The 276392-nt window shown below is 42.2% G+C and overlaps 5 protein-coding genes, 1 long non-coding RNA gene and 1 other non-coding gene across 12 annotated transcripts; 5 read left to right on the plus strand and 2 right to left on the minus strand.

The window, feature by feature from the left end:
• Window positions 1–38577: 38577 nt before the first annotated feature.
• Slc24a5 (solute carrier family 24 member 5) lies at window positions 38578–61405 on the plus strand. The gene is made up of 9 exons (XM_059261290.1): window positions 38578–38698; window positions 39282–39461; window positions 52832–52915; window positions 53012–53115; window positions 53454–53554; window positions 55440–55720; window positions 58012–58218; window positions 59800–59901; window positions 60376–61405. Exons 1-9 carry the CDS (start codon window positions 38578–38580, stop codon window positions 60696–60698), a joined length of 1503 nt encoding a protein of 500 aa, XP_059117273.1. The 3' UTR covers window positions 60699–61405.
• Window positions 60023–92744, minus strand: Myef2 (myelin expression factor 2). Of its 4 annotated transcripts, XM_059261291.1 has the most exons (17): window positions 92527–92741; window positions 85964–86172; window positions 84713–84765; window positions 83300–83307; window positions 83105–83198; window positions 78373–78564; window positions 77400–77553; window positions 76887–76936; window positions 76701–76764; window positions 72045–72146; window positions 70537–70587; window positions 70192–70260; window positions 69796–69894; window positions 69445–69516; window positions 67652–67860; window positions 67440–67491; window positions 60023–61438 (listed from the first exon to the last, which is right to left on the minus strand). In XM_059261291.1, the coding sequence occupies exons 1-17, from the start codon at window positions 92661–92663 to the stop codon at window positions 61275–61277; spliced, it is 1779 nt and encodes a 592-aa protein (XP_059117274.1). In that variant the 5' UTR covers window positions 92664–92741; the 3' UTR covers window positions 60023–61274. The 4 variants fall into 4 exon arrangements, with proteins under 4 accessions (XP_059117274.1, XP_059117276.1, XP_059117275.1 ...); XM_059261293.1 differs by lacking the exon at window positions 69445–69516 and having other exon boundaries at window positions 92527–92744; XM_059261292.1 differs by lacking the exon at window positions 70537–70587 and having other exon boundaries at window positions 92527–92738.
• A 215-nt stretch (window positions 92745–92959) lies between these two features.
• On the plus strand, window positions 92960–97377 carry LOC131908516 (uncharacterized). Its single transcript, XR_009378612.1, has 3 exons — window positions 92960–94283; window positions 95879–95992; window positions 97176–97377. It is a non-coding gene; the product is annotated as an uncharacterized LOC131908516 (long non-coding RNA).
• A 17730-nt stretch (window positions 97378–115107) lies between these two features.
• Window positions 115108–115435, plus strand: Ctxn2 (cortexin 2). The gene has a single exon (XM_059259560.1). It carries the CDS (start codon window positions 115151–115153, stop codon window positions 115397–115399), a length of 249 nt encoding a protein of 82 aa, XP_059115543.1. The 5' UTR covers window positions 115108–115150; the 3' UTR covers window positions 115400–115435.
• A 6769-nt stretch (window positions 115436–122204) lies between these two features.
• Window positions 122205–204701, plus strand: Slc12a1 (solute carrier family 12 member 1). 3 transcript variants are annotated; one of them, XM_059261297.1, is made up of 26 exons: window positions 122205–122612; window positions 131156–131287; window positions 131436–131511; window positions 136375–136470; window positions 139823–139962; window positions 141014–141124; window positions 141906–142017; window positions 144534–144661; window positions 149933–150017; window positions 158625–158776; window positions 159897–160004; window positions 160320–160443; window positions 162025–162126; window positions 164074–164229; window positions 167520–167619; window positions 168408–168519; window positions 173589–173729; window positions 176483–176589; window positions 178954–179036; window positions 188122–188265; window positions 192990–193121; window positions 193327–193438; window positions 194758–194844; window positions 200609–200744; window positions 202337–202404; window positions 203430–204701. In XM_059261297.1, exons 1-26 carry the CDS (start codon window positions 122205–122207, stop codon window positions 203563–203565), a joined length of 3288 nt encoding a protein of 1095 aa, XP_059117280.1. In that variant the 3' UTR covers window positions 203566–204701. The 3 variants fall into 3 exon arrangements, with proteins under 3 accessions (XP_059117280.1, XP_059117281.1, XP_059117279.1); XM_059261298.1 differs by lacking the exon at window positions 136375–136470 and adding an exon at window positions 136998–137093; XM_059261296.1 differs by lacking the exon at window positions 136375–136470 and adding an exon at window positions 137543–137638.
• A 999-nt stretch (window positions 204702–205700) lies between these two features.
• Window positions 205701–205773, minus strand: Trnas-cga (transfer RNA serine (anticodon CGA)). The gene has a single exon. It is a non-coding gene; the product is annotated as a tRNA-Ser (tRNA).
• Window positions 205774–223237: 17464 nt separating this feature from the next.
• Window positions 223238–232066, plus strand: Dut (deoxyuridine triphosphatase). Its single transcript, XM_059259561.1, has 6 exons — window positions 223238–223612; window positions 225096–225187; window positions 226516–226560; window positions 231196–231270; window positions 231411–231481; window positions 231691–232066. The coding sequence occupies exons 1-6, from the start codon at window positions 223464–223466 to the stop codon at window positions 231745–231747; spliced, it is 489 nt and encodes a 162-aa protein (XP_059115544.1). The 5' UTR covers window positions 223238–223463; the 3' UTR covers window positions 231748–232066.
• The last annotated feature ends 44326 nt before the right edge of the window (window positions 232067–276392 follow it).

The following is a 276392-nucleotide window of genomic DNA, read 5'->3' on the forward strand; positions in this document are numbered from 1 at the left end:
TCCTAGCATGGAGGAACACTCAACCTCCTCACTGTCCTGAGAATTCGCGCTGTCTTCATGCGAGCAGTGCCTTGAAACGTTATGTCGGCTGAGGCTGTTAATGAAGCCAAGCCACATAAGGACCAAAAGAATTAAATAGATGCTCCATTTTCTGACTTCAGAAAACTCATGGTCTGCTAGCCCCTTGCCCCATATACAGAAAAGTTTTATGTTAACCTACGGAGGACCTTGATCTTGATCCATGTTAGCTGCCAAGTCAAAGCCATTCAGAGTAGCAAAAGCTGACACAGGGCCAGTTTTACATTGCTGGTTTTACATCCGAAGCACCATCTCAACACTGTTTTTTATTGTCCATCTGGTAAAGCTGGGGGTAGAAAGGATGGAGAATGGTAAAAACGTCAGGTTTGCATGTTCTTTGATATAATCTGAAAATATATGGCTGTAAAAGTAGCACAAGATAACTTACTATAACTTTCAGATGGGGGAAACTTTTAAGCATCATACCAAACCAGAAATAATGAAGGAAGAGACTGTCTTATTTGGCTATGGTACACACACACACACACACACACATACACACACCAAATCAGACAACATGTATCATGTATATAGTTGACTGTCAGTTATTCATTAGGTATTTTAAGTTGGTTTAACCTTGCATTGATTTTATACTTGGATTCTCATTAAGCTCTGTCTTTTATCAACATGATAATAATTTATTTGCATATTTAATTAAGTGATAAATAAAACCTAAGAAATTCTCATCAGTCAATGGAGACAGCAAGCACATGATAATGAAAATGCAGCATGGGATCTTAGGGAAAGAAAGAGATTACACATCTCAGTGAAAAATGGCTGAAGGGTACACATAGGTAATTCAAGAGAAATAACTGAAAACAAAAACAGTCAGTAAAATACAAAAAGATGTTCAACTTCAATCATTATCAAAAGAAGGAACATTATATATAACGCTATAAATTTATATATTTATACTATATTATATATACAATATATTGTAGACTGATACACACACACTTAGATTGGCAAAGGCAAAAACAATAAAATATATTCTTTTTTTTTTTAATCATAAAATCATCTGCTCTCCTGTACTTCTGCCTTGACCATGCCTGTCTGTAACTCGGATTAGTTTAAGCTATTTTCACTTGTCCTGTGGATTCCTGCAATGACCTCTAACTTATCAACATGTCTTCCACCTTGCTTCTGCTACTCAGTTCTCTCTACTTAACCAAAATTATCTTTCAAGTTATAAAGATGATCTTCAGACCCTACTTAAATCTCTTCTTCCTGTTAAAAATAAAGCGGGGGGGGGGGGGGGGGGGGGGTTTGCTGGAGAGATGGCTCAGTGGTTAAGAGCACTGGTTGCTCCTCCAGAGATCCTGAGTTCAGTTCCCGGCAACCACGTGGTGGCTCACCACCATCTATATTGGGATCTGATACCCTCTTCTGTCTTAAAGTTGCATATACAGATAGAGCATTCATACACATAAAATAAATAAATAAATCTTTTTCTTTAATTTTAAAAATAAAGTGGGATCCTTGTCATGACCTCTAAGCCCACCGGTGGTCAGTTCTTTTTCCTTACAACCTCGTCAGTCCACCCGCAACCCTTACTCATTTCCAAGCAAGCTTTCTTTACTTCCTGTCCAGGTGTGTTTACGCGAGCCAGCTATGGAGCGCTCACCTCCCTCTTTAACCCCTGCTTGACCCACAGACCTTACCTATAATTCCTCTTCCTTCAGGAAGTCCTCCTTGAACTTCCGACTGAGTCAATTCATCTCTACCAACTCAACAATACTATGAAACTTTCTTCAGCAACACACCACACTCCACAAAGACCCAGCACATGGTTCTTGGTACATACCGGGGTCTCAGTCAATGTTACTGAATAAATTATGAATCTTTCCAGAGATCAGTTTGATAACACATGTCAACTTTCGACATAAATATATTCCTTGCCTGAGAATTCTACTCAAAGAAATTTATTTTCCTTTTATCTTTTACATGCCTACCACACACATCACAAACATGTACACATATGGGAGGCAGGTCTGAGGTTTTCCATTTTTTAAAAATATGAGCATATTATTTATGCAATCAAAAAAGAACAAAGAAGATATTTTTGTCTTGGGTATAAAATGTAAGCTAATTTTGTCTAATGTATGTTGTGTTGCATCAAAGGAAGAGCCTCAAGATGTCACCATTGTTAAAGAAGCTACCCCAAATTCCTGTGGCAAAAGAATGATGTCAAATGTAAGAGCAGGGGCCATTGAGATGGCTCACCGGGTAAAGGCACTTGCCACCAAGACTGATGACATTGGACCCACAAAGTGGAAGAAGACAATGGATTCCCACAAGGAAGTTGTCCTCTGACTGTTTGTGCTCCCTCCCCTGCCACAAAGACAGACAGAAGAAGAAAGAAAGAAAGAAAGAAAGAAAGAAAGAAAGAAAGAAAGAAAGGAAGGAAGGAAGGAAGGAAGGAAGGAAGGAAGGTAGGAAAGAAAGAAAGAAAGGTGAGAGCAGGTAGACTTGCAGCTGGAATGGGCAGCTGAGGAGGACCCAGAGACGCCCTCAGAATGGGGACTCAGCGGATGAGGGGCTGTGGGAAGGAGTCTTGTCAGCAATAAGACCAGCACAGAGAAGAACAGGAAGCTCGAATGGTAACATGCAGGCAAACAACAAACCCAGAGGGGAAGGAGTGGGGAGAGCAGAGGAGACACGAGACAAACAGATGAACACAAGCCGAATGTAGCACAATAGGCTCTGTGCCTTGTTTCTCGTTCCACTTTACTTTTTCTTTTGTGTTTTTAATGATAAAACATACTACCATGTTCAATGTTACAGGAAATATATTTACATATTTATATATGTATTCAGGCACGGGTCTATTTAATTGTGCAAGTCTGTGATGGTAAGAGACATTCCCAGTATGCAGTTGATATGTAAATGGGTTCACATAGTATAAATTCTGATAGAGATTCTGAAGCTCACCCTTCAGAGTTCTACTACTTTTCATCCTGGTGTATAGTTCTCTACATGTATGTCAAAGCAAGCTGGTCAAAAATACATTTATAAAATCTTGGACTATTCACTTTAAAATGCTATAATTATACATGCCAGTTGTGAAGGACCCAGGCATGTTTCCCAATACAGTGCTGATCTTTTTTGTATTGATTTCTAGAAGTGTGTTGTATTTTAACAGATTTAGCCTTGCATCTGATTTGGTTGTTACAAATATTTTTTACCTCCACATGAATTGTCTTTTGACTTTATTTAGTGTTTCCTACCATGGAGAAATGTTTGATTTTTATGGCCAAATGTATTAATCTTTCCTTTTATGGCTCCTGAATTTCATCATGCTTCAAAAGGCCTTCTCAACTGCAAGACCATTAAATAGCTTTTCAATGTTTTTCTAGACCCTTGATAGTTAAACTTCCGTGTTGATAGTCCATCTGGCACTCATTTTGTCGGGAAGAGTTGGAGAAATACAACTTTATTATTTTCCAGATGGCTACTCAATTGTCCCAGCATTATTTATTGAATTGTAAAACTATTCTGCACTGATGAAGAGAGTCAATCTTTGTTAAGCACTAAATCCTCGCCCGTACCAAGGTCAGATTCACTTCTGTTGATGCTGTGATTCTGTGTATCCACACACAGTTAGGAATCTATGTTACTATCCATCACTGAGGGGTGGCTCCTCTCACTTCATTCCCCCTTTTCTGCATTTTCCTGGATACTTTGGTATGCTTGTTTCTCCACTAAAACTCTCATTCCAGTGTATCCAGTTTCAGGAAAATATTTAATAGCTCTGAGTATTTTCACTCAGACTCTGTTGGGTTTATAGTTAGCTCATGGAGATCCAGCAGCTTTGTAGTAACGTGTACCCTTGGCCTTCTCACTTGTGAAGTTTCATCTTTGAAACCCTTGTTGGCACTTGACAGTGCTCACACTGATCTCACGGTACCGTACTGTCTGAGAGTTACTTATTGTTGGATAAGAGCAAGACTAGAGGTAGAGTGGGGCATGGTAGCTCATGCAGACTGAGGCAGGAGGATAACAAGTTCCAGAGGCCTACCTGGGATGCACATGAGTTCAAAGCCTGATTGGGCAACTTAGGAACACTTTGTACCATTTTTTTTGTTGTTGTTGTTGTTAATTTAAAAGGGGAGACAATGGAGATGGAGATCAGTTGTGGGACACTGGGTTCCATCCTCCAGTATTGGAGAGAAGTAAGGAGGGAGAGAGGGAGGGAGGGAGGGAGGGAGGGAGGGAGGGAGGGAGGAGGATGAGAATAAGATGGGGAGGAGAAAGGGGTGAAAGGTTATGGCTTTTAAGTGATATGTTTGTGTGTCAAGTTGACAAGGGGTGGAGTTGTGCTTAGATTTAATTGTCAACTTGAAACAACCTAGACTCCCCTGGGAAGAGAGCCTCAGTGAAGGATTGTCTGCATCGGGTTGGCCTGTGAGCATGTCCATAAGAGATTGTCTCAATTGTTGCGGGAAATTCCACCCTGAATGCAGGCAGCACCTCATGGAGACAGCCTGGATAAAAGCCCACGGAAGAAGGAGATCGTTTTGCTTTTTTGCCTGCTTGCCCTTCATTCTTGCTTCCAAGTTCATCTATTCTGTTGCTGCTGCTTCTGATTAATTCACTGATCTTAGAGTCAGCACTGATCCTTCCCAAATGTGGACTGAAGACTCAGCTAATTTCTTTGGGGTAAATGTCAGTGGGGAGAATACGACCCAGGCAAGATGTTTCTTGGGTTTCAACAAAATGAAATGTCCAACAGATGGGTGGAAATGAGTGTCTGAATATATAGGCACGGGCTTGGAAAGTAAACCCATTGGGTGAGTCAAAACTCTTCTGAGAAGATGAGAGGCAGGGACTAGAGAGAGGAGGATGGGGGCAGGACCTTGGGTACACTCTTGTTTGAGAAGAAAATAGAGCCAGTGACGATGTGTGCACATGGGCATGGGAAGTGTGGTAGAAACAAGCCAACGCAGAGTTGAGGAGGACAGACAGCAGGAAAGGTGGGAAAGTGTTGCTGCATGGCCCACACATAAAACATCCTGTTAAACTTGCACTGGAGATAAGCTATGTGGAGTGCAAATCTTGAAACCAACAACTTAGACTCACATAAATCAAGACAACATGACTTCTCTGGGCCTCCACTTCTTCATTTGGAAAATGTAGATTATAGCGTCTCTTCCACACAGCCACTATAATATCCATGCAAAGACAGCAGGCAGGCAGAGAGCGCAGCTCTACCTCCAGCACCCTAAGCCGCAGAATTTTGCACTAGACTGGACTGGAGTTGCTTCATGCTGAAGGAGTGCATGGTCAACAGTGGACAGAGAAATCAAGGAAGCTGGGGACTTGGGCATTGAGAATGTGTCAGAGGTGAGCCAGGAGAGAAAGATTTCTTCAGAACAGAGGGTATAAAAAGTAGATCCCAAGAGATGAAGAAATCACTGCCTTGTCACCTCCTCTGTCCCTTTCTTGAATCTTCTGAGCCTACTCACTTATACATCCTTCCAGAGAGTCTCTTCCTGAGCATAAGCAAACACTGTCTGGACCTGGACACTCTGTTCTGTACCTGACTTTCGCTGGAATATGCCTTGGGGCTCGGTCCTCTGGGTATGGAGCCCATCATCGCTCTCCACAGCTGCACTCCACTGTGTGGCTGTGCAGTAACTTTGGTCTCCATTGATGAGCACTTGGGTGGTTTCCAATCTTCTGCCTGTGTAGAAGATGCTGAGGTGGCTGGCCACGCACACCTGTCAGTTCACACGGCTGTTCTAGCCACACTGTAAACTCCCCAAAGTAAAGTTGATTCAGGACGAAAAATCTTAATCAGCCCTAAAAGAACAGTCAACTCCTGCAAATACATAAACCAAGGCTACAGTTCTTTGTGAGGTGTCCAGGGCAGCACAGGAACAGATAACTGAAGATCCCCACGGGAAAGATGTTTCTATTTCCTCTCTTCATAAAAACAGAAAACCAGCACAAGCATCCATGATGAATGTGAATTTTATTCCGTATTTAATGTGCTTTCCTCCAGATGTTGCAGAAATCGTTGCATTTGACACACTCTGCTGCAGTGTTTCATTCACGATGTTACTCTAAGACTTTCTAGTAACGGCTGAATTTTGTGAGAATTCATGTACGGAAACTTGGGTTGGGGTTGGTTAAGATGTCAACATAGAGTCTTTTTGTAATCAGACAATGGCAGCAATGATACACTCCTGACTGAGCTGTTGAGTTGGTGGTTGACAGGTCTGTGGGCTTGAATTCACATGGCCCCCTCTCCTTTCTTGGCTGTTCCTGGCACCAAGCTCAGAAACAAGTGCATAACCCACACTTTAAAACAAGGAGCTTCTTCTCCCGGGAGGCTGCAAGAGTAAGGCCAGCTAGTCTGTCCGTGGCAGCTGAGGATGGAGTCTTGGCACTTCTGTGCATAGGACTGAAGAGCCAAAAAGAATAAAGAGCCAGAAGATGGCCTGGTCTCTTTATTCCTAACATCCATCATTTCCTCCTAGATGATTCTGACAAGAAAAGAGTGGTGCTTTTCCAGGGGAGTTCCCTCCCAGGTCACAACCTCATAAATCAGGAAGTACTGCCCTCACACAAGTCCTGAGCAAGGACCAGCACTTCACCTCGGGTTGAACAGGAAGCCATCCCAGGCACTCAGAAGGGGTGGCAGGAGCCTGGCGCCAGCGGCGGAGGCATCAGAGAAGACCAGAGACACTGTCCAGCAGGCAGAACACTGATGCCCCATGCCTTGGAGCATTTCCTATCAAACTGAAAAATCGTTGTAATAACAAAAAGTCTGACACGTCAGCCTTCAAAGAAGAAGCAGGAGAGAAACAGGTCAAGGTGGGGGTGGCTCACACATGGGACTGTGGAGATGAAGCCAGCTGGGGGTGATACAGGGAAACAGTACAAGGTTAAAGGAGCGTATCCAGGAACTCTGGCGAGCTAAGGAAGTCTGGAGGAGCAGCCTCAAGAATCAAAGCACGAATGCTCTTTTTTTTTTTTCTGCTTAAATCATTATATATTAGCTACAAATTTAGTTTGTTGGCCAACACTCAAAAGTGACATATGGCCAATAAAAGGTTCGGAGTTTTCCATCTGCTGCTCAACTTTATCATGGCTTCCACTCGTACAGCAGCATGTCAGGGCGGCCACACGTCAGAATCCTTTTCTGAGCCGGCACAGCGTGCTCCATGGGCACTAGTCTAAGTCAGCATATGCCACCAACGCAGCAGAACCCTTCACAGGTTGGAATGCACATTCTTCAAAATCTGTTCCACTCTCAGATCCAACTGCCTGCCAGGAGCCACAGAACAAAAGTGGCTGAGTAGAAGCCTCTGCAGTGTCCCAGGCAGTCATGCAGTGGCTGCCACAGCACAGCACCCCGGAGGTATTGTCTAGATGCTCAGCAAAAAAAGCTTGTGAGACGACACTCTGGGTGCTCGTTAAAACCCAAAGCCAAATGCGAAGGAATTGGCAAGCATCGTGGCCAGGCTTTGGAAACTGTATCCACTGGCATTAAAATGCAAAGAGAAGTCTGGATCTTTCATTTCCCCTATCTTGAGACTAGAATCGTCTGCAGCTGAGCACACCAAAGGCTAGGTAGCCCCATTTGTGATGTGTTCACGCATCCGTCAGCCTGTTTGCTCCTTGTAAAGGTTGTCCCACCGCCACACACCTGGGGACGCAGGGCTGGTCCTGCGTGGTTTGTTTGGTTTGTTGTTGTTGTTGTTGTTTTGTTTTGTTTTTTAACTGAACTACCACAAGGACAATTTTTTACCATGAACTCTTGTGATGAGAAGGATCCAGATACTCCACATCGTTCTAATCACTTCCTAACTGGTGTGTTCTTCAAAGCAGGGCACTGGAGAGGGACTGATAGCCACAGCGATGTCTCTGTTCAAGCAGAGGAGAAGACAATGGCGGAGATGGTGATTTTGCTGAACCCACAGGGACATGGTGGGAGGGAGGGCCGATTCCACAGTGCTCCGTGTGCTCCCATCCTCCATGATGATGTCATCTCCCTGCCTGCTCTGCACCTGTCACAAATAGACTGCTAGAGGCAGAGAGAGAGATTGGGGTGAGACTCAAAGCAAGTCCAGGGCTCCTGTTTCAAGTGTGTTGTCAAAGGTGAGGCAGAGGGATGGGCAGGAGAGGACAGGAGAGGGAGAAAGACTCATTGAAACACGATACAGGAACTGATGTAAAAAAATAGAGCCCCTGAGACTGTGAGAAGCGGCAGACTCTAACAGTGAATCTTTGCCCAGAAATGGGCCCTCGGCTCTGACAGACAGCAGGAATTTAGGAAGACGGATTCCTCCCGAGTTCAGCAAGGAGCTGTGGCAAAGAGGCCAACAGGGCTCCAGGTTTGGCTGAGACTCAGTCTTTCCCCGATGCGCTGACTTGGTGGAAACTGCCCACGGGAGCCAGCCTCTCTGGAGACTACACTTTTTAACTCATGAGTATGTGAGGGAAACTTTAATCTCTCTGCCTCTGGTTCATTTACGCTTAAGTGGCTCAAGAGTTGCTTTGTTCTATGTTACTAGATGGCTAGTTAGAGTTTCATTTAGAAACAGCCCCCGGGCCTGGAAAATCACCCAAACTGAGAACCACCGTTCAGGCCCGCTTTCCGTTTGTCAAAATTGGAGGCGCTCTCTCTCTCTCTCTCTCTCCTCTCTCTCTCTCTCTCTCTCTCTCTCTCTCAGCCACTTCAGGAAAATGGTCTATGTCATCATATTTCCCCCAACTCCCACACTCCCTACATCCTGTGCACACACTCACCTAAGGGACTGGCTCTGGCAGACATCAGTGCAACGGGTTGCCTGGCTGGCTACGACATCCATGAACATCTACATAGCTGTGACTAAGACATATCAGCTTGAACCTGTGGGGGGCGGGGGATGGGACCCCGGTTCAGGTACCACTGCTGTCCTTTCTTTAGTATCACCTTTGACAAGTGATTTGATCTTTTTTTAAATTTTATATTTGTTTCTTGTATATGGGTATTGTGTCTGCATGCACGTCTGTATAGCATGTGCATGCCAGGCACCTGTGGAGGCCAGCAGAGGGTGTCAGATCTCCTGGAACTGGTGTTATAAATGGTTGTAAGCCACCATGTGAGTACTGGGAGTGGAATGCCATACCTCTGTAAGGGCAGTTAGATGCTTAAAAGTTGAATCATTTCTCCACTCCCCCGACAGGACTTCATCTTTGGAGGTTTTAAAGATACCATTTGACAGATGGTGAAACTTAAGGCATTGATAACATGTGGCATTGTGATTAGCATGGTCACTACGAGGGTAAATACCCAGAGCTACTTAAGCTACCGAGTTATGATTTTTTTACTGGGTGTGTATGATAGCTATTGCTTTAATCCTCTCAGCCTCCCCTGACTGCTTGCCTCAGTGGTCTTTAGTGACCAGCTCTAGTGCCCTCGAGCAATTTTACACAGACATAATATGGAAGTACTCACAACTGGTCTGCACTGCCACAATCTGACCTTCACAGCAGCCTCTCTGTTGTCTCAGGTTGAGCTCTCCCTGGATCGGGTGCTAAGTGCTTAGAGGTGAGTCTAGTAATGTTTTGCTGTTGTTTCCCAACCGAGTCTCAATGCCCAGGCAGCCTGGGATGCCCCCAACTCATTATGTTGCCAAGGCTGACTTTGAACTCCTGATCCTCCTGATCTACTTCTCAAGTGTTAGTACCACAGGTGTGTACCACCACACCAGGTTACTCTAAATTTTAAATTAAATCTCTCCCTCACTCTCTTTCTCTTTCCCTCCCTCCCTAGCCACCGTGAGCATGTGTGTGTGTGTGTGTGTGTGTGTGTGTGTGTGTGTGTATGTGTGATTGAATTCAGCATCTCACATCTGATAGGCAGTGCTCTATCACCTCTACCACTGAGTTACACCCCCAGAAACCCTGGGACCATTGATGAAGGAATAGCGAGACGAGAGAGGAACCAGAAGACAGCAGATGAAGAATGTATTGGTGGATAAGTTGCTGCAGTAGCTAACTTAGACTCTGCTCTAGCCAAAGTCTCAGAACCCCACTCAGCACATGCTTTATAATGGGCTTATCCGGTGAACAAAGTATTTGCTCATCACCTCATGGCTCCCAGGGATATTAACACCCTAGCCCATGGACTTATCACACTTCTCTACCCAGAGAAAGCCACGGATGGCTGCAGGTGCTAGCTGGAGAGCCAGAGCTTATGCAGAACCAGGGAGTTCTGAGAGCCAGAGGCAGACACAGATGAAGCAGCTGTGCCTGCCCCACTCTGCTCTGGGACTTTGCAAGACTCTGGGGTTGTGCATACAGCTAAGAATCCACAGGCAGTGAAGAACGCATGGCAGAACTCTTCTGGAGCTGAGGGGGAAAACAGGAAGTGGTAGATAATCCCCCATTTATCTCCTCAGGGTAGAGATCATCCTGAAATCCAGTTGATACTTTTTTTTTTCCAAATTATTTCATGAAATCCAGCAAAATATGTCGCTTGGAGGACACTAGTTCTACAAACACCCTTCTGGCCCCTTCTTTCCATCTCACTCCCTCAGCCCTGCTCCCTGAAACGAATCTGTACTGACAAGCTTGAGCCTTAACTTTTACTTTCTAGGGAACCCAGGCTAACAGAGTTAACATCTTCTCAGTTGCAAATTTCCATTGTTGTACCAACTTCACAGAGACCAGAGGCACAACATGAGTCACATGAGCACCTGCTGAGTGGCTGAGACCACCAAAAGCATCCAGGAGAAAAATATGAAATCTTAGTTTTGAGTAAGCCCCAGCTAGGGAAATTCTGACCCTGTGCACTATGCTCCACCATTGTAAAGTTCCTGGTTCTGCATATTAATCAGTGGAATGTGTAGAGGAGCTGAGGATTCATCTTCAATGGCTTTCCAGAATGGAGCTCGAAGCAGTATCCTTACATTCTATTGTTATCTGCAATTGCAGACCATCCTTACTGCTAAACAGTAGAAGACTAGGCCCTTATCCAAAAGGAAATAAAAACACTGACACTGTGGCTAACTTTGAGTGTTTCAGGTCAATGTCAGATTTTGCTGTTTTGAGCTCAGAGGCCTTAAGTGTCTTCCTCAATGCAAAATCCATGCTCAATAAAGGAAACAAAGCTCACATATTACATGCCCTGTGCTGTGGTGTGCCAGCATCACCCCAACCTGCCTCCTCATGTGTCCCAGCATAGAGATGTCAGCCTCCCATCCTCTGGGGCTGCCCTGATTCGTGTACATGGGAAAAACTCAGTACATAATATATCATTTGTTTCTAGGAGGAGGAGGAGGATGTCCCTTCCACTACCAAAGTGCCAATGAATATTCAATAAGGACTGCTGCCCCCTACCCTGCCATGGCTCACCACGTGCTAGCAGAGTCAGTAATGACCTGAGTGATGCCATTTCCATGTGCCCTCCTGCCTCACATTCTCCTACAGGAAGGACCTGAAGTGCACAGAAGAAAAAAATTGGCACTGTAGAGCACCTGTACACTTTGCCCTTGAGTCCACCCTGAGTTAGATGCAGGGTGGCCAGAGTCCTTTCCCTGAGGCCAGCTAGCCAAGGTGTTAGCCACTGTGGTTCATATGGTGTTGTTTGTGTTTCCACTCTGTGAGCACCAAAGCAGCAAGAGGTCAATAAATGTACAAACGGATATGCCCGAATCACCATAAAATTTACCCAAATAGGTGGTATTCTGATGGACCTGGATTAGTTCATGTCACCTTCATGAACATACCAGGGTGATGTGTTGTTCATACTGTGGAGTTTCTCCTCAAGCCCAATTACTCTGAAAAGAATCACACAGCAAGTCCCAAGCATCCTAGTATAGTTGAACTTACCATCTACTCTTCTAGAAATGAGAAGTGGGGGACGCAAGGGGGTGTCCTCTCCAACTAACTGTGACTATCAGAAAAAGCAAGCTAGCTCAGGGGGAAAGAATGAGCAAGATGACAAGGCGTAACTCAGGGAGTGTAGACAGATGAAGAGGAGGGATCAAACCACTGCAAGGTGGAGCATCCCTTCAGAAGTAGCATCCCACCATAGGAAAGGCATCTACTATGGAACTCAACTGCTTTAACATAGCTGACTGTGCTTCTGACATGGCTGCTGGGACCTTGAGAAGTTATTCATTCAGGGCATCAACATCCTCAACTGCAAAGTAAACACTCATAGGACTGAAGTGGGTTTAAACTAGATAATTCGTAGAAAGTACCAGGTATACCTTGGCTACTTAGCAAGGGTCAGTTGTCATCAATGTTGGTGCATTCTAATCTAGTATGAGACCAAGGAATGGAATGTGTCCACATGAAAATACAACTATAAAGTCATCCATGGTGGTTATGGATAGTTGATAGTAGGAGCCCACTGGGGAGTGTACTGAATTGTCTGGATAAGAAAGGAAAGCGCACACACACACACTTGCCCTCAGAGCACAGCCCATCCATAAATCCAGAACCTGTTAGTCCTTGCCCCTAAGAAATCTCGCTTCCCCACGATTTGCACATTTGGATATATTACACACTAGATGTTATCTTCCACACTCTAGGGGTCCCTGTCAGGAAAGCTGGAGTGTGCTTTTCCTGTCGTTTATTTCGTCCATGCTTTCCTGAAATCTCAAGTAGAAACACAAGGAAGAAAATTAGATAAAGTATAACTCTTAGGATGCATGAGACTAATTGCTCTCTAACTCTGTTTGTGGGAAGCATGGTGAGACCTTGTTCACAGCTCTTGCCCCTAATGGGACAACGTAAGACAAGGGTGTTTAAGGTGGAGAACTGAACTCCTGGGCAGAAGCATAGACACCTCCAGAAAAACAGAAAATGAGAATTAGAAGATGGTTCAGGTGCTGGAAATGCATGTTTATTGTGGAGTCCTGCTAGCCTCAGTCCCTCACAGCTGTGGGGATCCAAGAGCCCTGCACTCTACCTCTTAGGGAAGAAGTTTGGATATATGATGCCATCCTGTACTGGTGTCTGGCTCCTCTGTCTACAAGACAAACAGCAGTGACAGACAATCTCAGATACAAGTTCCGCTGGGACACAGTAAAAATTACCTAGCCTCCCCACACATACACACATTCTAATTGAGTCTTGATAGGACTAGGAATTAAAATAACATTTGGGTTTTTTTTTTCACATAAAATACATGAACAGAAAAAGGCACATTGGTGTACAGCTCAATACATTTTCACAAAAGTACAGAGCTACCTGTCTACCACAGAGATCAGTAGATGGACCATCACAACAAAAGTCTCCTCACTTGCCTTCCAAGCCTACCAGGCCTCCAATGGCAACTAGCCTGACTTCTGATAACAGACTAATTATGTCCATCTTTGTGGATGTTGTGAATCAAATCATACATACAGTACACTGTTGGTATGGTTGTTCTAGTTGTCAACTTGATACGTCAAGAATCACCAGGGAAGAGTCTCAATGAGACATTGTCTAGATCAGGTGGGCCTGTGGGCATGTCAGTTGGGAGATTATCTTAAACACATTGAAGTGGGATAGACCTGTCCACTGTGAGTGGCACTGTTCCTTAGGCACGGGATTCTGAACTGTAAGTGTAGAGAAAGCCAGCTGATAACTAGTTACACACATTAACTCATTGCTCTGGGATCTTGACCGTGATCAGTTCTTCAAAGTGCCTGAAGCTGTGACCTCTGACCCACAGTAGGCTGTAACCTGCAATTGTGTGCTATAATAAACCATTTTCCTCTTAATTTGCTTTGTCAGGGTATTTTTATCATAGCAATAGGAAATAGAACCAAGACAGCTATTTAATATGTAAACTTATACTTTGCACTTCTGGGGGCTGACTCTGGAGCCCTGCTAGGGAGACACTCTGCCAAAGAACTAAGTCCACACCCTGTATATAAAACTTTTGATTTTACAGAAAAAAAGTACAGGTAGCACAGAGAGTATTGGTGCACATATCCCACACCCAGTCTCCCTTGCCATTCACACTTTGCCTAACTATGAAAATTTGGGGAGGGGCTTCCTCTCTGTTTTCTTTCACTCAACATTTGACTTCAGAGATGTACCTCCTGTTGGTAGTGGTCAATGTCTGTCTTCATTGCTGAATGGTGCTTCATTAAGGGAATGCTCTCTAATTATTTATCCATACTGCTATGGGTGTGCATCTGGATAGCTCCCAGTTTGGAGTCTTTACAAATGGTGCTGCTGTGAAAAGTCTAGTAGGCAGGGTGTGTTTTTTAAAGCTCTTGGGGATTCTAATGTCCAGTCCTATACCATGCTTTCTTTTTTTTTTTTTTTTTATTTTGGGCCACTAGTCAGCTCCCATATCATGACATGGGGACTTTTTATTAGTTATGCATGCTTGACCTTACCTTATGCTTGTCTCACTAGCTCTTATAACTTAACCTGTTTCTCTTCATCTACGTTTTTCCCTTGGGGCTTGTTACCTTTCTTTCCTTCTATATATCTTACTTTCACTGCTTCTCCTGGCTGGCTGGTGGCCGCCTGGCTTCCGGCCCTGGGTGCCTCCCTCTCTCCCTCCCTCATTCTCTTTATTCTTTGCCTCTCATTCTTCTTGAGCCTAGACTTCTCCTCCTAGTTATTCTCTCTGCCCGCCAGCCCTGCCTATCCCTTTTCTGCCTAGCAACTGGTCGTTCAGCTTTTTATTAGACCAATCAGGTGCCTTAGGCAGGCAAGGTGAAACAGCAACACATCTTCTCACAATTAAACAAATGCAGCATAAACAAATGTAACACATCTTTACACAGCTAAAGTAATACTCTGCAGCATAAACAAATGTAACACATGTTTACATAGTTAAATATTCCACAACATAGGCCCAAGTTGAAAGCACTGATATAACCTGAACCAGTTCACTCCAGCACGAACTGTTAATCTCCAGCCTCCAGTGTTTCCTCCTCCCTGGGATTCTTGCATTCTTCTAGAACATGTCACTGTTCTGAGGGTGAAGTGGGCTTCAACAGAGCCATGGCTTTTCTTTAGTTGATTAGTTGTTCCCACTTCCACATAACATCAGTTTCTCCCCCTGAGAGAATGAACCACACAGTGCACATTTTGCTGGCTCTGGCTCAGTGAAGGCCTTCCCTCTGGTCCTCCAGTAATGGATCTTAACAGGCATCTGTGGGATGTACTCAAAAGATCAAATCCTGAACATAATTCTAAGCAGCCAGCATCCCAGTGAGCTGTACCAGCCACATGCTTGTCTACTGGTCATTCGTCATTCTTTTTATATACTGACTGTTTCCCAATTATGCCTTTCAAAGGACATGTTTTTCTTATTGACTTTGAAACACGGCTTCGTACTTAGGGAAGCTGACCCTGTTTTTCTGGTATATCCACTGCCATTCTTTTTAGGATGGCTTGCCTTTGAATTGAGTGTGTGGTAGACTCTGAGAACTCCACATCAAAGCTAATCTTTACCCTCCCTGGTTCTTCCCAGTTTCACACTAAGCTTTGTGCCTGGCATTGTGAACTTCCCAGTCCATTCTCAGCAGTGCCCTCGACTGATTCTGACAGGGAAAGCAGCCATGCCTCTGATGAGCTTATCTACATATTGTTTTCCCAGGTTTTACGACAACAAACTGCCAGCAACCTGGTAGCTTACAGCAGAAGTGCATTTGTTCACAGTTCTGGATGCCAGCTCTTCAAAATGAAAACACGGAGAGTGGATTTCTTAGAGGTCCTGAGGGAGAAAACATCCTGTCTCTCGGGCCCTTCATCCTCCTCCTTGGTACCACCCTCCTCATGCTTCAGTCCTCACACTGCCTTCACCTGTTTGTGTGTCTCTGTGACGGTTAACTTTTGTGTCAACTTGACTGAACCATGTTCCCCAGATGTTTAGCCAAGTGTTAGTCTGGATGACTCTATGAGAGTGTTGGGGAGAAGACCAGTACTTGTGCCAGTGGACTTTGAGTAAAGCAGGTTGCCCATTCTAATGTAGGTGGGCCACATGTAATTAGCAGGAAGCTTGAACAGAACAAAAGACTGATTCCTGAAACCTGAAGGAACTGTGCTGTGGAAAGTCTTTCAGCATGAACTGTCACACCAGCTCCTCTCCTCTCTGGGTCTGAAGCTTGCTCCTTGACCTATAGATTTGAGCCCTGCCAGCCTCCATAGCCACATGAGCCTATTCTTTGAAATGAGCCTATCTGCGCTCACACACATCCTATTGGTTCTGTCTCTCTGAAGCGCTCAGGTAAAGGTCACCTTTTCTCAGAAATCTGCCACCATTAGACGCAGAGCCTACCCAGATCCATTAGGATCCTCTCCTAACTGTCGCATCTGAGAAGTCCCTGCAACAGCTCTCCTCTGCCCTTTATATCACTTCCATGGCTTCAGAAAGCCTCTGTCCTCATCTTTGCAAAGGAAGGAGACCACTACAGAAAACCACCAGCAATCACAATGCCGAGTTGTGGAGCCCAGTGCCAACAGAAATATCTACAAAACAACCTCCACACTCAGGGAACATTGTGAAGGGGTTTGGAAAGATTGTAAGAGCCCGAGGATCAGAAAATGTGCTGTAAGGCTGTCTTCTAACAATGTCAGAAGTTATACCCATAAAGTCTCCCCAACATGACTGCCAAAACATGACAACAAGGAAAACAGCAATAGATGTGCTAAAATGGAGGAGAGAAAGACCATTAGGCCTCAACCCCACGCAAAGAACTACGGGAATGCTGAAAGTGGGGGAAATAGCCTTCTCCAGGAACGAGTACACCGATTGGTTACACAATACCAAACGGTCAGCCCTGAAAACATACACACAGGTAACATTGTACAGATGGAGCAGGCTATTTTTAGGAATATACTTAAATATATATGTATACATATCTGCATGTAATAACAATTAGTGAAAAGAAAATTTGAAAAAGAGCAAAGAGGGTCTATAAAAGGATTTGGAGGAAAGAAAGGAGAGGAGGAGATGATGTAATTATATGATAATCTCAAAAATAAAAGAAAAATATTTTTACAAAGTAATACTAAAATAAATAAAAACCCAGAAAAAAATGAGTTGACACCGTGCACAATACGGATGCCTTCTCCACCCATGACTCCTCCCTAGCCTTGCCTGTGCCTGTGCCTGAGCCTAAGATCTCCTCTTTAAGTGGGCCAAGTCTTAGTAAGGAAATATCTCAGGGGTGCAGTGGGCGCTGCTGGAAAGTAGTTTGATACCCTGTCAGGTCAAAGTACTGCAATATCAACTCATCTGAACCCAGATACCAGGTCACACCAGCAAAGACTAGATCCACCACTTGGAGGTAAGGTGGGAAAGGGATGGAAGCATTACTTTTCAGGACGTAGGATTAATACCTTTAGAGCTTTGGACTGCCATGCATGCACTGCTTTTTATCAAAATATAAGTACGTTTTCTTTAAAGCCAAGAGTGTCCTCAGCAGATCCATTGCACTGGAGTTGTGGCGTCATGGGAAGCAATTCATTACGGTGCGTTTGCTCATAGCTTCTCTGTCGACAGTGTTTCTCCTTCTGGTAGCTGCGAACTTGTAAATGACAGCTGAACACAGGATGTGAATTCAGCATTACTCCTCCTATGAGAAGTCAAAGACTTCTCGAAATATGTGCCTGGAAAGCAGAGGCACATTAGGAATGCGAGCTCATGTTTCCTGACTGCTGAATAATAGTCACAGCTCACAACCAACAAGCTTGCACTAGGAGTTTATTGGCTTATTTATTTTCCAATACCAGGGCAGCAAAAGACCCCATGCTGAAAATTTTTGTTTCCTTTGCTCTCTTGAGTCAACTGCAGACAAGGTACAAGGATGTGGTTCTTTCAGAGGCTATCAATAATTTTTTCCACCAGAAAGCTATTTTAACTCATTATTGATGCTTTTTTAAAATGTCACTATCTAGTCAACACACTACTGTGACAAAGGACAAAAGAAAGTGTCTTGGGAAATGCAAGGCATGAATCCTTCGAATACAGTCATTGCTTCATCCTAATGGAAGTCATTAAATTATCTTCCTTGGCAAGTAAACCAAGCAACACTGGTAGAAATTCCCTGTAAAGATTCCTATTCTTCTCTCCTAGCATCAGGTTGATTCCAGAATGATGCTTGCGGTTCTGGGATGAGACTTTTAATATTATACTGATTACTAGCTAACAATCTTGGCCAATTTCCTTAACTTTTTTAAATTTCTCTTTGGAAAATGCAGACTATGGGGTGTTCTTCCTTAGTGGGATGGGTACTTGAAGTAACAGGATAACTAACATGTTGCAGGATTCTGGCAGCAGGAGAGCTGCAGCATCAGCCATGTGGTGTAGGTGTTGTGCAACATGATTGATATTGTAACAGCCTGGTTGGCTGGCAGGCACCTTAGGCCCCTTCTCTATTTACCAATGGCTTCATTGCTGATCCATGAATGCATGGACAGCAAGTTCCTGTTGATTTCCATGCCCTTCGTATTTCATGGCCTCAGTCTGCCTTGTAGCCTAATATTAATCTATTTGCACTGCTTTAAAAAAAAATCTGACACTGGACACTTTCTAAGAACTGTACTCCTTACAGTTGGGAAGGTTAGAGGGGCCAAGATCAAACTGCTGACAAATCCAACATCTGGTAGGACCTGCTCTCCACTTTCAAGATGGAGCTTTGGGCAGAAGGAAAGAACACTGTCCTCATATAGCAAAAAAATGGAAAGGCAATAAAGCCCTTTTATAAGGCTACTAACTTGTTGGTGGCGCCAATGATGACTGAATGTCCTCATTGAAGTCTCCATCTCTATACGCCACCATCACATTGCTGGTATCCGGGATCTTATAGCAGATAGCGTGGGCCATGGCTCTATGCGGTGTCCTCCTTTTCATTTGCATCATGCTATACTGTTCTTTGCTGGCATTGCTCTGTGCTGTGATCTTCTCTTCCCTGCTGGCATTGCTCTGCACTGTGCCCTTCTCTTCCCTGCTGGCATTGCTCTTCTGCACAGGCAAACTAGGAAAACCAGTGCTGTCTCAAGCATGAGCTGACCCCTCATCTCTGAAGAAGGCTCAGACTTATAGCACTGGGTCTCTTAAAATCTTCCATTAAAGGGAATGAAAGAGAAAGTAAATGAAACTAAGCCTCTCCCCAACAACAACAACAAGAAGACAAGATTTTACCTTGTCCACACTACCTTGAACAAAGGCTTAAAGTGTGATGGAAAAATATCATGGATTGGGCTACATATGAGATATCTTAAAGTATCAAATTAACTGCCTTTAATTTCAGTACTAATGGGTTGTGTTTTCCCCCTTCCTCTCTACTCAAATCCCACTCATCATTCTAGATTATGTTATAAATATTCCTTCAAAGAATGAACACACATAATGATGCCCTCCCTGTACTTCGCACTAGTCCTTGTTAATTCCAGATGAGCTGACGTTACTCAGGTACTCTGGAAGTTGCTGACTATGTTCTAGCTGACCCAGTGTGAAGCCAGAGTCCCTGCTCCCATTCCTTATCCACAGTGTACAATCCATGTTCCTTTTCACACTATGTCATCCTTGGGGCTCCAGTACATACTAATAGCCCCATTTGCTATATGAACAGCAACTACTGAGAGAGACCCAGACCTATAGTGACACATCCAAAATGGCAGTAGAGTGCCACAACCCTGGCATCAACCAAGGAATAAGCAATGGCAGTGTTTTTCAATAATGCAGCTAAGGTTAAGAAAAAAAGTACTGCTGGAGCTCTTATGGTGGCATGCACACAAGGTGGAGGGGTGTTCTTTTAATGGGATATGAGAAATCTCGTGATGCCTCTAAATGGATTAGCTATTCTTAGTTCCAACCTGAAAGTGACTTTTCTCACACATAAGAATTGCAGACCTCATCAATAACTCCAATCTTTTAAATTTTTTTGCTTCTGGCTCCCAAATTACTAATCCTCACAGAGGGAATGCGGCTGTCTAATCAATCTCTCTTTGGAGCCACTAAAGATGGAAATCTATATGCCATAGGCAGCATGTTGGGGCAATATCGATGAGAAACAAAGTCTAAAAAAGTGTATTTGAGGGACTCAGAACGAATGACACAGGAGACAGAAAAATCATTTTGTTTTCATCAACTTAAAACAACTCAACACTCAATTCATTCAGGGGTGGGTATATATGCCCTCTCAGACTTCGTTCCATCTGCCTCCTCCTCCAGGAGCTACGGGATTTACAAGAAATCTTGAAAGGAGAGCCAGGCCAGATCTATTTCTCTCTCTCTCTCTCTCTCTCTCTCTCTCTCTCTCTCTCTCTCTCTCTCTCTCTCTCTCTCAGATTTAACACAATTCTCAGAGTCTGACTGCCCGCCAACAGATCATTCAGCCCATCTTTCCCAGCTGCCCTGGCAGCCTTTTCCTCAGAAGCAACACACACACACACACACACACCGCCAAGCATTAGATCTCAGTGCTGTCTGAACTGTGACCTCAGTCAGTTCTTAGGATCTGGAAGTCTGCCACTCTCACCTGGCCTCCAACATGCTGCTCAACTCAACACTGCCTTACAAAACTTTCCAGGAAAGAAATATCTTTCTAGGAAATACAAATAACCTTGTATGCCACGAAACTGGGAGACAAAAACTAGGGGAAGGTGCACACCAATTAATATCTCAATATCTTATTCCACAATGAAGATATAAATAGGAGGTGGGTGTCCAAGGGCAGATCAAATCTTTTCAGATAAGAGCGACCTGAGACACGCAGAGAAGAAATCAATGCGTACCAGAATTAGTCTAGAAAAAGATGATCTCTAAGTATTTTGGGGGGAGGAGAGGAGAAGAAAGGAGGGCAGAGGGCTGAATAACATCTCTTCTCAGTCTGAGGTCTACACTTTTAGGAGTGTCCTGAAACTCAAGTCACAGAGTGCTTACTACACGTTAGACACTAGGTCGATGTTACCAAGTGCTAGACACTGGGATTGTGGGATGCCCACCTGATCATAAAGTCAAATAGGAGGCAAGCCAGATATACAGCTCTCTTGAGAGGACTGTCTCATCCAAGACTATTGCCATCTGTATGAACAGAATGGGAAAACCATATCACTTTTAAAGGACATCCAGATGTTGGGTACAACTTTTACGGAGCACAGATGATTTGAAAAGTAGTCCAGCCTTTGTCCAACTTATTATGGTCCTCAGTTACTCGAGAGACAGACATTTTGAAAATCAGCCATCTACACTTAATGCAAAGATTAGCACTTGCCAGAAGGGCGATAAGCCCAGTTTGTCATGCCCATTACATACCCAGCCAGCACAAGGCACAAATCTTCCAACCGTAGTATACAGTCTCAAGACTTTAATATTTTCCCATGCAATTATTTGCAAAATGGTCCTGAGTGGAAGAACAGAAGATCTTAAATAGGTTTGGTGACCAGGCAACCAGCCAGACTACACACATGTGGGAAATGATGCAGCAGAGCTTCACGTTGTACAAGTAACTCATTAGTCCATGTTTATTGTTAAACAAAGAATCCTAGAAATGATGTAGATTAGCTAATAGCAGAAGTGAAGGATTGCCTATTATCCTATCACCTGGTAATAACTATGATTAATAACTCGATATGTATTTTTACATGCACATAGAACACATTTCTAATTTTTATAGGAATGTACCATTGTGTATATTGACTTTTTTAGCTTACTTTTAAATGGAGGAATATATTTTCATATAAACAAACAAACTCCTGTCTAATCACTTTTCTATTTACAGGGCATTCAGTTACATCATCTTAGAAAATGCAGAGTCTCCCCAGGTTTTAATATTGCTAACAACACTACAATGAATGAATACATTATGGATGCACTTGTGATTACTCCTTTGAAACAAATTCTTTCAAAAGGAAGTTATGGTGAAAGCTATTCAGATTTCAAAAGCTGTTTTGATCCAGGCTGCCGAAGTGCCCTTCAGAAGAGTCATTCCAATTTACACTCCCACGTTGTCTGGATGAGGGTCCAAAACATAAATCTTAATGCTGAGTAGCCAACTCACTGATAGACCGAACTTGTGATTTAAGGATCTGAAGCCCTTACAACACACTGTCCATCATGCACATGAGCACACCCATGAATAAACTGATCACATTAATAAACTATATACACATACATCTATGTACACACATATCAACTAAAACAGAAACCCTTAGCAAAGGAGTTGGCATTTGCCATTGACACCAACATCATAGTCTGTTTTCTAAAATCTTGTTTCAAGTCACCATCTGAATCTCAGGTTCTTTATCAACTGGATCTGCTCTGACACCCTTCTGTTACAAAGTCTGTAGTGCCATCCTACAAAGGAGGACAAGGGGCCCAGCTCTCCATCTGGCTCAATCTCCTCTTTAGCTCCACCCTCTACATCTCTGCAGGGAATCTTGAAGCCACTGTGTTGCTTCTTGAATGAACTTGGTCAGTTCTGAATTCTGAGTCCTGTGTATGTTCCTTCTGTATCTAAACATTGCTGTCCTTGCTAGTACCCCTGACAGTTCCTCTCATCTGAGAAAGTCCACTTGTTACAACGTCATATTCGTGAAGCTTTTTTTTTTTTTTTTTTTTTTTTTTAGTTTTTCAAGACAGGGTTTCTCTGTGTAGCTTTGCGCCTTTCCTGGATCTCGCTCTGTAGACCAGGCTGGCCTCGAACTCACAAAGATCCACCTGCCTCTGCCTCCCAAGTGCTGGGATTAAAGGCGTGTGCCACCACCGCCCGGCTCGTGAAGCTTTTTTTTCATTCCCCAGCAGTCACTCTGTTCCCCACCACACACATCGTTCTGTTTATGCCTATATTGCAATATTTATCACACTGAAAAGGAAAATATTATTCATGCCTGTCTCTTCCTTATTGCAATGAATTCTCAATATTTTCTGGATTTAGAATTTTATTATGCTATAAGAGATGTTTAATATGGAGTTGGTAAATGTGCAACAGGCAAAAGAATGAATAGGTTATGCATTTTCTTGCTTCATCTGTGATTTCTTTAAAAACCTCAGAGACTTACTCAAAATCACTAGAAGAGCATCTTTTTTTTTTTTTAATCTAGGGTCAAAATCTCTTCTGGGGCTCATCAAAATCTAGTCACCCTCAATAGCATGGTCTTTTTTTCGTGTGTCAGGTGCCTGCTGCCAGTTCTGACAAGGGGAGCGGTTGACAAAAGTCCTAACAGACACTTAGTACAGTGGGATTGGCCAGGTCCTAGCCCCCGTCCTTAGAGGAAGAGGAGAAAACATTACAGGGACTCTGGATGAACAAGGGTGGGCTCATAAACGTACAGGGAATAGGGTCATTGCATTCCCTTCCAACAGTGACTACACCATGGCAAGGAAATAAACAAGGAGATTATGTGGGGACCCTGTTTCCAATGTAGTGACTTCATCCTGCAGAACTCAGGCTAAGAAATAACACAAAATGCTCTCATGCCATGTGAGCTGGTTTCAGCTTGGGTGGTGCTGACACCACACAGCACCAAATCCCAAGGCACGCTCCATCCACTGTTTTCACAGCAGAACATACTCCCTGCTGTAGCACGAATCTTAAAAGTTCTTATTAATAAAAACAAACTCAGAGCCAGGTACTGGGGTGAACACTGAAAGATCAGAGAAGCAGAACAAGCCACAGCCACCTCGCCTTGCCAATTCCTCAGCTGATCCTGTTTCCTCAGAATGGAAGCCTCTGTGTCCTCATCCGGAATGGATCTCAGCTGAACTGCTGCTAAAAGCCTAAAAGCTTAACCAGCTCTAGTTCCTGTTCCTCACACCTTATATACCTTTCTGCTTCCTGCCATCACTTCCTGAGATTAAAGGCTCTTGTTACCACGCCTAGCTGTTTCCAGTGTGGCTTTGAACTCACAGATGATCTCTGCCTCCCAAGTGATAGGATTAAAGGCATGTGTGCCACCATTTTCTGGCCTCTATGTCTATCTAGTGGCTGTTCTGTTCTCTGACCCCAGATAAGTTTATTAGGATGCACAATATATTGGGGGACACAATATATCACCACACCCTGCTGCTCTGAAAGTTAGCTCAAATCACAGACATATGCACCAATTTTTCCATGACATTGAAGCCGAGCACCCTGCGGCAGCCATGGCAGTCCTACCACTGAGCATCTGCAGGCAGCAAGGAGTTTGGAATTCTGGGATCAGGATTCTGCATTCCCAACTGCATTCTAGGCCAGTGGTAGAATTAGCCCAAAAGGTAGAGGCAGGGATAATTTCAGAGTCCAACATCCATGACCTTGAATTTCAGCTCTGCCATTTTCTATTGTGTAACCCTGGGCAAATAATTTGTCTCTTTTATGAAATGCCAACTTCTCAGGTGTTTTCCCCTCAGAGAAGCACTTGCAGTCTGCCCTGTGTGAAGTGGCCCTTTTTGTCACTCTCCATCATTGCTGTGGCATTTGTCATTCCTTCTGGCACTTGGGACTATCAGGATTCTGTAAGATGACTCAGTTTTTGTCCTCTGCCAATAGGAAAGCACCAAGAGAGATAGCCAGGTCTTTGTCTCACTCAACACTTCATAGAAACTTGAAAACTTGTTGGGTAAATAAATGGAGATAGTGGCAGCATCAACCATCAGATGGCCAAAGGAATGGGAAACTAAAGACAGGGAAAGCTTGGGAACTTGCCTAGAGTACTAGAAGCATGCAATGTGCACTAGTCAACAAACATTCCATTACCCATCATTTCAAATCCAATAGTGAAAGTATGGCTTCATATTGTCATATTTTATATTTCCTAATAAATGACCCAGCTTCTTGCAAGAAAGGCCTTTCAGCTTACAAAAATATATAAGATTACCTGCACCCACATAACTTACTAGTCCCAAAGATTTGTATACTTGTTAATAAAATTTCAATGCATTTTTTTGCTCATTAATCTATTTCATGGTAAACACAAAGGAGAATCTCGTTCTTCCCACGTGAAGCACTTCGTGCGTCTAGTGAACAGAGTTGGGAGAAAGGAGCACACAGTCCTCCCTCACTACACTGCAGGCCAAGGTCTGGTGGTCTGGTGACAGGTCATGTGTGTGTGTGTGTGTGCTGGTGCCCTGCTGAGCTGCACTCCGGTGGCTTGATCTGTCCCTGAAGGAGTCACACCTGTAACCTGAAGCAACACTCATGAATGTAGTAGATGTCTCACCTAGTGTTCTGGAAGAACCCCACACACACACACACAGTGACACCTTAAAACACTACTCAGTGTATTCAGTGACTCCGCAGTACCGTGGACTGTAGTACTCATGAGGTAATGCAGTTCGCCTGTCTTTTCCCTTTGGTTTCCCGTATACTGTGGAGATTCTGTACTTGGTCCTAGAGAATTTTGGTTGTCTTCCTCTTGTGCTCCCTCTTCACGGCCCTGGCCTCCACTCACATTTGCCCTCTTGATTTCTGCGTCCTTATGCATTTGCATTCTTTTAAGGGCCTTCCAGTCCTTGTTTCTATACACTTGTGAAATGACCTAAGCAAATACATGCTCCAAAATGTATGAATCCCCTGATTAGCTCCATAAGCCTCTGACTTAGTCCACCAGTGCGGAAGGGCTTTTTCTTCCGGTGATCCTCGAAACATAGGTGACACAGTCAACATTCTGAGCTGCAGAAATTCAAAGTTCTCCTTGAGAAGAGTGGCTGGTCAAATCCTCCGAAACGCGAGTTGGTTTAACTGGTTCTACTCTAGATCTGCAGTTATCATTCCTGAAGATGGTCCAGGATTCACATGATCACCAGACAGTTGAGCAGGTGAAGCCAGGGTCCAGAGAATATGCCTCCCAGCCGTCCTAGCAAAACATGCTTCACATTTAACTTTAGAGACAGATTGCAGAACAGGAAAAGAAACACAAGAAGAAAATATCAAAGATGAGGAGGTCAAAAACATAATTAGCTAAACAAGGGATAAAATTAGTTCTTAAAAAACACAGGCCCCACCCCCAGATAAGAACTACAGGCAAATAACGGCTACTGAGAACGGGAGAAATAGTGTCTCCAAGGGATGAACCCCCTAATTAGTGATTCCATTCCAAGTGGTCAACCCTGAAATCATACACACATAAGCAACACTAAACAGACTCAGTAGGTTAAATTTTTATATTAATGTATTTATATGTAGCTAACAATAATAATAAAAAAGAGGCCATCAATTGAAGGGAGTGGGAGAAACCTGAGAAGGGTTGGACAAAGGGATCATGGGGATGACTGGGAGAAAGGGAAGGAGGCAAGTGATGTAATTATATTTGATAGAAATATCTAAAAATTAAATTAAATGAATAATCTAAAACAAAATACAAATTTGTTAATAAACAGTTTTCAAAGAAGCCTCAGTGATACCCCAGGTTATCTCATTGGAAAAAAAAAATACTTGCTGTGTTTTTCTAGATATTGGTTAAAGTTTAATCTGGGGCATATAACTGGCTCTAAAGCAAAGAGGGAAACTCATTTAGAAGATTCACGAAAATGTGTATCAGCTTATGGGGTGGAAGGGAGGAGAGATGGCTTAGCAGTTCTGAGCACTGGCTGCTCTTCCCGAGGACCTGACAGCTATTCCTAGCACGTGTGTCAGGCAAAGCAACTACCTGAAATTTCAACTCCTAGGATCTAAAACTTCCCTCTGTCCTATGTTTCTGGAACCCAAATACATGTACACACACACACACACACACACACACACCCTATACACACAAAATAATTTTTTAAAGAATGTGTCAGCTTATATAGGAGAAGCATGGGTCCTCCCACCATCAGAATCCTAGAACAACACCCAGCCCCTAGCTGAGGTTGACAGTTGAGGGTTTCTAGAGGAGGAAAGGCAGTTTCCTTTAGAGTTGTGCTCTCTGGTAGGTGCTCTAGAGAGTGAGCACATCCAAGCATATATGGGTGCACTAACTGGACTCAATATTGCACAAAATAAACAAAAAAAGAGAACATTACATTGGAATAGTACATTACATTGAGACATGAAGGGGGATCTGGAGAAATTGGATGGTATAAGACTGAAATACATTGTTCATATACATGAAATTGCCAAATTATACATATGTGTGTAAATAACTTTAAAGCAGTTATATATTTCTAATATTTGCCTTAGAAAACTTTTACCTTGCCCTGTGGAAGGACCAAATGATTTTTTGGGAGTTTTTGAAGAAAAAAAAAAACAGAAAATAAAAAACAAACAAACAAAAATAGCATGAGTCTTCAGGGAATAAGACTCCTAAGAACTGCCTAGAAACCCTACATTTTACTCTGGTCTCCCCAAAAACGACAGTGGAGAACCTCACCCTCCTGGCATCCCTGCGTGTGACTTCCCACAGCAGAAGCTGAGCTTGCTTAGAGTTACTGGCTGTGTGAATGTTAGATGGGGTGCAGGTAAGTCACTCTCCTTCAATGGGAAATCCAAGTGATGGCAGTTCAAGATTCACCTCTAGACACATATCCAGAGACATGAGTGTGAGTCTGCAGGCAGGCAGGCTGATGGCTGAACTGTCACACTCAAAAGTAAGCATAGAAGGGGCTTAAGGAGAGGCTGTCTTTTAACTTGAACCTCTTGTTCCTTCTGTATCCCACTGGACAATCTGCCAACCTCAGAATTAGAAAGATCCCCAAGAGCAACAAAAACAATTGTGTGGATTGGAGGGAAGATAGGAAACAGCAAGCAAAAGAGAGGCTGAAACAAGACTGTAACCACACTACAACCACCATCACGGATGTTGGCTCCTCCCATCCATGCATATTAGCGCTCCATGTTACCTAGGACAATATGGACAAAGAAACAATGAGGCCAGTTGGGAGGACTCTTGGGCTACAACCAGGCCAAAGAACAGCTCCCATTGGGTTCCAACAACCAGAGCTGGCCTGGTATCCAAGAGTTCATAAGTCTCTAATACAAACACATTGGGAATAATGTTTTTAATCACATTCTTTGTCTTCATTTCCTTTCGCCCTGTGGCTACCACCCATTGAATCAATAGCATCTATGGCTTCCAAAATTCATTACTTACTTGCCACAAGAGAAATCTGGAGTTCTGAATGCTGACCTCCACAGAACTCAGGAAGGCCAGTGCTCATCACTGAAATGTCTCTCCAAACGTTGTCACTGGGGTACATTGGATGATGGGGCACTTGTGAAATAAAAGCAAAATAGAGGCAGCCCAAGTCTCAGGAAAGTTTCAGCCTCAGCCAAGCCAGCAGGGAGTTCTCATGTCTCACCCACCATGGTTGTCTATTTTGGACTGAAATGGCCAAACATTATGTCCCTGCCCTGGCTACAGCTGCCTGTGCTGGCATGATCTCAGGTGAGGTAGCCTTCTGTAGCTGAGGCCTTACCTGAAGGGTTTGGATGCTGGAGTCCATGTGTTGCCTGTATATCCAGCTGCTGGGATAGCATTCCTTCAAGGGGTCAGGGAAGCTCTTGTTCATGAATATATTCTCCAAACCCTTCCAGTTTGAAGAAGAAGACAAGGGATGGGGGTTGGGGGTCACTGAGTGAAGGTATGTGTGTCTTCAAGTTCAAACAAAAAGAAGTTTAGTTCTAGTCTGGGCAGCCAGATGGAACGCCAGCAGCATGGACCGCAAGGTTTCTTCTCATGAAGTTCTTTAGACAGTGCATTCAGGAGGTTGACTCGGCAGCTATCATTCCATTCTGAGAAGAGTGTTAGCCTGCAAGGTCTAGCGCACGGTCATGGAGTGTTTGCAATTAATCCCCTTCTCCTCCAGCTCCTTGACCCTACCCCCAAACAACAGGCACGAGGCCCACCTGCAGCTGATTGCGAAGGAAGGCCTTCGGGGGATATTAAGAATTTGCAGAGCTTGAGCAGCATGGAGAGAATTACAAAGCCTGTATTGGGTTTCTCTTTTCAGAACCAGAATCTCTCCTGTTCAGCCTGGATGAGCTCTGTGACTTTTGATTGCCAAGCCTAGGGGAGAACTTCCAAGCCCAGAAAATTCTGAAGAATCCCTGCCGAACTCCTTCATCACGAGCAGAGAGAGCATCAATCTCCCCTCATCGGGATGGCAGCCTTCACACAGCAGCCAGAGGAAAAAACGATTATGCTAACTTAGACCCTGAGGGCGTTATTATATTAAAGCAAAGAAAATAAATCTCTACACCCCAGCACGCTCAACTCAGGGTCCTCGGCTTCTTTGTGCCCTCAACCCCTCCTCCGGACTCACAATGAAGTAGAGAAGGAGGAGAAAATGATAAAGCCAGGCTGGAGACAGGCCATTTTCCAGATCACTCATTAAACCACAAAATAGAGACGCTCTGGGAGGGCATTGTCTGAGCCCTGAGAGCTAAGATTGAGTGAGATGGGTCCAGACGAATGGAGAGTAACAAGTATCAAAAATGTCAAATTTCACTGAATTTAAATACAGCCAACAAAAATCTGTTGAATTTTCCCCAGCTGAAGTTTTCTGCCCAGCACATTCAGTTTCCCTGGGAGCCAGGCTACCAGCCAGCTCCCAGGAATCACCGAGTGCAAAATGTACTATCCTCATGCACTGCCTCAGAAAGGATGGAAGAGGGGGCATTTAACCCGGGTTCTCCTAATTCTAAAGTTGTTTCAGCCCTAAAATGCTCATTTTTTAAAGATGTGTGTGTGTGTGTGTGTTATCTGCATGTACGTCTGTGCACCACGTGTGTGTAATGCTGATAGAGGCCAGAAGGGAGCATCAGAACCCCAGAACCTGGAGTTACAGATACCCATGAGCTGTAATATGAGTGCTCGGAATTGAATCCTGGTCCTCAGAAGAATAGTCAGTGCTCTTAACCACTGAACCACCTCTCCAGAACTGAGTTGTGTATTTTAAATAATACCTGATATACAAAATTGGAATAGTTCCCAGTAATTCAGAGGACTGGGATGTGGAAGAAAAGGGAAAAGTACAAGCTTAACCAGGCACTGGTAATTCACACCTTTAATCTCAGCACTCGGGAGGCAGAGGCAGTTAGAGGCCAGTGTGGTCTACTGAGTGAGTTCCAGGACAGCCAGGGCTACACAGGGAAACACTGTCTTGGGGGTGGGGGGCTGGGAGGGGAAGGTACAAGTTTTGAGAAGGCCTAAAAGCCTAAGAGTTGTTGGTTTTGTTTACCTGAGGGTTTTTGTTTTATCTTTTTTAATTTTTTGACAATTTCATAGCTGTATATAGTGCATTCTGATTACTGTACCTCCCAGACCCTGTCTCCCTCCTGTCCTCATTAATCCTCCCTTTTCCCTACAATTCCCTTCACTTTTTAGTATTTCTATTAATTATTGAGCATTTTATACAATGCACCTTGGTCAACTTCACCCTCCCCACTGTTCCCTCTGACTCCTCCCAGACACACCCTCCCCTCCCCTCCCCTCCTCAACTTTCAGTCCTCCTTTTTGGTTCTGTCTCCATTGAGTCCAATGTGCTGCCCGTCTGCTCTTGGGTGCGAGGCCATCCATTGGAGAATGATGAAGAAAACTGACTCGTCCCTTCCTGAGAAGCCATCAACTGTCTGCAACTCCTCAGCGGTGGGAGTCCATGAACCTCCTCCAACTCCATTCTAGAAGGTTGACTGATTTGATCCTTGTGCGGGAAACCACGGCTACTGTGAGTTCATGAGTGCAACCCTCCTGCTGTGCTGGCATGTCCAGAAGACGCTGTTTGGTTTCAGTGCCCCCTGACCTCTGGCTCTGCAGTCCTTTCTTCTTCCTCCTGTGTGATGGTCCCTAAACCTTGGGAGTGGTACAGGTGTCCCATTAATGGCTGAGCTGTCCACTGGCACTCTAGCCAGATGTGAGTTTCTGAGTTAACTACCATCACTGCACAAAGACACAACAATGAAACCCTGTGGTGATATTGTGTTCCCCAATATATTACACACCCTAATAAACTTATCTGGAGTCAGAGAACAGAACAGCCACTAGATATAGAGGCCAGAAATGGTGGCACACACACCTTTAATCCTAGCATTCCGAAGGCAGAGAACCATCTGGATCTCTGTGAGTTCAAAGCCACACTGGAAACATCCAGGCATGATGACACACGCCTTTAATCCCAGGAAGTAATGGCAGGAAGCAGAAAGGTATATAAGACACGAGGACCAAGAACTAGAGCCTGGTTAAGCTTTTAGGCTTTTAGCAGCAGTTCAGCTGACATTCATTCTGAATGAGGACTCAGGGGCTTCCAATTTGAGGAAACAGGATCAGCTGAGAAGTTGGCAAAGTGAGGTTAGCTGTGGCCTGTTCTGTCTCTCTGATCTTTCAGTGTTCACCCCAATACCTGGCTCTGGGTTTGTTTTTATTAATAAGACCTTCTTTTTTTTTTTTTCCTTTGGTTTTTCGAGACAGGGTTTCTCTGTGTAGCTTTGCGCCTTTCCTGGAACTCACTTGGTAGCCCAGGCTGGCCTCGAACTCACAGAGATCCACCTGGCTCTGCCTCCCGAGTGCTGGGATTAAAGGCGTGCGCCACCACCGCCCGGCTTAATAAGACCTTTTAAGATTCATGTTACAAAACCCATTTTGACTGAGCTGCAAACTGCAGCTGCTCACTCATGCCCAACATCAGGGCTCAGTCTTGGTTTTGATGCTCAATGTTAGTGGGTTTTCTGGCTATCTCACTAAGGATGGGGGTCTGTAGAAGGTGACAGGACTCGTGCAAATATATGAAACACTGAGCAGAAATGCTGGTTTACTTCCAACTTTGGCTGGGGCTTGAGTTAGCGATGCCACAAAAATCAAAGACTGAGGGGTCGGATCTCAAGCTCCTATTCACGCTGAACCCCAAACTGCTTCCTAGTGATGACTACAAGAGAAAGAAGGTTCAGGAAAGCAGCTGTGGAGACTGTGAGGACTCCAGGGAACGATGCACTCACACTCGGTGATCACTCCAGAATCTGTCTCCTCAGGCTGTTCATGACAAGGTGACAGTCACTCAACACATTAAATGCTACCTGTGAGACTTGAATCTATAATTTAAATAGCAAGTGACAATTACAAAAAAAAATGTGCTCTTTTACATAAATGCATTATCTATACTAACCAGGAGTTGGGAAACAAAAAGGAGTTATTAACAAGCTGAGTCGAGCACAGACATAGGCATGGCCTCCCCTTTGCCTTGCTCAGCCCTGGTTGTCATAGGGCAGCCTATGAGAGCCTTCGTTTCAGAGACTGGTGTGCAGGTAATAAAAGCAGGGTGACCAGCCTACTAACTTTCCTTCCCTATGTGTCTGCTCTTCATCACAAAGCCCAGCACCTACTCGATGCATCAGCAGGTGGAGCTGGAGAGCTGTCTGAGCCACCGAGTTGGGGGACACCCCAGACAACTATTTGGAGACTGTGCTGATGGCATTTTATGTCAAATAAATGACAGGAAAGATCTGATGTTTTCTTACATGTCCTGAGGATGTTTTCTAGAGAAACCCAGTGAGAAATGAGTGCCTCACCCACTTCATTCCTCTGTCTTCTCGCTTGCTCACCCACAGTTGCAGGGCGCCATGCTGAACACTGAAGAGCTGGAGGAAGCAAGTAGACAGAGCCCTCCCTGTCCTGGTGAAACTCGTCACTAAGGAGCACAACATAGTTTTCTTTCATGTACTCTGGCATCAGACAGACAGGCCTTGTTCAAGTCACATCTTGACTGTCACGTGGAGAATCGGAGAATGCACCCTCAGATTTTAGGAAACTGACTCATCATCACATATGAAGCAAGAACTGGTAAACCCACCACAATAGTTCTCCATCTTCTAGTGTTACCTGAAGATCTTACTTTAAGCTTCCTGCCTGGGCCCCTTACAAATTTTGGTTCGGTTGGCCTCAGTAAATACCAAGTCACCAGTAATTTTCAAAGTCACGGGTAAAGTCCTTCTACTGAGGAGCCAGTGAGAAAGCCTTCCTTCTTTAGAGTTGGGTGTTGAGCAACACACACCAACACCGCCTGCTTAATGAGCATGCAACCATTGGCTTTGATGCCCGAGCACAAAGAGTGGTTGTCTGCATCAGTAAATGTGAGGTACCCGGAGCCTTTATCTGAAACTGACAAATGAGCAGAGAGCACTGAATTCTGGCAGCTTGCTTTCAAAGAAAAAAAAAATGGCTTCCTCTTTACAACCTTGACCAAAATGCACCAACCTCCTGCATTACTCATTTCTGTTGCTGTGATAAAATACCCTAATGGATGCAACTTTAAGAGACAGGGGGTTTGCTGTGGATTACAGTTGCAGGGAAGGGGTGGCAGAAACAGATGCTAGCTGGTCACAGCGCGTACACACACAGGAAGCAGAGACAGAGGACAGGAAGAGGATCCAGGCTGTAAAAACTCAAAGCTCATGCCCAGTGATGTACATACATCCTCCAGCAAGGCTCTACCCCCTAGAGATTGCATAACTTTTCCAAGCAGCGCCACCAGCTGGAGACTGAGCATCTGGACGTATACCAGGAGTGGTGGCTCATGCCTGTAATCCTAGCACTTGGGAGGCAAAAGTCCAAAGTCATCCTCTGCTCCACACCAAGTTCCAGCACAGCCTAAGCTCCAAGACACGCTATCTCTAAACAAGATAAACATGCTAAGAAAACAAAGAAAGAGGGAGTTCCATGAATTAAGAAAAGCCAGGCTGAGCAAGGACATTCTTCTGTGAGTTCAGGAAAAACTAATTTTGTGTAAAAATCAGAACAGGTGAAATCCCACAAAACGTGATGAGAAGAGGGGCCACGCAACGTCCCTTCAAAGACGCTTGAGACACGCCCTGGAACAGTCGGAGCTGTGGCGTCTACACTCTAAGACACAAAGGAAATCAGAAGACACGAATATCAACCAGAATGAGAGAAGGAAAAACTCAGAAATGAGGTGGTACAAAATGGGGAGGGGCTTCAAAAATGGATCTTAAGCTAGAAGGAACTAAAGAGCAATAGACACAACCGATGATATCATAAGACATCGTAAGAAAAGTGGAAAGGAAAAAGTAAGTAGACAAAATGAGTGTAGTGATAAAACAGGACTATAACACTGGGGAAACTGAGGCAGAGGCAGAAGGGGAGGGACTGGGGTTATCCTATCCTACATGGGAGAACTCATCTGAAAGGGAAGTGTGGAAGGGAGTGTAACAAAGAGAAAAGGGAAAGAGGTAAGGCATTGATGAGCAAGTTGGAATGCTGGATACTCAATATCTATGATAGGAATTATAGAAATTGTTCAAGTCTGTGAAAGAAGAAATCAGAAGAAAGGAGAATAGAAAAACACTTTTAACAAACACTCTTGAGATACTCTCAAAAATGATACAGAAAAAGAACACATTGCACCCTGAAGAAATGAGCTCAGAACATTCAATGCTTTAAAGGTCAAGAAAATAATCCTTTGAGTATGCAAAAAAGGGGGCACATGGCCCATAAAGGAAAGAAAGATACTATCAACTTCTCAACAACGATGCTTTCTGATGGGAGAAAACAAGGTAACATGTTTAAGATAATCTGGGGAGCGAAGAGTTTCTATCCAGCAGCGCTGCTCCTGGGACCCTTCCTCCTATTGGGTTGCCTTGTCCAGCCTGGATAGGCGGTCTTTCACCTTGTCTTATTGTATCTTGTTCTGTTCTGTCCTCTCTTGGAGGCCTGCTCTTTTCCGAAGAGAAAACAGAGGAGGAGTGGGTCTGGGGGAGAGGGGGGGCTGTGGGAGAGCTAGGAGGAGTGGAAAGGGGGCCTGTGGAAGAGCTAGGAGGAGTGGAGAGGGCAAATTGTGGTGGAGATGCATTGTATGAGAGAAGAATCTTCAGTTTAAAAAAAAAAGGAATCCCTTAAAAAATTCTCAGCATGGTAGAACTCAAACATTATCATTCCATTTGTCCTTCCTAGAAATCGAGAAAATAAGTTTCTGGCACCAGATATTTAAAGGAACATCAGCCTGAGGACTTGGAGAACAGCAAAGATGCACACTTGTGAGTCCAAGGCCAATATGGAGCTACTGGGAATGACAGAGCTAAGGCTGTATGCTCATGCTTGAGCTCTGCAGGGGAAGAGTGGTGCCCAAATGGAACAGAGGGAGAGCAGAGGGCATCAGCAGAATGTTGGACTCCCTGGAAGTTCCACTGGTGTCCCTCCTGGATGTATTCATCATGGCGGGACTCTCTCATGGTAGCATGAAGCCAGCCTGATCCCATTATTCCCCATGTTCATGAGAACAGGCTCCTTGCAGATGAAAGAAGGGGCACCAGATAAGAGCAGAAAAGGCTTGATTTACAGTCTTAGTTGTGAACTGAAGCGAGGTGTCACGGGGAGTCTCGAGTTACTTTATTAGGAAGTAGAGTTGTCAGAACTCTACCTGTGATGTCAGATAAGGCAGGAGGGTCATGGCTGCCAGGCCAGCCGGGTTACATGACAAATGACAGCCAGGCTAGACTACATAGTGAAGCCCTGTGTCCCAAAAACCAACAGAAGAAGAGGGCCATGAATTTGCATGTGAGAGAGAGACAGGCACAGAGAGAGACAGAGATGGAGACACAGAGAAAGAAACAGAAGAGAGATTGGAAGCAGTAGCAATAAGCATCTCCAACAACATGTACTCTTAGACCGAGGTCTTGCAATGCTTCTTAAGCTGCTTTAATTGTATTCGTTTATTTATCTGTGTGCACATGCCTATGTCAAGGTGCACATGTGGCAGTCAGAGGACAACCTGCAGGAGTCCCTTCTCTCCTTGCGTCATACGGTTCCCAGGATCACAGTCAGGTGATCAGGGTTGGTGGTGGGCACTTTTATCCGACATCTCCCCAGTCCCCGGCCCTGAAATGCTTTCAATTTAAAGAGTAAATAAGCATTTTGGAGGTAAGTGCTAATCTCTAGGGTAAGCCTGGGACATCTTTTTCTACCAGTTGATGAGGAAGCGACTGAACGCAGTTGAGACCATGTTGGGACTCTCATGAGGCGTGATGAAGAGGTTCCCCCTGGCTGAGACAACTCAGCCTTCAAAGGGAGTAACCAATGCAGTCAATCAGAGCCCACCAAATCTAAACGGATTAGTTAACTCAAATCATCTTCAGTCTAATTAGCTACTTTGGAGGAAGATAAAGGCCTTGAGAACTAGGGGCTGTGGGAAAGACTCGAGCATGCCTTATCTTTAGCTGCTCACCTTTGGGTACAAAGAGGAGGGGGTAGGAACCACCTCTGAAAATGATGCAGCCCCTCGGCAGCCTCTCCTCTCGCACACTCCAAAGAATCCACGCGTCTAACGAATGAGCATGAATAGGCTGCTCACACTGCAGAGAGACAGACAGCAGACGGGGTGTGGTTCCTGAGAGCATGCCACCTGCACTCTGCCAGGACCATCAGAGTGAGTGTGAGCAAGCCTTGGCACGCAACTGCCCACCTGCAGCAAAAGGGGAGGAGCCTGAAGGATGGCACATGGAGAAAGGGGTCCGGACAGTGGATGAGAAGTAAGGAAAGGGGAGAAGAAAGGGAGGCCAGCATCCCAAACCCCACCTAGAGGGCAATGGAGACGGGACTAGACTGTGGCTTCCTGAAGGTGTCCCCAGTGAGGGGCATTTATACTGCTGACCAGATACACTCACACCAAAGCAACCAGTGCACAGGTCAGGAGAGCGGTTTCCTTAGCAAAGCCCACGCTGAGGTGCACGAAGGGGCACTAGGGGTGGCTACAAAGTTCTATTTCTTAACCTAGGGTGTCTACAAGAATCTTCAAAATGTATACATAATACTATAACAAAAACTGTACGCTTAACTTATGTGGCTTGATCTAATTTTGTTTCACAGATTTTTAAGACTGATGCAAAGGGAGTAATAAATATTTAAAGCAAATCTAATCTCCAATGCCTTTTTCTTGGTAAATTCATGTTTAATAAGTTACTTTATTTAGACTGGGCACTTGCAGGCTTCTGGGACTTTTTCCAAGAATCATTACTCTTTTAGTCAACCAACTAATATTCCCTGTGTGCCTACTATGTGCCATGAATTTCTGTTCTGTGTCATGAGCTTGGACCTTCTGGCACTCGCTTCCTTTCCTAGCTCGGGTGACATGTGTTGGAAGGTCTCACTGTGTTTGGGCTTCTGCTGTTGCTGACACTCCAGTTGTGAGTGACGCTTTGTTGTATGAACTGGTTTGTGTATTGAGGAGGACGTCATGAAGGACATCCAGTCAGCAGCAGTGAGCAGCCTGCCTCCCTGTCCCCGCCCCATCATTACCTGGCGCTGCTCCCGTGAGCATGTAGGCAGCTGCTGCTCCACTTGCTGAGAACAGACTCTTCTTGTCTATATTTGGATATCTCGGCGTCCCAGCCTGAGCACCACACAGCACATCCAGAGAGCTGAGGGTCTGGGAGTTTACACCAGGAAGGTTCCCAGCAAAGCCCCAGTGTTCGAGGTTCATGAGCAGTGGGAAGCAGCTTGCTCTTTTCACCAGATGAAGCAGTTTATCCGTCAAAGGCTTGGCACATCGATTTTCAAAGTTTTTCAGTTAATTTATTATTTGATCATTGCATACATGTACATAATTCGCTCTCGCCACACCAATGTTATGTACAAAGCAAAGGGACCATAACAGTTGCAAAGCTACAGAATTTCTCTGTGGAAGCTTTTATCTCAACCCAAGAAGTGATACATAGGCAGGCAGACAGACAGACAGACAGACAGTAATAAGATAACAGAACACTGGCCACATGAAAAAGACTGTCCTCAACAGATTACATGCATCTATTATGTAGTACTCACCCAACCCAAATGTAGGTAATCCCTGTTTTACAAATAGTGGGAAGGAGGAACAGAGAGGTTAAGTGCCTTGCCCTAGGTCACACAGCTAATACACATAGCTAAAACGCAACCTGTGAGGTCTCCTTCAGACCCTGTGCCATCAGCCACGCCACTGCCACAGGTTTTCCAGGATCTTGGCAAGCTACAGAATGTATCTGAACGCTCTCTGCCTTGTCCAATTTCCATTTTATACAGCTCCTTCTAGCAAAAAGCACAGCTGATCTGTGATCAAACAGCATCCATCCTGTCTCCTTCATAGTTCATGGCATGTGGGCTTCTCTCCATGCCCATTGCTCCTGCCTTCATTCAAGCCGCCCTCATTTTCCAGCTCCACTGGTGCAGTCGCCTCCTTATTGGCCTTTCTGCCACTAGTTCTAACTGGAGATGAAGATGAGTGATCCAAATAAAAATACTACAGGTGCCCTGGTAGCCAAGCAGTACATATACACCAGCCCAAACAATTCCTAGAAGCAAGGGCTGGAAAGAAAGCAGGGGAAGTATCAAGCAATCCCATTGTCCTCATCAATCTAGAGGAAGTCAAAGGCAGTGTTAGTATGAAGACATTCAATAGATCCTGTATGAGCACAGATGCAGGCTGCCTGGGCCTGCCCTCAGAGACCCCGTGTGGAAACAGCTGGAGACGCTTATCTGCGCCCCTCCCTAACTCCTCCAACCTCCCTGGGGCTTGGGTCTTCTGATCAGAGGAGCTAGGCTCCTGTGTTGGCCTCCTAAGCCGTGCCCCCCGGCAGGCACTGGGCAGGAAGGAGACTCCTCACATGATTCAGCATAAGCCTCGGTTGCTCCCTTCCTGAACCACACACTGCAAAGAGCATGCCTGAAATGCAGACGAAATGGGGCCCAGCTTGGACAAGAAGGGTCCTGCTGCTCGCGATCTTCTGGGTCTCTGCATACCTGCCTGTCCGTGGTGTCTCCCTACCCCAGCGTCTCCCAAGGGCCACAGGTAGGTGGACAGTGGGTCCAGACACCCCAGTCTCACATCTAAACATGGGACAGAGGGGAATGCCACCCCGCCACCCCGCCTGACTCCTGCTGCGTCTGCTCTGTGCCTGCTTCTTGATGAGCCAGTGCGTTCTCAAATGCTCTACAGCAGTTCACAGAGACTAGGGTGGACTGGGATGCACTTTTATTTGTTGGGGAAATTATCAGAGCATTCTTCCCTCCTAGAAACTCTGCAGCAGGAAATGATTCTCTGAACATCCAAGGACAGCTTGGGCTCTGACAACAGAAAATGACATTGGACAGTGGCCAGAAACCTTTACTCACTGGGGCTATGGTTTCTTCTTGGGCAGTTTCAGAAATACCATTTAGAAGCAACACGCAGAAGTGCTGTAATAATTCTTTGATTCTTCCCTATCAGCTTATTTCATGAAATATCTCTTTCAAAGACTATGTAAGGCTTTGTATCATACTCATACTTCACATTTCCACCGATTTCTCCATATTACATCCAAATAACCCAGTTTTGTCTTTGTGGACTTGAGATGTGTAACTCCAACATCTTGCGATCTCCTTTTCCTTAGCAGGAAACAGCACTCAATGTGTTGCCTCTCCAGCATCGGAGTTTCCTGAAGGGTTCTTCACGAAGCAGGAGAGCACAGACGGAGGCATAGTAATCTACTTCCTCATCATCCTCTACATGTTCATGGCAGTGTCTATCGTCTGTGACAAGTACTTCTTGCCCTCCCTGGAAATCATCAGTGACTGTAAGTTGCTGGGAAGCTCTCCCGTGACCTTCCAGAAGCACTGTCACACAGATCGGGTTGAAACAGCTCAGTAACAGCTCTGTCCATCTCAGCCGGTGGCAGAGTGCCAATGTCTGTCCTGGGGTCCTGTGCGGTTCATCCTGGGAGTTCAGGCAGGAGCGCAGCTTGCAGTTATTATTACACATTGCTTACTTCCAGAAGCTTCCTGTCTGTTCTAGTACGTAGGTGGCTGTTAGAGAATGTGCCCCAAGAATGTGTTCCTGATACACTGGACACCTGGTACTCAATTTCCTATTTCAAAACCTTATTTATTCATTTGTATTCTGAGTAGGTGATAAGCAGACGTGACTGAGGACCTCCTTTCTCTCTACTCCATTATTGGCATCCTGCCATTATGAAAACTGATATTCAGGGGTTGGGGATTTAGCTCAGGGGTAGAGCGCTTGCCTGGCAAGCACAAGGCCCTGGGTTCAGTCCTCAGCTCAAAAAAAAAAAAAATAAATAAATAAGAAAACTGATATTCATGAACCAAAAAATAAGTAAATCCTAAGCTCCATATAAAGTGAACTCAGCGATCAGATAATAATAATTTAGATATTAAGTGTTGGTATTTTCTGGAAACAAGATCAGATAGTCGAGGCCTCTTGCACTGTAGAGTTCCCAGAACTCTGATATAGGCCTTTTTGGGTGCACTGGTTCCTAAAACAAGGGGAAGGGATGGTTTTGCCATCTGCACAGAAGGGTCAGTGTCTGTAGTCTGTCTCAAAGTTGGCTACATAATTGAGTATCTTCATTTCACAGAAAAGTCAAAGTTAAGGGCTGTGTCCTATTGCAAGACCACAGAGAACAGGATCCTCCCCGGCTCCATCCCACACATGTGCTGCCCACTCGAGCACACACACACACACACACACACACACACACACACACACACACACATAAGAACTGAGTGTCAATTCTCTTTTCTCCATCCTCCCACCCTCCACCCTTGCTGGAATGCTAGGCAAGTTATCTTTTCCTTTCACATACAGCAGCAGCAGCAGCAGCATTAAGAAGTAAAACAGCACCTGTAACAGCGGAGGAACGAAGCCTCCATTTGTTCAATAACAATAAGAAGTTTCTCATCATTACTAATATTTAAGTGGGCGCAAGTGTAGTTTTTTACATCAGTAGTGTATTTTATGTTGATAATACAGTTATTTTAATGTTGGCTTATTTTAGCACATTGTTTTTACTTAATGAAATGCAGGAACAAGGCTAAACCCACCTACATTTGCACCTCTTGAAGATCCCTAAACATCCCTAAACCTACCATTTTGCGGAGTACTTTCTGTGAGCCTTGAGTATTGCTATTATATATGTATCCATCCATCCATCCACCTATCTATCCAAGGGTCTTTACTTTTCCCATATATTTTATTGTATATATTTTCCCATATTGCCATATTTAAAAAAAAACATGATTTTTTTAATGATGGCATGACAGTCCATGATCCTATGACCAACTTGAGAACCTAACACTAGATTTTACTTATTACAGTGTCCAGTGAAAATTTATCATTTTAAGCTATTAATCTCATAGGATTGCTTTAAGTAATATGCCCATATTGTATACATTCTTTGCACACTTCTCTGATTATTTTCTGATTAAAGGACAAAGCTATGCATGTTTAAGCCTTATGATAAATATTCCATGAAGGGTGTGCCAATTCCAACCTCCATAGCATACAGTAGTGTCCATTCCTGGAAATGAGTATCACTTTTAATAGCTTTGTCAATTATGTTAAACTAAAACTTCATTCTATAGAATTCATATTTCTCCGATTTGTAAGGTTAGCTGTGTTTGTGGAAAATCAAAGCTTTACTTTTGTGCTTTCTTGCCTGCACTTGGTTGAGGAGTGTTTGTCTTGTTTTTCTTACTAACTTTTTCAAGACATTAAAAAGTTCACACAGAGCTGGGCAGTGGTGACGCACACCTTTAATCCCAGCACTCGGGAGGCAGAGGCCAGCCTGGTCTACAGAGCAAGATCCAGGACAGGTACCAAAACTACACAGAGAAACCCTGTCTCAACCATCCCCAAAAAAGAAGTTCACACAGATACTAACATAATTTTTATAATTTTTCATGGTTTGTCATTTCCTTTTATATTGTGCACATTCATAGTGTTGAAGTTGAAATATTTTAAAATAAGGAAGTCTTTTCAGCTTTCCTTTGGTCTTATATTTGGAAAGATTTCTTTAACTGCAGCCTCCAAAAGCTGCTGTTTCTTCTTGGTTTTCTTCTACATTAGTTCTCCCACCCAAACTCATCTTCGTAGAATACATCATTTTTGCAAACTTGATTAATTCTCACATACTAAGTACATATATATTTCTATTTCCGTAATCCTAGCTGTAATGATCTTTTCATGCTTATGTCAGAACTGCACATTTAGTTAGAAAATGTGAAAAACTGAAAATTTAAAATATTGCCCACACCTCACTAAGAATTGTAAAGTTCAATGACTCAGCTAAGCTGGCGGGATAAATCTAGCAAGATTTCTGTTTATAAAAGTTGCTTGTAAAGGCAAAATAAAAAAAAACTTCCATTTCTACAGAGGACATAACTTTACTGCATTAGAAATCCTACACCCTCCATATTTCCTTCATTAAGTGATTTCCTCCATCTCTCCTAACAGTTCCACCATACCACTTACACAATTCTTTGAATCATTGGCAAATATGCATTTCTTAAGAAAAATCACTGTTGTCAACATAATACAGTAGCTTTTAGGAATGTGTGACCGATGGATGCCCACATGACATGACACAGAAGCCAATCCTCCTCAGCTGTAATATTTGATGCAGCTCTTGAGTATCAAAATGACTGCCAACCACAGGAGCTACCCACTTGTTAAAATCTTATCGTTCCTCTTTCAAGGTCTGTTTTGAAATGTCAAAAGACAACATCAGCAATAAGAAACAATCCCCACAGTTTGTTTCCATCCACAGGAACTGGCTTCCAGCGTCTGCAAGCCTTTCCTCCACGCTCCTTGACAAGCACAGATGTACACTTCTACTCATTCCATTAGCTAATGAGTAATACCATAATCCTCAGAATATCCCATGAGTATTCCACACTCTACCAGAGCAGTCCCTTACTCAGATACCTATCATGATGCAATCATGGAAACCCAAGCACATCGTGCATTTGCATATGTGTGTGTGCATATACACACGTATATACATATATAATATATGTGTGTGTGGATTTATATATACATGGCTTCATCTACATAAAAACCTTATAAAATAGAGACTAATACATTGGTTTTACTGAGGAGGAATGTGAAGCTAAGAGCACACAGCCAATACCAAGAGAGCCCTCCCCTCCCTGGTGTTCCGCAACCCAAACATGATGGATGTCACCTGCTATGTGCTGTAATTTTACACATCCTCTTTTGAGATTAGTTACCATCATATGGTTGTTTCAGAAGGCCAGTTCTATTTTAGCAATCTTACAAGCAATTTTCTGCCCAAGGGCACAGAAAATTTTGACAAAAACATGAATGAGACATTCACTGTAACTATGAAGTATACTGCAAAAGCAAGAGTTGTTTACTGAAATAGGTCTAGACTCTTAGAACCTATTGAGGAATATAAATTAATTTATAAACATTTCCAAGATGTCTAGGTTTTCAGCCTAGCATTTTGCCTAATATACAGATGGGATTACTGTACAGCAGTATGGAGCTCAATGGTCACATATAATGCTGTAACTTCCTGATGGCATATATGCTCTAGCTCAAGTGAGACTGAGATGGGAGAACTGACAGACCCCTGTCCCAGTACAGTGTCATCCATCACCCCAGTGCTCCCTCCCCTAGTCATCAGTGGCTTACTGGGTCAGCAGCAGAGTCTGCAGCAAGGTGATAGTCTAGCGACCTCAAGACTACAGTCTCTGTGCGGGTTAGGGAAGGATTAGAAGCAGTGGGAAACAGCGCCTCTTATTGACAACATGGCAGGACCCCAGCTCGGTCAACAGGTGTTCCTGCTCATTCTGCCTATCTCTGGTATGCTGGCAATTTCTCCTAGAGAAAAGAGGGTCATAAAAGTCACACAGCCCCTTCCACAGCCATCAACCCTGGAAAAGCATGCATTCGTCTCTACTGGACAGCCAGAGACAGTCCGCCAGTATCTCGGTTGTGTGAAACCACTGTAAGAAAGTGATGCTGCCTCTACCCCTTTCCTCTGATTCCGCCATCATCGCCCTCCTCCTCTGCCCACTCTCACTCTCCGATTCCAATTCTGTTTCGTCTCCTTTTCATGTAGGTTGAGTTATAACGGGAGTTACAGGAGATTCTCTGAACACAGAGGTCTAAATTATTATACAGGGAGAATAGCTGTCCATAGTGTTTTAACTGGAGAAGATTTGGCTTCTGTGGTGAGAAACAGAATGTAGACTCTGTAAAGGGAGGTAAAAAGATCAGTTCAGCTAGAGCCAGGGGAACTAGGATTTGAGGTCATATACCCAAAGACTTTCCTCATCCCCGCCAAGTCGCTAGACCCTGACTTGGAGGATGCTAAGGCATAGGTGGGGGTGCAAGAGACGGAGATGATGTGAAGGATTCGAAATGACAAGGAAGAATGGGGCCTCGGTGGTGTGTGGTCATTTCAGTAAGACTGGCTCAAGAAGGTATGTCAAGGACTGTCATGCTTGGTGTGTGAAGTCAGTCACACCCACCAGTAGCTGTGTCTTACTCGCTTGGGGCATTTCCCCCCTGTATCTTTTCCCCCTATATGTTCATGTGCTCAGGGAAAGGTCTATGACATTGCTGGGCATACAGGAGGGCTGGAGGGGGAGACGCGGTGACCACATGCCGTGCTGGCATAACTGCCAGAGTGAAACTATTGCAAGTGTCCAGCCTAGAGACAGACATGCCTAGGTCCAACTCCCAGCTCTGCAAGCTGCTAGCTCCTGGGCAAGTGTTTAACATGGGTCTGCCTCAGGTACGTCAGCTGTGGAACAGCTAATTATAGTTTAGTTCAAAGAACTCTGTCCTACATACATGAGAAAACAGCCGTAAAGTGTGCAAAGGAGATAGCCACTGAGCACTATTACAGAATACACTTAGACAGCTATTGACACTCCTTTACCAAGGAAAAATCAAAGCGTAGAAGGGAAATAAGTCAATAAAAATGTGCTTGGAGCAAATATCAAATCTATGGTGCATCTATGACAGCTTGAAGCCAATCTTAGGGTAAAAAACATCAGACAGTCTCACAAGGCAAAATGTAAGCTTCTAAGACCTTTACCTAACAACCTATGTGGTAACTTTACACTATTTAGAGTTCCTTTGGTTTTTTTTTCTTGAATCAACATCCTTATCATATTATTGTATTTTAGTAATCTTTGTGTAGCATGAATCTTAGAGAGTCTTATTAATAAAATCAAACCCGGGGCCAGTTATTGGGATGAACGCTGGATGGTCAGAGAGACATAACAAACCACAGCTAACCTCACCTGCCCAACTTCTCAGATGGTCTTGTTTCCTCAGACTGGAAGCTTCTGAGTCCTCATCCCAATGGGTCTCAGCTGGACTGCCGCTCGAAAGCCTGAATGCTTAACCAGCCTAATGCATAACCAGCCAAATGCTTAACCAGCCAAATGCTTCCAGTTTCTGGTCCTCACGCCTTATAAACCTTTCTGCTTTCTACCACCACTCCCTGGGATTAAAGGCTGCTTTCTGGGATTAAAGGCATGAGTCACCATGCCTGGCTGTTTCCAATGTGGCCTTGAACTCACAGAGATCCAGAGGGATTTCTGTCTCTGGAATGCTAGGATTAAAGGCGTGTGCTAACATTTTCTAGCCTAAGTATCTTGTGGCTTTTCTGTTCTCTGACCCCAGATAAGTTTATTAAGGTACACAATATTTTGGGGAACACAATACCACCACATCTTTGTTCAAAAAGCAATCTCTAAATATAAACTAATGTACATCTTTATAGTACACACATGAACACACAGCTTAACTAAGATCCCCTCTCCTGTCTACACAGAGATGAGAAATGCATCTCTGTAGAAACAGAATACAGTATAGAAGCGATATCCTCTTGCTGTATTGTGGGTATCTCAGGTACACGGAATCACCCTTGAACAACTTTCTTTACTTTTTAAAATATCTGCATAGAAAGTACAGTGAAGCTCTTAATAGTCACTTGCTTCAGCCCAAATTCCAGTGAGCTAGCTATAAAATCTTTTATTTAAATGTTACTCCAATATGCTATTCAATTACAGCTTCTAATCTCTCCACCATGCTAACACATTTTAAGTGAAAATGATCTTCCTATGTTTTAGAAAAACACTTCAAATATTTACTTTTTGTTTTTAAAAATGACTTTCACTACCTCTGCCTTGAACCAGTGTTTGCCTATGTTCTACACTGTGTGTCAGAGGTAGATGTTTTTTTTTAAAAAAAGATAAGTTTTAATTCCAGGTAGAGTCAACTCTAACTGGTGAAGTTAAGATTTAGTAATTCTGAGTCTGACATTTGGATGGCCTACAGTTTGGGGGGATTATCTGACTCTTAAGCCTCATGAAATTTACAGAGGCAAAAGCTGTCTCAAAGAACAAAGCTACAGAATAGCGCCCCTTCCCCTTCCCTGCTGTGCGAGCAAGCGCAGCTCCTGAGTACCTGGCAGCAGCCCCTCTGCTGCTTTTTCCCTCGGGCCTGAACTGTGATAGCCTTGCACAGCATCTGCATCTAGACTAGAAGCTAAGCACTCTGTGTACTTCCAAGATGCCAGTGCAGGAGCAGGCAGAAATGATAAAAGTCGGGCTGTGTACTAATTGCTTTCTCAGTGGGTGGCCAAAAGGGCCATTTCCTTGGCAGCAGAAAGATATTGGTCCTGTCCCACCTCTGACCTCGGGCAACAGTAACCACGAGGTTCAAAGGACACGTGGATGTGCTGTAATAAAACAGCTAGTGGTTTAGGGGAAATCCCTCTCCAGCGAATCAGACCTTTAAAAGCATTGTAGAGATATTTCAGAATTCACTCAGTTTAAATATGCGGTGGTGAAATTAGGCTTCTCTGAGTGACCTCCCTAAAGTCTCCCATCAAATTCTTTGGCAGTGCCAGAATTTGGGTCTCCATTTTAGCTTAATTCTTTCTACTACATGATATGGAAGGGTATTCCCAAAAACTATTGCAAAATTTCCAACTGGGCATTACAGAAAAGAATACACTTAGGAGAAAATCTGGTGGATTTTAAAATCATTATATAAAAATATAATGCTGTACATTATATAAACAATATGTTGGCACCTGAACCTATAAAGCAAGCATACCTATCTTGAAGTAAATGTGGTTGTTCTTTCAGAAAAATAGAGAAAAAGAATACTAGCAATAGGGGGGGGAAACTGAACAATTTATCTTTAATAATAAACTACAGCAGAGGAAAATGTTACCCAAAGGTCAAGAAAGACAATGCCAATCTACTGTAAAGTTCAGAGGTACAAACCATTTTACAAAATATTCTTACAACAATACAATAGGATTTGTAAAAATCCCCTTGAAGTCATATTCAGCCATCTAACGGAATCTTCCCTTTCACAACTACGATTAGAGCCCAGCAACATTGCCTTTTGAGAGCCAAAGAATTCCCAAGGGCCACTGCTTTTCCCACCTGCTACAGCCCACTCCACCCCCGTCTCTCTCTCTGGAACAGTTTGTATAATGAAGCAGTCTTCAGGCAGCACTAAGGGAAGATGGGTCACTGGGTGTGCAACATCCCTGGAAGATGAAACACTGTCTTCTTTCCAGTGTCTTCCCTCACTGGCTTTGGAAGGCAAAGCCTAAGACTTTGTAATGCTAACTTTTTTTTTATAATATTTTTATTAAAAAAAATTGTTTCCTTTTACATACCAACCTTTTCCCCCTCCCTTTTCTCCCCCCCCCCACCTCCCCCTAGCCCACCTCCATCCCCTCCTCATAGAAGGTAAGGCCTCCCTTGGGTAGTCAACACTGGCTGGCATACCAAGTTGGGGCCAGATCTAGCCCCTCCCCCCTGCATCAAGGCTGAGTGAGGCATGGCACCATAGGGAATGGGCACTAAAAAGCCAGTTCCTGTACCTGGGTAAGTCCTGGTCCCATTGCCAGGGGACCCACAAACACATCAAGTCACTCAACTTTCACCCACATTCAGAGGGCCTAGTGTGGTCCCACACAGGCTCCCCAGATGTCAGTCCAGAGTCCATGAGCTCCCATTAGCTTGGGTCAGCTATCTCTGAGGTTTTTCCCATCATGATCCTGACCCCCCCTCTCCCCCTTGCTCCTATAATCCTTCCTCCCTCTCTTCAACTGAACTCCAGGATCTTGGTCAAGTGCTTGGCTGTGGGTCTCTGCATCTGCTTCCATCAGTCACTGGATGTAGGTTCTATGATGACAATTAGGGTAGACACCAGTCTCAGTTCAGGAAAGGCTAGTTCAAGCACCTTCTCCACCATTGCTATGAGTCTTAGCTGGGGACAGTCTTGTGAGTTCCTGGGGTTTTCCCTAACTGCAGATTTCTCCCCATCCCCTTAATGGTACACTCTGTCAAGATATCTCTTTCATTGCATTCCTTCCCTGTCTCTCCCCGAACTGGGCCATCTCAAGCCCTCATGTTCCCACATCTCATTCCCTCCCCTCTATTCCCCACTCCCAGTTTAGCCAGGAGATCTTAACCTTTTCCCCTTCCTGGGGCGATCCATGTGTGTCCCTCTTAATGTCCTCCTCTTTACCTAGCTTCTCTGGGGTTGTGGATTGTAGTTTGGTTATCCTTTGCTTTGTATCTAATATTCACTTATGAGTGAGTAAACATCGTGTTTGTCTTTCTGGGTCTGGGTACCTCACTCAGGATGATTCTTTCTAGTTCCATCCATTTGCCTACAAATTTCATGATGTCATTGTTTTTTACTGCTGCATAATACTCCATTGTGTAAATATATCACATTTTCTTTATCCATTCTTCAGTTGAAGGGCATCTAGGTTGTTTCCTCGTTCTGGATATTACAAATAATGCTGCTATGGACATAGTTGAGCAAATGTCCTCGTAGTGTAGCTGAGTATCTTTTGGGTATATGCCCAGGAGTGGTATTGCTGGGTCTTAAGGGAGATTGATTATCAATTTTCTGAGATACTACCATACTGATTTCCAGAGTGGCTGTACAAGATTGCATTCCCACTAACAGTGTAGGGGTGTTCCCCTTGTTCCACATCCTCTCCAACATAAGCTGTTATCAGTGTTTTTGATCTTAGCAATTCTGACAGGTGTAAGATAGTATCTCAGAGTCATTTTGATTTGCATTTCCCTGATGACTAAGGATGTTGAGCATTTCCTTAAATATCTTTTGGCCATTTGAGATTCTTCTGTTGAGAATTCTCTGTTTAGCTCTGTAGCCCATTTTTAGTTGGATTATTTGATATTTTGCTGTCTAGTTTCTTGAGTTCTAACTTTCAAGTTCTTGGAAATGTGCTAGAAAACTGTCAAGGATTCTTGGCTCCCAATAACTAATTTTCTCCTACCTAAGAACAGAATAGGGGACTGAAGATTGGCTCAGTTGGTAGAGTGCTTACCTCGCTTGCACAAACCCTGGGTTCAATCCCCAGCACTGCACAATCTGGGAGTGCTGGTACAACTGCAATCCAAGCATTTGGGAGGCAGAGGCAGGAGATCAGAGGTTAAAGGTCATCTTTGGCAACACAGTGAATTCAACGCCAACCTGGGATACATAAGACCATTCCAAAAATGGGAAAAGAAGGTCAAAAAGAGCATCAAATAGAGATAGTTATGGTATCAACAGCATGAAGCCATGGCAATGCTATCCCCCACATAGGTCTGCACCTATAATTCCCACATTTACAAGCTTTACAATCCATAAAACTAGACTTTGTTTCTTCACTCCCAGGTTCTGATTTGTTTGTTTGGATGTGCTAGGTATTAATATTAAAGCTAGGGACTTGTGCATAGTGGGCAAATGCTGTTTCTTTGTAAAATATAAATTCCAAAACTCACATCTGAGGAGAGTTGATATTATGAATGTGAAAGTAAGTTGAATGACATATTGTAAGATAGTGCCTTCATTTCTAAAATGAAACAATAAATTATAGAGCAATCTGCTTTGCCTTTTTGTTCAATTTTAGAATTCTACAGCAAGTTAGTAATACATATACATCTATAAATGTACATACTGGTTACATTGTATATATTAAGACCAACAAACATAACTCAGTACCCTTGGAAGTTTGGTTTTGGGACATCTCCAAGAACATCAAATTCTGAGGACACTCAGGTCTCGCATATAAAATTATCTATTGTGCGTGCGTAGTATTCACCACCCTCCGAAGTACTTCAAATTATTTCTAAGTGATTTATAACTAATACAACATGCACTGTGTGCAAATAGCTCTACACTGTATTCAGGGGAAGTCTTGTCCATATTCAGAATGAAGGTAATTTTTTCTCTGAATATTTTTGATGCATGGGTGGTTGGATCTGAGGTATGGAACCTGTGGGGACAGGGTATGTAAGATTTACATATGTCCCATATGTATGTCAGTCTTAAGTACTAAAAGAAACACTATGAAAGCCCACAAGTCATTTCTTTCTTCTCCCTTCATTGTTCACTGAAGTCAAATATAATTGACACAAAGGCAAATAGGAATAGACAAGGCCTGGACTGGATTCTCTCATTCCAACTGTTCTCAACCCTGTTCACAATTATCAGGGGGCAGAAGACTCAGCAGAGCTGTTCAGAGCCTCACACCAAATAGTTCCAAAGGATAAACATGGTAGCTGGGGCCTTTCCACTAACTTTTTCTGTTTCAGAAGAAAAGCCAAAGCTCTTAGTTTGTAGGGTCCCCAAGGCCATCCGTGATGTACCTCCAATCTTACCACCTATTGTTTTCACTTGGCGCTCTTCATTCCAGACCCAGGTCTGTTTCAAATATACAGGCTCTATAGATGCTGCCTCGGGATGGCTGTAGGCACTTAAGCTGCCTATAATACTTGTACCCACATGCATGGGGTAACTTCTTTTTCCATGACATTTTAGGTCTTCTCTATTTTCACTCTTTGCTGCTTCTAAAACCCCATGTATTTTGCTTGCCTGCCCCTCCCCCACACTATAAAGCCACAAGCGGAGGAGCCTTTGTCTCTTCACTGTCATGTCCTGGCACGTGAGCACCTGGCATAGTTGGCACTGGTACTCAGCAAAGAAAGGCGGGTGATGACAGCTGCTTAACAAACTGCCTCCCAAATATCGTTTTTATTGTCCCTCATAGTCTGAGGGTCTTTACTGAGCTCAGCTAGCAGGTTCTTGCTTAGGGTCCCTACTGCAGTCATAGTGAGAGGACTGATATGGAATCATTGAAGGCTTGCTCTATCACATGCCTGGTACCTAAGTCTGGAAGACTCAAAATCTGGAGGCTGAGAAAGCAAGGATGTTGGGGGTTTGTCTTTCAATATGGGTTCATGAGGTCTCTGTTATATGGAGGTTTTGAGATAGCAGGACTTACATGGTGTCTAGGGCACTAAAACAAATGTCCCAAGAGGGGACACTTGAGGAAATTCTATCATTTTTTTTTTTGGTGTCCTGGTCTTGCAAACATTCTAACTCTGCTATGGCCCTCAATTAGTCAAAGGAGTCACAAAGGCTCGTCTGTGTTCACACATGCTAGCCAGGTGCTCTACTGCTGAACCATATGCTCAGTCCCCTTCTTTAATAAGAGACAGAAAAATTATTGGAAAGGATGTGGAATAAAAATATTGTAGTGATTTTTGGGAAATTCAATCTGCTACACCCCAAACAAGGAATTTCTAAGGCCAAAAATCAATGTTCCAGCAGAAACGAAACAAGTACTTAAGAGCAAGCAAGAACAGTCTTCATAGACAAGCCCAGGGAAACACTGCCACCCATGACAGAGACTGACCCAAGTAGACCAGAATTTGAGAACCAAAAAACCAGGCACAGAGCAGTAGGAACGGTAAAAGCAGTTCTCATCAAGAAAGGACTGCCATCAAGTCTTAGAAACCCGAATTCTAGTGTCTGGGGATGATACGCTTGGCACACAAGCTTGAGGAGGAGTTCAGATCTGCAGGACCAAATATGAAAAGCCAGGGGAGGCAGAAACAGGACTCTTGAGGCTTCCTGACCAGTCAGTCTAGCCAATGAGTTCGGTGAGGCTGCCTCAAAGTGATGAGTAAGGAAAAGACACTCGACACTGACATTGGCCTCCACATTCACACACATAAACATGTACACACACACACACACACACACACACACACACACACACACACACACACAAAGCCATGTTCTAGTTGAGTAATTTACCATCTAGCATACTACCTCCACCTTAAACTTTACCAGTGCCTGGAGATTTCTGAAAGAAAAGACTTAGTTGTTTCTTCATTATGGTGTTCTTTTTTTCTTTCCTTAAATAGACCTCTCAGCTCTAACACTGAAAAAGCCACACAAGACTCTTCCTAACATCAGTTACGTGAATGGATTTGCATGCTAAGTCTGGAAGATACCCACAAACTACTCAAATAATAGCACAGGACTTTCTCATGCCTTAGTGTAATTTTTGTAATGCTAGATTGAGCTTTTTATTGACTTCCTCTTATTTCCCATTAAATAATGTTGGTATTATAAGTGTGTAAACTCAATGGAGCCTCATTGTAGATCTTAAGAACTTTTCTTCTTCCAAGTTAGGTTAGGAATCCTGAATTACTGTAATCTGTTTTTCAAAGGAGTTATTTTTGCAGCTCACCTACAGCGGGAAGCCATCAACCCTAAATTGGCTAGTTTTACATTTATTTATTTGTTTGGGAGTAAAGGCGTGCCATGGCACATGTTGAGGTCAGAGGACAACTTTCTCATTCGGTTATCTCCTGCTATGTGGGTTCTGGGAATAGAACTCAGGCCACCAGGCTTAGTGGCAAGCACCCTTACCCCCTGAGCCATCTTATTATCTTGTATGTGTGTATATGCATGTACATGTGTCACGGTGCACCTGTTGAGGCCAGATGACAAGTCTGTGGAGTCAGATTTCTCTTTCCACCTTTCCATGGGTTCCAGGAACTGAACTCAGGTTGCCAGGCTTACATGGCAAGCATCTTCACCCACTGAGCCATCTCGCCAGCCCTCCTCTCCTTTCTGTAAAAATGTTAAGTAATGAATTCATAAGAAAGCAAGACACAAGGTTCCTCTATTTTCTAACCTGAATGTTTGACTTTCCAGCTCCAGGTATAATGTAAAGGCATAATTTCTGAGTATCTTTAATGCAGCTCAATTGTATACACTTGTCATTTTATCAGTCATAGTAATCATTTCCTTTCTCTTTAGCCCTTGGATTGTCGCAGGATGTTGCAGGTGCAACTTTCATGGCAGCAGGTAGCTCCGCCCCTGAACTAGTTACCGCCTTCTTGGGTAAATATTCCTTCGACTTGCTGCTTATTCAGTGTGTTTTTAGTTTCTTCAAGGCAGCTTTAACTTAGCTTTAACTTACTACTATCTTGCTTCTAGGTGTGTTTCTCACAAAGGGAGATATTGGCATCAGCACCATTCTAGGATCCGCCATTTACAATCTCCTTGGCATCTCTGCTGCCTGTGGCTTGTTATCCAACATGGTAAGAAATCTATTCAGGGAGATGTACTGTCCTCACAGATTCTAAAATTAAACAGCCTTGATGAACAACATAGCACTGGAAATGCATTCAATCAAATTTTATAACCAGTAGAAAAACATTTATTCAATTTATTTAACCCACAAATACCTTTAATTAATCAAATTTTTAAAAGTCAGTACAGGTTTAGAACAATTTTTCTTTAAATTCATTTTTCTCTATGTAAAACATAACAATCTTTTCCCACAAATATACAAGCAATTTCGGTATTATACTATAAGCATTGTTCTTGAATGACTTAGGCTGTAATGCAGACAGTAAATCAAACCACCCTTTTCCAGGTTTCAACACTCTCATGCTGGCCCCTGTTCCGAGACTGTGCAGTGTACGCAGTTAGTGTAGGAGCGGTTTTTGGCATAATATTTGACAACCAAGTTTACTGGTAAGCTTCAAATAACTGTCACTCATATGTAAAACATAATTACAGAGAGAATTTTTGCAGTCTGATGGCTTAGTAGTGTAGTTTTTCTAAAACGTTACTTCAACTCACTTCTCAAGGACCTGTCACTTCAGCAGCTACTCCAGTCTGAGCTGATTTCTTCACACAACTACTGATGGCTTCTTCTTTCCTTCCCATCGTCAGCCGGCTTCCCTTTCCTCGTCCCTGGAGGCAGCCACTCTTCCTTTTTACCATGGCCTCCTTGTTCAGAACTTTCCCAGTTTGTTGTCACTTCAAGCTCCAACTGTTGGTGCTCTCTTCTACGAGGCTGTTGCCTACCTGGCCTTGGTTAGAAGTGGTCACAAGTCACAAAAGCTTGGAGAACAAGTAGAAGCCCCTTCATTCCTACAGTTTCTCCTATCCTCCCAGAACAGAAGGAACTGCAGCCTTTTTTAACAACCAAGAGTGTTACATGTCAATATTAGAAACCTGTTGCTTTCCCATAATCTCTCCACACCTAGCTGGCCAAAGAAAATGAAGAAGCAGGGGACTCGGTGGGCAGATATAAACTTCCCAAATCGGCCCAAGCATCTCCTAGGCCAATGGTCCTCAACCTTCCTGATGCTGTGACCCTTTAATACATTTCATGATGTGGTGATCCCCAAACATAACATTTTCATTGCTACTTCAGAACTGTAACTTTGCTACTGTTATGAATCCTAATGTAAACATCTGATATGCAGATAAGTCTTAGGTGACCCCTGTGATAGGGCTGTTCAACCCCAAAAGGGTTGCAACCCACAGGTTGAGAATCACTGTCCTAGGTGTTTATCATTATGCTGGGCACCACAAAATAAAGAAATAGAAAACATATGGCCACACATGTATGTGTCCAGACGATGCCCAAACAGGGAGAAAAACAAGATAAATGAAAAGCCAGGCTGCTATTCAACAAAGCTGGGATTCAGCTGTCATCTGTGACAGGGAGCATGACAATATCCAAGCACATATAAACACATTCCCTCATTAGGGAAATCAAAAACTATTATTTATTTATTTATTTATTTTTTAGCTACAGCGGAGGAGTAATTCATTGGCTATGAAATAAAATAACAATATTCAAATGTGATGAAATTAGCTAATAATTACAGTAAAGTGGTGGGAAACCAAATCATAGACAATTATTGGTGCCTTAAGTTGAAAGTTCACTTTTTAAGAATATCTTTGATCTCTTGTGAGTATAAGCCAAATTCAGGTACAATAAAATAGTCAAAGGGGGAAATAGCGCAGACCTAAAACCCCAAAACTCAAGTAGAAGAGGTAGGAGAATTGTGACTTTGAGTATTTGAGGTCAATCAAGGGTATATAGTGTTCAAGACCAGCCTGGGCTACATAGTGAAACCCTGTCTCAAAAACCAGTAAATTCCCACCTCCAAATTTCTTCTATATCTCTGGAGAGCAAATTACAAAGTTCTATCTAAATCTAACATATTTTGAATATTTCATACAAAGTTCCTACACCAGAAAATCTAACAGTATATTCTTTCCTAATTATTAAATATTTGGGGAATGTAGTAAGTATGTCAATGAATAAGTTGGAAAATGTCCACTACTAGTTTTAGTTTGAAAAATCTCCAACTATTTTCAAGGCATTTTAAAAAGGAATCTATAAAGACAGATGATGGATTTTATAATCCTTTTTTTTAAAAAAAAAAAAAAATAAAGTGTCTGGCTTTTATCAATGAGTTTATAACAATACTATAACCAAGACTGGGCAAGAAAAGTGTTTCAGAATAGTTCCTTGACTTTTTGAATACTGCTTTTGTTGGAAAATAGTTTAAAAATTACTCTAGATTGGCTCAACTACACACACGCTTCTCATTTCCAGGTATGAAGGGGCGCTGCTGCTGCTCATTTACGGGCTCTATGTTTTACTGCTGTGTTTCGACACTAAGATCAGCCGATATGTCATGGAGAAATGCAGTCCCTGCTGCCCCTGCCTTGCCAGAGTTCTGGAGAGAAGTGAACAGCAGACACTGCTAGAATGGGAAGATGAGAGCCAGCTCTTCACTCGCCGCCAATCAAGGACAGACAGTGGAATATTTCAGGAAGACTCTGGTCACTCCCAACTTTCTCTAGGTTTACACGGTCTTAGTCATATTTCTGAAGGTAACGACAACATCCAGCCCACTATTCCATCTAACAACCATGAGAAACAGTTCTCACTTCAAGTCAGTAATTAGCACATGCTTATGAAACACACTATGAAGGCAGAGATGATGGAATGCAGGTTCTGGCCTTTTAAGAGCTTCCAATAAACATTCTTAAAATTATCTTAAAGTGTGGGGCAAGGGAGATATACACAGACATGGAGGACAGAGGTCAGCACCGGGTACTGTTCCTCGATCCTTCACTACCTCATTGAGACCAGCCTTTCATTGAACTTGTCGCTCACTGATTAGTTTAGGCCAGCTGGCCAGTGAGCTCTAGGGATCTGTCTGTCTCTGCCTTCATAGCACTGGGATTACACAGATGGGCTGCCATGCTTTTTCACATGGATTCTGGGGATCTGAACTCACATGCCTATGCACCAAGCATTTTACCCACTAAGCCATCTCCTCAGACTCAAAATCAGCTAAAATTTCAAAGTGTAAGTTCCATAAAAATAAATAAACTGTTACTACTATGGTTCATACATTAGGCAGATTGAATAAACTTAGAGGACACTCAAATGGGAGATGTACATGGAGAAAAGAGCATTTGAACTGGGTCTTGTGGGACAGAAAAGGCTTTAACTCAATAATCTGCTACTGCAGTCAGGAAGCAACAACTGACACCTTTATTGCACAGATGATCTAGAGATGTGAGCACGCTCTATGGATTGAGGCCAGAGGACAAGCAAAGGCTTGCTCACGTGGTGCACAGACAGAGTGCCGGTCACACATGCGGAGTGAGGAAGCGGAGGAACGGGTGGACAGGAAGGAAGTGCAGAAGACTCTGATTCTTGCAAGGCAGGTTATGAGGGGGAAGTCATAGAGCTGCACACAGTGTTCACAGGAGACTGAACCAAGACAACAGGACACAGACAAAGCAGGGAAGGCAGTAGGGCTAAAGCAAGCCCAGGTGGGACCACAGAGAGGAAGCAACGGCAAACACTGGCAGCGGAGGGCCATGCAGCAGAACCAGAAGCAGAGCTGAAGCTGGGGCTGGAGTCTTCACTGGTGAAATGAGAACATCTCTGTAACAAGTGGAAGTTGAGGAAAGGGGGTGGTTTGGAAGAATAGAAAGAAAATAAGCAGGTGAAACTGAACCGTGTGAAGCAGAAACTAACGATGAGCTTGGGATGTTCAATATGCCAATGTCATTTCTGACCAGAAAACTTTATAAAAGTGATTCCAATTTCAGGTAAGTGATTAGGAAGGAAGCTTCCAGTTTAATACTTTTAAAAAAAGTGACATGACTTTTTTCATCATTACAAAACATACTTTGTAGTCTTTAAGGTAGAAGAGATTTATAACAATAAAAAACCCTCAAAAGTATCAGTCAAAATAGCCATGTTAAAATTATATCTAAATTAATCTTTAAATTAATTGAGTCTTGTAAACTTCTGAGTTATAATATTTGTGATTTGATCCAATCTTTGCAGAAGTGCCATATAAATTAGTCCACAGCCTGGTCCCACTTTTACCCAATCTACTTGTCATCCCTGTCCCCTGAGCACACACTCCGGAGCTATACCAGGAGGCCACTAGGCCCAACTTTCTCTAGATTCCTTTTGGCAACTGTGAAGCATTTATTTACTAAGTGAAGAGACACAATAAGAACTAGCTGGAACATTCCCTGAGCCTCATCAATTCTGGAAAAGGGAGGGGGTGAAATAGCTTGGGAGGTGGGGAGCCAAGTTAATCCTAAAAGCACGAAGTCCCTAATGATCCGTACTGCAGTGAAACAAGAGTTCTGCCCCTATTACTCTGTAAACACTGTCACCAGAACATTTAGGAAACAGTTCAAGACATTTGAGTCAAGCCCTCGGTGAAGGGGAAGCTGACCATCACAGAGTTTCTGTTAAGTTTCTTTTGACCAGCAATAACAGTAATGAAGTATTCAAATGTTCTAGGATCAGTGGTTATCAACCTTCCTGATGCTGCAACCCTCTTCATGTTGTATTGACCCCCACAACCATAAAATTATTTTCCTTGCTACTTCATAGCTGTAACTTTGCTACTGTTATGAATCTTAATGTAAATACCTATGTTTTCCAATAGTCCCAGGTGAACCCTGTGAAAGGGTAGTTCATCCTCCAAAGTGGATCGTGACCCACAGGTTGAGAACCACTGTTGTAGATAGTCTTTCAAAAATGTATAAAGTAAAATTATTTCAACACAGCATTCTAAATGGGCCTTTTCTAATATAAATGGTCATTTGAAAAAACTCAAAATTGTTTAATTCTTCCACAACAGATCCACCAAGTATTTTCAGCATGCCTGAAGCAGACTTAAAAAGAATTTTTTGGGTACTCTCTCTTCCTATTATTACATTACTTTTTCTGACAACACCAGATTGCAGAAGAAAGTTTTGGAAAAAATACTTTGTGATAACCTTTTTCATGTCTGCACTATGGATATCTGCATTCACATACATCCTGGTTTGGATGGTCACAGTAACAGGTATGTAATTTAAGTATAATAGCACAACAAGGAAATTATTTCATGTAAGAAGAAACTGCAAATATTCATTTAAAGTAGTCTCGGGAGCATACATCTTTTCAGCAAGACTAAAAACTAATGTTGTTTACAAAAGATGAAAGCTTAATATCATAGCCCAACAAGCTCAGGTTTTGTGAGTTACATGCCAAGGGCATTTCCCACTAATACACAGCCTGGGGTCTAATTCATAAGCTATCTTTATAATTACACAGAATTCATGAGAACTCTTCATACTGAATTCTAATCTACAATGGAAAATAAGGAAGGAACTGACTAGGGTTTGGGATAAGAGGTAGGTGCTTGCTATTTAACTAGATGGTATTTTCTTTTGCTTTACAATATGGCAATGGAAACACAATGCAGATGACTAAGTGAGTATTAAGAGTTTAGTTTTAGGCTTCTAGTATCTTTACAAGTAAGTTTTACTGCTTAGCCATAATACGTTCTGCCACCCAATGAAAAACTGACTATAAATAGAAATAAAAATTAGGATTTTCTCAAAAAGCAACCTGAACGAACTTACATTAGAAATGTATAATCACCTTCTGGTATATGTAAGTCACCCAACCTGTTTGTATCAATGAAACTCACTGACCACAGTTGGGTCCAGTCATCTCCTTACATGTCTATATTGCTGTTTTCACACTGGTGGGACTAAAGAATTCCAACAGAAACCACAAAGACTGCAAAATTGAAATAATCAATATCTGGCCCCTTCTCCAAACTGGCTGACCCCAACTTCTCCAAGATAACTAACTTTATTATAATTGTATGCTAACAAACAAAAACAATAATTTTCTTTTTTATGAAGATGGTAAGAATGTCCAGGTAGCTTGCATATTCACTGTATCCAATTTTTGCCAGTCCGAATAGCTGACATTAATAGGAAGAGTAGAATCAAATCCAAGATCACAGATGAGTAACTGAGACAACCAACAGCAAGCACAACACTTATTCTAGCCATGTTTGCAATTACAAGTTACCTGTACCCACCCTTTTGAAATTGGTGCTGTATGTTAGACTCGGGCAGGAAAGGAGGTCCCTGTCTACCTCAGAGATCTATGTACTTCCTTAGAACAAAACAAAACAAAGAAACAAAAACAACCCGTAGCAAACAAAGTAGCCTTTCAAAGTCCTCATTTCAATCTAATAATGGATAAAATATCTCTAGGGTGCCTAACTCTCAACTACTTGAATAAACTTCAAGAGAAAGTAAGCAAAGAATCAGTTCACCATACAGCAAGCAACAGCGACACCCACAGCTTCCCCGAGATGCCAAATATGAGTTCTCATTGCAAGCATTTTGGTTGCTCGATATCTTCAGATATCTGTCATTAAAAATGGGTGCTGCCCTGTTACCCAAACTATCAACCTGTCTCAAATACTTTGCCATCTAGAAACCACATAAGCATCCATTGATTCAAAAATCTCAATCTACTTAAATATTTTTCATGAATAGGGAGGAAGCATTCAAGCTGTCTTCAAAAACTATTTCATATAAGATTTGTGATTTGTAACCTGTAGTCTCTGTGTCTATGACAGGGGAACTACTAAAAATCCCAGACACGGTAATGGGCCTTACTTTATTGGCAGCAGGTACAAGCATACCAGACACAGTTACCAGCGTGTTAGTTGCAAGAAAAGGTAAGACTGGAGGTCTCCCAGATGCACTGGCTGTCCTTTAAGCTTGATTATCATAAAGCAAGTGAAATTAAAGGTAATAATACTTCCTCAAGTAATATACTTTGAAGAAAAAAGAAGTGACTCACAGGAAGCATTTAGTTTTTAATAAAGGTTAATTCCCTCAACCCAATCCCCCAAAGACTGTTTATCTGAAATGTGCATTAGATGGTAATTCACTGTCAAATGAAAATGAAAAGCAACAAGTAAGCTGCATACCTTATTAAAAATGGTTTAATAAATAAAGGTAATTATTAAATAAATGTTAAGACTTTAAATACTAACTCAAGGAAATACAAATTCAGTAAGACTCTTGCTCTAACAATAACAGTTTTCTAAAACTAACCAACAAAAAGTATCCAGTGTTTTTCTTATGAAGATTATTAATAAAATATAATATCAATGTGCACATTTTAACAACATGCTGTTCTTTTGCAGGTAAAGGAGACATGGCTATATCTAACATCGTGGGATCCAATGTGTTTGATATGCTATGCCTAGGTCTTCCCTGGTTTATTAAGACTGCATTTACCAATGCATCTGCTCCTGTGGAAGTGAATAGCAAGGGCCTCACTTACATAACCATCTCTCTCAACACTTCAATTATTTTTTTGTTCTTAGCAGTTCATTTTAATGGCTGGAAACTAGACCGAAAGTTGGGGGTGGTCTGCCTAGTGTTATACTTAGGACTTGCTACCTTATCAGTTCTCTATGAACTTGGAATTATTGGAAGTAACAGAATAAGGGGCTGTGGAGTTTGATACTTTTAATAGTGTTATGTGGGAAAGGTGGAAATGGTAGAGGGACAAAAAAGAAAAAAAACAAACAAAAAAGAAAAACCAGGTCTTCATTTAGGTCAAATAAGAAACATCCTCAACTTTAGAATATAATACTTAATTACTATTCTTTATAAGCAGAGAAAAGTAATTTAAACCAAACCAAAATCATATCCTAATTTGTCTGAGCCCTTTCTTTTCATTAACAATCAGATACAAAGCAGAGATTTTTTTTTGGGGGGGAGATGTCAACTTACAATAAGATTGGGGAAATTAGAACAAACAAACCCTACTACTGGAAACAACAAAATGGCTGCTTAGTTCATTAAAAATGGTGTGTCCATCCACTGAAACTCAATGACCAGACTTGCCAACTTTAGAAACACAAACTTGAGATAACGAAAATCACAGTATATTTTTCAACATTATACTGTTAAAAGCTGGTGGGAGTTTTAAAAGTTCATTTTTACAGCATTTGTAAGCATACAACATTACTAAAAAAATGACTTTTACTAGGAGATTCAATAAACAGACGAAGGAATGTTCCAACCATGCTTGAAATTATGCATTACGATCCAAGCGAACATCGATTTCCCTGCCACTGATTTTGATGCCGTTCATTATTCTGCAGGCCTTTTCAGCTGACTCTGGGGATTCAAACCTAACTGTCCCACAGCCTTTTGACTTGCCATTCTCCATCTTTATTTCTGCAAACATTACATGACCTGTAAAAGGAGAGTTATACAATTACTAGTCCATTTAAATGGGTTCCATTTCACTAGACACGTTTTAAACTCCTCAAAGCAGTGGAGATCATAGGTAATTTGGTTAAACATATCAATAACATAAAATACATATATACGAGCATTCTCGATTTATAGTCTGAATACAATTCCTATATAATGACGACATATACATACATACTAGCCTACATAAAATTGGAACTGGACATTGAGTTTGGTTTTAAATCCCCAATTTCTGTAATGGATGTTGTAGCAATAAGGCTAGCTAGCACAAATACCACCAACTCATCATGACCCCTAACAAGATGACACCTTTAATCAAAATTATACACTTGCTCACTGTTCACTTTCCTGAATCTTCTTCCTTCTCTTTTACCTTCATTTCACACTTTTATCCTTACAAGAGCAAATGTCCATAAATCTAAGTTCTGCCAGGTCACAAAAGGCCCAGCAATTCTACTTTTCAACTACCGTGACAAAGCCATCTATTCACTATCACAATTTGGATTCAAAATCTTAAGGATGGCATCCAATAAGGAAATGGTTATAAAAGACAGCAGATTTAGAACAGTAAAGATAAAAAACAATGATGTTAAAGGGAAATCTCAGAGAGGCTTCCGGAAAGGACAACGAAACCTGACAACTGTTTTTATACAATTAATCACTGTTAACTCTAGAGTAAATCTATAGTTACTGTTCAATCAGTAACATCAAAACACAAAGTAGCCTTAAAATCCATCAGTAAAACCAGAGTACTTCTGAGAGTAAAGAGGAGTGATAATCACGTGTAAAGACAGACCAGTAAGACTACAGCTCAGGAAACTAGGATGCACGATAACCAATCCAAATAGTCCGTAACTTAAGGGCACAATTAGTTATGTAATACTTCCCCCACACAGGATGTACCTGTCATCAGATCATGCTAGACTTTGAATATTACAGCAGCTAAATTACTATGTGTTAATTTCAGTTGGTCAGCAAAACCAGACAGTCAGACACATTTAGTTTTACCAAGGGACAAAAAAGGAAGAAAAAAGTAAAAGGCAAAGGTCTGTCAAGTGAAACCCATTTCTGGTGAACGTAATATTACTCTTAATGAATAAAGAAGACTGTTGCCCTGTTAAGGGCATGAGCTGAGCAACCTCTTATCTACAACATCCCAGGCTACTTTTGTGCTTCTATCCACTTTCTGCTATTGCATTTCTTTTCAAAGCTAGCTGATAACCAAACCTTCACCTTCTCAACACTAAATACTCAAAGACAATGTCAGACTGATTCAGAACCATGTCTTATAAAGCAAACCAGGAAACTGAGTGTGTCCCTAAGAGTTATAAAACATACTAACCCCAAAAAATTACATAATAGTTAAAGTAGACTGAATTAGTATTTAGCCCACAACTAGTAAAACAGAAAAGAAAAACAGTAATTTTATTTTCTAGTAGAAAAAACTCACAGAATGACATTGAGATATATATGCATTAGTGAGTGGTTGGTTGTCTTAGTCAGGGTTACTATTGCTATGATGAAACACATGACCAAATCAAGCTGGAAAGGAAAATGTTTTTCAGCTTATACTTCCAAATCACTGTTCATCATCAAAGGAAGTCAGAATAGGAACTCAAGCAGGGCAGGGACCTGGAGGCAGGAGCTGATGTAGAGAGGACATGGAGGGGTGCTGCTTACTGGTTTGTTCCTTGCAGCTTGCTCAGCCTTGCTTTCTTATAGAAACCAGGACCAGCAGCTCAGGGACGATACCATACATAATGGGCTGGGCCCTCCCCTACCAGTCACCAACTAAGAAAATGCCCTACAGGGCTGCCTACAGCCCAATCTTACGGAGGTACTTTTCAACTGAGGCTCCTTCCTCTCAGATGACTACCTTGTGTCAAGTTGACAAAAATTAGCCAGTACAGTGGTAAGCAAAACAGTGCAACTTCCAAAATCCTCCAGCATGTTGGGAACTGGCACCCAAGAAGGAGCAACTCCATTAAGGCAGCATGCTTTGGCACATGGTGGCACTTACAGTGATCTCCAAGGCTGTGAAGAATCTTACAGGCTTTGAAGCTGGAGGGTCTTCCCTTATTCTAGTTTTAGCTAAAAACTTAGGTTTTTCTAAGTTCCACAGCCTAGAGTTATAAGCAACAATGGGGTTTACCTGAGCTAGAATCCTGAAAACATGTTACTATCTCTTGCATAAACCATCTTTCAATATTTCAGACAAGATTCTCTTTCCACTTTCCTCTTAAATTGTTCCTGTCAGTTTAGAGAGTCATCACTTAGGCATCCAAACTCCTAACCTCACAGTGGTCTCACCTTCCCCTTAAGACCTCTCAGCTAAGATACCAGAACCTTCTCAGTTAGGATATTTATACTCTAAGAGATCAGCCCCCACACACGTTTCCACAGTTAGACTACCCTAAGCAAGAAAAGAATCCTAAGTTGCTGGCTGGCTTGGTTATTTCTAGAACTTGGGGACTGAGCCCAGGGCCTTTGCATGCACCAGGCGAGTGCTTTAATGCTGAGCTATATGACACTATCAACTTTGGGGTTTGTTTTAATTTACTTTAAACTTTTTGACACAGTCTCATTAACTTGCCCAGGGTAGCCTGTAATTTACCAGCTAGCCCAAGCAGTCTTCCTGCCTCAGCCGCTCTGAGTGCTAAGACTACAGGCATTCATCACCGCACTGAGGTGAATAATACATTTCCTAACCCTGTGAAACCACAAATTAAGGTATTTTCTTTCTAAAATAATTTAGGAGAAAAAGTTTCAAATAATTCAATCTGCCTAACTTTTTACATGCTGAGGAAGTCTTCAAATGGCCTACTGTCTTGTAGGATTTCAAGAAACTAGAAACAAGACTGGCATTTTATCAATTGTACAGGACTAAGTTCTGCCATAAGGAGATTAGAAACATTGTAGTCACAGAGCAGGTGTGAGAACTACTTAGTACACAATAAAAGAAAGCTTTCCACTTTATTTAGTTCAGGCTTTTGGAAATGGTATATATTTGGGGGAAATGCTGGCATAGACCATAACTAAAAATAAGCCAGATTAATACATTTGTAAATAAATAACAATATCTGCCTAAATAAAGCTATGACATTACTATCCGGAGTTCAAAAATGTTGCCTTTGGGGCTTATATTAGCAAGGCACCTGCCAGTGAGTTATTTCCTGGCAGACGTTGTGTCTAGAGTACCACTAGATTCTTACTGAGCAAGAAAGAATATTTACTTAGCTAGCATGGGCTCAGGAAAACAAAACACAGCAAATGAACAACAAAACAAACCCACCTTTGTGGCTAGAGGTCATTATTTGTTTGTCAGGTTAAAAGAACACTATTAAAACAGAAAAACTCTGAGATTTATAAATAATGTGGTATGGCAGGAAATAAAGGGTTCAGTCCAAACATGTCAGATAATACTCTGGCAATAATAGAGATTTAATTCTCTATTACTGTAACTTATTTTCTGTGTCATCAATGTAACTCCTGGCTAAAAAAAAAAGGGGGGGGATGATATGGAGTTATGTAAGTATGGTATTAAATATAAAATCGAAAAGCAGCTTTCATAGCTAATCTGGAAGTAAAAAACCAAACTCATTAACCTTTTAACTATTGGCTAATTCAAAAGGAGAAGAGAGGAAAAACCTGAGTCCCATATAATTGAGCCGCTATTTTTAAATGCAGACTTGGATACTCTTCTCACAAAATGCCTTCCTGTCACTATCTGTCAATGCTACCCCAGCCCTAGCTTTGGCTGTTAAGTGTTACTCCTACCTGACCTCAAAAGAGCACCTGCTTACACAGTGTATATACTTACTCTACATAAGCTACCAACACCCTTACAAATAATGCACTAAGCTGTTGTCTCTCAGTGATGAACAATTGCTAACTCACTTGATTTGACAAGGTTTTTGTAAGAACTGCCTCTTCTTTGAATTTTAAATTAATGTAAAATAAAAGGCCCATCAACAGAACACCTTAGACAGATTCATAGTATAGATTCTTTAAAAACTTCAATATCTGATTTTGTTCATCTCCAAAGGTCTACCAGAGTACCAAAAAGCCAGTGATCATAGATTTAATGAGTAAATGAGTAAGTGAATGAAGATTTAATCAGAGTACTTATGAACATTTTATAATCCTCTATGTGTACAAAAATAATAAAAGGTACTAGCTTAAACAGGTAAGAATTACCCTAAAGAGCCCCCATCTAGGGTGAAAGAAAATTAGTAAATCATTAAAATAAAAGCTAAAAGGAAATGAAGTATGAAGAGCTATGAGAGCCCAGTAGATAATAATATTATTCTTGACAGTAGTCCACAAAGGCCTTTTCTTTCTTTTGCCTCCAGTACTAGGAACTGCCTTGAGCCTCATGCATGATAGGCAAGCACCCTACCACTTACCAACATCCAGTCTCTCTTGGTTTCTTATTTTATTTTTTATTCTGAATAACTTTTTGTTGTTATTTTATCTTTATTGAAAATATTCTTCTCTCATACAACACATTCCAACCACAGACCCTCAACTCCTCCCAACCCTCCCTCCATCTACCCTCTCCTCCAGATCCACCCCCCACCTCGCTTCCTCTTCAGAACAGCAGGCCTCCAAGAAACAAAAGCCAAACAGAACAAAACAAAATACAATACAGAAAGGCAAAAGCCCTCATATAGCTGGACAAGGCAACCCAACAGAAGGCAAAAGGGTCAGGGATACAACCACTCCCACTATTATGAGTCCCACAAAAACACCAACCTAACAGCCATAAGATACATGCAGAGGACCTGGTGCAGAGCCATGCAGGCCTCATGATTGCCCTTTCAGTCTCTGTGAGCCCATGTGAGCCCTGTTTAGTTGATTCAATGGGCCATGTTCTCCTGGTGTCTTCTATTCCCTCTTGGGTTTTTATTTTTATAATGAGACAGTCTCAATAAACTGTCCAAGCTGACTTTGAATTAACTCTGTAGCCCAGGCAGGCCTTGTGGCATCCTGCTTCAGCCTCCTAAGTAGCTGGAATTACAGGCTGTACCACCAGGCTCAACTAGGAAGGTTATTTTTGTGGAAGAACACTAAACTTACTTGTTTTTTTCATGCCTTAAAATACTAAAGATACTGGGCATAGTGACACACACCTTTAATCCCGGCACTCTGGAGAAGAGGCAGGCGGATGGATCTTAGTTTCTGTTAACTATAAGAGGCCAATGTACTACTTTCAGCCCCCTTTCAGCATAATGTGCTACATGAATATCTTAGTATTGTGATTTTAGGCGGGAATTCTATATAATAAAAGGAAAACTGTTGCTCTGTGCCAGTCACTCAATTCCCTCATTAGCATACACACACACACACAACACACAACATACATGGGCGGGGGGGGGGGGGGGTAATCAATTAAGATACTTTAAAACAAAAGTGAGTATGGCACAGGAAAAGCTTTATTTGAAAGTAATAAACCAGACAATAACAGACAGACCTACGTTATATAACTAAGGTCTGTAGCTAGTCTCCTGATAGCCAAGAAGAGTTTCCAAAGGACTAGAAGAGCCACAAAATGTATCTGTGTCTAGCAGGGTTCTATGCTACCAGCTTAAGGTTCCTATAGTATGCAGGCAATACAGTGCACAGAACAGACCTTCTCATTAACTATGCATCAGCAAGCAAGTAGACATGCCTTTTACTAATGTTTCTCATGAGAGAAAAAAGAAACTTTCTAATGGAAAAACATATCAACCTCTTTAAAATCTGGTAATAAACAAAACTTTTTTATAACAAGTAACGATGAGCTACCCTGTCAAGTCTGCACTAAGCCTTGTTGTTTCTTCTAAGTCATCAGACAACAAAACTATTACTTATCTGAAGTTAAGCCAGACAAGAATATGACTGGGATAAGCCAAGATCTAAACATGGTGTTTCAAAGTTTAAAAATCAAATTTTCTCCCAAAGAAATGTCAGCATAATCTGCAGCTACTGGTATACTTACCACATTGGCTGAATTTCTCTTTTAGTTTCTGCCAAGTCAAGTCAAAAGGTAGCTAGAATGAAAAGAGAAATTAGCAACATATTATATACATAATATTTATATTTTCAATATATATGAAAATAGTAAAATAATTATTAACAATAAATATTCTACACACACACATGAAAAGATATAAAAAGAATTTTAACTTTCCAATACATTTATTTGCTTACATTTCTAACAAATATCTGGTTGCCTTTGGAGCCTAATCTGTCTCTCATTCCGCTTCCCATGGGACCCGATAAGAAACCTCGGTCTACATCGATGCTCCTTTCCAGTATGGCTCCAATCCCCGGCCCCATCCTGTCGAAGCTGGAGCTCATGCGATCCAGTCCCATCCCCATGCCTCCAGTCACACTGCTCATGCCACCCATGCTGCCACCTGCAATGTGAAGAAGGGCAGGAGGATTTGGGAGTTTCAAGTTTTAAAAACAAAACAAAAACAGCAAAAGGAAAGATAAGACAGAAGAAGGAAAAGGAACAATCAGTTTTGAAAAAGTAAGAAAAATTCATTTCTATAACAGAAAATTATTTTCATATAGAAAACAAAACAAGTAATAGAGTTTGGAATACATTTGGCTAGTTGAGAAAACTTAACTTTAGTCAGAATACAATTATATATGCCTCTATAAAATTATAATCATAAAACATCACATATTTAATTCCTCCAATAACTTTCATATAACAGTATTTTTAATTCTTGTATTTACTTTTGCAATAATAGCAAATATAACAACTTGAGAACAAAATTATAGAGATAAATACAAATGGTTGCAACTCTAGCATACATGTTGCTCTCCTATCACACTCCCTTACACCTCATTCCTTTCCTTGCTCACCTTTTACCTCAGTATGTGCACCTCTGTTTCCCACACAACTTCTACTCTGATAGCAATTCAACTTTCAGTAACCATAGGCAATAGTAACTCCATATTACACAGAACTTGCAAAGGGAAAAACAAAAACTGTTATTATTCTACTTCAAACAAAGCTTGAGAAGTGAGTTCCTTGTTCATATCTCCTCTTATGCACTGGTTTTACTTCCAGTCTCCCTTAATTATCCTGATCTCCTTCTGAAAATGTAACTCTTCTTTCTCATACCTAATATCTTGACATGAAAATCCTCAAAACACACTGTGACTTCCCAGCTGGCTTTCTGTTAATACCAAGTGTAACTGGGGAAACAGAAGTGCAAACACAGAGATAAAAGAGGAAGGTAAGGACATTCCTGAGTGGACAATGGATGTTGAAGGGTGGCAGGAAATACAATGAGAAGCACATGGTAAGCAAATGTATCCAGCGGACGGGATTTCAGAAGTCATGCTTAGTAAGTTTACTTCCTGTTCCCTGAAATTTCACCACCCAAAGGAAGTCAGCAAGGTATGGAGATTTCCCAGGCACAGCCAAGTTGGCAATACCTGTCAGAAACTCAGTCGTGTGTGCAGGCTTTCTGTGAGGTTTACTACGTAGGAGCTGATGCGAGGTATTTGGCATTCTCTAGTGCTGCAACACGCTCGTGGTTTTGAAAGGTCTAAGAAGAGAGGAAAATAACCATCTCTTCGTGCTTATCCCTCAACTTCAGCAAGTCCCTAAAATTTGGTGTTTTGTCTCCATCTGCCAGAGGCATAAGGCTTACAGATGAAACAAGCTAGTAGCTGGTACAAAGTAAAACAGAAATGAGGCTGGTACTCAAGCAACAGCTGTTTGTGACATGGGATGTGCAAAGACAGTTCTTGGACTAGCTACAGAATACACATTCTGGTGTTAGTTGAGAAATACCAAAAACAAAGTTAATTTTCAAACATCAACCAAATAGAAATGTTTAACTCATTAAAGTTTCTCAAAATATGATAAAACACATTAACACATAAGAGCAAAGTATCACTGTACTACAATAACTACTCTTGCAAACTCCTTGCAAGCACTCAAATACTACTCAGTAAATTCTATTAAAATTTAAACCTACTTATTCCAGTTCCTACTGGACCCATGTTAGAAGCTCCTATTCTTCCTGCAAACCCTCCAATCATTGCACTGCCTAAACAAGGATGGAAAGATAATATACTAATTAATTTAAATAATGACACTTCAAAATGCCCAAGGTACTATACTCACAAATAACTAAACATTCATAAATTTTTCTGGAAACAGAGTTAAAATATTTAAGATACTACAAAAGAGAGACATGAAATTAAAATCCTAAAGTGTTTTCTTCTAGTAACAAATACATAAATTATAACTTAAAAAATTTTCACCAAAAAGAACAGCTTTTAAGAATATGACCTGCAAAACAAAAAAAGTATGCAACCAGCCCTACCAAGTCTACCAAAGGAATCGCCAAAGCCTCGATTTATTCCAATATCACCACGTCCGAAATCTCGCTCCATGCTACTAGTCACTGCACCACGGTATAGCTCTGAAAAGATGTGCAACAAATTAACCCTTCTTCAAGTATATCAGTACATGGAAAACCATTCAGGAATATGTCTAAGCTAAACTGAAGGAAAAAAAAAGCAGAAGTTATCAATGCAAAACAGTCTGTGGCATACCAACTTACCTCTTACCCTCACTACACAACCCACTCCTCCCTGCCATGTTTACAAGTGTCGTCTGAAGACCCCCACAGCATCTATTCCTACATGTGTGTCAAAATGAGTATCTCAGTACTAGGGAAAGTAAAGATTATAGAAACCCCCAGAGTTCATTCACCTACCTCCCATTCGGCCAACTCCACCAAATCCTGCCATGCTATTCATTGCTTCCAGACCACCAAACCCAACTCCTACGAAATAGAGAATCATTTTGAGACTTGACTGTAGCTCTGTAGATGAACGGTACATTCTGGAACTGTGAAGTCACCAGTGAGTGCTTCCTCCATTCCACCTTTTGCAGGTACTTAACACATCACCTTCCTTTAAGGGTGTATTAGGCTCAAGTTTTGCCAACAGCATTTAGAACATGAGCCAACAATAAACCATGACTTTTTTTCTAAAATTCTCAGTTTCTAGTTTCTTTAAAATGGCGATGAGTACATGCAAAAACAAATACTTATACATACCTCCTCCAATTCTATTCATTCCTCCAAAACCCGGACCATCCATTCCCATACCTCAAATAAAATACACAGTATGTACTTTCAGTAAATCTTATTTTGTGACTAACGAATGACATTATAGCAAAATAAATACCATTGGTTTAGTCACAATGGAACACTAGAGAAGCAGGTGCAGGGTATAGAAGGATGGTTTACAGAGCTATGTCATAGTGGCTGACTAGTCACCAGTCTTCAAAACAGGCCTCTGAACATCAGACAAGAAAAAAGAGTTTACTGGTCACAAACAACAGCCAGTTGGAGAGCATCTAGAACCAGTGTGCACTCTTTCAGATACAGTGATGTCACTATAGCAGATTTAGCGATGAGACTACAAAGCAAAGACTCCTCTAAACACAGCAGTTAACAGGTTGGTCAAATTAATAACAAATAGCATGTGTTTAGAAGGGAAGGGTATGATATCCTAAAATAAACAAGAATTTGAACATTTTTTGTCTCAGAATGAGAATGATTTCCATCACTACCTTATAATTTATAAAGTTTGCATCAACTCAACAAAAAGGAAACTATGACAAATTTATTAGCCCATAAAATGAAATGCAATTCTCAAAGGACGGTCTGGGGACCTCTGAAGGGCCAAGAGATCAAAATAATCTCCATCACTAAATAGTTGTGGGTTACAGGGTTGTTTTCTTTCAGCCTCTCATGACTACAACATGGAACTTCCCATAAACTACATGATGCATGCTATCACAGCAAAGGGATGCAGAAACAGCAGTACAGCTATCTAAATTAACTCAAACACTATAGAGAGATGCCAAAAACAAAATCACTCTTCTCATTTTTATTAGAAATATTTTATTTTTTTTTAAATAGTACTTACGTTAATTACATGTTTCATATTATATGCATTAAATATAATTTTTAGGGTTAAAATTGGCATCAGGGTCAATTATGACTTCTAAATAAATAAGTCAATTTTTACAATTTTAACCTTTTTATAATACAGTAAATATTAAGAAACATAACATTAGCAAAATCATGTTACAGTTTTCAAACCTGAAAGAATAAAGTTTGCTGAACTTAAAAGTTGAAAGCCAATCTCTAAAGATAATTGAATCCAAGCAGCAGGCAAATAGATACTTCAAAGCTACCTTCCAAATGAAATAAATTTAAGTTGCCTATGCTATGGCATGTTGCTACCTATTCCACAAACCCTGTATTCCAGAACGTACAGGGCACTATGTTAAGAATTCCTCTATCTTAAAGCCACTTCAATATGCATGGCACTCAAAGAAAAGCTTTCCCATGCCTGGCCCCAGACAGTCCCGATCTCCATCTGCCCTCTTTTCATGTCAGCTGCTCTCTCAAGGTTTCGGCATTTCCTTTTCAAACTGAACTGACACCCTAAACATCTCTAAAACAGAGTTCTCTAGACCATGAAACTAATAATAAATATAAGCTTTATTAAACAGCAAATAGATCACTTAGAAATGTTTCAAGAAGAAACTTACCGCTTGGACCCAAATTTCCCATTACACCACTTATGTTCAACTGGCTGGCACTAATAGGTTGTCCACCTGGACCAAGTCCCATTCCAATGCCTCCAAGACCACCTAAATCACAAATAACAACATTACCAAAACTCATATAAAACTAACTGGTACTAACCTTTCAAACTAGCTGTATGCTTATAATAGTTTCCTACAAGGTTACAAACAGCAAGGGTTCTTGTTTTCATTTAGAAAGCACCATATTATGAATGAACAGAATTTTACAAAGTAGGTTTGAGCTTAAACTCCATTTGAAGATACTGGGAGAGGCCTAACAAACTGGCAAGAAAGGAGCTGATGAAATGGCTCTGTGAGTAAAGGACTTGCCTTGCAAACATGAGGACTTGACTTCAATACACAGAATACACACAGTTATAAAGCCAGAAATGGTGATGAACACATGTAATCTTAGTGCTGTGAGGTAACAGATCCCTAGGGCTCATTAGCCAGCCAGCCTCGCTTACTCGGCAAGTTCCATGCAGTGAGAAACTCTGTATCAAAAAAATAAATACTGCCTCAAGAAAAACACCCAAGGCTGTTTTCTGGCCTCACTTCCACACCTACTCACTCCCAACCCCTGCAAAACACACACACACACATACACACACACACCAAGAAAGTGTGGAATCCATTACTTCATGTTACACTGTTGTAAACTCTCTTCTCTAGAACGATATGGCCACGACCATCTTAAGATCAGAGCAGTTGTGATAACCCACTAGAGACACCCCCAAAATTACTAATATTCCTTTGTGTAAGGAAGAGAGCTCAACAAGATGGCACTAATACCCCAGAGGAGTTAATTATTGGCTTGGGAAGTGGGGTAGGGATGACACACATGACTATTTCTTGCTGGTATAGCTACCTGTACATTGCCCATGCTTCTGTAAATAACCACAATTCACCAATTCAGCAAATGAGGCTTGGGTGAAGTCTTTCTTTAGTCTATGGCTGTTACCCCTTTTGGGGTGAAGAGACGTTTGTCAGGCATCCTCAGATAGTCACACAGTACATATACACACCTGAAAATGAGCATCTTGCCCAGATTGAGGAACCACTAAAAACAGTGTTACTTTCAAAACAGTACAAATAAAACTGAAAAGTCAACAATTACTGAAGACATAAGACTGAGCCTGAGCAGTGGACACAGCCTTTAGTCAGCATGCTCAGCACTCAAAGGCAGAGAGAGAGAGAATTGAGTTCAGGACCAGCCAGAGCTACATAACAAGACCCCTGTCTCAAACAACCAACACCAAATCCATTTTTTAAATTCATAATAATAAGGGTTTAGAGAGATGGCTCAGTGATTAAGAGCACTTGTTACTCTTGTAGAGGACCTGGCTGGGTTCAGTTCTTGGCACCACATAGCAGATCACATGCATATATAACTCCAATTCTAGGATCCAACACCCTCTTCTGGCCTCCATAGACACTGCACACAGCTAATGCAGAAAAACACCCATATATATAAAACATCTTTTAAAAATCCACAACGTTTTAAAAATCAGTATTAACTGCCTGGCTTTATCATGACCATTTATTTACCTTTACAAAATAAATGTCCTCATATCTATTAAGCAAATATAAGGAATTTTTGAGACCTTAAATTGCTTGAACTCTGCCATCTATGTATTTAAATTTAGGTTTTATGTCTTGTCTTTAAATTCAGGTTTTTTGTTTTATATATATATATATATATATATATATATATATATATATATATATATATATACTGATGCTCTTTAAGTAAATAAACAAATAAATTGGAACTATCAGGTGACAGTGGTGCACGCCTTTAATCCCAACACTCCTGTGAGTTTGAGGCCAGCCTGGTCTAGAGCGAGATCCAGGACAGGCACCAAAACTGGGGGAAAAAAAAAAAAAAAAGAAAGGAAGGAAGGAAGGAAGGAAAGGAAAGGAAGAAGGAAGGAAGGAAGGAAGGAAGGAAGGAAGGAAGGAAGGAAAGAAAGAAAGAAGAAAGAAAGAAAGAAAGAAAGAAAGAAAGAAAGAAAGAAAGAAAGAAAAGAAAGAAAGAAAATTGGAACTATAACCACTCCTAGGCATATATCCAAAGAACTTCAAATCCTTACACATCCATGTTCATTACTGCTCTATTCACCACGAGAAAAAACAAAAATTAAAAAAGGAAACAGCCTAAATATACACCAAAAGATGGAGAGATAACGAAAACATGCTAATATACACAATGGAGATTTATTCAGCTATAAAGAAAAATGAAATCTGAAGGAAAAAAAGATGGGGAACTGTAAAATATAATATTAACTGTGATGAGCCAACTCAGAAAAGCCCTGCATGTTTCTCCCTCACTTGCAGACCCCAGCCCATAATGTGTACACGACTAAAGTAAACAGGTGTAGGCTGGGTCAAGTGCAAAGCTGCGGAAAGGAGGCCAAGAGTGGTAATCTTAGGCGATGAAGGGGGCAGAGTGCAGGCCAAAGGACACAGTAGGTAGGAAAGAGGTCATACAGCTATTTCCTAGTTTTCAAGGTGTGTATCTGGATTCAATTTTCTATGCATTGAAGTGGCAGTAACCATTTTTGCATTCCCAGAGTCCACCATCCCTTGAGGCAATTATTATGGAAGTTGGGCTTTCTTGTAATGCCATCAACCATTAACATAAAAGGAAGCAGACATCAATAGTCACTAAGCCTATCTATTACACTGCCCAGTTATGATAAAAGTAAGGTTTAAAACAAAAAAATTTTAGGGGGTGGAGATCTGTTACCAGAATGAAATTTTCCTTCTGTTTCAAACTCTATTATAGTGCTGTTTAAGGTATAAATAGCACTGCTACAGACAAAGTACGGAGATTTTTGTTGAACTGGAAAAGTATGGTACATATACACAATGAAGTTTTACTCATCCTCAGAGAAGAATGACATTATTTTCAGGACAAGAGAACCGGAGATTACCAATATTATGTGAAATACACTAGACTCAAACACCATATTTTCTTTCATGAAGACTTTAAACTTAAACACGTGACATGAAGTAGAAGAGGACTATAAAGGAGGAGGAAAAGAACTAAAAGAAGTAACGGGAGTGAAAAAGACAAAATACTGCACGTCGTCTCTCATATGTAGAATACAGATTTCATTCTCCATATACACAACATATACATGTGTGGCATGAAAGAAGGCAGATTATCTGGGAAGAAGGCCTGTGCCACCAGGCATGGCTTAAGACATCTTAAGAAAATAATGAAAAACAGACAATATTTTTATACCAAAGTATAATTTACTGTTATGCTGGTTAACAGATTTAAGATAATCTCAGAGGCACCAAATGCATCAAAGTCACATTAAGGAATGAAAACACAGACTTCTTAGATTAATGTGATGAAGAGTGAGCCCAAATTTGAATTCTCCACTTGTCTCTGTATCTTCCATCTGTCTGTAGTTTGTAGCTACTGGACTGTCTACAGTCTGTTTTACATGTCTGTGACTGCCTGAACACTGTTCTGATGTCTAACTGTCCCTACGTCTGCCTATCTCTAACATAGAGCTTTACTCTGTAGTCATCAACCAACACAAAAGCCTGGCATGGGATGGGATAAAAGGTTCTTCAGAAATCTTTAACAGAACTTTTACAAGGGAAGAGACTTAACTGACGCAGAATAGTAAACGACACTGCAAACAGATTATCTAGCAATATCTTATGTTGCTTCCAACATTTATGGTGGATATTTGTTTTAAGGTTGCTTTCAACCTGTTGGCTGTTTTCAGCAAATGATTACCACAACATATACAGACACATCACTCTGGATCAAGGGCATGCAAGAATACAAAACTTACGATTAAAGGTAGGTTAAGTTTTAAAAGCTGATTGCATGGGAGATCCAACACATAGTGAGGTTGGTTATTATACTTTTCTCTTAGAGAAAGGTTAAACTTAAACAGGCTGAGTACACAGTAGGACAGCAGGTTAATACATAGTCTTAAATGTTCTCAAGGGGTATTATTAACTTGGTTGTGGGGGTCCAGTAAAAGTTAACTCTCTTTGAATGCAAGGTATTTTCCTAAGACTACATCATACTCTTGTTGGTTATTAAAGAAATAAAGGTTAAAACATGTAAAACACAGAACAGCAAAATGATTGAGAACACCAATAAAAATATTTGGAAAGAATTTTCAACATGGAAAATTGTTGTACTTTATTGTTAAGCCCAACCTCTAAATAACTGACATAGTAGTTTGAAGTTATTTAAATGCACATACATACATACACATATGCACAAGGAAAGATAGCAAGAATATAGGTAAAAATGTTAAAAATGGTGGATAACTATGGTAAAATTATAGGATTTTTTCCCCTTCTTGTATATGAACTCAGCAAATACATTAGTACTCATTAACTAGGTGGTCAAAAACAAACAAAAAAATAAATTTAAAAGAAGTCCCATATATATCTTTTCAGTCTTTACCAAATCAAAAGCAGCAGCACACTGTCCAAAATACCAAACGAATCTCAAGAGAGTGAGAAGTGTGAGAGCGACTTCAGCATAGGCCTAAAAACAGACTTCTGCTTTGTACATAATGCAAAGCCAACACACAAACAAAAAACTCCAGCTGCTTTCTAACAACAACTGCTACTTACGTGGTAATTGTGATGTCTTACTATCATGTGAGCGGTAGTCTTCATGAGGGACAGATTTGTCATCCTAATTGCAAAAAAAAAAAAAAAAAAAAAAAAGTTTATTATAGTTAAAAAACAGCGACAAGAACTGTTGTGCCAGGGACAGGTCTGAAGAAGTGAAGGCTGAGATGAGAAGTAGGAACTCACCATTTTCACATGCATAGGTCTATCAAATAAAAACTGCCCATTGAACATGGCTGTTGAGTCAGTCAAGGAAAGCCAGTTATGATGACTATAAAATTATACTTGCAGACAAATTATCATATTTAAAGAGTCTGAAATTTTCTCTACTATTTTATCATTAGACTTTATTTATACTAGTCTCTTCCTCTGATTTATAACTTAATTAACCAAAAATTAATTAGACTTCATTTAAAGCAACTGTACCGACATACAATGGAGTAAGGGTCAAAATATACACATATACACATCTTGCTGCAGCAAGAAGGAAGAGCAGAAAACAAGTTCATACCAGCCCTGGGTAGCATGGCTAATTCAAGTTTGAAGAATGACTCTACTACTTAACAAAGAACAAGTCTTAGTGCTGTAGACAAGAGCCTAATTTCTAAGCAAGGCAACATTACATAACATGAACAAGAAACATACAAAGGTATTAAGCCACATCAACTTCATTTAATGCTAAAATACAAATCAGGATACAAATTGCTTGAACTGCTTCAATGGCTTGCTCAAAAGTGACAGTGCCCATGCCTCTGCTCTTGCCGTCCTTGTCTTCTTTAATATCTGCCCGCTTTACGGTTCCAGCTATGCTGAACACTTCCTTTAGCTTCTTCCAACCAACTTTGAAGTCAAGCTTAACATAAAATTGTATAAAGTTACATTCCTAACAAATGTTCCTCCCTGCTCGTGAATATAAAATAATCTTTTCCAAACTCATAAAACTATGCACTGTAATTCTTGTTCAACAATATACCAATGATGTTGGAATCAAAAAGGTCTTGTTGAAATTAGTTCAGCTACATCTACCTTCATTTAAATTCCCCCAATCATTTTTCAGTTCCTCAATCTTGTTGCATACATGTGAAACAAGGCATCTATTCTGACTAAGGAAAATTCAGGTTTTGGAAACCACTGTTTCCAAACGTTCAAGAGCATAAAACAAATGGCAAACTAACCACAACAGGCACTTAAGCACCAAGACTACAAGAATGAAATTCAACTACCAAGATGAACAAAAATACACATAACTGACTTAAAAAACAGTTCAACATCCAAGAATTCCACAGTTCTGTCCTAAAATGCTAACTAGTTGTATTTAAAATTTAACTTCAGCGCCGGGTGGTGGCGGCGCACGCCTTTAATCCCAGCACTCGGGAGGCAGAGCCAGGCGGATCTCTGTGAGTTCGAGGCCAGCCTGGGTTACCAAGTGAGTTCTAGGAAAGGCGCAAAGCTACACAGAGAAACCCTGTCTCGAAAAACAAAACAAAAAAAAATTTAACTTCAGACTACGTACATAAATTCAGTTTGAGTTTAGAATAATTGTATCTTTATTTACTTAAGGTAAAAATAAAAAGAATGATCTACAAACCTATCAGCATATATCTAACAAAACAATGTCATGATGAGAGTTAAGTATCAGAATAACAAAAGATTAACTAAAGTTTAAACTTACATTAGCAACAAAAATTGTGGAACCAAGTCTACCAGCCTGCAAATTGCTGATAACCTCAGGAGGAATGTTTGGGTTATTGAGAATGGAAGGTGGCAAATTCACCAACCCAGATCCCACATCAGAGGCATGTGATCCTTGAAATGATGTTCCTGTTCGCTGCAGTGCCCGGCGAGCATTTTCTCCATCAGGATCCTACAAAGCACATTGAATATTAATTGCCAGCAAATACAACAGTGAATATATACGATTCAAGTAGCTTAAACTCAACAGCAGCTAACCCATCTGGACCAAAGTACTGACATCTGTGAGGACTAAGGTTTTATTTATTCTGTTGTCTTTGTTTATCTAGGAAATGAGTCCCATAAAAACCTGTGGCTAGACAAAAGATTTCAGACTCCAAAGCTGAGTTAAGTACCTTTTTCCAGTCACTGATGCCACATAGAAACTTGAAATTAGTTTTGTTTTGCTCTTATACTGGTGTAGAAGTGTGTGGTATACACATATAAACGCCCTTAACTCAAAGAGTAGCAAAACACTCACTGTACCTCTCTTCTTTCCACAGAACAGTAAAGGTGAACTCTCACCACTAGATAGCCAAGGAATGTCAGATTCTGACTAATTCACAGCCTCTTATTAGCAGAACACACTACTATAAACTCAGGAACACTGATATAGAGCAAGGTTTATTATCACTGGTTAACTTCACTCCTGAACAAAATACAATAATTCATTTTATAATCTCTTAGCTTCTTCAACAATGAAAGGACCTGTGTTGGGAAAAGGGAAGGGATAACAGAAGGCCAAGTATCCAAGTAAAGAATTACAGCAAGTACTTTTAGGTTCATTAACTTTTAAAAGAAATATCCTTTATTAAAAGAAAAGTCAAGTAAGAATGTGTTTCATCCACTCATTCCACTATGTAGAAGGCCAACAACAAAACACATATAAGACTACTTAAATTGAGAGGACTATCATCTGCATGCAAATTATTATGCCAAAAATTCTACTTTCTCACTCATGAACTCAGAGCACTTGTGCTTGCCTGTACAAGATCAATCCGGCTAACATCCTAACATGAAATGAAAAGGGACTCAAGAGCTTCTACCCATGAGGGATCTAGTGGCAGTTGATAGCTTCTAGGGAAGAGTCAGTTTTCTTTAAGGGTGGGATCCCTGGCAGGTCAGTCATATAACAGTGGATGACCACCACCACCACCACCACCACCACCCCCCCACCCCCCCCCCACACACACACACAGAGGACAATATGGGTAGCTCAAACCGGACTCAGGTTTGAAAAGCTATTTGGAAGGGACACAAAGAGAGCTGGGCGAAGAGGCAGGTGGATCTTTGTGAGTTCAAGGCCAGCCTGGTCTACAGAGCGAGATCCAGGAAAGGCGCAAAGCTACACAGAGAAACCCTGTCTCGAAAAAACCAAAAAAAAAAAAGAGAGAGAGCTGGACGAGCAGGAAGGTAGAAGTGCATATATATGAAATTATCAAAGAATAAAAATGTTATTTCAAAAACTCTGCTGTTCTCAGTCTGTAAATACTGGTAAAAAATAAAGTAAAATAAGGAAGGATGACTTTAATAAATTCTCTCATAGCTAGAAGGACAAAAAAAAGGGAAAAAAAAGAATGAATGGAAGAATGAGTATGCCAGACTCCAATGTGTTTGTTTCTTCATGATAAAGAAATGAAAGGATGATGAAAGTGAAGAAATAATTGTTACCAAAGAATGCTGTAAGACGTTTAAGTTAATAAATAGTTAGGATGGTTAGTGCTCATTCTGTCACTGGACAGAATCTAGAATCACCTGGGAAATGATTTCTGGGCATGCTTGTGGGGAATGGCCTTGATTAATTAATTCTAACTACTCTGAACTGTGGGCAGGACCGTGCCCTATACTGGATCCTGGAGTGCATAAACTGAAGGAAGTGAGCAGAGCACACATTCCTATCTCTCTGCTTCCTGATTATGGATGCAGCTGTCGCAGAGGCCTGCTGCTTTCAGTTCCCCACAATGATGGATCACACTGCAAACAGAGAGCTAAAATAAACTCTCCTGTAAGTTGATTTTATTCTAGTATTTTATTACAGTGACAAGAAAAGAAATTAAGACAGCCATAAATGTTTCAGGTTTGAGAATTGAAAAACTTACATAAAAAAATAATTTGAGAATAGTGGTTACCTACACAGGAGTATTAAAAAAAGAGAGAGCTCCTTCAACTATTAAAATACATAGGTTGTTTGTATTAACAGTAGTATATTTGTTTTGTCACACATAAACACTACAGACATTATATACACATAAATCACATATGATATTACTTAGTTTTTATTCCTCTTTTCACCTTGCTGTCCAGCCTGCCAATCACTGTTAATGCTATTAGTGGACCTACTAATACATGTACAACTCCTACTGATCTTCATGCAATTGGATAGAATACTAAAGGCCTGCTAAGTAATACTGCAAAAACACCTTCATTAGATAACCATGCAAGCAGTCCTGAGCAGTTTTATCAATCACTGATTTGTAAATCAGATATTAACAGAAAAATGACTGCTTTTACTGAACATTAGCCAGAGTTAAACAGATCCTTCACTATTTAGTAAAGTGAAATTTGACCCTATTTTTCCTTTTAAAATAGTTAAAAATAGAGGCATCCTATACCTTCATTCTAGGGTCTCCACAACAGATCTAGGCTCTACAATATGCTGCAACTTAAAGGAACACAATCACATGACCTAAGTCTTTAACACCCAGTCAATTTTGTCAATTAAAAACAGAAAGATACTATAAACACAGTGTGCTTAATGTCTATAGTGTCTCTATGGAGCTTTTATACTTGTTTCCTTTAAAGAGAAACAGGATCATAAAATAACAAATTATGATCATTAAATTATTAAAGAATTATAAATTGGGACAAATTATTTAGAATGCCAAGACATTTCTAAAGCCTTAGCCCTGGCTTATTCATAAAAGCACCAAATAAATAACTAGTCAAAGTACAAAGCTTAAACACACCAAATCTCCAGGACTCTGTCAATCTTTTTTAGATAATTATAATCCCAGGATCAAATAAGATTCAAAAGATTTGGAAGTTAATTCCAGTAAAGAATGTAGGACACATGACTATTTTGGTACCAAGCCATTGAAGCTATCATCATACTAAAGAACAAGATATCAACCATCACTAACAGGAATAGATTTTGCAGCTTACATTTACAATACAGTTAGACTACTGTAAGTACTGTGCTAACAGCTTTACATAATTATATAACAAGGATAGTAACTAGAAAACATTAGTTAACACTTTGAGTCTTTACAACACTACCTGAGATTCTAGTATTTCTCCTATCTCAGTGACAAGGAAATGTAACAAAGCTTAAGTGATTTGCTCTGCCTGGGTCATTCAGCTATTCTAGTGACAGAGAATGAGTTATAACCTATTTATCACACTTGATCTTCATAAAAGTCACATTAGGTATTACCAGTGGTATTATAAGTACTAAAGACTAGAGAAGCCACATGCCTTGTCACCTGACTAGAAAAGGATAAGCTGGAACTCAAAATCACTGTTCTCCTGTTGAATGCCAGCCAATGAATAGCATCAGTATTAGCACATTTCAAAGACTCAAAACAACATTACCCATTTCTTTCTTTTCCTTTCTTTCTTTCTTTTTCTTTCTTTCTTCAGTTTTATGAGACAAGGTTTCTCTCTGTGTAGCCCTGGCTGTCCTGAAACTTGCTCTATAGACCAGGCTGGCCTCCAACTCAGCGATCTGCCTACCTCTGCCTACCAAGTGCTGGGATTAAAGGCACGCACCACCACTACCCAACTGCCTATTTCTTTCAATACAGATTTAGCAAGAATATGTGTACAAACGGGTCTATGTTCAAACTATTATGGTAAAATTAACAACATAAAATAAAATAAGCTCCTTATTACCAAGATCAATTACTCCTATAAGTGGTATTTTGTAAAGTACCTTCTGATCATTTGCCAATCTATTTATACTACCACAACTCTATACAAAGAGAAAATTCACATTGTAGATTATTCTAAATTCTAGTTATACACCTAAGTTATAATATTTCTTAAATTCTAATCTTATAGAATCTAAATTAATTTTATTAAAGATGAATACCAATCTTATTCAAATCCACAAACTCAGTGTACTATCAAGCAAGTAGTAATCAACTATAACACCTGTTGAATTTTCAAATTAAATAATAGTCTAAAAACTGAAATAGTTTATAGCAAAGTCTTCACCTTAAGTTTGTCATCTTTAAATTTATGGGTCCTGATCTTTTTTTTTTTTTTTTAAATTGGGGACCTCCACCTAGCTGTGACACGAAATCAATTAAATATAAAGAATAACATAAGGATTAATAGCAAATCATCTATAAGCAAAATTATCACTAGCTGCCGGGCGGTGATGGTGCACGCCTTTAATCCCAGCACTTGGGAGGCAGAGGCAGGAGGATCTTTGTGAGTTCAAGGCCAGCCTCGTCTACAGAGCGAGATCCAGGAAAGGCGCAAAGCTACACAGAGAAACCTTGTCTCGAAAAACCAAAAAAAAAAAAAAAAAAAAAACACTAGTTACAATTCTTTAATAAGCATCTATCCTTAAAAAAACAAGTTGTCAGACAACTAAATATGAAAAAATGAAAAGTGAAAGGAAGCATGTCCATATAATATTTAAATTCCAAATACAAAAAAATATTTACCTCTTTAATATTCAGAGGTCTTCCACTAAGGTCATATTTGTTCATAGTTTCTAGTGCTTTCTTTACAAATTCTTCATCTTTGAATTCAACCACACTTAACAGGGAAAAAAATATATAAGAAATGCTTATTACAACGATTTCTTACTCCTAATCACTAGATTAATTTGACTTAAGATACTTAAAAAAAATTCTTACCCACAACCCTATATCCGGTAGATTGACAATATATGCAAAAGAAAAAAAAAAACATTTTAGGTTAGTAGTTGAAGTTAATGGAAGACTCTAATATTTAAGTCATTAAAAGTAATCAAGGACACAATTTCTTTTTTCTTTTACACCTCCAGAATGTAACAAGCAAATGACCATGCATTTTCTACAAATTTTTAAATCCATCTAATATGTTATAAGCTTGGAGTACATTCTTACTTTCAAGTGACAGTGACTGTCCTTAAAATTAAAACTAGTACCACTGTACAAATTCAGTCAACAGTAAATAAAGGAAGAAACTTAAGGCTCCAATATACAGGTTCTTACACAGTAATAAGTATTTTAAAAGATGTAATGCACACAATATACTTCTTAAATCTACCTAAAATAGCAAATAAACACGATTTTTTTTTACAATTATTTATGTATATGGATGTTTTCCCTGCATGTATGGTTATATACAATGTGGGTCTAGTGCCAACAGAGGCCAGAAGAGGATACCAAATCCCCTGGAAGTTTCAGATGGTTGTGAGCTGCCATGTGGTGTTAGAAATTGAGCCCAGGTCCTCTGGAAGAGCAGCCAGTATTCTTAATTGATGAGCCATCTCTCCAGCCCCCATGAATTTTATGTTTACTAAAGTTATCTATTAGATTAAAACTGGCTGCACACAATTTAGGAACATCTAGTTGGAAGCATGTAAAACAAATTAATCACACTAAGGAAACTTACAGAATCATTTTTTAAAAATAATTCCTGTGATTACTATTCAAAGTGCCACTTGAATATGATGACAAAGTTTGTATTTCTCATGTACCCAACCATTTTATGAATATGATGAGACACTATTAAGAGTTTTCCATTATATTCTTCGGTATACACATGCTGCTAAATCAAAATCTATCATCAGCCTTCTAGGTCAACTTAGTCATAGACATCATTCATACCAATTGGTCAGAGCACTGCCCCTTACATGGTCCTGAAGGCTACCAAATTAAGCTTTTCAATAAAAGTTTCAAAATTATATTCTAAATTAACACCTTTAAGCCACAGGCCTCTCATGAAACTCTTGGGAATATTATCAATTCAGTGACTTTTAAGATATCCCTGAAGACATCAAAATACAACAAAAAAAAAAACTATATTAAAATTTTATTAGCTAAGAAAAAGCATACCTTAAAGCATTAGAAAAATGAATGTCCTTTATGAATATTTGCAAAACCCATCATCCCTTTCAGGAAGCTGGTTTGGTTGGCATATCAGACTTGCTAGTATAAAAACCTCAAATCTTAAAGTAAAACAAAATGAAACTTAAGTTTCCAAAAGTCTGATAGAGTATGATACAAAAGTAAACTGCTGAGGAACTTTTAAACCTCGAGCAGATTATGGCCCACAGCACTTACCCTTGATTTTCCTTCCGCATCCTTAAAGAGCTCCACGTATGTAACCTCACCAACTACATAAGACATACAAAAGGAAGATACCAAGAAACAATACATTTAAACACCAGTATCTTGCTTTACTGCACACCTGTGCACAACTCTACAGAAAAGCACCTATTATTCACCAGCAATCAGGACCAGATCAACATACCTCCTATCAATAGCTATAGAAATTTAACTAATTTTCAGAAATTGCATCATCCACATTCTCTAAAAAAGCTAACAACCATATTAACCCAATTCATACTGCAGATCATATTTGGCCAGCATGATGTGGTTGGTGAACAAATGCACATATACATACAAATGATCCCTCAGCCTGTCATATTAACAACATTAGCACTTTTCAAATAACTTTGGTCAGCCTACACACAACAGCTGTTTTAAGGTGACTTCCTACCTGAATGTCTTCAATCATGTTTGCCATCAGTAAACTAAATTTACAAGTCATGCTTCACAGCAAGCCACACACTTCTAAATAAAGTCAGTGAATAAAACCAGTCAAATAGTTGTCACCTTACAACAGATACACCAATGCAATTGAAAAATATATATTAGAGATCACCCTCAAAGCCAAGTACATAGTTTACAGGACTGTTGAACCTCAATTTTTCAAGAGATAACAGAACTAACTTTTACAAGATCAAGTATTGAAATTATTTTCCCCCAAAACCAAGCATGTGCATAAGATGAAGGTTTTCAGGTTATTCTGAAAACCGAACTGCAGCAGCAGTGACACAAATTTAGTACAGAACTGCAAAGACAGCATCATGGCAGTCGTGACAATGCAAGCAAAAGGAATTCCACAGCCAGATTCCAGACTCCACCAAAAACATCTTTGGGGGAAAAAAAAAATCGACCTTATTATACATACATTAACAAGCTAGATGCATTGCTTAACTAATGCAACAGTCCTTTAAAATCTATAAAAACTTCAACTAGACAAAGCAATCACTTTAACAAAATTCTTGGTGGCATGCAGATGCTGGCTTCACTATCCCACTAAAATGGCAAAAAGAAAAAGACTTCATTTATCCATACTTCCTTGTAATGAAATTGCCAAGTGGAAGAAAAAGAAAAGATTAATTCACATGTCAAGAAAGTAAAGTCTTTTGTTTTTTGAGTCTGTGTGGCTAAGAGGAATAAAAAGTTTGCTTATTTCCTCCCCTTCCTATGACAATTACAAGAGTAAGTTACTGTAGAAATCGTTACCTTTTTCTCTCATCAAGTCTTTAATAGCCTGCCATTTCATGTCATAGGGGATGTTGCTAATGAACACTCGATTCCGATTTGGACCTTTCTTTTCTCCGGTACCCGAATTCTTATCTTTTGAATAAGGATGAAATCGATTGGCCTTCTTATTTCCTGTAGACTTTTCTTTTAAATCAGATTTTTCTTCTTTCACTGATTCATCATTCTCCCTGTGAATTACAAGACAAATAAAAGCATCTTCAGTTGAGCTCTAAGAATGGAACTCTTGTGTGTCAATCATTCACATTTGTCATTTCACAAAATTCTCAATTAAGCTAGAACTCAGTAAAGAAGCTGGAGGTCAGCCCAAGAGCTCCATACTGTTCAAGCTTATCAATTTCTCAGTTAACAGTTGGCATTTTTCTTCTGTTAATAGTTGTAAGCATACCAAAACTCAGGTTTTTCCCAGCATACTACTTAATAAATATTATTAGACCTTATGGCAGAAACATGTAAGTTATCTCAAGATCACATTTATGGAAGAATTAACTTTTTGGGCTTCCTTCAACTCTAAAACCCAATTGGGGCCAGCAAGAGGGCACTTGCTGCAGGAGCCTGATGACCTGAGTTCAAATCAGAACCCACGTTAAAGATGAAAGGAGAGAACTGACTATACAAATCTGTCCTCTGATATCAATATGCACTCCATGGTTCACACGCTCACACATATACATCATACACACAACACACACACCAATGTGCAAAATAAAAAAATGTAATGTTTTAACTAAATTAAAATGTAAAACCTAACTCCTACTTGATGCATGGTGGCACACACTTAAATTTCAAGTACTCAGGAGACAGAAGCAAGAAAGATTACCACAAGTTTCAAGGCAACCTGGTCTATACAGTAAGTTCTAAGCTAGCCAGCTAGATCAGAGCTACATAGTCATGACTCTGTGCCCCCCCAAAAGTAAATAAATGAATAAACAAACTAAAACTATCTGAAAATTTTTATTACTTACAGATTAACAAATTTTCCCTAGAATCTTCTCCTTCCCTTAAAATCATAATCAAAATATACAGTCACATCTATCTACTTACTTTAACACATGTATACACTCATATTCACTATACATCAAGTTTTATCTATTCCCTACTTTGATAAACACAGGAAATTTAAAAGGCATCCTACTATCTTCATGTTGAACATAGGCTAGGACACTTCACGGAATTGTCTTTTACTAGTAATACTATCTATAATGAAAGGATTGAGTTGAAGAGGGGGAAGATAATTAAACACATCATGAGGTAGAGTCTATCAGTCTTTTTTAATGGAGCTAATTGGAAAAAATAATTTGTAAGACTTTAATCATAATGCAACTATTATAATGTCATATACCAACATAGGAATAAATAAGATATATACTTAAAGTATATAAATGGTTATATACTTAAAGTGATCCCTGTAGATTAAAATCTGGATTAATATTTAAAAATACAATTTATATTTTTAAAGCAGTATACAGGTGCATGCATGTGTGCAGGTGCACATTCATGTCTGTGAGCATATGTATGGAGACCAGGGGACAGCCTCAGGAATGTCATTCCTGTCTTTGAAATAGTGTCTGTCTTTCAACTGACGCTCCCCAAATTGGCTAGACTGGCTAGCCAGAGAAACCCTGGCATCCTCCTGTCTCCTTCTCCCCAGTACTGGAATTACAAGAACACACTTCCACGCCCAGCATTTTCACATGGCTCTGGAGATCAAACTCAGGTCCTCACTGCACATAAGGCAAGCACTTTTTCAAATGTGCTAGCTCCCCAGACCTTGAATGCAATCTTGTTACAGAAACAACAGGAGATTTAACTCACGGACTGCTTTAGTCAGCCTAAAGTAATTTCATTAACAAAATATCGTTAAGGCAATTTTTACAAACTTTAATGCATCAAAATCTCTAAGAATAATGAGCAAGAAAATATTTTTTTTGGAACTTCATAGATTATTCTAATGACAAACCAAATGTTATAATCCAGGCTATAAATTCTAATGTGAGCAATTTAGGAAGCTATCAACAAACTTCTTACTGCATTAATATGAGAATTTTACTTCTTAGACACCACTCTCTTGAAGGGCAACAATACTGCCATAAATAAAGTACATAAGGTCTTTGTGAATAAACCCTATCTCCTTTGGTATCCACACTGTATCTAGCATGGTGACTGACTATAACATGTGGTAGATAAATTGTAATTTTTCTATTATCAGTTAAGGACCCACACTCTGGAGGTTGGGAAGATGGCTCAATTAGTAAAGTGCTTGCTATGCAGAACTGAGTGCCAAGGTTTGGATCCCCAGCACCCACATAAGAAGCTGGGTGTGGAAATACACATCTGTAACTTTACAGCTGGGGGTGGAGACAGGTGGATTCCGAACCTCACTGGCCAGCCAGGCTAGCCTCATCAGTGAGCTTCAGGTTCAATGAGAAACCTCTCAGAAAGTACACACATGTGCACACGCCTGCATGTACGTGCACACACACAAACAAACCCGACTCACTGAAAATGGTGATGCATGCCTGCAATACCAACATTCAAGAGTTAGAAGCAAAAGGATGGCTAAGAGCTGAGGGCCAGTCTGGACTATGTAGCACCATGCTAGCCAGGACCCTATCTCAAAAACAAATAAACAGAATCCATACTCTGAACAGATGGTGTCACCATCTTTGAGAAATACTCTTAAAATCAAGAAATATTAGTACCAAACTTGCTTCACCATCTATTCATATTTTGACAGGAACATCTTCTTTATCATCCTTACTCTTTCATAAAACAGCATGACCTGAAATGAGTCTTCTCAACTGCTCAACTCTAGAATGTGTCTCTGTGTGAACAGAGTGGCATTTCTGAGAATAGAAACAAGCAACCAAAATGTACAAGGCCTCTTCTCTGGTTCCTAGCTACAGCAGACATAACAAACCTTTCTTTTTAATTCCCCTGAAGAACTATCTGCATAATAATGTGCTCCCACTGAATTCACTGAATGTTTCCAGTTTGGGGTCAGGTAAGAAGATATCTAGTCTTTTGATAAGTATCCTTGATGAAATCCACTGTGAAAATGCACAGAATTCTGAAGTACTAAGTTCCTCTATTCTTCACCTGGCTGAAGGTTATGTGACTGTGATAAACATTTGCTTACAATACTCTTGACCATTCATTACAAAATACATGATTTGGATATTTTCTTTTTGTTTACTTAAAGGATAACCAGAGAGCAACTAAAAGTTTCTTGAAAAATCAGAAGCCAAACTATGAAATGACCTAGCAATTCCACTTTTTGTATATAACCAAAGGAAATAAAATCATCTCGACATCTGAATTCATATTCACTATATCGTTCACAATAACTTAAGATATGGAAGTGAACTAACTAGAAGTCTGCTGATCAATGAAAGGTTAAAGAAAAGGTGGGTGTGGGCATGTATATATTCTGGATGTATACATACACATGCAAAGACACACACAGACACACACACACACAGAGATAGATTGATTCAGTCTTCAGAAGGAAAGCCTGCCGTCAGCAGCAACCTAAAAAAATCTGGGGGACAGTGTGCTAAGTGAAATAAGCCAGACACAGAAAACCGAATACCGCAGGACATAAAAAACAAAACTCATAGAATCAGAGTACAACAATCATTACCAGAAGTATAATGAGATGTTTGCCTAAAAATATAAATTTCCACTTGCCAAATAAGTTCTGGAGACAATATGTAGTATAACTATAGTTAACAATGACACACTGTACACTAGAAAATCACTAAGAATGCATCATAAATATTTGCAATACTTACAAAAGATGCTAGCTACATGAAGTCGCAGGTATATTAATTAGCTCAATTATAATAACCATCGTATAATATTTAGAGCAAATCAAAACATCATGTTGTTTATCTTCATATACACAATTTTTATTTTTCAATTATAACTCAGCAGAGCTGAGGAACAAACATCACAGTTGTGATCTTCACTCATGATAAAACTGATGTTTTACTAGTAAAGACTTCACCATTTCCCAATGCTGGATATTTTATAAATAGCACAATATAAATACATTTATAATTATACAAGACTAATGAAGAATTACAAGACAATTGCTGCTTTCCTTCCAATTTACTCAAGCGTAGAAAGAGGGAACAGTAGCTTTAATTCCTGTATAAAGAACAAGCCAACTAAATCTTTTGCATGAGTTTCATGATCACAAAAGTTCTTCCTGTATTTCTTCAACAGATACTCACTAGACCTTTAAACTTTAAGGCCTCAAGGTACACAGATGAAAAAGACTATGAATTAATTTAAACACAGTCCCTTCTGCTGACAGCAGCACTTAGTTCACTTCTAAGCAGTGTATGTTGTAAAGCAGCATCTGGTCATCACAATTATTTTAACGAATTCTTATCACTAACAGCATGGTAATCAGTCCAAGGTTTGGGGTTGTCAACCACCCCTATAGGTTCACAGTAGATGCACATAAGACTTAAGGCTCTACTTGTTCATTGTGAGTACCTCATGCTGTCCCATCTGATAACATTAATTCCCTTAGGAGTATAGTGGTCTGTACTCAACAGTGGGAAAACTGGGAGAGAATGAATTACAATATGGAAACATTCTGTATTTACTATTGACACCCTGTCCCCATATTTTCTCTCCTTAAATTAGAAAATGGTTCTTTCCCACCTCTTTTCCCATCCTGCAATGCAACTGTTGGCACTATATTTTCAGATCTAATGGAGGTTTAGAGACCAGCTTCACAAGTACCAACATCACAGGATTCAATGATTATTTTCTTCCAGAGTAAAGGCGTGGCATACTCATGCTTTGACCAAAATTAATGATACATACCTGCCATCCCTCAGCCCCATTCTGCCCCACAGATTTAAAAAAAAGTCCACATAAGCTCTAGTCCCTTACTCAAAATAGCAGTGTTAGCATGTGACTTAAACACGGTCTCACACATACTTTAATCTCTTCATTACTTATAATATCTAAAACAATGCATATACTATGCTTACTTTCCATACAGATACAATATGGGGGTATTTTCAAATCATATTAAATCTATGAACACAGAACCCAAAGACATGCAGTGTTACAGTCATTCCACTGTGTTTTTTTTTTTTTTTATTTCTATTTTAAATGGCAAATCCCTGAAAGCCCAGATTCAGCAGATAAGCTTCACTTGCTTTCTGCTTTCTCAATAGTACATGTACATGCTCCAGCCAGGAACAAACTGCACTGAGTTCTAATCTCGGGCACCTACTAAACTCGGTTCTGCTCTGAAAATGCTGCCTGTCCAAATGTCACCAGGTAGGTAGGGAAGCTAAAGTCCCTATTTAAGGCACTTCTAGCCAACTCAAAGGTAACACAATGGGTTCTGCCTAATGGCACATTATTAAGGTGCCTCTCCACATAAATCATTTCAAAAATGAATACACCCTTCAGAAAACAGCCACCATTGGACTTCCAAAGCTCAGGGTGGGTCCTCCCAGGGAAATGGGGTAATTCCTGTTAAATACACTGTCAGTGGCTAAGAGAATATATCCAACGATATCATCCTAAGATCAAGACTGTCATAATGATGCTGAGAAGAACTGCCCTATCTAACTTGCAATAAATTCAATTCAGTCCATTCCAAGAAAATGGTCCATCATTATTACCTCAAGCATTTCCACACAAGGCCAGAAAGACATTCCTCATGTGAGCATGTGTTCACTGCTTTCTACTGAGGCAGAACTGAGCAGTGAAGGATGTTTTCACCAAATAACTGACATATTTTCAACTTCAGTTTTACAGAATGGGAGATAGGAAAATAAATGTTTGCCTTCACATCGCCCCACGTGACAAGGAGAGGCAAAGGCAGTATGCCCCTCTCCTCCTGCCTTGTAACTGAAGATCTATGGATTAACGCCATTTATTCTCTACAGACCCAGGATGACAGATCCAAGCTGGAAGTCGTGGGCTCTCTTCTGAACACACTCTGTTTTGTGGGTTGGGGAAGGGGGTGTCATTTTGTGGCCTAGCGCCTGCCTGGCATACACGAGGCCCTGGGTTCCATGCCCAGCCCTGCCAGATACAGAATTATATTCTCGTAATTGAATTACATCGTCTTACGTTGCGTTACAGGGCTCAATGAAGGCCACCACACACAACTGAGTTTGTGTACTTAAAAAAAATAAATAAATAAATAAAGCCTGCACAGACGACCAGCACCGCCGCGTGGGTGGGGGAGACCCAGTGGCCTTTTCAGAAAGCCAACCACGGGGAACACAATGGGTTCGGTCAGCTCTCACACTTCGGAAACCACCACGGCACACGCGGCCCCTCACCGGGGCTCGGAACCGGGCCCGGAGCGGAAAGGTCCGATGATGTCATCCCCGGGTCCTCCCCCGAGCTGACGGCGAACCCCCGGGCCTTTAAAGGGGACCGTTTTCCGCGCGCCGGCGGCCGGGGCCGCCCGCGCCGCACCTGCTCCCGCACCGGGGCCGCCCGCGCCTCCCGCCCTGCCCGCCCGGGGGAGACAATACATTTTAACGCCGTTGGCGCTGCTGCGCGGCGGCTTCTCGGGCTCGGCAGGGTGCGGGTCCCGGCGCGACTCGGCCGGCGGCTGCTGCTGCGGACCGTCGTCGCCCGCGGCCGCCTCGGGCTTGTCGGCATCGGCCATCCCGCCGCGGGCTCCGCCTCGGCCGCGCTGAGGGCTCCGAGCGCTACAATGGCGGCGGCCGGCGGAGCGGTAACGGATCGCGATTTGAAAAGGCCCCGAGCGCTCGGCGGCCCGGATCTCGCGAGAGCCGACGAGGCCCCGCGACTTGAGGAGCGAGCGGGGGGCGGGGCTCCTGCGCGGCCACCTGCGGAGGGAGCGCGGGCGGCCCAGGGGCGCGGAGCTGGGGGTCCTCCGGGGGAGGGGCGTTTGGATACGGGAAGGCTCCGGCTTCCTCTCTGGCAGGGGGGATGCTCTACGTATCCGCCGTGCCCACGAGTCCCCCGGGGGACCTTCAGTACAGGGCATCCGTGGCTGATGGCGGTCACCACGTTGACTACTTTCTTGGAGGGCTGAAGGTTTCTGTAGACCTTAGCAATCCAGCTAGGAGGTTGAAGTTTTTGAATTCTCCAGGCAGCAACCGCTGTGGGCAATCCATAATTTTCTTAAGACTCACTGTACTAGGGGCCGGGAGAAATAATTGCTCAGCCGTTAGTTGCTGCTCTTGCAGAGGACCCAGGTTCGGTTCCCAGCACCCACATACAGAGAAACCAACACCCTTTTCTGACCCCCTAGGCACTAGGTATGTACTTGATGCACATAAATACATGAAGGCAAAACACATACCCGTGGAATCAAAACAAATTTAAAACGTAAAGCCGGGCGGTGGCGGGGCACGCCTTTAATCCCAGCACTCGCGAGGCAGAGGCAGGCTGATCTCTGAGTTCCAGGACAGTCAACGCTGTTACACATTGAAACTCTGATAAATTAAAATATATTTTGTACAAGATTAGATACAAATCCACATTTTGGATTTTGGTTATACGTTTTTTTTCCTTAAATATGAAAACTCATAAATTTAACTTGAGTGTTATAATTACACTTCACACTAAAATGATCTTTTTCAGTTGAAAAAAAATGCAAAGACCATCACAAACGTTTCCTTCCATTAAAAAGTGAGAGGCATAATGCAAGCATATTGTATAAGTGAGGGAGTGATCCGTAACATTGCCTTTAGGGTACTGCCCACATACATAATGTCCTAACACAGCAGGTGCTACTGCACTCCATTGTTTCTCTTCATTCAGCCCTGGGGCCTAATGTTTGCAGTTACTGGACAGGTACTGGAACCTGGCAGAGACAGTCGGGGTTAGAGCCCACCTCTGTCACTTTCTGCTTCTAACTCCTTGGGTAAGTCCCTTCACTTCTCAACCTCCCTTCACTGTAAGGATAGCAATACCTCCCAGAGTACGGATTTAAACAAAGCAGTTCATATAGGGCCACGTGTTACAGTATTGCAGTCTCTATCTCTTAAGGCTCACATGGGGTTTCAGTCAAGGAGAAGGCAGATTATTTTTCCACGAAGTAGTAAATTGCAATAACTTTCTAAGTATCCATCATTCCATTAATCTTTTGCTATCATTAAATTTCACCAAGAATTTCACTGTCAATCTGACAGTCCCTGGTCTGGTAGGTTCCTGCAAATCCTTTTCCTCATTTCAACACCTTTCAAGAGTTCTTCATGGCCAAAACATAATAGAAGGTACAGAAGGAACACTAGAGCCCTGCTGGAGGAAGACTTTGGTGAATACCACTATTTGAGAGCTGTCATCGAGATAAAAGCATAATTTAACTGAACATCCACTCATGAGACTTGTCCGTACTGCATAGTATGCCGATTTAAATATTCCATTAAAAGATCTATCTTAATGACTGAGATTTGGAGGGCAGGGGTTTAAATTTTGTGCCTAAGACAAATGGCTCCCTGTCTACACAATAGTCCTGATCTTGGTGAATGCATAAAGAGCAGAGGGCAATTTCAACTGAGGATCTGTGAAGGGCTCCTAGAAGAGCTGGGTCCTGAAAGACTGAGTTAAGTGGAGTAGCTCCCACGCAGAGTAAAAACTGCCCTGTCCACTGACCTTTCACCCACACTGTTGCTATCATACTTAATTGTCTTGAAATCTACAAAGGACAGAGTAAAATTCAATTCCTCCCCTCATTGGGATTTTTTTTTTCAGTGTATGTATGTATGTACATTGGAAAACACTTAGTTAACAAATGCTCAAGTTTTTTCTCACAGTTCCTACTGAAAAATTGTTATCCTTCACAATTGCTCAAAGTATATTTGTAGTGGTTTGACTGAGAATAAGCCCTTTTGAACACTCAGACCCCAATTGGTGGTGCTGTTTGTGGAGACTTAGGAGATATAGTCTTGTTGGAGGAAGTATGTCACCAGGGGTGGGCTCTGAGAGTCTAAAGACTCATGCCATTCCCCATTCACTCTCTCTCTGCTTCCTGCAAAATACAAGTTTTCAGCTTGCTGTTCCAACTGCCTGCCTCCTGTGTGCCTGCCTGCCTCCTGCCTACCCTGTGCCTGCCTGCCTGCCTCCCTGCCTGCTGCCTGCCTGCCTGCTGCCTGCCTACTGTGTGCCTGCCTGCCTCCTGCCTACCCTGTGCCTGCTGCCTGCCTGCTGCCTGCCTGCCTGCCTGCTGCCTGCCTGCTTCCTGCCTACTGTGTGCCTGCCTGCCTGCCTCTCTGCCTCCTGCCTGCCTCCCTGCCTGCTGCCTGCCTGACTGCTTCCTGCCTACTGTGTGCCTGCCTGCCTCCTGCCTGCTGCCTGCCTCCCTGACATCATGATGCTTACCCTTCTGGAACTGTAAAACCAAATGAACTCTTCCTTCAGTAAGTTGTCTTGGCCATGATGTTTTATCACAACAATAGAAAAGAACTAATACATTTTCAGAATAAAGTCACAGGACCACTTAGTTTTCTTTCTCAAAAATTGGGATGTGTATTTACATACGTATATGAGAGAGGGAAGCCTTCTTGCATATTAGAAATGTAACTGCCGGGCAGTGGTGACGCATGCCTTTAATCCCAGTACTTGGGAGGCAGAGGCAGGCAGATCTCTGTGAGTTCAAGGCCAGCTTGGTCTACAGAGAAAGTTCCAGGACAGCCAGGGCTACACAGAGAAACTCTGTCTTGAAAGACAAAAAAAAAAAAAAAAAAAAAAAAAAAAAAAAGTACACTGATATATCCTAGAGGTGGTACTCTAGCCTCATAGTCATGAGCCCAGGCTCCACTTCCCTAATGTGTGACCATCCTAGTGTGAGGCTTTGACCCTTAAGAAGACTCCATGACCCTAGGCTATTTGGGCATTTTCTCTGCATTGCAGGTCAGAAGTTTTCCACAGCAGAAGGAAGCATCCTGTTGAGAAATCTCATATACTTTCAGTGATGGGCCAAAACTTTGTCAGGAATCACTGAGCTGTGGAAGGAGTGTTAAATAGGTGAGTGCCTCATTGACAAGGGAATTCTGTCACCAAAGGGGGGGAAAATGAAATGGAGAGGCAGCTAGGATACCATCAGCCTTTTTCTTTGTAAAAATTAAAATGCAAACATCAGGCCAGGCATAGAGGGACACACCTGTAATCCCAACACTCAGGAGGTAGAGACAGGAGTATCTAGCATTCTGGGTCACCCTCAGCCATGTGTAAGTTTAAGGCCAGCCTAGGCTACTTGAGTGTGCTGGTATATTACTGTCAACCTGACACAAACTAGAGTCACCTAGGAAGAGGGAACCTCAGTTGAGGCATTGCCTCCATCAGACTGGCCCGTAGGAATGTCTGTGAAACATTTTATTCATTGATTCGAGGGGGCAGCCCACTGTGGGTGGTGCCAATCCTAGGCAGGTGGTACTTACTGTGTTGTACAAGAAAACAGGCTGAGCAAGCCATAGGGAACAAGTCAATAAGCAGTGTTCCTCCATGGCCTCTGCATCACTCCCTGCCTCCAGGTTCCTGCCTTGAGTTCCTGCCCTGACTTCTCTCCATGAGGAACTATAAGCTGTACCAAATTGCTTTGGGTCAGTGTTTTATCACACAGGCAGTGAAGCAAACCAGGGAACTGAGACCTTGTCTTGGGGGGAAAAAAAAAAGAAGAAAGATCAGACCATGACCACCAAAAAGAAAAAGAAAAAAAAAAAAAAAAGCAAAACAGAACATATGACAAATTAAATGGCTGAATTTGGAAGAATTAAGATTCTAAACTTTGTAAGTGTTTGTAGATTGAAGACTATATCTCAACAGGATAGCAATTATCTAACGGGGTTCAGTCCACAGTACCTGTTCTGTTTTGCAGTTCATCCTATGATGGATATATAAATGTTTATTACTAAGTAACAGAAAGAAACATTTCAACCACTTTCTAATTCCTTAGCTTAAGTCAGCCTACCATTACCTCAGTGCCACCCAGGAAGTCCACCCAAAGGCAGATTAGAGCGAGTTCTGGAGATGCCTGCCCACTCTCCTTTGCACAGGAAGAGGTACTCCCGCTCCTTCGTGTATGGGAGAATTTGCTTCCTCCGTCCCAAACTGTGGACATTCATATTTTTCACCCTCTTCTTTCGCACCCTCACTGTAAGGGGGTTACCTCTCCTTGTTGCCTTTAATTTAAATATTTATATTTTTGCAGCATTGTTCTCAATTTTAAATTATAACATTTGCAAGAGAAAATCGATTTCTTAGAATGAGGAATTGCGAAGTTCACTTCCTATGCCGCTCTGACTATTTGGAGATAATAGAAGCTGATAGAGAAGAAAACCGACAGAACCAATCATCCTCCTTTCATCTGCTGATGGGAAACACATTGACAATGATAATTACCAGAAGCCTATGCTTCCTCCTCTGCTGGCAGCTACATGTTTCTGTGAGAGTGTATCTCTGGTCAGTAAAATCTAAGAGAAATGTTGAATGGACCATGTAGGGGAGCCTTAGAGGAAAGTCATTTAGCAAGGACCATGGTCCTTCCATCCTCTTTTGTCTCCTCTTGTCATTGGCTTAGAATAGAGAAATTATGTTTACTGAGACAGTCATCATGTAGAACTCAGAAGTGACCTCGTAACTGGAAACTAAGGATGAAGAGCAGGAAAAAAAGAATGAGGATGAGGCCATGAGGCCACAATAACTACCCTGGCTGGCATTCTACCCCCGCCTCGCTTTCTACAACAACTTACAAATGCTCACCCTGATTAAGTTGCTTCTTCTTCTTCTTCTTCTTCTTCTTCTTCTTCTTCTTCTTCTTCTTCTTCTTCTTCCTCCTCCTCCTCCTCCTCCTCCTCCTCCTCCTCCTCCTCCTCTTCTTCTTCTTCTTCTTCGTTGTTGTTGTTTTTTGAGACAGGGTTTCTCTGTGTAGCTTTGCACTTTTCCTGGAACTCACTCTGTAGACCAGGCTGGCCTCAAACTCACAGAGATCCTACTTCTTGGCATCTCCTTATTATACACAACTGAGTTTGATCGTATTAAGAATAACTTTCAATGGAAAAGACTGATTTGCTTAATACTTTCTTCTATATGATAGCCGTACAAACACTACTTTAAAATGGTTTTCTGATGACACTATTCACATTTGTTTTTGACCTATTCTTTGCTTTATGCTATAGAACACTACAAGTTCCCTGTCTTATGTCCATTCTCTACTCTCCTTACAGAATAAAAGCAGTTTTGCTTAGAGTGGTGATGTGCCTAGGTAAGCGATGCGCATGTGCACATGACACAGATCTATCTATTAAGTTGTGAGGAATAGTAGTCAAGGGATTCTGGATGTGCTTAATTTCCTGATGAGTTACTTTCTTTTCTTCCTCCCTGTGGATCTTGAAAGTTGAGCATGCATATGGAAACCATGATTCAACAAGTCTAAGGGCAGATGTCCATGTAAACAGCTGCAGAGGAAACTCTGCTGACTTGGAGAACCACTGTATAAGCCTTTGACTGGCCATAACCAAACTTCTAGTTTGGGGACTAAAATATCTTCTCTTTCAGTACGTCAATTGGATTTCTGTAGAAGTTTATCTCTATCGCAGTCCTTTCAACAAGAGGCATTCATTACTGACAGATGTTTATCAATATAGTTTGTTGGAAGCAATGGTCTTGCAGTAGTTTACAAATGTGACTTATCTTATACATTGCAAAAGAGTAGACTGAATTTATTTCATGTCAGTGTATTTCAATTCACAATTTAAGTATGTTCAAATACATGAAACTGTGTAATGTGATAAAAACAATAACTTGATCACATGGATTCCCATTGTTTTCATTTCTGTCTCAGGTGTCAGAGGGAAAAAAAGCCAAGCTTCTGATTCACTCATTTAGATATTTCATAGAAGAAAGGACCTCATTCCAGGCCCTATATGCTTCCATAACAACTCACTGGGCTGGGAGGGTGGAAGTTGAGGAGTTATTGCTAGAGTTTAAAAAATTAGGAAGAGCAGGAATGGAGAGGAACCACCAGCATTAGTCCCTGTGGACTGTGAAGATCTGAAGACTCCTGGTGCCCAGAAACACCCTATCCGCCCTTTGCTGAGACCCACCAAGTTACCTGCAGCAGCTGCTGAGTCAAATGGTTTCTCCTCTGCCTCCTCAAAACTTGGCAACACTGTCCATCGTTGGCAGAATTTAGGTTGGAATGCAACTGAAAACGGATTTTTGAAGAAGGTGAAGTTAGAAGGGTGAGGGCAATGCTGAGTAGTTAAGAGTCCTATGCAGTGCAATTCCCAAGCCCCTTAGCACAAGTTCTGATACAGAAAGACCACTACAAAAGCGTTTACAAACCTAAGGCCAGTTGTAGCATAATTAAAGCATGAAAGCTAATAGTTTAGGATTTATTTAGACTTCACAGATTTGACTAAGAACAAAAATAATAGTGAGAAGATAAGGCATGACTGAGTTGTGAAAAACTCATACAAAGATAAGGAAAAATCATAAAATGGGACTTTTCAAGATAGCCCAGGCAGTCCAGTTGAGCCAGGGGAAAGGAGAATGCATGAATGTGCCCTGGGCGTCAGACTGATCTACTCAGAGCTTTCCTCGTCCAGCTGTGTAAGTGGACTTAGAGTTCAGCTATTTTTTTTTTAACTTGGTAGTCAAAATATAACATACTGGAGAAAAACAAGTATAAAACAATGATTATCCTCAATCTGTTGACATCCCCATTTGCCAGTTATGTATTAACTGATATTATAGAATCATATATTATAACAGAAAAAGAAGATAGATTTTGAAATAATTTGAGTCAGTTCCTCAAATTCATGGCTCAAAAATTTGTGGAGACTGTGCTGAAAGTAGCATATTATTCTATTTAACAATGAGTATAGTGGAGGGCTTGAATTATGGTTTAAATGGAACTCTTTAGAAGCATGTGGACAGTAAAATTAAAACCAATTAAATGAAACTTCATTTTAATCACTTGGAGCTGAAACACTGGGCACATCTATCTTTGCAGAAAAATTTTCTAGCAAAATGTACTGTTGTCCATGAGACTCATCAAACAGGCCAGCATTTGATCATTATCCACACTGGAGTATCATCAGCTCAATTCACTTATGAGTCCACTCAGATAATTTCTTCACTGTTGACAAAATCTGACACAGACATTTTCTAATCCAATCATCCCATTACCAAACTCTCCCATCCCATTTCAGCACGTTCAGCACTAGCTATTCTTGAGATCTCGGATGATAAAATGACCTGGGGGGGGGGGCATGGGATTAAGAAGAAAAGAAAGAAAGGAAGCTAATAGTGTAATTAAAACAAAAAGCACAGAACTTTAAAGCACTCAATACTGAGCTGCAAAACCAGGGATGAGATTCTGCTCCATTTATTTATCATGGAAGCTTTTAACTGATCTACTTGAATGGTGCTCAGATGATAGGAATGAGCCTCTAGGGAGTACAGGGTATGCCCATATTGGGAGCAAAATGTCTGCAAGTGTGCCTCTTTTGAAGAAGTAGCAGATATCTCTTACTAAAATTTCAAAAGCATCCTTAACCCTTCCTTCAAAAAGATTAAAGTAACTGGTGGAGTGCAAAGGTAAAAATGACATTCAAGATTGATAGGGGAATGTTTCTAAAAGAAATCAACTTCAAAATACAAATAATTGTCTAAATATCTTCTACAGATCACTAGATTATTAAAATTTTAAACGTAAAAAATAAATTAAATAATTTCTCAGCATCTTAAAGAAAAAGTAGTGGTGATGTGTTGACTAGCTACATATATATTATCTATAATATATCTATATGTCAACTAATATCTAATAACAACTCTATAAAGAAATCAAGCAGTTTGTATAAACCAGGAGTCTTTCCAATAGAGTATTTGCAGATCAAGTCCAAAGTGGCGCCAAGGCATGTTAAAGGTGATTTTGTCAGGGGTTGGACAAACAATGTCAATCACAACTTGGCTTTTTATTCTGAAAGTAGATCATAGTCTCTGAAAGCATAGGTGAACTTTAGAAGGCTATTAGTGAGTTTCGTTTCTTTCAATAGTTTCTATGGAAGTTGTGCAAGAATTTGAAGGGCATGTGTTCATTGCAAGTTGGATTAATTCGCCAATGCTTTTGCAATGGAAAATAAAACAGTAGTAGTATATTGATTTCTATAGAAATATAACTTTGTAGACGTTTTTACACTGCTTTACAATAACAAATCTCCTCAACGGCAGATAACAAATCTAATTTATCTTTGGATCCCAGCACCTAGCAGAGGACATGGAACATAATGGATTTTTAATCACATGCTCCTGAATGGGCCACTTTTTAGACTTTTGAGAGCATCATCATCTTCCATATAGCTTGAAAAGATCAAGGTCATGTGCCAACTAACACCAAAGAACCTAATTTGCAGTTAAAGCTTTCCTTTGGCACCAATTCGAAAGCATTAACTGGAAGCACTGTATTAAATGATGTATGATTTTTTTAATAGGAAGCCAAGAGGCTGGAGAGATGGCTTAGCAGTCAAGAGTACTTTTTCCCTTGCCTAGGACCTGGGCTCAATTTCAGCACCCACATGGTGCTTTACAACCATCCACAATTCCAAATTCCAGGGGATCCCATGCCTTCTTTTAACCCCTGTGGGCCCCAGGCATGCATGATGCATATTCACACATGTTGGCAAAACACTTATACACATAAAATAAATCTTTTTAAAAAATAGAAAACCACACAGAACAATCTTCAAAACCTATGTATGGACTTGCGATATCAACAGTCAAACGATAACACGGTCCCATTTTTCTAGACTGAATGAGAATTAGATGTGTAACACCCAAGTGTTTTCAAAGATTTATTTTTATTTGTGTGTGTGTGTGTGTGTGTGTGTGTGTGTGTGTGTAAAAGTGTATGACACCTGCATGTGGGTGACCACAGAGACCAGAATAAGGTATCAGATTCCCTAAAGCTGGAGTTACAAGTGGTTGTTAATTGTAGTACACACTTTAACTACTGAGCCACCTCCTTAACCCTAGCACCCTGGTGTTTAAGATTAGACTCCATGGGCATTTACCATAGGACCATATTTAAAGTCATAAAATGGCAATTAAAAATCTCTAGCTGTGTTAATGATTCCCTGAAATGAGGTTCATCTCTACATCAGATTCATGTCACTTGGTTCTGACCCCTTAAGCCAGGCTTTAAAAAAATGCTTGTGTTTAAGAGCCCTTGAAAAACACTGAGGAAATACAGAGTGGCCTGGCAGGATGGCTCAGCACTTAAAGGTACCTGCTCCCAAACCTGGATATCCAAGTTCAATCTCCAGGACTCATATGATAGAAGAAGAGAACTGACTCCTGCGAGTTGTCCACTGACCTCTAAATATGTGCCATGGAATATTTGCCCCCACTACACACACACACACACACACACACACACACACACACACACGCACACACACGCACGCGCACACACACACACACGCGCGCACACACACACGCACACACACGCGCGCACACACGCACATACACACACACACACGCACGCGCGCGCACACACACACACACACACGCGCGTAAGAGGGGAGATGTCAAACATAGCCTGGGTCCATTTACCACAAAAATTAGAATAAAATTAATCAGATTCACAAATATTTTATTAATGGTGTACAAATAAAATGTAATAAGAATAATTTCTGGGCTTATTTAAATTAGATTAGTTTTTACAATAGCTTTATTTCTCTTTAGGCTTTATTTTTATTTTTTATTTATGTGGCGTATAGTCCGTATTCATGTATGCCATGTGTATACTGGTGTCCTAAGAGGCAGAGAAGGGACTCTGATCCCCTGAAACTGGAGTTACAGTTGGCTGTGAGCTTTCACGTGGGTTCTGGGAACCAAAATGGCGTCCTCTGGAAGATCAGTGTCTTAGTAACTTTTCTATTGTTGTGATAAAACACCATGACCAAGGCAACTTATAAAGGAGAGCATTCATGTGGAGCTTACAGTTCCAGAGGGTTAGAGTCCATGACCATCATGGCAGGGACGGTGGCAACAGACAGGCAGGCATGGCAGCACTGGAGCAGTAACTGAGAACTCACTTCTTTTTTAAAAAAATTGTTTATTATGTAAACAGTGTTCTGCCTACATGCCAGAAGAGGATACCAGATAGAATTATAGATGGTTGTGAGCCACCATGAGGTTGCTGAGAATTGAACTCAGGACCTTTGGAAGAGCAGCCAATGCTCTTAACCATTGAGCTATCTCTCCAGCCCCACATCTTTTGTTTAAACTTTCCTTTTATTTATTCTTTGTGTCTTTCACATCATGCATCTCCACCACATTTATTCCCCGGTCCCTTCATATCTGCCTTCTGCCATTGCAACCCCCTCCAAAATAAAATAAAATGAAATTTAAGGGAAAAAAGAAGAAAAACGAAAAGGAAAAATCATGGCAGCTGTAGTGTGACACAGTGAGTCAGGCAGTAACCCTTTTGTCCATATATCGTTACTTGCAAGTGTTCATTGCAAAGAGTCACTGGTCTAGTTCAAGGCCTCTGCTTTCTGCTACATTATCAATGCTGAGCCCTCACTGGAACTCCTCTTGGTTATCCTGTTGTTGTCCTATGTTGTGGAGATCCTGAAGCTTTGGGTCTGCAGAACCAGTACCTTCACATGGTCCAGCAGATCACAGATGGAGTAGATGTTGGGGTGCACCAACTCATAACCCTGGTTCTGGGCTTGGGTTGTTGAAGGGTTGGTCAGCCCACCAGAGAGCTCACATCTTGATCCACAGGTATGAGGCAGAGAGACAGAGGCACCAGGAATGGAAAGAGTATTTTGAAATCTCAAATCCAATCATCAGTGACACACCTCCTCCAACAAGGCCACCCCATTACCCTTCCCAAAAACAAGGCAACCGGGGACCATTTATTCAAATGTCTGAGCCTATGAGGAACATTCTCATTCAAATCATCACAAGCATCAAGGGCTCTTAAACAATGAGTCATCTCTCCAGCCAGTGCAACAAATTTAAAATATGGATCAGAGAAAATCACCTCATTGTTTGGACTCTCTAAGGAACTGCATTGCTAGAATATTTCTAGTACCTAGCTACTTAAAGTGTGGTTGTAAGACTAAAAGCCTCTACCATCAGTTCAGACACATGGTAGGAATGAATAATCTGAGACATAATCTCACACCTACTGAATTAGCATCTTCTAATTCTCACAAATGTGAAATTCATAACTATATTAAAATTCAATCAACTGTTTTAGTTCAGAGTATTAAGAAAGGATATAGCCCTTAACACATTTGAAAAAGTCAGTAAAGCCATGAGCATGCCCCTGGAAAAAGATATATCCCCCATTCTTTCACAGCAAGAAATTAGGTCAGCTACCTCTTAAGACGTTTTAATAGTTTTCCACTTAAAGGGGGACAACTTTGTAAAATATGGTCTTCTATTAACTCCCAATATACTTTGTGCAACTTTTAAAAAATATATAATATTTTATTATTTATTTGAGAATTTTATGTAATATATGATCATATTCATTTCCCTCCCCAACTCCTCCCAGGCCCACCACCTATAATATCCTCACTTCCTCTCAACTTCTTTAAAAAGAAGTAATCCAGAGTCCAATTTGTGCTGACCATATACTCCTACACCTAGGTATGAGGCTATCTACAGAAATTTGATCAACTTACCAGGGCCACACCCTTAAAAAGTATCCCCACCCCCAACTCTGAAGCTATCAAATATCAGTAACTCGTCAATTGGGGTGGATGCTCGTGATCCCCTCCCCACACTATGTTAGAATGTTGACTGGCTTAATCTTGTGTGGGTCTTGTGTGGCTACTGTGAGTTCATGAGTGAAGCAGAGTTGTCTTTTCCAGGAAACATCATTTCACTCTCATCCACCCCCTGGTCCTTATAATTTTCCTCTTCCTCTTACTCAATGGTCTATGAGCTTTGAAGGGGGGTGATGTAGATTTCATTTGTGGCTGGGCACTCCGCTGACACTTATTCTCTGTGCAAATTTTTTGTAAGATCATTAGATTTCCTAAGTAATAATACTTAAGGTAGCCATAAAATTTGTCTTCATTATTAAATCTAGTCACACTCACACTATGTGGTCTCAGCTAAATAACAACAACAGAAATAATAATGTCCAAACTCTGTATCTACATTATCCACAAATATTAACAATTTGATAGTTCATAAGAGGAGCAATTAAGTTTGTAGGGAATCTACAGGTGCTTGCCAAGGGTAGATTCTGGGAATAGAGTCAAAATATGGTCACAGTCAAGAAATATTAAAACTGAATGTGGAGAAACCTCGAGGAGGGATGAGACGAGAAGTGTCTGTTGCTTTGATGTGTTCTGCTTTGCTTCCAGGGTTGTCTGTTTGCAGTGTGTATATTCAACACTCTAGAAAACCAGCACCTCTCTACCTAATGCTTTTGTCAGAGCTAGTTAGGCGTCGTCTTGCAGGAGCAAGGTTCGCCTCAGCGTTTCAGCACTGCGGACAGCTCCAGGCGTCTGCGGGAAGGGGTGGGGTGGGGCTTATGAGGAAAGGGGCGTGGGTAGTGGAAAGGAACACTAAAAGACGAAGTGACGCATCAGTTTTCAGTTAAACCAGTACACCTTTCACTCCGTTTTTTTCCTTTGTCTGATCAAAGGAAATATAAAAACGTAGCGCCTTCTAACAACTCGAGCCTTCTGTTTTCACGCACAGCGAATTGCCTTCGGCACAGCTGGGGACAATAGCAGAGCCAAGGATTTTCGCAATGAATTAATTAAACCCTCACTACCCTAGCAAGCACAAATAGTGACGAACCCTGATTGCTAAGCTTCAGGGTGCGATGTGAGTGAAAATGAGCCCTTGCCTCTGCTCTTTCTAATGGACCTGAAGAACAGACCCTGTTGCTGCTGTTAGAATCCCTTCCCCATCTCACGTCCCACCTCCTTTGCTCGCACATCCACCTGCGCGCAAATATTTACACATTGCCACATCAGAGAAATGCACACATGCACACACATTTTCCTGCAAGCACTCGCGCGCACGTCCTTCCGCGGCTGCCTGTGTCCTGTCTCTCACCCAGACACAGACATTTATACACGTAGGCCAGAAAAAGCGCAACCCACGGTCCTGTGACTCCACGCAGGTCCTCAGAACACGCCGTTTACATTGAACCGATCCGCGAGCACAGACAAACCTACCAACAAGTCTACTGGCTGGAATTCATCTCCATGGCAACAAACATGGAAGGTGAGCCCATCCATCCCTGCTGCCTGCGAAGTAACTTTCTCCCCCTTCCTCAGCAATCACCAACAGGGTTCCAGCGCCAGTCCCAGGGAGAAGGTGTCCTTATTCTCTTGGATTTCAGAAGCAAGAGAGCTGGGTGGGGGGCAGGGAGAGTCTGTAGGTTTTGGTGTGCTCAAATTCTGAAAAGAAAAGAATGCCTCTGCAGCTGCTGATGCTGTCAAAAAAGAAAAAAAAAGAAAGAAAATGTGTTGTGTGTATACAGATTGCTGATGTTTCTCCCATGATGTCTTGTAGGAAGTTTCCATGCTTCCTGCAGCTTAATATGTAGAAGACAACTGGAGCCAACACAAGGTAGAATAATAACGCTGGTCTAGGCTTCTTTGGTTAGACATGTTGAGAATTTCCAGATCGAGCTTAGCAGTGCTTTGGAAGGAATGTGTGTCTGAGGAGCCACCCAAATATTCTCTTCCTTAAAATCTCTCAAGATTGACGTCTCCGGGGCTCTGGGTGTAGATTCCTGAAGATCCTGAGGTTCTGGAACTCTAGGAAACCAAAATGCATGTACTTCAGCATGATGAAGACATCTGGGTTTGTAATTTAAGGATTTCCTTTGATTCCAACACATCCATTCCTAAACGATAGCTCTGTGCAGATATGGCCTCAATAATGCTTCCTGCTGTTCCTTCTTTGAATAGAATTTAACAACCTTTGCATTTGATATAGAGTCTGTTGTTTATGTACAGAAGGGCTCATTATTTTTTAAGCTTGAGTTTGCATGTCTTATTTCATGAAATTACAAGTATCCTCTCACTAGAGACTTTTGTCTGGTGACTAGTCGTAAAATACTCTTTACCTGGCATATCATATTGCACTCCAACTGTAACTATTTCAGATTTAGTGTTTGTGATGTTATTACTAGATAAATAAGGAGGGGGGAAAACCTGTTGATTAAAGTAAAGACATAGGAGGTTCGTGTGTATTTTTAGGAGATGCCTACATTTTTACCATTGGCTTCTGCAATTGCATGTTATTGTGTGCAAATTTAATAACTGTTTTTGAAAAAGCAAACTTGATAGCTCCTAATCAGTAAACAGTTCACAGAAGAAAACAGCATTGCCTACCACATTCACTCATGGACGTGAAAGGCTACATGCAGAGGCAGCTGTAAAAATGCTCTCCTTGGTGGGTTGCTGGCAGTGACATGATTTAAATAACTGAGCACAGGGGGGTTGTGGTCGCCATCATCGGTTATTCGTTGTTAACCACAAAGCAACTCCACGACACTGGGCCTTTTGATATCTACAGGTCCTGCCATGGCCCAGTGCTATGACTCATCAGGACTTACAGAGCAAACATGATGTTTGCCATGAAAGAAAAGAGACACTTTGAATCTGGTTGCTCACTACCAAAGTATCTAATCATTCATTCCAGTGCCTGGAGGTCAAAGCAGCATTTTATCAGTAGCAGAAGTAGTATAAAAATACTCTTTAATACTTCAGTCTTTGTGTGGAGAGATTCTGATATTTAAGCTGAGCAGTGTGGAGGATGTTATCCATTTTTGTGGTATATCACATTTAAAGTAAATTTACCTGGATTCAGCTTTACATTCAACTCTTTTTTAAATTCACTGATTCTTTTCACAACTACTTTTTTCATATGGGCTTTTTTTTTTTAATCGATTCATAGTTTTGTTCCTTTGTAATCTATTTTTCTCATATTTCATTCATTTTCTATTTTTCAGTGAACCTATTTCTCAGGTTTAAAATATTATTTTCCTCCTGAGGTAAGCTTTACAAGATCTGTTCTATAGAAACTAATGAACCTTTACTTCCCTATTTCTCCCAGTGATGGTAAATGAAAATTTGTCTTTACTCCCTATGTGAAAGTGTTTTCGAGACCTTATTCATCATGAAGTAGTCAGTGTTATAACTGACTTCTGTTTATGATATTGTCATTAGTAATATTTTATATAATGTACTCCACATCAATAGAAAGGCACAAAGCTCAGAAAACTTAATAATATATTCTCAAAAACTTAAGACTTAGTTGGTATTGAAATGAGACAAGGTATCCATTTTATATGTCAAATAATATAGAAAAGTTTGGGGAATTATTTGAAAAAGCTAGGCCTCAAATACCAGTGTTTTTGAGTGCTGGATACATCATGTCTTGGATATGAAGGCTAATGTGATTCTGTTTTTATGTTTATCTACCTGTTTATACAGAGCTGGCATCAATAAGCAGGCTTCTTTTGGACCTTTTTCCATCTCCTTTCCAACTATTCTATATGGCACTTGGTTTAAAGATGAACACTAAAATCTAAGATTTTCCTTTTAAAATATTAACAAAATCATCCTTTCTCAACTCAATTTTTGTTTAAAACTGTAAGCTACAGTTTTTTAAACATTACATGGGTTGACTTAGATTTACTTTGAAAAAATCAAATATCTGGTTAAGTCCTTCTTATTGAGAATGATTCAAATCTGAATACATTATCCTTCTGAGCCTTTAACTTTTATGGAAGTAAAACTTGTTTTGTCAAATTGTAATACCATCCAATTCTGTCTCCTCTTTAGCCATTATACCAAAATTTCCTTCAATTTATTAACCTTCTAGAAATTTCTATAATGGTGAAATAATTCTGCTCTCAGACCTTTCTTGTCCACGCTTAGTTTCCATTCCCAAAGAATTAGACAGCTTTTCAATGTTCCATCTGGAAACCTTGGCTTTCTTATTTTTTTTTTAATTCCTACTGTGGATTTATTCATGATCCTGAGTCCTTCTTATAAGTCCACTGGGAGATCTTATTTTCCCGCTGCAAGAGGAGCATGTATTGTGGTTTATTGATAATGGGGTTTTTTCCTATGTTCAAATCCTATCTGGTAATAGCAAATAGCATCTTGCTGAACTTAGAATTGTCCTGGATCAGTCTAGAACAAGTCTATACTAGAAAACACTATAGATGTCTAGATGTATCTATTGTCTTCTTCAGTACTCCCTTTCAATATGTCTCCTTCCCTTAAGTTGAAGGTTGTAAATACTTCTATGTACTATGATCTCTCTCTTCTACATTTATTCATCTATATCAGTTTTACTTGATAATCATAACTAAAGTATTCTCCCCACTAGGAACTGTGTGTTGCACAAAATTATCTGGATTGACTTCTTACATGAGAACCGCAAGTTAGCAATGCCCAAATCTACATTTACTTAGTAAATCTATACTGTTTCTTATTTTCTCCATTCTGCTTAGTGAAAAATGCTGTTTTTGCATTTTTTCAAGCTTAATAGAGTGGAGCTATCATTGATGGGTCTCTTTTCATGGCTCATTCCATTCCACCATCAGGTGTCAAATCTATAAGTGGCTTTCAAACCTACGCTCTCGTACTTATACTTACTCATACAGACCTTCATTGCTGCTTACATGAACCATTGTTTTCCATTTCTTCTAAATATGTAGAAGATAATAAAATTTACCAATATGGCTGCTGAGGAGATAAAATATGTGTAAAGCACTGCATAGGAGAAAGGCAGTAAATGTTGAGCGTAGTTTGATTTCTTTTTCATTACTCATGTAGAAGACTGAATTGTTTTCTTCTTCTTTAAACATGGCTCCTCTCCCTTGCTAGTTGGAAGCTAGAGAGGCCATATCTACTACCATGTGACAACAGCACAATAAATATTTTGAATACAAGTATGACAACTACCAATTAAATCATTTGTGTTTGACTGGGGCATAATAATGGTATTTTCATTCTGGAGCCTTTGTTCCTATTCAGGTTAAGATTGCCTCTGCCTTTCAAGCAACCACTTTGTATCTTCAACTTATATGAATTATTGATGAATATCAATTTTAGTATTTATTTCATGAAAATTATCAAGCAATATCTCCCCTATTTTCAGTTAACATATTTCTCTCCTTCATTCTCAAACACAAGACTTTTGTAAATGTTTCTGTTAGAAACATCAGGTTCCATCTCAGAATTTAAGTTATTAGAATTCTTTTGAATCTCAACTCTGAGAACTACATATAATTTCAGCCAAGTTTTATGCCAGATTTAATAGTCATCACTTAAATGTCTTCAACCTAGTCACTGTTCTGAAGCATGTAAGAGTGTGTAGGTAAGGCTAGACCTTTGTGATACTACACTGAAGACTGTCTTCATGATTATAAAACCCTGTATTTATTAGGATAGCTCAGTAACTGTGAATCTACATAAAACACTATGAGCCAGGAATATCTCACATCTCCCTAACAAGGAGTACAAGGGAAGGTCCATGAATTGCCAAAGTCACTAAACCATGCTGTCCTGTTTCCCTAGTTCATCATGTTAACAGCAAACAAGCAAAAGAAGATGATTTTAGCTGTTGATATCTGAAGTTTTCCTCAAAGGCCTGTTTGTGAAGTCCTGGCTCCTAGTTACAGCTACAGGGCAGTTGGGAGACAGTGAAACCTGTAGGAGGAGGTACATCTTGTCCAAAGAAGTCCTGTCACTGCAGGGATGACCTTGAAAGGGACAATGAGACTCTCATTCCTCCTCCCTCCAGCCACAAGTGAGCAGCCCTCCTGTGCCACACTCTAGAATCAAAATCAGGCTCACATGATCATGGCTCAAACTGCCAAAGCCAAGAGCCAGAATGAGCCTTTTCTCTTTGAAACTGACAATTTGACATTTCCCTACAATGGAAAGCTGAGCAGTACAGCCTTGCTTCTCACCCATGTTATCATCAGAGCCTTCAATGCCAACTGTTACCTATTAAATGTCTATTAGTCACACATTACCAACGTATAATTTCCACAATTTCCTCTTCTGCCTTTTGAAAGGTAAAACGTTTGCCTGTACTCAACTCTGGAAGCTTTCTCATGGTTAGTCACTTCTGAAAGCATATCTCCAAGCTATAAAAACCAGAGTAGGTTAAGGAGTCATGTCTTCGTCATTTATGACTTTAAAACAATTATGTCTGCCTCTTCCACATAGGCATACTGCTCAGTATGGCACATTGTTACCAAGTTCATCAAGGAAAGTGCTGGCTTATGTCAGTCTCTACTTTTTTTTTTTCAATGAAAATGTTAAGAAAATATTCTGTGTTGCCTTAAACTCATTCAACCCTTTAGCCTTCCTGACACTGCCCTGAAAGTTTTGGGTCACTTTTCAACATGTGTTCAAACAGCACTGCATTTCTTCTCATATTTGTTCTAGTAATTGAGAGATAGAGTGCTACAAATTGGGTTTGTTGCCATGGTAACCTTTTTCATTTAGTAAGCCATTCTTTATCCACACACCATTCACACCCCTACTCCACTCAGAAGATTTTGAAGTATCTCATTAATATCCTTCCTGGCTAAGGCTAACAGCCAAGGATTGGATGAAGAAGGAGTACTACACCAGAAATTTTAAGCTAAAACATCATAGAGATCAAATATAAAATCGGCATCTGTACTTTCTGGTACAGATTAATGTCTACATAAGATGATTATAATATAGTTTCCTGAGAAAACAAAGGGAAATTCACAGTTAGTAGGAAAAATCCGCATTCTCCATCTCTGGACATGAAAAATGGTGTCTTTTTTGAGAATGCTGCACTATATCAGTTTAACCAGACAGAGCAGGAACACTGGGAGAGCTGTTGAATTCCAGTGCTTATCTTCAAGGCTAGTTTTTGAAACCAAATGGAAGTTCTCTTGTTCATGTCAACTACTAATAAATGAAATTTCAAGCTCTCTGGATATTGAAAAAATTAGATTTAAAAAAAATTTATTCTTTAAAGATTGTATCCGACGACGACATATTTAATTTATTCCAGTTCAAATACTTATTGAATAGAGATGATATGCCAGCTTAGAAAGCGGTTATTTTTTCATCAATTCATTAACTCCTCGTCGTCTAGAAATCTAAGAACAGAGTGTTATATGGCATGTGTTAGACAAATTGTATACAAAAGGGGGCTTTGGTATCTCTAGCTAGGAAGGGGTTTTGTCTTCATTTAGTAGAACTATGTGAGCTGCATGTTTGATTACTGCTTCTGAAAAATGCCTTTTTGTTGGTTTGCTTGTTTAGTTGATTGGTAGGTTTTTACTAAGAATAACAAAGTCTTGTAGGTTAATCCAAGGGCAATTAGGTTGTCTTCTGTGACCAGCTATGACACCGTGCATATGTTTACTCTATGATGTCTTTAAAATCTGTAACTACAGCAGCTGGGCATGGTGGTGCAGGCCTTTAATCCCAACACTTGGGAGGCAGAAGCAAGCAGATCTCTGTGAGTTCAAGGCCAGCCTGGTCTACAGAACAAGTTCCAGGACGGGCTCCAAAGCTACACAGATAAACCTTGTCTCAAAAAACAAACAAACAAACAAAAACCAGCCTGGCGGTGGTGGCTCACACCTTTAATCCCAGCACTCAGGAGGCAAAGGCAGGTGGATTTCTGTGAGTTCAAGGCCAGCCTAGACTACAGAGTGAGTTCCAAGAAAGGTGCAAAGCTACACAGAGAAACCATGTCTCGAAAAAACAAAACAAACAAACAAACAAAAAATGTAAATATGCAACCACATTTAGCTAAATGTGTGACATTAATCTGCTTAGACCATTTCTATACGATGGTAAAATGAACAAATCATTAAAACTGCTCAGGTGTTTTTAACATTTGTGGGCAAATTGTTGCAGTAACCAGACTTGGCAGAGGCAGAGTTCAGTGGTCTAAATGCCCTTGGGCTCCTAACCTGGAGATGGATGGAGGATGAAGCAGGTGTAGACAGAGCTGAGTTGGGATATGTCCCCAAGACAACCTCACCTGACACCCTGTGGAACTCCAGAGCTAGGCTACTTCTTTAGTATTTCCCCCTTGGAGTCAAGACAGTCAGAGTCACATCACTCCCTCCCTCACTGAATAGCATCCTTCCCAGGAGGAAACATACCATTGGTAGGGCAGTTCTCTGCAGCTGAGGCAACCCGTAAAAGGAGATAGTAACAACTTCTGGGAATGCTGCCAGCGGCCAGGCACTGTGGGCACACCATAGTGTTCGCTAGTAAACCAATGTTATCGGCCTCTCTGTTTTTAGAGGTTTATTTTTAGTATCTTAAATTACATTCACACATGTGGGTACATGTACATGGGTGCTGCCACCCTCAGAGGCAGAGGCATGGGGTGTCTTGGAGCTGGAGTTACCCATGTTTATGTGTTGCTGCTTGACATGGAAGCTGAGAACTGAACTTTGACACTCTGCAAGACTTAGAACCCCTTCTTAACTGCTGAGTATTGTTGGCTCCTCTTACCTAGACACCCCTGAAAATGTTAAATGTAGCTTACAAGAACCATGAACTTGACAAAATTTTAAAAATTCAGAAGCCGAAAGTGTTGTTTAATCCTGCATCCTATGCCTCCTCCAGGATAAATAACAAAAGAACTCAGTCAACCTTTGGCAAGATAACTCTGAGTTACTTAAGTAAGCCTAAAAAGATAACTCTTTAAAAAGGCAAAGCGCACTTTTTATTTGCTAGAACATTTAAAAACAACTTGTAGAAAGGTACTCCACAAAGGGATTTAAAAATGTTTTTCCCTTTTACTGAACAAAAAGTCAACCAACCAACATGCCAGAAGTAGGGAGTATTTCTGTCACTGGTAGTTTGAAGACAGGGCTCTTTTTGTAACATAAACCTTCATAAAAACTGATTATCACTGTGTTTTTAAGTTTGAAAGTTATAAGCCTTATTATTCTCTCCACGCATTCCCACCTATCCCTTGTTCTATCTCAGTGGGTTCTTTTTTAATTTATTTTATTTTATTTTATGTGTATGAGTGTTTTGCACACCTATATGTCTGTGCACCACGTGTATGCCTGAAGGCCAGAAAAGGGAGTCAGATCTCCTGAAACCGGAGTTATAGACATTTGTGAGCCAATGTGTACTGGGAACCTCCATTCTCTGCAAGAACAAGTGCTCTTAACCACTGAGCCATCCCTCCAGCTCCTTCAGCTGCTTTCTGAAAATGGATAAGGAGCTCCGCCGTTTCAGTTAAAGTCAACTTTCTTAACATTTTAGCTGTAGTTTTAGAATATCAATCGTAGATAGGGGAACAGGAATGAGAATCTGGCTAGGAAGACTAGGGAGTAGTCTTAAAGTTAGCTGAACTACAGAGAACACACAACTTTAACTTGATTTTATGTTTGTTTAGGGCAGTGGTTTTCAACCTTCCTAATGCTGCAACTCTTTAATACAGTTCCTCATGTTGTGGTGACCCCCAAGCATAGAATTTTTTTCAGTGCTACTCCACAACTATAAATTTGCTACTGTTAGGAATCATAATGCAAATATCTGATATTTCCAATGGTCTTGGGTGACTCCTGTGAAAGGGTTTTCATATAGCGGAGGGCACATATAATGGAGAAGATGCTATACATATACAGCTATGAAAACAAGAGTTGAAACAAAGAGTATGTCATAGCTGTTTAAAGAACAGACAAAACGGCCCTGGAGAGAGAGAGACCTTGAAGCTGAACAACAAGGACAGCTTATAGACTTTTTATTTATGCTATGATCTCCACATGCAAAAATGCAGTGAAAACTCAGATCAAAGAAGCAGGGACAACTACCTCCCAGCAAATCAAAGGCATTGAGAGTTAATCACGCAACTGTCATTTTCATGCTTGGCTTTCTATTGCACTGTGCAGGCATGGATTTCTGTGTCCATAAACCACTCGGCACTACTACAGTGGAATGAGCATCTCCAGTGCCAATTTCACTCTGATCTGTATCTGATATCTTCAGATATACTTGATGAGTTAAGAGACCTTGAAAAATACCTGCTTTTATAATTTCTTGCCCAATGCCACACAAGAATGAAACTAAACTGGGTCCATTCTGTACCTAGGTAGAGAACTGACTCCTGCAGGAACTCCCAAGAGCCACCACGATGCACCAGTGAATGATGAGTAGCACCTACTGCAGCAATTCTTCAGCTAAGATGAGTGTCAACGAAGTCTCTGCATTCTCCCTGACGCTAGAGCAAAAGACTGGCTTTGCCTTTGTGGGCATCCTGTGCATTTTCCTGGGGCTCCTTATCATCAGATGCTTCAAGATTCTCTTAGACCCATATAGCAGCATGCCCTCTTCTACATGGGAAGATGAAGTCGAAGAGTTTGATAAAGGGACCTTTGAGTATGCGCTTGCCTGATGGTGGTTCCAGCCTTTTCCAGTTGCCATTGGGACACGTTAGACACATTTGTAATTAGCCTGACTGTGCTGCTGCAGAGAGGATCATTTCATTCACAAAATTCAATAAACATCTGTGATTGATTTATCCACCATGCTGTGTAAGATCTCGTGTTCTTCCTGGTCTCCCTCAGTGGAGGTTTCTATGCATAGAGCAGAAATGTGACCTCTGCCACCTTATCCCCTTCTCTAATACCTGCCCTTGCTGTCTGCTCCTTTCTGTATAGTGATGAGTTAGCTGGGGGCTTCTGCAAAGCAAGACTCTTCTTGTCCCATACTGGGACCACAACGTAGCTTTAGTGAATCCTGTGTTGTGTGACATTATTCTTAGGGAGACCTGAGCACATGTCTACTCACCCCAGATAGAGAACCAGTGACAGACTGGGGTTACTTACAGGAATATGGGTGAAAGGTTACTTACAGAAGCATAAATGACTCAGCAACATCTTCATCACCAAAGGTCTACCTCAGCGTGGGTGAGCTTGGGGCACAGCCCACACACAGCTCCACAGGTTGGAGAGTGCCTCTTCCAGGAAGATCAGCTTGTCTGAGAGTGCCTCTAGGTAGTCCTCATTGCTTCTGTACGGTCGGGGAAGGAGAGAACTAGGGTATCTGGTCCGTTTCAAAAAGACTTTCTGAAGTCTTTGGCTTGTTTATTCCCTAAACTTAGCAAGCTTCCCTGAAGGATGGAATGTTTTCCCTCCCCTTAGAACATTCCATGTCTTAAGGAATTTCCCTCCAAGATGGAGCCTTATCTCAGAGGAAATTGCTACACAACACTTAGGCTCAAAGGCCTTTGGACCACCAAAAGAAAGAATATTATTTCTTAAACGGGGATCATAGGTCAGAAAGTTCACAGTGGAACACATTCAGAAAACTAACACCCAGACCTGCCAACTCTGCAGAAATGTGAAGGTTCTCAGAATTCCCAGCATTCTTCTAGGGCTTGAAGACGCTCCTGCGGTAAAATGCTGTAGTCTCGAGTGCCTGCCAGTCCTGCCTCACATGGACACTGGCTGCATCACCCTCCTTCACGGCTAGCACTAGAGAGTTCCAGCATTACCCAGTAGGAGGGACGATTGTACTGAGGCAAGAAGTCCCAAGAGCTAGCCCTGCCACCACCAGACCCAACCACCCCGTGCCAGTTGTCTAATCTCTGTGGACTTCAGGGGAGAGATAACCAGAGGGCCTGAATGGCCATTTAAACTCTAGCAGCCTAAATATGCCACGCATGTCCCTGGGAAACCAGAGAGCCAAGGTGAGGTTTGAAGATATGCACATCTTCCAGATCAGGAGTCAGGATTCTGATGTTGGCTCACCTAGCAACTAGCTTCATCTCGCTTCATAACCTACAAAGTGACCTCAGGGCAGACAGCCTTCCACACTGTGAAACTAGGATGAGAAGCCTATCCTGTGTCTCTTAAGGATGCTCGCAAGAGGATGGAGACAATGAGAAATTGAAAAGCGCTTAGAAAAACATAGAACAGGTAAAAATACCATACTCCCCGTCTGTCTTCACACCACTCCAACCCAGCACTGGGTTACACATGCCTCTGCCACACCTGAGTTTACATGGGTGCTGGAAATCTGAACTCAGGTATCTTTGCTTACAAGGTGGGCACCTTTCCCACTGAGCCAACACCCTGGCCTCTACAACTTTTTACCCAGACTGCTGCTCAGGTCTGTGGCATTCCAAAACAGCAGGCACAGAGAGATTCTTGATAGAGATTTTTGTTGTTGTTTCTTTGTTCTCCTAGTGGATTTATAAAACATCTGTGTTGGCTGTGGTTCTTCTGTGCTAACCCTGCACATCAAAGAGGCTCTTGGTCCTCCAGTTGGTACAAGAACACCTCACATCCAATTGGTAATCTGGCCCAAGAATAACTCAGTAAATTGAGCTCAGCTGACCTCTTGGAAGGCATCTGTGCCTGAATACCAGGCATCATCTTTGTGACATTGGCTTCCATAGTGCTCCATAAGATTTGTGTCCAACTTGCAGAGGTTCCGTTTGCCCCAGAGACAACATTCACCAAGACTTTTCATTTCACAAGATCAGATTTTTATTTCAAAAGAAAAAAAGAAAGGAAGGAAGGAGGAAAAAAAGAAGGAAGAAAGAAAGGATGAGAGAGAGAGAAAGAAAGAAAGAAAGAAAGGAAGAAAGAAAGAAAGAAAAAGGAAGGAAGGAAGGAAGGAAGGAAGGAAGGAAGAAAAAAAGAAAGGCACAACACATTCATAAAGAATGTACCACCATTTCAGGCCATCACCTCCCAGCACACCACCATCCCCAGTCTCACTAAGAAGAGAACACACTGACAGAAAGTGTTTGACCTGTGACTTTTATTTTTATTTTATTTGTGCATCTTAGTCCTTTGTGAAGATGGGAGTAGAAGAATGGTCGTCACCATCTGTATCTTCAGAGCAAGAAGTGATAACTATAAAAGGCTGGTTAGAGATGGAATACAATATGGAAACTTCAAGAAATGTTAATATGTGTCTACAAATAGATGACTGATATCATACCCAGATCAGCCCCTATTACCACATCCAAGAACAGGTTAGGGAGAACAGGAAGAGAGGTAGCACCTGTACTCCAGACAGCGTGTTCTGGTCCCTGAGCCGCCTGCCTCAAAGGCTTAAATTAAGCTCGCCATCCAAGGTTGACTTTATGGATGGTGTCACTTCATCCATAACCCCTGAACATCTGTCAGCCTCTCTGGAAGGTCTCAATCCCCTTACTAAAGGACAAAGGCCATCGTTTCCCAGTTAGAGATAACAGCCTCGAATGAAAATGTCTGCGTGATGGAAGACTGAGCCTGAAACTAATTCATACACACTGAAGCCAGACAAGCACACAGCAAGAAAAAGAGGCTGGCTTCGGAGGCACTCAGCCTCTGCTGAAGGAAAAAGACTGAAGAATGAATAAGGCAGTTCCAAAGGCCAGGGGGGGCTGGGAGATGTCAATCATCCTGGTACAGAGAATGGAACTTGTTTGGGGTCATCATCTTAGCTGTCTACTGATCTATTAAGTCAGTAGCCCAGCAGCACCACCCCCACCCCTACTCCCACCCCTCCCCCCACCCCCATCCCTCCCCACCCCCCACCACCCAGCTGAATCTGACTTCTGACAACTTCCCATGCTGAATGTCCTTCTTCTACATGAGAGGTTCCACTCCTCACTGAGTAAATAATTCTCCTCTATTAAAGTCATCTTTATGAGAAAATTAGGGCTGAGAAGATTGCTGGGGGGTGGGGGGAGGCACTTGCTGCCAGGCCCGGCACTTGAGTTCGAAGCCTGGGACAGACATAGAGGAAAAAGAGACCCAACTCGCTGATGCTGTCCTCTGATCTCTAGGTACACCACATGGCATGTGCACAGAAATAAATAATTGTAAAAACAGAAAAAGAGAGAGGAGATTGAGTTACAGCTATCTCTTTGTAGTTCTGCTTCTGACAGAACCTTCTGATAATACTTCCAATAGACATTAGCCTGACTGAGTACCATGGCATTCGCCTGGCTAAGAGCATTGAAGGGGCTTTCTTTGGCATCTGCATGTTCCTTTGTACAATCCTGTGTCTGGTTATCAACTTACCTTTTCCTTCATCTTAATAGGAAGGATTCCTATTTCTGTCTTTAATGGTTGGTCTCAGAATCATTGGTGTAAGTAAAAAAAAAAAAAAAAGAAAGAAATCACAAACCGGGGGCTGGAGACATGGCTCAGAGGTTAAGAGCACTGGCTGCTCTTCCAGAGGTCCTGAGTTCAATTCCCAGCAACCACATGGTGGCTCACAACCACCTGTAATGAGATCTGGTGCCCTCTTCTGGCCTGCAGTCATACATGCTGTATACATAATAAATAAATAAATCTTTAAAAAAATCACAAACCGATAATAAATATTAAAATAGTACAAGCAAGGACTATAGACAAACCGATACTGTTAAAACATAAACATGGATTAGCTCATTTAATCCTCACAATAACTCAGCAAGCTACATGCCATTATTGTCTGCATCCACGTTGGCATATGAGAACATGAAAGCACACACAGTGAACGAGTCTCCTGAATTCAGAAGTGACAGAACTAGAATTAAAATTGAGCATTCCTCACTCACAGCTCACACTTACCCACTATATCACACCACAGCAGAGCCACCCAGGCAACTGGAAATCACTTGGATAGCATGTTATTAGACACAAAGAGGACTCATTCAATCATCCTGATTGAAAACCAGTGACAGAACCTGCATGGAGGAATTGCATGTGTTGTCTTAATTACCAACTCACAGATGGGAGCAGAAACTTCTTTTGAGGAAACTCAAAAACTAGATGTGATTAAAAACTGATCCTCCAAGGGAGACAGAAAAGCCATGTAGTAGCACCACGGGGAAGTGTACCCAGCCCTTGGGAAGTGTACCCAGCCCCTGGGAAGTGTACCCAGCCCCTGGAAAGTGTACCCAGCCACTGGGAAGTGTACCTCAGCCCCTGAGAAGTATACTCAGCCACTGCGAAATTACTCAGCCCCTGGGAAGTGTACCCAAACCCTGGGAAGTATACCCAATCCCCTGGGAAGTGTACCCAACCACTGGGAAGTGTACCCAGTTTGACTTGAGCAGCTTAAAGTAGTTATCTCACTAGGCAGAAATCTTTCCAATAACTCACTGATGCTATTCTCAACCTGCTTGCTTCCTATGCAGAGAAGAGGCAGAGTTAGTAAGCTAAAATAATTTCAGGTAACATTTCCTAGCTACAAAATATTGGGACCATCTCTTGAGGTTAATATTTTGGTTCTATGCTGAGCAATATAAGGTCACTGGGTCTTATCAAAAATAAGATGATGAACTAGGCCTGGGGGCAAAGGCTTACTTCCAGCTACTTGGGAGGCTGAAGCAGGAGGATGGCAAGGTCAAGACCACTCAGAGTACAGAGTGAACTCAGGACCAACCTAGACAATTAGGAAGATTCTGTCTCAAAATAAAACGTTTAGGAAGGGGGTGGGAGAGCTCAGTGGTAGAGTACTTACTTAGCATGTGTGAGGTCCTGGGTTCAATTCTCATTGCAAGAAGAGAGGTAGAGACAAAGACAGACACAGGCAGGGACAGAAAAAGAAAGCCAGACTGTGGGACTAAATTTATCTAGTCCCAAACCACTGAAGCAATATTTCTGAAGGATTTGCTCTTGAGCAATCTGTGAATTAAAGAAACTTTATTTTGTTTACTGTCTAAAAGGATTAATGATTTACTACCGGTTACTAGTTGATGTGGTACTTACGGTTCCCCAGGGCTAATGACTGGCAGGGCTTCTCCCACTCTTTCAGGCCAATGACTGAAAAGTCATCTCTTTCAAGAAGTTTTTAACCAATGAGAAGGAGCCTAAGGTTGTGGGCTGAAAGCTAAGGCCCCATATATGCCCGTGCCGTGCTAAAGCGGGTCGTACTCCTCAGAAGAAGGCTGCTGCAGAGTAAGGTAAGTGTCTGGGCTGGGCAAAATCCTGACTTCGTACCATGTCAAAAAGCAGACCCTGAGGACTGGACTGAAGACGTCAGGGACTGTGAGGTGTTAAATGTTCTAAAAAGCTGAGAGATGCAGGCTTCACTGGTCATTTCAACAGGGAAGGTCATTTAAGAGTTTAAGTTACGTGTGTTTGGGTTTTTTTTTTTTTTTAATTCGAAGAAATGCCTTAAATCACTGCACAAGAGTTAAGTTTTTGTTTATATTGCTCTCATTTTTTTTTCTAGCTTTCTTTGAAAACAATCAAAATTTAAGGTACCTACAAAGAAATATGACTCCAAAGACAGTATTTAAGACTGGCATATCGCTGTAGAGTTGGGAAAATTATCGTGTCTATTGAACTCACAAAATATTTCATTAAAAGGATCAAGTAAAATATAGGCCTTTACTGAAGGCTATAATTTATTTTCATATCCCAAACACTCATTTTTTAAGATTTACAGAATACCATTTGTGAAAAAGCACAAATATGTGAGCAAATGAAATGTTTCAAAGGCTACTAAGAATTCTAAAATTTCATTCTCTTGACAGACTTCTTTTTTCTTCTAATTTTCACATTCTAAAATGTAACTTTTTACTTGTTACACCTATGAAAGTTTTTCTGAGACAAATTTAACATTGATGATGAGTGGGGTTTTTTTAACTAGCAAAATACACTTTTCAAAGTTTTCAGGTCTCCTAGTTTATGTATCAGACAGTGTATAATGCTATCAACATTAAATACTTTGCAATCCCGGTATTTAGATGGCCCACGGACTCCCCTACTGTCCTCAGTGCTAACATGCTTTCTAAAAGTCCCAGTGACTTCTGAGCAGACAAGACAAACAGTCACATGCTAATGACTTCATTGGAATTTCTGTTTGCAGAAACCAGTCCCTGGTTACTTGTTAGGATTTCGTTGCTCAGGTAGCAGGGATTCCCGGACAGGTAATTTTTAGTGAAACAAATTTAAAATGGTACATCTTATGAGAGATAAATATACCTTAAACCGCAGCCCTTCCTAAATAGGTTTGTATGTATCACCTGGAACAAATTTAATTTTCTCTCTTAATAACAGCTTTGAGGATCATTCTGAAGGTTAAATGGGAGAGAATACACCAACGTTACAGCAGAAATCTAATTATTGAGTCATCTAGAACCAAAGCCAAGTGCTGTGTATTATAACCACATTATTGTCTGTTTTGAAGCAGTAATATAGAGATTAAAAAAAAAAAAAAAACAACAACAACATAAAAGTTAGTTCCATCATAGATTCTAGAAGATGTCAGTGAACACTCCTTCCAACTCGGTGCCCAGTAGCACTAGTCGTTTTCAAGTCCATGTTATAAACGAGGGCCATGGCAGCGGTGCAGCCGTGGGTGACGGCGCAGACCCCCCACACTACGAAGAGACCTCTTTCGGAGACGAAGCCCAAAACAGACTGAGAATCAGCTTCAGGCCTGGGAATCAGGAGTGCTATGACAATTTCCTCCAAAATGGAGACTCTGCTAAAACAGACACCACATTTCATGCCTACGACTCTCACACAAACACGTACTACCTACAAACCTTTGGCCACAACACCATGGATGCTGTCCCCAAGATTGAGTACTACCGCAACACCGGCAGCGTGAGCGGGCCCAAGGTCAACCGGCCCAGCCTGCTGGAGATCCACGAGCAGCTGGCCAAGGTAAGCTCGAAGGGCATGGTGAGTGTCCTTCCGCGCCGTTCGCTCGGGGTAACACCGCTGCACACGCAGTGTTCACGTGAAGAGGGCTGGTCCATGCCATCCATCTTCCTTCCACAGCTGTCTCCTGTTCCCAAGAAACAGAAAATGGACAGGGGCTTCACAAGTCTTTACTGACTTGGGAGAGAAGGGCAGACTGAGCTTGGAAAATAAGGCAAAGTGTCCTCTGGTGTTTGCAGTACGGTGGCTCAAGTCCCACACGGCTGAACACGCCACACTGAATCCTAAGCTGCTTCCACCTCAGAGTCACCTTTGTGCTAACAACTCCACAGCCAGTCTTAAACAAACGGTTGTGCTTTCCTAGTTCATACTGTGGGAGCCAGCCCGCGGTGCAGCCGTGGTGTGGCCTTGAGACACAGCTACCCTGGGAGCTGAGGCTGAGTGGCGACTACTGTTTCTATTCTTTAAAGAAAGAACAGAAATGCGTAAGACTCAGCCCTGGTGTTCCTCCTCCTCATACCTTTGCCTGAGACTCCTGGCTCTACTAAATTTAAGCTCAGAAGCACAGCGGCCAGATCTCCTAAAGAATGCACAAGGGTTTCAAAGTCTCTGGAAGACTCTAATGTTGTACTCATCATTTAGAAGCTTAGATTTCTTCTGTGGCTCCCTCCAAGATTTGTTGACAGACTATCCTCCTGCCTTTCTGTCAGTGTGTAATGAATGCCACTAGTTGGTTGGTTTGTTTCTTTGCATGGCGCTGTGCATGTGTGCGTCTTTGTATGTGCTTGAACATGTGAATGGAGGTCTATATGGAAGTCTGAGGGTGATGCTGGGCATGTTCCTCGATGTCTCCACCTTATGTTTTGAGCTCTGGCTTGAACCCAGAGCTTGACGATTCAGGTAGTCCAGCTAGCTTCCTCTGGAGATCCCCTGTCTCCACCTCCTCAGTGCTGAAATTACAGGTGGGACAGCATACTAGCCTATGTACATGAGTGTGGAGATTCAAGCTCAGGCCCTCACACTCACCAGCAAGAGCCTTACCCACTGAGCCATCTCCCCACCCATGAATATCACTTTTTGGAACATGTTTACACACTCTAGGAAGAGAGTTGGATGTTACATTTTCAAATACTGTTTATTTACTCATGCCCAAGCTTTCAGGAAAACAAAGAATGTACAGTTTATTTCATAATCATTCATTTATTCATTCCGGTTCTTAAAAGTTAAACAAGCTGGGCAGGGTGGCTCAGACCTGTAACTTCAACATTCTAGAAGCTAAGGCTGGAGGATTTCTAAGTCTGATGCTAGCCTGGTCTACAGAGTGAGTTCCTGGACAGCCAGGGCTACACAGAAAAACTTGGTCTTGAGAGAGAGAGAGAGAGAGAGAGAGAGAGAGAGAGAGAGAGAGAGAGAGAGAGAGAACCTTACCCACTGAGCCATCTGTCCACCCCCCCCCCCTAAATATCCCCAACTTTCCACTCAGGATGGGTTCTCTCAGGAATGAATCTGGGAAAGGCAATAGCTCTTCCTTTAGTTTATTCTCACCTTCTTCCCAGAGGAAAAACACCTCCAAAATTTACTCTCTGAGCTGCATAGGACCCAACTCAATGCTAGGACTTCCAGAGGAAGACTCCATGCTCGCCCTCTGCCCTCTTACGCTCTCACCCCACAAACTTCCTCCTCTGTTCTCTGTGCTGTGTCTATGGTAATCTGCTAACTTCAGGCTTTATCTGAGCTATCTGGTGTTTTAATTAAAAAAAGAGCAGCATGGCTATTCTGACACAGTATCAGCTTCCATGGAGATTTTTTTTTTAAGGAAGGTAATTTGAAACCCTAGACAAGCTGCTTGTCAGTTTTCTTCTCTGAATGATGCGGGGAGGAAAGAGGAATGACAGGGCACAGGCAAGGGGAAGGAAAAGCAACAGTAGACCTGCAGAAGGGAGGGAGATTCCAAGCTGTGGGAGGAGCAGGAAGAGAAGTTCAACATTACAAGGAGTTTCCCGTTGTCTGAAGAAGTAAAAAGAACCAAAAGTGTCCAGAAAAAGACATGAAACTCTACCCTACCAAACCCTGTACATTACACATAACTTGTAAAGCTGCCCCCTTCGTTATTAAAACTTAAACATTCCTCCATTCCCCACAATTTACAACAAATAAAAATCCTTAATCCCCGTTAAGAAGAAGCTGGAAGCAGGGCCTGGTTGGTAATTCAGGCCAGCAATCCCAGCTATACCTGGACAGGATTTCCAAGTCAGAATTTACATGACGAGGGTTGTCCTAATAGGTAAAATGAGGGTAGAGAATTAAGAGTTCAGGACTTGCCTGGGCTACAGAATGAGATCAAAATCAGCTAGGGCAACCTTGTAAGAGACCGTCTAAGAATTAAAGCTTGAATTTAAAACGAGATGAAGTAAACAAATCATAAGGCTTAGTAACAGTGTAGTCTCCAGCACCATTAAGGAAAGGGGCTGCAGTTGAGTAGGAAGAATGTTGCTCTTAGGACCAATATTCTAAAGAGAAAGGTAGCTTATGGGTACATTCTAAAGCCCTGGCTTTTGAAGATCTTTAAGTAAGGAAATAAAAACAGAAGCACTTTTTTTTTTTTTTTTTTCAGTATGCCTTCTCAATGGCCACACAGCTGAAATGCTGGAGCTGCCTTTGACACAGCACATTGGAAGCTGTTTGGTGTGGTCTATCATTTTTTGAAGAGATGGAATAAGACCAAGGCCTTTACATTGTTCTGTGCTCTGCTCTCTTCACCACACAGTTGACCTTGAAGATCTGTCCATATCAAAGAACGCACAGTGATCACTTGGCATCTGAGGAGGATTTATCTTGCATTTTACTTCATAAAAAGCGTTCTGTTTTCAGTTCCCCTTAGATGGCATGTGATTGAAGCTGCATTCGTTTTTTTTTAGTATTGGAAGAGGAAAGACTTGTATGAAATAGTCTTCCTTTCTCCTTAAATGCACTTTATTTTCTCTTCACCTAATCTGCAATACACAAGCAGAAATTTTGGTGAATGGATAATCATTCTATAAAGTTAAAAATGCAATTTTGAACAGTTAAGGATCATCTCTTATGGAAACAGAATGTAAACAAGCAAATTAATTCAAATCGTGAAAGAAAGAACTGCTACAGGAAAGACGTAATCACAGAACTTTCCATCTTGGAGACATTGGCAGCATCCGGATGTCTGTGACTCCCTAGGCAGAGCTTAGCAACCTTGAGGTCCCCACAAACCAGCACTCATGTCATCTTTAATATTTGGATTAGACATTGAACTTGATGTTCTTCTGGCATACAAAGGATGCGTTTATCAAAGAGTGAAACCAAGATTTGCTTTACCACATAAAAGGTTATTTTGCATTTAACTACGTCCAGGTAATATTTTAAAAAAAAATCTCAGATGTATTCTCATTTTCACTTCCTAAGAAAGTAAAATTAGCTTACTGCAGGACATGCCCTGGATTAATCGATTCCGTGTGTAGTTTATAAGGTACAGAGCCTTTCTGCTCCTTTATATTACAGTGAGCCAAAAAAATGGCATCAGTTCTTGTAAATTTACTATTGAACATTAGTCACAAAAGGAAATATATACTCAAGGTCATTGGCCCCCAGCCCTTGACATAAATATACTCAAAATTTAAAAATACTAGCAAATTCTGTTTATGTATGAAAAGAGAATTGTTGGCCCTACATTGTTTCTGTTTTTGAACAAGTTAGAAAATTATCTGGGCTAGGTGATGGTGGTGCACACCTTTAATCCCAGAAAGAAAATAAAAAAAGAAGAAAAATAGAAAAAAGAAAAAAAAAAGAAAATTATTGCTGTACTAACTTCCATGTACAGTAGTTGCTCTACTCTGCATGTAGAATGTTCTTTTTGTATCGTGTTCTAAAGTCCAAGTGACGGACTGAAGAACCATAAAATTGTGATCAGGAATGCATCCATCAGGGAAAAAAATATTTAATGGAAAATTTTAAGTATGCAATTTATTTTTTTATCCTACTTTATTGTGGTTTGGGGGTCGTTGTTTGGTTTATTGTTGTTGTTGTTATTTGTAGTTATTACTGCTCTCATTCTCTAAATCTTAGGGCCCCAGTCACTGCTGGAATTCATCAAAGAGCACAGCAATCTCCTAGGTTTTCCTCATCAGGTTTTACCAGAAAGCGTAGGTTTTATTCCCAAAACCACGTCTAAAAAGGCAAGTGACTAAGGCTTTCTCACCCAATCCCCAGCATTGGGAATAGTGACTAACTAGAATACTGGTCATTGTAAAGGTGACTTCTCCAACTAAGTTGAAGAAATGAATTCTCTAAACAGACAATCCCTCTGACAATCATATTAGCACACCTGTAACTTCCATGCTTTTGAAGACCGTAACTTTCAGTCACTGGAAGTAAAAGCTGTGACTGAGAGGTGGCTCCAGGTGGGAAGCACCTGCAGCATTACTTGGTGTGGATGCCTAGGGCCGTGTCCCACTGGCAAGAGAGAGTGGTGGAAACAGGGGACTGCCTCTCCAGGAGCTCTGGGACCGGTCAGCCTGGCATCCACACCAGCAAACAACCAAGGAACCCTGTTTCAATCAAGATGGAAGGCAAGGACCAACACCCACGGCCGTACCCTGATCTTCACACACATACCTTAACACATTCATGCCTGCACACAAACACATACAGATATGCACATATGCACACACAAATGCACACACATCATACACAACACAAATGCGTACATTGTATTATACTCATTCACAAATGTCAGAAACACATACACATTATATGCAACACATACAAATGAAAGTAAAAAGCTACAGGTTACTGTTAGCTGATTTATGTGTCTAGAATTCATTAAAAGAAAAACACTTTTTACTTGGTGTGTGAAAAGCACCTAATGCTTTCATTAGAAATTTACTATACTGTATAGGCCTGTGTTGAGCTAGCCCATACATAACTCATGACTATTGAGCACTAAAAATAAGTCTAGTCTAAGCCAGGATGTGTTGTCAATATAAAATAAACATTGGATTTTAACAACTTAATATGAAAAATACTTACATAAAGCCTGTCTGATACTTACACTGACTATAGGTTTGAATGGTGATATTTTGTACAAGCTTGAAAGAGTAAAGCACAGGCGAAAACTCCTTATAATTCCAGCCCCTTCTACAAAGTAAGGGACCATGACTGCTAGCACACATTTATATTACAAATACCTGTAATGCAGTTTCCTATAAGAATTTTAAAATGTGATTATGTATATCTAAACCTAAGCTATTTCATCTGATGATTTTTCTCTTTCGTAGTAGCTACTAGGAGCTGAGAGCAAATCTCAATAGCAAACCATGTGCTCAGCAAGAACTAGACCAGTGATTCTTAACCTGTGGGTTGAGACCTTTGGGGGTTAAATGACCTTTTCACAGGGGTCACCTAAAACCATTGGAAAACACAGATATTTACATTACAATTCATAATAGTAGCAAGATTACAGTTATGAAGTAGTAACAAAAATAATATTTTGGTTGGGAGTCTCCACAACATGAGGAACTGTATTAAAGGGGCGCAGCATTAGGAAGGCTGAGAACCACTGCTCTAGAACCTGGGTTCAATCCTTAGCATGAACAATACTTTAAAACTAACTACTTTAAAACAAATCAAAAGTAGTTACTAGAAATTCCTTAGTTACATGATTGACCTGTGTTCAAAGCTCACATAGACGGTCCGTTTCTGCCCTGCCAGATCAGCCTCAACATCCTTGGACTTTGTTTACCTTTATTTTACATTGGCCTGGGTATGTAAAGTCAGCTTTCAATTATCTGTGCAAGTAGGGACTGAGGATGCTTAAGATTAAGATACTCTCAGGCTGGAGAGGTGGCTCAGAGGTTAAGAGCACTGTCTGCTCTTCCAGAGGTTCTGAGTTCAATTCCCAGCAATTACATGCTCACTACCATCTATAGTGAGATCTGGCGCCCTCTTCTGGTGTGTGGGCGTACATGCAGCAGAACAATGTATATATAATAAATGAATAAATAAATAAATAAATAGATGTTTTTTAAAAAGATTAAGATACTCTCTGAGTAACTCAAAACTAAATCCAGCATCCTTTGTTGCTCAATTTCTCCTCATTACTGTCATAGAATAATAGTAAGAGGCCCTGGCTATGGGCTGGAATGATGGCCTCGCAAGCAGGGGGGGCGGGGGGCTGGATTCAGCCCTCCATACAACAAAAAGGGGAAGGGAAAAAAAGGACATGGCTTGAGATTCATCCTCTTCCTCTCCCTTTTTAAATGGGCCTGCATAAAGGGAGCAATGAAAAGTAGGTAAGAAACAAAAACTAAATAAAATACCTGAAACTATTCAGCTACATGCAGAAGAAAAATTAGAGACTGAGAGCTATTCTTAATTTGAAATAAACGTATTTTCTCCACATTGTATTCAAGGGCTATCATACAAATAAATAAATAAAAATCTTTTAAAAGAAAGTTTTTGAAAACTGTCCACAGAGATAGAATTGTATACTAATTTAAAAAAAATTATTTATGCATAGTTATTTTTGTTTCTACTGAGTAAATCTTACTGGTTGTCAGTCATGAGACCTCTTACTTTCCTTACAATGCAAGCACATTCTAAAATTTCCCAAGCAAGGAGATATGAATCCATAGGAAATTTGGTTTTTCCCTTGGAGCTTGGAGAACCCCGCAGAAGACAGGGAGGAAGGACTGTAAGAGCCGATGGGGTCGAGGTACCAGGAGAACAAGTCCCACAGAATCAACTAACCAGGGTTCATAGGGGCTCACAGAGACTGAAACAGTAACCATAGTCTGCACTAGGTTCTTTGCATATTTTTTATTTAAGAAATTTTTAAATTTATTTTACATACCAACCAGATAGCCCCCTCTTATCCCTCCTTCCACTCCCCCTCAGCCTCTCTCAATCCTCATCCCCTCCTCCAAAAGGGTAAAACCTCCCATGGGGAGTCAGCAAAGCCTGGTACATTCAGTTGAGGAACAACCAAGGCCCGCCCCCCTGCATCAAGGCTGAGCAAGGTGTCCCACCATAGGTAATGGCTCCAGAAAGCCAGCTCATGCACCAAGGATAGATCATGATCCCACTGCCAGGGACCCCTCAAACAGACAAATCTACACAACTGTCTCCCGCATGCAGAGGGCCTAGTCAGGTCCCATCCTCTGCATATACATTATGGCTGCTTAGCTTGGTGTTTCTGTGGGACTCATACCATGGGAGTGGGGGGTACCACTGACTCTTTTACCTGCTCTTGGGACCCTTTTCCTCCTGCTGGGTTGTCTCATCTAGCCTTGATGTGAGGGTTTGTGCCTAGTCTTATTGTATGTTGTTATGTTGTGTTTGGCTGATATTTCTGGAGGCCCGCTCTTTTCTGAAGGGAAATGGAGGAGCAGTGGATCTGGGAGAGAGGGGAGGTGGAGCGAAAGAGGACTAGGAGGAGTAGAGGGAGGAGATCGGGGTCTATTGAAAACAAAACAAAAAATTAAATTAGACTAAAGTTTAAAAAAAAAAAAGAAATTTCCTTTTGGGACTAGAGAGATAGATTAGCTGTTTAGGGCATTTTTTGCTTCTGCAGAGGACCTGTGTTCCATTTCCTGTACCCACACGGTGGCTCACGACCATCCATAACTCCAATACCAAGGGATCTGAGGTCTATTCTGGCCTCTGCACCCACATGGTATGCAGATGTGCATGCAGGCAAACATCTGTACATATAAAATAAATAAATAAAATTAATGAGAGTTCCGATGTGGGATGAGTACTCTTGCAGTCACGCAATGCCTTTAGCCTCTGTAGACTGCCAGAAGTTGCTGTTTGTGTGCATAGAAAAAAAACACTGTTACGGGTTTTACCATTTACTCCTCTTAAAGACTTTGCATGAACAGTTTATTGTCATTACTTAACTTATTTTTAAGCAAAGTTGTAGTTTATTAAGAAACTATTTTAACAGAGTTAAGTATTGTCAGAGAGGGAGTTAGGGGAAAAATTGTGTTCTTATCTAAATATTAATTTGAAAAGAGGTTTTGAAAGAGGGAAGAGAGGAGGGATTGTTTTAAGTAACTGAGTGAAACAAAGCACAGGGAAAGAATTCCAGGAGGAATACTTTGCACCCAGGAGGCTTATCACTCTGTCCTCCTAACATGTGGCACAAACGACCCTCGCCTGGCCTTACCTGGCTTTCCTCCCTTGAATCTGTTGTCTTGTTTTTATCCTTTTGCATTTTAAATTCATTTAAGTCTGACCACTTTTATGTCGTTAGTGGCAGGATGGCCTCGGTTCTGTCTATCGTCCTCCAGCCTTAGCCATGGTTGGAAATGACTCACAAAGGGAACTCATTGGCTCCCGGGGTAAGAAACAATAACAACATTACTTGCTGAAGTTATTTAAATACTTTTTTTTTTCTAGAGTTTTATAGCTACTGTTTTGATTTGGCTTTCTAAGAAACAGCTTATTTGATCCACCACTGTGTTTGTTTGTTTGTTTGTTTTGTTTTGTTTTGCTTTTCCTCGGTAAAAATGTAGAATGTGACCGTGGCCCCTGGATCAGCTGACAGGGTTGCTAATGGAGACGGGATGCCCGGAGATGAACAAGCAGAAAACAAGGAGGAAGACACAGCGGGGGTTGTGAAGTTTGGATGGGTGAAAGGTGTGCTGGTAAGAAAACTTCCGTGTTTACCAAGGAGAGCCGTCTGCTGGGGGATCGGACGGGATTCACCAGCCAGGCCCGGACACCAGAGTTACTACTTAGGGGGTTGGTCGGGCTTGGTCCTGCACCTCTCTCCATCCTCACTTTCATCCACAGGTGAGATGCATGCTGAACATCTGGGGAGTCATGCTCTTCATTCGCCTTTCCTGGATTGTTGGAGAAGCCGGAATCGGTGAGCAATTTCCCCTCCTAAATGATTTTTATGTAAATTGTAAGCTTAATAACAAACTTGGTTCTCTATCAATGCGCAAAAGACGAAGGTCACAGAAGGCATTTACACCTGAGAACTTTTTTTTTTTTTTTTTTTTTTGCGTCTGACAATGCCAGGGAGGAGAGGTGAGACTCCTATGAGACTGGAATTTTCCATTTGCCCAACAGGGGAATGGTCAAGCGAATATCTCTAGCTTTCTATAGAGTTTTAAGCATATGGGTGTATAAAGCATATTTATTTCAAATAACTATGGTCACACTTTGGGATATATTGATGTTCACATTTTATTTGCCTCAGACTATTCCACTTATGAAGACCGGCAAAACTTCACTTAGCGAAAACAGTCTGTGGGGAAGTGGTAAAAATGTATATACGACTATATATGTGACCTGACTAGTAAAAAGACTTCATTGTGAACATTTTCCAAAGAAAATATCTGTGTTACTGTCAGATACCAGCAGTAAACAGCAAATGCTCATAAAATATTCCCAACTATAAGCTTAAACTGATAATTAAAATGACTCCAGTCATTGCAAGTGATTACTTACAATGTAGGTAACCAGTAGTTTTTTTTTTTCTGAATAGAAAAATATTGTATTATTCTAGGAGCGATGATTTAATGCTTTTCAATTACATTCTACTTAAAAATTCAGTTTTGTAAAAAGCATTTTTATGAAGAATGTAAAATTTATTTGAAAAAACTTATTTGAGTTTTTAACCTAAGTTTTACCTAAGTTCCTAACTTACTGTGATAAAAATGGACAGTGTTCTGTTGTATGTGCTCCTCAAAAAACATAGATTGAGTGTTGAGGGGAGACTTAAAAGCGAGTATTGGTATGGAGAGCACAGGAGCTCAGCTGTGCCTTCATACGCTGCTCAGGGAGACATCTCAATTTGTGTATGGAAGTACCTAGTGTTATCTACCTCCTTCTACACACTTTAGGACCCGCAGTGGACAGCTGGAGCAGGAAGGCTCCCCTCCAACAGGGAGCCCTGAGCCAGCCCCATCGTTTTTTTCCATGTTTCTTGTTCAGCAGCTGCTATGTGCCTAACGGAAAGGCTGCTTGCTGGTTTGATGATGCGTAGCAAATGAATGCCTGCAGCCGCAGGGTCCAAAATAAGTAGATGCCGTGCCATGGAAAATCTGCAGCTTAATATTGCCAAGGCTTTGCTCCGGGGCTTCATGCAAAATTAGGTTTTTAAGGGCAGTTTAGTAACTTATTGAGATCATCAAGACGCAGTTCTTTGTGTGGAGGTGTGAGCCCAGACAGCCAAAGGCAAGAGTAATTCTTTCTAATGTATGTATTTAACACCCATATGTTTGGGCAACAATCTGCACTTTAATCAGATCTTACACAACTCTTCACAGTCAACCCAGTTTCACGTTTATTACAAAGGTATAAAGGATCTTCTCTCTGCTATGCAGTTTGCTTCACTTTTAGACATTAGAGTGTCTAAACAAAATCGTTTTGTTTGTGTACTGGAATCACGCATAGAAGTCAGTAGCGATCACTCTAACCCAACAGTGTACGTTGACTTTCCTGTTGATTGGAGTTGTTGGTGTGGCTTTTTCTCATGCTGGTTTATCTCAGAGCATAGAATTTAGGGAGTAGTAGAAGCATCTTATCAATCTACACTATTACAGACCTAAAGCTAACTGGACCACATGGTCCCACTTGGGATTTGTGTGCTGATAGTTTTCTCACCCATTTTGCTGACTGTCCCACTCAGATGTTCCTCTCTAGGGTCTGAACTGAATTCATATCATCCTTCAGGTCCTGGACCATTTTTTTGCCAGAACTTTTGAAATCTTCATCTGGCACTAGCCCAAGTGTCGGCATCTTTGAATTCAGGCCTGTTGGTTTGGAGGGGTCTTCTTAATGAGCTTCGTACTCTTTAAGACTCAGTCCCTGGTACCATTTGATGAGACAGCTTATCACACACACACACACACACACACACACACACACACACACACACACACACGCTCACGCACACACACTACCAGAGGACTATCCAGCAGACACTGTGTTTGGCTTACTTCTCTCCATATTTGAGAAGAAAAGACGCAAATACAAGCATTTTCTTCTTGGTTTAGGCATGGTTTAGGGAAAGAAAATAAGCTGTATATTTTCAAGCCCAGAGCCTGGAGATAGGTCAGGAGGAATCTGGTGACAGAAGTCATAGCCGGCAGCCATTCTGGGACTCTGTGTCTGGGCTGCCCATTCCTAAAAAACGTGATAGACTGAGTTGACAATGCTGCCCAGTTGTTCCTCTCTTTGGACACCTTGCTAGGACAGTATCATTTCCAATTCACTTAACATTAGGCAGGGAAGTTAGGTGTGACAAGTGAATGTGACCCAAAGCAAGTCACTTACACTCTGGGTTTTACTTTGCAGCTAAAGCATAGGAAAATGAGTTAATCATCTCCCAATCAATTATTTGAAGATATAGCTAAAAAACAAAAATCTTGCTGAATGGGCAGATTATCAGATGAGATGGATTGAAGCTAGATGACTCATCTCACTACAGGGTGAGCAAGAATTATCTGACATGGAGTAGAAGAGTGCAGACGCCTGGGGCTCACTTTCAAAGCTGAACCCAGAATGTGGGCATTTTAATAGGCATCCCCAGCACTTCCAGCCGCAGGTCAGGCAAGAGCCACGTTTTGAGGAATCAACAGAGTGCTCTCTCAGCTGCCTCTCATCCTAGGACTTTTTGTTTGTGAGAAAAAAAAAAAAATCAAGCCTCTCACTGTTTTAAAGTAGAAACTGGTGTTCAAAGAGGTTACAGAAACGTATGGGGCACGACAGAGTGAGGTGGGAATTGCTCGGGAGACAACGATTAGGAAATAATGAAGTTAGAGTGGCAGTAATGTCATACAGTGCAAACTTGTGAGCCCTTAAAGTGTCTAGGGTGTCTAGGTTGGGGGCTGGAGAGATGGCTCAGAGGTTAAGAGCACTGAGTATTCTTCCAGAGGTCCTGAGTTCAATTCCCAGCAACCACATGGTGGCTCATAACCATCTGTAATGAGACCTGGTGCCCTCTTCTGGCTTGCAGGAACACAGACAGACAGAACGCTGCAAACATAATAAATAAATAAATAAATAAATAAATAAATAAATAAATAAATAAATAAATCTTTTTAAAAAAGTGTCTGGGCTGTGCTAAACATTCATCCTCAAACATCCTAAAAGCAAAATAATGTGTAAAGGCTTGGAATAAACCACCTTTCACGGCACCAGCACCCAAGGCCACACACAGGAGAAGTGATGCTCCTCGGGGTGTCTCTGTAGCACAAAATATTTAGTGTGACTGCTTCTTACAGCCTCCACTCTAAGGGTCCACGGCAGGGGTGGTAAAGTGGGAATGACTACTTTATGTGTGGGAGAATGCTCAACAACACAGAGTAAAACACTGAGTCACTGAACTCGCCATAATCTCCCTGAATTCTGTATCAGCTTCTTTGGCGAGAGTGTTATGGTGGCTGGGGAGACGGGGGAAGATATATTTCCTTTGTCTATCTTGTGTTCATAGCCTGTGACCTCATGCTTTAGACTGTCAGACATCAGGGTAACAAAAGAACGTGTTTGTTCATGTATTGTGCACACACACGGAGGACTCTGTGGCGGGTGGTGATTCAGAGGGGTGGTCAGAACACTTGGACATCACCTTAACAAAAGAACAAGGAAAGTGCAGGAAAGCCACTAGACAAAGAGAAGGGAATTTGAGTTTCTAGGGTGGCCAATTGTGGGAAGGAAAATAAATAGAGAAATTTGCTAGAAGACAAGGACTGGTCTGGAAGGCTTGCTGGATTCCTGAGGAATCTTCTACAGGCTGATAAGGCTCTGCCCTTGTCTCTGTGTGTGAGCATCAGTCCTCCAGATAATGAAAGCATGGACACATTCACACATGCGTGTCCCTGACCTGGGCAAATAGAAAAGCCGAGAGCTGTCCTTGTGACTGCTCGTTTTATGTTCACTTGTGTAGCTTAAAAAAATTCCTTATACCACAGTGATATATTCTAGTACATTCTATGCCTGCCTAAATCACACACACACACACACACACACACACACACACACACACATACACACACACACAGACACACACCTGCTGTGAGTTTCTTGAAACTAAAAGTGTACAAGCCTTTCCTTTGAATTTCACCCTTTATCAGTTTCTCCTCATAATCACCGCCCTTCTGAACCACAGTATCCTCAAGGGTGGCTTTCTCATCCTGCTGTATTTACACCTGGCATTTCTCGCACTGCTGATCACACAGCTAGATATGCAGAAGGCTTTCCATAAACACCAGTATTTATGAGTGCTGTGGTTACACTGATAGAGTGCCACCAGTGAGTCCTGCCCTCCGTGCACTGTGACAGCAACTTCACACATCCACTCCTTCTAATCTAACTGCCATGTGGGTATCAGAAAATAAGTCAATTCTGAAGACACACAGCAAATAAGTTAGTGTACCTAAATTTGGTTCTGTCCGATTTACCCACCTACCTAATGAACAATCTGCTAATGAAGACATTTAACTGGAAAGTCAGAATAACCTTCATTTATACTAACAGCTGAGGGCTGTGTAGAACTTCATCAAAGACCAGGTTCATCCTACATTTTGACCGGTCTGAGTTGTTCACTTCGGGGCAGCACAGCTCTGCACATCCCAGATCTTGAATCTCTTAGTACCTGAATGATGATTTCCTGGCCAGCTTGTTAAATTCAATGACTACCCAGATGTGTTTGCTTTTATGTAAATGACCCCATGAGCTGTTCCACCGTTTAATCGCACTTGTTTTTCCTCTCTCGACTGAGGTCTCGGTGTGATTATCATCGGCTTAGCCGTGACAGTGACAGCCATCACTGGTTTATCCACCTCTGCTATCGCCACAAATGGATATGTCAGAGGAGGTAATTAAAGTTGTGAGTCACATCATCATTTGTAAGGTAAAGGCAACACAGTTTCCAGCAGCTCACTGCTGACCTTTCCGGGGTGTTTTCAAAGGTAATGCGAGTTGGTTTCTTTTCTCCCCCAGGCAAAGGGGTGCAAGAAAAATGAAGAAGGGTTTAACCTTTGTCAAATCCCCAACTTTCTCATTCAGGTTCCTCTCAAGCAAGAGAGAAGGTCAAATGTCATGTTTCCTCTTTCACAGCCCGGGTAGTTTCTCTCCCAGGACATCAGCAGAAGTCGGCTTTTCCTTCCCAGGGCTGCACTTTAGACTGTGCTGACTCTTGGATGCCACCCTTCATCATAATGAGTGTTTCTTGGACTTGATCTTTATGCCAGCATACTGACTCCATCTTCGTGGAAAGAAACCCCTCTGGGGCCCAAGGCACGGACCTGAAAAGTTAAATGAAAAGGCAGTAGAGGTTGCAGGAGTAGGGAGTCCAAGGAAGAAGAGTACCATGTAATATCTTCTGTCTTTCATTGCTAACAGGTCTTGGAGTTCTTATAATTCTTCTTTCCACCATGGTAACTTCTATCACTGGGTTGTCGACTTCTGCAATAGCAACAAACGGGTTTGTTCGTGGAGGTAAAATCTCTAAGATACCTAATACGCTCATCACGTGTTACGGGTAGGCACAAGTTTCTATATATTTGGTTACTGATGGGCACAAGGAAGTGTGGAGGAGCCGATTGCAGAGAGCAGCACGGTGAGTGTAGTCCAAGTTCACCCCGGTCACGGCTGACAGCATCCTGGCACGTTACAGGTCCTGCTCCAGATGTGCGGAGTCCTTGGGAAAAGCTCTTATTTTCCAGATCAGTCTTCTTGCTGGTGTTTGTCGGGAAATGACTCCTCAGTATGGCTGCAGTTTTAAAGTACAGTGCATTTCAGGTGCCTCCTACACGGTCATGCAATGGGACCAATCAGAACATTTCAGGTTTCTGCAGGGAGACTGACCTTCTGTGACCGATACTTCCTGATGTAATGGTGATCTTTCTACCTTCTGGAGTCAAACACCTTTGTTGGGGGTTTTGCAGGTCTGGGAGTCATCATCATTGGCCTGAGCGTAGTAGTGACGACACTCACAGGTATTTCTATGTCTGCTATTTGCACAAATGGAGTAGTTCGAGGAGGTAAGCCAACTGACTGACTTGTGATTATAAGCTCTGGTTGCATTCCTGTCCAGCGGTGTTTAATAACTGGTTGTGAAGATTTTATGTTGCTAACTGACCCCCAAGACTTGAAACAAAACAAAGCAAAATTCAGATAACAAGGTAAAATTCTTCTCAATTAAACAAGAAGATACCTGGAGAAAGGGCTCCTTTGATCCATTTCCTGTGATGACTCCCACTGGGTTCCCAGTACCAGGTGAGCTATACTGGCTCCCTCCTTGGTCCTCTCAGGCTGGGTGCTCCCCAACATCCCACCTCACAGTGGTAATTCCCACACAGCCAACATTCCTGCACCCAGCCTTCAGGTTCTCCCCAAACACTCTGCTTCTATTGGAAAACATCAACAAAAAGAAAATTAAAAAAGTAAATGAATGAAACAATGAATTGCTGTCAAGCTTTCAGGAGCAGGCAGGCTGGGGTAGAACACAAAGTAGATGAAGTTTGTCACTGTTCTAAGGGCCTCAGGGGGTATGTACATCAGTACAGGTGCTAAAGGAGGTCAGAAGATGGCAGTGGAGTTACAGGTGGTTGTGAGCTCCTTGACTTGGGTGCTAGGAACTCAGGTCCTCTGCTAAAACAATACACGCTCTCAGCCACTGAGCCATCTCTAGCATGGTTTTGGTGTTTTGAGACAACGTCTTACTCTGCAGAGCCAGAGTGGCCTTGAGTCCACCACAATCCACTTGTCTTAGCCTTCCCAATTCCTTGATAGCAAGCATGAGTACCACTCCTGCTCCCCACCCCCCTAAGCCCTACTCAAGGCCTTCTAAAAGGTCACCCTACCCATAACACATCTCCTCTCTCAGCTTATATTTTATTAACTGCTATTTTAAAGATTTATTTTATTTTATGTGCATGAGTATTTTGTCTGCATCTATGTGTATGTACCCTATGTGTGCCTAGTCCCCGAGGCAGTCAGAAGAGGGCATCAGAACCACTGGAACTGGAATTACATATGGTCTTGAGCTATCACATGGGTGATGAGAATTGAACCTTTGTCCTCTGCAAGAACAACAAGTGCTCCTAACTGTGGAGTCAATTCTCTAGCCCCATCTGTCTCTTGTTTTGACTGTTAGGCCCACGTAACTGTCTAGCCAATTTGTTGAGCAAAGTTAAGGGATTTGCTCTACCAGATTAAATTCCATTTTGAGAACTTATCTATACTGAGCACAGTTCCTCCTCTGCAAAAGGCGATTTTGTTCTGAGTTTGTTCCATGTTGAGTCGCAGACTCCCATGACTAGCTCCACCTAAGATGTCATTGCAATGTCTCTGTCCCTTATCTAGACTGCTCTAGTGTCAGTCACTTGCTCTAGGTTCTGAAGTGGTCCACCTCAGTTTTCATGTCACCGAAATGGGTGGACATACACAAAGCTATTCTTTAGTGTTCAAGGAAGAACACCGGTCCCCAGCCCTCCCCCTGCTTTTCTTTCCACTCCACATCCTTATCATGGGAATTCAAGCTTCATTAGGCTAAAGCCAGAAAACGAGGCTGCTTTACAGAATGGGTAACACACACCTCGATACAGCTGCTCGTTTTACAGATCAGCTACCAGAAAACTGCATGCGATAGAATGGAAGTCAGAAAGAAAAAAAGAAAGAAAAAAAAAAAAAGAAAGAAAACAACTGCTTTGTTCTTTTGAGTCAGGGCTTTGTGTAGCCCAGGCTAGCCTCAATTTTACTATAGCTGAGGATGACCTTGAAGACTTAATCCTCCTGTCTCCACCTCCAAAGGGCGAGGATAACAGGTTTGTGCCATAATTACTAGAAAAGGAAGAGTTCTACCATTTCATTTTCTACCCTGGTCTGTTGGTTTCTGGAAATTTTGAATCTAAAACTTTACTTTAATTACATTATTTACTTGGATACTCTAATGATTTTTTTAAAAGACAAAGCATTTGGGTAGAGCTTATTGTTATTATTTATTAATTTAAATCAGGATTCTAACTTGTAAGTTTCAATAGATTGAATTTTATTGGCATGTACTTTTCGGTCTGACCACCAGTACTCATTATGATGACACAGGACTTATAAAATGAATAAGAATCCATAATATTCTTATTGGGTGATTAACAGTTGGAGTTTAACTCTAGAGACTGGAGATCTTGGTATCTCCTCCAGTGACACACGCTGCTCTCTTGTTGCAGGTGGCGCCTACTACCTGATTTCCCGGAGCTTAGGGCCTGAGTTCGGAGGGTCTATAGGCTTGATCTTTGCTTTTGCCAACGCAGTGGCTGTCGCTATGTATGTGGTGGGGTTTGCAGAGACTGTGGTAGATCTCCTTAAGGTAATGAAAGTACTTCTTTGTATACACAAAGTAACTCAACCTTCTTTTTCAGGGCCCTAGGGGATAGTTTCATGTCCAGATACGAGGAGGAGAGTTCAGTATCAGGGAGGAGCGAGCCCCAGGCATAATGTCAGAAGGTCCAGCATTGAGTTCAGCTTCTCATCCTACCATTTGGGAGGCATTAGACCAGTTTCCTCGACGTCTGAGGCTTATTTTCTAAAGCGGAAAGAGGAGCTAATTCACTGCTTCGTGCATTTCACACGAGTTCCGAGCAGATCAGATAAAAAGGATGTGGGGAGAGTGTGTAGAATAAGAAGCTTCAGATAGAAGGCAGGCATCATTTCCTGTAGACGCACCACGATTGCTCACAAGGTTTCCAAAGATGAAGAAAGGTCAAACATGAGGATAACTTGCTCCAGAAAATGAGGCCTTTCTTAGCTAAGTGCCCTACCCAGTGTTCTGGGAACAGGCTCTTAGAGCCTGCACAGTGTGGTAACTCCTCAACTTCCTCATCTTAAAGGTCTAGCTGAGTTCTGCTGGTGAAAGTATGTCTATGTGGAAATTATATGAATAAATGAGCCTATTGTGTATTTCTTAAAGTATATTCTCTTCAAGAGATGTATTACTGAGTTTGTATTCTCTGTTATTAAGTTGAACAACACTTATTTTCCAATACTCATATTGTAAACCACCCATTTTTATTCTTCTAAAATTCCCCTTGGCACATGAAAGTGGCTAGTCCTTTTGTGGAAGCACAACAGAAAAGGTGTGGACATACATACTTTCAGTTAGTGCTGCAATATCTCCCGAAGCTGTGACTAGAAGGAATTTCTAAACCTTCTAGCTCTAGCCTTGCCGATCAAAGGCCTATGTCACAGATAAAGTAAAATTAGAATTTTTTGCCTTCCAGAACTTACAAATACTTATTTTCTCATTATCCCATATGCCCCTAGGCATTTGTGTACACTATCTTTTCTTCTTGTTGAATATTATAAAAACTACTGAATGCAAAGAGCTATCTCTAATCACTTGAGTGATTTCCTCCCCCCAGGAGAGTGACTCAATGATGGTGGATCCAACCAATGACATCCGGATAATCGGTTCCATCACCGTGGTGATCCTGCTAGGAATCTCAGTAGCTGGGATGGAGTGGGAAGCGAAGGTGGGTGTCTCTAAATAACACTGTAACAAGTGCTGGCCAGGCCCTGAGTTAATCACAACAAAAGGCACACTGTATTCACAAAGAACAGCTGTCATCCTTTCATTACAGCAAAAGGTATGAGTACATGCAAGGTGGACATCGTAACTCAGTCGCTGTAGTCAGACTTCCCCTTGGGCTGCCAACTCACAAATAATGACATTGAGACTTAGTATTAATTATGAAAGCTTGGCCTTAGCTTAGGCTTGTCCCCAACTAGCTCTTATAACTTAAATTAACCTGTTTTTATTAATCTACATTGCCACGTGCCTTGGTTACCTCTCCCCTATACCATATGTCCGACTTCTTTTGTGTCTCGCTGCCATCCCTCGTGTGCCTAGATTCATCTCGGGTTCCTCTCTCTGCCCGGAAGTCCCGCCTATTCTCTCCTGCCTAGCTATTGGCCATTCAGTTTTTTATTAAACCAATCACAGCAACACATCTTCACGTGGTGTAAGCAAATATTCCTCGACAAGTACCAAGTCTGGTCAAGACTCGAGGTTATGTACCAGGTCATCGGGCCATGCGTCACTTTGCTTGCTGCCACTGTGGTGACACAGGCAGCAAGGCTGATGCATCTTCATGTACAACTGTTGTCCAGACCAGCAGCACTGAACAGTGGAAACCCAGGTCTCACCTCAAGCCCTGAGCAGAGAGCAGGGCCACATATTAAGCTTCAGCTGTACAGTGAGAATGTCCATATCGCTGTTGCTTCTAACTTGGCCCCGTTCCTGTGGTGTCTCAGGCTCAAGTGATCCTCCTGGTCATTCTTCTCATTGCCATTGCAAACTTCTTCATTGGGACGGTCATCCCATCCAACAACGAGAAGAGATCCAGAGGCTTCTTCAACTACCAAGGTAAGCGGGGCTAATCAGTCGCTTCTCAGTTCCTGTGTCTGCATTGTTCTCCCCCTTGCTACCTCACTCACCCATCTCCAGCCACCAGAACTTCAGTGTAGTCCAGGAAAGGGCCTAGAGTTGGATTCAGGAGACCCATGGTTGTGTTTCAACTCTTGGTTATCTGCTGAACAGGTTGCACATATCCCGTTTGCTTCTCAGATTTCCCCCTAGATTCATCCTGACAACTTACTGAGGAAACTTTGAAAAGGAAATATGTAAAGTATTCAAAATTTAAAAGTAATTTTGAGAAGTCAATCTTTTTCAGTTGAAGATAAGAAGGTCTCTTGTAAATCCTTGAATGATTATCATTCAGTGGCTAGACAATAGGAACAGATACTACAATAGGAATAGAACCTGCAGCTGGGAAAAATAATCAGCCACCGCTGAGCACTTACGTCAAATCAAGTCCTCATGTCTTCCTGGGAGACTTTGTAGCATCCAGCCTTGCTGGGACCTATCCTGCTGCAGGTCACTGTCAGACTTCCAAGCAGTATGGCTTAGGGGACTGGAGAGATTGCTCAGCCTTGCGCAGCAACTCACAACCATCTGTGACTCCAGTTCCAGGAGACCCAACACCCTCTTGCCTCTGTAGGCACCAGGCAGGCATGCAGTGTACATACATATATACAAGGCAAAACACACACTTGAAAGGATGGGTGAATTACTTACGTATTTCCTTGTGGTAACATCTTAGCATGTGAAGCTGACTTTTGTCTCCCCAGTCCACTTCTACTTTCCTATTTTCTACCCTAACTTACTCAATACACAGCTGAGGTTTTAAAAAAATATCATTTGCAGCCGGGTGGCCATGGTGCATTCCTTTAATCCCAGCACTCGGGAGGCAGAGCCAGACGGATCTCTGTGAGTTGGAGGCTAGCCTGGTCTACAGAGCAAGATCCAGGACAGGCACCAAAACTACACAAAGAAACCCTATCTCAAAAAACAAACAAACTATATATATACATACATATATATATACATATATATGTATCATTTGCTTCATTATGTATTCAGCTATCAGCGTCTGTGACCCCCTCCCCATTTTTAAAACCAGATCTTTACTGTGGTTCCTTTATTGTCTTTGGGCTTTACTGTCCTTCCTTTTCTATCTTTTCCCTCACTCTGCATCTTCTGATGTTTCCAAATTTCTTTCCCCCTTTTCTCCTCCCAGATTCCTTTCTTTGTATGGTTTCTTCTTCTTTGTCTTCCTTTCCATCTTTTCATTTAAGTGATTTGGTGACAATCTGTAGGTCTGTGTTGCTCTATGGACAAAGCACCTCACCATCTTGTTCTCTGAGAATTTGGTATAAGGACCTAAGACCGGAACTCTGGGAGGAGGAGCAGAAAGCTTAGAACACTAGGAGCAAGTTTACAGTGCAGCCTCCCTCCCACAGGTCTGTTGGAGTTTCTCAAAGGCCTGGAAAGGCAGGTTGCTTAAAGATACATACATGTGAGAATGCGGTTATGAGGGGGAATGTGTAGTATGTTTGTGAGAGTGCTAACGTGCTCCTGCAAAAACTATTTTTTCTTAGCAATATTTTAATATATATATAATATATATATAAAATCTGTTTTGTTTCTTTGTTTTTTTGGGTTTTTTTTTTTTTTTTTTGGTTTTTCGAGACAGGGTTTCTCTGTGTAGCTTTGTGCCTTTTCCTGGAACTCACTTGGTAGCCCAGGCTGGCCTCAAACTCACAGAGATCCGCCTGGCTCTGCCTCCCGAGTGCTGGGATTAAAGGCGTGCGCCACCACTGCCTGGCTGTTTTTATATGTTTTAATTCAACTTTTTTTCATACAATATATTCTGATCACAGTTTTCCCTCCCCTGAAACTCCTCCCTAATCCAATTCTACCCATCACCCCACCCACCCAACTCCATGCCCTTTCTTTCTCTCTCTCTCCTTACAAAACAGGTAAACAAACAGAATAAAAAAAAAAAAAAGAACAAAAAACACAGACTCACACAAAAACGAAACCCATAAAGCACAAAATTAGAAACCCTTAATATACAAGCAAAAGAACTGTAAGACAAAAAAAAAAATTCAAACAAAGCAATATGAGACAAAAGTCCACAAAAATACCATTGGGTTTGTTTTGTATTGACCAGCCACTGCTCGGTATGGGGGTCTCTTATAAGTGTGGTTTGTATGCCCAATAAGACCCCACTGGAGAAGAGTAATTTTTCCTTCTAGGAGAATTCCTTATCCCTTTTTTCTATTTCTTCTGTATTCAAAGAAAATAAGTAAGTGTGGTCTCTAATGACCTTTACAGAGCTATCTAGAGGTCTAAGACCTAAATGTGTATCTAAAATGATAGATTCCTTGGTACTTGGGGAACAGTAACCAACAGTTTAGGGTTAAGTCTGTTTCCATTCTAAGGTTCTATTTCCATTTGGAAATACAGAAGTCAAGAATGTAGGCTTCTACAGTGTGGCAAAACCCAACAGGATGATGTTCCCTTTGCTTGCATTTCAGCATCCATATTTGCGGAAAATTTTGGGCCAAGCTTCACGAAGGGTGAAGGCTTCTTCTCTGTCTTTGCCATCTTTTTCCCAGCTGCCACTGGGATCCTGGCTGGTGCCAACATCTCTGGAGACCTGGAGGTATGCAGTTCCCTCTGCTTTGTAGCCCTGTGGCTGGACTGTAGTTGTTGGTAGCATGAGAAGCTGTACAGACCAAATATGACTTAGGTCCCAGAGACTCAAGAGTTAAGGTTTCTGCAGGATTTCTTGGTTGTTCTCTCTCTCTCTCTCTCTCTCTCTCTCTCTCTCTCTCTCTCTCTCTCTCCTTTAATTTTAAATCTAGGCTCTTGATAATATAGTATAAATCTAAAACCCATATTCAGTGGCATCCAAAAACAGAGTGTATTCACAGGAAGTTATTTTTCAATAAAATGAACATGTTTTAGTGACTTACTATCAGAATCATTCTTTTCCTTTAAAAAAATCATAATGACTAAGAATACAAGACATTTGAGGAAAAACAAAACCAACTCGGCATTAGCAAAGCGAGCAGAGTCTGGCATGAGAAGCCTGAGTACAGCAGGGAGTCTCTTGCCCATTAACTAGAGAAAACCTGGTGAGGCTGGAGAGCTTCACTTCTTCACAGGAAAGGAAGTGGCTGTAGAGGCTCAAACTCTGTGGAAGTGGGGACTTGACCTTTGGGCTTATTCACTGTGTATCTTCAGAGATAGCACGGTCTCAACAGATACTGACTGAGCGAGTGAATTAAGGTGTTTAGATTCAGTATGCTAGCAACCACACTGCCACGGTAAATTCTTGAGCAGACAGCGGCAGGGAGAGGTCATGTCAAAGCTCAGAAAGTCATAAACTTGTGCAAAACATTTCAGCTCCTCTCCTCGCTTAATGAAATTTAGTTATGAACTCCTGTTTTCTCACTAATGAAGAAAGTATCAGCGCACTGATGTAAGCTCCCAGAAGCTACAGACAGGCTTTTAAATTGGAAAATCGTATGCTTTCTTTAGACTTCTTAAAAACAAGGTGCTTAGTCAATTCATCTTACCTAATGCCTGAATGAAGGCCGTGCAGGAGACGACCTTTGTTAGAGTTAGGAGCGATGGAAAGAATTCTCTTACCCCAAGGCACAGTAAGAAAGCATTGGCCGGGCGGTGGTGGCGCACGCCTTTAATCCCAGCACTCAGGAGGCAGAGCCAGGCAGATCTCTGTGAGTTCGAGGCCAGCCTGGGCTACCAAGTGAGTTTCAGGAGAGGCGCAAAGCTACACAGAGAAACCCTGTCTCGAAAAACCAAAAAAAAAAAGAAAAAAAAAAAAAAAGCATCATAGGTCATAACCAAATGCAATGCCTTCCGATGTTTCCACATCTGTTCTATCTGATTCTATTCTCCAACACTGGTTTCACCTGATTGAATTGATTTCATGGCATAGTAGATGAGGGAGAGGAGCTTCAGACTTAGCTAATGGGGTTGAAACAGAAGCAGGACATCACAACACAAGAGTCTGGGGAACAAAGGGAGTCTGGAGCTCCAGTAAGGAGGGCAAGCCTGGAAGCTACTGCATGGATGAATTCATCCAGGTAGGTGTAAAGAGAGGCAAGAAATCTAAAGAAGTGTGCAGGGGAGCATGGGCACTCAGGGAGGGAGGCAGGGAGAAAGGAGAGACAGACAGACAGACAGACAGACAGACAGACAGAGAAACTGTTCAGCAAATGGAGAAACCAACAGCCCATAGGCCCAGGAAAAAGGGAAGTGAAAAGTAAAATTATCTGGGACACCAGAGCATAGTTAAAAGCCAGAGTAGCCAAACATGTTAGCTCCCAAAGGTGATATATTCTGGACAATGGCAAGCAAACTTCTGTATCTCTAGACTTGATTTCTCTCTGAGGGTGAAACCAAAATAATTATAATAATAATTAATAATAGTCAAGTCAGTTTAATTTAGGAAATGTTGTTTATTCAATATACGAAGATATAGATGAATATTCTGCTTCCAGACTCAGACTCCTTCTCAAGACAGCTCCTCACACTGCAGGGAAGAGTGACCAGAAACAGCATAATGGGTGCACAGAGTCCTATCCTGAGCATTCCGAGTGCAATAACCATAGCAGGACAGGAGCTGTCCTGAAAATCGGGGTCTAGGAGAAGATTTGGGAAATACTTCTAAAATGCAAAATTAGGATGTGGCTGTTAGACCCAAAGAAGCAGAAACCTAATTGATTCCTTACTTATATTCGGTCCTGGCTGGGGGGGCACTTTTAATGATGGAAAGGAGAAGTAGCTTGGATTTGGGATTAATTCTGGAGGAGGGTGAAAACTAAGAATGAGCCAAATTCCCAAGCGTCCTCTGTCAGCAGCAAGACTAAACATTCCCGTTTCGGTCTGATCTTATAGTACAGGCTCATACATCAACACACTGACATCATATGTTACCCGTTAGTGCCGTAGAGTCAAGGTGACCCTGATGTAAGGTGGACGGCACAGCTTTAGAGCTTTTAGGAGGCAGCTGCAAGGGAGAGCCATCTTTGTGTCTGTGTCACAGGACTGCCTTCCACGCTCCACCTCCTATCCTGTTATGCTCCGGTTCAGTCGGTTACAACTTCACCCAGATCCCATGAAACTTCTGTGGGGCTGTGTTTCACATGTTGGGAGGTACACATACCTGAGTGCTTGTGAAGGCCAGAGGTCAATATCAGCTCATTCCACACATCACTCGGTTTGGTTTGGTTTGGTTTGGTTTGGTTTGGTTTGGTTTGGTTTGGTTTGGCTTGGTTTGGTTTGGTTTGGTTTGGTTTGGTTTGGTTTGGCTTGGTTTGGTTTGGTTTGGCTTGGTTTGGTTTGGTTTGGTTTGGTTTGGCTTGGTTTGGTTTGGTTTGGTTTGGTTTGGTGATAGTCTCACTGGAACCTGGGAGTCATCAACCAGGCTAGACTGGCTGGTCAGTGAGCTCCAGGCATCCACCTCTCTCACCTCCCCAGTGCTGGGATTATAAGTGCGCCCCACACTTGCTTTTGTTTTTGTGTTCTTTTTAAACATGGATTCTAGGAATTGACCTCAGACCCTCATGCTTACACAGCAGACACTTTACTGAGCTACCTCCAGCTCCCAATACATTCTTAAGCAATAAAATAAAAGGTAAAACATCGTGTGAATGAGATTAAGCAGGGCCCATTTCAGCCACACTGCCCTCATATCCCTCCCTCCCAGGAGCTGTTGTATTGCACACACCTGCACATTTGCTCTGGAGATAGTAGTATGGAAGGAAGAGGCTGGGTAAATGTGTACTAGCAAAATCCCGATATGCAGACGTTCCTAGAAGAATTGGAGCATATGGGTTAGTGGCTGCATAAAGCTGGTTACAATGCACCCATGTGGAGCAGGTGTGCTTGGTTAAGTCATGATTTCCAGTGGTTGGGTTGTGTCTGCATTCACCAAGTGTGACCTTTTCAATGGACTTGATCATCATATTTAAGTTAAAAAAAAAAAGTTCCAACTTCATTTGCCTGTATTGATGAGACTTGTGTCTCCCAGTCGGGAGACCACTGCCTACTGGGATTCTACTTTTCTCTGCTCAGTATTTATTGACTCTTTCTGAATGCCAGATAACTGCCTGTATAAGAAAATCATGCATCAAAGTATCTGTTTAATAATTTCTTAAATTGAATTAATTATAATCCAGTATGCTGCTTGGAAGTCAGTTTGATATAATTTACCAATCCCTTCCAAAACCAGATATAACATGGTAAATTAAGTATCATGTGGATTCAATTCAATGTATGCATGTACATTTATAAGCAAGAGAAAGGCTCATTTTCTGGTATAGGGTTGGCCTTACCTCTTTACTGAGCTTACTTGTGGAAATGAAGAATTTAGAGACTGAAGAATTTAGTAGATGATCCTTTTTGCTCAGCCAGAACTGTGATTTTTGTTTTGTTTTGTTTTAATTAAAGGCAAGCCTAAGCTCAGTATAAGACATACATATGCCCAGATATTATCAACATGCCAGATATGTCTGTGTCTGATACTTCTTCACAGTTCAGAGAGAGAGAGAGAGAGAGAGAGAGAGGTCTGTTCTACTTCTACAACATCTCTGTTTGTTTGGTCTTGTTCCTTTAAAAAAAAAAAGATTTATTTATTTATTATGTATACAGCATGTATGACTACAGGCCAGAAGAGGGCACCAGATCTCATTACGGATGGTTGTGAGCCACCATGTGGTTGCTGGGAATTGAACTCAGGACCTCTGGAAGAGCAGTCAGTGCTCTTAACCTCTGAGCCATCTCTCCAGCCCCTGGTCTTGTTCGTTTTAACAGTTGGATTTGTTTATTAAAAATAGAGCCACAGCTGGGCAGTGGTGTCACACACCTTTAATCCCAGCACTTGGGAGGCAGAGCCAGATGGATCTCTGTGAGTTCAAGGCCAACCTGGTCTACAGAGCGAGTTCCAGGACAGGCACCAAAACTACACAGAGAAACCCTATCTAAAAAAAAAAAAAAAAAAAAAAAAAAAAAATAGAACCACTTTCCTCTTTTCCTTTTTTTTTTTTATTAAAAATAGATCTTTTTATATAATATAGTCTGATTATAGTTCCCCTCCCCTTGCTTGTCCCAATTCCTCCCCACCTTCCCATCTATATCCCTCCCTTTCTGTCTTTCCTTAGAAAACAAACAGGCACCTAAGGAATAATAATAAAATGACATGTACTACAATAAGATAAAACAAAAACAAGCAAATATAGGACAAAACAACCAAGCAAGAAAAAGAGCCAAAGAAAAAGCACAAGAAACATGTATAGACACGGAGATACACATGTTCACACACATAAGAATCCCATAAAAACACAAAACTGGAAGTCATTATATATATATATATATATATATATATATATATATATATATATATGCATGCAAAGGACAGGTAAGGCAAAAAAAAAAAAAAAAAAAAAACCTGACTTATCATGAGACAAAAACCTCCAAAGATGCCATCGAGTTCATTTTCTGTTGGCCATTTACTGGTGCACATGGAGCCTACCCTTAAGAGTGGTTTGTTTCCCCAGTGAGACTCCTGTGGAGAAAGCTAATTTCTCATTTGTAGGTGGTTATCAACTGGAAATAGCTTCTGGGTTAGGGATGCGGGCATATGTCCACTTTTCCTTTCAGCTCTAGGATCCCATCTGGTACAGGTTGGTGCAGGCTCTGTGAGTTTATATGCAGCACCAAGTTTTATATTCCATTATTCATTCTAAATACTCTGTCCAAAGACTGTTCACTTTGCCATTTGTGGGATAGTTTCTTGAGAGCTTGCCTTCGGAGGCATAGTTTAACATTTTGAAAATACAAAAATAACTACTAGCACTCTGTTTATTACTCAGTTCTGCTTTCTCCTCTGCACCATTTTTCACAGGATCCCCAGGATGCCATCCCCAGAGGAACCATGCTGGCCATTTTCATTACCACTGTTGCCTACATAGGTGTTGCTATTTGTGTAGGTGAGTAAAACATGTTGGATGTCAGAATTTCAGGGAGCCCAGTGGTTCTTCATGTCTAATGGCTTTCAATGGAACATAAGCACATAGAAAGTTGGGGGGGTTGTTTTAACTTTAGTTCCTTTCTTGATACATAATGATGTGTCTCTTTGGGGCCTTTGATGCAGTTAACATGCAATGCAAGCATCTTCAGCTCAGTATTTTAAAAGAGCCTATCAAATTGCGGTTATGCCCAGGTCCAAATCAGGCCACACCTTGCCACCCTTGGTGACTGCACTGCTGAGAAAGCTGTTGCTTCCAGCACTCAGCTCTCTTGTCCTGTGAGGTAAGTGAGGACAAGAGCAGAGCAAAGTAGAAAAAAATCAAACAAAACCCAAACCTGGCAAAGGAAAGTATAAAAGATGAGGAATTCACAACACTTCCTCATCTCTAACTTGGAAGTGTCATTGACACAGGCTGCCAGGAAATCAGAACAGCCCCAGCTGTTAGCAGTGTGGAAGCCAGCCCCATGCTTCTCGGTGAGCAGAGCATGCCCATGTGCCTTTTCCAGCTGCTCACAAGGCAAGCGTTGGCTCTACCTGCTGCCTGTGGCCACATCTCCTCTTAGGGCCATGGCATGCTTATGCCGTAGTGGGAAAGAAGGAACGTGTTTTCCAACATGCAGAGAAGAAACTCTCTCTGGTGCACAGTGAGGAATGCAGGCCCAGGCTGGACAGCTGTGGAAGCTTGATGGCCTATTGACCAAATGATAAACTCCAGTAGTCCTCTGCTTACTATAAGAAAATATGGGAAAGTCCATATATTGCAACTGGTGTTATCTCCTGGTCGTGCCTGGCCCACGGTCAGGACAAATCTCTCTCACCTGCCAATCCTGCAGCTGCTCGGACCCAAATAAACACACAGATGCTTATATTTTTTATAACTGTATGGTCATGTGGCTCAGGCTTCTTGCTATCTAGTTCTTATATCTTAAATTAACCCATTTCTATAAATCTATACCTTGCCATGTGGCTCGTGGCTTACCAGTACTTTACATCCTGCTCCTCATTGCAGCAGCTGGCAGCGTCTCCTGACTCAGCCTTCCACTTCCCAGAATTCTCCTCTCTCCTTATCCTGCCTACACTATACTTCCTGCCTGGCTACTGGCCAATCAATGTTTTATTTATCAATCAATCAGAGTAAAACATTCACAGCATCCACAGCAATATATCTTAAATTATTTCTGAAGAAAAGAAAACCAGAAAAGCAAAAAACTAAGACTGTTGCCTATCTTGCTGCTTCTCTGTGAGGAACCTGGTAAGGTCATTCACTGCCCTGTGGCATTCTGAGCTGAGTTACACAGGTAGATGTTTTCTGATTCAATGCATTTGAACGTCAGTGACTTTAGAATGGTACTCAAGTTATCTGAGGTTGTCTTCCAAATGTGGTTTTAAGTGAATCTGTGTGTGTTTAAGAAACAGAAAAGTTGAGGGAATGAGTAGTTAGTTGAGTGTCTGTACTTTGGCAGGGGAGGAAGACACCCATCATGGAAATCAGTGTTAACAGTGGCTCAGGACTTTGGACAGATCTATTGTGAAGGTCACAAAATACGTGATTCCAAAAAGATGCTTGGGTGTAAAGTGAACAGTACAAAGAGGCAAAATCTAGGTGGATAATTTTTCTTAACTCAACAGCCATAATCCCAAGTGTGTACACATAGGATAGCAGGTTACTGCTCACAGCTGTGATGGCATTCACTGGGAATTCCGTGGCTATGGAAGAAGAGTACACTTCGTTTCCACCCCTGGGAACTATCTTTTTATTATTATTATTATTATTATTATTATTATTATTATTATTATTATATACAGTGTTCTGCCTGCATGTGTCCCTGCAGGCCAGAAGATGGCACCAGATCTCATTACAGATGGTTGTGAGCCACCATGTGGTTGCTGGGAATTGAACTCAGGACCTCTGGAAGAGCAGTCAGTGCTCTTAACCACTGAGCCATCTCTCCAGCCCAGGAACTATCTTTTAAAGAATTCTTTTTGTCTCTATCTGTCTGTCTGTCTGTTGTCTGTCTAGGTCCTTGTCTTCACCCTCAATTAAAACAGTGTCTCTCTGTTGTTGACTGCTGTGCACACCAGGCTTTCTGACCTGTCATCTTCTAGGGAATCACTTGTCTTCCCATCCCACCTCACCATAGGAGCACAGTGACACATTCCACCATGCCTGGCTTTCCATAGGTTCTGGGGGTTCCTATAAAGGTCCTGATACATGTGCAGTGAGCACTTTACTGACTGAGCCATGACCCCAGCTCCTAATGGAATGGCTTATCTAGGGTTAGAACCAGTGATCATGTACTCTATAAGCAAGAATCATACCCTCAGACCAATGAGCCACCTTGGGGGCTGTCTTTAAAGGTTGTAGTAATAAGTAAGAGACCACCCACAGTGGTGTAGGAAAGCCAAATGAACAGCTTAGTTAGTTGACATTTGGTTTACAAAGAATCTATCTTTTATATTTAAATCCTTGTGTATAGTTTACAATTATATCCATATATTTCAATCACTGTTAAATACACAATGGCAGAGATTATAGTCAGAAAAGCTCATAAGGAAAGTAAAAAATTAAAATATATACTCCATCTTTCTTCTTTGTTTCATTTCCTTGATGTCTTATTCATATGCATCATTGTTTCAACTTCAACACAATGGTAGCTTTAACTAATCTCTATCATTCTAATTATGAATAAGACTCAAGATTCAAAGGCTGGGGTGAAAACCTGTGAGCTCAGAGAGGCTGAGTAGTAACTCGCTACCCCTCTCCTTGCTGGCATCCATGGAAGACCTGTGCTTCTGTTCCACCAAACCAGAAAACGCTGTGCCACTCCAAATCCCACCCTTCTACTTCCTGTGTGTGTTTCTCTCTCCTGGATGCCCTCTGATACTTGATGATTACTTTCTGTTAACTAGTTGCTGACAGAGCCTCCTGACCCAAGGCTAATCTTATTTAATTAACCAAATGCAAACTTGGGGTTCACAGTGTGATCGAATATCCCCCAACACATCTTTGTATTTTCTCATCCTTGCCTTCCCACAGCACTTTGTTATATCCTTTCCTTCCCTTTAGTATTTTTCCTCTCCCTACTTAGTCCCCTTCTACTTCCACATCATGTATATGTGTATGTGTATGTGTAGGTATGTACATAGATATACACACATGTAGAGACCCAGATTTAAATCTAAATTCTACATATGAGAGAAAACTGGCAATATTTACTTTTCTGAGTCTGGCTTATTTTGCTTAGCATGATTATTTCCATTCCATCCATTTTCTAGCAAATAACATATTAACTTTTTCTTCTAAATTTTAAAATATTTCTCCAGGGTAGAGTCTCAGAAACAGAATTGTGAGCACTTAAAAAAAACTTTATCTTTTTAGGTGTACTTAATTGTTTTTTATGTGTGTGTATGCTTTGCCTGCATGTGTTTATGGGCTCTACGTATGTGCCTGGTCCCTGCAGAGGTCAGAAGAGGGCACTGGAGCCCCTGGAACTGGAGTTACTGATGGTTGTGAGTTACCATGTGAGTGCTGGAAACTGAACCTGGTTCCTTCTCAAGAGCAATGAGTATTCTCAAGAAGAAAAAAAATGCATAAAGATGTTCATCATTACAAAGTTTATAATAGAAAATAGTAGAAGTATTCAAGTGTGTGAAAATAATGAAACAGAAAGAAGATTGTCTCACCATTAATATTAATGGCTAGTTAGGAAATATTGATATTTTCCCCAAAGTATTGCCTTATTATTTACTTATTTGTTCAGTTAACATACAGAGGGATGTATGCCATCACAACGTCCACAGAAGTGCGTGTCAGTTCAGTTGGTTCTAAGCTGTCCCTTTCTCCACTGCTCTTTTCCACGCCCTCTCCTTGCCTCTTCCTTCCCACGTCACTTCCTGCTTCTGCTTTCCTATTTCCTGTGTCCCATTACTCTCTCTATTTCTCACCTCCTCTAATACCACATCATCTTCTCTCATAATCTCCATTCTGGTTCTATGGCCTACAAACACATACACACACATGTATGTATAATTGTAAATCTAGGTTCTATATCTGAAAGAAAACATGCAGTATTTGTCTCTCTGAGGCTGGTTTGTTTCACTTAACATAATGATTTTCAAATGTGTCCATTTTCCTGCCCCTGACATAATTTCATTTTCCTTTCTGGCAGCATAAAACTTCATTGTGTAGACATCACACATGTCCTCCATCCATTTGTATGTTGACAGACATTTAAGCTACTTTCATGTCCTGACTATTGTGGACAGTGCAGCAGTAAGCATGGATGTACACATATCTCTGAGATACATCTACTTAGAAGTTTTTGTGTATATAGCCAAGAGTCTATCTGGGTCTTATATTAAATCTATTTTCAGTTTCTTGGGAAATATTCATATTGGTTTCCATAGGGGCTACACGGGTTTACATTCCCACCAATAGTGACTAAGAGTTCATCTTTCCCCACATCCCTACCAGCATATGCTGTCATTTGTTTTCCTTTTCTAAATTTTACTTTTGATATTATACTCTAATTATATCATTTTCCCTCCCCTTTTTTGTGTATGATAACTCCTTAAGCCTCTTCTGCAGCATGAGTTTGGCACACATCACTGTCTTTGGGGCCCTTATTTCTCTGTTGATATGAAAAGATAACTTTGCTGGGCATAGCAATCTTGGTCGACAGCTGTTTGCATTGGGGGCTTGGAATATCTCGTTCCAAGCCTTCTTGGCTTTGAGGGTGGCCTGTGAGATGCTTGGTGTTGTTGTGTTGTTTCTGCCTTTGTAGATGAGTTGCCATTTCCCCCTTACAGCTTTGAAGATGGTTTTCTTTGCTATGTATTTTCAGCATTTTGACATCATGGAGATTTCTTCTCTCATTGTATCTATTTGGAGTTCTAAATGTTTCTGGTGCTGGAATATCTGTGTCTTTCTCCAAATTTGGAGTCTCTCTGGTATAATTCGGTAGATTCTTGATGTCTTTAGTGCTGGCCTCTTCTGTGTTGTGGGTTCTGAGCTTTAGTGTCTCAGAGCCCTTAGATGTGGTCATGCTTGTTTGCTACTGTGTTTCCTGTGCCGATTTCTGACCGCCATGCTCCATCGACCCCAGCCTCCATCTCTGACATTCTTCTTTCTGTGTGGCAGGTTTCTTGGTGACCAGGCCTGCTGGGTTTTTATTGGATTCAGTGAGTTTTTTGTTTTCAATGCGTCTGGGTTTGTTTGCTTTGCTTTTCAGAAATCTTCGTTTCTTTGCTGAGTTTTCCATGTTGCGGACTTGTCGCCCGTGTGGCTCATCATCTCCTTCATTTTGCTTCTTTTTTTGTTTGTTTTTCTATTTGCTGATGTTCCTCTCTACGGCCTGGATCAAATTCATCTGGTAGTTTGTATCTTCTTTTAGGTTATTGATCATTTTTACCAGAAAACCGACATCATCATGCTGCATTTTGCACATCTCTATATCTTTGAGTTTAGCACTCATGGAGTTACGATCTCTTGGAAAAGTCATGCTGCTAGCTTTTTGAGGTTTCTTATGTTTGTGTGGTTAGTGCATCTCTTGGTTTAGATATCTCTTCCGGATTTTTTTTTTTTTTTGAGGGGGAGGTCTTTCTTAGTTAGTTATTCTTGCAGTCTTATTCCTCACTACCAATGAAGGAGGATACAAACCTCTCTACTCACAATAACATCAAACCACATGAGACACAGAAATCCACTTAAAATCAATTACAGCCACTAATACATCACCAGCCACCATGAACTGAGAATGCCATTACATCAGAATGTGCTATACATGAGAACTGAATGAGATGCAGGAAGAAGGTAAAGAAAGATGAAAAAATAAAAGAAATAAGGTTAAAGAGCTAAAAGAAAAAAAGGGGAGTGGAGAAGAGAACAAGAAATAGAAAAAATGTAAAGGAAAAATATTTCACAATTGTCAAAAACAAAATTGAATAAATATAATAAAAAGGATAAAAATAAAAAAAAAAGTATTTTAAAAAGTCTGGGCTGGAGAGATGGCTAGGTAGGTGTTAAGAGCACCTGCTAGTCTTGCAGAGGACCCAAGTTTGGTTCTCAGCACCCATGTTGGGCAGCTCACAACAGCCTGTAACTCCAGCTCCAGGAGATTCAATGCCTGGGGCCTCTGTGAGCACCAACATCCATAAGCACACACCCTCACATAGATACACACAGACACATGCTTGAAAATCTAAATCTTTTTTTAAAAGAAAAGAAAAAAGCTAATGAAGCAAATTCAAAATACTATGAAATGTAGAGAGGTATAGGGAAAAAAGGAAGGAGAGAAGGGCCAGAAAAGAAACAAAGAAGGGAAAAATGTTGCCCCAAAGTGGGGACCAAAAAAATGCATAAAATAAGATGAATGTATGACGAAAATAAATATAAATATTAAAAAGTTTCAAAAGATATATAATACAGTGAAGATACTGCTAAATATGCAGGACAGGAAAAAAAGGAATCACACAGTAGGAGAAATTATATTAGAATGTCTTCTGCCGGGTCTTCAGAATGGAAGGTGCTAGTTACAAGCGTTGGGGGAGGGCAGTCGGTTGAATCTGGGCTCTTGTCTCTCCTCTGGTGTACGCTGTTGCCTAGTCTGTACTGGACAAGCAAGCGCACAATGCCAGCCAGCATTCACTGTCTAGCAGCTGTTCTTCTTAGGGTACCAGGGGCCACTGCTGGCCATTCTGTCCCTCTGTAAGCTGGACAGGTTCTCTCACTCTCCTGAGACTCCCAGAGCACAGACCTGATGTGCCTGTTCTAGCAGAAGAATGTCTCCTAAGTGCCCTGGGGATGTGGGAGCAGTCACAGCACAGGGATGGGTGCATGTGGAGGACCTGACTTGGTACCATCAAGGCCTCCCGAGCATTAATCATCTGGCAGAGGGTGCACCCCTACAACTTGTGAGTTTTTGGGCTCTAACACAGTGAACCACGGTTATCTCTAGAATTTCATCTACCTATAAGCTTCAGAGGCATCAAACGCCAGGCTTGATAAGATCTCTCCCTGGCCACCTGTACTCTTCAGTCCATCCACATCCAGCTCTCTGCTGTCCACAACTACCTCCCTGGACCACTCCTCACCAGTGGTTCTAACAGACCCAAGGGAAGATCTTCATGATGCCTCCTAAGCCCCACTGCCCTGAATCCCATTGACAAAACAGCATCTCACCGATGCTGCCTCATCAGCTGGAGAAATCACTGTCTCTCCAAATACTACAACTGGATTTAAGCTCATGAGGGCTTTGGCTTGTGTTAAGGGTGAAGCTGCTCCAGCTTATCTTTGGAAGCGGCTTCTGAGTCCCATTACCCAGCCAGGGAACTGCACAATTACTTGGTTCAGCAGTGCAGGGGTACAGGGGTGCAGGGGTGCATCTCTGTTCAGCTCTTTTCTTTTGTGGATTTCCAAAGCCTTGCCTATATTTTTGTTTGGGATGAAGTCTAATATTTTTTATTCTTTTTTTTTTTTCATCAGTGCTGACATAGGCAGAAACTATGCAACCATCTTACTGGGTGGTGCTATCTTTATCATTAAAGCAATTAAAATTACATATATGTGACCTGAACAAGGAGGCATCAATAGACATGCTAACGTGGATGAGGGTAGGAAAGCCCACAAAGCCTCAACGATAGGGATGGAGCTATAGGGAACTAAGGAATGCTGAGAGCGGAAGAAACGGTCTTCCTCAGGGAAAAGCACAGCAACTGGTAATCCAGTACTATATGGCCAGCTCTGAAAACATACCAGCAAACAGTATTCAGACTAAGCACATTGTATTCATGTGTTCAAAAATACACAAACACACACACACAACAATTAACAAAAAAGAGGCCATGAATTTGAAAGAGCAAGACAGGTGGGTATATGAGAGGGTTTGGAGAGAGGACAGAAAAGGGAGGAAATGATATTATTACATTATAATCTCGAAAAAAAAACATTTAAAATTACATCTAAAGTAGAATTATAACTCTGTTTCTGAAACACATGCAAAGAATTACCTGAAAGCAAGGCCACATTTTCTTAGTTATTAGATTTCTTAGTGTCTTCTCTCGATTGCCACCTCTCAGGCAACGGGAGTTATTAAAAATCATGTGGTCAGTAGAACTGAGCTAGATATGAGCTGTATACATGTTATGCCAAAGCACAACCCATTTTAGAAGATCAGAGAATCAGAGTCTCGGTGCCCAAGCCTACTACAAGATAGCCTCGGGGGTGAGGACCACCTAAGGCAGTGTGAGTAAAAACCAGGGTGTTCACAGGACTCAGAGGCTGGGAGCTCCAGCGACTGTGTCCCAAGAATTGACAGTCCGCACAGGCTCTGAATATACATGTTCAGACTCAGTGCTGACTAAGCATGTTTTAGAACAAGACCCTCAGAGAGCAGGACGCTGACAAAGGCTGACAAGATGAGGAGATGATGTGGGGGTCAGGGATTTAGCTCAGTGCCACAGTGTTTGCTAGCGTTTGCTTCACAAGCACAAGGCCCTGGGTTCTGTCCCTAGCACTGAAAAGGAGCAAGGAAAAGAAAACAATGACAGACAAACATTGTTCTCTCAGCGGCATGTGTGGTCCGAGACGCCACTGGAAGCATAAATGACACCATCGTTTCTGGGATGAATTGCAATGGATCTGCAGCCTGCGGGCTGGGCTACGACTTCTCGAGATGTCAACATGAACCATGTCAGTATGGGCTGATGAACAATTTTCAGGTATGCACCTTGGGGGGGGGGGAATGTTTATTGCTATTGTCTGCATTTTCAGAATATCAAGAATAGTAAGGCTTCTGGATCTGCAATTGATTATATAGATTGATTTGAGTCAAGCAAGGAGCAGGTGGTGTGGGAGAGGAAGAGATCATGCAGGCATGGTGTGGTGGCAGTTCTTGTGCTTTTCAGGCACTGTGGTAAGATGTGAGCTGTGCCACCAGGAGGGAGCACCACATTGTTCCATAGCTTCCAGTCAACTCTGTGAGATGCTGTGCTGGAATGGAGATGCTAGCTAGCACTTGGAGTGCATTTTGTGTACAGGCTTTAGATTAGAAAAATCTAAGGTGGCCCCACATGGCCAAGAGACAGGGCAAGGGGAAATTGTGAATGAGAAACTGGGACAAAATGAGGGCCGATCAACATGGGAAAGCACAGGACTCAAAACATACTAATTGTCCTACATGGTTGGTAAAGGGAGTAACAAGTAAATGGACTGAGAAGTCTGCATCTGTCTAATTTTAACAACCAACACAGACACATCAACTCAGTTGAAATCATTATTCCAAAATATGACTCAAGCTGATAGGCTCCTCATAATCATGGAAAATCTGTTCCCAGAGGCCATGTTGGTGCTGGTATCATTCTCATTGTGATTCCGAGGCAAAGCATGAGTATCTCAATTATGTCAAAAAATAAAGTCATGTTTAAAGAGCACAAGGAAAGCAAAGGTTTGGAAACTCTTTGATAGAAGTAAAAACAGTGCCTTCAAGAAGACTGGAGTCAGACAAGCTGTCCCCACACCTATTCAACACCACCCGCTGTGGGGTAGAGGTTCCTCCCACCAGAGCATGAGGGAGCGCAGGGGAGACACTATGGGAGTCCTTGAAAGCACTCCCTTCTTTAGTTTTTCCAGTGTTTTCTAAATATTTTGTGGTGGGTGCTTGGTAAATAAAAAAGAGGTAAGCAGTACAAACTCAAAAGTGAATCAGGGGAAAGCATTCATTAATTTAAAAGAGTGTGAATCGCAGGAAGCGGAGAAGGAAAAAAGCGTGTTGAAGAACAGTTAACTTTCGAACTGTTTGTTGGGTGAGCTGCCTTATCCGAAACCCTCTCTCTTCTCAAGGTTATGAGCATGGTGTCAGGGTTCGGCCCCCTCATCACTGCGGGGATCTTTTCCGCAACACTCTCTTCAGCCCTGGCCTCCCTCGTCAGTGCGCCCAAAGTATTCCAGGTAATGATACAGCCATGGAAGTGTGCGCGCGCGCTGTCTCCACTGCATGCGAAACGCACTGAAATAGTGGCTCCCACCAGCCATCACTTTCCATCATTTTCTGCAACCGTTAATGTTTGCATCTGGCTCAAGTGCTGTGTCTGCCACATAGTCAAGATCGATTCCGATAATATAAAGAATGATGAGCCTCAGTGTTAACTTGCGCCTCGTATTGTGCATCGCTTAATCTTTCCCAAATCTTCTTTTCTGAATCACCTAGAGAAAACGACTGTGCATAGATATAAATGACAAATGTCTCCTCTTTTTTCCCATTAGGCTCTGTGCAAGGACAACATCTTCAAAGGACTGCAGTTCTTCGCAAAGGGCTATGGGAAAAACAACGAGCCCCTGAGAGGATACTTTCTCACTTTTGTGATAGCCATGGCATTCATTCTCATCGGTGGGTAGTTTTCTTGCACTAGTTGAAAGCCAAAGATTCTTCATGTGATTCGGGCTTTTGCTTTTAGCTTGAGAAATTAGCTGGTTTATCTTAAGACTCTGTCTGGAAATGCTAGCGTTTGTCTAAGAAGGAAGCGAGAAATCCTTAGGTGAAGAGGGCATTTGAGGATGCGAGGGAGGCTGGAGGCTTTTGTCTGTTCTTGGAACCTGAGTGTTAGAAGCCCATCCAGCCAAATGCAACTGAACCCTTCCTCCAATTCAGTGTGTCTTAACCATGGGAGACACACACACCCCGCCCCCACCCTGCTCTATGCACCAGCCTGATAGCTCTAACCTGGCAAGCTGAATCGTTATGCTAGTGTTTCTTCACAGGGAGCTACTTGACCATCCGCTCAGAAGCACCAAGGTGTCTCTGAAAGTGCAGATTTTGCAGGTCCAAACTTAGGGCTGCTGAGTTAGAATCACTGAGGATTTGGAATCTGCATTTTTCATCCTCCCCTTCTAATCGCTCCTAGACTTGAGTTTTTTTGAGAACCACTTACCTGGACTATAATTTGGGTTTTCTTTCCCAAGCAAGCTAGAAGTAGCCACAAGGTTTTAAAAAGGCATATTTGTCAGCTTCCACCATCCTTGTTGTCCCTTAAGGCCCAAACTAAGGGTCCTTCTTTGCATGTGAAACCCTGGGAACAACTATAATATATGTGTCCTTATACGATGTCTATGAAGTTGGGGGGGGGGTGCTACATATAACTCCTACTAAATTTGTTAAACTTTTAAGAAATTAAATAAAAATGGTTTATATAGAGAGATATTCCACTAATACAATATAATGTTTAAGACTTCAAATTACTGCCCTCTGCTGCATTTAATGTTTCATTACATTTGTGTGTGTGTGTGTGTGTGTGTGTGTGTGTGTGTGTGTGTGTGTGTGTGTACGTGCCCGTACTAACATGTAGGTCAGAAGACACCTTGTGGAAGTTAGTTCTCTCCTTCCACGTGGGTCCCTGGGATCTAACTCATGGAGTCGGGTTTGGCAGCACACACCTTAACCTGCTGAGCCATCTTACCAGCCCCCTTCTTCTGCATTTAAATGATCACACAGTCAACTTTTTAAAAATGTACCTATTAAATTATCCCCTTTAAAATCATTGATTTAATGTAATGCCTACATAAAATTATCTCCTTAAAACCACATGAATTTCCATCCTACAGAGCCTCTTGACTGTTTACATAGCAGATAAAGAATACAGGATGTGATGCATCCAAAATTGCCATAGAGTAACTCGTTATGCGCTTAGTCCTGGGATAGACAGAGGTCTGGATTGTCTGTTTTCTGACTGGCAGGTTTTCTTGAGTCTCACTCCATGGAAACCTTGGCAGAGAGAGAGAGAGAGAGAGAGAGAGAGAGAGAGAGAGAGAGAGAGAGAGAGAATCCTCAAAGAAAAATCACTAGCTTCTTAAACTTTGACAGATTTTAGCTATGTTTCCAATTTCTGGAAGAAGTTGAGCTTCCAGCCTTACCAGCTGTCCAGCCCCTGCACTCCCTGCTCACTGTACATGTGCTATTCTGCTTCTCTTACAGCGGAGCTGAACGTCATCGCTCCCATCATCTCCAACTTCTTCCTGGCCTCCTACGCACTCATTAATTTCTCCTGCTTCCATGCCTCGTACGCCAAATCTCCAGGTAAGCCAAAATGAGAAGCATAGGCCTAAGCAAACAGTTAGTTTGTCTCAATAAAATGAAATAAGTGTGAAAAGTGTTCAATCTGTGTTTTTATGTTTTCTTATATCTTAGTCGGCAGCACAATCTACTTTATTTTGGTGAGTTGGGGGATGACTTATGAAATAGAAAAAGAATCATGTGAGCAATGGCCTTTTTGACCAACCGTAAAGTCAATTTTCTCCTGTGGCAATAAATTATTCATTGCAAGAGAAACCACATTTATTTCAGCAGTAGAAAAACACCACTATTTATTTCCAGGGTAAAAGTGACCACAGAAGTGGAATAAATGTATATATTTGAGACTTCCTCACTATCAATTTGTTTCCTGCCCATGGTGCAGAAGAGAAGGATGAGCAGTTCCCATAATTACCTGCTGAGTGTAGGCAATGCAGATCGACCGCCATGCGCACGCCTGGGACATCGGTGCACAATTGGGCTCTGGTCTTAAATGGCTTAAAATTCCACACCCAAGAGCCTTCCTCTAGCTCATCATCCTTCATTTCTTCTTTGCTCCCACTGTCCAATAAAATTCCTTCTGTTGCTTCCAGAAAGTCATCTGATGGCTATATGATTCTCAGACTTTTCACCGTGAGGACTTCATCCAAAATACTAAATAAATACTATCACGGTTTGCCGCCATCCTCAGCCTTATTGGCAGCGGGTTTGCAAAGGAGGCTGGGGAGTCTGTATCCACAAAAGGCTAACGAGTTATAGAAAGGGAGGCCAGGGAGCCTGTATCCACGCAGGGCTACTTGATTTTAGAAAGTAACTGCAGATTTTCAGTTTAGTGTGGTTGGTCTTTTAACATGAATCTGTGATCCCATGCCATGTTTTGCTATGATTTAAAAAAAAAAAAAAAAAAAAAAAAAAAAAAAAAAAAAAAGCTGGTTACAATAATTGTCAGAAGAGTGGAAAGGAGTAATGGGAAAGAGAGAAAGGGGGAAGAAAAATAGAAAAAAAAACATATACAGGAAGATGCATGTAGATTCACAAACCCCAAATACGACTCTCCAAACCCACCCCACCCCCTCCCTGACCACCTGACCTCCGTCCGCTGCCTCTCAGAAGGAAGCAGAACTAAGAAAAGGTCTGGCTTTTCTAACAGTGTTCCTGGAGTGCTGTTTCCCTCTTGTGGCCATTGAGGAAATTGCTCCTCTAGACAGAGTTCCAAGGGATTTCAGTGACTCCAGATTTAAAGTCTTATTCACCCACTGACCAAATCCGTCCTCCAGCTCAGGTTTTCCCATCCTGACTGAATGCTTTCCTAGTCTCCTTCACTTCGGAAAACTAATGAAACATGGAAGCCTGTGCGTATTATAACTGTGGCAGATACTTTATAAAACATAATGCTATGCATCTGTTGGGTTTAAGGACCACTGGTAGAAACATTTCTCCTCTTCTATAAGATTCTTGCTTGTGAAGGATCAAACACTGTCCTCTTAGGACGATCATAAGGCAGGCTGTTTCCATTGCTTTGCAAATGGAACAAAGGCCCACTTTTATGACTGACTCTTTCATAGACAGGATGTTCTTCCACCCCACCTGTTGCCCAGACACCACGTTTTCCAACCTACCTTCTTCCTTCCCAATCCTGGTGGTGATTTGCTTAAGCTCTGGTAGTTTGGGAGGACAATCAGGGCACATAGGAAGCACAGATGGGTCCAGTCTGTGACCATCTACTTTCCAGATGTTTCATATTTCCCAAATTTTACAGCATCATCTTTGGTACAAACAAGACTTTTGTAGATCAAGGATCCAAGATTAAAAAAAAACAAAAACGTTAAGAGTTAGGAAATGCACCTAAAAACTTAAATTTTTATGCCAGAGGAAGACATATTATCTGCACTCCTATAATACAGAGTAGTGAGAGCAGTGGCAAAATGTTTCCTATGTGATGTTTCCTTCCAGGATGGAGGCCGGCGTACGGGATTTACAACATGTGGGTGTCTCTTTTCGGAGCAATTCTGTGCTGTGCGGTCATGTTTGTCATCAACTGGTGGGCAGCTGTCATCACCTATGTCATTGAGTTATCCCTCTATATCTATGTGACTTATAAGAAGCCAGGTAAGAGAACAAAGGCCTCCTAGGATGGGCTTCCGGCTCCCTCTATGCATCCATCGACTGTTTATCGCGTAGCTTCCACAGGCTTACAAGTACTGTGTGCAAGGCACTTTGTTACGATGCTGCGTAATATAAGGACCACAGTAATTAAGAGCATGGAGCACTGTACATGCCGCGCGCTCATTCAATCTGCACAGTACCGCTGCACATTTGATGGTATGAGGCTCAATTCAGAGGAGGAGAAATTTCAGAGTTGATCACTCGCCAAAATAAAAGTCAGGATGTGATAGAGCTGACATTTAGACCACAGGTATGTGACCCCAAACCTCACAGGCCTCCCCTTCTGTCTCCTTCTAAAGTCCTAGTGAGATAGGGTCCCTGTCCTCAAGGAGTTCTCAAACTCACAGCCAGGCAATGAATTATAATACAATATAGTAAGCATCACAAGAGCAGTGTAAACAGATTGCTGGGGAAAGGGGGAGGCGTGAGCAACCTTGGAGTTGCTCAAAATTCTTTCTTGGTTCATAGTTTGTATTCACAGAGCCAACTACTCTACATGAGTTTAGTAAATATTTGTTGAATGAACGAATTAAGTTCTAAAACAACATCAAGCCACATGGAGGTGGGTAATGCCAGAGCCAGAGAATGAGACTCCAGGGAGAAGAACACCACAAGTGAATTGTGGATGCAGGCAAGGGTGTGGGACATTTGGGAAGTCTCAAGGCCTTAGTAGAAATAGAGTTCTTGAAGACCAAGAAGGGGCATGAGGCATCCTGGAAGGATAGCCAAACCACCAAAAAGTAAGGCCACTGTTGTAAGAAAAATCTGGGCACAATAGGCACCGTGGCCTGAGCTTCAGCTCTTAACGTCAGAACCCAAGAGAAAGGTGAATATGGTTAGAGACATTCAGGGACTCTCAATTCAGCATTCAGAGGCCCAGGGCCACCATTGCATCCCTTACCTTACTCTGCCAGCCAGGCAGAGATGGGAACAACTACTTTAGAGGGATTTTGTTGTTGTTGTTGTTGTTGTTATCACTTTATATATTGTTAACCATGGGTACAATTTTCAGCTGGAAGAGTCCCACCCCCTTTGGATATACAGCCATAAGCTTTGACAAATTTATAAAGGCCCTATCACCGTCACAATAAAGGTATAGGATTTCTCGAAGAGTCCCCTTGGACACCTGTGTGTTCAGGCTCCTTCTCCAGAACTTAGCTCCTAGCACCCACTTTTCTAACTTCTGTACCTATAACTCTGTCTTTTCCAGAATATCATATAAATAGAATCATGGTATACGGTCTTTATGGATGTCTTTGGATTAGCATGAATTTTTAGGTTATCCATACTGTAGCATGTATAAGCAATTTGTCCTTTGATATTTATAAGTGGTGTTCTATATATGGACATACCACAAGTCTCTGTCACTGATTGACAGTTGATGGACATGTGGGTCATTTTCAATTTGGGATATATATATTATTATATATAATTTTATATATTAATAGCATATATATAAATATATAAAATTGAAGTGGATCTGTGTTTTCATTTTTGTTGAGTAAATGCCTAGGAGTAAGACTGTTATACATGGTGTATATAACTTTATTGCAAGATTGTCTGCCAGCATAACAGTATTATTTTCCATTCCAAACAGCAGTTTGAAAAGGTGTCCTAGTCACTCCACACCCTTGTCAGCATGCAGTATTGTTACTTGGCTTTAAAGTCCTTGTAATAGAGGTGTAATTCTAGCCACTGTCACTCAATTTGCATTTTCCTAGTGACTAATGACACTGAAAATCTTACATGCCATTTATATATCTTATTAAGCAGCTATTTGAATCTTTTGTCTTTTTTTAAAATTGTTTTCTAACTCAGTTGTGAGGCTTCCTTCTGTATTCAGGCTCCTCTTGCAGTATATGCTTTCTGACGATTTCCTCCAGGCCTGTGGCTTCTCTTTTCATTTCCCTGATAGTTTGTTTTTATTAATACAAGTTCCTATCTTTTATCAAAACTAATTGATCTTTCTTTTTTATCTTTTGTAATTTGTGTGTATGCGTGTGTGTGTGTGTGTGTGTGTGTGTGTGTGTGTGTGTGTGAGAGAGAGAGAGAGAGAGAGAGAGAGAGAGAGAGAGAGAGAGAGAGAAAGAGAAAGAGAAAGAGAGAAATCTGAGACATCTTTCCTCAACCCAAGGCCACAAACATTTAGAACTTTTGATAATTTGATAATTGATTAAGGTCTATTATCTACTGCATTTAATTTTGGTATATGGTGTGGTTCGAGGTTCATTCTTTTATGTATGAATATCAAATTGGCTAGTAGAGTCTTTGCCCTAAAAGAATGACTATCAGGCCAGCAAGTAGCTCAGTAGGCGAAATGTTTGCCATGGAAGCCTGAGGACCTGAGTGCAATCTTTTAAGCCTACAGTAGTGAAAACCCGTTCACAAAACTCGTCCTCTGACCCCAATGCATGTGCTGTGGTATGCATGCTTGAGTGTGCGTGCACATACACACACACAACAACAACAACAACAACAACAACAACAACAACAATAATAATAATAAAAGAATGAATGTCCCAAGGTTTGCTAGTCTGGTACATAGACAACACTTCGTATCACTCTGTTGGATCCTCAGATAAACTATTCCTTATCCCCACCACAAGCACTGAGAGACTATCTTCTGGGGCAGATCTGTCAGTTCATCTCTGGGACTTCCCATCATAAAACTTACTGAAGCCATTTAATATTTAAACTCACTGCTTTTGAAGCAGGGTGAGCGCTGAGCTTCCTCTTTAGAAGGCTTGTTTCTGGCAGGTCAGGTGGAGACCCTTGCTAAAGAGCCTAAAACTCTCCTCATGACCCCCACAAGCAAGAATTCCCCAGCTGGGCAGCTCTGCCACTCAAAAGAGAAACGACTGTGTGCTGCTTCTGCGTACAGAAATCTCTCCTTGGTTCCCAGCTTAAGAATTTGTGATGGCCTTGAACTTTCTGCCTGCGCGGTCATCACCACACAGCCTTTCGTACTCAGCAAGCTTTCTGGGGCTGCAGATTTACATTGTGACCCTGGCTGGAAGAAAGGCTCATTCCTAAGGATTCACGTGGGTACTCATGGAAGGGGACTGCGCTATTCCCAGGAGACATTATGTTGTATTTTCTCTAACGTGGGCTCTCTCACCGTTGCTTGCATAGGCAAGAAAAAATGCAGGAGAGAATGGTTTATTAAAAATTTTTCAGGGCATACAGAGAAAAGGTCAATTTTGGGAGGTACCAATTTCCTCCTTTGTCCACAGATGTGAACTGGGGTTCCTCCACACAGGCTCTTTCCTATGTGAGTGCCTTAGACAATGCTCTGGAATTAACCACAGTGGAAGACCATGTGAAAAATTTCAGGTAAAGTTGGCTTTTGGGGTCCCCTGGTATGCCACATTACAAGTGGCTTTCCTTTAGAGGGGCCAAATTCACCAGAGTAGCTGCAAGTACCTTTGTGGGCACATTTCAAACATGAATAGCAACACTACCATATTTCATGAGGGCAGAAGGCCTGCTTTCTTGGCTATAATTCATGCTGTTACCAAGAACAGCAACGAACAGGTTTTTCCTTCTGTTTTGAGCTCTGCCCACCCAGAGTCACAGCTCCTCACAGTGCTGTGTCATTTTCCATGCCTGGAGACAGAAAGACCTGAAGGATGTGACTTCAGAGGAATATCCGCCACAGGGATATCCTCATCTTAATCATTGGTTTTATTTGCATTCAATCTGAGGCTTTATGATTTAACAAATTCCCTTAGGAGAAGTAGCAGTTTTAGGTCTTCATTAGTTATGTATTATAGTGGTGCCTCACAACACAGACTAGCAAGGAAGATAAATAAAATACTGATGAGAGAGGGAAAGCTCGAGTGGAGACCTGGGGTGATGTAGTGCCCAAAAATGAAAGACAAGGGGAGCCCGAGACTATCCTTTCCCCACTTCATTCTTTTGCTGTGATTAATTAGAAGAAACTATTAAGATGTCAAGATAATTCAAGAATTCTGGTGGGAAGTCTAGGAAATGATTAAGGAAGTGGTTGTTCGTTTTTCCAAGCTTTCTTATTTTTCTTAGCTTTCTCTTCTTTCCTTTGAGGGGTTCTGGGCTCACATGCTTCTTGTATTGGCCAATTCTCATGTTTTCTTTACTTTCAGACCCCAGTGCATTGTCTTAACGGGGGGACCCATGGCAAGACCTGCTCTCTTAGATATAACCCATGCCTTTACCAAGAACAGCGGCCTCTGTATCTGCTGCGAAGTCTTCGTGGTAAGAGTTGCGTCATCCAAGGGAAGTGCTCACCCAAGGGAAGTGTTCACCCAAGGAAAGTGATCACCCAAGGGAAGTGATCACCCAAGGGAACTGTTCACCCAAGGGAAGTGATCACCCAAGGGAACTGTTCACCCAAGAGAAGTGATCACTCAAAAGAAGAGAAGTGCTCACCCAAAGGAACTGTTCACCCCAGGGAAGTGCTCACCTTGGGCTATTTTAGGTACCACAGAAGATACCTACAATAGGAAATTGACAGAATAGCTTGAACAAGAGTTCTCCTCCTTGATTCAGGACTAGCAGAAAAAGTAATCATGAATTTAAATGGATAGGTGAAATTATTTCTGATTTCTTAGGAGGCCAACTAAAAGTGATAAATATTTTTAAGCAATGGCCTTTGAGTCAAGAACTGAACTGGCTCAGAGATAAAATGAAGGTATCTGGGTTGGTAACTGTTTAAATCAAAAGGGTGGGAAGGACTAGACCAGAGTACTCACTAGTCTGCAGAAGCCAAACAGAAGGAACCAGCCTTAAGTAGCCACCCATGGAATGCAGATTAAGTGTTTGAATAATTGTGATGACACTTCAGATACCTGAGGAATTAAGCTAAGCTTTCCGTGACTTGGACAGAGTTGAGCGACTTCCCTATTGTTCAGGGACGTGCGCAGGATTGACAAGTGACTGGAGGTTTTCAGAGTAGATGCTAAAAAGTCAACAGTAATTATTTACCAATTCTCCAAATGGAGAGAATGCATTTAGAATAAAAAAAAAAATCTAAATCCTCCATACTGTCCTACCTCTGCGTGTACTCTCATTTCTCTCTCCTCTCACTCTGTCTCATGCTCTCTCTGTGTCTCTCTCAGTTTAAGTCTTTATCAATACATGTTCACACAACTAAATTCTTACATATTCTTCAAAGCATTTTCCCAGTTTCTTACTTGATCTGCAAGCATGTAAGACACAGAAAACAAAGAAACTCTTAATTTCTATTTTACTAACTGAGAAAACGAGACAGGAAAATTAAATCATGTACTGGGCCATCCTGAGAAGAAAACGGCGATTGGGATGTCAGTGGAGGCCTCCCAGGGTGCCTCTTAGTAGGCCAAGAAGAAGACTGCTTGATCCCTGGGAGAACTGTCAAAATCAAAGACCACTATTTACACTTCCAGGATCTGCCAAGGAACGAGGGTGAGGAAGTTGTGACCAGGGTCAGACAACCCTGCAATGATGCAGTGGACTAATTCACCATATTGAGAAACACTCAAACATCTTTTAAACTTAGCAGTATCCTAAATGCTATGAAAGTTGGCCACATTCTCTTTCCTTCCTGTGCTTAGATGACACTAACTCAAACAATATTACTAAATACAATTATCCAGTAGGGGGTGGAGAGAGCTACTGAATAGGGAAGATTGACAGGTTAAGTTATGGCCAACTGTGACTCCAGAGAATTTGTTAAAAACTTATCAAGAGCCTTTCTCTCTTATTATCAACTTTAGTGCCCTGGATTAGTGGATTTCATTTTGACCAATATAATATAGGAACCGGTTTTGATGGAATAAGCAGTTTGGGGTGTTTTTCTTCTCTAGCAATTTAGAGAAAATTTGGTTTAGCAAGCAATAAAATATCTTCAGGACTGGAGAAATGAACAAGAAATATAAACAGTCATATATTGGCAAGGGAGAAAAGGTCTTCCATAGAGTCAAGAAACCCTGCTTTTAATTAACCCTTTGATTCTTTAACTGCAAAAAAGACTACGGTCCTAGTAGACTTTTTCCTGTGAAGTAAGTGTGTGATCTGGGACTTTCACACACATGCTGGGCAACACTTCACGTTACTGTGCTGATGTCTCTCCATGAAAGACCCATGAATCCTACTCCCCCATGCTGAAATTCTCTTGGGAACAGAAAACAGTTACTGCATCAATTAAAGACGTCTCGGTTAGTTACTTCTTGTGAACTCCTGAGGCTGTGGATGCTGTCAGAATTTTTAGATGAAAGCTCAGTTGTCAATCATCTTTCCAAGGTAACAGATGGAAAGGGATTCAGGGGAGGCAGCATACCACTGGAATTTTATTTCCCCAAAGTATACTGATAATAGTTAAGCCAGCCTTATGGAAATGTTAAGTAGCAGTGATGGAAAGGGAACTACAATTTTGTTTTCAACTCTAAGAAGCTGGTTTCCCTGGGTCGCTGAAACTAACAGTCAAGTTTGGAATCACTGTTTTGGCACTTACTGGCTTTGATTCTCTTACACATATAGTCTCTCTGAATGAAAAAAATTACCTGTTTTAGGGTCATCGTGAGAATTATACCTGCTTTCAAGCACTATTTTGTGTCTGTCAAATAGTGAATACTGAATTAACTTTATTTGTTGTTATTGGTAATGTTGTTGATGTTATTATTGGGGGAGTATGATAGTTGCTATTTTCATTCCTGAAATATGTGGTCTTCAACAAAACCCAGATACCCTCAAGTCCAGACGGTGGATTTGCTAGACCCCTATTCACCTAACTCATATTCAGCCACTGAAGCTCCCCTTCTCTCCCTCCCTCCCCTTATCTTTTTCTTATTCAGCCTCAAAATTTCAGATAAGAGACACTAAACCCTTCATGTCAGTTAGCCTCTATCAAGATGTTAATAAAATAATGACATGATCAAATATAGGAAGAATGAAATGACCTAAGAATGGGCACTGGAGTATATGGTGAGATGGTTCATGGCCCAAATCAGAAAAAGGGAGAAATTAGCCTTCTGGCAGTTCCAACCAGAGAAGCAAAGAAAGCAGTCATGAGACTCTCAACATATAGACGCACAAGTTGAGGTATAAATACACACATTTTTCAAAGTTTCATTGTTCAAATTGAGGAATTAGTTCCTGTGCTCATGTTTGGGAATGCTGACTAAAGTTAATCTCAGTAATATATTAATTGGATGATAAAACCCATTTTTGTGATAATGGCATATTTGAATATTGGTTAATTATGTTCCAGGATATCTCCCTTCCTGTTAGTTGGCTTTAGCCTTCTTATATTATTACAGTCTAGCTTCATATTAATAAGTATGCTACAAGGACATCATAATCCCTTTTAGCAAAAAGAGATTCTGTGTGAAATATTTTTATGACTTTTCAGTATGGCAAATTCAGTCATTAAAATAAATCTCTCTGTCACAATTAATGTTTAATCCAGATCTTTGTAATACTAACAGACATATGTTAGACTATATTTCTGTGAGTAAGCGCCATTTTCCCCAGGAGCTTACAATCATTGCAGCTTAGAACCCTGATGGTCTAACATCTTTCTCAGCTGTTGCTTGTTCTTCTACCTGATGATTGTCATCAACATTAAATGACCTTCAACACAATATGCTTTTCTCCTCTTGTAGGGGGTGAAGCCTTGAATGCCCAAGGAAGGGCTGGTAGTTTAAAATGCACTGACATTCTGGAGCCCTGAGTGAAACTTCCTCCATAATTGCATATCTTACTTAGGTCCCGGTCTTCTAGTTCAATAACTATCCTCCTGATGTTTCTACCTTTTCTATCTTCGTTGAAGAGTCTTGCTTTTTGACTAATGTAAGGTGATTAAATTGTTTGGAATATTGATAACTTCTAGAACATATGTTGGCAAACAGCTAATATACAAAGAACTTAATTCAATTTAAACAGAATAATAAAATGGAAGGGGCCTCAAAGCTCAACTAGGGCTGTATGATAGAAATATAATACGTGCTGCATGTATAATTCAAAATCTTCTAGTTGCTAATTAAAAAGACAAAAAGATAGATCAAGTTATTTTTAATAATTTCATTTGTTTAACTCAACTATGTCCAAAATGTTATTTCAGTGTGCAACCAGCATAAATGCTAATGAGATTGATTTTACATGTATTTGTGTACTGAGACTTCCAGGATATCTCATATGAACTACATTTCAAATGCTCTATGGCAACCTGTGGATAAGAGCTGTTATGCTGGGCAGTGATGACCCAGAAATTGCCTTATTTGTATAAATGTATTTGCCCTCAAGAAAGGACACCAGTAGTATCAGTAAATCAGTCCAGAGCCACATTGAAACCCAACACTCTGACTCCCAGCTCAGCGACAGTCCAGCGGCGGCAGAGCAAACACAACATAGAATTAGGCCTGGGATTTCAGTGAAATTATGAGTCTCCATTTACAGTGATAGAAGTCATCCAAACAAAATACAAATTCCTCTATAGACTGGAAACAGTAGGTGGTTCATCTGTCCTGTCAAGCTCATAGGCGGTAATCAGAAACACCTCTTGAACTGCATTAAGACATGAGAAGAAGAGAACTAACTTGGACCTTTATGGAAGAAGAATTACTAGTTAAATGTTGGTTTCCAGAAGTAAACCTTGAGATTACAAGATGCTTCAGCACCACCATGCCCGCCTCCTCTTCTCTTAGCTTGTCTCACTCCTCTTACATCATAGACACGTGATCTTTTTGTTCCCACCAAAGTTAATGAATGAGGAGGAAGCCTTAACTTGCCCAATCATAGATGTATCAATGCAGAGAAAGAGTGGTATGAAGGAATTCTTACTACACCAAGAAGCAGGGCTTAGGTCCGACAGGACTGTCAGTTTGTGCGGCTTGTGGAAGAACTGGCAGCTCATCATGTGCTGGCTCCCAAGAGCTCTGTCTGTTTCTTGAAGTCAAGATCTAACTGAGATTTCATTGAGGTTCATAAACACGGCTCTCACTGTTGAATCACGGGTTGATTGTGAATTCATCCTGAGCCTCTCCAGTCACATTCTGAGTGTTTTCCCTGTGTGCCACCACACCCTCAGCCTTTCTTTCCATTCTGTATACAAGGAAGTTGTTTAAGTAGGTGTTATTAAGCCTGGATTTGGGGTTGAAAATGAATCATGTGAGTAGCATAGGTCCTCTCCAAGGTTCTGGGCAAACCCCATTTAAGGAGGTACTTTCCCCTCAATCCTGTCTCTTCATTCAGTGAGGCTTAACTGGCTGTTTTTGTCATTTGGAAAACAACAGTAGTATAACGCATAACAGCGAGACTTCTAACTAATATTTCGTTGCCTCATACAGGGACCTCGCAAGCTGTGTGTGAAGGAGATGAACAGCGGCATGGCTAAAAAACAGGCCTGGCTTATAAAGAACAAAATCAAAGCTTTTTATGCTGCAGTAGCAGCAGACTGCTTCAGAGATGGTGTCCGGAGTCTCCTTCAGGTACGGTAGGCATGGAGGGAGGGATCCCAGAGGCAGAAGCAGTGTCCAGTGCATGACGCTCCTCAAACCAATGGCTGGAGTTAGGCCACTCACCAGGGAAGCATCAGAGATGAACACAGGTGGTCAGGGAATGCATTGCAAATTCCTTGGGATAGGCAAAAGCCGAGGTTCTGTTCCATTGAACTAGGAACGATCCACTGGAAACAGAAAATGAGGCTGCCTTTGGCTACCAGCACCGTTCTGCCCCCACACTCATTGAAATGCAAATTTGTTCTGGTGGTTGAGGACATTCAGAATCCTATTAAAACTTCAGACTCTTTGCGTCTTGTACAGCAGGTAGCAGTGGTCCAGGCAGTCTCTCTTTCTCATTTTTCTTTTGCAAATGACGGGTGGGCAGCTGCTAGACTCCACTAATAAATGCATGTGGATCAGGGCGGAAAATCTCTCCAGCCTTGGGAATTATTTCCAGAACATTAAATAAATGTGATCATCTCTACAGCTCCATGCTGGAGTCTGCAGTTTTCTGTCTCTCCCTCGTTCTTTCCTTTGCCCTTCCTTCTTCTACTTCCACAGTGATGGCAGAAACTTGTTCCCCAGTCCTTGTCTCTGTAAAAGTATGAAAAAGAAAAAGTTAAAACCATCCAAGAGACCCTCCGAATATAGCACTTGTGTTATTTCAAAATATTAACCCAGAGACCACAAAAATGTTAGACGGCACACAGAGGGAGGCCACAAATAGTTATTTGGCTCTGAACTTACAGCGTTCCAACCTCTCCACATCCTGGATTCAGTTGATCAGCCTTTGCAGTCACAACTTCTTTCCAGGAATTCTACAATAATAACCTGTCTGGCAAGATACCCTCCTTGTGTAACGGTGGCATGACTGTTAGGGAGATAACTAACCACTTTTTGATTAGATGTGAGGCCTGCTCCACAGAGGGGAACTCACGACTTTTAACACAAACCTGGTCTAGAGCCTGTGAGTAGGGAGGTCTTAGATCCCAGAGGGGAGACTGCCGTTCTTGTTTTACTAAATAGACATGATGTTTATAGCCATGGATTAGTGCTGGTCCCGCCTTCGTCGGAGAAGCTTCTTTTTGCAATGAATATTACTTAATGTTGAGACTCACCACTAGTCAGGGTATGAAGAATAAATGATTGTGGAGTACTGGGCCCTAAAGGGGTTCTCAACATCATCCCCTCCAAGTCTCAGGAACATCACAGAAGAGGGGGACAAAGAACGTAAGGGTCAGGGCTGGGGCTGCCCCAAAACAGTGTCTTCTGGACATGACATGGGCATCACACCCATGAACTCACTACAACTGTGGTTACCTGCACAAGACCTGTACAAAACTGGACCCATAACCATTTCATCATGCGTAGGGGAGGGGACTCACGAGGCCTCACCCCTTACAGAGGGACTATGAGCAATTTACGGGTGCTGGGGGAGGGATGTCGTTTTCTTCAGTGGTATATCCACGGATAAGTTGACTGTGTACCAGCTAATAACCTCACATATATTCACGGTCATGCAACTGAGCACAGTTAAACTCAGTGGGCTAAGAAGAAGGCCATCAAAATAAGCGGTGGCTTGTTAGGGAAAAAGGCTTCGGCAAGAGGCAAGGAGTGGAGAGGGGGTGAGGAGGCATGAAAAAGCCGAGGATTTAGCATAGAAATGAATAAATTTGCCTAATTTTTTAAGATAATAAAAGAGTCATGAAAAAAGAAAGTAAAGAAATATACAAATAAATGTAAAAAAAAACTGAACATACAGATTCACATGACACATATACCAAGTATGTGGAAGGTCAAGCTCATGTTAGCCATTTCTGATTGTGCCTATGTCCTTCTACTCATGACTGTGTCCTTTAGAATGGCTGGTGCTGGTCATTTCTTTAGTATCTTCATGACCCAGGTGACCTTCCTTCACTACAGCTCTCCTTATCTTTACCTGTCAATGTCCAATTAAACTTGAAGAATCAGAATAAATGCCACCTCTCCATGAAGCTGTGAGCCGTCCGCTGGAGAACAAGTATCCCTTGTGCCTCCTCTGCTGCGTTTATTCTTGTGTTACACCTGCTTGTGTGTATCTTGTCTCCTCCACATTATTCCAAGCTCCTATCGCAAGTGCCTCAGACATCACTTTGCAATTAATACGGACTTGGTAATATTACCACATTAAATCTGATTAGCTAGAAGCCATATCCTGTCATCTAAAAATGACTGAAAGTTTTTGTATGAAATACAGTGGCTAAGGACACACACTATCATGTAAGAGCATTCTGTTAGGGAAGCAGAGCTCAGTCATTCTTCAGCAAATAATATAAGGAAGTTTTCAATGGTCCTGGTATACAGAGATCTCCAAAACATGGATTTTATTGTTGATGACATTTTGGACGTCGCAGGTGGAAATGAGTTCTGAACCTCTAAGTTATAACATGCACATTGACAGTTAAGCCAACCCTTACTCGATTTTAAATTATTGAACCATTTTAATGAGTGTGTCAGAAGTAATGCAAATGACTGCTAATTTAGCAAAGCTACATTCCTGTCATCTAAAATCCATTTATGGCTGAGATGATTTAGAACTGATCTTCCTATTTTATGCTTGGGTACGGGCATGAAGGACATACATTAAGATGTAATCTAATCTTCAGAACATTACTTCAGTGCTCTTTGACATCATTTTTCATTTGCAGTAGTATTTTACCGGCATGGTGAGGATGGCTCATGTGTTTATGTCCTCTGTTTAGGCCTCAGGCTTGGGGAGAATGAAGCCAAACACTCTAGTGATTGGATATAAAAAAAACTGGAGGAAAGCTCCCTTGTCAGAGATTGAGAACTACGTGGGAATCATCCAGTAAGTGATGGCTTTCAGGACGAGCCCCGGTTTATAATGTACTAACAAGGGCAGCCTACAACCTATACACACAAAGCTCTCTTACGTCAGATTCAGTTGCTGGAGAAGGACACATTCTCCTGCTCCTGTAAATTCTTTAACAAAGTGGTAAAATAAAGCCCCACACCACCAATAAGAAGTGGAAGGAGGAGTTTGAGTATCAGAGGAGGTGGGGTGGGGTAATATTGGAGTCAAGAAAAGGCAAATGTTAAGGTATATAGGTCACCCAGGTATATAATGTAAGGCATAACCTAAAAGTCTATTTACTAGATTGAAGGCAAAGGACAGGTAGATGGGGAGGAAATTCTCTCTGAAAACTTTTGGAATCCTGCATTGGCTGTTATGCCAACAAACTGGATGGAGAAAGAAACACAAACAGATATAAGATATAATCTTATATATCTATCTTATATAACATATAAGATATAAGAACTGTGTACATCCCCACAGTCTTATATTCGATGTAGTATTCCTGTGATCAGCCTCCCCATCATCCCAAACATTCAATTCCAAGGATCAAAACGATTGAGCTTAGTTACATCAAACTGAGGAAGCCCCTGGCTTTTATAACACATTAGCAATTGGTCTTCTTGGTAGTCAAATTCAATATTAACTAAGGTGATCCAAGCTTGCACTAGTATAAAATTGAATAATTCCACCACCAAAAAGAAAGCAGGAGGAAGGGAGCCACACACTGTTAATGCTGGGCTACAGTTACAATCACATAGTGTCCTACCAGACTCCTTTGAGTAAAAGGTTTTAAATGTCTGTCTGTACCACAAGTACGGTTGATTTCCCTTAAAATCTGTTTTACTTTTGATGGTGACTTATACGTCTAACACATATCTTATTGTGCCCAAATCCAAGTGGACCAGGCTAGATTGTCCATAGAAGGCTCTACTATAAAGTCCTACCTTGCCTTTCTAGCTCCTAGAAGCTCCCCGTGAGTGAATGTGGCTGGTGGCTCTCTTTCTCCATCTCCAATCCAGCAAGAGCTGCATCACACAGACCTCTTCTGTCTCTCAACTTTATTTTCAAGCCCCCTTGTCACTATATCTGGCTCAGGCAGATGTTGTAGGAAACTCTCCCCACCTCAAAGCTCTTGACCTAGTCATATATGCAAAGTCCCTTTTGTCTTGTGAGGTTTGGGGAATTAAGATGTCCTTTAAAGCCCATCAATCTGCCCATAAAAGAATCAATATCTTTTTTGTGAAACTAATTGTCTAGTTTTTCATAATCAAGTTTAAATACATACAAGATTTGTTTATATAGAGTTCTGTGTTAGAATACACCTATTTTGCAAAGTGAAGATGATTTACGTTTTGAATTTTGAGTGGAACTTCTTCATATCATTTCCTGAAAGTTAAGGTCAACTTCTTATTGGAAGCTTGTTGCTTATGGTGACCATCAAAGACTACATCAATGATACTGTGGAGGGTGGCCCGACCAATCAATCACGGACTACAGTGATGCTGCAGAGGGTGGCCTGACCATAAAGAATTCTGGGTCTCAATGAGCCAACAAGGGAACTTCCAGAGGGAAACACTTAGTTAACGCAAATAAGTGATAGGCCTGCTTTTAGATTTATAATGTGTACAACAGGAGCTGAGATAAACCAAAGAGCTTCTCCTTCTAGTCTATAGCCTTAATCTCCTTAGGCTGAGGCAGAGAAGGCATTAGAGCCTCGGCAAGTACACAGGATTTCCAGAGGAAAGCACTGCTCTGTGCAGTGTCTGTAACAAAAGTTCCTAGAAGAAACTGGAAACCGTACTGTTTGCTTGTTGATAGGGTTTCAACTGTGTAGGCCTGGCTGTCTGGAAGTCACTATGTAGAGCACATTGACCTCAAACTCAGAGACCCACCTGCCTGTGCCTCCCAACTGCTGTACTGGAGATTTTTAAAACCATGAACTTGTTGTCCAACGTCACTGGAGATGTCTTCCCAGTAGCAGAGAAGGAAGGCAGATAATTTCAAAAGATTTTGCAATCTATAAATGTTCCATTCTAAATATATCAGATTGTTCTGATCTAATAATAGATTAATTAAAGTATGTAGAGACCACCTAATCAAAAATATCTAGCTGGTGCAACAATTAGAACAAATCAGCTTCATAGTGAATCATCCATTTACCTCTACCCAGAATTTACTTTTAAAGGCACAAAGGAAGAAAAAACAAATCCAAAGAAGACATCAGCTCTTAGCTGTATTCTAAAGTGAATTTTAATGCTTCATGATATCAAAATCCTAGAGACAAGTTTACTATTTACCCTGTGTGAAGGTTGAAGAAAACCCTGGAAACACTTAACGTGTTGCTTCCCCTTTCAGCGACGCCTTTGATTTTGAGATCGGTGTGGTTATCGTGAGAATCAGCCAGGGGTTTGACATTTCTCCAGTTCTCCAGGTACAAGGTAAGTATTGTCCTTATCCACTCAACAGATGGTGAATTGTTCTAGGTGGTGGGCTCAGAATAGTGCTCAGCGTGGACAAACTGATCCTCCCTCAGCCCATGGTGTATATGTACGCTCCACGTGTGCTTTCCCATGGCTAACACAACTGATCTTTGTCCTGGTAATTAGAAATGTACACTAACTCAGGGTAGCCAATGATTTTTCTTACTGTAATACCACAAAGCCAACATTGAGGTAAATGAACACCTTCAGTAAAGTAGCCTGCCAAATGAATTTCTGCAAGATGTTTCAGAAAATGAAGATCTTTTCCCCCAAGGAGAAGTATGTATTTTGCTTTCAGGTGACGGAGAACTGGTTTGTAGCTGACGTGGAAATGAACTTGAATGAGTCATGTCTGCGAATCACTAAGTAATGCACAGGCAGAGACACTTATTCTGATCAGTACCTGTTGCTTCACTGTACAGAATTTGGTAGAGTTGTTTAGTTTTCGAATTTAAATATAGCCTCTTGGTATAGGAAGTAAGGAGAGCCTATGAGAAGAGTTTCTGAAAGATTTGGAGAGAACATGAGTCCTTCTCTTCAGCTGAGCTTCTTTACTGAGTCCTCTAATGACACTAAGACAAGGGGATATTTTGAGATGCCTATTGTATAGCATGAAGAGTGCAGGTGAAGATATTGGTATTAATGATAACATGATATTAATAAGCCTGGCTTCTACACTTAAGAAACTGGCACTATAGTAGAGAAATGGATATTAGTGTGATCATTATGTATGAAGAAGAAATTATGGTAAAGAAGGGGCATCTAATTCCAAAGAGGCTTTCTGGAAGAAATATGGTTTGAAGTTGGGGTAGTTTGAAAGAAAATGGCCACCAAAGGGAGTGGCACTATTAGAAGATGTGGCCTTATTGAAGGAAGTGTGTCACTGTGGGGGCAGACTTTGAGGTCTCTTTTACTCAAGCTTCCTTCAGTGTGGATGTCAGTTGACCTATTGCCTGCAAGATATAGGACTCTCAGCTATTTCTCCAGTCCCATGTCTGCCTGTCTGCTGCCATGCTCCCCGTCATGATAATAATGGACTGAACCTCTGAAACTGTAAGCGAGCCACCCTCAATTAAATGTTTTTATTTATAAGAGTTGCCATGGTCATGGTGTCTCTTCACAGAAATAAGAACCCCAAGACAGAGGTCTAGTGGATGAGTAGGAGTTAAGTAAGCACTGTTGAGGGACAGAAGAGTAAAGAGACTTGAGAACAAACATCTCTTCCCAGAGGTGAGCATGAAGAAAGGCTAAGATGAGGAAGAGGAATGGGTGGGTGTGTGCACAGCCAGAGCAGATCAGTACCACCGAAGGGGAAAGTATGAAGCAGGCAATATTGAGGGTTTCCCAAGCTGCTTCTGCCATACTCAAAGTAGTCTGCCACCAATGAGAACCCTCAGAAGGACATAAGTCACGGTGTAATGGTCAGACTTGGCTTATAAAGTCCATACTATTTCAGTCACTTGGGGCATGACTCAAAGAAGCCCAGAATGGGGAAAGTGATGTCACTTTTTCTCTCATATGTGAAATCATGTCATATATATATGACATGAAAGCAGAATGGGGTATATTTGGAGAGAGAAAGGGGACCAGTGAGAAGGGATAGGACAGACAGCAGAAGGTAGTGTGGGGGGGGAATAAATATGAGCAAGACACAATAATATATATGTATGAAAATGTCAAAAGAAATCCACTATTTTGTAGGCTAAGGAGTTAATTTTTAGACCTCAAGGGTGGAGAGATACATACAAACATTCTAGGAGTGAGTGTTGATGATTCTAATTTTCTTTAAAATATTCCACCAAGGAAAAGGACTGTAAAAATGTGTACTTGAGAAAGATTTCTACAATAATGGAAGCAAGGGGAAGTGACAGCCCAAGCTTGGAAAGCTCCTTCAGGGATGAAGAGAGAAAAGCAGAATGGAGAAGTATGGGGGGGGGGCATAAAGAGCAGCATTGGAGGTTGATTGAGTATATAAGATGCAGGACAGGGAGCTGTGAAGAAAAAAATGCCTTGGTTGGCTGAGTGCTGAGGCTAGTGAAGGAGATGGGAAGTGTAAAAAAAGGTTTAAACCTTAAGGAGAGATGTCTATCTCAACTCAAAGGCAGTGGGAAATCCTCTTGGAAGTGTTCAGGAGGTAGTCAATAGTCTTAATCTACCCACATCTCAGATCCAGATTTAGATGCTGTTGACTAAACTGTGCCTCACAAACCACCAAATTCATATGCCAAAGTCCTAACCTTAGTGCCTCAGATTGAAACTGTCTGCAAAGATCATCTTTAGGGATGTAATTAAGGTAAAATAGGGTCACACTGATGGACCATAATTCAACTTTTTTAGTGTTCTTACAAAAAGAAAATAGGACACAGAGCTAGGAATTCCCATGTGGGAAGCACTGCCCTCAGACTAGGCCAAGTGGCCTTGGGATCATTATCTCAATTAACACCTTGATACTGGAATTCTCACTCCCAGAACTGTGAGAAACAAGCTTCCATTGCTCATATCTCTTTAATGCATGGTGGTTTGTGGCTATTCTCAGCAAATGAAGGTGGGAAATCATTGTAGATAAGGTGGAAATGGAAACTACAAGTATGCAAATACAGCCCAAGAAAGCAGCTATGAAGGAGGCAGGAAGGGACCAGGTGACTGGTGCAGAGGAGCCATGGGAATAATCAACATTGTCAGGGACAGCAGACAAGCCCAGTCAGAGTGAATGAAATATAATTAACATGACACAGGTCATTGCACTGAAAGAGATTTCTCTGAAATTATAGTGTTGAAATCCTTGTTCAGGTCTTGTTTGGGCAGCTGTATTGTTGGGATGTCATGGGAGAAACTTCCCTGCCATTTCTAGGAGACACACTTCCACCGCAGATTCCCTGGTCCTCTGGCTCTGACAATCATTATGCCCCCTCTTCCAAGATGGTTCCCTGAGCCTTGGATGCAGAAGTTGTGTTGTGGCTGTATCCACTGGGGCTGGGCACCCCTGATCATTTGTTCTCTGCATTTTCATCAGTTGTGGATTTCTGTAATTCTCCCCATCTATTATAAAGAGAAGTTTCTCATGTGAGGGATGAAGACCACACTTAAGGGTGCGCATATAAGCCCTTAGGATGCAGTTAAGAATTATGCTGGTTTAGTAAAGTGGCAGCAGTAGGCTCTCCTCTAAGATCCATGACTTAATTAGTCTAGGGTAGTTGGCTAGGTTCCCAGCACTGGGCATTATTTCCCTCTTGTTGAGAGGGTCTTATGTCCAATTAGACAGCTGTTGGTTACTACCAAAATGTGAGTGCCACTATTGCATCTTAAGGGATATCTTTGCATTGTAGTCATCGTTGTACTTCATGAGCATCACAGCTGTACAGGACTATTGACTGCTTCCCTCCCATGGAGGCTTGCATAGTACCTTCTAGTACAATGAAAGATAGTCCTTGGGGGGAAGGCTTCCTGGTCAGATCCAACTCAGATCCTCCAAATCCTGCATCCAATCTATTTTGATTTTTTTTTCTGGCTTTGGTACTGTTGTTTTCTATCTAAAAATGAGAATGAAAAAATATAATTTGTATTTAGATTAGGCATTTGCTTTGTGTATTGTGTTAGTCCCTTCAAGCTGATATATGTAATGTAGCTGAAAAACATCACCTCTACCTCATACTGTTCCAGGCACCAAAATGCACCATCAGTTTATTTCTGAGAAGCAATATAGCCACTAGATTCTGTAATGTGTCTCAAAGAAGCCTGGCACTGAACTATAGCTCCTTTAATTTTCCCAAAGAACAAGTACTATTCAGATCAACTTTGATGTTTGAGGTATTTCTGCTTCTTAGCCAAGAAAGGGAAAATGCAGTTGGATGCTGATAAAATAATTTTAAGTACCAACTATCTAGGTAAACAGAAATGCAATGTCACACAAATACACAGAGAACATGTGAAAAAAAAACATAATGATAGAAATTAGCTTGATGCCACAGCTCCATGCTTTGTTATGAAGCTCCAGTAATTTATGGCACAAGCCTTATATTAGATTTTTGGATTAGAAGAAACAAACTTGCAGTTCATTATATTATACTGTAATATAGGGCTTAATAAGAGCCTGATAAATCTTCAGTATTGCATTACAGTATGTTAATGATTATCATCATAGCTTTCCCAACATGGGCACCACAGTGTCATCACAGATTATAATTTAAGGGAAACATTAGCAATTCAGAGCCCATATACTACAGTTATTAAAGCAGTGAGTAGAAATCAGCTTTCTAGGTAATTTACCAGCTAATGACAATCGTTTCTGTACTGTGTCACAGACTCATATGAGAATAACTTTTTGTTTAAATAAGATCGATGCTCATAACATTCTTGTTCACCACAGCAACTCACCCGATACTGATGACTAATACTTCCTCTTAATAAATTAATTTATTGCCTGACAACACACACAAAAAAAATGTGGCATTTCATGTTTTTTTCACATCCCAGAGGTATTTAGCAAGTTTGTCAATTATAACAAAGAATCCAGATTGCTCTGGTAGTAAATAAAGTGATAGAGTGTGATTCGCAATTGGGTACCCTGTGTAAGTACTGCACGATTTATGACCCGCTCAGAGCACGGTGATACTGCTGTGTCTGATCGAGTGGCTTAGCAAAATAAAGACAGATGGCCTAGCAGTAAATAATTGCTTGATTGGAAGGCGAGGCTGCGGGACTGCTTCCTGCCTTCCATCCAGCTTGACTTCACCTGGGGATCAGCAACCGATTCATCTAAGCATTTGTGGCTTCAAGTTGATGGACCAAGGAAAGAGTTATAATTTAATAATGAATAAAGAAAAAAAAAGAGGCTGTAAAATGGAAGGGAAATATGACTGCCCTCTGGCTTTCTCTGCTCCTCCTTCTGCTGGCCTTAAGAGTCAAAGCAGATGGTGAATTATCGGTCCCTAAATGACATCTTTTAAAAAAAAGACACATTAGAACATGAGGCCATTTTGACAACTAAATGAATTTCAAAATGCAGTCTCTCTGATCGGTTACCCTGTGGTCAGTTTATGAAGCACTTAGGGAAAGTGGTAACCACTGTTCGAAGCAGTTTGGGTATCTGGGCTCAACTAGAATTGTTTTGGGGTATGCAGGAAGAAAGTTATTCAAACCCTACTCTAAGCTGACAACCTAAAGGTCATCTACTTCCACCATTATAGCCTTGGGATTCTCTCAAAATCTATCAAAGCGAAGGGCAGACAGATATCATGATCAGGTCACTGAAGAATGATAAAGAGCAAAGTTTTCAACCTGTGGGTCTTGACCCCCTTTCACAGGGGTTGACTAAGACCATTAGAAAACACAGAGATTTATATTACCATTCATAACAGTAGCAAAATTACAGTTATGAAGTAGCAACAAAAATGGTGTTGTGGTTGTGGATTACCACAACATGAGGAACTGTATTAAAGGGCCAGTGGCAGCATTAGGAAGGTTGAGAACCATTGGTAAAGGGTATGGGGGTACAGTCCTGTAATCCCAGCACTGATAAAGCTGAAGCAAGAAAATCAGGAGTTGAAAGCCAACTTAAGCTACACAGTGATCTTGAGGCTAGTGGAGGCCACATAAGACTCAAAGACAGTGGTGGCACAGGCTGATGTCAGAATTGGAAGCAGAAGACCTGTGTTACCAGCTATACGATCTTGGACAAATCACTTGAACTGTCCAAGTTTCCTTTATAACAAAACGAGGACTAAAACAGCTCTCCCTGCACACCAGCCTCCAAAGCATGTATAGACTCTGTAATTCCTGAATATTCAAAGTGTAGTTGTAGCTGAGCCCAGGAGCACAGGCCTGTAATCCCAGCACTAAGGGTGCAGAGGCAGAGATTCAAGACAGCCTCAGCTATATGAAGACTTCTAGGCTAGAGAAGAAGACTGACCCTATTTCAAAAAAAAAAAAAAAAAAAAAAAGGACAGTAGTGATATTTGGCTCTGGTATAGAATGATTAATCTTTAATGCCAACCTCATGGCTCCCCTGAATCACCCCCTCTTTGTGACTATGATTACTTTTGCAACTCAGCTGGCCAGCCTTCCTCTTAAACGTCTTGGCAAAGTCTACTCTCCCTTTCCGGTGCCAACCAAGGTGCGCAGTGCACCAGACATAGTCTAAACCCAGATCATCCGAGGGACACTTCTGTTTCACACTGCAATGTGAAAGCTGCAGTGTGGGGTCTTCATCTGTCTCCTGCAGAGTAAACGATGAAAAGTCATCTCTGATGAAGACTTGCAAGCCCACTGTGCAGCCGAGATGGCACCACCTGTGGCCCTGAGACCCAAGACAGCTAAGCAAGCTGATTTTAGCCTTCAGAACAGATCTGACCAGCCCGTCTGCACTACAAGGGAACGAATGAATTTGAAGCATAGGAACTGACTTTGGTCTGTCTCCTGGGCCTGGGGTTCTGCAGTTTGCTTGTCCTGGATGGGCTGTGGAACAAACTGCTAGAATCACTTGGGGTGTGCTCAGCCAGCTGCCTCCTTCATGAAAGAGGATTTAAACTATCTTTGTCCAAGCAGAGCACCATTAGTAGCTGAACACAGGGTGTGCTAGAGCCTGTCAGAGAAACAAAGTCGAGCCGCCCGCTCCTCTGGGCAGTCCTTACAGTTGCCTCCAAGTAATTCACAGCGAAGCTCCTGGAAGAAGTCTGGAAGAGAATGTCCCAGCTGGAACTCGGAGGCAGCCTCCCATACAACCCAGGTCTTTAGAGCCCTCACTGAAATGACATGTTCCAGAACCATCATTAGGGGTGTGGTCCTGCAAATGTTTTAGTTCATCTGACGAAGAGGCTGGCAGTTAATAGAAACAACTGTAAAGTAATCATAAGTAGCTGCAAGGTCTTCATGCTGGGAAACACAGAGACTGACAGCCAAGCTGACCTCTTTGTACTTGAGTCCTGGCCTTGCTCAATGATAGTCACGCAAATTATTTTACTTTTGTTAGCCGTGGTTTCTTCAGCTACAAAATGAAGAACATCGTAGTAACCATCTCTGAGCTGTTCATCAAGGAATAAAACACAGCACCCAGAGAGTGTGCAATAAATGGTGTTAAAACAACTCCCGGCCTTCTCAAGATAGCTAGTTTGCTTTGCCTGAGAAGACTCATTTCCAAAAGGAGCATAAATACCCTGCCTAATGAATACATTGCTGCTCTGTTCTTCCTGAAGCTCCAAGGCACACTGTTGTTTATTCTGCTTATGAAGCTCATAGGGTGGGAAAGGACAATGTTTTGATTTTCCATTCCGCAGGAGGTCTGAGACATGGCGTAAATGACTGAAGTCACAGGAAGCTGGCTGCTGAGCTCCTCTGGGTTGTGGCCCCCACTGTAATGTAAATTGCCCTCACCTTTGAATATCAGGGCAGGCACAGACCGGCCTGATCTCTAATATGATCAACCTCATTCCCAGCCTTCCTACGGCCGCTCCTCATGAGAACCTTTGATGCTTTGGGGAGATCAAACGGCTGATTTGACTCTAAATCTCATGCCACTGGCAGAAGATTAATTGCTAAGACCTGGAGAGGGGCCCGGTGGCTCTGTGTCGCTGGACAGATTTAGTTAAGGCAGAATTGTCCCTTCACAGATAGATAAGGCAATGGGTTCTGAGGGTTGACATTTACAGAAGCCCTGGCAGGGTTTTGTAACACTGAATCTGGGTTTTCTGCCCTCTCTCTCCCTTGGAGCAGGGCTTATTTCCCAAGGCTGACTTCTCAGCAGGCAATGAGATTTAGAAAATCTGACAGAAGTTTGAGAACATGCCTGTTAGTGCAGAATAACCTCCCACTTGCTGAGGTCAAGGAGAGATTATATATTGTATAATCTATGTTGAGAGATGGGGAGGGAGGGGACAGAGAGAGAGAGAGAGAAGAGGGAGGAGATCAGCAAGGAACTTACCAACACTATCAGAACCCAGAAAAGCTAAAAGGCAGCCAGATGCAACGTCAAAGCCTGGACAGTGGTCCTGAACCTTCTGGAGGAAGTTTTGCACAGTTTGACTCTTGGTGTAGACTCAAGTGTTTCCAGTGACTTTTCAAGCCATCTGGACTCCGAAATCCTCCCAGAAGCCTCGGCTTTGGCTCTTTCCTTTGGTCACTCAGTCTGTAATACTGTTTTTTGTCCTGCTTGTTCTCTTAAGAGGCACAATTAGTGCTGGGTATTTTGTTTTCTGCACTTTGTATTCAAAGATCAGAGAAGCTTATTCTAAGATCTGATTATATTTCCGTAATCCACCCCCATTCCTTTTGAGACAGAGTCTCACTGTAGCCTGGGCTGGCATTAAACTCACATGTGTAGCCAATTGGCCTTTCTGCCTTCACCTCCCCAGTGCTGGGATTACATGTGTACACCAGCATGCCCAGGTGTCTGTCTGTAATTCCTGCTCTTGGTTTTCTGTTTCCGTCCAGAGGCCTTGCTGTGCGGGATGCATGCCTCGCATGCACGCCCAGCATACTTTTGCAATATTGTTACTTCTGCTTGTTGAAAATCTTGCCTGGTAACTTGATGGATAAGTCATTGTTTAAGCAGTAACAGCATCTCACTAGGTCAGGTTTTCTGGATGGTGGTATAAAGGTGTAAATAAGTAGTAGTCTTCAGCTGGACGTGGTGGCACACACCTTTAATCCCGGCACTTGGGAAACAGAAGCTGGAGGATCTCTGTGGGTTCAAGGCCAGCATGGTCTACAAATCGTGTTCCAGGACAGCCAGAGCTGTCACACAGAGAAACCCTGTCTTAACCAAAAAAAAAAAAAACAAACAAACAAACAAAAAAAGCAGCTCTTCTTGCTCTCACAAATCAAAGCCCCGTGACATCATGTACGGAGCTGTTTTTCTGAACAGCTGTTACTACTTTCTGAATACAATTTACTGAAAACATTACTCTTAATAGTGACTGGAGAAAGAAAATCATACCATTGCATAGCCATCTTATTGCATAATTCTATGAAATGCTAGACGTATTTATGAGATTGCCCTGGAAACTTTGCTCCCCTGAGTGAAACCGCTGTCCGTGTCTACTCTCTTCAGATGAGCTGGAGAAACTGGAGCAGGAGAGACTGGCTCTGGAGGCGGCAATCAAAGACAATGAGCGTGAGGAGGGGAAGGGAGGCATACGAGGCTTGTTTCAGAAAGCAGGCAAGCTGAACATTACCAAGCCAGCCCCGAAAAAAGGTAAGCACTTGTCCATCCTAGGAGCAAGACTTCAAGATGAGCACAGAGCTGAACATCACAAAGAGGTCAGAAGAAACATTTAAGACACTGAGTATGGGCAGGCACCGAAATCATGATGCACTCTACGGCACCCTTCTCTCTCTCTCTCTCTCTCTATATATATATATAGTTGGACTGGGAGTTACCTAGTGTTTATGTAGACTGAGTGCCTCAAAATAGAAATGTCTGCTGAGATGGAGGAATAGAAAATTAAGAACCGGGCTGGAGAGATGGCTCAGAGGTTAAGAGCACTGACTGTTCTTCCAGAGGTCCTGAGTTCAATTCCCAGCAACCACATGGTGGCTCACAACCATTTGTAATGAGATCTGGTGCCCTCTTCTGTATACATAATAAATAAATAAATCTTTAAAAAAAAAAAGAAAGAAAATTAAGAACCAATAATACCCATCAATTTTATCGATACAATCCTTACCTTGCAGACATGTCAGGGGCATACAGTTGGCTGATGCACTAGGCAAATGGGATAGAGCTAGAAACCTGTTTCCGGAAAGGCATCCTTATAACTGACCAGAATGAGAGAGCGGGTGCCTCATTGACACTAACTACTTCCTGTAGTTTTGGTCTAGTGGTAAACTTATCTCTGCATGTCTGGAAGACATCCCGGGGACAGAGGATCAAACATGAGAGAATTTGTTTAAAGTTATAGAAATGGGAGATTTTTAAAAAATTTATTTACTTTTGAAAATTGCCGCCTTTTCCTAAACAAGTCTAAGTTTGAATTTAATGAGGTCCACAGTGGCCTCTGCTGGTAGAAAATCAGAATACAGAGAACCCCTGAGACTGTCACACACTGGTGTGAGACTAGAAACTGGTTCATTGTTAGTCCAGTGGCAGGATCCAAACGGAAGCTTTGCCAGCTCCTGGTCTAGGTTGACAGCCAGCGCTGAAAAGACCACTCCCTAACTGTAAATAGTTCAACGCTGTTGGCTTGTTCTAGTGTGTGTAGCCTAAGGTAGAAAATGTACCTGGAATATGAGAATGATGGGCAACACAATTTGTATCCTGCAGGCTATAGGAAGCTTAATATTTCCAACCAAGTTTTTTCAATGATTAATTTTTAATTTATGTGTATGTACAAATTCCAAGAGGACACCAGATGCCCTAGAGCTGGGGTTAGTATACAAGCTACTTGACATGGATGGGTACATAGCTGCTGGGAACCGAACTTTCATCCTTTGGAAGAGCAGCAAGCACTCCTAACTTCTGAGCCATCTCTCCAGCCCCTTCCCATGCACTTAGAAATATCATTTCCCTCCCATCGTGGTGGCGCACACCTTTAATCCCAGCACTTGGGAGGCAGAGGCAAGCAGATCCCTGTGAGTTCGAGTACAGCCTGGTCTACAGAGTGAGTTCCAGGATATCCAGAGCTATGTAAAGAGACCCTGTCTCAATACATATATACATATGTACATAGATACATACATACATACATACATACATACTTTCCCATGAGAATTATATGTTTGAATCTGAAGTTGGAATTGATATAAAATCAGTAACAAGGGGCCCGTGAAATGACGCAGCAGGATAAAGTGCTTACCACCAGGCCTGATGACCTGAGTTTGTCCCTGGAACCCATAGGGTGAAAGGAGAATACTGATTCCCCCAAGTTGTCATCTGACCTCCATGTGCATGCCACGGCACACATGTGCCCACACGTGCACATGTGCAAACTAAATAAATGTTTAAATTTTTTAATTAGCAATAAGACTTGAAAAAAATTTTCCCTTTCCATTGTTGGCTTATTTGTAATATCAGTCTCTATGAAGTGGCATGGCCTGAGAAAACTGCAAAAAGTTCAGAGCCAAAGCTCAGCCCTTTCCTCCTTCTAACCGGGAGGGGGAAGCCTCGGCCCGCGTCGTGCCCGTAAGCAAGGCTCGTTCATTCTGGAAGTCTACTTCTCCGTCTCAGCTCTTGTTTTAGTAAAAAGGTACTTTTCCCAATGTCAGCCTGCCGTGGTGTTCAGAAAAACAAAACCACAATGCTGTGTACTTTTAATACCTAGGAGTTCAAACACTGCTCTACAGGGAGCCTACAGCACCCCGGGCTCCAGGTGGCGACAACTCTTTTGAGCTCTAGATCAAGCCCAAACCTGCAGGCTCTCCTAATGATTCTTCCAGATCCTTTGATTTGCATGGACGGAAGGGCAGAGTTTGGTCCATTCTACAAATAAATTTACTTTCTCTCTCGGCAGTCCTAAGGATATAAAAACAATATGTGATCGTTGCTTTAGAGCTGACAGGCCCAGAACATGGCAACAGAGGAAACAGAATAAAGCATCTTCAGAACCCTCTAGATCAGAGAGGGAGCTCTGAAGAGGCTGTCAGCGTGGCTCTAAGCACTGCCCCAACACTACCTCTTTGCATTAGAGCAAAAAAGTACAGAGTCTCAAAGGCAAGGAAATTAGAAATAATATAGATAGTGTGCCAAAGAAATCCCAGCGACAAGGGCTTCCATAGGAAGCAGGCCTGCTTCCCCAGACACGCCTCCACTGTACCCATGTCAGAGTCAAAAACTATTAAACATGGGGCTGGAGAGATGACTCGGTGGCTATAAGCACTGGCTGCTCTTCCAGAGGACCCAAATCCAGTTCCTAGCACCCACATGTCAGCTAACAACTGTAAACTCCAGTTCCAGGGGATGTGACATCCTCTGCTCAATTCCGAGGGCACAGCATGTACACATGGTACACAGACATACACACATGTAAAACACCCATACACGTAAAAATAAATAGATCTGGGCCTGGAAAGATGGCTCAGCAGTTAAGAGCAATTACGGCTCTTCCAGAGGACCTGAGTTCAAGTCCCAGCACACACACACACACACATTCCATGGCTCACAACCTGTAATCTCAGCTCTGAGGAGTCAATACCTCTGACCTATGTGGCACCTGCACTCACATGCACATAGTGCACATAGTGTACATGTTTACCCACAGACACACACATACACACACACACACACACACACACACACACACACACACACACACAAATAAAATAATACAAATAATTTTAAACCAAGTCATAGTTTAGAGAAATATTACTCACGTCTACGTATTATATATGCATCTATCCTTAATTAAAACTCAAAGCAGTTTTTAATGTCTACATGTCCTAGATTTTTTTTCATGTCATTCACAAAAATTCATACAAGTCAGGAGCTTTTGCTTTAGCTTCATTCACAGAACTCTTGAAAAAGAAACAGATATGATCTGGGATTACAGAGATCTGCAAACCAGACCTTTGTGGAGCTCAGGACAACATTGTGCTCAAATGAGTGAACTCTCCAACGAAAGGATGGTTATTTTTAATGTGTGTGTAAATGTGTGTGTGTGTGTATGGAGGTGCACATTGCACGTGTGTATGGAGGTTAGAGGTCAGCCTTAGGCACCATCCCCAGGAAAGTCATCCATCCACTTGGAGGCAGGAATTCTCCAAGCGAGGCAGGCTGGTTGGCCAATGAGACCCCAGAATTCACCTCTCTCTGCCTCCCCAGGGTTGCGGTCACACACACACACACACACACACACACACACACACACACACACGCCACCACTCATGTCGTGTTTTCACGGGTTCTTTGAAGCCAGCACTTTGGCACCTAAGTGACCTTCCCGTTCCCCTACTCCTTATCTCCAGAAAATTCAATCACCACATGTTCTGATTGAAAGTAAACCTGAAAACATTTGTTCTGTTCTAAAATTTCAGAAGGTTGGGTACAATACTATTGAGTATTGTCACAGGCTGCATTCGTAATTGGAGCCTAACATCCCACATCCAGGCTATAACATCCCACAGGAAAGCTGTTTGTGCCGCCTCTTCTTCTAAAAAGAACGTTTTTATTAACACATACAGAATTAGGTTTCGTTATAGCGTTTTTTCAAACAGACGTTGTTGTTTGTACTGTTTCTCTCCCACTCTGTCCCCTCCCCTCCTGGACCCTCTCCTTCCCCATAGCTTTCTTCCCACATGCCTGTCACATGTGGCACTGTTCCCCCCTCCAAACCACCCCCATAGACACACATTGCTTATCCTTTCATGGTCTCCTGACCAAACACAAGACAGAACAAAGATCACCTTGAAGGAGGAAAGATTTCCAACGGCTCGGCTCGATTTCAGAGTTTTAGCCCATCAGAGTAGAGACGAAGGCCACTGTGGCTTCATCTATGGCAGCAGACGCTCAAGGCTGATGCTAGTCACATCAGGGCACACCAGAAAGCATACAGGCCCCACAGTAGGAGCCAGGCTGTAACCTTCTACAGCCCGCCCCCCACTGAACTACTTTCCCCAACTGTGCTGAGCCCCCGTAAAAGCTCCTCAACCTAAATAGCACCATCAGCTGAGGTGGGGGCAATAACTCAAAATATAAGCTTGCGGAGTATCTTTGAAGTTTAAGCCACCACACATCTAAATTATAATTCCATTGTGAGAATAAAAGAGATCTAAAGATAACACACTGCTTTATAGCAAGAACTGTAGGTGGAACTAAGTGCAATTCTTTCCTTAGCTAAGCTAAACCATGGAGTTTGACTTTGTAGAACGGAGTTCAGAATTTATCCATTACACCATGAATGTTGTTCCTCAGTAGGCTTATTGGAAAGTCACCTTGTTTCTGTCCTCAAAAGACAAACAGATGTATCACTGTGTCCTCCGTTTCAGAGGGCAACATCAACACCATCCAGTCAATGCACGTCGGGGAGCTCAACCAGAAGCTGGTGGAAGCCAGTGCTCAGTTTAAAAAGAAACAAGGAAAAGGCACGATTGATGTTTGGTGGTTATTTGATGATGGAGGTAAGTTGTCCAAAATGTTCACTGGGGAGCAGAACAAAATGGCTGCGTATGAAAAGGGGTTGGTTCAGCCCCATTTCTGAGTTCCTGAAGGCCATAAATCATTTAATAACTATGATAATGAGAATGAATAAAATAATGCTCTCATTTTTTTTTTCCTCTCAATTTCCTTCATCCTTTCTGTTGTAATTTATACTCTTTATTCCAGGGTTAACACTTCTTATCCCATATATCTTGACTCTCAGAAAAAAATGGAAAGACTGTAAGTTAAGAATCTACGTTGGAGGAAAGATCAACCGTATTGAAGAGGAAAAAATTTCGTGAGTAATTTGAGGCTCGCCTTTCTGGTCATTCTGAGGATGGGCTGCTCCACTGCTTTACTTTTCAGTGCTTTGAGTTAGCTGGGTGTGGTGGCACATGCCTTAATTCTCAGCACTGGGGAGAGGCAGAGGCAGGCAGCTCTTTCTGAGTTTGAGCTGGGCCTGCTCTACATAGCAAATTCAAGGCCAACCTGGACTACATGTCGAGTTCCTGGACAGCCAGGGCTACATAATGAGACCCTGTCTCAAAAGAGACTTCTAATTAAAGTGAATTGCATCATGTATCTTTGTAGATTTTTCATTAATGTACCTACTTGGAGCTGATGTGTAGATGTGAGAATAACAAATATCCAGGAGCTTGGTGCACTCGTAGGTGTCATGGGAAACTTGGGGAGACACCATAAGCAGCTCTCGGTCCTGCATGGCAGGCTAAAGTCCTGAGCTCTGTACTTTCCAGAAACTGTGGAATAATGACAGAACTCTCATTCCATCCATTTTCATGTTTTCTTTTCCCTCTCAGGTGAACGGAATTATGGTAAACACACACATATACTCACACTTATAATGAGGATATAAGTATATCTATATATTTACTTTCAATGACTATATTACAATGCTCATACAATAATATCACGTTTATTGATTGCTCTTAAGAGGTAGATGGACAGATATATAGAAAGAAACAAAGAGAATAACAAGCCAAATTGGACAAAATTTAAGCCAATGATAAGCCTAGGACTTTTTGAACCACTCTACAAGATTTCTGTAACTTTAAGTTGAAATGACCAGTTTCCAGGGGTGGAACAACGTGTAGCCATACACTATAACTACTAGTTTACCAGCAACTTTATGAAAACTTCCCACAATAAGAGTTAGGGTGCTCCGTCTGATGACAAGGAGGACTTGACATTCTCTCTCATGAAGATGAATGCAGAGTTCTCTTTGCTCTTTCTGTTCTCTGGATCTCCCAGGCTTTCTTTGTTTTTATTTCTTGGATTTTATTTCTATGACAAGATGTCTCCGAGTGTGTCACACTGGGCTCTAAGTCATAGTCCTCCTACCTCAGTGCCCTGAGTGAGCAGGTGTGAGTCACCTCAATCGACTATGAGGCTTGCTTTAGGCCCTCGGTGGAGCAGCTTTGTCCATACTTAACGTCTCCAACAAATACGTTAACGAAACTCAAAACTGAAAAGTCTCCATCTGAAAGCTATACTGATTGCTTTTGATGCCTTAATTCAAACACAAAGACACTTTTGATAGAAAGTAATTACATAGGCACTAACGATGTGGTTTTCTCCCTCTCTCTCTCTCTCTTTCAGAATGGCTTCTCTTCTCAGCAAATTTAGGATAAAATTTGCAGACATCCATATAATTGGAGACATCAACATCAAGCCAAACAAAGAGAGGTGTGAATTGTTTAACAAGCCCCTCTCCCAGCCCCTGCTCTGGTCTCACTCTTTTTTTGTGTTGCTTAACCAAGAGTTGAAAATGTAATGCATTTACTGCAATGTCTTCTAGACGGATATTAAAGAAATGCTTTTCAATCGCTATGACACAGAGCCACCAAAACCGTTTTAATAGAGAGGAGAGGGTTATGGTAAGAAACCCGAGGAAAGGACCCCCATCCCAGGGCTAATTTAGGTTCCAGGCACTAAAGGGCTCAATGCTAATGGCCTGTGAACTTTTGCAGGAGCCTCTAAAACTATCTGAGACCTAGAGGGTGGTTGAAGTCTCACTACCAGAAACTAGAGAGTAACAAAGTGGGAATAATCATTGAAATGCCTTCAACACAGGGCAGCATTTTAACCCTGTTGAATTTCTCAACTCCATTATTATATCAGCCGTTAACAAAATGCCGTAGGCTGGACAGTTTGGCCAAGTGACACTTGTTTCTCAGTTCTAGAGGCTGAGCAATCCAAGATCAAGATGATTTTGGGTGTGTATCTGTTGAGGATTCTTTTTCTAGCCCGAAGCTGGTCACTTCTATGTCCTCGTAGGATGGAGAAAGAGTTCTGATATCTCCTCCTCTTCTACTAGGGTACAAATCCCTCATGGGGTCACCATCCTTAGGACTCTATCTAAAGCCAAGTTCCCCCTAGAAGCCCCACCTCTAAACTTCACCACATTGGGGTTTTAGGCTTCACAGTGTGAACTATAGTAGATAACAATCCTTTGGTTTCATAGCAACAGCCTCTGAGAACTATTGGTATCGCAGGTTATATCTTCACAGGATATCCCAAAGATGCAAGGATACTGCCTGGAATCATGGTCAATTATAAATTAAATGAACTGCTTAGACTTGTAATTTAGCTATGACAAGAAGTTTTCAGTTGTTTATAGTAAGTTATATTGACTGTTCCTTGTGGATACAATATGATGCATTTGGCTTAGAATAGACTGGAGCCCACAAAGAAAATCCCCTAATGGGACATGAAGGCCTCTAAGTGCCTTGGGTCCTACAGCCCTGTTGGATCTTCATTGACCACTGTTTCTGCTTCCTCTGGCAATTCTTGATAAGCCATAGTTCTACAATCTCCAAATCTTCTCACCTCTTCCCTTCTTGTAATAGTGTTTCCTCTGTGAGCTTGATAAGTATCTAAAAATATTAAGACTTTAGATGCACTTTCTATTGGCCAGATAAACTTGAACTTTATATTGTTTAGGGTGTCTGTGAGCTTGCTAGGGCTATGTGTGGGTCAGACAGAACACTTTGCAGAGTACCTTAACTGTGATAAGAAAGCAGAAACTGACAGGGCTAAGCAGATATGCTCTATAATATTTCCTTGTATCATACATACCTCAATGCCTGACATTCTTAGGCTTCTGTGGTTACAAACACCTAAGTAAAACCACGTATTTATCATTCCCTTTGGCAAGTGGAAATAACGCTCTGATCAGAAGTGGATGGTCATGCAGTCTCTTGTCATCTGAAGAGTTGTAGCTCACTGAGTCAGTGCCTCCATGGCATTTGCAGTCATGTGACCCAAGAGGCTCATTCTGTGGCTCCAGCTGGTAGAGATGGATCCTTCATAACAGAACAAGCCAAACAATTTTTTTGCATGAATCCCTCAGTGACAGGGTTTAGATATCATCATATGTCAAGGTCAAGCCACTGTCCATTGTCTGAAGGAGTGGTAACCACTGTATCTCTTCAAGTCCTTGCTCAATGTTGAACAAAAATTAGTCCCCCGATTGTTGCAGTGCCAGAATTTGTCTTCAGTACTTATCTTCGTAAATAAGCAATTATTTCTCTGCTCCCTTGTCTTTTTTCCCCTCAACCTGGTTTTCTCTACTCAAGGTTTGTTTCTTTCTGTATCACCCAGCCTAGCTTCCGTTCAGCTGCTGTGACCACCACCCTGTGTTCTTACCCTTTCTGTTCTGTCACTGAATGTGAGATCTGTTACCTTTATTAACTGTCCTCTCCATCCTGGGAGAACCTGCTTGTCATAGTCCAGACAAACTTTGTCCTATTACACTGACCTTTGCCCCATACTGTCCTCTTCTCAGGGCGTTTTCATTTTTTGTCCTTGTGTCTAAATTTTATTGCCGACGTCATTGGTATTCCTCCCACAATGTCATTATCGTCCTGCAAAGAGAATTACTTCCCTTCCTTGAGAAGCCAATAAATTAGGTTTCAAAGTTTTGCAGAGTTTCTCTCTGCTGTATCAAGGTTGCAAAGAAGATACAGAGGGAACACATCCTTCCTTCCTAAGGTTAAAGAACTCTGGTGGCTAATGTACACTGCCTTGAGAAAAAGAGGCCATCTGCCAGAAAGAGTGCTCAGAGAAGCCTTCTCCTCTCTTTCCCTTCTACCACACTTCGCCCATATTGAGGTGAAAAATGCCATGTGCCCTGCTGGTAACTCGTGTCCCAGGATTTGAAAGTAGCCCTAGTTTGCAACAGAAAGCAGTCATTTGGTCCATGGCACCTGTGGCCTCTGGCAGCAGGTCAGGCATTTTGGTGTTAACTCTGGGTAGTACAATCCAACAGAGAAAGCTCTTGTAGATGGATGTAGCCCCAGGCCATCGAGCTAAACCATCAAGAGAATACTGTCCCAATTTCAGTGCCCATGGTGGCCTTCTTGGCTGGGCAGTCTTCACTACCATTAACAACTGTCCCCAGATCACTCTTTTTGTCTAGCTCACCTGGTGTTATACAAAGTGGATAACAGTTTGTCAGTGATTTGCTTGGGGAAGGCTCATGTTAAATTATCTTTCAATCCCCTTTAGTAAATCCTGCAGGCACTGTGAAATGTTGGTCAGCCATGTCGGAGGCATTTTGTCATAGAAACCTTATCTCTAAGTGTGGGAGGGCCAAGGGTGAGGACAACACAAAAGCCAACTAAATGAGAAAATAATTGAGCCTAGAGAAACGTAGGACACATTGTGGTTAGAATCCGTTTTTATTCTACAAACTGAATTAAAAGTCATGGGCCAAAGACAGCAATCTTTATATGGAAATCAAGGAAAAAATGGAAGTTATTAACTAGATAATTTAGCTTAAAGATGCTAGATGCTAGAGTAGTCCAAAAAACAACTCCAATAGATTACTTTGAAAGAGGAAATCTTATGTAGACCAAGGATAAAATTTTGAATGATTATCATTTTTCCTCCTTCCCTTTCCTCTCTCAGGGAGAAAGTTTTGTGCAGTTAAAATCATGTTGAACTTCGGTATGAAGAAAATGATGGAGAAGACAGGACAGTTATTAGTTAATTAAAAAAACTGAATTAATCCTCATTTATATTTAACAGCAGATGTTACTTGGCTGAGAGTCAATTAAAAGATACTTTAAAGAAAAATCATTTGGGGCATCGAGAGATGGCTCAGCATTAAGAGCACTGGCCACGGTCCAATTCTTAGGACCTATATGCTGGCTAATAACCATCTATAACTCCAGTTCCAGGAGACCCAATGTCCTGCTCTGGTCTCCCTCATCATTCCTTAGCATGTTTCAGTGCAAGTGAAAGAAAACCTCAGAGTGACTTAGATGACAGAAATTATTGTCACAATTAAGTACAAGCGTAGGCTGGCTTTCAGCTAAATGACCTAGAAAATAAACTTTATGACAAAGGCCTGCTTCTCTTTCATTCTTCCTAGTCTCCCTTCTTGTAGAAAGCCATCAATGAAAGTTACATATTTTAGCTTATAAAAGAAAGGTGACTGACAATAGCAACTAGGACTCCATACTTGTGCGTTCAGTAGGAGAGAAAGTGTCTCTCCCTAGTCATTGAAGTCAGGTTCTTATGCTCCATTGAGGATTCATTGTCCCCCTAAACCACTGGGCCATTCATGGTAGGCACCACAATACTGGGTGTATATTGGTTCAAAACTACCTGGGGTTTGCTCAGTCCTTGCAGAAAGCATAGAAATATGCTAGAATTGGTTGATGTTGTAGATGGAACAGTTCTCACCCTGGATACTGTGGAAATAACTACCAATTTCCACTCCACTTCTGTTTCTAGGGAAATCATTCTTACGCTGTGTTTTCTAGCCAGGCTCTGGATGAGGTGCAGAGAAACCCAAACTGCACTGAAATGAGAACGTGTAGACTTTAAACACAGCTTTCCATCCAGAAACCAAGTTTGGGGCTGGATGCTACCTCGCTTTCCCAAGGAAGAGAACCTACACCATCACTCTGGCTCTCACGGGGCTCCCAGGGGCCACTGTCACCCCCTTCTATAGGCCAGATTAGCTACAGGAGGAAAACGGAAGCCCTGGAGCAATTGGCCAGGTTCTGAGGCCAGACCCTGCATCTTACTGTCACCACAGCTCTCTCGGGGATGACACTGTTGGAAGTAATGGCAAATGAACATATTGTTGAAAGAATAATAGGGGCACATCAGTTCTCTTGCTTACCCGTCGGCTCCCCACTCTCTATGTGAGTCAGCACAATAGGAGTCTGCTGCATTCAGTACCTCTTCAGTCCTTTACAGAGGTTTACTGGCAGAGACAGTTTTACTCCTTTGTAATCTCTGCACTCTTATCTGCAAATCCTAAATCAGGCCAGCTGATGAGATAATTAAATTCACCACTTCGTATTTTAATTTCTTAACCCAAAGCGTATGGATTCTAATTATCATTCATCCCAAAGTTACTAAATTGTAAGTAAGCTAAATTATATAAAAACCAAAGAAAATTATTCATAGTTGAGGGCTTCTTAAGCAGAGCTCTGAAGACAACTCCCTCCATAAATTATAAGCTTCACTTTGTGCCATGGTTTGAAGAATAAATCTTAGGAGATTATCATGTACGACAAGAATGAGATTCTTTTTGCAATTTTTTTTTTTTTTTTTTTTTTGGTTTTTTGAGACAGGGTTTCTCTGTGTAGCTTTGCGCCTTTCCTGGAGCTCACTTGGTAGCCCAGGCTGGCCTCGAACTCACAGAGATCCGCCTGGCTCTGCCTCCCGAGTGCTGGGATTAAAGGCGTGCGCCACCACCGCCCGGCTCTTTTTGCAATTTTTAAATGTTCCATAGCTCTCAGACACTGCCTCTCGCTTTCTCCTCAATGATTTATTTTTAGATGCCCTAAGATGGTCTCAGATTTTTAGGCATTAAATGTTATTGATTTTTGTCCTCTCGCTTAACACAAACATGAATAATAGTCATTTGGAAATCTCAGACAGCAACATCCAACACCAGGACAAGGACACCATTATTTTCCGCAGACATTTTGCAGTAGCACTGTTAAGCCTGTGAGAGCCCGGGCTGTTTTCCTGTCTGCCCAAAGCCCCCTGGCAGAAGTGGGCATTGTTAGTTGACTGCAGGTGAGGAGGTCAATGAATGGAGGTCATCTCCCAACTACAGTAACTGATAGATGTCTCCATTGATCTGCCTTACAAGCACATGGATACTCAGATGTGGGTATCACTGTCTATAGTGTAAGTGGGTCTTTAACTACATTATGCAGACAACATATCTGTGGAATAATTACTATCTACGTGTTCATGAATTAATAACATTGGTGATCCTTGCAAACTAACCAGGTCTCAAACACACCGACTGCTTGCTCTGACTGAGGAGGGAGTACTAGGCCCATGGTTTCTCTCACAGTACATTCCCTGCAAAGATGACTCTTAAAAGATTTGCATACCATTCAGCTCTGATTCTTTGCATCTGTCAAATAATAAGTCCATTTCCCACTGTGAGGCCTCTTTTACAATTCAATTTCAGCTGGAAAGTCTTTGAAGAGATGATTGAACCTTATAGGCTCCATGAAAGCCACAAAGATTTGACCACTGCTGAGAAATTAAAAAGAGAAAGTCCATGGAAAATTACAGATGCAGAACTGGAAGCCGTCAAGGAAAAGGTGAGGACTTGTCTTCCTTCGTTTTCATTTTACTGTCTAATTAGATGAAAGAGGAAACAGTGGTTGATTTCGAGAAATGTTACATCAGGTCAAGCTGCCTTCCCTCAGCAACCCAGGCACCTGCATTGTCAGGGGCTTTTCAAGCATATTACTAGATATAATCATTTAAAAAACATTTTCTTTTTTTTTTCTAGAAAGTAACCCGTTTTTAAGTTAACAAAACAAGTTATTGGTCCATATTGTGAGGTCTCCTTTGAAATGTATTTTTATTAATCTAAAATAACTTAAGTCATTAGGCATAGAATGTGGATAAAGGTAAATTGACCAACAATTTAAACAATAACAAAGACCTTTAACCTGATAAACACAGCTCTGAAAAACAGACACAAATATCTAAAGAAATGTATGATGTATTATTTGCAATAATGAATACAGATGTTGTGCCTGGGCTAACAAGATATAGCTCATCAGGTAGCCTGAGTTCAGTCCCCAGATCCCATTGTGGAGGCAAAAAACAGATTCATAAAAAGCTGTCCTCTGATGTCTACAAGCACACTACAGCTCTCACACATACACCATACACACACAGGAATAATAAAATAACTCTGTGTGTGCGTGTGCATGTGTGTGCATGAGTGAGTGCCTGTGTGTGTGTGTGTGTGTGTGTGTGTGTGTGTGTGTGTGTGTTGCACAAAGTGAGATGGATGTAAAATGATGACCTTTCCTAAATAGCACAACGGCCGGTAATTGCAGAACTCTGGAGGCTGAGGCAGGAGGATCACAAACCCCGGGCCAGCCTGAGAAGAACACAGAACAACCAGAAGTTTCTCTCTGGCCTGAGCTTAAATTGAAGTGTTAGGTAATAATGAAGATGAAAAGAACAGGGATGAAGATTTAAGCACAAAACTCAACATGTTCATTGGACATTAAAGGACAAGGACCACAGAGCTTATGGAGAAAGAAAATATTAAACCCTTCCAGCATTAGTGAAAACAACACTGAAATACAACAGTAAACTGCGTGTGATTAAGTACCCAGTTTTAACAGAGACATAGCATGTAACTAAGCAAGTCAGACGTATGAACCTGGTTCTGAACCAGTGAAATGCAGAAATAGGCATTAGTCCTATCACTGTAGAATCATTTTCCAATGAGTTTACTGGTGGCTTTTTACTTGAAAGCAGAGCAATGCTGATATTGCCAGAGAGCTTGAAGAAAACAGAATAGAACAGAACCTACCTTCTTAGGCTGTCAAAGAGACAGCAAGATTCAGCTGGTTTTCTTCAGAGGAAAGCTTGTGTCCAAACACTCTGTTCTCGTCTTTTTTGGTTTTGCCATATGAGTTGCCCTACACCCCTAGAATCTAGTAAGCCACCACGTCACGGTGACAATCGAGACTCACGCTACAGTTCTACAATTTCCCATGAAGCTTTACAACACTAAATCTTCACTTTTTAAGTAGACTCTATTTTTTTTAATAATGACTTTTAAAAATCCTATCTTCTGCATATTCATGACTCGAGGTAAGAAGATAACTTCTCATTCATAACTCTGGTAGACCTGCACTGAACTCAGTTTAAATACTATCCACAGAGTTACCGCCAAGTTCGCCTGAACGAGCTCTTACAGGAACATTCGAGAGCCGCCAACCTCATTGTACTGTAAGTGTACGGGGCACCTGTGACTGGTAGGAAGGAGGGAAAGGCTGAGTGGGCTGATCAGACTAAAGGCCCAGGACTCTTCCGTAGGAAAAATTTTTCAAAGATAAGTTGGAGCATGTGGGAGTTTAGGCAATGAAGGATGATGAATGTCACCCTAGGACAGGAATGACTGAATCCTGTGAACTGCAGCAGGACCTGCTTGGACTTTCTAGTGGTTCTACAACACTCATGGGTCCAGAAGCTTGTGTCCATGTTGGACTGAAGCTGCCCCTATAGTCCTGCCCATATGGGCCAGGCCCAAGGAGTCTGGAACTCTGAAATTCCCTCCCAATAGCCCAACTGGGCCACAGGGCTCACCAACCTGGGTGTTCCTGAGCTGTGTGTGTCCATGGTTGGTTTCCTGGGTGGGTACTTCTGAGCTATGTGTGTCCATGGCTGACTCACAGGGTTCTGTGCAGTGTGGGAACGGGTCACCAAAGACAAAAAGTCACGAGCTTTTACATTTTCATTCTTTATCCCATGGCCCTACCAGTGTTAGGAGTATACCTCCTGAAAATATTACTCATGTAATGAAGATTGGTGCTAAAAATGGGGAAATGTCCAACTGTTTTATTTTTATCCCATGAATTGACCTATGTATGAAAATATATGTATCTTCAAGTACGGTGTGGCCTGGAAGACTGCCACTTCTAATGTACCCCCTCCCCTAAAAAAAGTCCCAGGAGATATTGGAAGGAAGGGTAACTTCCCCCGTAAGGCAAATATTAGTTTATTAAATTCTCTGTTTAAAGTTACAATTTTATTTTGTCTGTACAATGACTAAGCCATTTTTCTAATGTATACATGTTTGCATCATCTTAAGAACACATCAATTTAATTTCTCTATTTAAAATAGTTGCAGTACTATTGTTTGAGGGGGACATGATACACATTTCAGGCTACTAGTTATTACTAATTCAGAAGTGCAGACAAGGTCCCTTCCCACCGTAATTTTTCTGTTTTTAATTTTTCTTCCATGTCATCAGGAGCCTTCCAGTGGCAAGAAAAGGATCTATCTCGGATTTGCTGTACATGGCGTGGTTAGACATTCTGACCAGGAACCTCCCTCCTGTGTTGCTTGTTAGAGGAAATCACAAAAACGTCCTGACATTTTACTCTTAAAGTGGGAAAGATAAGAAATGTTGTAACTTGATGTCTGAATATGAAAACCATCTGGTACTTTGTGTTGTAAAATCTCATCTATGAATAATATACAAATCTCCGGAGACTAGTCTACCTGATTCTACATAAATTTTGTCTTTAAAAAAAGAATTATTATTAATGAGAGGTTTTTCCCATTCGTTTAAGGAGCATCAAAGGCCATGCCACTCTTAGAGAAACACTTTGTCGGAGTTGCTGATAAACAAGAAATGAATAAAGCCTGGCTGGCATGCTAATCTGGATGTGAGCTCCAGGCAAACCTAATCTCTTGTTTCTGTGGAGTCTGCTGCATGGCCCTGGTGCAGACCTCAGTCCCACAGCAGGCCCTCCATAAGCGCTTATTGACAGGCTGGTATGGTGACAGCAGGTGCCAATCACAGGAAAAGACCTGCTGGGTCAGCGGCCTGACACTGCTTGGCCTCCTGAGAGGCTTATAGAGATTTAAAAATCAATAACTGAAAACTTTACGAAGGGCTAGAGTCTACAGAATGTTCAAAGCAGTTACTTAAATAAGGTTTATTTAATGCGGCAGATAATATGCTTACAAGTGATCTCTGATAACACATAGCATTTGCTGCTCGCTGAAGGTATGTTAGGGAGGTGAGCGAGAGAGACATGCTCCACTTAAATGAAATACAGTCGATTCTTAACATATGAATATCAATTGTCTTCCCTGCTAAATATTTTTAAATTTCTATCTTAGAACTACTTTGCCTATTTTTTCTCTAATTAAATGGTTTGCATAGATGAAATCAAAATAGAGGTCTCACTGAAAAATCATCTCATAAACTTTCAATCCACTATTAAAAATACATCCAGATCCTACATTTATTTACTTTCTGTACTCCTTATATGGACTTTAGAGAATAACTAAGATATGAATGGAGAAACTTGTAAAATTTAAGAATACGGGTGCTGATTTTTCTTCTTGATAGTGTGTCTATAATATTTAATCACAGGGAAAAAACCCAAAAATTGTTTATCTGATAAATGGCTTGTTTTTTTGTTTTTGTTTTTTTGTTTTGTTTTTTTTTTCTTGGCATATTTTGACTATTTGGGGGAAACATGTAGGGGAAAATCGATCTGAAATAAAATCACTAAAATGTGTTTGCTTTGACAAAGTGTGTGTTTTGCTTTTCTGTCATTGAAATCAACAATCAATGGTACATGGATGTGAGCTTGAATATGTATCCCGTGGCCGCACCTGCAGCTTATTTAAAGCCGGGGTTTGGGATGAGTGGTTCTAAGCTTAGCTGTGCTTAGAAGTTGACAGAAGAAGAGACACAAGGAGCAAGGCCCGGGCAGGGGTGTCCCTTGTCCACCTGTACTCAGCTCACCCTATCATCTGAAACTTGAATGACTAGGGACCTGGTGAAGATGACCCTGTTTCCCCTGAAATACTAGAGCAGGTCTCTAGGAAAGGCAAGAAGTGTCTCAGTGAGCAATACGTCCTCCTCACAATGGACCTGCTCGGGGGAGGAGCCAGAAGTGGAGCAGGGGAATGGTGAGCACTGATGTGGGTCCTAAGACTGGCTCACTCAGCGACCTGGAGCAAGAATGTTCCTTCAAAGTAGCCCAAGACGGGAGGAAAGGCCCTGGGCTTTGTGCTCCTGCACGATGCAGGCACTGGCTGTGGACTGCCCAGGAGGAGGTGTGAACTTGTTCTCTGAAGGGGCTGAGGGCTGAGGGGTGTCTGCTGACAACCTTCCCAGCTCATGGACAGCAAGCTCTTCACTAACAAGTCTGGGAAAGGACATCACCATTTCCGCCAAAGGGACATTACTGTCAAACTATAGTTAAAAAACAAAAAAATATCCCTCTCCTCTCAGACTGGCCTGAGCTCGTTTATTAATGGGGCCCATTCCTTAGACACTAACGGATAGGTCAAGCCTAGGCTTGTTAGTTGGGGGGGGGGGGTTGGGGTTCTGTTTTTATTGACAGGTAGGGTCATATAGTTCAGTTTGAACTCAAACTCCTCCACTGACCTTGAACTGATCTTCCTCGCACCTACCTCCCAAATGACCTTGGACTGCTGCTCCACCTGCATCTCCCTCCCAAGCACTGGAATTGCAGTCATACATCACCGCATCTAGTTTATATAGTGCTGGGGATCGAACCCAGGGCCTCATGCATTCGAGGCAAGCACTCTACCAACTAAGCTACACCCCAGACTTGCCAGGCCTGTGTTTAAAGGGTCATTGACCCCAGATCTCTAGCTTTCACTGCTTCACAGACCTGCTTTCGTCACCACAGAACTGTTTGAAGGCAGCACACAGAGTGTCAGTCTTTTAATTATTGGAAAGGGGTGAAATTACCCAAATGACTAACATTTGATCTCAGTATCTTCCTCCACCTCTTCTAGTCTATTTCTATCTCACATCAGTGTGCTTTTGATTGCTTAAAACATGTTCCAAGTCTTTGTGGTGAGTAAAACATTGTTCCTCAAAGATGTCCACACACTGATCCTGAGAACTTGTATGTATATTACTTCCAGTGGCAAAAGAGACTCTATATGTGTGGCTCGGGTACTAAGCTTGAGTTAGGGATAATATCCTGGTCAGTCTAGGTAGACACACTGCAATTACAAGTACACAGAGGAAAACCAGTCCTGGGTGTGGCTAGAGAACCAAAGAGATGACGTCAGCAGCAGAACTCCATCTGCTGCTCGGAGCTTTGAGCACAAAGAAAGGAGGTCATAGGCAGGAAAGCCCGGAGAAGGTAAGCATGGCTTCCTCTCTCTCGAACTTCTAGAAAGAAAGGCAGCTTTTCTAATGCCCTGTTAAGTTTAGATTATTGATAATTGGGCTGGACTTTTGACCTAAAGAATGTCGATTTCTTTTAAAGACAGTGTTTAAACCACTAAGACTGTGTCTTAGGATTTCTATTGCTGTGAAGAGACACCATGACCAATACAACCTTTCTAAAGGAAAACATTTAATAGCGCGGGGGAGGGGGGAGTACAGTTTCAGAGGTTTAGTCCATTATCATCATGGTGGCTTACAGGCAGACATGGTGCAGGGGAAGTAACTGGCTATCCTACATCTTGGTTTGCAGGCAGCAGGAAGTAGTCTGCGACACTAGGCAGTACCTTTGAGCATATATGAGACCTCAAGGCCCACCTCCACAGTGACACACTTCCTCCGACAAAGCCATACATAGTGCAACAAAGCCATCCCTCCCAATAGTGCCTCTCCCTTTGGGGGCCATTTTCTTACAAACCACCACAGACTATAGTACTTTGCTATTCTAGCAACAGAAGATTGAAAGTTGAACATGGAGCTGCAGTCTGTAATCCCAGCACTAGCCGGAAGCAAGAACAAGTTCACATTTCTCCTGGGCAGCCCACAGCCGGTGCCTGCATCGTGCAGGGGCACAAAGCCCATGAGCTCAAAGTCTTCCTCAGGGAGTTCAAGGACAGCCTGGGCTATGAGAAATCCAGTCTCAAAACAAAGGAAAAGCAGAAAAGAAAAAGAAATGTGAAGTCTTGCAGTTAGAAGGTGGATTAGCACTGTAGCTAGAGTTTTTCTGCCTGGCCCACAGTCAGGACAAATCTCTATCACCTGCCAGTCCCACAGCTGCTCAGACCCGACCAAATAAACATAGAGACTTATATTGCTTACAAACTGTATGGCCGTGGCAGGCTTCTTGCTAACTGTTCTTATATCTTAAATTAATCCATTTCTATAAATCTATACCTTGCCACGTGGCTCGTGGCTTACCGGGATCTTCCCATGCGGCTTGTCATGGTGGCGGCTGGCAGTGTCTCCCTCTCAGCCTTCCACTTCCCAGAATTCTTCTCTTTGTCCCGCCTATACTTCCTGCCTAGCCAATGGCCAATCAGTGATTTATTTACTGACCAATCAGCAACACACTTGACATATAGACCATCCCACAGCATAGCACAATAAACAATTTTCAATCTCTCCAACCTGTCTGACCTCTAGTTACCTTAGACACCTTCCTCAACCAAACTCTTTCCAGCGTCACAGGCCCTAACAATACCTGTTAGAGAGTCTACAAATGACAACTTTGTTCACAGCAATCTACTGAGGTCCAAGGAGGAGAGGAGACCTATACAGACCTCTTGGCTGCTGCCTTCTTCTTCTTCTTCTTCTTCTTCTTCTTCTTCTTCTTCTTCTTCTTCTTCTTCTTCTTCCTCCTCCTCCTCCTCCTCCTCCTCCTCCTCCTCTTCTTCCTCTTCCTCTTCTTCCTCTTCCTCTTCTTCTTCTCCTTCTTCATTACTTTACCAATTTACAAATCCAATTCACATGCTGGTCTAGGTCACCCATGTCTGCCAAAGCCTTTCTTACTTTAAAAATATCACATCCCGACGTAAGACTCAACAAAGCCACTAAAGTCCTCCATACCTTTCCCAAGGTCCCTGCTGAATCAACTTCCTTTTTAACTGTCCTGTGAACATCGATCTTTCTGGCCTTGTGAACTGGGGATCAAATACAGCTTCTCTCAGTCTCCCCAGTAATCCCCATTCTTCCTTTGTGGGCCTCTGGCCCCTGATATTTACAGGGACCTTGAGTGGAGACAGCCATGTGTTCCTAATGGCTCTACTTAGCCAGTCCATCAACGACTGATTCCCCTCATACTCGGGTTAGACCTCCTTTATCTTATGAGGCCTGGGTCACTGCCTTGCTCAGTTTTTCTGCCCCCCACCACAGTCAGGCAGTGAGATGGATTCCATCTGTTGTCATGTCCCACAGCCACAGGAACCAGGCTGAGACAAGCTTTCTTATTGCTTGTTTAGAAGTCTTCCCCAGTTGGAGAAGTTCCGGGGCTAAGTATTTCCTGATTGTCAGTTTCCTGTACCAGGTCTACATTTAGGCCTCCAGATGCATGCTGGATCACAGACTTCCCCTTTTCTCTCGTAAACGTCTGGCAGACACGAGGGTTATTTTCCACACCTGTTGCCATGTTTTCCTCCCCACCCTCCGAGTCTTCCCATGAGTTCCAAGTTCTTGGCCTCAGGAAGTGCTTCTCAGCATGGATCTAACTTGTACTCTTCTTCTATTGGCCCCAGCTGTGAAAAGTGACAAACACTTCCGTGTTCTTCTTTCTTTTATCTAATTTACCTGAAATCAGAGGTGAACACGGAGAGCACTAGCTGCATCTCCCTTTGTCATGTACTTCCTCCTGCTAAGCTCCTGCTGAGCAGCCACCTAGGCTTCAGTTTTACGGAGTCCTATTTATCACTGAGGTCAGGCAACCTCCACAGTGTCTTGCCAACACTCCCAGCCCCATCCATGCTACTTCCAAACACTGCGAAATTTCGCTACACAACTGTGGGAAATGTAAAAGAAATATACTGCCTTTTCTGTCAAAAGGTTACATAAGACAAAGAAAGCTCTACTTATTTTTTTTTAAATTGCCATTTGGCAAACGTCCCTCCCGATTCAGCACTGTCTTGGAATTAAAGCAAGTGCTGGAGGCCGCTTTCTCTGCTCAAGGCTTGGTTCTACTTATCAATCACTCTGCTCTAAGCTAGCCAGTCTCATAAGAATGTGAGGCACCAGTGCACTTTAGGAAGAAAAATCCACTGGGCCCCTTGCTGGGTGTGTTTGCTCGCTTGATTTAGCTTGGCTACACACCCTTCTCGAGAAGGAAAACTTTTCCCTTCCATGATTGTGTGGTCACTTTCTTGAGGCCCCCAGACCCAGTCCTTGTACTTTAACTGTTCTCAGAGCATCCCTGTACTCAAGTGGACTCCACTCATTAAGCAAGCATGCCAGTCCACATCATAGAGAGGAAGACTGCCTCTCTAGGATTCCTGCCTTAGACACTCCAACTCCTGATGGCTCAGCTTTAGTTACACATCTCACCACCAATAGCAAGAACCCTGAAATGCCTCCCATAGCAAGAAGGTACCTATCACACTTCACGGAGGGAAGACAGCTATGTGGGACGTCCCTCCTAGAGTGCTCTACCCCAGGCTGCTTACTCTCAGTTGTACAGCTTGCTACCCATAGCCAGGACCATCCAATCACACATCCCCAACTCATCTTCCGTTCTGTCGGTTCCCTGTTTGGGTACTTAGGATGTGTAAAAGACTTTCCTATAACGACAACTCTCTCTCTCTCTCTCTCTCTCTCTCTCTCTCTCTCTCTCTCTCTCTCCCTCCCTCCCTCCCTCCCTCTCTCTTTCTCTCTCTCCCTCCCTCCCTCCCTACTTCCCTCCCTCCCTCCTTCTTCTTCTTCTTCTTCTTTCTCTCTCTCTCTCTCTCTCTCTCTCTCTCTCTCTCTCTCTCTCTCTCTCTCTCTCTCTCTCCCCAGAAAGTCAATTAGGAAAGATGAAAGTAACAATTGACCAAAGTCCAACTTCCTAAACCAAGATCCAGTAGGTTGTTGTTGAGGCCACTAACAGAAGTAAGGTGGGGCGCTTACTCACAGCAGCACTGAAAATCCCACCCCCACACAAGCAACAACTCGTGGAAGCTGCAATCCTACAGCTCTCTGCACAGCATGCAGGCAGCTCGCCAAGTCTGAGGAATCCCCCAGCTTCAGAGATGGCTAGAGCTCAGCTTGGCTGCTCCGAGTCCCCTCCACCCCTCCTGTCACAGTGCTTGCTTACAGTTCCTCAAAGCTGACGTGGGGCCTTCAGGACTAGTTCAAGTTTCCACTTTCCCAGAAAGTGTCTTTTTGCTTTCTTTTGTTCGTTCATGTTTCTTTGCCTCCACGCAGTGGAAACAGGGAAGCTTAGACTCTTTCTTGGCCTTCTCTCCCCTCAGCAAGGCCATATTCTCACCTGCAGGCCTCTTCCTACCAAGAAACCAAGACAACTCCCCACATCTTTTCCTGACCCGACAAACTCCTCCCGTCCCACCTTGGGAACTTGCCATTACACCGGCACTGAGCACATCAAAGGAATCCTTCTCTTGGCTCATGGCTCCTCACTTCTCTTTCATTTTTTTTCTGAGAGTTGATTTGTCCTAAAGTCTAATTTTCCACTCTTTCCTGCTTTCTAGAAACATCTACCATACCATCACCCAAGGCCCAGGATGCTTCTGCTCGTTACTGGTATTGATGCAGTGATAGCCCCAGGTTGAAATCGGAAAAGGTGGTATACTAATTCATCTTGGTTTCTTTTTTTTCACTGTGGCAAAATATTTAAGAATAACACCTTAAAGAGGAAAAGATTTTTTTTTAATGCAATGCTTCTAGAGTTTCATCCACTCTGGTTGACTCTATTGCTTTGTCGGAGGGTGAAACATTTAGTAAATGGTGAAGAGAATATGCTGTTCCCATCATGGCAAGTGAGGAGGAAAGGACAGAGGTAGGGGAAGGGGCCCAGGACAAGAAACACCTTCAAGAATACTCCGTTAGTGACCTACTTCCTCTCAGACTGTCTACCACCTCCCCAAAATGTCATTGAGTTATGAATTGATCAATGGATTAATCACTGAATTGATCAGAGTCTTCGTGATCTAACTGCCTCTTGATGGTTGGATTCAAGAACTGGGGGCCAAGTCTTCAACACGTAAGCTTTCTAGGAGAAACTTCATACCCAAACCACAACCATGTGACCTTGTGTATTCCTGAGGGACACAGATAACCGGGAAAGTGAAAGCAGGCTCTGTGAGGTGTGGCTGCTTCTTGTTCCCAGAAGACATTGGGAGGAGAAGCCAAGGAAGGTGAGGGGTTCTGCTTCCTGGTCTATGCTGTGTGAGGAACCACAGCCACAAGCTCCTGCCACCGTGAGCTGAACCCCTCTGCTTTGCCTCTATTACATCGTGATGGACTGAATCTAAAAGCATGCCTCTAATAACCCCGTCTTTTCCTCAAATTGCTTCTGTCAGGTACTTTGGATTCAGTAACAGAAAAGCAATGAATTGGGGGGGGGGGGGACAGAGGGAAATGTCTCCAGCTGGATGTCTGTGGTCCTTCTTTCTGCTGTTTCCTAGTACAGGAAACTTTCCTTCTTTATAAGTAATACACGTGTGTTTGGGGAAATCTGGATCATCAAAAGTGACATTTAAAACTATTATTCCTTTTACTTTGACTCAAACTGTAAATTTGAGTAAATTACGAAACGTTGCATGAAGGTTGTCCAGGAAAACTATACAAGAAAAATAAAATCTTCCCCAATGCCGGATGGAACCATATAGTGACTCTCTGACCAGAGACCAGTCAACAGAGATGGCTACATTATGAAGTTAATTTTGTAGTCCAATAAGAAAGCCCAATGAGAAAGGAAGACATGCTATAAGGAAGCACTATGAGCCAGGAAAGACAGAGAAAGCCCATGGCTCCTCAAGGATGTTTCAGTTCAGGGATATAACCCTCCTCCATTTATAGCTCCTTATCGCTCAGACTTCCCCTTCATATTTGACAAGAAATTTAACTTTAGCTTTTCAGTCCCACTCATTTGCTGATGGGGCATCTTTGTGACTTGTCTTGGTGATCTCCATTCAGCTTAATTGAGAATACAGCAGACATTTGGGATGCTGTCTGTTCTGTGATTATTAATAAAATTATACCACAAAATTCTTGTTAGGGATAAAGACTCTGGCCTTGCTCTCATATTTAAGGTGATGATGTCTCCAGTCAAAATGTTCAGCACAGCAGGTTTGGTAGAGCTGGGAACAGTGATTAAATGTGATGGAATTCTTTCTAGAGTGTGATGAACCCGCAAAATTATCTAAAAATAAATTCCCAAAGCAATGGTCTCTAACCAGGAGGGGCAACCAAAGGGCCCTGAGGTCTGGACTCAGCTTTAGCCAAGCTCTCTGGTGACTTTCCTGTATGCTTTTTTTTTTTTTGGTTTTTTTTTTTTTTTTTTTTTTTTTTTTGGTTTTTTTTTTGGTTTTTTTTTTGGTTTTTTTCTGAGACAGGGTTTCTCTGTGTAGCTTTGCACCTTTCCTGGAACTCACTCTGTAGCCCATGCTGGCCTTGAACTCACAGAGATCCGCCTGGCTCTGCCTCCCGAGTGCTGGGATTAAAGGCGTGCACCACCACCGTCCGGCTTGTGCTTTTCTTCTTAAAGCTCTCTTTCACACTATTTACTTCATAAGAGCTAAATGATGCCTTAAAACTCAATAACAGTAACTCATCTATGAACTATAATTACAGAAATTGTGTCTCCAGACATGTCTGCATTATCTAGAGTCAGCTTTTCATAATGGCCGCCCTCATTAAGTTAGATTGACTGTTCAGTGTATTCAAGAGAATGTCATGCTCTCAGATTTTATCTTAAGTATTCTAGCCCCACCAACTTCTGCAGCACAATGAGGCAATAATTTGTGAGTTAGTCCAAACAGTTTTACAGCAAGAAATACTTGTATGATTAGCTTCTAGGCCACTTAACTGCTGGTCAATTTTGTGTCCATCTACAGGGCTATTTCTTAAGATGTGTTTATTGTTATGAGTGTTTTGCCTGCGTGTATGTAAGCGTATTGCATGTGTGCTTGGTGCCCATGGAGGTCAGAAGAGGGTTCTTGATCCTCTGAAACTGGAGTTATGGATGATTGTGAGCCTTTGTGTTCCTGCTGGGAACTGAACTCAGGTTCTTTGCAAGGGCAGCCAGTGTTCTTAACCATTGAGCCATCTCTCCACCCCCCCCCCTGAGCTATCTATACTTAAGATCCCTGTGCTGGTCTCATTAAATCAAAATCTTGTATCTGCTCATTGTGTTCTTCATGAGAGCCTAATAGGAATATCCGTATGTGGTTGCTACATTATACACTAATAAAATATTTTCAAATATGTCTGCACACACTTCTAGGGGAACATTCTGAGAAGCTTCCCAATGATGTTATTTTTTAGGGGTGTGTGTGTGTGTGTGTGTGTGTGTGTGTGTGTGTGTAGGACAGAGGTCAATTTCTGATGTCGTTTCGCAGGAGTCACTCACCTTGTTTTTACAGACAGGGTCTTTCACTGACCTTGGACTCACTGAATAGGCTAAGATGGCTGCTCAGGGAGCCCCAGTGATCTGTCTGTCTCCGAGTCCTCATGCTGTGAAAACAAGTGCACACCCCTACACCTTGTTTTTTATGTGAGTAGTGGGTATCAAACTCAGGTCCTCTCATTTGTATGGGCAAAAACAGTCTACTGAGCCATCTCTCCAGACCCCATAATGGTGTATCGGGCCAAAAATTTAAAAATAGTACATTAGCAAAATTAAGGTATTCTGAAGTTCCACAAGAATAATTAATTTTCATTAATTTTATATTTTAGACATTGATCCAGGTGGTCAGTGTTTTTTATTCCACACTTCTCTGTCTGTATTACCAGTTCCCTGTCCAGCTCCCCTACTGTAACCATCTGTTTACAAAAGCACACTTCCCACCTGCCCCAGCCTGCCTCAGACTTTGTTCCATGGTGGAAAGGCCTCCAGAACAGAAGCAAAGAGACACATTTCAATTTTGGTGTCAGAATCCTAAGTGACTTCTTGTTTTCCTGGCATCTATGTCCGAGGGTGACCTTCAGCATGAGAAACAAGGTTGCTCTGGCCCATTTGGGGATGTTCTAAATTCAGATGGAGTTGGCTAGCAAAGAACAATAAAAGGACAGTCTTCCATCACTGCCTGCATTATTGTCCAAGAAAATAGACCCCCACGGAGAAGGAACGCAAGAGTTTTCAACCCCCATCCCCACCCCCCAAATCTGAGAAAGCTCCTCTACAAAGGACCCTCATCACAGGAGGTTGGGTAGAAAAACAGTGACATTGGCCAGTGATACTGGCCAGAGGTCTGAGATGCTGGAAGAAGAGGGAGAAAGCATGTTGGTAAATGTGTTGGTTTGATAAACCCCCAGTCACCAACAAGGCACTGGGGTCTCATTAAGAAAAATCCATTTAACATCACGTCCACTTGGTGTAACTGAACCACGTGAGGCCAGATTTGAGCTCTCTACTTGCCTCTCCCTGTGCCTTTATCATTCTTTGTCTATTGCATGATGTGTGACTGACTGAATGTTGTCTTGTGATTCTTACCCTGTGTCTGTCTGTCTGTCTGTGTGTCTATGACCCCAACAAAGGGCTTTGCTCTCTCTTTTATACAAAGCACAGAAAGCTTACATGGGAGAAGGAATGAGGGATACTTTACAGAAATCTTTAACAGTTTTACAAGCGATTAAGTCAACCACTCAGATAACAAATAAATCCTATCAAGCAACATCCACTTATTATTTTCAACATTTATGGGGGAATAATCATTCTATAAGGTTGCTTTCAACCTATTTGCTGTTTCTAGCATTTATTACCACAGCATGCATTTCTCTCTGTACCACAGGAATGGAAGAGTACATAACTTAAGATTACAACTATATATTAGCTTAGGTTGTATATGTTAACTACATGGGAAATCTGTAGCGGAGGCTTTTCTGTGTCCTGCCTGGTCCTGCACCCACTTATAAAACAGTCATTCAGAGGCTTATATTAATTATAAATATTTGGCTGATGGCTCAGGCTTATTATTAACTAGCTCTTACAGCTTAAATTAACCCATTTCTAACAATCTAAGTATTGCTACCTGGCCATGGAATTGCCAGTCTGCTGGCATGTTGCTCCTTGGGCAGCTAGATGGCATCTCTCTGGACTCTGCCCTTCTTTCTCCCTGTATTCAGTTTGGCTTTCCCGCCTAGCTATGGTCTGCCCTGCCACAGGCCAAAGCAGCTTTATTCACAAACCAATAAAAGCAACACATATTCGCAGCATACAGAAGGACATCCCACATCAGAAATCCAAGGCAAGTAAGGTTGGTTCTTCCACTGTTCTCTTAAAGGTTAAACAAACAGGCTGAGTACACAGCAGGATAGCAGTCTTAAACTTAAGTGACCTCAAGATGTATTATTAACTTTGGCTGTGTCCAAATGTTCTGGGCTCTTATCATGCAAGAGACGTTTTCAAAATAATGCATTACCATAGGTAAACATTGTTTAAAATGGCTATTCAAAGTGTCACAAATAGTGAGGCTTATCAGAATTAAGCAACCCGAGCACTTAAAATACTAGGTTATAATTTTATGTAAATGAAAAAGGATTAACAAAGTCAAAGAATTTGATTAAAGATCCAGTGTTATCCAGAAAAAAATTAGATTAATTTTATATTTTAAAAAATGATAAATCAAGCACACATTTCAATTAAAAGAAAAAAACAATAAAATATATACAAGAAAACCTGAAATAAATGTTAGTAAGTTTAAAAGAAGACAAGAAATGGTAAAACAATAATTAGAACTCTGGAAAGAAACCAACTGTGGTGTTTTGAAAGAAAATGGCCCCCAAAGGGAGTTGCACTATTAGGTGGTGTGGCCTTGTTGGAGTAGGTGTGGCCTTGTTGGAGTAGGTGTGGCCTTATTGGGGGAAGTGTGTCACTGTGGAGGTGGGCTTTGAGGTCCTATGCTCAAGTTACACCCAGTGAGATAGTTCACTTCCTGCTGCTTGCTGATCCGGATGTAGAACTCTCAACTCCTTCTCCAGCACCATGTCTGCCTGCATGCTGCCATGTCCCACCATGACGATAATGGACCAAACCTCTGAAACTGTAAGCCAGCCCCAATCAAATTTTTTCCTTATGAGAGTTGCTGTGGTCATGGTGTCTCTTCTCGGCAATAGAACACCAGCTAACACACCAAATCACAGTTTTAAACTCACCAGAGTGCTTCTATGCTAGTGAAGAACAGAAGCCCGAGCAGGTAAAAAACGAATAAATCTACCATTTCACATTTGGGTCCATGCAACGGAGAACCATGAAACAGGGCAAAGCATGAGCTGGTGTCCAGAAGAGGAGGGGAAGGCCAGAGAGAAAGAGAAACAAAGTCTCTTCTTAAAATGCTTTGTTTGTTTGTTCTCGAGACAGGGTCTCACAATGTAGCCCTGGCTGTCCTGGAACTTGCTCTGTAGACCAGGCTAGCCTGGAACTCAGAGGTCCACCTGCCTCTGTCTCCTGAGAGCTGGGTTTAAAGATGTGTGCCATCACATCTAACTTTCTTGGGTTGTTTTAAGCTTGAAGCATAAGAAGTTGAGAAGGATCAGAAATGTATCTGAGAAGAGGAAGCCCAGGAGGAGAGAGGGAAATCAGAGAGCGTGGCCTGGGGAAGAAACTTCTAAAGGAAGAATCCTGATTTATTTAGCAGTCACTTAGCACCTGGGAGCATGGGCAGGTTCACTGAGCTGTCAGTCTCCTGGGGGTGTGTAGAACCTGCGGGGGACCGCAGAAGGACGAGGATTCTGGCGCTAGAGCATCTGAGGTTGCATGCAAACTTTGTTCCCAAAGCTCCTATTCAGTCCTCCAGCTGCCACTGGGCATGTGCAATTAAATAAGTTAGCAGGACTGATAGCTGCAGCCTGATAAAATAAGCTGTGGTGGGGAGATATTGTTATGCCTAGATCACAGGGACCTCCAAAAGACTATCAGGGAGACTGAATCCCAGATGTAAAAGCAAAGAGCCTTTATTTTCAAGCTCAGAGCTTGGACTCTCTGTCCTACACAGCCAGCATCGAGAGCAGAGAGCCCTGAGCCCAGGCAGGGTGGGTTGTTTTTTGTTTGTTTGTTTGTTTTTTAAATCATAGCAGAGGTTGGGGTGAGGGGATTTCCAGGGTCCAGGACCCTGATTGGCTGACATTTGTTTAGGGATATAGGGAATGTTTGGAATATCAGGTATTTCCCTTAGATGCAGGCCTCCCTGGGTGAAGTGAGCTTATGGCCTTTCCTGAGTCCAGGTGTTGCCTGCCAGAAGCTTTGTCTAGGCTTCTAAGCCTGCCACGGCAGCTGTGTGGTCAAGCTGTTTTGCGTCCCCCCACAATATCTAGCTCTTAACTGAAGTAGCTTGGATTTAAAGTCAATGTTTGTTTTGAGCTACATCTCCACTGTCATTAACAATGATTTGTCCTGTTTCCTCCCTCAGAATCCTGACATTCTTTTTCACTTGGCTGATGGCCCTTTCTCTGTTCAGTCTAAAACAACCCCAGATGAAAAGTGATCACAATAAGCACTTTCTATACCCAAATTAACAAAAGATATTGAAGGATACTCAAAGTGGTGGGTATTATAAGTCAAGCAACATTTTGGTTTGAATAAAACACCCAGGTAAGCACTTTGAAGCATTCATGAAATTATATGACTTTGCTAATCTGGAAGATAAGATATGAGCTCACACACCAGAGCTAAGTGACAAATAAATGATATAGTAAGTGTTGCAGGAGATAAGATGGGAGCAGAAGTCACTCCTGGATGAGTCTTGAATGAAGTGAGATTTTGATCTGGGACAAGGAAAAGGGAGTTGTAATTATTACATGATAAGAGATGCAAGGATTCAAACAATTTCTCACACGAATCTCTTCAGAAACTACTAGGAAAGGACTCCAGCAAAATGAAGGAACAAATTAAGAGAAAGGCACTTGATCCATGGAACCATGCTTCAGTACGAGAGTGATTCGGCCAAGCTTTTCAGCAGGACAAAAGTCACCACTGAAGGACCTTGACGTCACAAGACACCCCAAGACCAAGTTCTCTGCACGAAGGAGACTTATTTGCCCCAAAGGGACAAAGGGCAGGGAATAAGAGACAAAAGACAGGAGATAGAGGACGAGGGAGAAGGGGAAGGGAACAGGAACAAGGGAGATGGGGAAAGGAGTATTTGCCTCAGAGGAACAAAGGATGGCCTCTGGACAGAGAGGAGACAGAAGTAGCCTGGAGACAAATGGAAGTTTATTAAGGTGAAAGGAGAATCTTGTATAATATTAGTGAGACCAGCCTTAATATTATACATCCCAGGGTCTCAGGAGAGAGAACTACTAACGGGAAGGACTATTTTTGGGAAATAGAATCTCAGCACACCAAGCTCTATAGTCCATTTGCTTTAATTCCTCTGGCATAACATCCTATCTACACAGCTTCAGTTGTTCTTGTGCCTAGCTCCTTTCTTGCCTGATTTCTCTCTATATTTATCTACTGCTCCTTCTAAGTTCTATCTTAATTCTCTCATCTTAATTCTGCCTCATCTAGGTCCTTTTCATCTTGTTCATACCCAGCTAGTACTTCCCCATCTGACTCTTGCTCATCTTCCATCTCGTCCACACGTACTCTCTGGGCAAAATCCTCCTTATCTCTCTCCATTCTCGGTCTATTCGTTCTCCACGTTCCCCCTAAGTCTCCCAGGAATCCAGTTATAAACCCAAGCAATAGCAAGCTCCTGGTTGGGCAAGGTCACCAGGCTTGAATTCTACAGTCAGTGACCACCAGGCTTTCTTTTATAATCCAAAATGAGAATGGTAAAAGAGGAGATCAACTGAGTGCTAATGACTGGTTAGTATATCAAAAGGGGATCTATGTGCTCAGTCTACATTCCTAGAAGTGGTTAGGTAAGAAGTTAGGGCTCTATTAGTAAGGTTGTATAAGAAAGGAGGGTCTCACCCTAAATTGCAAAGAAATAAAGCTATCTGCCTGACCTAGGAGACAGGTGTTGTTTCATATGGCCTTGGATGCTTGACAGGCATTTTAGATAAATACACTGTTAGGAGTTCTTGGAAGCACACAAGAAAATCATTTTAGGAACCAGCTAATATATATACAAAAGCTAAAGACTCCTTAAGCCATGACTTGACCTTTGGAGAAGTCCTTGACTTTTCCAAGTAGTAGTTTTTGTGATAGTAGCTGAATTCCATTATGTTTTCCTGCGGCTTGCAGCAGGAGAAGCCCTGCCTGTGTTAGGATGAGGTGTTTAATTTTGATTGAGCATGTTAATTAGGACAGCCAAAAGGGGGCTTTTGATTGCTGGACTTCAATACTTCCATAGCTGGACCTTGGTAGTCAGCCTCAGGAAGAGGAAGTGGCCAAATAAAGGCATAGACCTTGGTGGCTAGCTTTAGGAATGCAAGGGAATGGGGAGAAGGGTACAAGGCGACATGTTTGCCATGCTCAGGCCTGCTAGAGCCGCTTCAACCACCACAGACCAGAGCCAGACCATGGAGAAGGAGGCTCTGGGGGAAATCATAACTGAGAAAAGATTAAATGTGTGTTTCCTGTAGCATGTTTGGAAAAACAATACAAAAATAATGGGCAGATTAGATGTAGCTCCTATAAAACAAATGGAAAAACAATTAGCTCGAGATTGATTTTTTTTTTTTTAAAGTATCACACTATTTATCTCAGCAGTGAATGATAGAGCCATGATAAAGGTCCTTCAAGAGAGGACTTGCTTAAAAAATCCTTATGAAACTATTCCCAGGACTGTGTTTAGGACACTGTTAAAAGAATTATCCCAATTCAGAAGGTAAGTTCTGTATCATTTTTAAAGAAATATCAACACATAATCTAGAAATAGAGAAGTAAATTCCAGTACAAAAAGCCCAAACATTGGGAGTATTTCCCTTAAGGAGTGGGTGTATGCAGAAGTTTAGGGAAAGCATCATACCTGTTTCTTATTTTGAAAAGCAATACAAGGAAGAAAAATCAATTAAAAATTAGAGGAGCTGGGTGGTGGTGGCACATGCCTTGATCCTAGCACTTGGGAGGCAGAGGCAGGCAGATCTCTGAGTTCAAGGCCACCCTGGTCTACAGGGTGAGTTCCAGGATAGCCAGAGCTACAGAGTGAAACCCTGCCTCAAAAAAACCAATAAATAAATAAATATAAAAATTAGAGGAACTGGGGGTGGGAGATACAGTGTAGTTGATAAGTTGCTTGCCTAGACTGCACAAAGCCCTGGGTTCCACCCTTAGTTCCTGTTTAAACTAGGCATGGGGGAATCACACCTGCAACCCCAGCACTAGGGAGGTAGAGGCAGGAGAATCAGAAGTCCAAAGTCACCCTTTTCAAGGCTAGTGTGGGTCATGGGGATACATGATACCCTGTCTCAAATACATAATGAATTAATAAAATAAATACAATTAGCAAACAAGGCCCCAGCTCTCCCTGAGGAACTAAAGACAGTTAATGGTTGCTCATCCATGCTCAAGAAAGCAAATCTAGTTCAATGCTGTGGGCCGCAAAGAAGAACAACACACACACACACACACACACACACACACACACACACACACACAAACAGGAGAGGTACTTCATTAGAAGGGATTTGGTGGCAGGGGATGAGATAAGACAGAATAATTGGAGAAATGTGATCAAAGCACATACACATTCCTGTACAAAATTGAAAAGAATATATTTTTATGTATGTGTTTGTGTGGGCCCGATTGTCTGTACGTGTACCATGTGTGTACACGTGCTCTCCAAAGCCTGAAGAAGGAGTTGGATCCCCTGGAGCTGGAGTTACAGGCAGTTGTGAGCCACCCAGGGTGGATGCTGCTAACCAAATCCGGTTCTGATACATGATCACCAAGAACTCTTTACTCTTTTTTTTTTTTTGGTTTTTCGAGACAGGGTTTCTCTGTGTAGCTTTGCGCCTTTCCTGGAGCTCACTTGGTAGCCCAGGCTGGCCTCGAACTCACAGAGATCCGCCTGGCTCTGCCTCCCGAGTGCTGGGATTAAAGGCGTGCGCCACCACCGCCCGGCCACCAAGAACTCTTAACAGCTGAACCTTCTCTCCAGGCCCAACAACAATTTTGTTGTAAAGGAATGGACACAAATGCTAAGATTTGTTAAAGGAAATAATACACAGAAGTCCGGCTGACTGAACAATGAGATCTCTATCTGTCTTAGTGTTCAATGCTATGAAGAGGCACCATGACCAAGGCAACTCTTATAAAGAAAGCATTTAATTGGGGGTTTGCTTCCAGTTTCAGAGGGTCAGTCCATTATTATGGCAGGAAGCAGACAGGCACAGCACAGAGCAATAGCCAAGAGCTACATCTTGATCCTCAGGCAGCAGGCACAAACGGACACTGGGCCTGGTGTGGCCTTTTGAAACCCACCATGAGACACCAGGAAAGGCCAAAGTCTATAGGGTCCTTCCCTTGTGGATTTTGTATCTAACCAATAAGTAGACAATGGACCAGAAAAAAATATATGATAGTAAAATGGCACTGGTTAGTGGCGCTGGTTACTGGCTGACCCCAATGTTAGTTTTTAGAGCTTTATTGGGAGGGAAAGGGAAAGAGGGAAGTGCCAGGCCTGGTAGGGGAGGGAAAGGGGGAGGGAGCAGAGCAGAGAGCAGAGAGAGAACATAGAAAAAGAGAGGGGGGGGCATCCCGCTTTTTAGTAGTCGCCAGCACCTCTTGATGACATAAGACGCCAGACCCCGAGGAATGAGAGCAGAATCCTAACAATATACACAAACAGACTGTAGTAACAAGAAATGTAAATAGAAAAATATTCTGATAGTAAACAGTGCTGAGGGGAAGCAGGGCAACAACTTAAGTTTTTTCAGAATGGCTCTTGGAGATAAATTGAGTTTTGCTGAAGCCAAAGCTGAGTCTAGAAACCGTTAGAAAGACACTGTGACCAGAGGGCAGCAGGATAATAATAGCTCAAGTCGGAAAATGAGCAGAACGCCTCACCGTTGCTAGAAATTGAGGAAGTTCTGAGCCTATAGATAAAATGGAAAGCCTGGGCCCAGGGAGAAGGCTCAGTGGGAAACTGAGCCTGCTTCTCAAGCCTGGCCACCAGAGGGCCACCCCAAAACCCACCTACACGTGGAAGGAGGAAGAGGAGCCGACCTCACCACCCTGCATGGCCTGCAGACCACACATACACATCATGCACTCGCACAACCACACATTTTCTTTTTCTTTCTTTCTTCCTTTCTTTCGTTTTTCGAGACAGAAATTTTCTGTGTAGCAGTCCTGGCTGTCCTGGAACTTGCTCTGTAGATCAGGCTGGCTTCAAACTCACAGAGATCCACCTGCCTCTGCCTCCCAAGAGCTGGGATTAAAGGCGTGTGCCACCACCCCCTGGCTAATGACAGATTCTTTAAAGAGCCTCAGGAAGCAAGTGTGTTTGTTGCACACCCACCAGACGACTGCACTGGCCTGTAGAAAAGGCATGGAAATGGCCATGATCCCCTAATGTTTAGTTGGCATTTCTGTAAAAGCGCCTTGGGCCTTCTATTTATTCTGAAAATCAAACTGCGTCAACAACTTGAGTTCTACGTGTTTGCGGTATACTCCTGATCAAACCGGAGAGTCTAATAAGCTCCTTAATTATCCCCTTTGTAAAGTCAAAGAATCTCTGACCTCCAGCCACAGAATCTCCCGTTGGCTTTGGCAGAGGACAAGAGACTTAACAACGTTCTGCCCGTCCGTTTGTAGAAGGCAAATGGTCTCTTGTTTGCGCCCCGGAATGTCGGGGCGAGGAAAGGCGCGCAGGGAGGCAGCTAGGCGGAGCTCGGGGCGGGGCAGCGGGCTCAGGGCCTGCGGGGGCCTAAAGCGGCGGCCCGCGGCCCCGGGAGGGACCGGCCATGCTGCTCCTGTGCGCGCGAGCGCTCCCGCGGCGCCTCTGCCTCCTGCGGGCTCGGCTCCCCTCGCGCGCGCTCCCGCCGGCGGCGCCGAGCCGAAGCGGCGACCGAGCGGGTGAAGTCCCGGGCGGGGGCGGGGGCGGGGGCGCGCGGGCTGCGGCGGGAGCGCGCGGGTGGCGGTTGGGGTGGGGAAGCCGGGGAGGGCGGGGGGGGGGGGGGGAGCGTGCGCGCTGGTGAAGAAGGAGGACGCCGGGGAGGAAGCGTGCGCTGGGCTGGTGGGGAGGCTGGGCCTGCTCAGGTAGCGGTGCGCCTAGGCGGGCGGGCGGGTGGGCGGGCTCCGAGCGCGGGAGCGAGTCCACCGGGGTCCCCGAGGAGGGGAGCCCGGCGCGCTCGGTGCCTCCGCTAGGCCGCGCTCGAGCCCTTTGCGGCAGGCCGCGCCCCCGCCCCGCGCGGTGGGCTCGTCCAGGCGGGAGCTTATCTTCGGCTTGGCGGGCTCCGGTGCTCACTGCACTCTGCTCTTCTTCCCGTGCTCCCGCGGCTCTCGGCTCTTCTCCGCTCGCCGCCATGCCCTGCTCGGAAGACGCTGCCGCCGGCTCCGTGAGCAAGCGGGCTCGGGCCGAGGACGGCGCTTGTCTGCGCTTCGTGCGCCTCTCGGAGCACGCCACGGCTCCCACCCGCGGGTCGGCGCGCGCTGCGGGCTACGACCTGTACAGGTGAGAGCCGCGGCCGGGCTGCACGAATGCAGACACCCGAGCCTTGGTGCAGCCGTGGCTCCGCCGCGTTCTCGCAAAAACGTTTATTTAACAGTTCATCTTAAGCAGACCCAGCAAGGGTTTGGGCGAGAGGAAACTAAACGGCTGACATGTCCAAAGCATTACTTAGTGCAGCGTGCACGCCACCCTTTCCAAGGGGAAGGTCCGGTGAGCAAGGCTTATTCTTGACAGAAGGGTGACCGTCTGCAGTGTGCACGTTAGAAAAGCTACGTAAGGGTCTAGGAAAGGGATCTGTGGACGCTGCTTGCGTCTCTATACAGCCATCCCGTGCAAGGACTGGGGAACTTAAAGCGGGTCCCAGTCTAGTGGGATGGCTCAGCGTAAAAGCACCTGCCATGGTTACCAAGCCTGATGATCCGTGTGTATGCATCTAGCATGGCGAGTCTTGGGAGAGATACTAGAGATTTTGGCCATCTTGTAAATAAGCTGGTGTTTTGTGTGCATCGGAAGTGACTCTTGTATGAGGAGTGCAAATACCATGTGAAGAAAGGGAGCTATCGTACAGTTAGTTCTAGCAGATTGAATTCAGGCCTCCAGAGTACCTTCCAGTGCTGCTCATTGCAAAGTCTGAAGTTCTTATCCGGAAGGGAGCTGCAGTAATAGAGACGGTAGCAGCCTTTGGCAGGTGGACCTTCGGAAATGGGTTTTCCGCAGTGTCCATGCCCAGGAGCTGCTCTGACTGAGTGACTAGTTTCCTCCCCAGCCACCGAAGTTCACAGCCCTAGCTTGGGAGGCTTGTTGATCTGCCTGGCTAAGAAGAAGGACTGCATCTCAGCCTCTCGCCAGTGTTTGTCTTACCCTGGTCTTCTGCAGGGTCACCCTCATTCAAGAGAATCGGTACAAAAATAAAATGGGTCCCTACGTATTTGCAGGTTCTTAGAACTGTGCCTGGCGTGGAGAGAGGGCCTAGTGAGTGTTAGCTGTTATTTGCCCTATATCTTGGCTTTTCATTTTATTTCCAGGAAGTTAGTGAATTCAGTCTGCTTTTCTGTGCCTCGTGCTAATTCCCCAAACATACAACAGCGACAGTGTAGATATCTCCTTGTTCCACTGTTCAATTCAGAGAATTGTTAGCTGAGCTGTGTGTCCATATACACCCACCCCCTGCAACCTCCCCCCCCAAGGGTCTTACCTTATACTGCTGGGATAGCCTGGCACTCACTGAGTTCCCTACCTAAGTGCTGGGATTAAAGGTGTGCGCCGCCGCCGCCCTTTTAAAGCTAAAAGAAAACACTACTTTCTGTGGAAACTTTTTTAGATGAGTTAGGAATTTGTCATGATTGTTTATAGGATCTAGGTTTATATGAAGTGATGACCACAAAGAGAGTTGCAGGACAGCTATGGCTGTTAGAAAGAGAAACTGTGTCTTGAAAAAACTAGAAGAAAAAAGCTTAATAAATAATTTATTTAAATGTCTTTTTAGTGCCTATGATTATACAATACCACCCATGGAGAAAGCCGTTGTGAAAACAGACATTCAGATAGCTGTTCCTTCCGGATGCTATGGAAGAGTAGGTGAGTGCCTTAAGAGACAGGTAACCATTTGCCGTGACTGTCCTTTATGGTGAGGAACGCCCATCATCTTAGTGTCATGTGGGCACAAAGTGAAGAGCTGATGCTTGGCCTGTGTCCTAAAGTAGAGAGGCCTGAACCACTGAGCCTTGCCTTGTTCTGGGTCCTGGAGATTAGAGTGAGAAGCACTTGTGTGTATCAGTTACGGCTGAGAAAGAATGGCTATGAGTCTGGGTTGAATTTTTCTGGGGCATGTCACTTGTCTAGAGAGTGAATTCAAAACTTGTCAAGAACATAAATGCTTTTTGTAACCTCAAACTAAAGAGTAGGGAAAAGACCAAGACTCTGTCTCAGATAAGAGACCTGGACAAAACTCTCGTTATGCGTGTGTAGAACCTCTAGTACTTTGGCCCTTAAAAAGAGGAAAATGGGTTCTGGTCCATGGCATCACCGACTACATTTTTAAAGTCCCAGGGCAGGAAAGGAAAGAGATGGAATGAGAGAACATCTCAGAAGAGGTAGTGCTCATTGACAAAGCACCTGCTTTAGATTGTTCTGAAGCATGGTGCTAGGTATCGGGATTATTGAGATAGACCTGAGGCTTGGGTCAGCAAGTTTGAGCTATAAAATGTTTTCCCCATTTCTAAAATAAAAAATGTACAGGAGAGTTTAATTTTTGATGAAATTCTATAGATAGTTCACTGATATTAGAGCGTTGGCCATTACTCACTCACGTTTCATGCAAACATGTCTCCTAACCTGAATAATGAGAAGGTTCTCTGCTAAGCTCTGCGGTATTTCTTCTTCCGTCTAGGATTTGCAGTCACCTCTCCCACCTTGAACTACAAGTTGGGCCAGAAAGATGGCTCAGTGGGAAAAGCATTTGTTCTGAAAGCCTTGTGACCTGAGTTTGATCCCAGGACCCACATGTAGAAGGAAAACTGAGTCTACAGAGTTGTCTCCTGTCCTGCGCGCGCGCACACACACACGTCATAATAAGTTAATATAAACACTAGGAAGAAGGTTTCAGATTGGGCTGGACTTGTTCGCTTTCCAATTCATCCTAGCAATCCATTGCTCACTTCTGTGCTACATCAGTCATGTGGCTGTGCTTTGGGTTTGTTATGAATTAAAGTGGCATTGAGTTTTTCTAAAGTAGTCTTTCCAACTTTGGAAAGTATAGTAAATGTGTTCTTTAAGAGTGATCTGCTGAAATTAAGGTGAAAATAGAAACCCTAGAGGAGACCATGATACTTAAGTTATAGCAGAAATAATGTGTCTATTTCCTCTTACCATTTATAATAACCACTGTTTTCCATTTTTGTTTTTAGCTCCACGTTCTGGCTTGGCAGTAAAATACTTCATAGATGTAGGAGGTAACATTTATTTCTTTATTCTATGAAAATTTTGTAGTATCCTTGCCTCTAGGAATTTCTAAGTCTGAATAGGCAATAATGCAATAGTTTCTGATGCTATTTGATACTGTCCAATCTCTACTGATTATATTCTGTGAAATGCATGGTATTTTACACCTTGCTGCACTGGTAATCTGTATTTAGTGCAGAATTGATTCTTAGACCAGGAAAACCTTTTGTGGTTATTGAGTTATAGTTTGCTAAACTAATAAGTCAAAGGTTCTAGAAAGACAGATCTAGCTTGTAAGAATTTTTTTAGCTTTGGAAGAAAGGCCATACTTAAACATTTTGCAAAATGTAGCAAGGTACTTTTCCCCCCACAGTACGAAGACAAAATATGGTGCTTTTCTACATTTCTCAAAAATGTCTTCAGTGACACCTATTTCTCTTGTTACCTTTGTGACAGTGTGATGTGGTAGCGGTCCTTGCTACAGGGTTTCTAACTGTGCCTCTATATGTAAAGAATCTTCTTTCCTGACAGGATTCTTACATGTGTGTTTATTTAGTGTATGTGAGCATTTTGTGTATAGATGCATTGTGTGCATGCCTGGTTCTTTTGGAGGCCAGAAGAAAGCATCATCCCCTGGACCTGGAGTTACAGAGGGCTGTGAGCTGCCAGGAGGGTTCTGTTAACTGAACCTAGGGGTCCTCTGCAAGAGCAGCAAGTGCTTTTAATCGCTGAGCCATCTTTGTTAGCCCTCCTGATAGGGTTATGTTGTTTCTGATCTCTTATTAGGGCACATAACTTCACTGATTTAGGGCCAAAATCTTGACCTTTCATTGTTTTAATCCAGTATTTCACGCCAGAGACACTGACCCATTTTTACAGAACCATGTCAAGAGGATTTGGGGTTTTTTTTGTTTTTGTTTTTAATGAGGAAACTGGCTTAGAAATGTGTTTCTAATACCGCTGTTCTCACTAGTGGAATTAAAAACTGCCCCATCCCCTCACTGTGCCAGTGTGGTGGGGGTTAATTAAGTACATGATGAATCTTGGCTGCCCAGACCTGCCTACCCATTGGCCTGTTTTGGAAAGTACTGTTATCTCCCATGGTGTCACTAGGTGGTGCTGTGGGACAAGGGACAAGGCAGATATCCCAAAATAGTTCCTCTGTTCTGTGTAGCCTCAAGGGTGATATTTACAGTCCTGTCTTGGATTGAAAATTCCCAGGGCTTGGTGAGTACATTTAATTTTCAGAAATATTTTTTACAGTCTGGAGAGATGGTTCAGCAGTTAAAAACACTGGCTGCTCTTCCAGGTTACCTGGGTTTAATTCTCAGCACCCACATGGTATCTCATAACTGTCTGTAACTCCAGTTCTGGGGTATCTGACACCCTCTTATGACCTCCTTAGGCACTGAATGTATGTGGTGCACAGACATCTATGCAGGCAAAACATCCATACACATAAAATAAAAGTTAAAAAATTTACTAACTCAAATATAGTCACTTGGGAGATACTAATTATCAAACTTAAAGTTATAAAAGATTTTATATTTTTAGTGAAATTTCAAAGGGTTTTTAAAGGGACAGTCCTCATCTGTATAATAGAAATTAGTATGCCTACCTCTGAGGGGTACGAGAGCTAAGTTATGTGTGTGGAGCATCCAGCAGTGTTTGGCACATATATTAATTCAAGTTAACAGTTTTGTCTTCTACGGGCGTAACGGATTTTTTTATGTGGAAACTTCTTTTTCCTCTCCAACTTTGTTTCTAAATTTTACTCTGCTTAAAACAACTGTCTGGGGGAAAATCATGTAGTTGGAAAGTTAGTTTTCCTGGTGGTTGCTATGAGGTTATTCATAAAATCACATTGTGGTATGTTCTTGGATGCAGAGTATCTATGAAATTTCTGTTAGGTACAAGTTTATCATAGTTGGCAACTAAAGGGAGATGCTATTAGAAGCCTGGGGCTGGAAGTGAGGGTCAAAAGGAAAAGTTGACTGTGCAAGATTGTGTTCTGAATTCACATCTGGTAGGTGTGGAGCATTCTCACTAAAGAGGTTTCCAACAATGACATGCCAAAGTCTTGACACAGAAAACCTTGCCTGAAGTCGATTAACCACTGCCAGTTCCAGTGCCTGGTTTTTCCAGTGATAGCTTTCCAAGATGCTCAGTGCATTTTCATGAAGAGATGGTAGAATGCATTAATCTTTATGCAGAGAAGATGTCTTGTGGGGGTTCTATTTACTTGCCCTTTTCTTTCTCTCTCTTTTTTGTAATAGTAGTACTAGGATTGAACCCAAGAACCCACACAAGTTCTCCCCCTCACCCCACCCCTTTTCTCTAGTCCTCTCTTTATTTGCAATTGCCCTGTGGGTGCTGGGAATTGAACTCAAGTCCTTTGCAGGAGCAGCCAGTGCTCTTAACTGCTGGGCGATGTCTCCAGCTCCTCTTTTCATATCTTCATGAGACAAAATCTCATTAAGTTACCAGGTGGGCCTTGAACATACATCAGCCTCCCAGGTAGTTGGAATTGTAGGCCTTTGCTGTTTGGGTTTATTTGCTTGCTAGTAGAAGATTTTCACATTTTCATGTTCCAAGCATCTAAAATGAGCTGGCCTTGTAAGATTTAAGATACCTAGCTATTTGAATACTCTCAACAGGAGAACTTTGCAGACACACAACGGAGGTGTATATGTGCGTGTGAGTATATAATTATATTTGCAACTAAAAACACATTAAAAATAGACAAAAATATAGAAACATGTATGACATGCAAGTTGTACATATGGAAAGAAAAATGTCCACCCATAGGGAAATGAAAAGTAAGGCCATGAAATGTCTTTTTTTTATTTATCATATTGGCCAGTAATAAAAAGCCGACTGCCATCTGGTCTGAGCACAAATAGACACTCAAATATTGCTTGCTGCTGGAAGTTGGAATGGCTGTGCCTCTTTTTTGCAATTATCTAGCAGTACATATATGTGTCCATCCTTTGACCCAGGAAAGTTTTTTGTGACTTACTTGAGATAACATTAATGTACATCAAGGGTGGTTTTGTGTATCATAGCAAAACCATGAAAGCAGCATGAATGTTTGGTGTTACACATGTAAGATTCTTTCTGCATAGAAATATTGGAACTTCCTTCTATGTACGAATCTAAAAGAAATCACTAGAATTTATGCTATTTCAATGAATAACTGATTCTTTGGAGTGGAAGAATTAAAGTAATTTAATTACTTTTATAAACTTTATTACAGTAATACTGGTTTTTACCTTGTGCATAGTGATACTGTTTGAGTAATTTAATAGTTTTCTAATAAAGTACAGCCAAAAGAATTTAGAAGTCAGTCTGGGTTATCTTTACAGACTCATTTGTAATCGATATGCTTATTAGGCTGTGCCTCAAAGGTCTTCCACAGTGGAAATTCTCCAGCCCTCTGTGGTCATTGATTCCAACGTGGAAAAACACGCTTTTACCCTAAGGAGTTCCTTGTTGAGTGCAAGCTGCATTATTCCTGCAGTTAACTTAACTTCCTCCAAAGAGTGTGAAAACAGCTGGCCCAATCCTTCTATCAGCTTTTCCTGAGCATTAAGGACTAAACTAATAAACTGGTAATGAAGGCAACCTCATATAACATTTGGATTGGTGAAAGGTTTGTTGCCATTCTACTGGAAAAAAATAGACTCTCCCTTAGTCTAGACAGAATGAACTGCCTCTGACATCTGTATTAGATCTCCATGTTAAAAACAGAAACAGAGGGCTGTTGGCCACATTATCTGTGCTTGTGTAAACACATCAAGTTCCTGACTCAGGGACGTCTGGGGGCAAATCTGGGGCATTATCTTCTGGGCCATGGCAAGGACCTAGCTCAGGTTTCCTGTAAGAACCTATTTAATTTTATAATACCACACAGGTACTAATTGGGCCGGCAAGATGGCCTGTCAGGTAAAGGTGCCTGCCACCAAGCCAAATGAGTTCACGCCCACATGGTGGAAGGCAGGAACCGATGTCCATGGTTGTCCTCTGACCGCCGCACGTGTGCTGTTCCAGCAGCAACAACTCATTAAGCTTACCAGCCAGTGTTGACTGAAGTGTCGTGGTTTTAAAACGGACAGTGCTTTGACTTGAAAGAAAAAATTATAAACGGCAGTTCTGCCCCATTTTCTGATCAAGTGGAATATTCTAATAGCTGTTAAGACTGCTTGGTGCTTAGCTTATCACCCTGGCTTTTCCCCTGCAGATCACTGGGCTTCAGTGTTGTTTCTCTGTGATTTAATCAGAATATCATGGAAGCTGTTGCCAGAAAAGACTTTGAAAGCCCAGCTCTTTTTCGTCGAGGTTTTTTAGCATACGGACTGGGAGTCAGCTGTGAGGTTGGAGATGATGGTTGCTCCACTCAGTTTGAAGTATGAAATGCTCACCATTTGATAAGCATTCAGGATGGAAAATTGGGACACGCTTTTTAAATTCTTGTATTTTGGTAATATCATTTATTCTCAAACCAAGTAGGACCTAAGTGAGATTCACTTTGTGGGGTGTAAGAATTTGAGAAAGTTTGGAAAAAGTTTGAAAAAGTGGTTTTGAGATAATCTAAAACACCTGGTATTCTAATGGCATAAATCAAAAAACATTATTCCTTCCTCCAGCCGGTGTCATAGATGAAGATTACAGAGGGAATGTTGGTGTTGTGCTGTTTAATTTTGGAAAAGAGAAGTTTGAAGGTGAGTTAAATATATACATTTACATATGTAGTAAGTTTGAAGTTGCCTAAAACTCACCCCAGTTCTCATTGAATAAGGCAGGATAGAAAAATACATCAATAAATATCAATAATAATCTGTGTTTTGTTTTTTCTTTGAAGTAAAAAAAGGTGATCGGATTGCACAGCTCATTTGTGAACGGATCTTCTATCCGGACTTGGAAGAAGTTGAAGTCAGTGTTGTAAACGCTGAGTGTGAATGGGTGGTGGGCTGTAAGTGGAGAGGAGGGATGCTTGGGAATGTTGGAGACCGGTGAGTGTTTTTCAGCTGGATGAGTGCAGCGTTTTGGATGGTAGCGGTGATCCGGTCAGGACAAAGGGTTTGTGGGTTGTACAGAAGCTGTGACGCTGACTGGCTTGCCTTCCTCCTGTCTTTCTTCAGACACTGGATGTCACTGAAAGGGGCTCCGGAGGCTTCGGCTCCACTGGAAAGAATTAAAAATGTGCTTCAAGTGTTTCGCTGTTTCAACTGCAAAGAGGAGCTTTAGTTCTGGTAGTGTTTCATGTTCTAGGACACAGGAAAGAGGACCTGTTACATCACATTGGAACTTCTCTCTTCTGCAAGTGGTGGTCACCCGTAAATCTGCATTGTGAGACATGCAGACATGCAGACTTGGTAAAAATAAGTGTTCAGTTGAGTTTTTCTATTGCATTATTTAAATTATAGTCCGAGCTACTGGTTTTGCTCTAATTGCTTTCTCAGTTGTAAGGTTTTTTGTTTTTTGTTTTTATTCAATAAAGTTGAAGTCTTTAGCAGATACGTTTTTTACATACACTGACTAAAGAACCATAAGGAGGTCAGGCATGGCTCAGGGCTGTAACTTCACTTGGAGGCTGAATCAGGAGGGTTGCTGAGTTAGAGGGCAGCCAGGGTTACTGTGAGATGCTGTCTTAGTTACTCCTTGTTCTTTTCTGCCTTGGTGCTGTGTGACTGGAACTGTAAAGGTCTACTCACTCACTCACCCTGGATTGGGAACCCCACGTAGGCTATAGTGAGGATAGCACTAAATACAACCTGGTGAACCAGTGAGTTTACAGGAGTGTGGGGGAGGGGTTACACACAGGAGCAGAAATGACTCAAAGGTACCTTCGTCACGGAACCCCTGGCATGGTGACTGCTCCTGAAAGCCGTGAACCTCAGCACGCTGCACAGCATGCCAGCAGCTCAGCTGGTCTTCGGGCTTCACCACATATGTCATGGGGGAGGGGTCTCTTCCCTGCCTTGCCACATCCCACAGATCCCTGGCCCAAGAGGACCGGTGTTTGCTATGGATGATCTGCCGCTCTGGTTACTTTCCCTCACAGCCCTACTGTCTGTCTCCACTGTAGCCTTAAGGTAGTGATAGAATAGAAATCTTAAAGATCAAGCCAATTTTAGTATTAGCAATGATAACACTGTAATCTGGCTAGACAGTTCAGGCATTTCCTGTTGGTATAAATTATGCTCCCCCGCCCCCACTCTCAGTAACCAACCTGATCATTTTAGCTGAGAAATGCTCTCTTTTTTATCATGGTGGTATCGGAGGGGGGGGGGTATCTTCCCCAAACAGAAAGTAAACTTTGTGTGCTCAGGACTTCCACGCTGGCTATATATAGTCAGATGTTCTCATGTTGCTCTTTTTAAGTGAGAAAGAAAAGGCATGAACTGACAGTTTTAGAGATCCCTTACGAAGTGTATGAAAAAATTTTAAAGGTATTTATTTGACACTATATGGCTAAATTGGGAAGTTTTGTGTGTGTTTTTTTTTTTAATTTAGCAGATCTCATGGAATAAGTCTAGTACCTATATAAGTTCATAGACAAGTTTTGATTAATAAGATCATTGTGTTTTGGTCCTAATTTTCAGATGGGTTTATGGGGGTGGGACAGATGCCACAGTCATTACTGGTCATGATCTAACTCCTGCTGAGGCACCTGGTGCCACATTCTTGCTTCCTTGGGCACATGGACACATGCAGACACATACACACAAATGTAAAACTTTTAAAAATATAAATCTCTAGGAAAACACACTCTAAAATACTGCTTATTTTTGCCTATTGAAGTTGGTAAGTTTTTTTCCTTTTTTTATTGTCTATAAACTGATTAAAAATGGCTAAGAAAAAAGATTAAATTTTTATGTGTGCCTTTTAAACTGCATTTTCCTGTGAGTTTTTTTTTTCTCTGATTTTTTTAAAAATTTCTTTATTGATTCTCTGGGAGTTTCACATGCACCCCCCAATTCCGCTTACCTCCCGGTCCCCCCATACACTCCCCTCACCCTTGCAGCACCTCCCCCCTCCAAAGAAAAAAAGCAAGCAAGCAAACAAAAACAAGAACAAAGCAAACACAAACAACAAAACTCTTGGCTTCTCCTTTCCCTACTCTCCAACACCTCTTCATTGGTCCCGGTGGCATTGGTGGCCTCGGTGTGGATAATACATATAATATATATATTATACACATACACACACACACACTTTTGTATATACCCTTTTGTCCCGTCAGCTTTATTAACAAATCATTGCAATGAGTCACTGGTCTGGTTCAAGGCCTCTGGTTTCTGGTACACCATCATCACTGGGTCCTCACTCGAACTCCTCTAGGATATCCTGTGGCCGCCCCGAGTCTTGGAGATCCTGTGGGATTGTTCCACAGGACCAGTCCCTTCATGAGCTCTAGCAGGTCCTAGATGGGGTAGAAGTTAGGGTGGGTCAACCCAAGGCCTGGCTGTGGGCCTGCATGGTAACCAAGCTGGTCAGTCCTGGCCACTGGAGTCACCCATCTCAGGCGAGCAGGTGGAGTCAGCTCCCCCACGCCCATGCCTCACCTGCAGTGAGGGGTGGGACCACCTGAGAGCAGGGGCCAGCTCTCCTGCTGTGGTGCTGTCCAGAGGCAAAGCCTCTTTCCCAGGGCCAGCAACAGTAAGTTCCAGATAAAGCTGCTGCAGAGGACCACGTCTGGGGTCATGGTCCTACCTCGACTGGGATCTGTGCTGAAGTTGAGTCCCATATTGCCACCAGAGGTCACATAGGAGCCCAGGGTTGGGACTGCAGCCTGAGGTGTTGGTGTCTGGAGGCCATGAAGCCACCAGAACCATCCCTACCTGAATAGCCAATGCTAATATCCGGAGCTGGGATGTCGTCCTGGCCCAAGCTGCTACCAAGAGCCATGTCTGGGTCTGTGGTACAGCTGCAGCTGGGCTCTCTGCTCATGTCTGTGGCTCATGTCACCTCAGGGGGCCTTAGGAACCATTCAAGGTAAAATCAGGGCCATGCTGAGCCAGTTCTTATGAATATTTTTAATATGGATGGAAAATGTGTCTTTAAGTTTTGAAAAACGTAGAAATAGAAAACTGAGTTGGGGAACTTTACATCCAAGGTTAAGTTAGGCTCTTACTAAAAAGATTCAATAAACTTCTAGCTCTCCAGGTTTTTTAATCATAAAGAGAATATGTCTTATGTCTGGGTAGGTCCCAGCTTTTATGAACACCAGACTGTGACCATGGCAAAATGCTGCCACCTGGTGGTAGCTTTCTAAAGTAAGGCTGAATTTGGGGGTAAAAACACGACCATTCATGTTTCCGTTTGTAGTGTATGGGTGCTAACATGGCATTCACTATAATTTGGCCTTTTATTAGATGATACAAATGAGACAACTAAGGTAATGAACTGTCACACTACCCCTGTGACCCTAAGGTCAGCATTTAATATATTGAATCTCTGCAAAATAAAGATGAATATCACTAGGAAATGGAGAGATGATGTAGCTAACATCATGCACAGCCAAAAGCTCTTGCTCAATGGTAGCAATCATCCTCAGGAGAGTAGAGTTTAAACACCGAGTGTACTGATGCACACCTGAGATCCAACACTCACGAAGACAGGAAGATCTCACAAATTTGAGGCCAACCTGGGCTGCATAGTGAAACAACATCTCAGCCTGGAAAGAGTGGTGGAGAGATAGGCAAATAGAAGTATATGATTGTGCTGTGAAATCAAGTGACGCGACCAGGAAATGGCAAAGTCAAATTAAACCAGACGAAATATGTGTGGAGTATTTTGTTTTCAGTGGTAGTTTGCAGGACTACCCTGGAGGGGACACACTGCCAGGGAAGAGGTTTAGACAGATGACTGGGTCCGAACATCGGGACTAATCTAATGTCTGACAACTCACTGAAGCTGTCACCAGCAGCCATATCATGAGCAGGGACCGACCAAGGAAAGATTGCTGCAGATAGACAGAAACCAAAACCAGGCTTATGAATGAACCCAAGACAACTTAGAACAGTGGGAGGTTACAAATGAACAAGGGAAAGCCAAGGTGTGCTTGTCTCCATACTAGCCCAAGGGCAGCAATCGTGACCCTGGGATGCTACCCAAGGGCAGCCATTGTGATGCTGGGCTTGGGTTCTTGCCTGGGTCTGATATCCCTTCCCCCTTCCCCAGGTGATGTGAACTCCACTTTCCAATGAGATGAACACTGAATCAAGAGGAGACTGGACTTACATCACACTATGCATGTACAAGCTTAGCGGCTATCACTAAGGGAGGGGAAGTAAGACAAAAATGTTTTTCCATAGGCTCATTCACTGTTAAAAAGGATACTAAGAGGAAATAAAAACCCCAAATGCTCCTCATTTTGAAACACCTGGTCCTTGATTCTCAAACTGCTTTTTATTTTCTTCTTCTTCTTCTTCTTCTTCTTCTTCTTCTTCTTCTTCTTCTTCTTCTTCTTCTTCTTCTTCTTCTCCTCCTCCTCCTCCTCCTTCCTCCTCCTCCTTCCTCCTCCTCCTTCCTCCTCCTCCTTCCTCCTCCTCCTTCCTCCTTCCTCCTTCCTCTTTCCTCCTTCCTCCTTCCTCCTTCCTCCTTCCTCCTTCCTCCTTCCTCCTTCCTCCTTCCTCCTTCCTCCTTCCTCCTTCCTCCTTCCTCCTTCCTCCTTCCTCCTCCTCCTTCTTCATCCAACACAGGGTTTCTCTGTGTTGCTCTGGCTGTCCTGGAACTTGTTCTGCGAGCAGGCTGGCCTCGAACTCACAGAGATCCTCCTGCCTCTGCCTCCTGAGTGCAAGGTTTAAAGGTGTGCGCCACCACTGTCCAGCTCAAACTGCTTTTAATGAGGGTTTTTTTTTTTTTTTTTTTTTTACTGTCCTAGAGAAGCAGATCATTTCAGGGGTGATATTTTGACAAGTGGTAGAGAAATCAGGACAAGTGACCAGAAACTGAGAAAGTGTATTGTGGGAAGCAAAGGCAAATAGGAATAAAATCCCCACAGCTGCATGCTGGGAGATGATGGGAAAAGCCGAACATCACACCAGGGTCCTGTGCCAGGGGGAGCCTGGGGTGATTCTGTAATAGCCAAATAATGCAAGTCGGAAAAGAAGCTGTCTGCTGGCTGAGATTATCTCAGAAGAAATGAAACACTTTTTCATAGTCTTAAAAAAAAAAAAATCAATATACAGCCAAAGCAAAGAAGCTGTCTGATGACGAGGCAATAAAGCTTCAGAAGGTTGCGTTGAAAGTCTTCATTTGTTTCAGTTAACTGATCCCTGTGCCCAACTCTCTCTGCCAGCCAGCTCGGTCCTGGAATGTTACCAGTCTCCATGGAATGGAAACCGTCAAGTCTCCTGGGAAGAGTGGGTAAGGAAGTGGTACTGGCAAAAAAAAAAAAAAAAAGTTTGTGCATGCATTTGGGGACAATCGCACATGCCAACTGTGGCATGTCCACTTTTCCGTTGCTTAGGGATATTTTGGAAGCCGGGTGAAAGCCCCCCCCCCCCCAGTCCCTAGCTCACTTACCTCCTCCTTAGGGAGAGAAGAGGAGGTGGAACCAGCTTTCACCTTGGTGTTAATTTAGGTAGCTGTTCCGAGGGAGATCTCACTTCTGTGCACATTTTGAAAGGAGAAAGTGTTTCTGATGGAGGAACGCACCTTTGGGGAGTTGGAACCGCAGCCGAATCTCAGTCAGACCTTCGCTAAGACCTTGTGTTTTTTTCCCAATAGACAACGCTGTTAAAGGTGCTGGGGCCAGCTAAGCTGAGGAATGGAGAGGCTGCCTCTCACTGGCCCTCAGTGCAGGCCTGTGCACTCATTCCTCAGGCTTCCTGGTCAGCTAGGGCTGTGTGAGCTGTGATACAGTTAGTGGAAAGGGCCACAGGGTTAAGGGGTGGACTTTTAAAGGGCCGCAGGGATAAAGGTGGGCTTTTAAAGGTTGTTTTACTTGGGCCCAACACGGGTGTCTGTATTGATCATCTTGTTAAGGAGGTAAAATAATTGCCCATTTGCTATGTGTTCTTTCTCTTCAAGACTTCTATAGAGCTTATCTTTCTGACTGCTTTGCCCTAGGACAGTCCTTCATGTCCACTTTTGGAAGACTCAATCCTGGGCTCTTGAATTAGAAAACACAGGAGGGGGGGGGGCTTTTAAAGCATTGTGTGAGTCTTTTAGGGTTACTTTTACCTAAAGGAGATAGTCTGCAAACCTGGGATGAACCACTTAGGGTGAGGGTGGTTATCAGTTCCTTCATTTTAGAACGGGGCCCAAGGGCAGCCTGAAAAGCGGAGGCAGGAAGTTTTTAAGGGACTCCTCAGTTATGAAAAAGGGGACCTCCAGACATGGTAGGGACTGATGGAAGAAGAGCCAGTGAAGAATTTCCTGCCTTGGGTAGTGCCAAGAGACTTGTTTCTTTAACAATGTTCAAGAAAGCCGGGCGGTGGTGGTACATTCCTTTAATCCCAGCACTCGGGAGGCAGAGGCAGGCGGATCTCTGTGAGTTCGAGGCCAGCCTGGGCTACAGAGTGAGTTCCAGGAAAGGCGCAAAGCTACCTAGAGAAACCTTGTCTCAAAACACAAACAAACAAAAAAGTTCGAGAAACCTCAAGCCTAAGTGAGAATGGTCCCATAAACGCCATGTCTTCCCATGGTTCCAGTGGCCCTGCAGGTGATTGCTTCCCTGCATGACTCTAATGTCCCACTCCCAATCCTTCCCCTCCCCACATATTTTGAAACAAATCCCACATGTCCTAGCATCGTGGGTGACATTTTAATCTGTCTGTTGAGCCGTTAGTGCCATAGCCCCTTGCTCCTGTACCCACAAGTCAATCACATCGATCACTGTTTTCCAATCCAATGGTGCTTTGGAGGGGGATGAAAAGAAGGAAAAAATATTAGGTTTCAGTCAAAGTGGGGGAAGACAAGACAAGTGACGCTTCGCACAGTGCTCTGGGTGCATAGAGCTCCAGGGAATCCAGACAGTGAGTGCCAAGATTAGGGAGGAGATCCAAGGAATTTTGTGGGGAGCTTCAGGAGAGCCTATGCCTAGTGTGAGTGTGCAGGTTATTAAAAAGATTCCTAGCCGGGCGATGGTGGCACATGTCTTTAATCCCAGCACTCAGAAGGCAGAGGCAAGCAGATCTCTCAGTTGGAGACTAGTCTGGTCTACAGAGGGGTTGCTGGACAGCCAGGGCTACACACAGAAAAACCTTGTCTTGGAAAAACAAAACAAAATTTTAAAAACCCAACAACAAAAAAGGAGATACCTGAAGACGTCGGAGAGAGTAGACAGCTGGTATTTGGGTTACAGCTGAACATTTTCTTGAAAGAAAATACTGAATTTAAACACCATCTTTCAATTTCTTAGTGACCCATTTCCCTTTCTGTCCCCTTCACAATCCTGTGTGCAGACACCAGTGTGAGAATCCCCCAGGATAGTTTTTGAACCTTGAAGCTCTCAAAGGAGCACGGTTCAGCCATTCTAACCCCACTAAGATCTCCACTGACTCCCACTAATCTACTCACGTGTGAAGCTGGCACAGGCTTCCACCAGTCTGGAAAGCAGACAGCCAACTCCCCTGGTTCTCCCATGGCATTTGAGGATGGGCAATAATTGAAGTAGAGCTAGATTTGTCAGCTCGTAAAGCATATGAACTGGAATCTGTGGTTGCCATGCCACCTTGTCTTCAGACCCACCTACAGGGTTGGTGATCACCCTCACTAACGCCAACGTCCAATAACAGGATCCTCAGTTATTTCTGGTGCTTTATCTTGAAAGTTCTTGTTCACAGTCTATGGAAAGAAGAATGTTTTCTGTAGGGAAAGAAAATCACAACTTATTCTCTCTATCAGATAGGGTTTTTTTTTTTTTTTTTTTTTTCTTATCAAATGTTTTTCCATCTTAGGAAGAGAAAAGGCTTTTGAGAAAGAAAATTTTTAAATAATTGTAAAATAAGATATTCTTGAAATTATTGTCACCCGGAGTCTTTTACTAACCCAGACTTCCACTAGATGTCACTTGTTGTTTGTGTTTTTTATTTTAAAATGACAAGGAAAAAAAGTATTTGCAATTATAAATTGAAGACTCCCAGTGGATTCAAAACCTGGCAGCCAATGAGATGTAGCAACATTTGGGAGCAAGCAGGCAGGAGTCATTAGGAGAGTGAGATTATGGCCTTAAAGATTTGGGTGCTTGTGGGCTTTGCATAATCACTCCTGGCATTCAAAAGGCCTAGAGGAGCCAGCGGCCTTGCCCTCCTGCTGTGTTGAAACAAAACGAAAATTGTACTGAAGGACTAGATTTTCTCCCATCTTCCATTTTCTCTTTTCTCCCCTCCCCGACCCCTGCCCATTTTAAGGAGAATATGACTTTTAAAGGATTGCCCTTTAATGAAATCGTTTGAAACATTTTAAGATCGAGTCTTCTTGGTTTGAACTTTCTACCCACAAGTTAAAACCACTTTAATCTTCATGATCTCTGAGAAAAGCATATGGCACACGTAAGAGAAGACTTCTAGAAGTTTCCCCGGGGGGTTTTCTGGGGTTATCCACTTCTTGTATTTGCCAAAAAAAATCTAATAACTAGTTTCAGTGGAGGCCATGTACCCAGTGGTTTTGTTTTGTGTAACAGCTGTTTGTTTATTTTTTTAAGCTGTCATTGTATTTTGGCTTCATGATGGTCAAATGAGTCTCAGTATTAAGTAAACTTCCCCAACTTGCCTATTTCCCGTCCCATCAAGCATTCCCTTGTAAGAATAACAGTGTTCTTTTATTTGGTAGTGTGCAGCGTGATGTTTTTGGCATGCCCAACATTTTTGACTTGCAAAACTTTGTGACCTCAAGTGTGAGAGAGCTGAATGCTTTCTTCAGCGCCTCACAGGGTTCCAGTCTTCAAAAGTGTCCTGATGCAGATGCATTGGAGCCAGGAAAGAATTGTCAGCCTGTTTTATCCCGCTGCGCCCCTCACCCCGCCCCCCAAACATCACAAACAACAAATAGGAATCGTTTTTAATAAGGTACTGAAATGATTACGCTGTGAACTCTTGGGCTGCTGCTGCTGAGCCTCAGATTCTCCCAACTGGCTAGGCTGTACAAAATGTGGTGCTTTTATTTGCAGACATTTTACTGAGATCTTTGAGCTGGGATCAGAGTAACAGCAAGCTGTGAGGGAGATGTGAGGTGTGTCAGCCATCATCCCAGCTGAATGAAACTGCCCTGAAACAGTGCTGTTAAATTCAGTCTTCTTGTGAAGGTTCCTGTGACCATTCCCAGTCACCAGGTAGTTCTTTTTTTCTACAACCGATTTAATATATAAATATATAAATATATTAAAACCAATAGCCATGTTGTGGCCAAGGTTGCATTGCTACTCAAGTCACTGAATGGAAGAAATGCCTTTGTTGTCTGCTCTTTAAGTACCCAGCTCTGTGAATGTCCAGTGGGTTCTGTAAGGCCATAACAACCGAAAGTCTCAATCAAAAGCCAAAAGCCCCACTTAAAAAGCAATTGGTACCTCTAGCTCTTGGGTTAGCTTTTCTTTTTCAATGTGAATATTGTGACAATAAGAATGTAGTGGACATCTCTTAAATTTTTTTTTATTTTTTTTTATTTATTTTTTTGTTTTTTTGAGACAGGGTTTCTCTGTGTAGCTTTGCGCCTTTCCTGGGACTCACTTGGTAGCCCAGGCTGGCCTCGAACTCACAGAGATCCTCCTGCCTCTGCCTCCCGAGTGCTGGGATTAAAGGCTTGCGCCACCACCGCCCGGCTAATCTCTTAAATTTAAAGATTGATGGCCACAAACTATTTACCTCTAAATGTTGAGAACTGATTATGCCTGAAGAAAACAGACAGGATCAACAGGAAGCTGTCAGGGAATACATCTTAAAATCACATGCAGCTCTTCTGAAAGTCTCAGCTAACCAAACTCCAAATAACTGAACCTGCAGGACTTGGTAGAGAGAAAAGTACCTACCACCAGGTCTTAAGCCTGGAAATACTCCTCTACAAGCTGGACAGTGGTGGCAGCACACACACGACTTTAGACTCAGCACTTGAGAGGCAGAGGCAGGTGGATCTCTGAGTTCGAGGCCAGCCTGGTCTACGGAGCGAGTTCCAGGACAGCCAGGGATACACAGAGAAACCCTGTAAAAACCAAACAAAACCTCTTCTACCAAAGAGCTGGGATCAGAGTAACAGCAAGCTGTGAGGGAGATGTGAGGTGTGTCAGCCATCATCCCAGCTGAATGAAACTGCCCTGAAACAGTGCTGTTAAATTCAGTCTTCTTGTGAAGGTTCCTGTGACCATTCCCAGTCACCAGGTAGTTCTTCTTTTCTACAACCGAATTCAAGGAGATTTGAATTGTATTATGAGGATTTACTTCATTTGTACCAAACGCATACATTCCTCACAGCAGATGCAGAGCCCCTTATATGAAATACATCAAGTGTGGTAATGTCTTTACTTTTTATATAAAGTTATACTGTGACATAATAAAATGTAAATTATATTTTAAAGTAAAAACCAACATTTATTAAAAGAAATAGCTTTCAAGTAAAAAAAAAAAAATTATGAATACCCACTATAAAATTTGTCAGTTTCTGGCAGTCTGAGCTTGTAGAGTGGTAATGGTGCTGGCCAGGCCTGAGAGTCAGTCTGTCTGCATTCAAATCCTGTCCTTCATTAGTTACAGATTTAGAAAGCTAGCTAACCTCTCTAGCTTCAGTGGGCTCTTTTGTTAAAATGAAAAGAATTATATTGTTTATGACATTATTATTATTATTATTATTATTATTATTATTATTATTATTTGGCTTTTTAAGACAGGGTTTCTCTGTATGTAGTCCTGGCTGTCCTGAAACTCACTCCGTAGATTAGGCTGGCTTCAAACTCACAGAGATCCGCCTGTCTCTGTTTCTCAAGTGCTGGGATTAAAGGAGTGCATCACCACCACCTGGCTGTGATACTAACTTTAAAGAGTAAATATCCTATTTGCAAAATGCTTAGCCCAGGGCCTGCACCCCTGGAAAGGCTTTATAGAATCTACTGTCCTTATCATTACTGCAAGGTTATACAATTAAGTCCTTACAAATCTTGTCCAGTTGGAATCAATGGAGTTTGTTGTGTATTCTAACTTTGTAAAGAATTTTGTAAAGAATTGAGAGGTTGAATTCAGACTTTTCATATCGCTGAAGGACCTGAAAATACGTTGTGAATTTGTGTTGTGATCAGTTTTACCACCTTAATGCAAATGTAAGACTCAGTGACATTTTTGTTATAAATTCTTCATATTTGTAATGGGGTAGGAAATATTTTTAAATTGCTTTAAAACGTTTTTACTCTACATGAATTTGAATTTAGATTCATTTATTTCTATTTTATATGTATGAGTGTTTTGTCTGCATGCACCTGTGTGTACCACATTCCTACCTGGTGCCTGAAGGGGTCAGAAGAAGAGGCACTGGATCCCCTGGAACTGGAGCTAGAGATGCTTGTGAGCTGTTATGTGGGTGCTGGGAATTGAACATGTCCTCTGGAAGAACAAGGGCTAGTAACTGCTGAGCCATTTCTCCAGCCCCTCATAGGATATATTTTCAAGTAATTGTTAAATATTTGCCCACTTAAGAGAAAAATAGAAGAAAAGGTTGATCAGTATGAAATAAGGCTGATCAATATGAAATATACTCACTTGCTACTTGTTCTCTACTTTAAAAGCATCCAAATATCTGTCCATCCACTGAGTCTGAAATAGCGTCAGTATTGTGTACAGCACTGATCAGTGGACCATGCAACCCACGTCCACACAGCACTCTGCTTCATAACACACTTAAGATTGTTTAGGGATCTAGTTGGGTTTTGTGTGTTTATTTGTTTGTTTTCAAGACATAGTTTCTATGTGTAGGCCTGGCTGTCTTGGAACTCACTCTATAGACCAAGCTGGCCTTGAACTCAGAAATCCTCCTGTTTCTGCCTCCTGAGTGCTGGCATTAAAGTGTGTACCACCACCATTCAGTGGTAGCTTTGTTTAGGAATCCTTTAAATATTTCTTTTCACTTTTATTTATTTGTACATGTCTGATAATGTTGGTCATGTGTATGAGGGTGCCCACAAAGATCATAAGAGGACAAAGAATCCTGTAGAGATGGAGTTACAGGCAGTTGTGAGCTGCCTGACATGGGATCAAAGTTGGGTCTTCTGGGAGAGCAGCGAGCACTCTTAACTGCTGAGCCATCTCTCCAGTTCCTGTTTATCACTTAATTCCTATGGGTCGAGAGATGGTCTGACTTCCACAAACAATCTTGTTCGTGGAAGAGCACACTAAGTGCTGTACTTCTACAGTGGCGGTGTCTAGCCTAAATACAGAAGCTTACCCAACACTCCGTTACTGCATTCACAACAAGCAGAATGACCAAAGAAATGCAAACAGAATCACAGTGACAAAATGCAGACATCATAAAATGACCATGCATTTCTCCGGAACACTTAATGCCTGTCACGATAGTGGTTTTCTGCTTTTAACATTGGTTGAAAGTAGGATGTTAAAATTATATGTTTTTCTTCCCATGTGCCATTTTTTAACACTCATGGATTTGAGTTTGCAAGACTAGTATTATCGGTGAAATCTGGTGGGTATAATGGATGCCCCTTGTCCCTTGGAAGAGAGCAGTCAGTGTGCACGCAGGAAGGTCTGCCTCAGGCAAGACCAAAGAAATCAAAGCAATCTAATAATAATAATCAACTCACATACTTTCCCTTGTTGAGGGCCTCACATTTACAGCTAAGTGTAAGCTTGATCCTTCTCCTATTGCAGTCTTAAAAATCTTCAAGAGTTGCTGGTGTTCTCATGCTGACACCTGCTTTAGTTCTCATGACTACTGTACAGTGAGTAATATTGCTTCTTTTTTAAAGATATATGACATAGGGCTGGAGAGATGGCTCAGTGGTTAATAGCACTTGCTCTTCCAGATGACCAGAGTTTAGGTCCCAGCACCCACATCAGGTAGCTTACAAACTACCTGTAACTCCTGCTACAGGGAATTAGGACACCTTCTTCTGGCTTCCGAAGGCGCCTACACACATGTGGTACGAGTGGCATGTGCTCATACAAATACACACACGTACAAATAAAAAAATTAATTGGTTAATTAAAAAAGTATGTAAGTAGCTCAACCTAGGAATTTTGGGAAAATTTAGTCCTACATCTTCCTGCCTTTGAACAGACTGTCCATTGTAACGTCATACTCAAATTGCAGTACCGAGTTGCTGCTATGGGATGTCTCTCTGTACACTGTGAATATGTGTTGCTCTCATTGGTTGATAATAAAGCTGTTTGGCCAATGGCAAGGCAGAATAAGGTTAGGTGGTACATTCAAACTGAAGATGGAGATGAAGAAGGGTGGAGTCAGGGGAGATGCCAGGCTGCCGTCCAAGGAGCAACAAGATGCCAGCAGACCGGTAATGCCACAGCCATGTGGCAACATACAGATTAATAGAAATGGGTTAATTTAAGATGAAAGAGCTAGTTAGCAAGAAGCCTGAGCCATAGGCCATACAGTTTGTAATTAATATAAGTCTCTATGTGTTTCCTGGGGACTGAGCAGCTGCAGGATCGGGCAGGACATAGGAAAACTTCCCACCACAAGTTACCACTGATCACACACTGAATCAGAGACTTTCTTAGTTTGCCTGTTATTCTGAGATTACTAGGCCTTTCTCTTGGTCAAAAAACCTAAAACTACATTTGAAGGGCTCTAGTAGACACAAGCATGGCAAGCATGGCTCTGGCAGGGCTTGCCCCTCCCCCATCCACTCTTCCATGCTAAACTGTTAGGTTACATTCCTAAAGCTAGCCACCAAGGTCTATTCCCTTACTTGGCCACTTCCTCCTCCTGAGGTTGACTACCAAGGTCCAGCTAATAAAGTATTGAAGCCCAGCAATCAAAAGCCCCCTTTTGACTCACCCAATTAAGTTTGGTGGGAGGTTGTTTTGTTTTTCTCTCTAAGGGGGTCACAGTGAGATTTATAGCTCACATGAACTCCCATCCAATGACAAAACCCTATATATAATGTTTTAAATCGATTCAAAATGTGCTTTGAAATGAGCTCTTTTATCTTAGATTGCTTGGCATTTCTGAACTGCATTTTAACTGTTTCCCTGTGGTGCTGAAAGAGTTCATGCACGTAGCAGTAGAAACCAGTGTTGTGACAAGGCTTCTGATGTAAAGTCGCCGTGCTCCCCAGATCGAACCACCGTCAACTACTTACGTTCTTTGCTTTCGCGTTTCTCGATAGCATGCGTCTCCAGCATTTCTCCCCACTCACTCCCTCTAATGTACGACTCTTGGCCCAAGAGAGTGTTGCTTTCTTCACAGGGACCTTTGCTACTCCTGTCTCCTTCCTTCTCCTGCCTCTCATGATCCTAGTAGAACTGGGAGGTTTTGCCTGAGTTTCTAGCTGAGCCATAGAGTACACTGTGGGAATTTGTCAGTGTGACTTTGCATAGAGTACACTGTGGAAATTTGTCGGTGTGACTTTGCATAGAGTACACTGTGGGAGTTTGTCGGTGTGACTTTGCATGGGTTGCTTCCGCATCAGCAGCCTTTGCTCTTTTCCCATTGCCTGGCTGTTCTCAGGTTTGTCATTATTGTCTCCTCGAATTCTTTGATGGACTAGGACATCTCGTGAGTAGTCAGTTTCCTCCTCTTTTCTTCTAGGCCCAGCTGCAGCTCCAGGCACCAGTGGCTTCCCTCTAGCCTGTACACCTGTCACTCTAGGACCCAGATCTTCTCAGGAATTTCTTTTTTTAAATATTTATTTATTTTTATCATTTATCTGTGATGTGTGTGTGTGTGTGTGTGTGTGTGTGTGTTGAGTGTGAGTGTGAAGAATGTGCCACAGTGCATACGTGGTGGTCAGAGGACAGTATTTGGAAGTCTGTTCTCTCTTTCCACTGGAGGTTCTGGGGATCAAACTCACATCATCTGACTTTCACAGCAATCACCTTTTACTCATTGAACCTTGTGGCCAGCCCTGAGGAATTTCTTATTTTTTTTTGCAATGTCACTGATCAAACCCGTGGTCTCAACACCACTAGGCAAGCTCTCTGCCACCGAGCAGCAGCCTCTCTGGAGAGCTATCACCTCTGCGATCTGTGGGATTTCTCATATCCTGTTTTTCTGGCTTGGGGTTATGCCTATGCTTTGGTAAAGCAGTCTTCAGTAGCTTCCTCCCAAACTTCATTTCTGATTGGGGAATGACAAACATAGAAGACATACTGAGTTTAAGGGGCCAGTCCATTAACGTGTTGTGTCCAGTGCGTTCCTGTAACCACCATCAAGTCGGGAGCAGGGAAGGGAATGAACAAGAGCAGAGTATTGTTGGGGAATAATCTTTTTGTACACCGTGAAGATGTGTCTGTTTTACCTCACCTGTCTAAGGCACCTTCTGATTGGCTTAATAAAGAGCTGAACGGCCAATAGCTGGGCAGGAGAGAATAGGCAGGACTTCTGGGTAGAGAGGAACTCGGGGAAAGAATCAGAGAGGTGGGATTTGTCAGTGAGACAAGGAGGAAGTTGGATGTACAGTATGGAGGAGAGGTAATGAGCCATGTGGTAGAATGTGGATCAGTGTGAACTGGTTGATTTAAATTATAAGAGCTGGTTGGAAACAAGCCTAAGCTAAGGCCAAGCCTTCATCCTTAATAAGTCTCCGTGTCAGTATTTGGGAGCTGGTGGTCCAAAGAAAAGTCTGGCCAAAGAATATATGAAATTGCCACAATGAAATCCATTACTTTGTATGCTAGTTTTTAGAAGATTGTGCCAGGATTTAGCATAGTGAATATTTCTATCCCCCCCCCAACTCAAGCACCTTCAGACTTCTCTTAGTCTATACCCCCCCTTACCACTCTCTGCCCACAAAGTGCATCCTCATGCTCATCCTACCATTCACAATTGTGTCTGTTCTTGAGCGTCATGCCAAGGGCTTATAGGGCATGCTCTCTTTTGTTCTTTACCACACTTGAGACATCTGTGCTGGTGCCTGTTCCAGGAGTTAAATCTTTCTTTCTTTTTTATTGATGTATTGTCAATTTACAAATACAAGATATTTGGATACTGTACACATGGCTATTACAAAAAATCTTGTACATTTTTGGAGCTATCACCTAGGAGTGGAACTGTTGGATCACACAGTGGCCATGAACCTTTTGAGAAATAGTTAGTAGTTAGAAATATTTTCTACAGATTGTATGTCAGGCTTGGCTAGAACATGCTACCAAAATGAACCCACCCCATTTCTCAGTGGTTTAATATGTGATATCTCTCTGGCTCACAAGTGTCTGAAATGGGGGTAACTCTAGAGGACAACTGTCTTCCATACAGTGACTCAGTGATTCAAACTGCTTTGATTTGCATCTGTGTGTGTGTGTGTGTGTGTGTGTGTGTGTGTGTGCAGGTGTGTGCTCTGTGTGTGTGTGTGTGCTGTGTGTGTGTGTGTGTGTGTGTGTGTGTGTGTGTGTGTATTCTACCACCAAGCTACCTCCGAAGCTCAAACTGTTTCCATGTGAAGTCTACCCTTCATTTCAGTGTCAGGCCTCATCAGAAAGCATGGGGCTCATATTTCTTCCTTCGATGTTTTGACCAGGAAATGTCACAGGTCACTTCTACTCACAGCCACTTGATCAGAACACAGGGGCCCGCCTAATTTGAAAGGAAGTGAGGTGTTCTGAGTAACTAAAAGAAAAGAGAAGCAGATGTTGGCCAGCATAAGTCATGTGACCACACTTCCCACCTCTAACAGAGCCTTCACACTGCTTGAGTTTGACAGGTGTCAAAGCTACAGCCAAGCAATTGTTTTCCCTGGATCTTGATTTTTCTCCCTCATCTTTTGGCTTCCTGTCTGCTGTTGAGAAGTCCAGTGCCAGTGTGATTCATCATGTAGGAACAGTTTCTCCTTGAAACTTTTTTTTTTTTTTTAGTATTTTTCTCTTTATATCTTTACCTAGTATTCTGGCATTTCATAGTGACATGTGGTATATTTTATTTTCTTATTTTTGACCATTATTGCTTTTTTGTATACTCTAGATGATATTCTCAGTTTTACTTTCTAATCATTTAGGTGTTTTAAAATATTTTATTTTCATATTTAAGAGATTTATATTTTTGTTACAGAGCATCCTCCTAGTTTATGGATAAACTCACTCTTGATTAATAAATGGCTTTCAAGTTTTTCTCTTTTGTGTCATCTCTCTTTTTTCCATGGTTTGGTGTTTATTTTAAATTGCTCATTTAAAAAAATTCCTCTTTTGTATTAGAGAATTTCCTGATACACCCGAAATCTCTGCCTGCCTGTCTTTATTTTGGTGCTGGGGACATTTGAAAGCTGAAGGGACCCCTGTATTTGTGGGTTGGACCTAAAGATGAATGGCTTCCCTCTGGAATGGTGAGGGGGACTCCCACCTCAGGTCCAGGTGGCTACTTCTTTTCAAGCTGGCCAGTCTCACACAGGAGAGTAAACCTGGGGGTGGTGTTCACAGAGATGAGGGGAGATTTGACAGGCTGGCCTGCAGGATGGGAGGATGGGTCCCTTCACTTTACCTCTCGGTTTCTGTCCAGCCCCTTGTTCTGTTCTCTGGTATCACCAAGAGAGGAGCACCACTGGTCCAGCATCTCCAGAGAGCAAGTGATCACCTTCTACCAGGCCAGTGAGAGCTACTTGTTTGGACATGGAGGAGGGCTGCATACTTAGCTCCTGTAGACTTGAGTGCCCCCCCCCCACTTCCTCCCATCCTTAAGAGCAGTGAGAAGCACCACTCCTGGCCTTTAGAGTAATTTGCCATTGTTTAGTTGTCCTAGACTTTCACATTGTGGGAATTTCCCTAGTCTGCTCAATTACCAGCTCCTGTTCTCTCTCCTCCTTCTTCTCTTCCTCCTTTCTCTTCTTGTCTCTTCATCTTCCAAACTGCAGCCATCTTTGCCCTCACGGTCATTTTCATAGATTTCTTCAAAGAGTCCTCATAAATGCTAACTTTTGATTTCTTTGCTTAATTTGAATTGCAACTACATTTTTTAAGTTTGGAAGCTAGAATATCTTTGTATCACTCCCACTAAGGAGCTCCATGCATACAGCAGTAATTCTAACTTCCCTACATCCAGACACAAAATCATTTGTCACTTGATCTCTGGTAACTTTTCCCTTCAACCAAAAATCTGTAACAAAGAAATTGCCTTCTAGTTCCCAAACATGACAGCTCTTCCTTGTCCTCATAGCTGTACACACATACTATCTATCTTTGCAGTATGTGGCCAGGTCTACTTTTTTTTTCCTTCCTGAAAAACATCCCATTTTCTCATTTCCTGCATTCTTTGCTTCCTCTCAATCAACGTTGGCTTCTTCTTGGGTGTTCACATAAAGGTTGCATATAAAAGCTATTATTTCCCATTCTTGCAACAGAGAACAAAGACATGGTATTTTCTATCTCTACAATGAAGAGCTGCTATGGAAAACACTGCCCTTGAGGGTGAAGAGTGTGTTTTAGTCTTCTTTCAGTTTTCTAGCACTTAGCCAAGAATCTGTCATGTCTCAGACATTCATTATATTGGGTGACATATGAGTGACTAAGGAAGAGACTCTCTGAGGTCCCTTGGCTGTTGAAAACTAGGTGCACCCAAAGGCAGACTTCCCCGGGAAGCTGGACATGCAGGTCTCTGGTTCTGCCTGACCTGAGCTTGCTCTCAGGCATTGCTCACTCCTACCTTTCTGCTCTCAGAATTGTCTCAGCTCTAGAATAGGTACATCTTAAGGAACATCATTTGTGTTCCAAAGCCTTTTGCCCAGCTGTAAAAAAGGCTTAGATATGCCTCAAACTCTGTAACTGTTTTCCTAACTGCTAGCAAGGCCCTTGATCCAAGTACCTTGACAGCAAGGTCATCACTGTTAATGAATGCCCCACATCTAGGTACATACCCACTGCTATAATGTTCTTCTTAGCAATTCCTTCCCTTGGGAAATATCACCAAGGCTTTTTTTTTTTTTTTTTTTTTTTACAAAGTACCCCTTTGCCCGACCGACCCTTGTTTGCTTAGCACTGACCTCAGATGAGGCTACAAACAAGTCCCACCCCACAGCTGCTGTCCCTTTGTGTCATCATGTCTTGGGCTTGGATTTGTTTTGTAGAAAAATAACCCATCTTTGTGGAAAGTCCCAATGACTACAGTCAATTGACCAGAATCCTTAGCTCTTTGTGGCTGAAACTTTCAGATGGGAAACTGTGTGAGAGAGCCATCCCTCTGTTAGAGCTCCATCCCTCTCAAAGCACTTCCTTCACGCTGTGCACCATCTCTGACACCTCCACAGAAGACCACTAGGGCAACACATTTTCCTCTCAGAGCACCAGTGTGTATTTGAACAATTGTGTTTTTGTTAGGTAGGGGCATTAATACTTGCCTAAGTGCTGGTTGTGTGGGTCTGAAGGATGTTTCTTGAATGACTGGCAATGACACCCCCCTATTTAGCATTTTTTTTTTTAAAGCTAGTCACTGGCTTTCATTTGTCAGTGTCCCTCCTGGTCCTACAGAAACATTGTCCAGAAAAATAGCATAGTTTGGGATTTCTGCATCTTCCTGGGTTTGCCCTTTCTGGCTAAAGTGAGGAAAGAGTAAGCAGGCTTCCTAGTTTCAAACACAGTGCCACCCTAGATTTGACAACAAATGTAAATATAGAGATACTGACTAAATAAGAAATTTCAAAAATTAAAACAAAATACAGCTAATATGTCAGGAGCAGACTTACTACCCTGCAATACAAAGTGGTTTTCCCCCCAGATTCTCTTTATAAAAATTTAGACAAGTAATCACTCACTTTCCTTTGGAAATTTCCTTTATGTGAAAGCCATTTGCAAATAATTATAAAGTGACATCATCCAAGACTTCAAAAATCTTACCTCTGGAAACTCCAATGATAGGGTATCACCGGTTTTTTTATCCGTCCCATTTAAGAGGGAGTGGCCAAATATTCAAAGGGCACATGCCAAAAGTAAGCCAGCTCACCTGTCCATGGCATTTGACAAGTAACTGGCTTCTAATGTGCCACCAACACACAGTCATACGTAGTCACAGTTGTGCTGGCCCTGGGATCTCCAGGAGGTATTGGCTAGGAAAACACCTGGCACTTGGGCATCTTGGGATAAACCCAACAGCTGACACATGCACCATTGTCTGAAATTGTCTTCCTTAGATTTGATGTGCATGTTTCAGATGATGCCAGAATGTTCCTTCCTGCATGCAGGGGATGTGCAGGAAAATCACAGGCTTTTCTGAGTTCCCCTAGCCAGTTCTTCCACAGCCTTCTCTCTCTGTGTCTCCATATGCTCCTTTTAGCCCCCCACTCCTTCCTGCTCATGAGGAAACTCATGTTCTCCAGCTTCTCTAACTTAACTTTAGGAGTAGGTTTTAGGGCCATCTAAAGGGTCGCTACATAACACCTGGATCCTCACTTTGCGGATCTTGGAGAACAGCTTATAAGGCACAAAGTGACATTGTGTTTCCAAATGAATAACGAAGACACTCAGCTCTGCATAGTCTTATTCCTAACTCTCTGCATGGTCACCTCAATGCTTTCAGTGATAAGAGGTGACCCACTGACCACCAGGAACTTCTTTTTTTTAAGATTTATTTTATTTTAATTATGTTTGTGTATGTGTGACTCTCCATTGGTGTGCCCACATGAGTGCAGTTGCCCAAGGAGACCAAAGATGTTTCATTCCCTGGAGCTGGAGTTACAGGTGGTTGTAAGTCATCCAGTGTGGGCACTGGGAACCAAACTTGGGTCAATATGTACTCTTAACTGCCATCTCTGAGAATTTGGTTATTTTTATTTTTATTTCATGCGTTTGAGTGTTTTGCCTGCATATATGTGCCTGGAGCCCATGGAGATCAGAAGAGAATATCAGATCCCCTGGAACTGGTGTTACAGGCACATGGATAGACACATGGAGCTGCCACATGGGTGCTGGGAATTGAACTTGAGTTCTGGGAATTGAACTTAGGTCCTCTGGAAGAGCAACAAATGCTTTTAACTGCTGAGCCCAGAATTTGGTTCTTATCAAAAGCATAAAACCTTACCACTTTCCCATGTTCACTTTCAATAAATCCTAAATATTTAAGTGCAACAATTTTCTTAAGAAATAAACTTCTTAGTTGGGCAGTGATGGTGCAGGCCTTTAATCCCAGCACTTGGGAGGCAGAGGCCGGCAGATCTCTGTTAGTTCCAGTCCAGCCTAGTCTACAGAGCAAGTTCCAGGACAGCCGGGACTCTTACACAGAGAAACCCTGTCTTGAAAAAATACAAAACAAAACAAAACAACAACAACGAAAAAAAAAAAAGAAGAAGAAAAGAAAAAAGCTTCTGACATCTGTACCATTAGAGGTAGAGAGTTGTTGTGTTTCTTTCAAATTCATAATTTGACTTACCCAAGAGGAGAGTTTTCAAACCAGCTAGGAGACAAGGATCAGGTAGAGAAAGGAGTTGTTTATAGTTATCAGAAAGTTTTGTTGTTGTTTTTAACTGTTTGAAAGAAGTGGGTCAGTTTCATGTCACTGTTGAGAAATAGGCCCCAACAATGCTAGCTAGCATCGTAGTCTGCTTTTCACATAAAGAGTGTTTTGTGAAAGACATGCCCAAACAGTACAAGAGCAGAGCTTGGGAACCTCCCTCGGTTCCAGAAACCAGAGTTCCCACATAACTGCACAAAGCGCTGCTATCAAGTTTCCAGCTCCCCACAGTGCTTGAGTTCACCACTGCCACAGGGAGGTGGAAATACCAGGAGGGACGACCCATATTGAGTGTTTGCAGTGCTGGGGATTACTGCACAAAAGCCATGGCGGCCCAGCCCTCCACCAAAGCATTCAGCCCAGGCCAAGTTTATCAGGGATTAAGCATGCAGCCGTCCCTTTCTCCTCTCTGAGGTAACACTGTACATTGGTGTTTCTGTGAAGGTCCAGGAAGCAGAACATCCATGCTTCGGCTGATCTTGTTTTCATGCTTTGAGACATTATGATATTTCCAACAGCAGCTCTGACTGTCCCTGTGCAGAACAGAAAAATTTCTCATTGACTTTTGAAGATGGGTTCATGATGAGGACAGTAGCTTATAGGTAAATGTCGTCATGGTTGTACTAGATTTTAACCCGTGGCCACTCTTATTCCTAAGTCATTACCCAGTCCCAGGTCCTGACCTGAAATGAGACAGGCTTACCAGTAGAATGGATGGGGTTTATCAAGTGTGGACAAGAGCCAGGGTTGAACATGGACTTCCCACACTTATAAAGTGCTAGGATGACAAGATCAAATTCTGTGTGACGTGATGGGTGATTGTCACTTCCAGGAGTGACATGAACCCAGATCACAAAGAGGAGAATCCCAGCAGGGGTGTAGATGAGTTCTGGGACATGGCCCTCTGCATTCACTTCACTTGGCATCTGCACAGTGTGCGTCCCATGAACAGGGCGTGGCTGGTTCAGCTTTCCTCTGTCACAGCCTGGGTGGGCCACCTCCTATGACCCTGGATGACCAAATCCCCAAGACGTCTAATCCCATGCTTTAAGAATGATCATCACCCTGACTCCTATCTCCTGCATCACTGTTTACCTTGCTAGTGGCAATCCTTTGACTAAAAATTATCCAGATGTCCAGGAGAACTAAACACAGCCAGAGGTTAAATAGTCTTGTAGAATGACTTCCAAATAATTCTCCTGAGTAACAGAATGTTTTTTTTTTCTTCAAATTAAATCTCATGCAGATGCCTGATATCTGAAACAGATGAATGTGGCATGGCAGACATTGTCCACCAGGTTTTCATATTAACCTTGATGATTCATTACAAAACTCTCCTCTTGTTGTGGACTAGAAGCCATTATCATACAGGATTCCAGAAGGGAAGAGAGAATCAAAAGGCGTGTGGATTATTTCCACACTTGTTCATTTAGTAATTACAACTTCTGCTCCAGGACCTGCCCCTGCACCCAAGCTTCCTGGATCTCAGAGTAAAGGATGGGGGTGACCTAGAATAGAACTGGCTCCCTATTTCTTGGCTCAATTTGTTGCTCATGTTTCCCACCAACATCCTGTTGTTTTGTTGTTTTTTTTTTTGTTTGTTTGTTTTTTGTTTTTTGAGACAGGGTTTCTCTGTGTAGTTTTGGTGCCTGTCCTAGATCTCACTCTGTAGATCAGGCTGGCCTCCAACTCACAGAGAACCGCCTGACTCTGCCTCCTGAGTGCTGGGATTAAAAGCATGCGCCACTGCCGCCCAGCAAAATCCTACTCTTGAACTCTCTGTGAGCCTCTGGTCAAAGGGATTAGGTTCCATACCACTCCTACCTCTTTCCACCTGTATAAGGGACTTTCCAATGTCCATAGCCTTGATTTATTCTTGGCTTCACTGAAGATACTAGTATATACCTTGTGAAGAAAAATGGAAATAAGATAGCTCTATAAAAGTATTAAAGTATTACCAAGCACACTTTGAAATTATTAATACAGATACTAAAGATATAACACTGAATTTCTATTGAACTGCAATCATTATGAAACACCTAGGTGGCTCCAGAAACACACATGCAAGTCACAACAGTGAAGAAGTGAGCAGCTGTTTCCAGCATCTCTTAGTGCTATGCCTGCACAGTTGATCTATGTGCTATCAGGAAATTTAAAAAAAGGTAGATGCCTACTTTAGTAATGTGCTGAACAGCAGAGAATGGCTGACAAGCTCACATATTTGGTCACACATGGATAATGGTGACTTCCTAAATAACCAGCAGAGGGGTTTGACCAAGCTCCTGAACGGGCTGCAGCAGAGCGGGCATGTTCTAGCACTGCTCCTGGGTGGTCCACATGACAGTAGCCATAGAACTCACAGAGGCTTCACTGAGGTCAGGCAGAAGCACTCAAGATCCTGGAGAAATGGTGGCCAATGATGGAAAAAAAAAAAAAAAAAGGTTTTTGGGCAGTAGCCTAAGGCAGGTCCAAAAATGATCAGTGCATTTGACAAAACAAAAAGGAAGGTACTTAGAGATGATCTGGCATGGAAGCTGGAAGCTTAATGCTTCTATATCATCTCTAATTTGCCCCAAGCCTATGGCATATGAATGAAGCAGGGTGTCGTGATAATTTTGATCCACAAAATGGGGTTAATCAGAAGCCATGTTAACATTTTCTTGGTTAGACATGTAGTCCCAGAATCCCTTTCAACACAACATCCTGAAAAGCCATTTCCAAGAGTTTAGAAGAGACTTAAGGTTCACTTCTGTGATTCTGACTTCACTCCCTTTTCCTATCTTGATCCACCCCTGTGTTGTGACTGAGGAATCCAGCTGAGGGAGAGGGAGAGGCTGCATCCTAAATAGCCCTTCTGAGGCGAGACCCCATCTTCTACGACGTGGACCAGTCACTCTCTGTAGTAATGAAATTTGTCTCTTAGTCAAGGTACTTGAAGATAATGTGAGGAGGCTGCTCTCTGATGAGCGGTAAAGGAAACCACAGGGCTTTACGTGAGAAGAATACAGTCACTTGTCCTGTGTGAGTTCTCAATGACAAGACAAGATTCCATAGGGCTGAAATGGAATGTTCCAACATTAATTACAAAAGTTTGGCAACAATAGCTGGCTGTACCCTGAAGATTTTTAATAACTTCTGAATTTGTTAAGCTTCCTGATGACTTCAAGTAGTTGTCCAGCCCAGGGCCCTCCTAAGTGGGACAGTGAGTCACTGCTCCAATACTCCCCATGCACAGCTCTCTGGACGGAGGCCATCCTCATTTCCCTCCTCCACTCTGTCTTCCAGCCTCTCCCCAGATGGATTGTTAAGTCTCTAGCTTGGTCCACTCACTGCTGGGCCCACCCCATGATTGCTTCACCTTCCCCAGGCTGCCATTATCTGTCCTGACTGCCCTTTTAGCCTCTCCCTTCCCCACCCCGTGGTGCTCTGGGCTGCATTCTCTGGGCTCTCGCCCACTCTTCTCTGCAGTTGCTGTCTTTCCATCCTCCGTGATCCCCTGTTTCCTGAGTCCCCACCCTTCCTGGTCTATCCCAGTGATCCTCGTCAAGGTCTGTCCTTCTCGATGGGTTTCTTTCTTAATATCCCCGTGTTGAAATTCAACTTCAAAGGACATTGGTCATTCTCTTCTCAAGGGTTTGGCACTTTTCTTGTTGGTGCTCTCTGTTTGGGCTCTTCATCTCCTCTTGTCCACTGGTCGGCTTTTGTCAATGTCATGTGGGAACTGAAAAAGCAAGCCCAATCTTTTTTCCTTCCTTACTGGAGGTGAGCAGGAGGATAAAGGACAGTGAGTCCATGTGCGAATGACTTTTCTTAATGTGTAATCAAATCCCTGGTAAGAAGCACCTTTAGGAAGAGTGGAGACCCGGATGTCATTGGCTTCCTCAGCCTGACTGCATCTGTGTTCTGTAGCTAAGGATGGCTGCAGGAACTTTCATGACTGTCATTCAGGGTTTCAAGCCCGGCTGCTCATGATTCCTGGCTCCATGGGCTATAGAGAAGACAAGCTGTTAACTATTCCTACATCTGCTTCCCGAACCCTCCCTCTCTCATCTGTACTCTCCTGTGAAAACCAACACACGTACACATGCACATACACATGCACACACACACACACACACACACACACACACACACACACACGCGCGCGCGCGCACATACATGCACATGCATGCATACAAATTGTCCAAATATTTAATATAGGCCTTGAGCTTTTCACTTTCCCCCTTCAATCTATCAGTAATTCTGAAGTCATATAAATTTTAAAGTGTATTTTAAAGACTTACTTTATGTATGTATATGTCTGTGTTTCTGCGTGTGGTTATGTGTACAAGGGCCAGTGCCTACAGAAGCCAGAGGCATCATATTCCCCTGGAACTGGAGTTACAGGCCTTTGTAAGCCACTGAATGTGGGTGCTGGGACTGGAACCCGGGTCCTCTGAAAGAACAATAAGTGCTTTTAACCTATGAGCAATCTCTCCAGTCCTAAATGTGTTATTTGAAGTTCTATAGGTTGCCAAAAGAAGAAATAAATGTAACAACATAATCATTAAAGATAAGGAAGGCAATGAAGAATTTTTTTTTTCTGAATACTCCCTCTCTCCTTATTTCATCGGGGCTTCTCTGGCCTCCTGGGGCTCCGGCTCTGGCCTCCCAGGGCTCCAGCTCTGGCCTCCCCCCCCCAGGGGGGGGCTCTGGTTGTCCCGCCCACTCCCATTGGGTCCGGTTTTGTTTTCCATTCCCTTCACTTCAGTGACAGTGCTCGGTTCCCAGGCCTGGAAATTCTTCTGTGCTGGGAAGGGTGTGTGCCTTCCAAGTCCACAGAGCAGTTCCTGGGACAGCGCCGTCTACAGCATCTGAGACCCTAGACTCAAGAGAGGACCATTTCCAGGGTGGCGGCGTCAAGGGAGGACTTTGAAATTGTTCTTTTTATGTCTTCTTATAAAACTTGGAGGAAGAAAAATGTTTACAAACACATCCTCATCCATGTTCCGATTAAACCGTTTAATTGTGGAGTATGAGGCTGTAGATGTTGACTCTTAAAGAAGTCAGACTAGCCAGGAAGTGTGAGACTTTTCCAGAAAAGTAAGGCCATTCTTGCTTCAAGCTACTGAAGAATGTACTTCAGAAAAAATGAGAAAGAAAAAAAGTGACAGAACCCAAGAACAGAGCAGGGGAACCTCAAGAAGCCAACATGAGACGGAGTACACAGCTTGGAGAAGGGGCCTTGTTTCCCACGCTATGACTGGAGGGAGGAAACTTGAGAAAAGTCACACCCTTCTTTACTTAAGAAAAGAGTAAAGACAAGGGACAAGGTGCAGTGTGGACTGCTGGGGTGCAGTGTGGGCTGCCATGGTGCAGTGTGGTTTGCCGGGGTGCAGTGTGGGCTGCCATGGTGCAGTGTGGTCTGCCATGGTGCAGTGTGGTCTGCCATGGTGCAGTGTGGGCTGCCATGGTACAGTGTGGTCTGCCAGGGTGCAGTGTGGGCTGCCAGGGTGCAGTGTGGACTGCTGGGGTTCATCTTGATTGCCCCACCACCCCCTCGGCCCCTGTACTTTTATTTGTTCTCCAGGCTTGGGCTCAGGTGATATGATCCTCGGATCCTCCGATCCCTCTGGCTTCTGCACCCTAAGTTGCAGGGACTCCAGGGGCCCATTAGAGAGCCCAGCTCCCTCCTTTGTGCTCATTTCAAGAAGAACTGAAGAAGTTAGTGGGGATGCCACTTTCCGAGTCAAGGGAGACTGGCTGGAACAGCATGGGCTCTTTCTGTCCTCTCCAGCTCTGGATGTCTTGAGATTGTCCTGATGTCTCAGAGAATCCTTAATTCTGCTGGGCCCCACTAAAACCTCCACATTCTGAACCTGGACTGAGTGGCACATTCTCTCCCTAGAGAGCAGCCAAGTCTTTGTTACAGAGAAACACTGGAGTAATCTGTCTCGTGGTGACTTCTTGCACCAAAACGACTGGCAGCTTTTCTCGCTAAAACGTGTTCAAGTCATGCTCCCTTGGGCATCCCTCCCCTATGACTGCTTGGGTGCCGTCATTCCGGTTCCGGGTACTTGCAGTGTGGGCTACATTAGGGCTCTACGGTTGTGGTACCAATGTGACATCTCCCCTGGAGAGTGTTTCTGAGCCTTAAGACACCGCTTTACAGTGAACCTGGGCATCGGTTATTCCTTGCTACCTACCTCAAAGGAGGATATTTGCTTCATGCAACTTTCTCTTTTTCACTGTACTCAGTCAAGTTGATAATCACTACACAGCAATCTTGCTTCAAACACAGCCGTTAGAAATGAGAACAAAGCCCCGAAATCAAGACAAGAAAATATTTGATTTAAAGGGGAGGTATGTCCTTAAAGAGGTATGATTTTTTAAGCAATTGATAATATACAAGAAAAGGGACTCTATTTGTCCTCAATGCAAACAAGAGAACTTTTGAGAAGACAGTACAAGCTAGATGCTGCCTGGCTAAGAAGTGAGCAACATGTACTCAGACAAAGCAATATAAACACTGTATGTTGATTTTGTTTGTTAAGTTTTTTTTTGTTTTCCTTTTGTTTTTGTTTTTGAAGACAGGATCTTCAGGCCCAGGTTGCTCTAGAACTCACTAGATGGTTAAGCATAACCTTGAGTTCCCTGTCTTTTCCCTCTACTCCCCAGCTCTGGGATTATAGCAGGCAATAGCATGGCCAGCTTGGTATGTTGACTTTTAATCTTTTAAAAGGAGTCAATAGACAGAGCACAGATGCTCCACAACTGAGCATAAGTAAGCATTAGTTGATTTGGTGGTGCAAAAAATATGTCTGTGGCTATAGTTTACAAGAGAAGGGAGTAGTCGAAATTAAAATTAAGTAAAGCCTCAGTCTCTTTGTGCCTATCCAGGGCAGAGCGAACTCAGCAGCCACCAGGATTAATTTTCTCTTTTACATTTTCCATGCACTGTGTTCATTCTCCCTCTCCTTGCTCTGTAGCCTCCAGAATGTAGTGGTTAAGGTACCAACATCTGCAGTGGGAAGTCATTCTTTAGAAAACAAACATCACTGTTTCTAGGCTGGGATTTCCTGACCAACAAGAAGGCAGTTTATTTACCGAGTCCTGTGAAGCTGGAAGTGGACAAGAGGGCAGAAAATCCCCAGTGCCTGCATGCCTTCATATTCTGTTCTTGGATGACAGTGAGGACATTCTGTGTATGCAGGTGGCCTCTTGCTGAAATGTGAAAGGGAAATTGTAAACAGTGATTTACAACCTGTTTACCCAAGTTCTCCTGACACAGTTCGCTTAGCTCTGCTGCCCACAAGGGAAACCTGGAAGAAGAAGCAAGATTCTCAGGTTGGCTACCAAGTACTGGCCTAGCTAAGGACATTCAAAAGCACAGGGACACCTCAGAGCCCAGTGACACTCCCAAGCTACACGAGGTCATCTGTGACCACATTGCGTGACATCTGCCCATGTAGATGGAAGCTGCTGGGGGACCTGCAGGCATGGATATTGATGAGGAAGCTAGAGAATAGGCCGTAGGGTGGGACACCCCCAAACTATAACCCCAGATTTAGATTTTGGTGCCCTGGAAACTCTAAAGTAGTAGCCCAGCTCCCTCTGAAGGGTTCCTGCCTATGTGTATCTCAAAATTGTGGAAAGAGATGTGCAGGCTTAAACAGACCTTCATACTCTCAGCTGGTATAACTTCTGAGGTACCTCACATTGACATACCCACTGGCTCTTTAAATACCATAGATCAAATTCTGTGTCAATTGAGTTCAAATCTTGACAGTTCACGCCATCCTTAGAGAAGAGAATGCAAACCAAGATATTTGAGCATCTGCTCTTTATAATTATGAGAAAATGACAGGTCATAAATAAAATAAGAGTTCAGTTTCTAAAAATTAAATGGAACTGGAGTCATAAAAGAGGGTTGTGGGGCGGGTCCTAGGGACCAAGAAGATTACTGAAGGAAAAAGTGGACAAGCAAGAGAGCTGTCTAGACTCCAGCATGCCCAGCAGCAAGCGTGCCCTGCAGGAAAGCATACCCTGCAGCCAGAGCTCTGGAGAGCCTGGGAAGAGAGCAGCTTTGTCTAGCAGCTTCTTAATAGCTGAAGAGCGTCTCAGCAGTGACCTTTGAGTCGTTCCCCACAGCTGAACCCGAAGGTGTGATCCATCTTTCCCTGGAGAATGCCAGTCAAGGACGTCATGGGATGCTTGTTCACTGTAGTGTTCAGACTCTAGAACAGTATCCCCAAGTACCACTGGGGAACCTCAAGAACAGATCCATAACCAACAAGGTTCTGTCATTTTTTATTGGCTAGGTGCCAGGGTCTGGCCTCCAGCATTGTCCCTCCAGCACCATGAGTACTGTGCCACCCCAATCTCTGCATATGGTATAGTGACATCTGTGGAAATTATTTATGCTCACTGATGTTGGAACTGACTTTGAGTGTGGCCTCTTCTTCTTGCCAATCAAAGGCTGCGTTGGACCAAGATGCACCATCCTGATGTATGCCCTTTTTGTGTTGTTTGATGGGATTGCCATCTTACAGCCTCCCCCTCCCCCACCTTGTCCTCTCTGGTGGTTTTTGTGACTCTGGAAACTGAACCAGTGCCTTGAGCAGGTGGCAGGCCAGTGTTCTACCACTGAGTTTCCTTCCAGATATTTTTGTTCCTGGAGTCCCTTTGCATCTGTGTTGACTGAGATGTTTTAGTTGTAGACCTTGTGTGCTGGACTCTGCCCTCTTTCAGAATGGTTCTGTCCAGGGAGTCATCCTGCCAAGCCACCAGTTGTCCCATGCTTATCTTCTGAGATCAGATGTTCAGAGGGCCCCAAATACGAACTTCTCATACATCCATCTGAGACTAGAAGACAGATTCCTCCCTCCCTATGTTGCTTTTTTGAAGTGAAAACAAAACAAAACCCCCTTCTGAGTCCACCATTATATCAGTAGTCTAAATTGTTTACCACAACCATTACCAAACCAATGTATGAACAAAAAAGATATAATTCCCGTAACTAGCCTTCAGAAGGGACCAATGGGTTCAGAAATGGATTCTCAATGCCTAAATAAAGTCTTACTGGGATGAGCAGATAAGAGTCTAGCCCAGACTGGACTCCAAGTCAGACCTTCCTAAGAACCAGTCACCCTGTCCATCCATCTGGACTCTTCTTCTCTACCTGGGTAGGTGTCTATTCAGACCTTTTTTGTTGTTGTTGTTGTTTGTTTTTGTTTTTTTGAGACAGGCATTCTCTCTCTGTAGTTTTGATGCCTGTCCTGGATCTCAGTCTGTAGACCAGGCTGGCCTCGAACTCACAGAGATCTGCCTGGCTCTGACTCCCCAGTGCTGGGATTAAAGGCGTGCACCACCACCGTCCGGCTCTGTTCAGACCTTTGATGTTCTAGGGAGCCTCTGTCTGAACTGTCCTGATGTCTCAGAGAAGCCTTAATTCTGGTGATCCCCACAAAAACCTCCATATTCTGAACCTGGACCGAGCAGCATATCCTCTCCCCAGAGAGCAGCCAAATCTTTGTTACAGAGAAACACCAGAGCTGGGCGGTGGTGGCGCACGCCTTTAATCCCAGCACTCGGGAGGCAGAGGCAGAGGCAGGCAGATCTCTGTGAGTTCGAGGCCAGCCTGGGCTACAAAGAGAGTTCCGGGAAAGGCACAAAGCTACACAGAGAAACCCTGTCTCGAAAAAACAAAAAACAAAAAACAAAACAAAAAACAAAACAAAAAAAAAAAAAACAAAAAAAAGAAAAGAAAAAAGAAAAAGAAAAAGAAACGCCAGGGTAATCTGTCTCATGGTGACTTCTTGCAAATATCCAGACACCAAAACTATTGGCAGCTTTTCTTGCTAAAATGTATTCAAGTTATGTTCCACTGGCCATCCCTCTCCAACATTCCATCCTGAGGAAGCTAGTGGCCACATCACAGGCAGCGTCTCACACAGTGATGCACTGAAGTCACATAAAGCCACGAAAGAACCTCAGAGAATGACCAACTTCTCAGTGCCTCTCAGTTTGGGCACACTCTTGGGTAGAGGCAGCCCTTCTCATCCTGCTGCTCCGTTTAAACTGACCTGGCTAGGGAAGAGTAGAGGCCACTAAGACCCACTGCCACCCCCGGATGAGATGACAGCTAGACACCAGCTGACCAGTGTTTTATTTTTATTTCATTAGCATTATTTTTCTGAGACAAGATCTCATGATGTAGCTCAAGCTGGCCCTGAACTCCATGTGTAGCTGAGGATGACCTTGAACTTGTGATCCTCCAACCTTTACCTCCCAAGTGCCGGGATTAAAGGTCTGTGCCACCATGTCCTGTTTTATACAGTGCTGGGGATGGAAACTGGACTTGATGTCCATTAGGTGAGCACTTTGCCTGTTGAGCCCCAGTCCTGACCCATGACCAGCACTTTGATGATATGCTTGTGTCTGCTCAGCTCTGAGCCTGTGAAAGGAATATGGACCACCTTTTCTATTCCAGCAGCTCCGGTCCCCACGGCAGTTAAGAAGGTATAATTCACCACTTACATTATTTTAACTGATAAATTAACTTTGAACTACATGAACAATTGGGACAACTAAATGGATTCAGAGTTAAGGGGAAGCTGAGGAGTTACTAATTAGATTAGGGTCATTGCCTGGGGATTTTGGCACTGTTCAGTACCCATTCTCCACACCCCAAATCCACTGGGAATAAGCAGGCCTTGACATCATCAGTTAAGCACACATAAGTGATTTACATACAGGGCCATGCCTTCTCAACAGAAGAAGGCACCAGGAAAGCCCCAAGGTTGCAGAACCATCTGGATGGCCATGGCTGAGAAGAGAGAACTCATCATCTCTTCACCATCCCCGTTTCCCATCTTTGAGGGGACACATTGTTAAGGATTAAGAATCGTTGGCAAAAGCATTTTTCCTTTTGGAAGAAAGGGCAGTTTGTAACAGGGAGAAGGGGCCGGAGGGAAGTGTGAGGCCAGGGGATGAGTCCCCCACAACTGGGAGACTTTCTCACTGAAAGCTGGCAGCTGCAGCAGCTTGCATCATGTGGGAAAGAAAGGGAAAGGTCTGGGTGGGAAGCGGAGGCTGAGGTAATGGCATTCCATTGTGCACAGATCCTTTCCTGCAGGGAGATACTGTCCTAGGAGCATCTCGCAATGGGCAGAGGCAGGCGGTGCACCTAAGAACACTGTTCAGATGATTACAGCTCCTGAAGCCAGGAAATAGGGCTGATGTCCCACAAAAGTCTGTTCAGCCATGAAAGAACTTCAGAGAACCACCAAGTTCTCAGTACCTCAGCACCTTGGGCACACTTTCGGGACTGACTCATTGAACCGGAGACTTTTCAACTCTTCCTTGTGCACAATTTTGTCTCTTTACAGAAGAGTTTTGTTGCTGTTGTTTTTAACATAGTTTTAAGTAAGATATGTGAATTATTTTCCTGCTCTTCTTCTTTTTTTTTTTTTTTTTTTGTTTCTTTGTTTGTTTTTCAAGACAGGGTTTCTCTATGTAGGTTTGGTGCCTGTCCTGGAACTCACTCTGTAGCCCAGGCTGGCCTTGAACTCACAGAGATCTGCCTGCACCACCTCCCAGCCATTTCCCTGCTTTTCTATTCAAACAAACTGTCACTTGTTCCTGATTCCACTATGTGGGAGTAGAAGCCTTGGAGGTTTTAGAACACTTTTCAATTCAGCATATAAAAACCAAGTGCTGCCAGCAATTAATGGCCTCTTGCTTTAAGACAAACAATTGAAAAAATTAGACTTTTCATTTAAGGCTCTCCAAATTTTGGTAATAATTTTTAAAGTGAACTAAAAATTTTAAGTTTTGAATTTTTGTCATTTCTTTAAAGGTTTGGTTCTTGTTTTTGTTTAACTCTAGGTTGAGAAAACTGAACTGCAAAAATTCAAATATTTCAAAAACATTTTTTAATTAAGTGTGTGCCTGTGTGTGTGTGTGTGTGTGTGTGTGTGCGCCAGAGGACAATTTTGAGGAGTCAATTCTCTCCTTCCACCTTTGGTTGGTTTCTGGGATCAAACTCAGGTTGCTGAGAACTGCACCCCTTTCTCAATTCTGCCCCCACCCCCACGACCCTTTCCCAAGCCCAAGCCACCCCACTAGTCCCTGGCTCCACTGCTGGGCCCTCATCCCAATGCCAGTGGACTTCTGCCACTGAGGCCTAGACCACACCAGCCACAACTGGTGAGTGATCCTCCTGTCCTGTGGCCTGCCCCCTCCCCTCACAGCACCAGAACCACTGCTGGCCCCTGCCCCTAACTCCAGATGAATCCTGCTGCTCTGGTCAGCCACTGGTGAGCAGTGGACAAGTGGGTGAGTGACCTGTCTACCAGCTGACTGGTGCCATCACCTGGGTTCTGCTCCCCAAGACCCACACTGCATCTTAACCCCTTCCACCTCATGATCTTCCCCGAGCCAGCCCTTCCCCAGAACTCCAGCAGACTCCTTAGGCACAGACACAGTCCACACCAGTTGGAAGAACAGATGCCCTAGGCCCAAGTACAGTCCACACCAGTTGGAAGAACAGATGTCCTAGGCCCAAGGACAGTTCATACAGTTGGATGAACAGATGTCATAGGCCCAAGGACAGTCCATACCAGTTGGATGAACAGATGCCCTAGGCCCAAGTACAGTCCACACAGTTGGATGAACAGATTCAGCAGCTCCATTGGAGGCTAGGCTGGTCCTAGGTACCCCAGAAGAAGACTCAGGCTTTACTGGAGGCCAGGCCAGGTCTAGAGACCCAAAAAGACCTTACAAGAGGCCAGCTTTAACAGAGGCCAGACTGGATCAAGGCCTCAAAAACCCCAGCTGGACCTGACACTCTGCTGGACCTGAAGACTCACCAGTCACCAGAACCCTTGGCCACTTAGGCCAGAAGACCAGAGAGGAAAGAGAAGCCAAGGAACAAAACACCCATCCAACAAAGACAAACACAGGAATCAACACTTAGACCTACAATCATCCCAAATCTAGATGCCTAAATGCCAGCGTAAAAACATAATCAATAACAGCCAGGGCAATATGTCACCACCAGACCCAGCTATCCTACAACAGCAAGACCTGAACATTCCAAAACAACTGAAGCATAAGAAAATGACCTTAAAAAATTATGAAGGTGACAGAGGTCTTTAAAGAGGAAATGAAAATATCCTTTAAAGAAATTGAGGAAAAGACAAAACACTGGAGGAAATCAATAAATCTCTTAAAGAATATAAAAAAGTCAAGAACAAACAAACAAACAGTTGATGGAAACAAATAAAACTGTTCAAGACTTGAAAATGGAAATAGAAGCAATAAAGAAAACACAAACTGAGGAAATTCTGGAAATGGAAAATCTGGGTAAGCAAATAGGAACTACAGATGGAAGCATCACTATGAGAATACAAGAGATAGAAGACAGAATCTCAGCCATTAAAAATATGATAGAGGAAATAGATTCATCAGTCAAAGAAAATGTTAAATCTAAAAAATTCCTAACACAAAACATTAAGGAAATCTGGGGTGCTATGATAAGGTCAAATCTAAGCATAATAGGAATAGAAGAAGGAGAAAAATTCCCTCTCAAAGGCCCAGAAAATACATTCAACAAAATCATAGAAGAAAAATTTCCCAACCTAAAGAAAGTCACTCCTATAAAGGTACAAGAAGCTTACAGAACACCAAACAGGCTGGACCAGAAAAAAAAAAAGTCGCCTTGCCACATAATAATCAAAACACTAAAGATACAGAATAAAGAAAGAATATTGAAAGCTGCAAAGGAAAATGGCCAAGTAACATATAAATGTAGAGCTTTAAGAATTACACTGGACTTCTCAATGGAGGCTCTAAAAGACTGGAGATGACCATGGATGCCAGCCCAGACTACAATGCCCAGCAAAACTTTCAATCACCATAGATAGAGAAAACAAGATATTTCATGACAAAGTAAAATTTAATCAATAACTATCTACAAATCCAGCTCTACAGAAGGTACTAGAAGGAAAACTACAAATCAAGGAAGTTAGCTACACCCATGAAAACACAGGCAATAGATAATCCTATACCAGCAAAACCCAAAGAAGGGAAACACACACACACTTACACCAACAACAACAACAAGAAGAAGATAACAGGAATTAACAATCACTGTTCATTAATATCCCTCAGTATCAATGGTCTCAATTCATGAATAAAAAGACACAGGATAACAGAATGGATACAAAAACAGGGTCTGTCCTTCTGCTGCATACAAGAAATACACCTCAACATCAAAGACAGACAATATCTCAAAGTAATGGGTTGGAAAAAGATTTCCAATCAAACAGACCTAAGAAGCAAGCTGGTATAGCTGTCCTAATATCTAACAAAATAGACTTCAAACCAAAATTAATCAAAAGAGACAGAGAATGACATTCCATATTCATCAATGAACAAATCCACCAAGATGATGTCACAATTCTGAACATCTATGCCCCAAACACAAGGGCAGTCACATTTTGTAAAAGCAACATTACTAAAGCTTAAATCACATATCTGAACCCTACACATTAATAGCGGGAGACTTTAACACCCCACTCTCACCAATGGACAAGTTAAACAGAGAAATAAGGGAACTAACAGATGCTATGTCTCAAATAGACCTAACAGACATCTACAGAATGCTTCACCTAAACACCGAAGAATATACCTTCTTCTCAGCACCTTGTGGAACCTTCTTCAAAATTGCCCACATACTGGATCACAAAGCAAGTCCTAACAGACACACAAAAAAATTTGACTAGCCCCCTGTATCTTATCAGATCACGTGAATTAAAGTTGGAGTTCAACAACAAAAGAAAGAACAGAAAGCCTACAAACTCATGGAAACTGAACAACTTTCAACTGAGTTACCATTGGGTCAAGGAAAAAAAAATAAAGAAATGAAAAAACTTCCTAGAATTCAATGAGAATGAATGCACAACCTACGCAAACTTATGAGACACAATGAAAACAGTGCTAAGGGGGAAGTTCATAGCACTAAGTGCCCACATAAAGAATTTGGAGAAATCTCATACTAGGGACTTAACAGCACACCTGAATGTTCTAGATCAAAAGAAGCAAACATACCCAAGAGGAGTAGATGGCAGGAAATCATCAAACTGAGGGCTGAAATCAACAAAATAAAAACAAAGAGAACAATACAAAGAATCAATGAAACAAGGAGTTGGTTCCAAACTAACTAAAAAGTAGAGAGAGAATATCCAAATTAATAAAATCAGAAAGGGAAAGGGGGACATAACAACAGACACTGAGGAAATCCAGACAATCATTAAATGATCATACTTCAAAAACCTGTACTCCATAAAATTGGAAAATCTAAAAGAAATGGAAAATTTTCTTGATAGATACCACATGCCAAAATTAAACCAAAATCAGATGGGCAATTTAAACAGATCTATAACCCCTAAGGAAATAGAAAAGGTCATTAAAAGTGTCCCAACCAAAGAAAAGCCCAGGGCCAGATGGCTTCAGTGAGAATTCTACCAGACTTTCAAAGAAGAGCTAATACCAGTACTTCTCTAATCATTCCGCAAAATAGAAACAGAAGGAACATTGTCAGATTCTTCTTATGAACCCTGATACCCAAACCACACAAAGACTCAACAAAGAAAGAGAATTACAGACCAATTTCCTTCATGAATATTGGTGCAAAAATACTCAATAAAATACTAGCAAACTGAATCCTAGAACACATCAAAACTATCCGCTATGATCAAGTGGGCTTCATCCCAGAAATGAAGGGATGGTTCAATGTATGAAAATCTGTTGAACCATCCACCATATAAACAAACCAAAAGAAAAAAATGTAATCTACCATATAAACAAACCAAAAGAAAAAAAACACGAGATCATCTCATTAGATGCTGAAAAGGCCTTTGACAAAATGCAACATCCCTTCACGATAAAAGTCTTGGAGAGGCCAGCAGTGGTGGCACACTCCTTTAATTCCAGCACTCTGGAGGCAGGGCCAGGTGGATCTCTGTGAGTTGGAGGCCAGCCTGACTACAGAGCGAGATCCAGGACAGGCACCAAAATTACACAGAGAAACCCTGTCTTGAAAAACCAAAAAAAAAAAAAGTATTGGAAAGATCAGGGACACAAGGAACATACCTAAATATAATAAAAACAATATACAGCAAGCTGACAGCCAACATCAGATTAAATAGAGAGAAACTCACAGCAATTCCACTAATATTAGGAACAAGACAAGGCTTCCCACTCTCTCCATATCTATTCAATATAGTACTCAAATTTCTAAGCTAGAGCAATAAGACAACAAAAAGATCAAGGGGATACACATTGGAAAAGAAGTCAAAGTAGTGCTAGTTGCAAATGACAGGCAGTATACATAAGCGACCCCCCCCCAAATTCTACCAGGGAACTCCTACAACTGATAAACACCTTTGGCAAAGTGACTGGATACAAGATTAACTCAAAACAATCAGTGGTATTCTTATATACAAATGATAAAAGGGCTGAGAAAGAAATCAGGGAAACAACACCCTTCACGGTAGCTACAAACAACAAAAAAATCTTGATGTAACTCTAACCAATTAAGTAAAAAACTTGTACGACAAGATATGTAGATGTAACGGTCTTATTAAATAAGAAACACATAGCCAAATGCAGAGTTAAAAGCCCAAGAGGTCAGAGCAGTAGCTAAGAGCTGAGTCTAAAACTGTCTTCTTATCACCCGCTGCCACTACCGTCCTTCCCCTGAGAAAGAGACCTACTTCCTGTGTGTCTGTCTTTTTATTGACTTTCTGTTCTGCCTTCTCATTGGTTGTAAACCCAACCACATGACCTCCTCATCACTGCCTGTCTATACAAACCTCCAGGTCTCTATGGTTTGTATTGAGATTAAAGGCGTATGTCTCCAAACTGGCTATGTCCTTGAATACACAGACTCTGCCTGCCATGTGATCGGATTAAGGGCATGTGCTATCACTGCCAGACTTCTGCTATGTCTTGCTATTAGATCTGACCCCCAGGCAACTTCATTTATTAACATATAAATAAAATCACATTTCAGCACAAATAAAATATCACCATAAAGATATCAGAAGATGTAAAGATCTCCCATGCTCATGGATGAGCAGGATTAACATAGTAAAAATGGCCAACTTACCAAAAGCAATCTACAGATTCAATGCAATCCCCATCAAAATTTCAATAGAATTCTTTAGAGACCTTCAAAGAACAACACTCAACTTCATACAGAAAAACAAAAAGCCCAGGATTGCTAAAACAACCCTGTACAATAAAAGAACTGCCGAAGGTATCACCATCCCCGATCTCAAGCTCTACTACAGAGCTATAGTAATAAAAACAGCATGGAATTGGCATAAAAACAGACAGGTGGGTCAATGGAATCAAATTGAAGACACAAACATAAATCTATATACCTATAAACACCTGATTTTTGACAAAAAAGCTAAAATTATACAATTGAAAAAAAGCATCTTTAACAAATAGTGCTGGCATAACTGGATGTGGACATGTAGAAGAATGCAAATAGAACCATTATCTATCACCCTGCACAAAACTCAAGTTCAAGTGGATCAAAGACCTCAACATAAATCTAGATACACTGAACCTGATAGAAGAGAAAGTGTGAAACAGTCTTGAATGAATTGGCACTGGAGACAACTTCTTGAATAGAACACCAATAGCGTAGACACTAAGATCAACAATTAATAAATGGGACCTCATGAAACTGAAAAGGCAAAGGACACTGTCAATAGGACAAAACAGCAACCTACAGAATGGGAAAGATCTTCACCAACCCCACATCCAACAGAGGACTGATCTCCAAAATATAGAAAGAATTCAAGAAACTAGACATCAAAACACCAAACAATCCAATTAAAAAATGGGCTACAGCCGGGCGGTGGTGGCGCACGCCTTTAATCCCAGCACTCGGGAGGCAGAGCCAGGCGGATCTCTGTGAGTTCGAGGCCAGCCTGGGCTACCAAGTGAGTTCCAGAAAAAGGCGCAAAGCTACACAGAGAAACCCTGTCTCGAAAAACCAAAAAAAAAAAAAAAAAAAACAAAACAAAACAAAACAAAAAAAAAAAAAAAAAAAAAAAAAAAAAAAAAAAAAAAATGGGCTACAGAGCTCAACAGAGAATTCTCAACAGAAGAATCTCAAATAATAGAGAAACACCTAAAGAAATGTTCAACACCCTTAGCCATCAGGGAAATGCAGATTGAAATGACTCTGAAATTCCATTTTATACATGTCAAAATGGCTAAGATCAAAAACAGAAATGGCAGATTATGCTGGAGAGAATGTGGAGCAAGGGGAACACTCCTCTGCTGGTGAGAGTACAAAATTGTACAGCCACTTTGGAAATCAATATGGCAGTTTTTCAGAAAATTTTCAATCTACCCCAAGACCACTCTTGGGCATATACCCTAAGGAAGCTCAATCATACCAGAAGAACACTTGCTCAACTATGTTCATAGCAGTTTTATTCATAATAGCCAGAACCTGGAAACAACCTAGATGCAAACATGGTATATTTACACAATGGTGTATTACTTAGCTGTTAAAAACAATGGCATCATGAAATTTGCCAGCAAATGGACGGAACTAGAAAAAAAAAAACATCTTGAGTGAGATAACCCAGACCCAGAAAGACAAACATTGTATGTACTCACTCATAAGTAGATATTAGCTGCAAAGTAAAGGATAATAACCATGCTACAATCCACAGACCCAGAGAGGCTGTGGAAGGCCCAGCGGGGAGGTGGGGGAACCTATGGATCTCCCTGGGAAGGGGAAATAGATAAGATCTCCTGAGTGGGCTGAGGGTGAGTGAGGATGGGAACATGAGGGTTCAGGTTGTGGGGTAGATGGAGGGGGGAGTACTGAAAGAGATGATAAGAAACAGGGGGCACTTCAGGGCCAGGTAGAAACCTGGGCCAAGGGAAAGCCCCAGGAATCTACAAGGATGACCCCAGCTAAGACTCCTAGCAATACTGAATATGTAGCCTAAAGTGATCATCTCCTATGATCAGATTGGTGACTACCCCAATTGTCATCAGAGAGCCTTCATCCAGTAACTGATAGAGACAGATGCAGTGACCCACAGCCAAACATTAGGCCTATCTCAGGGAATCCTGCTGAAGAGAGGGAGGAAAGAATGTAGGAGCCAGAGGGGTCAAGGACATCACAAGAAAATCCACAGAAATTACTAACCTGGCTCATAGGAGCTCACAGTGTCTGAACCAAACCACCAGGGAGCCTGCACAGAACTGACCTAGGCCTTCTTCACATATGTGACAGTTATGTAACTTGGTCTACTTGTGGGACTCCTGATGATGGAGCAGGAGTTGTCCCTAAAGCTTTGGCTGGCCCTTGGGAACCTATTCCTCATACTGGGTTGCCTTGCCCAGCCTTCATACAAGGGGAGGTGCTTAGTCTGACCACAACTTGACATGCCATGCTTTGTTTATACCCATGGGAGGCCTGCCCTTTTCTAAACAGAAACAGAGGAGAAGTGGATTGAGGTGGGGGAGGCAGAGGGAAGGTTGGGGGAGGGAATGGGAGGAGAAGAGAGAGGGGAAAATTCGGTTCAGATGTAAAATAAATAAATAAATTAAACAAAACAGAAAAGGCTGCCAGACTTACACAGCAAATGCGTCTACCTGCTGAGCCATCTTACTAGCTCAAAGCTTGTATTTTTCAATGGGAAGACCATTCTTCCAATAATTCTGCATTACTTTCAGGCACACATTTTCTCTCTGTTCAGGAGCAGCATGGCATCTTGTCTGGACTCCCGGTCCTGGCCTGGTGACTGATTCTCAGTGTCTGGAGGAGTTAGAAGAGACTTCAGAAACCCTCTATTCTGAGTCATGTACCACGAAGGGAACCTGTCCTCACTGCTCTCTGTCATAGTTGTTTTTGACATCTCCTGGGACATCCCTGCTGTCTCTAGTCTGCAAGGCTCTTCCCTGGAGGAGATGGATTCATTCTCAAAGATGAGCAAGACAGGAACACTGAGTACATCCAAATTCATTTGCTTTTCATTCTTACCTTCCTTTATTCTTCGGTAAATATATTTTGATCACACTAGTGCTTTGTGCTGGCACTAAGGGCAGAGGTGGCCAAAAGGAGATGAGATTTGCCTCAGGAGGACCCTTTGGGAGGGAGATGGAAGCCGACTTACTGCACAGTTCACATCTGTGATGGGAGCTTGAATTATGGACGTTAGGGTGATGGCACTGAGTGTAGGGAGACAGAACTCAGACTAGGGGTCAGCTGGTACTTTTAACTAAAATTATTTTTCTCCTATCACCCCAAGGATGCCCAAGACATGAAAGTATAGGTTAGAATTTCTTAAAATAAATACTCATCAAAGGGGGCAAGAAGTTTCACAAATGAAAATATTGACAAAACCTAGATTTTCTTAACGAGGGAACAGGGAAGTATCTTAAACGGCAGTCCTTAAGATGAGACATATATTCAGTAACATGCTATAGATTTCACCCCTTGAAAAAGCCCAAAGTCAAGAACCTATACATATAAAACATTGTTATATATACAACTGCCTTGCACAGTAGAGAAAACATCTCTCTTCCATCTCTCCTCGCCCTGGTTTGAATCTGCAGTGTTCCCCAATGGGCCATGTGTTGAAGGCTGTGACGGGCACTCGAAGCACAGCTGTTAAGGGGACAGGACTGACTGTAGGGAGAGGGAACCTAGCCTGGGGTCATTCGGTACACACTAAGATTCCTTTTTCTCCTATTACTCCAAGGAAGACTGAGCTTCGAAAGCATAGCTTAGTATTTCTTCAAGTAACTACTCATCGCTGGTGAGATTATGGCTCAAGCCTCATGGGTGGAGTGATGAAGGAGTCGTAATTAGATGGCAATATTGGGAGGTGGTGGAGACTGAAAGATGGAGCCTAGGTAGAGTAAGAAGGTTGACAAGGACATGCTCAGAACTTCTACCGTGAGGAACTGCTTCACCACAGTACCAGACACCCAGGAACTACCGACAGGGAACTAAAATGCCCTAGTCAATGAGCCAAAACAAATCTTCCTTCTCTCAAGTTGATTTCTCTCTGATATTTTTATAGCAATGAAAATAGGATTAACATAATCCTAACGAGAACTCTTGGAAGCCCACTTTGGAAATGAAGAGGGTAGACAGAGGTTGTTGGGTTTCATATACGTGAGTCAACATGGTGAATGTCAAACACGACTCACTGGAAAGGAGCTTGGGGACTAGGGATGATTAAAATATAGGCCTTAGGAATTCAGAGCTACCAGGGGGAACATCGGATGTTCTCAGGGTGGGGAGTGGTGGTGATGGGGTGCAAGCCTGGAGTGCCAGATCTCAGGGACAGAGATGTTCCATTTGAATCACTTGAGGAACATCCTGTGATGCATTACCAATACTGCCTCTGCAGGGGTTGGGTGCTGAGTGAGGAATCTTTTAGCTTTCTCCCCTTGCTTGACTCCACCTTGGCAAGTTTCTTTGTGGATATGCTACATAGGCAGCTTCGGATTCTACCTTTGGCATAGTTACTTGTCCTCTTAAAAACCCTGTGCCATTCACTGTAGAATATGGGTCTCTCTCTGTGTTACCTGTTCCTTTTTCTTAGTCTTAGCTCTAATTTCTCTATCCATTGTTTGGCTCTTGCCTACAACTCAAATCTGACTTCTCTTCCCATAGTTTCCATCTGAATTTCTGCTTGGGAGCTGATACTGTTTCACTGTGACTGGCCTTTCTTGGGACAGAAAAGAGCAACTGGAGATGGTACTGGAAAACTCAAGTCCACCTCTTAAAATGCTTCAAAGTGAAATTGGAAAAAGCCTTTCTTCTCATGTGTTTCTGTTCAAAACCATCAGGCCCATTATGGAGGCAGCTATGTCCAAAGAGGCAAGAGCTGAACTTGGGGCCCAAAAGCAACCTAGGGGTAGAAAGAGGCTCCTGCTGACATATATTCCTTTGGGGTTCATCCTTAACCCTGAGTGTTAGCTGAGTAATCGACAGGGCAGCCACTATTGCAGGCCAGTATGTGCCCTAAGCCACCACAGCTCACATGTAACGTGACATGCTCCGGTTACTCACAAATGACTCAGGTGCTCAATCTCCCCACCTAGGGTTCATTTCAGACAAGGACTTTAAGCTCGGCTTCCTCCACCTGGTTTTTTCATCTTCCCCAGGTCCAGTGGCTCCAAGAAGAAATACACTCACTACCTCAGAAGCCTCTTCCCATAACTTCAACTCAGTTAAGCAGCCCAAGCAGGAACACATTAGCAAAATAAGGCAGTACTGTGGCGATCGTGTTCAGGGTGAGGGTTCGAATCCCAGTTTTGCGGTTTCAGCTGTGTGACCTTGAAACATTCCTCATCAGCAAAATGAAGCAAATTGTGCAGAGAGGTGTGAGAGGTAATAAAAAGATTACCACAAATACTAAGGCAGAGAAACTGAAGAGCAGACAGCTGTCCTGAGGTGGGAAACGGGGCCTTCTCTGGCCCAGAGGCAAAGCAACCCATGACTTAAAGTGTGGTGGACCCTGGGCCAGTGACACAAGCCTGTCACCCAGCTGCTTGGAAGTCGGAGGCAGGCAGATTGCCAGTTCAAGGATTTTCTGGGTTACAGAAGGAGTTTAAGGCCACTCTGACTCTGGTTCACAAGAAAAATAAAAGGGGGCCAGGGCTTGGTGTGTAGCTCAATAGTCAAGTGCTTGCCTAGCATGCACAAAACCCTGCACTCAGTCTCCAGAAGCGGAAAAGAAAAAAAAAAAAAAACCCAGTGTGTGTGGTGGGTAGATGAGGACAGAGAAGTGACGGTAGATCAGAGCAGGACTGTTTATAGAGCAGGACTGGTTCTGGCACTCAGTCTCTGACAACTGAGGGGTCCTGAGATGAAGTGGTATGGATGGAGGACAGGGTGCAATACAGCAGGTGCCCATTCTAATACACACAGGACTTTGGCCTTATCCCCACTGCTGCTTAAGGTCTCTGGCTCCTTGGATAAGCAGGGGCTGCCTTTGGGACCAGGACATGGGCTGTCCTCGTGGGAGGAGCACCATCAGAGGGGATACTGTGTAACGACACCAGTGGCAACTACTGTCAGAAAAGAACAGTTAAGAAGCTAGCTAGCCCTTCTGCTTAATGCGTTCCAGTGATATTCCTCGGGATCGGCCTATTGGACTGGAGAAGCCTTGCTGGGCCTTGGGGTTCTCACATGGAGATAACGTGATTGCTTAGGCATTCTGGGTACACATTTGATGGAATGCGACTGCAT

Source organism: Peromyscus eremicus, chromosome 4, assembly GCF_949786415.1.
Source record: "Peromyscus eremicus chromosome 4, PerEre_H2_v1, whole genome shotgun sequence".
In the NCBI taxonomy this organism is placed as follows: domain Eukaryota; kingdom Metazoa; phylum Chordata; class Mammalia; order Rodentia; family Cricetidae; genus Peromyscus; species Peromyscus eremicus.

What these genes read in the sequence shown, in the direction of transcription:
- Dut (XM_059259561.1), top strand. Translation starts at nt 223,464, where the DNA reads ATGCCCTGCTCGGAAGACGCTGCCGCCGGCTCCGTGAGCAAGCGGGCT. An exon ending in ATACTTCATAGATGTAGGAG is followed by an intron (nt 226,561 to 231,195) that starts GTAACATTTATT and finishes TCCTTCCTCCAG; the next exon opens with CCGGTGTCATAGATGAAGAT. An exon ending in TGGAAAAGAGAAGTTTGAAG is followed by an intron (nt 231,271 to 231,410) that starts GTGAGTTAAATA and finishes TTTTCTTTGAAG; the next exon opens with TAAAAAAAGGTGATCGGATT.
- Ctxn2 (XM_059259560.1), top strand. Translation starts at nt 115,151, where the DNA reads ATGATGAGTAGCACCTACTGCAGCAATTCTTCAGCTAAGATGAGTGTC.
- Slc24a5 (XM_059261290.1), top strand. Translation starts at nt 38,578, where the DNA reads ATGCAGACGAAATGGGGCCCAGCTTGGACAAGAAGGGTCCTGCTGCTC. An exon ending in CCTGGAAATCATCAGTGACT is followed by an intron (nt 39,462 to 52,831) that starts GTAAGTTGCTGG and finishes CTTTCTCTTTAG; the next exon opens with CCCTTGGATTGTCGCAGGAT. An exon ending in TCTTAGTCATATTTCTGAAG is followed by an intron (nt 55,721 to 58,011) that starts GTAACGACAACA and finishes CTTCCACAACAG; the next exon opens with ATCCACCAAGTATTTTCAGC.
- Slc12a1 (XM_059261297.1), top strand. Translation starts at nt 122,205, where the DNA reads ATGTCAGTGAACACTCCTTCCAACTCGGTGCCCAGTAGCACTAGTCGT. An exon ending in TGTTGGAGAAGCCGGAATCG is followed by an intron (nt 131,512 to 136,374) that starts GTGAGCAATTTC and finishes CTCTCGACTGAG; the next exon opens with GTCTCGGTGTGATTATCATC. An exon ending in GTGTCCGGAGTCTCCTTCAG is followed by an intron (nt 173,730 to 176,482) that starts GTACGGTAGGCA and finishes TCCTCTGTTTAG; the next exon opens with GCCTCAGGCTTGGGGAGAAT.
- Myef2 (XM_059261291.1), bottom strand. Translation starts at nt 92,663, where the DNA reads ATGGCCGATGCCGACAAGCCCGAGGCGGCCGCGGGCGACGACGGTCCG. An exon ending in CGATTCCTTTGGTAGACTTG is followed by an intron (nt 69,517 to 69,795) that starts GTAGGGCTGGTT and finishes ATCCTTGTTTAG; the next exon opens with GCAGTGCAATGATTGGAGGG. An exon ending in AGAGAAATTCAGCCAATGTG is followed by an intron (nt 61,439 to 67,439) that starts GTAAGTATACCA and finishes CTCCTTTTACAG; the next exon opens with GTCATGTAATGTTTGCAGAA.